Source organism: Anabas testudineus, chromosome 14, assembly GCF_900324465.2.
Source record: "Anabas testudineus chromosome 14, fAnaTes1.2, whole genome shotgun sequence".
Lineage (NCBI taxonomy): Eukaryota > Metazoa > Chordata > Actinopteri > Anabantiformes > Anabantidae > Anabas > Anabas testudineus.
This window is the reverse complement of record NC_046623.1, coordinates 9125406-9411891: the sequence shown is the minus strand read 5'-3', so window position 1 is coordinate 9411891 and position 286486 is coordinate 9125406. Positions and strand designations below refer to the sequence as shown.

At 40.0% G+C, this 286486-nt stretch overlaps 16 protein-coding genes across 35 annotated transcripts in view; 10 read left to right on the top strand and 6 right to left on the bottom strand.

Moving 5' to 3' along the window:
* Positions 1–40229, bottom strand: part of LOC113169157 (pro-neuregulin-2, membrane-bound isoform-like) — a 41080-nt gene extending 851 nt beyond the window's left edge. Inside the window, exons 1-10 of one of the 2 annotated variants that reach the window (XM_026370339.1) lie at positions 40043–40229; positions 31776–31941; positions 30544–30662; positions 12377–12497; positions 9089–9159; positions 3426–3528; positions 3090–3213; positions 2839–2966; positions 2411–2632; positions 1–423 (exon numbers count right to left, since the gene is read on the bottom strand). The exon at positions 1–423 is cut by the window's left edge and continues 851 nt beyond it. In XM_026370339.1, the coding sequence (XP_026226124.1) occupies positions 1–423; positions 2411–2632; positions 2839–2966; positions 3090–3213; positions 3426–3528; positions 9089–9159; positions 12377–12497; positions 30544–30662; positions 31776–31941; positions 40043–40130 (1565 nt within the window). In that variant the 5' untranslated portion in view covers positions 40131–40229. Of the gene's footprint in view, positions 424–2410; positions 2633–2838; positions 2967–3089; positions 3214–3425; positions 3529–8615; positions 8675–9088; positions 9160–12376; positions 12498–30543; positions 30663–31775; positions 31942–40042 lie in introns of both variants that reach the window. The other variant, XM_026370340.1, reaches the window with a different exon arrangement.
* Positions 40230–62615: 22386 nt separating this feature from the next.
* puraa (purine-rich element binding protein Aa) lies at positions 62616–71228 on the top strand. Its single transcript, XM_026370463.1, has 2 exons — positions 62616–62761; positions 67145–71228. The coding sequence occupies exon 2, from the start codon at positions 67211–67213 to the stop codon at positions 68066–68068; it is 858 nt and encodes a 285-aa protein (XP_026226248.1). The 5' UTR covers positions 62616–62761; positions 67145–67210; the 3' UTR covers positions 68069–71228.
* Positions 71229–74378: 3150 nt separating this feature from the next.
* On the top strand, positions 74379–87667 carry zgc:100829 (uncharacterized protein LOC445149 homolog). 2 transcript variants are annotated; one of them, XM_026370461.1, is made up of 8 exons: positions 74379–74516; positions 75266–75782; positions 78366–78510; positions 78619–78721; positions 79538–79576; positions 79673–79714; positions 81090–81357; positions 86396–87667. In XM_026370461.1, exons 2-8 carry the CDS (start codon positions 75596–75598, stop codon positions 86602–86604), a joined length of 993 nt encoding a protein of 330 aa, XP_026226246.1. In that variant the 5' UTR covers positions 74379–74516; positions 75266–75595; the 3' UTR covers positions 86605–87667. The 2 variants fall into 2 exon arrangements, with proteins under 2 accessions (XP_026226246.1, XP_026226247.1); XM_026370462.1 differs by lacking the exon at positions 74379–74516 and adding an exon at positions 74992–75137.
* A 35648-nt stretch (positions 87668–123315) lies between these two features.
* Positions 123316–141115, bottom strand: cxxc5a (CXXC finger protein 5a). Of its 5 annotated transcripts, none has more exons than XM_026371124.1 (4): positions 140745–141115; positions 133405–133507; positions 132489–133301; positions 123316–124427 (listed from the first exon to the last, which is right to left on the bottom strand). In XM_026371124.1, exons 3-4 carry the CDS (start codon positions 133281–133283, stop codon positions 124383–124385), a joined length of 840 nt encoding a protein of 279 aa, XP_026226909.1. In that variant the 5' UTR covers positions 133284–133301; positions 133405–133507; positions 140745–141115; the 3' UTR covers positions 123316–124382. The 5 variants fall into 5 exon arrangements, with proteins under 5 accessions (XP_026226909.1, XP_026226911.1, XP_026226912.1 ...); XM_026371126.1 differs by having other exon boundaries at positions 132489–133507; positions 140745–140806; positions 140952–141115; XM_026371127.1 differs by having other exon boundaries at positions 132489–133507; positions 140741–141115.
* Positions 141116–147465: 6350 nt separating this feature from the next.
* Positions 147466–166455, top strand: ppp3ca (protein phosphatase 3, catalytic subunit, alpha isozyme). The gene is made up of 14 exons (XM_026371121.1): positions 147466–147655; positions 151386–151586; positions 154159–154283; positions 154410–154521; positions 154904–155049; positions 155128–155267; positions 159243–159320; positions 159426–159520; positions 160487–160612; positions 160712–160789; positions 160950–161034; positions 161227–161324; positions 162053–162103; positions 163269–166455. The coding sequence occupies exons 1-14, from the start codon at positions 147601–147603 to the stop codon at positions 163445–163447; spliced, it is 1569 nt and encodes a 522-aa protein (XP_026226906.1). The 5' UTR covers positions 147466–147600; the 3' UTR covers positions 163448–166455.
* Positions 166456–166460: 5 nt separating this feature from the next.
* Positions 166461–172519, top strand: dnajc18 (DnaJ (Hsp40) homolog, subfamily C, member 18). Its single transcript, XM_026371122.1, has 8 exons — positions 166461–167106; positions 167746–167914; positions 168473–168618; positions 168741–168947; positions 169344–169456; positions 169755–169864; positions 169980–170152; positions 170694–172519. Exons 1-8 carry the CDS (start codon positions 166980–166982, stop codon positions 170816–170818), a joined length of 1170 nt encoding a protein of 389 aa, XP_026226907.1. The 5' UTR covers positions 166461–166979; the 3' UTR covers positions 170819–172519.
* A 78-nt stretch (positions 172520–172597) lies between these two features.
* LOC113169582 (bromodomain containing 8) lies at positions 172598–182833 on the bottom strand. 10 transcript variants are annotated; one of them, XM_026371118.1, is made up of 21 exons: positions 182416–182833; positions 182141–182322; positions 181897–181993; positions 181333–181402; positions 181173–181222; positions 180935–181057; positions 180756–180836; positions 180578–180642; positions 179987–180129; positions 179613–179804; positions 178803–178893; positions 178398–178553; positions 178088–178215; positions 177384–177861; positions 177223–177266; positions 176849–177117; positions 176529–176621; positions 176340–176408; positions 175899–176181; positions 173723–173767; positions 172598–173497 (listed from the first exon to the last, which is right to left on the bottom strand). In XM_026371118.1, exons 3-21 carry the CDS (start codon positions 181974–181976, stop codon positions 173438–173440), a joined length of 2520 nt encoding a protein of 839 aa, XP_026226903.1. In that variant the 5' UTR covers positions 181977–181993; positions 182141–182322; positions 182416–182833; the 3' UTR covers positions 172598–173437. The 10 variants fall into 10 exon arrangements, 7 of the variants coding, with proteins under 7 accessions (XP_026226903.1, XP_026226904.1, XP_026226898.1 ...); XM_026371119.1 differs by having other exon boundaries at positions 182141–182319; XM_026371113.1 differs by lacking the exon at positions 182141–182322.
* Positions 182834–186759: 3926 nt separating this feature from the next.
* On the top strand, positions 186760–187339 carry gng8 (guanine nucleotide binding protein (G protein), gamma 8). The gene is made up of 2 exons (XM_026371129.1): positions 186760–186843; positions 187198–187339. Exons 1-2 carry the CDS (start codon positions 186760–186762, stop codon positions 187324–187326), a joined length of 213 nt encoding a protein of 70 aa, XP_026226914.1. The 3' UTR covers positions 187327–187339.
* A 912-nt stretch (positions 187340–188251) lies between these two features.
* On the top strand, positions 188252–192864 carry tmem45b (transmembrane protein 45B). The gene is made up of 6 exons (XM_026372218.1): positions 188252–188351; positions 189798–189995; positions 190077–190289; positions 190395–190579; positions 190794–190936; positions 191856–192864. Exons 2-6 carry the CDS (start codon positions 189806–189808, stop codon positions 191965–191967), a joined length of 843 nt encoding a protein of 280 aa, XP_026228003.1. The 5' UTR covers positions 188252–188351; positions 189798–189805; the 3' UTR covers positions 191968–192864.
* A 173-nt stretch (positions 192865–193037) lies between these two features.
* On the bottom strand, positions 193038–201195 carry nfrkb (nuclear factor related to kappaB binding protein). 3 transcript variants are annotated; one of them, XM_026372215.1, is made up of 26 exons: positions 201129–201195; positions 200609–200761; positions 200292–200493; positions 200054–200181; positions 199808–199979; positions 199544–199648; positions 199382–199455; positions 199220–199301; positions 198910–199105; positions 198689–198800; positions 198469–198595; positions 198292–198369; positions 198135–198211; positions 197965–198011; positions 197651–197711; positions 197376–197550; positions 197185–197291; positions 196918–197041; positions 196504–196583; positions 196226–196419; positions 195814–196111; positions 195547–195726; positions 194590–195315; positions 193980–194086; positions 193634–193760; positions 193038–193442 (listed from the first exon to the last, which is right to left on the bottom strand). In XM_026372215.1, exons 2-26 carry the CDS (start codon positions 200732–200734, stop codon positions 193302–193304), a joined length of 3846 nt encoding a protein of 1281 aa, XP_026228000.1. In that variant the 5' UTR covers positions 200735–200761; positions 201129–201195; the 3' UTR covers positions 193038–193301. The 3 variants fall into 3 exon arrangements, with proteins under 3 accessions (XP_026228000.1, XP_026228002.1, XP_026228001.1); XM_026372217.1 differs by having other exon boundaries at positions 195841–196111; XM_026372216.1 differs by having other exon boundaries at positions 196226–196416.
* Positions 201196–201964: 769 nt separating this feature from the next.
* LOC113170067 (ryanodine receptor 1-like) lies at positions 201965–244073 on the top strand. 3 transcript variants are annotated; one of them, XM_026371957.1, is made up of 107 exons: positions 201965–202130; positions 204561–204680; positions 204766–204864; positions 204998–205018; positions 205414–205488; positions 205580–205658; positions 205728–205840; positions 205932–206031; positions 206118–206214; positions 206615–206689; positions 206786–206942; positions 207033–207197; positions 207314–207435; positions 207531–207717; positions 207863–207998; positions 208114–208209; positions 208397–208515; positions 208663–208796; positions 208892–209133; positions 209233–209425; positions 209528–209744; positions 209813–209917; positions 210006–210109; positions 210228–210311; positions 210389–210548; positions 210705–210852; positions 210969–211174; positions 211260–211434; positions 211548–212115; positions 212235–212364; positions 212482–212642; positions 212751–212913; positions 212995–213081; positions 213197–213423; positions 213511–213949; positions 214018–214584; positions 214684–214884; positions 215074–215185; positions 215278–215421; positions 215620–215893; positions 215999–216113; positions 216202–216334; positions 216427–216521; positions 216599–216734; positions 216803–216989; positions 217064–217175; positions 217294–217414; positions 217615–217784; positions 217890–218110; positions 218193–218283; positions 218442–218582; positions 218668–218831; positions 218912–218990; positions 219074–219163; positions 219250–219390; positions 219493–219570; positions 219650–219725; positions 219836–219959; positions 220297–220412; positions 220510–220577; positions 220676–220797; positions 220949–220998; positions 221133–221193; positions 221277–221403; positions 221535–221646; positions 221739–221820; positions 221901–222031; positions 222124–222444; positions 222533–222773; positions 222904–222991; positions 223083–223175; positions 223670–223684; positions 226100–226270; positions 226423–226482; positions 226629–226763; positions 227286–227398; positions 227510–227606; positions 227690–227799; positions 227897–227948; positions 228053–228145; positions 230421–230520; positions 230598–230677; positions 230765–230841; positions 230923–230996; positions 231831–231848; positions 233067–233147; positions 233267–233355; positions 233556–233684; positions 233766–233870; positions 234906–234911; positions 237849–237930; positions 238039–239360; positions 239540–239622; positions 239983–240142; positions 240255–240341; positions 240511–240774; positions 240893–241023; positions 241117–241159; positions 241238–241371; positions 241626–241686; positions 241783–241929; positions 242010–242144; positions 242234–242390; positions 242541–242605; positions 242684–242784; positions 242884–242935; positions 243019–244073. In XM_026371957.1, exons 1-107 carry the CDS (start codon positions 202083–202085, stop codon positions 243112–243114), a joined length of 15261 nt encoding a protein of 5086 aa, XP_026227742.1. In that variant the 5' UTR covers positions 201965–202082; the 3' UTR covers positions 243115–244073. The 3 variants fall into 3 exon arrangements, with proteins under 3 accessions (XP_026227742.1, XP_026227744.1, XP_026227743.1); XM_026371959.1 differs by lacking the exon at positions 231831–231848 and having other exon boundaries at positions 228053–228127; XM_026371958.1 differs by lacking the exon at positions 234906–234911.
* Positions 244074–244323: 250 nt separating this feature from the next.
* Positions 244324–246488, top strand: LOC113170978. Its single transcript, XM_026373319.1, has 5 exons — positions 244324–244366; positions 245143–245401; positions 245728–245761; positions 245849–246020; positions 246148–246488. The coding sequence occupies exons 1-5, from the start codon at positions 244324–244326 to the stop codon at positions 246486–246488; spliced, it is 849 nt and encodes a 282-aa protein (XP_026229104.1).
* A 3740-nt stretch (positions 246489–250228) lies between these two features.
* Positions 250229–257526, top strand: sms (spermine synthase). Its single transcript, XM_026371597.1, has 11 exons — positions 250229–250386; positions 251754–251874; positions 252786–252873; positions 253446–253510; positions 253598–253773; positions 253917–254071; positions 254237–254326; positions 255001–255115; positions 255325–255404; positions 255812–255927; positions 256601–257526. The coding sequence occupies exons 1-11, from the start codon at positions 250341–250343 to the stop codon at positions 256629–256631; spliced, it is 1083 nt and encodes a 360-aa protein (XP_026227382.1). The 5' UTR covers positions 250229–250340; the 3' UTR covers positions 256632–257526.
* A 754-nt stretch (positions 257527–258280) lies between these two features.
* LOC113169854 (serine-rich adhesin for platelets) lies at positions 258281–270394 on the bottom strand. Its single transcript, XM_026371596.1, has 30 exons — positions 270187–270394; positions 269356–269423; positions 268610–268675; positions 267822–267889; positions 266863–267722; positions 266747–266783; positions 266631–266668; positions 266414–266541; positions 265385–265463; positions 265126–265184; positions 264861–264911; positions 264717–264775; positions 264565–264596; positions 264426–264465; positions 264179–264213; positions 263958–264085; positions 263760–263871; positions 263439–263647; positions 263148–263349; positions 262896–263052; positions 262023–262187; positions 261700–261822; positions 261559–261604; positions 261369–261472; positions 261133–261257; positions 260619–260990; positions 260213–260496; positions 259559–259660; positions 259244–259387; positions 258281–258762 (listed from the first exon to the last, which is right to left on the bottom strand). Exons 1-30 carry the CDS (start codon positions 270276–270278, stop codon positions 258659–258661), a joined length of 4089 nt encoding a protein of 1362 aa, XP_026227381.1. The 5' UTR covers positions 270279–270394; the 3' UTR covers positions 258281–258658.
* A 1850-nt stretch (positions 270395–272244) lies between these two features.
* Positions 272245–278619, bottom strand: gabrr3a (gamma-aminobutyric acid type A receptor subunit rho3a). Its single transcript, XM_026372383.1, has 9 exons — positions 278477–278619; positions 277720–277832; positions 276189–276256; positions 275880–276103; positions 275076–275158; positions 274203–274340; positions 273102–273254; positions 272674–272867; positions 272245–272547 (listed from the first exon to the last, which is right to left on the bottom strand). The coding sequence occupies exons 1-9, from the start codon at positions 278617–278619 to the stop codon at positions 272245–272247; spliced, it is 1419 nt and encodes a 472-aa protein (XP_026228168.1).
* Positions 278620–281352: 2733 nt separating this feature from the next.
* On the top strand, positions 281353–284758 carry hhla2a.1 (HERV-H LTR-associating 2a, tandem duplicate 1). The gene is made up of 6 exons (XM_033326343.1): positions 281353–281394; positions 281769–282051; positions 282956–283231; positions 283323–283649; positions 283740–283847; positions 284460–284758. Exons 1-6 carry the CDS (start codon positions 281353–281355, stop codon positions 284756–284758), a joined length of 1335 nt encoding a protein of 444 aa, XP_033182234.1.
* The last annotated feature ends 1728 nt before the right edge of the window (positions 284759–286486 follow it).

Sequence of the window (286486 nt, the reverse complement as noted above, 5' to 3'; positions counted from 1 at the left end):
TATCCACGTGGGGCCACATGGCCATTCAGTCTGGATCGCCGCCAGCGCCGGCTCCCAGTTCCACCGGATCCACTTCTCTTTGGTTGCTCCCGAGAGGAGAGATACTCCTGGGTGGTTTCATAGTCTTCTTCCTCAGCCATCCGGTAGGGGCTGGAGGGCAGGCTGCCTCTGCTGTCGTTTAGATAGGTACGACGCTGTTGCCGGTATGGCTCCTGGCACTGGGCATCGTGTAGGGGCACCTGGTAGCGGCGCAGCAGAGGCTGGTCATCCTCCAGAGGGTAGGGGTTGTGGACAGCAGGAGGGAGCGACATGGCATGGCTGGCATTGGGAGATGTGATCTGGAAGGTAGGCACCTGTGGGGGCAAGGAGTAATGGAAATCCACTGGGGAGAGGCGGGCTGGTGTTGTCAGGGCAGACACGTATCTGTGGTAAACACAGAGGGGAGGGGAGAGTTAAGTTGAAAGCCGCAGAGAACCCAACAGAGAAAGTGGAGTGTAGAAAAAAAACAGGATGAATTTTTAACAGTGATTCTGTTAAATGAGATTTTAATTTCATTGATGATGTTTTGGTCCTTTGACAATAATCTAGTGATATCTGAGCTTCACGAGAGGTTTAAGCCAAGGTCCAGCTTGAGGAGCAGCGGTTTTGGCTTCACTACAGTCTATGCTGAAGATTGACAGACACTGAACAGTCCTCCTCAGCACCCACAGGCTCTGGACAAACCTGCCCAACAGGATCCCCGAGCCAACCCCGTGTCCTACTTTACAAGATGTTTAAAAGCTGTTTTTTGACTCTGGCTTACTCAGGTTGCAGCAGCACATTATCCCGTGTATCGTTTTTTCTGTGTATGGGCCGATTAACATTCATACCATACATTTCCTAATCTTTTTCCATACCTGAACCAGAATAATGTGATGCTTGAAAATCTTCATGTTGCTTTTTTTATTTTAATAAACTGACATCTATACTCCCAGTTATTGTGACACATGTACTGTAAGGCTTTGAACTCATACTTAAGCTCATGGGAATCCTCACAGCTGTTAAAGACACATGATGTTGATGCATTTGAAAGACAACTTAATTTACACATCACTCGTGGTAAATCATCACGGAGCCTTTGGAATGTCTGTTATTGCCTTTAGGAAATGACAACACGCTGTGTGAGGCACAAACCTGCGATTGTCACACAGCACTGCTGATTCAGCTCTTGCTGAAGCTGTTGGTAAAATGGAAGATCCGTTTGTTACCTGGGATGACTCTGACAGGATGTTGGTTATGCAATCTGCCTCTGCATAACAACTCACTGGCTGAGGCCCTATTCACGCACAGATGCTTTTTGTATGCCGTTATTGTTTATATCTTTAGAACTCAAGCACATGAGGCAAGACATATCTTGTCTAGTTAGTTTGAGGATTTATTAGACACTGGTCATTTGCTATAGATGTCATTTAATCACATACCTCCAACACTGCATCGATTAATAATTTACTTCTGTTTTAGCTGCACAAGTGCATGCTGCCTAAACGTTATGCACTTAAAAACTGGAACTAAGTTCAGGCAAAAGGCAGCCAGACTCCAGCTGGATGATCCATTTGTTACGGGTGATCTGACATTACTGTGCACAGTCATTCAGCGAATGCTCCTGAACTCTGCTATAGTAGTTGCTTCTTACCTGTGACCAGTGCACAATGCACATCAAGGTATAGTTTAAGTTAAAGGAACAGAATTAAATATATGTTTGCATCGGACTGGGCAAGATTACGAACCAGCAAAAATGTCACAGTGTTCTTTAAAGCGAACACTTCCACACTATCCATAGTTACATACTGGCCTGCATAGGGCTGAGCTTATGGGGCTTAAGCACCAAATGTTTTCTGGAAGGCACCAAATCTTTATTGCTCACCACACATGGCATTTTGTTGTAATAAGTGCTGACAGAATAGAAAGCAGAGCCTCTATCTCCCCTGATGTAGATGGAGGGACTCTTACTTCAGACTATCCATTTAATAGCGCTAATTTCATGTTCAGCTTGGTGCTTGAATGTTTTGCTCATTATGCAACAGAAGTAATTCACTTGAGTGAAATAAAATTATATGAAAAATAGCACAGCTACAATACAAGCAGATTTCAGGGCTAAGCCCCAGATCTCCCCTGACCCTACACTTGCACTTGGAATAATGTACATTAGCTGTATGCACAGACTTCCCATTGAAATAAGCACTGTTTCTCACTCTTGCCTACCTTAGCGTATTTCATCATCATGTCTGCTGTGTGTCAGTTTCCACTGAGTCTCTCAGAGTGCCCTGACTGGCCTCTCGAGGCTGAGAGAGAACCAGCAGAGAGAGGAAACTTCTCAAAATGTTCACATCAAACCCATTGCCAAATCAGCCTCACAGGCCCTGTTTCCCACCTGTCGCTGTGCGGTGAGTCTCCCAGTGAGTCAAAGGACTCCCCGTACTGTAGGCCCGGCCGATGGGGGTCAGAGTAACCACAGTGAGCAGCGCGTCGCGCCCGTGCCTCCATGCACGCAGGACTGCTGCATTTACTGGTCCCCACAGATGATGACATCATTCCCGGAGAGTCAGAGAGGACACTGTCAGAGTGTTCCAGACTCCATGTTCGTTCCTCATGTCTTACAAAGGAAAAAAAGGTGTTAACATGCACACTCCTCTTTATTCTGGCTTCTTTTAAAAACAAAGCTTGAGAATTGATGCACCTGTTTCCAAAGAGAGGGTATTTAACCAATAAACGAAATGAATCAAATCCATTGTGTAGCTCCAAATGAGGGTGCTAATTATCATCGCAGGTGCATATGAAGATCATGTGGTGCCTGATTACCTGTGAGTTGATGAATGGGCTCGCGTGGAAGAGTTGTGAGATCTGGAAGAAGCGTGGCTGGCAGGGAACGATCCCTCTGTTGCAGGCCGCGTAACTCGCTCAGTTGCAGGGACATTCTTTGATATGTACTGTGGCAGATGAAGAAATGGGAAAAACAAAAGCTCCGATTATGTAACCAAGCACAAAACCATTCGGTGCACATCTGCGTGCGTAAACTTTGATAATGTTAGAAAGTCCTTTCAGAAACTCACGTCTACCATAGGGATTTCCTCTGGGCCTGGTCCTGGGTGATTGGGTCCATTAGCTAGGTTACGATTGGGATGTTCTGGACACATGTTTTGTCGCAGATGATTGTGCATCTTCTTTCTTTGTTTCCTGTTGTGTAAATATTTTGTCATTGTTTCTCCTTTGTGCTCCAGATACCAGAATATTTCACATCATGTCAAAAAACTCTTTCCACCTATGCTGCATATTACAAACACTACACGTAGTACTTTTTGAGCTTGAGTAAACATTTTAGCAAAATGCAGGTTGTGTGGAAATCTTAAAGGAAAGGCTCGAAAAGGTTCAGAAATCATTTCACTTACTTGGTTTTACAATAGGCAACCACACACACGATGCCCACCACCAACAGAGCCACACAAATACCCGTGATTGTCAGGACTCTTTTCTGGTAGAGTTCCTCTGCCTCTGTCAACATCACACCCACAAACGCACAGATGCACCCACACACATACGCATACACATACACACAACGTGCGTACAGTGAGAGAAACAACAGGAAAGAGAAAATCAGTCTCTTCAAGTGGTGCAGGTTTCTCTGTTCATTTACATTCATTTCTTTTTTGTTTTTTGTTTTACTAAATCCTGAGCAGTATGAAGCTTCATCTTCACTTACTGACAACTCACTTCACAGTCAATCCCCCTCGTCTCATATAATCACAAATACAACAGATGCAGTTCCTCCCCGTGCTGCAGTAAGGCAGCGTAGGTGGGAGCAGGGGGTCAGCAGTGGGTAGATATAAGCAACTGTATTCTCTAAAAATCCAAGCAATTTCAAACTGTACATAATACTATAATGAATCAGGCCTGTGATCGATGACTGGCAGAAACTGCAAACTGCACAAGTGCACTACTGCACATGTGAATTAGAAGTGGGCCACGTTTGACTTTAAAGTTACTACACCATGTTGTGTGTCATGGCGCAGAAGTCTTCATCTACTCAGGCATTTAGAAAACACAGTAATTTACAGTAGTTATAACAATATAAAGTTTAAAAAATCAGATGTTATTTAATATGAAACTGGAGCAATATTGACTGTTGCTTTTAGCTTTTCCAGAGAAGAGCTTGGGTGATGTTGAGGTACACTAGTAGACGTAGTGTGGTCCCTGTCAAATAATGTCATAAAATAAATTGAATTTGTACAACTCTTTCCTCCTTGCATTCACCAGCAGCCATTTTACTTTGGCACGCCAATTTGTGTCACCACAAATAAATCACCAGAGTGAGTTTATTTATAGAAGCAAACCGGGTAATACTACACTCATATTGCTTGTTATGCGCTGATGATGAATTTTCAACAGAGGAAATGGTACCGGTGTAAGTAAAACAACACAATGTTCTCATCGTCTTGTTCATAAAGGCACTCGTGTAATTACACAAGCTCTGAAAAGACACGTCTTAACATTTGTCTAACGCTCTCAACCACCAAAGCACTTTTCTGGAAAAGATAGCAGCAAATAAAAAGCTAACAACCAAGGAAGATGGAAATAGCGGAAGATAGGAGAAAAAAAACATGACTAGAGTTTCCAAATATAGCTTTGCATGCTCACATCACAGCATCTACTCCTTTAAAAGATACTTCAAAACAGGAACACAGATGGATTATATTATAAAAGGCACATTTCAGCTATACTATTGATGAGGTGATGCAAGAAACATGGACAAGAGCACACATAAATAATAATAAAAAACAGAGATGGCATAGCAAAGAAACAGACACTAGAGTCATGAAACTAAAGGATTGGCTAGACAGAGCTGAAGATTGAGGAAAGACATCTGGCAGCTACAAACATGATACATCATGCTTGTTACAGATGAAATGAGAAATCAAAAAATCAGTTTGAAAGGGAAAATATGCTCAGTTAAACTCAGTTAATAGTTCTATTGTTCCATTACACATGTGTGAGGGGTACAGGTGATTACATCCATGTTAATGATGTTCGATGGAAGATAAATTACACTGACCGAGGGTTTGTTATTCTAATGAGTTATGGTATGACTGATTGAGCGACTGATTGGTTAATTGAGGGACAATGCAATTTATAGTTCACACCACAGAGGGAATAGGAGCATGTCAAAACGGAGGACGTCTATTTAGTAGCTATGCTAGGACTAAGAATCAAAATGGTTTGTTCCATACCCATAAATTCAATCCCAAGATGCTCTGCCATTGCAGAGGGTTGACAGTTGGAAGAAAATAAATAAAAAAAAAACAAGAAACAGAAGACCAGATTAAGAGAGTGGCACCTTCTGACATATAGAGCACAGAGACAAAAACACTTGTCAATAATGGTCAGAACGGCGTGATCAGACTTAGAGCATGCAAAACACACTATTCAAACCACACTACTAGTTTACATGCCTACACAATTGATTTTTAGGACTGATTTATTTTAGCCAAACTATATAATTTGGTTCTGGGTGTTTCTCTTATGTCAAATGTCTCTCTATTGTATGTGTCCACCCAGTCCATTACTGTTGTGATTCTACATTTTATAAGCAATTGTTGTAGTGTTTAAGCTTGCAGATAGCACTCGTTCATTACATAACCAAATAAAATCTCCTAATGGGAATGAATAAGACGTATTAGGTGCTCTCACTACGGCCGCATGGGAACATGTGCGTCATGTGATGAGGTTACCTGCGCACTCATTTTCCTTCTTTCTAAAAAACATGCTACACTGTCGGTTCTCAAACACACCTATCAAATGAACAGGCAGGTTAAAAAGATTGTATGAGTCGTATCTGGCTAATCCAACTGAATAAGAAGAATTATAGTTGGACTTTATACTATATGGCAGAGTGAGGCCACAGGGAGGTTGCACCAACCAGCTGAGTCCATGTCTCTGGCAGCTCACTTGCTTTACTTGGGTTGAAGTAACTCCCAGCTGTTCTTATGACAACATGCTCTTGTTAAGCCAAGCCCTTATGGCTGAGCAGAAGTCACCCTCCTTCTCTTTGGTATCTCTTGGGGATGGGAGGCGCCCCACCAGGAGACTAGTCTATGAAATGAATGTGTGTGTGTGTGCGTGTGTGTGCCTGCTCTTTCAGAAAAGAAAATGTGATTTATTCTCCTTAATTGAGAGAAGAACATGTAAAACATGTGAAGGACCATTTATAGTTGTTATATACTGTAGTGTTCCAAAAAGGCAAATGGTGTAGCTCACTTTAAAGGCTACACCCAGTGCATATATCATCCTTAAATGTGTTTTTTATTAAACTGATTTTAAATGTGGATCTGCTTTTTTTGAAACAACAACAGGTTAATAGTCATATGTAAAAAAAGAATTACATCTTACGTTTAGAGTGAGTTTGAGTTTAACCATTTCTATTTGAAAATGCAGCTTTAATTTACGTCTACATGCGAGTTCGTCCCATGATAAGACACAGAACATTTTGTTTTATCTTTGCGTGGTGTGTGTGTGCATGTTATTAAGTACAAACGCATACTGTATTGTCCCAACACTGGCTTCATTAAATCTTACTGTTTTCATCATGCTCTTTAAAATCTGGCATCCGTTAAGCCAATAAATAGTCAGGTCATTGATTTGAACATGTAAACCAAGTAATCAAAGCTTGGTCTGTGCTCATGTGGTTGGATGAGGACTGGAAATAAATGCTGTCTGTGATGCAGTTGCACAGCTGCACTGAAGTTAAACAGAATACAGAGAAAGTGAGTGAGTGTAGGAAAAAGAGCTCCCACACACCACTGTCTGCTCTGCCAAAAAAACAAGTAATTTTAGCAGAGTGCATTACGACTTAATGTGAGATGAAATTACTTGTAGTCAAGAAGGGGGTTTTCGTATTGTACTCTGAGCCAACATATAACAAACAGTATGTGTGAGCTGTATAAGACTACAGAACAGGACTCTGGCAACATCAGCCGCAAGCAGATGCAGTTAGTTATTTTCTAACTTAAACAGGAATTGTAACCACATGGGCTTTGAAAGACATGATGCAAACATGTGCATTAAGATAGCAGGATATTCTTTGTTATTATCTGACATGAATTATAGACTTTGTATCTAATTCTATATCATTATACAGTACATCTTTCCCTCAGAGAAATATGTCCAGGTTACATGAGAGCTAAGTTGTTTATGTTGGATGATATGCTTTGCAGGCATTCAGCCAACAGGTGATATTAAGGTGTAAACAGTGAAGACTGCAGTAACACGTTGATAATCTAAAGAAGCATGATTTCAGTCCATGTAGATGGATCTCGAAGCAACCTTAAGGGTAAGATCTATCAAGCCGTAGCTCTCCACAAACCTTCATCTAATCTTGGTGTAATTCTGCAGTTGATGGATGCGTTTGCTGATGTTGTTGTGTGGAGTGGTGCAGGGTTGACTACTCTTACCCCAGGCTAGCAAAGCTGTTTGACATGGCAATCTAGTACAGCATGTGAACTCTACGCTGAGGACATCTGCTCCATTTTGTTGCTACTTCTAAAGCAATGTGTGTTTGCAACAAATGCAATTTGCTGAATGTTCTGGTTCACATTTAAGGGAAGAGTCATTAGGCTTCATCTGGCAAGCTACTGGAAAACTCTGACACATTCACAACAATGTTTAATAGTATACATTGTCCCTTATTAAGGTATAAGCTATTGGGCAAGGTATTGGGATTTGAAAGTGAAGAATTTCTTATTTAACAGGTTGCTATGTTCTGATGTGTAGCTTGGACTGTATGGGCATGCATATACTAACATTTAAAATATTTGCTGTGAATGATTGGTCATTTGGAAAATCTTACACTTACCATGGTTTTAGTACCACAGTAAGTGTAAAATCATGTTGACTCATCTATAATACTGGGGATTCACTAAATACATGTAATTACTACAAAATTGCTCCATAATATATTTATGAACAGTTCTACAAGTAGTATTTTTGGGGTTCTAGGTTCTAGAAATGCATATTCTGGAAATTATATATTAACCGAAGAGCATTGTTACATCAACAATACAATCTACCAGAGTGAATTATTTGTTCTATCTGTTAGTACATGCTAACTGTTCAGCTTGGCTTTCCATCCATGGATCTGCTCAAATAAGATCACGCATGCTTGTGTTTGCAGCTGATTGCATAAACAAGCATTGTTAGTAAGTCAGAAGTTAGGCTTTCCGCATCTAGCATTAGTTTTAGTGTTTAGTATTTGTTTGTCCACTACAGTACTTGCAGCTTGCTGTGCATATATCAACTTTCACAAAGCATCTAAATTCATCTGCCTGCTTAATATTAGCAAACTTACTCATAGCTTGTATCTGGGAGTAAACATGTGATACAAAGTTAAAGTGCACACTATATCACATGCAGACCAAGCACAATGACAGACTCCACCAAGTCATGCCAGCTTGTAAATGAGTCGTCAGACGAGGCAGAGACAAAACTATTAGGTAATAACAGGAGATGTATGCAATCTTTCTACACCCAGCATGCATGCATATCACAAGGACAGTCTGACAGAGTGACAGAAGAGGAAATTGACATACGGTAGAAACTGGCCATAACGTAGGTTTGACAGCGATCACCAGTAAAGTCATTCGGACACCTGATGGAAAGAAACAAAGCCACAGAAATAGAGGGAGGAGGAGAAGGGTGGTGGATGAGTGAGAAAAGAGAAAGAAAACAAAGAGAAAGAGAGGGCAAGGGTGGAGTGAAAAGGAGAGTGTTTGTAAGAAGAAGTGAGGGGGGAGAGGGGGGGGAGAGAGAGAGAGGCAGAGAAACAGAATTAGAACAACAGCACAACTACGAACAGCAGAAGCAGAGTGTTCCCATGGATGGCACCACTGTGTGCATGGTGGAGTATACAGCTCATTGCGTGTTGACCTGAGAAGGAGAAAGAGGAGAAAAAAGGAAGAAAACTCGGAGAGTGGGGGTGGGGGGGGGGGCAGCTGGAGTCCACAGAAGTAATCCAGTGACAACTGTGTCTCTGTTCTCAGCTGCTCATATCAAGTGAACATACTTGGATTGGGCATGGACAACCGCTGTGGCTCAGTCTGTATGCATCGTGGGCCAAAGTATCCAGGGAGACATCTGGGAAGGAGTGGACAAGTGTTATGAAAAGGAAAACACAGGAAGTGAGATTCACTGTAAATGTTATGGATTTACATCCCCTCACATATACAGTACTGTTAAAAGGTCACAGTGAAGCCATATGGATGAGTGTCAGTGAGTTCATTTAAACACTGTGTACACCTGTTCATTTTTCCATTCAAATAAATAGAAGATAAAGGACTTCTACTATAAATAGTAATAATAATAATGGTTAAATAATACTGCCATTTTCATATTGTATTTATTGTAGATATCTAATTTATATATCCTCATTTATTTAGGGAATATGACACTTAACATTCAATGAAGTGTTTTAAGAATCAGGGAATTCAAAAATGAAAAGGAAAACAACAGCTGGAAGTCTATAAAATCAACCAGTCAACACAAGAAAGGTAAAACAGAACGAAACAGGTGTGAGGCCATAATGTAAGAGGTAGGTATATAACAGCTTCAGGGGTTCCTGCAGCAAATACTCATCCTCTATAGGACCTCAGTCTGTACTCTGGGGGATGAGAGAAGAGTGACATTCATGAGGAAACGTGGAATGTAGTTCTTCTCTTCCTGGCTGTGGGGAGTAGTTATAACCTGCAAATGTGACCTTTTTACGAGCTACCGTGGGACGGTGAGGTAAAGTAGTCAAATCATGAGGAAATAGAAATATAAAGTTTTATTTCCCAGTTAATATAAATCCAATTTAAATATGTAAAATGTGGAAAACGTGGCTAGACCACTCTGTTGGCTGCAAGTCAAGGCAGGTTTTCCTCACATGTATTTATATTGTTGTAGCTGAAGACAGACTACTGTATCCTCATTTCCTCATTATAATCCCATTAGGATGAGCAGTCGGTCTTTTAGGGGCACCAGCATTCCACTCACAGTCACAACTCGACCACCAATCCAACAAAGGTCATCGCTCGTGATTTACTGGTTTCTCACAGCACCTCCCAGGGGCGCCATAACATTCAGCATTAAATTACTCATCCTGACTGATGGTGTTTGACAGGGGGATATCACCATTTAGACCATGAAGTGTCACCACATCATTTAAAAATCAGATGAGTGTGCAAATATTCTCTGTGGTTCAGAGAATCACTCGTTTGTCTTTAATTTACGTAAGGGGAACTGCGTTGTCCCCAGTCATTATTCTTTGACTACATGTAAACATGTAACATCTAGGAAGAGGAAAACACCTTTAAAAGAAATGAAGCAGGACTTGTTTAAACTGACAATATTCCACACACTGTAAACAGAAGACTTACACACACACCAAACCTTGGTGTGTTAATCCCATACGGAGATGATTTTGTTTAAAGTTAACATGGCACCATGTTAATTCTGCTTTTGTTTAGTCATTTGTAAAAAATAAAAAATAGATTTTCCTTTTTCAGTACAACCCTTCTGTTGTACTGGAGCTGTGGTGTTTAACTGATTAAACAATAGTCAACTGATACTGCATGTTCAAATATTTTAGTTTATTTACGTGTAGGAAATCACTGGAAAAAATATGTTTACTTTAGTGAGTTACTTACTTTGGGTGATTTATTAACCTTACATTTCTCCAAAGTTTATACCTCAAACTGAAAGAGCTGGGTATAAAAGCTGGGCTAGCTGTCTGCAGGACTTGTTTAGCAAGTGAGTAATACCCACTGAAGCCTCGCCGATATTGAATGAAATGGCTGTGGGGCAACAAATCCCTGCAGGCCCTCACTGCATTATCCAACTTTTCTGGACCCATGCCCCAGCCGTGAGTGAATTAGCTGCAGCAATTGAGTTATTGCTGCCTCCAATTTGTACACAGCGTATTGAACGGCTGTTGCAGCCATGTTCTCATTGCTTGTCGAGCATTCTTCCTTGGGCCAACTGGGCACAGAAGCCTGGCCCATGCCCTAGCTCTACATCAGCCAGTCAGGACTTATCCATTGTTGACATAGGGTCCAACAGAACATGCAACACAATATCTGACAACCATGATAAAGGTTTGTGTGCATATTTTGTCTTTAAGCATACCAGTATTGCTACAGTATCTAACTTTTTGGAATATTTTTTTTTAGTAGAGATATGCTCCATAACTTATCATAATGCGGAAAGGTGCTGTCAAAGAGTCCTGTGACACAGAACAGCACTAGCAGCAGCACAGAGACATTCCCTAGAGGTTTCAGTCTGCTTTTAACCAATCAGAGGTCAAACTCTGTGCATCACATACTCATGTAAAAAATAATACTTCTTGACAACACACACAACTCAAATGTTTAGCTTCATAAAATTATAGAATTTTTTTTTTAAACTCATGTTAAATGTAAAAATTGACATATAAAACATGTGTTCTCAGACATAAACTAATAAACCAAAAGATAGTCAGTTTGGTATGATAGAAGACAACCAGCAAATATCCACATTTGAGAAGCTGGAAGCTGTAAATGGCTGTTTTGCCTAAAAATGATTAATAGATCACAGCATAAAATATTTCCCAGGTTATTTTTCTTACAATCGAGTAATCTTTGCAGCTCTAAATATAAACATTTGTCCTGAAAAAGAAAAAAACACTGTTTATTTTAAATGTTAACTTCTCCTGAACATTTTCCTAAATAATGTATGTTGACCTCGAGCCTAACACAAACTAAAATGTAAATGTCAAAGATAAAAAAGGGGGTTGTTTCAGTGATAATGTCAGGCGGGTTTCTTCCTGAAAAGCAGAGATACATGGTTTCTTCAGCACTTTACACATGGGTCTTGATCCCCTCTTCCAAGGACCTCAAATGTAAGCAATGATTCAGTTTACCTCATTGGGGGCCTCTAACAGGCATAAATATTTGCTCACTTCTAAACCAGTGCCTCATGACATTTTGAAAGGGCTTTTAATGTGCAGCCCTCCTGTACACTAAACATGGCTTAAAAGGATGAGCACACTGCCGCCTCACTCCGTTATTAGTGTTAAAATACACAACAGGTGGGTAGTTAAGCAGACGTGCAGCGTTTTCCAGTGATGTGTCGCTGCTGTTGCTGAAAGAAAAAAACACTGGCGATCAAGCGCTATCAGGAAAATAAATAGCGACATATAATTTTGGGGTTAGGATGTTGACGAATACTGTAGAGACTTTGTGAAAAAGAGTTTTTCATTTAAACAGCGTGACACAGAATTTTTCAAAAGAAGAGAGAAAATACAGGTGTTGAAGGTAAATCTGAGGAGATAACTCACTTGCAGGAAAGTTGATCCACACCCTCTATGAAGAAACACTCGCCGCCATTCACACAGTACGACTTATCTGTGTCGTTGCATCTTTTGGTGTGGCCTGAGCCTGGAGATGGCGTTGTGGTTACTGAGAAAAAGACAAAGATAAAAAAGACAGAGGAAATAAAATACATTACCACTAATCAATCTTTGTCTCAGTATAACCTTCTTAATATCCTTTTATGTTAAATAGATAATTATTTAAAAATAAAACATGGAGTCAAAACCAGGACACAACATTATACATGAAATCGCACACATTTCTGATTTAATATGAACGTGCTATTATATGTCAGACAGTCTTACATATCTACAAGTATTTTCAGCTTTACCCACATTATACACTTGTATTTCCACGAGGACTCTTAGTTTTCCATCCACAAATGTAATTGTGCCTCTAAGAAGTGTTGACACTATCTCAAGAAGTTCTATGAGCAAAGATAAATATTTCCTTGACATAGCGTAGGAGTTGTTTATGCATTGACTCAGGTTCTTGGAATGGCTCAAAATGTATCTGCACTTAATCTCCCCGACTGAATAGATATATTCTTGGGATGAAGTTTTCCTATCAGCACAAAAGTAGGTACATTGCAGGGGAGGGGAGTGGTGAGAGAGGTGCACTGTGGCAGGATCGAGCTTGAGGAGCGAGCAGTGTGCTTCGCGTGTCAGATGTTGACATGTGACTGTAAGTGTGTACCTGCTGTCAGACACTATTAGCACCTTAGGAGAATGTGACAGTTTGTTGGTAGGAATACAGAAGTTTCCATTTGGAAACCTTTCACAACTACACCAGCTTCAGCAGCTTGACACTCATGTCATGCACAGTGTTGTGCATTGCACTAGGATTTTATTCAGCTGGGCTACTGACTCTGACATGTAGTAGGCTGTTTGCCACCAGCGCAACATTTCACAACTCTCATTTGTTACACAGTTGAAGATTGACACTCTCCTCTCATTGGAGAAGTGCGCTCTGCTTCATTCATAGGCACACGTTGGGTTTAGCTAGAACAACAGAGGTTAATTCCCCATGCTAGTGAGCCTAACAAAGCCAACGGATGACATCAATCTGCACTCCACTTAGTCTGCGAACAACATGATTTGTGTGTGAAATTTCAAGCACAATACTTCAAACAAAAATGAAAATGTGGGATATTTATTTAGTTATTTTTAAATCCCACAACACATCGCCATCAAACATTTCCAGGTTTAACAATTACCAGAAGTACCTTATCGTCACACCTGACCTCTGGCGTGTAAAACACCCTATAAAAAGATCAGATAAAGCTGTCAGGAAAAGGAACTTCAAAACTTTGTAAAACGCTTAAAATAGAAACCTTGTGCAGTCTTCAACTGTCACACACACACACACACACACACAAATAACAAAAGGCGGCAAAACAAGCTGCATAAATCTTTATCTGGGGCAACAGCCTATCCCAGAATGCACTGGTGAGCGTCCCGGACAGATCATCAGTCCTCTTCAGGGTGGGCCAACACATAAAGAATCATACTCACACATAATCTGCAGTCCACCTGGCTCACATGTGGGCGGACTGTGGGTGGAAAACAGACGACCCGGAGAAAACCCACACAAGGAGGTGCAGGACATGTAAACTTCACACAGAAAAGATCAAGGCTGATATTTGAACCCTGAACATGTTGTGCTGTCAAAGTTTATTTGGTTACTGCTGGTCATACCAAATCTGTTTCACTGCACTCACTTTTTTCTCCTCTCATTCTTTCAGTCACAATAACTTCAAGACTCCTTTTGAAGATACAGCTCAAATTCGATTAGTTGTGAAAACCATGGAAGTAGTACATGCTATTTCTTTGTAGTACATACATTAAATAAATATAAAAGGATATCATGTTAATCATTTTACATATACCCTGTAGAAATAACATTTTCTATAACTACCTTGTTTAGAGGAACTCTAAACCTATCAAATCTAAGACCTTTGTAGATTTCCCTACTGACAACATAGCAATATTCAAGTAACTGCTGCAACGAGCTTTCAGTGGCTTCAACGATGGCAAGTATCCTAACTCTATAGCAAAAACGATCCATTTGGGAACATTTATTGGCCTGCAGTCATCGACTGACATCCAATCTATGACACTGAACAGTAAGTGTCCCAATTTTCCTCTCCTCCCCTCCTTCTTTGCTGTCCTCCCTCCTTTCTTTTGTGTTCTACAATTACTCATCCATAGCAGTAACACAGATGAATGAAGAAAAGTTTCAGAACATATTGTATAAACTAAACCTCAGTACCATGCTTCTAAATATTTAACGATAAAGTATAGATATGAGCAACTACAAAACCATCTGATACAACTGCAACTAAACTAATGCACAGAGCATTTACAAATGACACATGTGCACCCACTTACAAGAAGGTGCGTAAAACTCTGCTCAGAAGCAGTGACACATCCAGGCAGGACGTGCACGTGCCACGGCTTTCTGAAAGAGAGTCTTCTCATCTTCATCTACAGGCAGGAGTACTGTCAGGGTGAATGCTCACATCATCATTATGAATACTGTAACTAGGCACTGAGAACAAACTATAGGTCAAGGTGGAATGTGGTGCATGTGAATGCAGGAAACCATTCGTGTGCAGTATAGATGTAGCACTTTCTACACTAGAAAAACATTTGCTCTAGAATATGTGTAATTCTTGGTAGCAGGCATATTGACCTCAAAACATAATAACTTTGAGGAGACAAATTATTTGTATAATAATATTGTGTCTACCAGACAGGGCTGCTTTAGGACTATGGGGATTTCAAATCCATTTGCTTTTAAAGTGTAGTCAGGAAATCACTTATAAGTAAATTTTGAATTGTGAGTGGTCTGTTTTTGATTGGATTATGCACTATTCAAGAGCCTCCTAGAGGTAGGTGTACTGTACATGATGCAAATGTTCCTACAACAAGTCATGTTCTGCTCTATAGTGTAATATATTTGAAGGCCATGACAACAAAGTGAGTATTTTTACCGACCTAAATACCCAATTTAAGCATTGTACTTTTGAATACTTGTTTTTGTATTCACTAAAGGAACCTTATTCTTCCATGTTCCACATTCCCTCTTAAGCCTAGATATTTTCACCTATAAAGGCTTCAATCTCACCATACTCACATACTCACAGTCTGCTGAACAGCGAACAGAAACAGCTCTTCTGTAGTCGTCCACAGAGCCCCTTTGGGCTTCTCAAGTAAGCCTATTCACTCTCTAACATATCAAACCGGGGAATTAAAATTACAAAATCACCACAAACCAACACAGACATCGCTGACAGTAGTTTTCTCTTGCTAGAAAACCCTTACAAGGAGCAGCACATACGGACCCTATGTCCCAGTGGCGAAACAGTTTTTTTGTTTTTTTTTTCTGGGGTGATCTGGTTCAGCCATTACAGTGTTTACTCATGCTGCACCACATGTTTACTCGAGATTAAAACTAATGACAAGGCCTACAAATTTATTGACATGGTTAGAGATACACATACAAACAACAGCGGGGCTTTTTATTTAGGAGTGTATGATGTGGAAACAAAATTGTAATTATGTTATTGTACTAGTGTGGCTATAATATGGCTTACAAGATGACTTTCAACAAGACTTAGTGTTATAGATTTGCGGCCTGATATGAGCTGAGATCAGCTCCAGGCCCGCCACAACCGAATGGATAATGAATAAGAGGGGTTAGCTAACAGTAGGGGGAAATGTCTGGAAATTGAATCATGGTAACTGAACTTCTTTCTTGTGAAATGTTTCGTTACTCAAGAAAGAAGTCCAGCTGCCACGACTCAACTCAGCAGAAGACGTCACCTGGATGACTGAGCATCTTCAGCAACATTAACATGGGTGAAGGCAAGCAAACATTTTTTGTATAAACAGCAAGAACCGGACACTTGAGATGTTGTTAAGGCAGGTGAAATATCATGAATGTACTGCTGACAGTGACTTGACTCAATGAATCCAGGTGACGTCTTGAATTAGAATAGAGTAATAGGCTATATGTGTTTTTTTTACATAAGTCTCCCATACTTTATATGCTATAATAAGAATATTATGAGTTATTTTTTTATGTCATGTATGTTTTAAAGCCCAAAGGTTTAATTTCTTTAGATTAAATTAAAGTTTCTGTAAGCTAAAATTCCCACCCACTACTGTACAAACACAGTTGAGTTGAGTTCATTTATATAGAGCTAAATCACAACTAAAGTGATTTTTAAGGGCCTTTACATTTTAAGGTTGAACACTTTACAGAATTATGTGGAAAACATATGCTCCTGTAAGGAATGATATAGAAAAATCAAATCCCACTTGATCATCACTAGATATATGTAATAATCAACACATTGTGAAATTACTTACTCATTTTTGATTTGTCACTGATTAAACGTATTTGCCATTTATGTTAATTGTAAACACAATGTTATTATGTTAATAGAAAACAGTTGCAACGTTCTTAAAATAAGTGCATTTGAAGTATAGTTAGATAATAGGTGTGGTATTTTGTATTTTTTTAGTGTATTACAAAAACTGTGTTTCATCCAAATGACTAGTCTGTGGAGGACTCTTCTATAATCACGTATTGAGTTTGATGTACAGCTGCAATTTTCTGCAGACAGTTGGTAGATGTGTAGTGAAAGCAATACATGTTCGTTATTACCACATCAAGCAGCCATTCAGCTGTTTTGCAAAGTTTCCATGTGAGTCTAATAAAGAAAAAAATGGAGAAAGTGTGTTGCACTGTCACTTACAAGTGATAAAAAGCCACAGTGCAAAACCAACAGTGTATTTTACCAAACACTGTGGGCAGATATTCTGTCATTTAAGATCTGTCCTGTTCCACCTGATCCAGTTAGTCCTGTCACCTGAGCGAACGTTTCCTCCATAAAGTATTTGAAGTGATAATTAAGGGGAGGACAACAATGGCCGATACTACTGACAAAAATAGCTTTGTCTTATTTAGAAATTAACATTTTTAACTCTGCCTTTTATGTTTTTGAATTGTCTGTCATCCTCTTTCCAGACACAGCACTTTCATCTGCATCTAACCCTGAGAGACCATCTATTCTAAAAATGGTTGATAAAAGAGAGACCGTAGCATTAAATCTTAATGTTTGCTACTTGTCTTGCATTACAGTAAGAATGTATTAAGTCACGCAGAAGGGATTCGAGTCATGGCCAGAGTGACATCAAACTCCATTAATTAAAAACTTTACATGCAACAGAGAATCCACAAATACCTATGTCTAGATGACTCAACTTCCATTGATTTGTTCTGGAGCATTTCTTCACCATGCCATATGGTGCTGTCTGTCTATAGGCATGCAGCACAATCCCTGACCTCACTAAGGGGACGAGAGTTCAGGTGTATTCATCAAGGTTGACTCTACTTTCCTGTCTGCATGGTGCAGACAAATTCCTTTAACCCAAGGTGATCAGCTGCTCTACTAACAAGAGTTACAGGCAGAGTTGATCTGCACTTATGTGGCCAATGTTTAGTTGAGTTTGCTTGGTTTTTTAACCTCTGGTTTCAACTTTCCTCGGTTCTGTAGCCCAGGGGCTGAATCTGAGTTGGAGTTGAAGAGAGGCTTCCTCTGGGTTACTAACAGCCACAGTGTTTAGCCATCAGCTCTTGCCACTGACTTTGATTAATCCTTCATGGCCCAAGAACTGAAAAGAAAAAATGGGGGTGCAAGCTGGACCATCTGGAAACCTTCATAAACATGCCTGTCTTTCCACGCTCTCCAAAGGATTCTAGGAAAATCGTAAAAATGAAAAGAGAGGTCCCAATTGCACAGTTTTTTCCTCTTGAGGCACCCGGTGCATATGCAGCAAACAGAAAAGTGCTCATGCTGAATCCTAGCCCTGCGTCGCAACTCACAATTCAGCCTAAAACGCCAAATTGTGTAATCAAATACATTTTCAATTGGCCGGTCGACGGTGCAGAGTTATACACATGTCCTCCTAATTTATGACAAATGTTGATAATTTACTGCAGCTTGGCTTCATTTCTTTCACTTCTTCACTACAATCGAACACAAAGTCAACACACAGGACAGAGTCTGATTCTGTGCCGGGAAAGAGCCAAGACAGTTATTCAACAAGTGGTGGATCACCTCCATATGGACCCTGTTACGGCTTTTGTGTTTTCACTCTTAAAAGCAATGTTATCAGTATAAAAAGTATAAATTACAGGTTAGGTTATTTTAGCATTAGGTCAGTGAGCAACAGTGTGTGGCTCACATCCCTCTGCGGCAATACATCTGTGCAGTAAAACATGACAGATGACATGAACATGAAGGTCCAGAGAGAGACATGTAAATGTATAATTATGTTATGAATGTAAACTAACTTTTTATGGCCTCAGAGACATTAAAAACTCTAATCTGTAGAGTAAATAAAACCAGCACTTAGTCAACAGTGTGTCAACAGGTGGCACCATCCTGCAATAACACACATGGGGTTTGTGTTTGTCTCATCAGATCATGTTCATCATCACCTCATTTCCAACAAGGTGAACGTTTTTACTTTGGCCATAGACACTGAACGGTAAAATGATAAATGTCTTAAGAACAGACCCTTCAGCAGACACATAAAAAAGGTGGTATCTGTAATTGCTCTACCACCCAGACAAGCTTTTCCACGAGTCAGTTTTATGTACCGGAAAAATGCTCTGATTGCCCTCCTCCCATCACCTCCCGACTTTTCGCACAGAATGTCTGACATGTCTCCTGTTGTACCCAGGACAGAGATCTTTTATCTCAGTGCTCGGGGTCGATTCATATTACATGCATTTTTGCTACACTTGTGATGACTGAATTATGTTCCTCTCTCTGAAAAGACTGTCTAATCTGGACGGAATGAATAAATAAGATAAACAGATAAGGAGAGAGTACAAAAGCCTCAATTGGGAAGTGTGGTTTTAGTTGAATGTGAAGTTGCTGACAGGCAGGTCTGATGTGGTGAAAGAGGATGTGCAGGGAGGGTTAAGATGATACATGACAGAACAGAATGATTCTACACATTATTATGTATAATAAGCTAATAAGCTATTGTATAACTTTTTAAATTGTACGAGTACTAGTATTGAATAGTGGTATTATAATTCTATAGAAAATAGAGCCGGAGACAAGTTACACCAATAACAAAGCAAGGTAAACGTCTGGATCTTGCTGGCGTGGCTGCAACATTGGAAATGCTTTTCTATTCATGGGCGATTGATACTTAGTTATTTGAATTTTGGTACTTAAATAATAAATGGCACACAATATGCTTTTTTTATTTTCAGAATTGGAGGAAGAACATATTTTGACAGGAGCTCAAGTCCAGACAAATGTTGCAGCAGTGAAAGGAAAGAAAGAAAAACAAAACAGAAACAAATGAGAAGAAAGAAAAAAGAGAGAGGGAGAAAGAGAGAGAGAGAGAGAGAGAGATGGATACAGGAGTAATACAAGGAAGAGGAGGGCTGGAAAATAAGGTTTGTTGACAGGATCTTAACTTGGAAAATATTTCAACTTGCCAAAGCCAACAGAAAACAAGCACACACCTTCTTCCACACATACACTATAGGCACACCCAATAGGTGGAAATATCCTACATCTGTGTCTGCAAGCGTTTCGTACAAAATGAGCGAGACAGATTTCATGTCAAATACCCATAAAGGAATTAAATTACTATTTACTGTGGGTAGGACACCCAAAAGAACCCATTATGAATGAGCGAGCGCTCAAAGCTTTTTTCAATAGGAAATTATCCACAATTCAAACACCTTCAGTATGAAACAGGAATGTTTAGAAATGAACAAAATGGAGCCTGCCACGAACATTAATCTACCACCCACTCTTCAGCGAGACTGCCACTGCCACAACCAGTGTGTCTTCTTTTATATTCTTGTGTTCTATTACCATTTTTCATCACATAGCTGATATGCCTGGTCTTGCCTGCCTCAATCATCTCAGCACTGAAGTAAATCAAAGAGCAGCCCAGCGTGCGATTGCACAACAGCTGCTCATGCAAAGAAGCAAAGTACACTTAGGAAGGGCAGGGTATGGTGTGGGCCGCACGAACGGGTGCCGCTATGGCTGCTGGCGGGCAACTGGAAGTGTGCAGTTGGCAACAAAGTGACACATGGTGTCCACGGCACAGTTCCAGACAAGGTTGCTTCCTGTCTTTTTCACAAGCAGTTCATGATCAGTATGGTGGCCCAGATACTGTTGCTTTCTTGTTTTGAGTTTGCAGATGCCTGTTGTTTTCATTTTCACACTCTGACCTGTGAAACTGTTGTTTACTGCATCCTTGAGCTTGCATCTTCCCCAACTGGTAGGTTTGGCCACTTTAGTCACAGATAAGCAGAAAAAGGCGACGAAGAACATGAGGGCATCTTTGTGAAAACTGTTCAGTTCTAATTGAAAAATTAAAACAAATCTCATATAATTGAATAACTCTGACTAAAGATTTTAGTTTTAAAATGAAAACATTAACAAAATAACTTGATTTATTTCTTTTAATAAGATGATAAACATTTTGAATAACTTTATTTAAACAGTCGCATAATCCAAATGTCGTTCTTTTTATTGGATTCATTTTACTTATAGACTTATTTGTCGTGATTTGTCCACGTGTGCATGGACTACCAGGTTGTGGTTATTTGAAATTGGACCATGCAGGGCTTAGTCTATCCACAACATTCACATATATTTACAAAATCTGCACTGTACAAATCTAGATAATTTCATCTCTTTAAATATACAAAGAGTGGGTAACCCGTTGTCTTCAGTGCCCTTCATCTTCAACAGCTGGCCCTCATTTTTAAGGAAGGGAAGACTTTGCAACCTTGTGCCAGATAAAGAAGACATGTATCAAAGCTCCTTATTTGGGTCTAAGGCTCAGAGTTACAGCAGCAGCCAGCTGCTAGGACTAAAGGTTTTCCCACTGCCATTCCCTGAAAGCCAAAACGAACGCCCTTGTATCCCTCCTTCACTTATACAGTATATACACACACCACCCACACTCACTGTATGTTGTGAATATGAGCAATGGAGCACTGACGTTTTGTTAGGTTGTCAGTGTACTAACGGATGAGTTCACAGTGTATATGTGATTAAAGTGAGGCCTAGTCCGTCAACTGTTCACACCTACACACTCTAAAGGAAATGGCCTCTACTTATCTGACGGTAATTCTGTACCGACTATTCCCAAGAAAGAAATTATTCATCTTAGTAGACATAATGTGACGAACAGTTCGTCACCAACAATCACCCACAAAAGGAAGCAGCGTGACGGAGTAATGGGAGGTTTAGGATGAGAGACAGCTGTGGCAACCAAACTACAGTACTGTAGCGCCTAAGCTTTAAGCAGTGGAATGGTAAGTATATGTTCGTCTTGTGTTCAAAGAAAAGAGTGCAGACACACAGGATTGCTCACGTTGTGTTCTGAAAAATGCAAAGTAATAAGAAGGGCAGGGGTTTTGTTTGATGTGGGGGAACAATAGTTTACTCACAGACCTATTTTCAGTGCACTGGCTCTGCTCACTGGCCTTACCGTGCAAATTATTACTCACTCAAGCAGGCCTTTATGACACAATGAATATTTTTAGGCAATAATTTTCACTCTGTGGATGTATTAACAAACACAGCAATGCTTTTTTGGCAAGTTAAAACACAATCCTGCACTGTCACCCACAGCTGGGGTCACCATCCAGGAAAAAGACCACCAGTACAGCTGAAGGAGCCTGAAAGGGAATCTTTTATTATGCTATTAAATTCAGTCTCTGATAAGTTTTGTCCCAGGCGCTGGAAGAGTTAACAAAGCCCTGCACACAGGAAAACCTCATGTCACCTCCTGCTCACATCACTCAGCTTTTCATGTGTAACAGCTGCTTCCTTCCACACATAGCAATATCCTCACTCATTCACACTGAGGGCTTAACTGTCCCACATATAACACGGTGAGATTACTGGATATCCTAAGACGGGAGATGTGGTTTGATTTTCAATAACTTAGTTGTTTTTGAACAGATTTTGATTGAGGGATCCCACTTATCACGTAGGTTTGAAGAAATTAAAGTGAACTAAGAGAGCAAGCAGCTTTGATAAAGTTCTCTAGGTACATTTATTGAATATCATTTAACATGTTTTAATATTATTTCTTCTGATTCTGATAATGATGGGATTCAGCAGCTGCCTCTTCTCTAACACATTAGCACATACATATCAAAGTCAGTGACTCATACCGTGCATAACCCTTGTCAAAAAGTAATGAGTTACTGACACATTAGGGAGTTGATTTATGTTTTATGTGTCCACCACCTAACATTATGTGCGTACAAGTGTCACAAAACATAATTCCACACTTAATCAAAACACACATAGCCAGACTAAAATGCTAATGAAAATACACTATCTGTCTAAATAAAGTCACCACCTGGATTTAACTAAGACTGGTTAAACTACTAAAACTGGGTTGAGAACTGTCCAAATTAAAAAACTAGGATAGTTGGGAACCATCATCAAGAAATGATGATTGTAGAAAAACAACAGTAGAACTCACAGCTATGTTTAATAGTGAAAGTAGGTAAAGTGGAAAGTAAGTTTCCACACACACAATGTAAAGGCAACTCAGGGGATTGGGACTAAATAGCTTTGTAGTGTTTGTTGTCAAATAGGCTAATCTGAAAGAAAGGCTTCAATTTGCTAGGGAGAATAAAGATTGGACTCTGAAGCGATGGAAGAAGGTCATGTGGTCTGATGAGACCAGATTTCTCCTGTTCCAGAGTGATGGGCGCATCAGGGTAAGAAGAGAGGAGGGTGAAGTGATGCACCCATCATGACTAGTGTCTACAGTACAAGCCTGTGGGGGCAGTGCTATGATCTGGGGTTGCTGCAGTTGGTCAGGTTTAGGTTCAACAACGTTATGTGTCCAATGAAGGAGGTCAGCTGACTACCTGAATAGCCTGAATGACCAGGTTATTCCATCAATGGATTTTTTTTGGGGGGATGGGCAGTGTATACAGTAGATACCAAAACATGACGACGTTTCTTACAAGCATGTATCAACCTACTTTCTGTCTCATGATAGAATGTCTGTTTTGGATGATGTTCAACGTGTGGGGTTCAAGTCTTGCAGTCCAGTACTGTATGTATACACTGAACTCATTTGCAACATCACATGCGACGTCCTCAGTGATGTGCGCATGACGTGTACTTTCGATGCCTTGGTTCCTCATGTGCCAATGACATAAACTCCTCCATTTGCTCTGGATCTAGCAGATGTGCCTACTAATACAGAAAGTCCCTACCAGTAAACAAAAACAAAATCCAGAGTGGGTGAAGTGGCGAGTTTGTGACTGCATCGAGAACTAAACATTATTGTGGGTGAACTTCAAAACAAGCTATAAACGCTGACACGCTCCAGCTGTTTGTGAGGTAAGATGTGATGTCAGGCGGAGTGATAAACAGTCTCACTTCACAAGATTTTAACACGGGTAAACAATCAACAGAATTTTAAACCGTAATTTCTCTGTGATCAGGGTTTGGCATTTGCCAGATGCTGTTTATTTACAGTTTTTACTTTAAAACTGAGATTATTTTCAACTTCTTCACTTCAATCTTTGCTCTGTGGGAACCTGGTGTACATATAAACTGTTTTTTTTTTTCTTTTCTAGCGGTGCTGACTTTTATGTCTACAAACATTTTTTTGTAAATTCACCTCCAGGCTATTATGAATAGAAAGACTTTGAAGGTGATTGCAACTTTTTAATTTGTTGTTTTGCCTCCAAAGACTCAGGACTCATTAACCACGGTTGATGCGTCAAAGCGCACATTCTGCAGAATATCAAAATCACAGTGTCCATGCTAATGATACTTTTCACATTGTGTCTCTATTAGATTACAACATCTTATTTCCTCATAAAGCCTGATCTGGATCATGAGTTTGTGGCCAAATCTACGAGCGACAGGTCTCGAGATTCTGGTGCAATCAAATAGACCTTAGAGGAACATTTGTACAGAGGATCATTTTGAAAAAATGACTAATAGCACAGCGGCGGCATCCACACAACCTGACAAGCTGTTATCCAGTGGCCTGTAAATACTGAACGCTTGGCAGATGCGAAGGCCTGTTCCTCTCAGACATGGCTGCTGCTGTTTCTGCTTACCCACACCAATCAATAGAATTGACCGCCTCGCAGATAGTCCACATTCAGCCGCGGCCACAACTAACATCCTCTGGCGTCATCAGAGCTGAGTTTATCTTGTCGCTTGTGTGTCAGGGATGAGTAAGTTTTGTTTTTACTATGCAGACCAAAGAGAGACAAAGAAGGAGTGAAGGAAGTTGTTGTTTATCTAGTTCAAAGTAGCACTTACTGTAATGTTTTTACTTACGTAGGTTAGATATGACCATTTCCTGGATTTCGCTCTGGTGTATGTGTAAATCATCTCTGTAACATTTAACCTTAATTCCAAAACCTAGAATATACAGTATCTCTAGTCCAAGACTGAAAGGTTACTGAAACATACCAAATTGCATAAGAGCATCCTTAGATGACTTTTTACTTGTCGAACTATTTTCAGTAAGTACAAGGGATGACCCTGATGATTAACTGTGATTGTACCTGTCTCAAGCTAAACCGACAATTATGCCTCCTAATAACCTTGATTTGCACAAAAATAACAGTTTAACTTATCATAACAATAAATTTAAATTCTACAGCACTTAGGCTCAAGATGCCCGGGGTGTAATACATCAGTTGCGCTTATATTCGATAGTAAAATACAGTTAAAGACAGTTTAATTTGAAGGCAAATACAGACGGAGCAGCACAATTCTTCACTAATGTTTGTAAAAGTCAATTGGTGATTATGATAGTTAATACATTAAATTACATACTGCACAATTCAGCACGTGCTATGAACCAACAGTCTACATCACAGCAAACTGGAACCAACACAGTGTTGCTGAGTGATGTTAGTGAAGTTATGAGGTGACTTTTAGTTAGTTAAGCAATCATGTTGTGATGGCAGTGCTGTCTTTGGTTTTAGGATGGGGAAAGAAAATGTGTAAAGGTATGTGCATGTGTGTGTGTGTGTGTGTGTGTGTGTGTGAGTGGGTGGGCCTGCATGCACGCGTGTGTGAAATTGTGGCTGGTGGGCCCCAGTATGACTGCTCAGGTTGGAGCAATCATACGTTCAGCTGTGATTTCCATCAACACATTCCTGGACGCTCACACACTCTCTCAGTGGAGCTGCGCACAGCACCCCCCAAGGATGTGACCTGCAGCCTGCAGACACATGGCTGCCTCACAAGCGCTTATCACAACACAGCAGCCTGTAGGATAATGGGAGGCCTTAATCTGAAGCCACGTGGAGCCAAGCAAACTTTGACTAGTGCTCCTTCTCATTGGTCTTATAGAAAACAGTTGATGATATACTACACCGTCATGCAGAAGGCCAGCAGGTCTTACTATGCCAGACTGATTACAGGGTAGAGGTCAGGCCACATGGACAACAAATGGTCCCTGGTCCTCCACCCTGGGGGTTCGGCATAAGGCTGAAAACACCACTGTGGAAATGGCAGCAGTTGTTACAGAAACCGCAAAAATGACATAGAAAATTCCAAAAAGTTCACCGGGAGACACATACTCGAGAAATGCTTCATACTCATATGCACTTATACACTCAGTGTTGAAGTGGGAAAAATATAAACTATTAAATATGGAGGAAAGTCGTGTGAATTCAGAAAAGAATATGAACATTTGACAACTGATCGATCTCGTGTTTCAAAACTGCAGCTAAAATGTAGCCAAACAGAAGGACGGTATTAAATGGGTCTTAAGGCTGAAATGCTGATAACAAGAAACTCAAACATTCAACTCAGCGGAACATCCAACCATCTGTGCTGAATAATTATACAGTAACTGGCACTTAATCAGCTGACAGTGTGCGTTTGTCTTTTGCTGGTCAGATTCCTCACACAGGTCCAATCAGTCAATTTTATTGGCAAACTGCATGGCTGGCAGGAAGCCATAATGTACTGTGTGCTTTAAAATGCATGAGATGTTCACTTTGAGTTTAGGTCCGACCCTGAACACACTGGTTATTTTTTCCCGCCCAAGGCAATTTGCACACCATGCTCCACATCTTGGCTCAGAGTCACAAGGGTGTCACATTTGTCTTGCAACACAAATATTGATATGGGTTGGCTGTGCTGAGTACCGACCTTCTGTTATGTGTAGTATCAATAAGAAGGGATTATATGTTTTTGCTTTTTAGGGCAAGTGGCAGTGATTTTTCTTCAGTGCACATTCTGTGCTAAACTGAGCCATCACTTTTTATTTAAGGAACGTTTTGCAACTCCTGTTTAATCACACCTCAGGGATACGTGTCAGGTTTGTCTGGCACTCCTTGTGTAACTGATGCTAGGCACATCAGCTCCGTACCTATGTTCAAACTCGCTGATTCGGTGTGTTTGGTACTGTACAGTGGTTATTTCATAGAAATTCAGTTCACTGCTTGAAAACTGTGCAGCGACCAGCAACTGTGCCACTGCAAAAGATAAAGAGTTTTTTTTACAGTCACTAGTGCTACAATTAGAAGTAGCAATGTGCAAAGAGCTACTTTTCCGCAAATTGAGAATAAATAAATGATGAGAGAAAATAAAACAGCACTAACCCTCATCTTCCACCAAGTCACCATGCATACACTAGTCAAATCTGTGACTGTGTGAGTGGCTGAGCTGGGCTGTGGTGGCCTGTATTCGCCATGTGGTGGAGCTGAGTGATGGTTTCGCAAAGTCTGCCTTTCATCAGAACAGACAGCAGGCAGGCATGGCCATGTGCAACGTTGTATCTCACTTAGAACAATACTCTGTGTCAGGCTGCAGTTTGACTCTACCATCTATGTTCATTGGCTTTCGCTTTCTGTCTGGTGTAAATCAGAATGAAAGCTGGTATTTCTAACCCCACTTCTCACTGCATTTCCCTCAGGTTAATCACATTAATAAATCAGGTTCGCACCGTCAGTAGAACAACACAGGTGGAAAAAGCTATGGTCTGGCTCCTGACTGTAGACATCGGACACAATAAGGTGCCTTGGACGAAGCCAATAAACAAAAACTGCATTCTACAATGGGTGTGAAAGTCTCCACTGCAACACAGCAGGCTCTTGTCTTCCTCCTCTTCATACTTTTCTTCTCCCCTACAATCTGCCTCTCTTTCCTCTAGCTCTACCCCCTTCTCTTCATCTGCTTTCTGTCATGCATTCCCTCATTTTGTATATTTCCCCCTTTATCCACGCTCTCTTATTTTGCTCTCTCAGTCCATCTACATCTGCACCCCTCCTCTCACTCTCCCTCCCTAGAAGGCACACATACACAGATAATACTGCGGCTACATGCTGCTTCGGCAACATACTGCAGCAGGCAAGCATACTCCACTGCAGCCCTTTAACACAATAGCCATTTCTCTTATGACCTCAGGATGAAAAGAAGCTCTTAGCCGGGATGAATCATACCCTCTGTATCACAATCAAGCAAATAGCACATTTAGTTCAAACAGATGTTCTTAGATCCAACCTGTTTCATAGACAGAGAAAGCCCATTATTGTCACAAACATTTTCTGCAAGCGCAATGTGTCTTGTTTTCTCAACATCTGCTGATTTCAGCCTTTCATCAGCATATCATAATCACAGCAACATGCACCGTTTGCTGCCATTTCCTTTTACTGACGTATGTAGTTTCGGTGATGTCCTCCCCCTGCCTATGGACATACCTTGCCTGATTCGCCCCGTCTTGCCTTCTCCCCTGAAGCATGACGGAACTAGGCGTGCTGTTGTAACACAATGGGACTTTTTTTTTATTGAACACTGAACAAACACATATGCAGATACACAAACAAAAACACTGGGAGACAGATATCATGGCATGCCACCGTGATCATGGCACGTGATAGGATATACAGTGATGCCATTGTTTGAATAGTCTGGATTGATTTAAGCACATGTCAGTGCTGCCACACAAAGAACATGCAGAGATGCAGATAAAGTCCACATATACACGAACTTGTGTGAAAGACAAAAATAAACACAATTGGCCAGAGCATCAGGTTTAACTATCAACTATTAGCACTGAAAGGTACCACATATTATGTATCAGAAGTAGTGATATCATGTTTTACGTCTTTTAAACACTGTATGCTGTAAGTGAAAACACAGACTAGTGCGGTGTGTCATTGCTCACTCATGTTCTGTCCACCATGGCTACTGTACATCTCAGCCCACTTGTTCATTGCTTTGTAATTTAATATTGTTCCTTTGATATTATTGTATTACAAGCACTTTTGCCTGGTAAGATCATCATATAAAGTTTCACGGGCCACAAGTCACATGTTCATAAGCCTTCATTAAACACTCCAGCCAACAGGTGCTACCACCAGGGATTACCCCAACCCTTGCACGCTGCAGAGCACGATTTAACCCATTTAATTTAATTGCCATTAAACATGACAGTTACTCAGGGATTGTCATTTATCAAATTAAATTTTCATAAATGTTAGCCCTGCATGTCTAGGGCTTGGGATCTTGCATCACTGACCCTTTTAAAAGCTGCATGCTCATGAGTAAAAGTAAATATATCATTGCACTGGAAAAAAGTCAAGTGTCATAAAAAGTGAACGGTGTAAGTCACACAATCTGGCTATAAAATTCAACCGAAGCTTTTTAGATGTCAGAAAAAAGAAGCAATGTGCAGCCCATTTAAATAGAAGATGAAGTACTTCTTTTCAGCACAATTGTTTGCTGGAAATCAAACTTGCACACTGTGTGTGTTCAAACACAATAGATCCTTTATTTTAAAAGAGCTTCTACTGTAATAATGTAGTTTAGCTTCAGTCTGCTAAACATAAACAATAGGACTAAAAGGTGGCCTTGACAAATGAAAAGAGAGAAGAGGAGTCATTTTTTTGTGCCTGAATGTGAATACAAGTACACTGACTGATGGCTAAACTCCATCTCCACTGTTTTTCTCACCAGCTACACGTGTCATGCCAGATTGTGATGTCTACAAAAATCATTCTGCTTTCAAGGTCAGCGATGAAAATGAGAGTATCTCCTCTCTGTTGCAGTATGAGAAACCCCACAAAAGCACTGAGAGTATAGTGAATACATGAATGCAGTCAACACTGATTCAAATGTCATTATGCCAGTTAAGTTTGATTAAAGAAAAGCAACGCTGTCTGCACTGACTCAACATCACAGCCCTTTGTCTGCACAGTATCAAAGTCTTGAGGCATTATTCAGCAGTGTTCAGATATAAAACCACATGAATTCAAAGTGCCTGCAGGAAGTTAAAGTTCCTCAAACCCATCAAGCAATTTTCTGTCTCATGTGTGCCAGAAAACTTGCCATACAGTTCACTGACAGGCTAGATAGCATCAAGACATTCCTTGAAAAGAGACAGCATAGCTACATAACTTGTATCAACATATCAAGGTCCTTATAATTTTTATACTGGCTCCATCTATTCAGACAACAAGCTACCCACAGCAGCCACACATTCACTACCCGCACTGCCTGGAACAAACACAAACTCACCACCCGACCAAATGAAAGCAGCTGTTATCAAAACTCTTTCATCTGTTTTGGTACTTCACAAAACTCAGCAATACACACATACCACTATTGAAGAAGCCTGTTAGATTCTATCACATACGCTGAAGATTTAGACTTTTTTTTTTTTTTTTTTACAACTTTCATATTCTGTTGAGCTGTGCTTTAGATTTTATACTCCACACTCTGCTGCTTTTGTTCTGTGCTACTGACAGTTAAAGGCACTGTGCAGCATTGTTTTGATTCACTAGCAGGAGTCTGCAGTGAATGAAAAACGTAGAGCTCCCACTATACATCACATTTAAATTCCATTCACCTCCAAGTACGTTGTACTGTTCCACTGATTAATGGGTCAGGACCATGTGTGTGGACAGTTGTTCTTCATGCATGTTACCGTTGTTACATGCCTGTTTGCGGTGGATCCTTTGGATCTCTCAATTGGCAGGAGAACAGTCATAACAACGTCAACAATGCCAGGACATGTATGCCACTTCACTTGTATCTAAGCTCGTCAGTACTCACAGCTTTGGACGTTGACAGTGCCAGTGGAGTTGTACTTTCCCAGCGGGTTCTCCACCACACATGTGTAATTCCCAGAATCCTCCAGTTTTGCTTTGTTGATCTGGACTCTGGAGTGTTTCCTGTGGGAGACAACACTTGCACAGCTGAGTCAGGGGAATCAGGACAGGGAGGAAACAGCATGGAAACGCAACAAGTGGAAACACGGGGGACAGAGAGACAGACAACTGGGCAACAGCGACAAGGCAATGTCTCGTTGATTTGGTAGGGATCACTCACATTCAAGGGTGAAAAACTGGTTATATTAATAAAGTATAGGGCCAGCTGCAACAGATATGTAATGCACTGTAAAAAAAGCGTTTGGTTTTACAGAACCCACCCTCACTGCTCAACAGTGCTCAATGTGGTCACAACAAGTAATTACAGAATAAAAACATGTTGACATGTTTCCTTTTTGTTTTCTTTCTTTTTATTTTTGACTTTTTTTTTCTTCAATTGATGAGAAAGTTGTTTTAATTATGCTACTAGTCAACCTAAGTGACAGAGTAGAACAGGTCTATGGATGCACTGAGAGAAGGATATGAAATCATTAAGCCTTGTTGCTATTTTGCACCCAGTGGTCATATGTGGTACTGCAACTGAGGAAGGCTCCTGCAGTACAAAAGAAACATATCGATGAAGACGGCTATCATAAAACTGAATGTCTGTAAAAAATTTGACAGCACACCTCAAACTGCAAATTAGCTCAATTACAACTCTTAGTGCTGAATTTGTGAGTTGTAAAAAATCTAATTTATGACTATTTTATAGGGTGAGAATAACTGAGCAGTCAGGGCCAGGGGCAAGCTAACCAGGGAGAGTGAAAACACTTTGGCTGTGCAACTTTTGGGCAGGGCCAAATAAATGGGGACATCATGGTGTCTTGTATCCATCTTTTGGTGTTTAATACGTCCATAAAACAGGAAACAGTTATCCAAAGGCGCAGTTCAACTCAACTTTGTAACTACAAACAAGTCCAGTTGTCACTGCACTGCATTTTATCTAGTTTTATGCTTGTGATTTAATCACTGAAATGCATTAAAACAAGTTGAGCACTTGCTGTGAGACATAGGGAGCAAAATGCAGCAAATATTACAATCCCCCAAAAAATAAACATTTGTGTTCAATTATTGCAGTAGTATTTTTTATATAGCACATTATGTGTTTACATGTTTACATGGATGACTTATACTCACTTGTTTTTCTTTATTTTGACTTCTTTGCTTCTCTTCAGCTCAATGCCATCTTTTAACCATCTGTAGGTAGGGGGAGGGTTCCCTGTGGCCTCACACTTCACTACGAGCTTTTCTCTCTCGGTCACTGTTATTGGATTCTTTATCGGTTTTAACTTTGGAGCCGCAGCTAAAAAGAGAAAAAGAGAAAAACTCAGTGTTATTAACCACAGTAGAGAGACAGTTTGTAGTTTGGTTTGCAAAGTTAATTTATACACGTTTGTTGGGGTTTCAGGAGAAAACAGTGTGAAGGAGAAAAACAGAGAGAGCAACAGGGCCAATCATCTTCTCTGTGGACACAGGCAACAACTCTCTCATGTGACCACCAGATGTTGTCACTAGAGACGTTATCAGCTTTGCCTCAGATTAATAAACAGGCTGAGTCTCACTCTACTGTAGGAGTGGTGTGATAAAAACACCTGAAGAAATATTTAGCAAACATCCGTCAGCTTATGAGGAAAATGTCCAATCACGAACCCATGCTCTACACTGTTTACAATATCATAAAGACAACAGCCATATTCTGTAGCGCTGTCTACACGTAATACAGCAGAGTTTATTATACGCTAAGCTTATGAAAAAAAGTGCCTCCTTGTAAAATTCTTTAGGTGTTTGCAATTTTCTTTTCACGAAAAAAAAAACAAACTAATTGAAATATAAAAAACGGATCGGTCTACAAATGCACGCACACACTCACACAAACACTTGCCAGCTGACAGCTGCACACATGTTTAGGAGAAGACTCATCTAGGGAGGAGCAAGAAAGAAGGGGTGAACAAGGGTCAACCAGGGGCTGGCCAAAATACCCCCATCTTTCACTGTTTTACACATAAACACACACTCCTGTCTGCGTAAAATTTACAATTTCATGCATATGCTAAAGTAAGTAGGATAACAGTGGAATGAAGACAATCAAAGCATGACAAGCAAAATGAAGTATACATAGGTAATGACTTCAATTAAACATTGAAATAGAGGTGCACTAAAATTATCGCCTGTTGTCCTATTTTTTGAGAGACTGTCCTACTTCACTGACCTGATAAAGGTGACATGTCTGCACAGAAAGAAACGCTTAATGATGCTGCAGTTTTTATTCCTATGTGGATTTGAATTGTGATGGATTTAGTTCACAGGTTTGTGTCTAAAACAGCTTTGCACACGTACTGTTACATTTGTCATTAATGTCAAAGGTGACATTACAGTGTTACAGATATTTTTAAAAAATTATCTTGATAAAATTGTGAATAATATAATTTTATGTGGCTTTAGTGACTCATCCGATGTTGATTATGCAGAGGGCACCAGGTTTATTGGTGGTTTATTGCTGATCCCACATACACAAGTCACATACACAAGTATTCACATGCAAACTGAAGCTTTTTTTAAGCTTTGTAATCCTGGCAGATGTGGATTTTAAAGAACACTGTCTGCAGTAAGTATCTTTTGAGTATGTCCTCTGTCTGATAGAGTAACCTCCCTCTGACATTGAAGCTCTACTCTGCCACCTCTGGTCACTTGGCACTAATACTAATGACAGCAGCTTGAAGTCACAGCTCTCTGTTGGATGTCATGGATGTCTTTGGTACCAGGCACCAAATAACTTATCAGTTGGTGTTGATGACAGGTACAAAGCCAGTGATACCCTGAATATAAAGTGTCTGACACAGTAGTACTAGAAAGATCATCAGATCTAAACACCTTTGATGTTTACTGACACTTTTTGCCCACTTAAATAATAAAATTCTTACTGAAATCTTTCACTTCATCAGTGTGGATTTGCCCAGTTTAAGGGGATCCAGTTACTGGTTTTGAAATACAAAGGCTGTTAACATCAGGCATGATTTTTCCAGGCGACTGTATATTAGGAGAGAGTCGTCTGCCTGACATCCACTTTGTGCTGCTTTCCACTGGAATCACAGATAGCAAAATGTCAGATTTAGAAATAGCCTACAAACAACATAGATCAATAGAAAGGCATCTATCTTTAGTTCAGCAGAAGCTATTTGTTACTAAAATTAGTCTGAAGTTGGAAAGACAGTGGACCTTTATCTGTGAACAGCTTCCTGTTGGAAAATGTGACTGATCATATTCATGGCTTTTGGAAAATAAAGATTGCAGCTCAAAGCAGATGAGCCTTTGTACCATTGTACTTACTGTAACCTTAATTATCTTTTTCTCAAAACAGATCATTATGCTGCTATTTCTTGAGAAGTTAGTTTAAGATTATTCTGTCCTTGTTATTCTGCCAATAAAACCCTAATTATTGAATCCAGACATAAACATGGTTTTACCACGTCATCAGAATTAAAACACGTCCCACAACTCTTACAGCGTTCCACACTTTTTCAGTCAACGTTTTCAACTGTCTAGCCTTCATCAGGGTTGATTTTAATGGACTTGTGTTGAGGCCCGCACTGGTCTGCACCTTGCTGTGTTCATACTCAAAACAAAGGAGAGTTTTTGCTGAAAGTCATAACATTATGTCACATTTTGAAACCAACTATAAAAGTGGTGTGGGTTTAACAATGGCCTCCAGCAAGACCACATACTGAATGTGAGACCTCTGATGTTCCAGATGTTCTTTAACTTTCAACATTTCTGTTTAGTATTGTGCTATATAGGACTTGGTGTTAAATAAAGATAAGACTGCACAATTCTCTATGATCTCGCTAACTTTCACATTAAACAGGCAAATGGAAAATGACCAATACTGTAATGTACTGTGTAGTTTTACAAAGGTACAGTACTATGAATACTATATTAATACTAATATATGCACACGTGCCATTTCGATACACCGCTTCATCAAACACTTTCATTAATTGTTTTTAAATTACAAATGTAATTTGGAAACTTTTTTATTCAATCAAACTGGAAAACTGTCTTCTGCTGTATCTAATGACTTGCAAATCTTGCAGAACAGAACTTTCAAAGCCCTTCATGAATCTGTATAATGGAACTGCTGTTCATGATTTCCATACACACTCGGCTCAGTCCAGCACACAGCCTGAGGAAAACGTTGTCAGTCATAGTCAAGAGAACAGCAGGAATGCACCATAAAGAAAAATGTTTAGTACTCCGTCTGGACACAAGCCTGTCCTTGCCAAGCACTTTGAACAAGGTCTGTCCTTGCCCGGGAAAAGTTATAGAAACAAAGAACTGTACTTAATGGACACAGCTCAACTACAGTTCAATCAAGTCAAATGCAGTCTATATAAAGTATGTTAATTTTCCTAACTGTAATTAATGTTTTACAACAAATAAATAAAGAGTTGTTAGTGTTGGAACTAAAATAATTTCTTGGAGACAAATGGTTATCTCATTTTCCATTACATAAATGGACAAAGTGTCAGGCAGCAGTGATAAACCTCTGCCTCAACAACAGTCTGATTCTCCCTTTTGAAGCAGAGGGGCAGCTGCAGACATGGACTATAAAATCCAAAATTGAGAAAAAAAGCCTATCTGGCATGTCAACAGATCATGCCTAGGATAACAGTTGGAATCTTCAGCCAAAAACAGATATAAAAAAACAAGTCACTTGATGAATTAATAATGCATTTCTCATATTATTAATTTTGTTTATGTTTTACGTCCAGGAGCTTAGAAAAGGAATCTAAGGCATGCCTTTGTGTTTCCCTTCTAGACAAAGTATGCCTGATTACTGTGGTGTTATGTCATTTCACTGCACGTTGTCAAAAGACATGGTGAGACAGCAAGAGATATGGGTTTTACATGTGGGGATGGTCTTTGGACACCACACAATAGCCACTATACCACAACATCTGCTCAAAGACATCATTTCAACAGCTTCCCACCACAACCAAAACACTTTTGCCAAATAATTATCTTGTATTTGTTTATGTATGACTTGAAATGTTCATGTTTTAGGCAAAAAAAAAATTTTAACAATCCAACACTGGCATACATTATTAATCTAGTAAGGTTTCAGCACATTAAAGTAACCATATCATGCAAAATCCATTTTTAGGTGATTTCAGATCAGATTTTGAACAAACTGGGGACTAATTTGTTTGTGCCAGAGTGGTGCTCTCTGAAGCAGTAAAACCAGTATATGGTTTTAGCGAGCAGTTACTGGCCTTAAAAAAAGCTAGTCGTAAATTCAGCCGCAAGAGCCCCAAAGACATTGTTGTGTATTGGGTCATATAATTAAGACTAAAAGAGGCCAAATCCTTGTTTACTTAAAAGCAACTAGTCTTGTTTAGAATTTAATGCCCTAGACATAATGGAAACAATCTTTCACCAATTTGCCATAATAACAAATTTTCTTTATGTAGTTCTAGAGAGGAGGTTGTGTTGCATGTTGGTTTTATTGATTAAGTAATCTTGCAGTTTTAACAGCAAACTGTTTTTGCAATTAATCTTGAAGAATCTAAATATTGAAATAGTTTTTGATTATTGTACTTCTTTCACACAAACCTGCACAGTTCATGCATATGGACTGCATTTAGAGATATCTGCAATACTGCATAACAGCATGACAGTAGTTGACACAGCAGTGTAATTTGTGTATAACCGTCACTCATTACTGTGCATGTGGAACAGCTGGACAGTGCAACAACTGGATTACACATTCATTAATAAAGTGTGAACATCTTTGCTTACATTCAGCTCTATGACCACTGTGTTTTGCCATACTAAAACCACAAACATGGAAAGGTTTTCTGGGATACATTGATTAATGGATGTGATAATCATTGTCGCTTGCATGCCTGTGTAGTAACTGAATAATACAGTAAATTAGTTTTAATTCCACAACACATCAAGTTAAAGCCATGACCTCTCCTGTCCTGTCTTATTTTTGATAAAGACCTTAATATTCAGGAAACGCTAATAGTATTTTTGAAAACCGTAGTTACTGTTGCCACAGCTCTGAGCAAAATGCAAATACCATATATGTATATCAGTGTAATTTCTTTGACATTTGTTTTTCAGTGGCAGCCAAATGATAACCAAAGTCATTTCAATCCAATAGTTTGATTAACAAATGGATGTGTGTTTCCATTAAGCAACGTGATGTCTAAGGGTGGAAATAATGCTGATTACACCAAGAATGGGCACCCAGTTACATAGCTCTATAAGAAGCCTTCGGCTATTCTTAGTTCTTTCTTTTAGTTCACTCTTTGTCATTTTTGGATCCTTCTGGGTCCTTAGGGTCAATGGTATATGAAAGGTGTGGCATGGATTTGAACAATGATGAAGAATAAGAGGGAAGTTTCTTAGGAGTTGGTAGATGAAATCAACGAAAACCAGATCAAACAATGCGTTACTTTTGTGGAGAGAGGGCGCCAATGTGTTAATATGTTTGTGATGAAGACAATGATTGAATGAAACCTCCATCTCACATCTTCCTAACCTGGTCTAATGATACTCATACATAGGTTTATATTTCAGATGGAAATTCTGTTTATTACTGATGTTGTTACTGTACTAGCTGACAAAAAAAACCTACATAAAGTATGCGGAAGAGAAAAACCGATGGACAGACAGTGATCTTTCCCTAACCTCTACCAGGAGTCAGGATTTCTTTTATAGGAACCATACACCAAATGAAGTTGAATGAAGAGTGAAGTAGCATTAGCTGGTTTTCTGATTAGTTTAATTTGCAATCATTGTTTGTACCAGCACACCAAAAAGCAATTTTCTAAGGGTAATTATCTGTAGCAAGATCACACATGAAGTTGTCTGAGAATTCAGCGCTACCTCCACTAACTGTTGGTCTCTATAAAGATTTTGGTTTTGAATAATATAAGTAGCTACGTTTCATGTCTAAAGGTGTGGTGGGTTAGGTCATGGTAAAAAACACAAGGAGCCAACTCCTTCACTTTAACTTCCGTAACTCATTATTACCACCCTCACTACACACGCAAAGCCAATCCCACAGAGAGAAACTTGTTGTGGTGTTTTTAGGTACAAGGTAAAAAAACTGTAATGTCAAAAAAAGCTAAAAATTAATTTGTGGTCAGACTGACTATACAGAGGTTTATAACAGAGACACACAGTTATGTTATACTTATTAATTAACTGATTTTATTTAATTCTTTAAGTCTTTTCTTTACTTTTTGTGTATCTTCTTTCCAACCCTAACCCAACATGTTAGCACAGATATCTTTGTTAGGGTCTAGAAGAAATTTTCCCTTTTCTACTGCTCTGTTCCTGTTTAATCAGAAAAGTCATGCAACATTCTTTAAAGAGTGTCAACTTTCAGCCACAATACACACAGCTTTCAGAGAGAGAGAGAGAGAGAGAAAAAAAAAAGGAGACGTAAACGGAAGTCATCACGTAACATTGCAGCAGCAGTAATACCATAAATCAACAGTTTGAAATATTTTCTTGTCCAAGATGTCATAGCCAGTGAAGGGGCAATTACAGCTGAGCAATACCTTCTGTGAGGAAACCTGCTTAAATATCTGTACTATCGGTTGGACTAAGCGCAGACACGACAAAAAGCAAACACACTGTGCTGATTATACATGTCTACACTTTCACTTATTTTCTTTAATTATTACATAGCTCACACATACAGTAGCTGACTTTTAGCTGTGCAGACTTGTTTTCAGACTTGCCAGTAACTGCCTCTTTTGAAGATGATTTAGTCACAAATTGCATCCTCAACAAAGTGATATCACTCACTGATAATTTCAAGTTGGAAACATTTATTAAGCAGCCAGATCAGACTTGATGTGGTGAGTGGAACATTCGTGTCTCAAAGAGTTGTTTGGTCCTTCTGTGACTTGGATGACCCATTTTGAAGCTTTAGCCTCAAAACACACCTGATGTGGTGAGTGAAGTACCATTAGTGCAGACGCAACAAGCATTATCCATGACCATGTCTTCAATTTAGCCTACTTTGAAAGTTCCATTTTACAGTATCTAAGCAAGCAGGTTATCTATTTACCTACTTTCATGATAAAAAAGGGTCTCGTTTTTATACAGCAAATGATGAATTTATCATTTAAATTAAATTAAAACTGGCGTGATAAAGAATAATAATAATAATAATCATAATAAACCCAAATATGTTGTATGTGAGAGCTGGATGTGCTTAAAAAAAGATGCCAAAAATATTCTGCAAACATTTTGTCCAGCACAGTTTGGGGAGTTGTTTATGTTACATGTTTATAGATCACAATCAAATTTAGATTAAGCACCAGTAATTATTTACATATTCTACTTTTCGTGGGTGATAAAACAAGAGAACTGACCACATATGTCAAAAACATTAGCAGTAGGACATTTCCACTGAAGAATATACAATTTAAAACTACTCTTAACAAGAAAGGTCTGCTAACCTCTTGGGGGTATCTTGGTATCAGATCACAGTTACATCAACAACTACAAAATGGCTACCAAAATTAAGTTATTCTGCCTATGACACCTGAATATGCTGAGAATAACACAAGGTAGCGACAGTGATAATCATGGTATTATCCCCAAACTGTCACTCAATGGGGGATGGGCTTCCCCATGACCTGAGGTCAAACTACAGTGACATGTTGCAGCTTGTAGGATCCACCACTGAGAAAGCACATTGCTGCATTAGTAACTCTGAAAGACAAGTGGCTCCCATGCTATTCCAATGTCAAAGTAGCTTCCAGCAAAACATACAAACAGACTTTCATGTCGGATGACTCACCAGACTCTGAATTAAAATAAGCACTGAAGCAACTGTTGAAATATTAACCCTGTTAACGAGTGCCTTATGAAATATTGTATTTTGCTATCCAAACATCACTTCAATAATAAAACGTTTTTTTCAAACTTGTGTGCTTTGTGAGGACTTGATTATGTGATAAATTATTGCAAACTTTCAAAGCACAGTTACAGCCAGTGGTTAGTTGAGTGAGAGTGCATAATATAACTGTATCTTCCCTCTGTGAGGTCCAGAGCTTGTTTTCAAAGTTTTACTCGATTTTGTACACCAGTCATATCATTTGACTTCCCTACAATTCCAAAGTGCTGCCAAAACCAGATGTGCCTCTACATGCTATCCACATTAGGAGACCAATCCATGTGACAACCTGGCGGCAAGCTTTGACAAGCCAAGGGGGATACTTACTTTGTCCCACACTTCCGTAATACAGTAACACAAACTTAATCTCACTTTTTATTTTATTTCCAAACCTCTCTTTCTCTCGGTAACTCACTCACACAAAAATATATAAGAGTAGAATTAAACTGTTACAGAGAAACTACCTTTAATGTACTTTTACCTTCAGTGGGTTCCGGCTCTTTATCCTGTTGTCCTCTCTTACCCCCTTTCTTTCTCCCTTTCTTATCTTTCACCTTGTTCTCCGTCATGCTGTCAGAACAAAGTAAATCCTCTCAGGAAAAAAAAAAAAAAAACGGGTAGTCCTATTGGGAACGTGTGGCAAGTGGGCACCACTAGACTGTTAGAGTGTTAGAGCGTCTCTCCTCCTATATAGACTCACACCAATCAAGTACAAGAACCACCTACTCACAGCAGGGAGAGACAGAGGAAGGGAGGGAAGGAGAGGGAAGAAGAGGGGGTGGACTGGGGAAGGAAAATACAGAGAAGAGGGTAGCTTTGCATTAAAAACTATGACTGGAAAAATTAGAGAATACAGAGGGAGGGAAGAAAGAACGGGGAGGGCATTTCCCATTGCTTTAAGGCAATCAACTGTTCCCTTATTGGATCGATCAGATTAGCAGTGGCTCTTCCAGGCCCTGCAGCCACAACTGTCAGAGGGAGACTGATCCCAAGTAGCTCCCACAAAAATCGGCCTCCTAGGGCGTGTGGGTAGTCGTCTCTGCTTCTCTTACCCCAGGACCATCTTCTACTTTGTAATGATCCATGCAAAAGTGGAGCAAGACCAGTTAACTTGTCCCCTCTGGATGTGTTGACCCCACCCAGATAACTCAGACGGAGGCCTGGCCTTGCCAGGTTGATATTGGGGTCCCAAAACAATTCACATCTGGTTCAGATTTGCTGAGCACAGATTCTTTGGATGCATGTATAAGAGCAGAGTGCGAGGTGCTGAATGTTAGATCACAATCTGTGGCAGACAGCTTCTTGCAAAATTACACAAAATCATCTTCGGCTTTCTGGGCTGCTCCTCTTTCTGACCCTTCTTGTCTGTCAGCCCTTCGCTCAGTACTACAGGCAAGTCCTAGCATGTCTGTGGTTGTATTTCTCTTTTTCACTGTCCCTGTTCACTGTGACATCAGTGTCCATGCAGCAGCGAGGTTTGAGAATCACTGATACAAGCTTTTATATTAGCCTTGTGGGGGTGAAATTCAGTTTTTATTTGTGAAAGGTGATTTGAAATTTCACCCTCCCTTCAGTGCTTGCTCTGTATTCAGACAGTTTCAAAGAACATGGGAAAATAGGGCAAGGGCAGACAGATGGGATAAGGTAGGACAGAACTGACTTGAAGGCCAGCAGAAGCACACACGTACCTCTAGAAGTGACTAAATAAAATGTATGCATGTAATTTTCTTTAGGTGACAGTCAGCTATCTACCTGACATTGAGAAGATGATAATTGACTGTGGTTTGTGTGAAACAATATCAAACACAATCATACCTTCAACCACAACAAGGCTGCGGTAAATCTGTTTGACATACCTCAAACTGTGACTACACAATGAATGCATTATTGTTTTAAGCCGTTATTTCAGCGGAAGTTTTTCTAATTTCATGCTGACTGAACAATACTGTCCTGCTAAGTTGCGAAAAAAAAAAAAAAATGGAGTGTGCCTCTGAGTGAAACTCGTGACTTTAAACAAATCTGTAGATGAGTCATCTGTGAGGCCTTCCTAGGGTTTGTCTCAGTCCAGGTCTCAGAAGACTCCTGACGTCTCATGGGAGCAGGCGTCGGCAATAGGGATTGTAAAAGGGGCATCAGATGGGTCATGTCCTAACAGGTCAGCACACGAGGTAGTATAAACCTTATGGGCATGAGAGGTCAAACCTAGGGCGAGGTTTTACGTGGCAGTCAGGATTACCAAAGCACTTTCCCTCCTAAAAAAAAAAACGGGTCGCTCTCTCGTCTCCTCGCAGTGGTTGTTCTTGATGATCTAATCTGTCAGCAGAGGTAACTAAGGACTGGCAAGGGCTCCCCCTTGTGTTAGAAAGCAGCCCCTGCCATCCTACCACCTTATCTCCCCCCAGTCTCAACACTCACTTCCTTCTCTACTATTCAACAAGCTGAGACTTGTTGCCAAGCCTTTGTGTCTGTGGGTGGGCATGCCATTTGTGCATGTGTCACAGAGGTGAGTATTTGTGATGTCAGTACAAAAGAAGTATGACTTTCAGAAGGATGGGATATTAAAGATTGTGGCTTTTGAATCATTCTTTAAGATCCCACTATTGTTATAGAAACTGGATAACATCAAGTTCTAAATAGAAAAGTGTAATATGAGCTGGCATGAAAAATGAAGGTAATAAGGGTGTTATTGCACATGACTGTGAACGCATGGTGAGGATAGTTTCAACATAAATATGTAGTTTCTGTTTTATTCATATTGACATAAGATTTAATAATAATATCTAGTATAATGTTATCAAACAGCATGCAGAACATGAGTACTGTGAGATATACCCGTATGTAAATTCATCATTTAATTAATGCTTCATCATGTGTGAGTAAATACACATAACATATAAGTTGCATATAAGTTGCATTTTGCATTTGTTATGTTGACTGCTATATTACATACAATACAGTGCGTGTGTGTTTTTATATATGTATACACACACACACACACACACAGGATGCACTATACAGAATATAATGTAGCTATGTATATTAACAATTTTTAATGTTTTAACTAACTACTTAACTACTTGCCACACCTGTGTCTCACTTAACAGCGGGTATTCAAAAATGGCATGCAGATAGACACAAAAAGGGGAAAGGAAGTCACAGATCTCATCTCATAGATCACATTAGGAAAATAAGGTTATATTTTTATCCAAATCATTGTGATGTGGGTGATATGTGATGTGTGCTGAACACGGCTGAGCTTTTGTAGAGGATGAAATAAACTCTTTCTAAATAAACTTCTCACACCCAGACATGGTTACAGCCAAGTAGAAACTCTTTTTTTCTAGACTCCTCGAAAGCATCTGCTGTCTTCCATGAACTCAGAGTTGTTCTTGGAACAGGGTCTGGTGGTGCAGTATCACAATGGGCCTGGCTCATGAAGAACACCACATCACTAGTGCCCCACCATCACCAGAAAACAAAAAAGACAAACTTTAAAAGTTCTGACACGGATCCTTTCGATGCCCTGCTCATAAATGCCTTACAGGCCCTAATTCTGCCTGCCTCCTAATCCGTCCTTGTTGCTCTGAGAACTAGGGAGACAGCTTTCCTGTATGATGGAGCTGAGCAGCTCCCTCCTAGCAATGGCATACCTGCACATCATCACACCGCTCAACAGCACTCTAGCCCTTTCACAGACACAAAAGTTTATCTTTTTAGACATAATGGCTTTAAACAGCCATTAGGTTATGTTGTTTACATCTGTCTGCCTTTTGCCAAAAAAGGGGGGTGGTTAAAGCAGGATATAGTGCCTGCTTTACCCCTATAGATGTTTTAACACATGTTTAGAGTCTTGATTTTCTAAGTGTAGGGGGAGGAGAGAAAAACAGGAACACGAGAGATTAAATGTCAATGATGTCAAAAAGAGGATGGAAAGATGGAGGGAAGGGAATTATAAAAAGTAAAAAATGTAAAAGAGGGACACGGGGATGAAAATAACGTCCTCTTTGTCAGATGACAGAAAACAGCCCCACCTGCTGATATTCTCATTTTAACAAGGCATCTGCTTCCTCATCTGACTACACACTGAGGTGTGTTCTTGGAACAAGACAAGCTCTGATTTCTAAAATAAAAAAACTGTTTCACTGTGGCAAACACAAGTTTCTGATTAATATATATACAGTGTGGTTGTCTGTATGAATGACGATGGTAAAAATGAGAGGAATGTGATGAGACACTGAAGGCTTAAGTCACCGACAGCCTGGTGAAGCCCCCTTAAGGGGACACATGACACAAATGAATGTCAGTGGCATCTGGAGGCCTGAGGAAGGGCTATTTTCTCAAGGTCAGCTTTGCCAAGGTCAAGTGAGATTCCAAATCTGAGTGTTATTAATGACTCTGCTCGGCTAAACAGCTGAGATCAGGATCACCGAAGAGACCAGAAATCACCCTCACGGCCTCATTTACAACATAGCAAATGGATGGATGAATTCAAATCAAGCATGACCACTTACAGAGAGCTGCAAGTATTCAAAGAGAAACAGCAAAACAAGAATTTAAGTGTTAAACGAGGAAGTGATCCTGGGTGGATTCAGCTCTTTGACGTTTCCGCAGCACATAGTTGTCACCATGGCAACCTCAGTCTTAAGGGTAGCAACTAGAGTATGTGAAAGAGATGTGGCAGAGTGAAGATGAGAGACGGGGGGAGAGAGAGAAACAAGAAAGGATGCAAGCAAGAAAGTAGGAGATGATGTGTAAGCAATGCGATGGGAGCGTGAGTGGGAGAGGCAGAAACAAAAAAAAAAAAAGAAAAGAAAGACAGGAGAGGGATCAAGTGAGACGGAGCAAAAGTGGGAAAAAGAGAGTGAAACAAAGAGTGAGGGCCAGCTGCAGCCTGGCCACTGTATCGCTCCATAAGAGAGATGTCCATGTGTAAGCCTGTGCCAAGCCTGCTGGGAAGCACTGCAGCAGCATCTCAGAGAGGGAGAGACGACATCAGCACTGAGCATGCTCCACTCTCAAGGCCACTGAGAAAATGAGATTTCAGCCTCTCAGTTTGTTCACTTCTCCAGCCTTATTCCAGCCTCCATCTGTCACTATCCAGCTTTCAGGAGCATATTACATCACTAGTGCTGCTCTGTGCTATAGAGGTGGCTCCACGCTGGATCAAATCTGATTGATGTAAATGATAACTGATTGATCTAATGGTAAGAGGCATCTCTCCCACTTATGGCTACATTGACTCATATTGTGACAGGTTTGATGGGGACTGAGAGGAATAGGAGATGAGCATAGCAACTCATCAGCCAATGGGGCATGATACTGCAGTAACAGGCCAGCGCCATGGCAGTCTGGCGCACACACACACAAATACTGGCACATGTTCCTTTTGCCAGATGCAATGCCTCCAAACCCTTACTGATCGTGCTCCTTATTTGGATGGCAGCCAGAGCTGCACTGTGGATGACAGCCATAAATTTGTGTCAGACTTACAATTAAGCGGAGCTTGATTTATTTTGGTTTAGGTTAGCTCTTTATTCCTGTTCTACAGGCAGACAGACATAACCATGCCTTCCCTCTGAGTGCTTTTCCTTGTTTTATGACTGAAAATTGATGCCTCGCTTGTGATGAAGTGGGCGAGGATGTTCATGTGTGCATTAAATGTTTTGTGTGTGTGTGTGTGTGATGACACGGTGTAGCTGAAAAAGAAGCTGCAATATGTGGTAAGGTGTTAAACTTACCACAACTCTACTTTCTTTATATCTTTCTTCACTGATAACAAATAGTCTGTTATCTGAACCGTAATAACTCTTTGCTATAAGACTGAAATAGCGCAAATATTCTGATGACAGATGCTTTCTAAGCTTGACTTTGATGATCCTCTTAAAACAAAAATCTGCTCTATCTTCTTAAAGCAATATGCAACTTAAGCTGGCGCTAACATTACACTCAGAATCAATCCACACTGCTCCACTACGCTCTGCTGCACTCACAGGTAGGCGTTGTTATAAAATTAGAAGAAAAAAATGGGAATGCTCCAAAGCTGGCGAGGACAAATAATGAAAATTGTCTGATTGGCTAGAAGGGTGAGCCTCACTCAGAAACTTTTAGAAACAAACATCTCTACACAAGTTTTATATATATATATATATTGTTTTTTTTAAGTTTTTATATTTCAAGGAAAAAAACTTAAAGACTGATCCTAAAGGCTGATTCAATTTCAATTTGTATTATTCCCCTTTTCAAACATACTTATTTTTCTCAGTGCCTGTCTCTCTGCCTGTCTCCGTCCCTTCTGTCTCAGGAAGAAACAAAGAGGTTTGTGTGACTGGGAGCAGATTGACTTGAAGATAGAGGCTGGAAGCAGATCTCATCCACCTCCTCATTCTGTTTTTTTTTCTCTCCTGCTCTCACCCAGATGAAGAGACAAACAGTCTCCCACATGCTCTCACAGTTTATCAAACACACACCCACATAGAACCAGGTCTTCACGCAAACACATATGTGTGCTCTCACCAGATAGAACAACACACACTCAGTCTAAGTGTCCTCGGGCCGACAAAGTATACACTGTCACACTCAAATACAAACATACCCCCTCAAACACGTACATACGCATACGCATACAAACACACAGGTGCATCCACATGTAAATAGAAGCAGCACATGGGTCGTCAATGCATTCAAAATGGAGTTTCCACTCGTGGTGTACCTAATACAAACCACTTCCCTGTATAAAAGCATACCTCATTTACAAAACCGACTTTTAAGATGCCACGTTTGAATCACAACATAACACCAAGGCTTGTTGTGTGTTTCCTTTTCCATTACGCACACATTTTGCATGATAAAACCAAATGACTAAACTGTTTTATACATCTTTCATGACGTCATCGTATATTATTGTGACGCGTGGAAAAAATGTGTCAGTAAAAAATAATAAAAATAAAGACACTCAATGAAAGAGATTCAAAAGGGAGGAACTTTTTTCATAGTTAGAAATGGTATGACTTGAGCAGCACTGTACATGCTAAGTGCTAAATTGTTCATAATTGTCGTTTCAGTGTTCTGAGCACACCATATAAACAGTGTGGGTGTGGATTTAAATAATGTCAATGATGAGTTTTACTTCAGTGTTAATTCATCTGTCAATTAACATTTCATACATTGTTAAAATTGTCTTTAAACTGCAAAAATAACACTTTACACAAGGGAAAACAAAGGAAGGTTGTGCTCTTATCAGCAACTACCCCCCTTCGAAAACATACGTGCATCCGCTCTGTGCTTTGCATTCTTCGCATCAAATCAAATTCCTTCTGTGCTCTGCACTTGTCCTTTATCTCCAGAATGTGCTTTTAGAGCAGCACAAACATGTCACAATGAGGACACTGAAGAGTTTCACACAGACTGAAACCAGCTTCCCCGTCAAATCATTTGCATTTCTACTTTTGCCTCTCAGGGCTGTGCTTGGGCTTATCAAGAGTCTTTCTTATCTCCTTGTTTGTTTTTCACCAATGTAGGCTTTTCCTGGAAAACAGGCCCTTACGCATGTGTAAGCTTAGATCATGGTTTGGCGGCATAAGCCCAGATGAAGGCGGTCTCAAATTGAGGGAGTTGAAAAGTGGGCATGAGTGGCCCCAATCGACAGTGCCAGGATGGCCTCACACTGTCCTTTGGTAAGTCAGACAGGAAGCCAGAGCTGAGGTTGGGTCATCTCAGAGTAACAAGACAACTGCACAGTCCCATAAAACCCTCTCCGGCCCTCTAGAACCAGTTAAATCTGTCACCAAGCTCACCAGTGACTGACAAGCCCTGTGCTAAGAAGGAGGTCAAAACTAGCTCAAGCTGTAATAGTTCTAAATAGGCAAGCCACCGTCGGTATGAGCTGCTTAGTACCAAAGCTTCAGCCTAAAATCTAATAGCCGAGTTTTAGCCAACAGAGAATTAATTGTTGCTCAAAAAAACACACATAATATAATACGAAACCATGTTTGTGTAGACAACGATAGAGTGCAAGAAAGGGCAGGCACGGGTTAGTGTCAACTTGTTGACCGCAGTACAAAACCGCAGTCAAACAGTTGACCAGCAGTTTTATCACTGCAGCGTTAAAGAGTTTTGACACAGTAAAAGCCATCTTTAGTATTATTTTTCATCATACAGTTTGTGTTGTTTTGTAATCCTGGCTTGTCTGCAGTGGTTTCCTGGCCCATGGCCATTTGCAGTATGATAACTGCCGGCTTGCAAGCCTAATGTCATGGAGACAACAAGCAAATGAAGAGAAACATGCCTAGACAATGTGTAGCAAAAGTACACATCCCAACAGATGTGATGGAGGAAAAGCAGAAAGGGGGCTACAAGGGCTCACACTACAGGGACTTTCTGTAACGCTGATCTTACTGACTTTTACAAGTACAACAGACCTCTGTGAGGAATGTTGCTTTCTCATTTAGGGTAAAACATCCCCCTGGAGTTAAGGGGTATCAATATCACACGAGAGATATATTCCTCTTTTGTCTGCATTTGCTGCACCGAGGTGATGGTTAGTGTGCTGGTTTGTGGGCCAGCTGGGACACATCTCAGTTCACCCGTGCACACATACACACACACACACACACACACACACACACACACTTGCACACACACTCTATGCTGCTCGCTATCTTTCAACAACAAGCTGAGCAGGGACCAGACGGAAAGAGGTCCTATTTGTGCAGGAAGATAAATACACTTACTTCTGCACCCAGTTCTGTCCCCTCCAGATTAGAGCAACATAATAGTGAGCAGGAGCACTGGTGGAAGGTCAGAAGAAAACAAGAGTAAAGGATAGAGTAACAGTCTACTACCAAAACACCAGCCCCCCACCCCCATCCTACTCCCCAACGCACACACGCAGGACAGACACACATTCTATTATCTCACATTATCACAACGTCATATTTAGCCATTGTGCTGGATTTTACATGCGGCTTTAATGACTGACACGTTTCAGTGGTGAAGCTGCAGTACGGTATGTCCCTTATGAATATGAATGAACTCCCTGTGGGGATTCACTATTGTTTGCTATCTTTCCCAAAATCATTCACTCTGGAAAAGCTCCAGGAATGTTGATAATGTCACAGGTTTTTCTAAACACACACAGCACGCAAGCGTCTCTGTGGGCGTGGCTGTCAAGTGCATGGTCATCTTAAAGTAGTCGACTGAAATGTGTTTAAATATCCCCACACATACTGTAAATATTGGGGAATGCATGTATTGAGTTGTTTATCAAGATCTATGAGTCAGCAGTGTGATAATCTTTTATCGGCTCCTCCTCTCTGTTATGTTCAGGATGGCGAGACTCAATCACGAACCACTGAATTAGGCAATTCGTCTCCACTCTCCTATGTTTTTTTTCTCTAATTCTCCTGAAACAAACCTCCTCCTCGGAGTCGGAGACCCCTTCAGAGTTAAGGGAACGACGATTTTTTCTCCTGGTCCACTTCCAAACACTACTAACAAGCCATTCCATTCAGTTTAAAGTCTTTTCATGTTAAGACACACATCAATCCACACCTACAACACAACATACCTGAGGAAACAAACCTTCTCTGGGATATGTGCTGTGTGTGTGGGGTGAACATGGCCGGACACGTCCCTTAAATACACCGGGAGGCGCCCAGCGGGAGTGCCGCAGCCCCTCTTTTCAACACTTCGGCACGTTGCACACACATTTGCCCTTCCCATGGTCCTTTTGTTCCCTGTCGTTTTGTTGAAGTTCCTGTCATGGACACTGTCAGTTTTCTCTGGACTTTTCTAACGGACATTTATATTACTCTGATAGACAAACATTAACTTCAGTGTATGATATCATTTGAGGACTACACTCCACTAATCATGGTGGAGCCTACTGCACAAATGCAAGCGAGCTTCTGAAACTAGCCGTCCTACAACTGACGTGGGAAAACAAGCATATGCATGCCAACACAGAATTATAGCAAATGCACTTTATAGAAATTGAGACAATTACCCAAAGTCTATCACACACAAGCACAAGCAAGCAACTACACATGAGTCAGGAACAAATTTACTCAAACTGCTCACATTCACTATGAGTCTGAATCATGAATCATTTTAGTTTATTAATGAGTGTTTTTAAAAAGGTTCTAGATGTCCTACTTTGAATATGTGGGTAAACATAGTACCAAACAACATGCCAGTCTCAGTCATTGCTCAGTTTACTGTGTTGCAACAATAAACCTTGTTACCATGGCATGACCCAAAAACTTCACATAGACTGATACTTCCCCCATCAAATCGTGATGTAACATGACATGCACAAACCTCCAGATGGAATCACGCTCTAAAAAATTATGTTTGGGCTCAACAAACAAAATCAACACAAAAGTAAAGTTGGCTGCTCATAAATATTAAGTTGCTACAATTAGTTTTTTCCAGTATTTAGAAGAAACTTAACAACAGACTATAATTGATACAGTAAATACTAGGGAGTAGGTGGGCAGTGAAAGGTTATCTCCTGCACTGTCCTTTAGTGTTATCTGCTTCCTGTGTCTCTACCTGACACCTTGGCGAGGAGACGCTGCAGTGCAGAACCCCTCAGTCTTTCCAATACTTACTGACGCGCAGGTTTCATGCAAATTGCTGCAAAACTACTCCCAGCTGTATATTAGAAACAACACGGAGTTATTGTTGCACCACGTTTCAACCGACTCACCAGAGCACCGCTGACCAAACCGAAAAAGATGCGTACATACCATCACAAATCTAGACATGTAGCATGTTATTTGGAAACCCAGTCATAATGACGTTATAATTAGTTGTGCTAATTCTGCCAACGACTTTGGCACCCATTATTGGCATTTTATGCTTATAATTAATGAAACATTTTTTCCCCCTTCCAGCTAAGCTGTGATGTTTCCTGGAACACTGTATACATTTGCATAACAGCAATACAGTATTGTTTCTTCTTTGTTTTCCTAGATTCATAAGCAGGATGTTGGATTTCACCTGCAATAACAAAATCAGCGACCCACGCTCCAGTTTTAATTATTGTCCTTTATCAGGTTGTTACTTGACACTGGCAACAAGACAATGCATTTCTTTTTTACAAATATGGCGTGATGTTATACTATAAATAAGAGATGATGTTGACATTGAAGACTTTTAGCTGTTTACATAAAAAGGGGATATCCAGCAAATTACTGTGGATCCTTGTAACTTATAAAACAGTTTATGAAATATTATGGAATGTGTTTTCTGCGTTGCAACGCCCTCAGGTAGAAGGATCTACAAGAGAAACAACATCGAAATTTGTGCCTGCCAGCTTCATCCTCCCTCCGTGGGTTCAGGGAGGGTGAAAGGAATGGCACGTTACTTCTACAACAACATGCCAAAACAATGTTGATCTCAACAGTAATTTGTGTGATCTTCACACTGCTGACAACAAGCCTGGTGTTAAAGGCAATTATACTGTTTCTAAAACGCATCTATCAAATGTGAAACTCTCCCTGTGTCAGTGCGAGTTTGCAGAGACAACAAGCACCAGAAATGGCTTGAAAAATAAAAAAAGAAGTACATGCTACAATAACCAGTTTAATATTGGAGGGGGCCAAGCAGCTTAATCATGTTTCAGATCATTAGAAATAAGCTTACCTGTGTTTTTCAGAATTATTCCATTTACATGCATTGATCTAGAGCCGATTACCAAACTAAACAGGGTTAATAATTTAGCTGTCGATAGACATAAGCAAAGCCAAATACATAGAAAATGAGGTTAATAGCCCTGAAACAAAATACTGCCAGCTTTTTTCTCCTAAGTATTAATCAGTCTGTTGGCCACACAGAGAGAATACTTTATATAGAACAAATTTAGGACATAGAACTATTGTTTTGTTTCGTTTTCTACTTTATTATAAATATACATTGCAAGACTGGGACATTTATTTTCTGTACGATATAAAGTATTCTTAGATTTCATATTTGCCAGTTACTAATGTGCACATTTTCAGTTCCAGCCTTTAATTTCTGGTTTTGTGCTGATGATATTGACTTTAAAGGGTTAATTCTGTCGACAACCTTTCTTGCTGTGCACAGAAAAAAAAAGTTGTTTAAATATTTAATTACATGCACTGGCTGCAGCCTGTGAAGGAAGAGTATTGCAGCCCAAGATAGCTGCAAATTACTGAATGATTCAAAAGCCAGGGTAAACTTAAACTGCCTTCGTTGTAGAGGGCAGGCCAACATAAACACATTAAGCAGGTTTATCAGATGGGAAAAATTAATAGGCTAAATTATAAAACAGGTTCGTGTCCTGGTTTTTTTGTCTTTGTCATTTCACTGAGGGTAGTGTTTTTTCGTGATTTGTCTGTAGTCACATTTTACTGATAATGGATACCTTATATTTCCCAGTGTTACTTGTGCAGCTGTGAATGCTTTTATCTTCACAACTGCTCGAAGTCACTACTGGGCATCTTCTTGACCACGGTCCAACACTCTACATGACTGCTACTCCCCGAGGGACACCATTAAGGTTTCCTTAGCCAAAAGAACACATCCGCTCACAGCTGGCTGCAGTATTAACACGATAGGTCTAACACTGGAACGATGGCTTCCTTTTGAGGACGAAATAAAATCCAAATGGCAGTGACTTTCACAGTTGTTATCCTGTACATATGTCCCAGACTGTGCAGTGACTGTAGCCTTTTGAGTGTTTTTTGACACAGCTCCAGCAGCAGGGGCAGGGAGTCTAACAACTGCTGTGACATTCCCAGTGGACTCAACCATTCAGGTTTTCGGTGTTTCTCCTGCTTCCTGATCCTGATCATATACTGCCTCATTGTGGTGAAAGCAACATTCTTCAGTGGGTTGAGAAACCAAAAAGACCTAATTGTAGGAAAAGCAGAGAAGCAGGATGTGATCACAGAGGTTAAATCCAAAATAATGTTTTTTTAACACTGCTGTCCTGTAAATCCTCAATTTTCATCTCAAATTGAATTTGTGTAGTGCAGTTTATAAAAGTTACTGAACAAAAAACAGTTTGCAGCTGAGTGGTAACCTGTAGTGACAGAAGCAATATACTGTACACATTTTTAACGTTGCGTTTTTAACACTGGTTAATTATTTCAATTTTGCATCTTTACAGTGCTACCTCATTGTAATAAAAACTGTATTGTATTTAAAGTGAAACCCTCAGTTTGTGTGTGCTGTTCAACTCACTGATGTTTACAACCAACAATTGAATGCTTTATGGAAATTAAGTTTGTTGCTCTAAATATTATGGAAATATGTTGAGCTAGTGATTTAGTTTAGGTGTTTGAGCAACAACTGTCTTAATCAACGCGCTGCTTTGATTTGCTCTTCAATCGTAGGCCTACAGTTCATTCACTCATGTACAGTGACTATAGTATTGAAATGACATTCAAACACCAAATGTGGACCTCATCACTTAATGCTGATAGCATAAAACAGATGAAAATGCAGTTCAATCGTCAAAACCTATTAGTGTGTGTGTCCTGTTTGAAAAGAGTAAAAAATCTGTACTAAATAGTTTTGCTGATCCAAAAGCAGCTTTCATCCCATTTTATGAATTCAAGCCAGAGATTAACTGAGATTATTGGTTGTGACATACTGGTTGTGAAGGACTAACTGTAAAACTAATCTGCATTCACCCCACCAGCAGCTGACCCAATCCTGCTCCTCTGTCTGGTGGCTCATTTCAGCCAGCTGTTTGCATGCTGCACATTTCTAGCAGTGTTTTAAATGATGTATCAGAGACTTTAGGAACTAGGTAAGTATAAAAAAAATGTTTCTACAGTTATACACAGAAGAAAATCTTTGTGAAGGTTCTTGTAATATGATATGTGTGCTTAGGATAGTAAGAACTCATGCAGTGAAATGTGCAGTGAAATATCCAGCACATATGCAAATATACATGTATCTTCACTTCTGTTTCTCAATTCTTATTAGTGTACCTACAAATATTTCCTAACTTTAAAATATATATATATATATATATATATATATTACTAACCAGTGACTAGCCCCTTTGTCTACATCTAAGAAATATTTGAAATTCTTCAGAAATTTCACTGAAGCAGTTATGTGAATAATTTTATTAATTTGGTGAAGCTTGAAACTGCACAACATTGCAGACTTGTTCTCGTAGTTCTTATCCCGCTCAACTTAGAATAAGCCCATTATTCTCCATGAGCTCAGACATAATTCTGTATTAAGCGGGGAAATTTCTAATCGCCCAAAAGTATTGCTTTGGTCTGTGCAAAATTAGAGGGCATGGTAAACAGACATTAAAACTGTCGAAACTATCTGTCACAGTATAGCGGTTAAACTACTGATGTAGGGCTAAACTGGCAGTACTTTACTTCTGTGGTGCAGCACATTAGGGCAGGATTAGGGAAGTGATAACAACTTCATTCTATGTCATATCAGATATTTAATCATGACAAGAGGACCCCTTTATGATTAGTGTATTTAGTATAATCCAATGTTGTGTTTTTGTTTGCTTGTTTGTTGTAATTCCTTTAGCTCAATATGAACTTTGCAGCAGTAAAACAAATGTTAAAATTAAATAAAAAAAAGTTTTTTCCACACACACAGACTGAATTTTCTATTATTAATTTAATTATTCTATTATTATAGCAACCTGTCACTCTCCTGTGTTCATGATCTCATCTGAGACTTTATGAGATTTCAATAGATTCGTCAGAGGCTTGGTGGAGTGAGACAACCACCTTAGATCTCAGGCAGACATTTTGTGTAACTAATGTGTACCCCTAATAATGGCTGCACTTCATTAAGGTGAGGGTGTCTCCTCATATTCTTGATGCTTGTTTATAGCTTACTGAAACACTGGAGCATCCATTGCTGCTACACCTCAGCCTGTCTTGGTCTGACAAATCAAACTGGACACATTGTTTTATAGTAAATTGAGAGTCAACAAGTTCTCTGCTGCATAATTTTATTAAGGTCGAGTTAAGCTACAGTCTGCTTTCTTTAAAGCCTTTTCTAAACACGTATTATGACATCAATCCTCTAAACCACTGTAAAGATACAGTATGTAACTTTTCTCTAATACATTCTCACCGAAGTGAAGTACAGCCGTTATTAAGGGTACACCTCTTCCCTTAACCATTTTCTAGTATAGAATATTATAAGACAGATCTGGCTATATGATTCTTTTATTTTATTTGTCAATGTCCGGCCTAATTAGTTTGCTGCTAATGGTTACCAGTCATTAGACTGCAAGGACGTGCACCAGGCAACTGCTCTTCCACAAAAAGTTCCAATAATCCAAAACCAAATATTCACCATAAGCACCAAACAACACACACACACACACACAACTCTATAGATAGTGAAGACCCAAAGGTAAAAACCCAAATAATGTACTTTAGTAGAGTTTGTTGAGAACAAAACAAACTGACAAAAACTGTTAAAACTACAATATCTAACTTTTGGAAATCAAGCTTTAGCATGACACTGAACATTAAACCACCCAGGATGCCAAATGCTGATGCTGTGCCAAACCCCGACATGAGTTGTCAAAACCTGTGGTAACTCATGCATACGAGCAAGGTGCCCTTTCTACATCAACATGTGATTCATACAGTTTGTAAGGACTATTATTTCAACATCATCATCACTTAACGGCAAATGATAATGCCATTACCATTTCACAATTTCTAAATCACATGTAGGTAAAAGAATAATGCACTATGTATATATATAACAATATATAACAGGTTAGTGTGGGATGACAGTGAATGACAGCTTAACTAACTGCACAGTATATTAATCCTCTTGACAATGCACACCATGTCATCACCCTGATTATCCCAAGGCTGCATTAGATTTAGCAGTAGATCCTGCACACTCACCTCAGCATAATGATACCATATAGGATCCGCAAACTGTCTATGTATTTGGTTAAACAGGACGGTGGAAAGATTAAATCACACTCCAGCAACTACTCTTTACCACAATATCAACATATGTTTTAGGAAGAAGTACATAGCAAGACAAATAATTCTGCTGCATGGGCTCTAAGTCTAGATAACAAAATAATGTTTATGAAGTCTGGACTGGTGCAATCTTTAGATTGCTGAATCTACTGTACAGCACTCGCTGGGAAGACCAAAGTGGAGCAGAACATAAATTAAAATATCTCAGCCTTGCATATAATCTCAGAAAATTTAAGTTCTCAGTGCTTGACAAAACAAATAAACCAACAGACACTGTAACTGTAACTGTAAAAATGACAATACTACTACCAAACTTTACATTTTGAAAGCAAGTTCAACACACTCGTCTAAAGGCCGCTCTCATTTTCTTCACTGGGCAACAATAAGCACCTGATTTGTTATTTTAAGATGTATTTAACCTCAGCCCTGTGACAGAAAGGCACAACACCTATTCTCATCACACATCTGCTTTGTAGCAGCTGTGCTCTGCAAACAGGTATAAACTCTGACCCAAATCAGCAAACCTTAACTCTACCTTGAATACTGGTCTCTCGCTGCAGAACTGCGACTTCTGCAGGCACAAAAGACAGAGAGAATATGCTCGGTCTGTCATGATAATAGCTTGTAAAGTAATGTTTTCAGAAATGTGGCGTCTGAGTCTGAGTGATTGTGGGAAAGTGCCTATAGAACAGGAAAATGAGCGGCCAATTACTGAAAATGGTCATGACCTTTGGTCACACATCTTATAAATATACATCACGCTATCTTGTCAGAGTGGCGAAGACGAGTGGAGGTTCAGCAGAGCAGAGAGTCGACATAACTGACCCAGTGAACACACAGAACAATCCCCACAGACACACGGTGCAACTTCAGTAAAAACAGTCCCTGTTTCCAGCCAGTCAGCCTCATTAGCCTGTACCCTTTGGCTACAGATGCCACAGCACTGACAGCTGAAAACACTTCAATCATTCCTATCTAAACAAACACGCATCCTGGACACGCCAATAATCTTGAAGTAATAATCTCGGTGAAACACAGCAAATAAGCACCTTTGTCACAATCAACAACTGTATGCTATATAGCCCTTGAGGGTGCTATTAGGGCGTAATGACCAACCTGTAGACGCATGTTGATTCATGTGCCTGCCAGACAAACTTGTGAGGGGAAAAGCTGAACCCTGTAGCCATCAGCAGCTGTCATTCAAGTTGTGTGTCTGCCTCTTCTAAAGAACTCTCAATTCACAGAAAGATGCATAGCTGTGGGCAACATTCTGCCTGTCTACCATCTTAACGCAGCAGCTGCGACCTGCATACAGTAGGACTTCGCAGCGACAGATTAGTGATAAGAGTGTGAATTCGCAACAGCGCCGTTGCATTCATTAACTTCAGAGGGAAAGTGGCTCTAATGAGCGATAAATAAACACGCAAACAAGTTTGCTTGTTTGTTAATTACAAGTACGACTGTGATTTCAGGGCGATGGGTTTCTCCTTGAATCATTTTTTTTTTTATGCATGCAAGTTGCACCGATTTGTGCTGTCTTTTAGCGATAGCAACGCTCCCACCAGTCTGCATACACCCACACACCTGCACACACAAAATGCAATTATGTAGGTCTGCTCCGTGGAGTCTACGGATAGACGAAAAGCTGGGAGCCTCCCCTACAACATTTGTTTCATTATACTGAGTTTTGATTTAGGCTGAGCCATGAGGGACACAAACACTGTTGTAATGCTAAATAATAAGAGCTAAAAGGCAGATGGTGGTATGCTTGAGATTACAGTTCAAAGAATAGCAATGTCACACTAATAAATACAAACACATCCACTGTCAAATTCAATTTTCTCCTCAGTCATCTAATACTCTCTGCTGATATAAAAACATAGTACAAAGTGCATGACACAGCACATGATCTAGTTGAGTAAGAGAAGAGAATCAGAATATGCTAACTGTCATCGTCCTCTCTGCTTCTGTCACAGAAAAAGACATGTTTAAAGAGATGTCATCATTCTAGGTCAGTACTTCCATACTAAGACTACTGACACACTCTACAAGACACAAAGAAGACTGTGCACAGAGGCATACAGTGGTTCATAGGATTTCTAAGGTCAGCTCAGGTGGCTGCTGTTTTACTGTACAGTGAAACAAATGTGTCATGTGCCGCGATAACAAACCTCCTCCTAAACATACAGTTATCTCTCAGGAGTTCCAGGAAAACCTTTCTGTTCCATACAGTATTTACGCTCCAATACAATACTTGACTCATATGTGTATATGGTGCACTACACTGTCTTTTCTTTACTGTACAATCATGAACAGTATTTCTTTTGTTTTGTTTATGTTTTTTTCCAGACAACCCTTAGGATCCAGAAGACAACTGCATGACTTTGAGAGCTGTACAACATGTTCAGTTCCCCGGTTGCTAAGCTTGTTAAGCTTGTGTTCCTCTGTACAAGAGGGATTCAAGTTTGGGGTGTGTGCTAATTGAGGAATCAATGTCTCGACCCAGACAAAGCTGCATATGCAGCAGGTCACTGGATCGATGCATTATATATACAGGTCCATATGCACTGATAGGGTGTTAGGGAACTTATACAGAGGTGGAAGCAGTCAACAGAATATTGTTTGGTCCCTGCTGGATGAAGGAGGGAGCTCAAAGGGACTGCGGGATGTCAGGGGAATGACTGTTTGTCTATATGAGGCTTGGTTGAAAATAGCTTGATTGGAAAAGAGGTGGGTCAGAAGAGAAACAGTGATGAGATCACTTACACGGAGTAAGAGCCCACTCGGATGAGACAGCCTGCCAGAGTAACATTAGTATGTTTCTGGGTACTTTGAAGTAAATAAAAGAGAGTTACAGTGGCAGGTGTGACAACTCTCCCAGGTAACACAACGAAGTGGCCACGCCAGTTCGATGACATCAGCGAAAAGCTTTGCTAAGTGGACAAGAATTGACAGGGGATGTTTGGGCTGTTCAGGAAACTCCAGGAGGTAATGAGGTCCATTTGTGGCGCCTCTCTAGTGGGATGAGGAGTTTAAAAGCCAGAGTGCATGTGGCAAAATCAAGAAGAAAGACGAGCATTTGTGTCTGGTGAGCACAAGGTAAGAGGATTTAAGAATGTGTCAATCCAGGGGCACACATGATGATCTAGGCCACAGCACTTGAAAGGATGTACTGAACGGTGTGTAACATATAACACTGGCAAAATATGTTTTATTGTGACATAAGCCCCAATACATTCAAAGTATTGAAGAGGAGCTGCCTAACAATGTGGAGGGACAAGTAGAGGAATGTCACAATGACAAACACTGAGAGGCGTTTAAGATCCAGTTACAGACAGGCTGATCCTACTTTATAATTAAAGACCAGACTCTGTGTTTCACTGTGGTCAAGACAGCTCTCTGAGCTGTGGAGGAGTGGCTATCACACGTTTATGTGTGGACTACTCCACCAACATCAGTGCAACAGGATGCTAAACTCCACTTAGACGAGCCATGTGGGACAAAGTAGTGTTCAGTGGAAAAAATACGAACAGGCATGATGATAAAAATAAAGACTAATCCAGAGGAAATGTACCAGATGCGATTTGAAAGTGACTCCCTAAGGGCGACATCTACTGACCAGAGTCACTTCCTGTGCTACTTGTGCGAGAGTCTTAAAAAACAGGAGTGAAAACTAGAGTGTGTGGTGCAAAAGTTAAAATGTTGATACTTTACACAACCTGATACTTTCCTGGTTAGGACTACACATCCTTTCAGGGCAGTGAAGGGGACCTGGACTGTCGGCTATGCCAAAGTGTGGGGTATTAAAGCATTAAAGCCAGGCGTCAGCCTAAATCTAAATATAGCTTAGGAGCCAATTTGCTTAGGACAGCGTGATTTTCCACACGTGATGCGGTCGATACAGGCCGCTGTCCCTGGTCCTGAAGCTGTACCGGCTCCATGAAACACATTAGTGCGATGTTCCTGTGGGCCTAAGTCACATCAGGCGTGTTACACCGCAGCCTGTGGGCTCACATATAGGCTAGAATGAGGTAAAAGTAAGAGATGCATCGCAAAGTGGCTCCAACACATCAAGTGTAATGCGGCTTTGAAGGATGCAGATAGTTCGATACACACAAACTGCAATTCCTCACAAGCAACAGCGCGAGGCGCATGTCTGATGCAGTTCAGGGGAGAGAGAAAGAGAGTTTGATTGATCATGTGGGCTATAGGAGCCTGCGAGAGTTGTCGAAAATTGCTGCATAGACGCCCCTGAGGCATCTATCTGATATCCACTGACTCCAAACCATGCGGTGTCCATAATAACCGCAATTCACCTGAGTGCCCCGTTACCAAAAGCTCGAAACAAGCCAGAGGCTGTTAACAGATCGCTCATTCTTCCGGGTTGAACTTCACCGGTAATCCACAATACATTAACTTACCGCAGTCCACGCACAAGATCTTCCCAACATCCTTTTTTAGGTTCTTTCCACTTGTGTCCAGAGGCGCAAACGATGCCTTAAAAACCAAGGGCTCGTCAGTGGGGTCCATGAAAAAAATGTACTTGTGGTTCTTCTGCACTTTGGTGCACGGAGCCTCGGATCCAAACTCCCCCACGGTGACGAGCTGTTCTCGCTCCAGACCCCCGCTGTTTAGAGGCCAAACATCCAGCACTTTGACATTCACACGGTACGGCTCCGCGGAGACGTTCACAGGCGTAGACTGCACCTTGCCCTCGATCACCACGGCGGATTTGTAAGCCTGGTCCTGCAGGGAATTCAAACTCGGGGAGTAGCAGGCGAATGAGACCCCGATGACCAGCATGGATAAATGCACTGAATCAAGCCTCATGCCGCCTGCTTTGGCTCGGTGGTCGCTGGTCGCGTTGCGGCAGGGCTCTCTCGGCTGCGGGGCGATGGCGATGGAGCTGGGTTGAATGAAGAGACAGCAAGGAGGCTCCTGTAGCACGGCAGCGCGGCAGACCTTGCATAAGTGTCCATGCCATCGGGATCCGCTGCTTTTTCGGGGGATTTTCAGTGGGTAAACAGCAGCTTTGAAACGGGGAAACCGCGGGATGGGTGCTGGGTTTCTAATCCAGCCGCTGCGCTCTGCTAATAATAAGGCATTGTAGACGAGCTAAGCGAAGAATTGGCCGATGCTCTCCCCCAGAAGAAGATGCCCCCTCTATGCTGCCATAGTAGCCTTAACTGCAAGACGACGGCACTCTTATCTTTGCCCAAAAAAAAAAAAAAAAAAAAATTGCAGTGGTGGGGTGCAGGCTATGATGGTGTTTCTGTATCATCTGCAGCGGAGGCAAAGCCGCAAAATGCTGCAGTGAACCCCAAGTTTGGTAGTCGGCTCCCAAAGAGAAAGCAACGTCTCATTCCAGAGGATAAACCAATATTTGTGCTCGGCAGCTACAGCCTGACGCTAATACGCCGCCTTCCACCGCGGCTCTCTCTCCGCCTCCCCCACCAGCCACAGACGGAAAGGAAATAATGCCGATTGCCAAGGGGCTCCGTCAACAACAACGCAGGATTGGAGCACTGAGAGACAGGGAGACGTTAGACCAGAGGCTCGATCCCCTCACTCCCAAAGCCCACTTACTGTAGCCTGTGTCAATCACTCCATGATGCTTTATCAGCCGCAATCTCACGTTATAACGAAACAAACGAAACCTTAAATCCATGATTGTCCCCACTTCAAAATCGCATCGTACTGTAGCCAAGGCATTACCCCCCCCCCCCCCCCCCCCAAAAAAAAAAAAAAAAAAAAAAAAAAACGACATGAGTTCACATTGAAGGATGCAGCCGCATACAGTCCGCTGGGCCTGGAGAGATCATATGGCTGCGATGACTAAGGCTGCGAAAGCGTTTTCAGGTTCTTCAAGACACTGTTTTGAATGAGTTTTGCGTCTCATCCCATTAAGCCGTGCCCTGCATCATTCAGGTCACATTCCCTGCTCTGCCTCTAAAAAAAAAAACTGATGTTGAAGCGCAGCATCATGTCCATAGAGCTAAAAAAAAGAGCCGCAACAGTGAGAATGAAGGCAGGAGAAAAACTGTGTGACACACTTTAGAAGAAGAACATGGAGGCACAGTGGGCTTTTCTTTTTCTTTTTTACAGTTATTATGTAGGAGACAGCACTTTTACAAAGGACCAAAGGACTAGAAAAGAACAAATAAGACTTATTACATTAACATTAACACGTGTATTTCTCATCAATGCACTGTTTGGGTTAAGTTGTACCTGTAACTGGGTTGAAGCTTGGCTTAAATAGAAATGACAGCATTCACAAAGAGCGACATCTGCTGACCGCTGTGTGTCTGTGGACAGTTTGACACAGGCTGTTTTCTGTAAATGCTGCTGTACATCAAACACATAATGCACTAACTGGGGAAAAGCAGGGCACCGAATTTGAATTCTGTTTTAAATAATTGATATAACACAGTCCGAGGCAGCATTTGTTTGTATTCGGTGTCATTAAAACAGAGAGGCTCGGAACAAATGTTTATTTTAAAAAGCACCCAAACCTACACATTGACTTTAGTGTTAATTGACGTGTTTGCGCTGCACATCTGGCACAGACCTGAGCTGCTCTCCGCGGTGCTGAAATGTTCACACCATCTATAAACTAGGCCTGTGGAGTGCTGATGTCTAACACAGGCATAAATTAATGTGTTACTTTGTGAAGCCCTCACTGCTGAAAACCTTTAACAGGCTGTGTTTTTTTTATATAAACAACCCTACTGACCCCAGGACCTACAGAAGAGACACATGATGTGAGCATATGCGTCATTTCCTGAAAGAATCAATAACGTGGACACTTGAGAGTAAACTCATATAATAAAACACTTTTACCAAGGTGCTGATGGAGTAATCTCCACTTGCTTCTTTACACACTGGCCTCCATTCCAGTTGCCCAAAGTGTTGCCCCTACCTGTTAACGCCACACGGCAGAGCTGCAATTCGTCAGCAACGCCGGAAGGTGGCGCGTCTCTCCAGTGAGGTTCCCAACAGTGCGTATTGACATCAGAGGTGAAACGTGTGGCGTTGAACTTGTGCGTGTGTCGCTCTCCGTGCCACGACTCGCCGTTTCTGGTCCATCTTGTGCAGAAAGCAGAAGCAGTCCGCTGTGCCGTCATAAAAGGCGTCCGAGCATATTCACATGTGTCTTTTGCCTCGTCTCGTCTTTCGCGGCGCGCTGTCGAGGCTCTAAGGCGTTCCGCCTGCAGACCGAGCAGGGTAAGGTAGGTTGTGGGATCTCGGTTGGTGGAATGGCGCTTTATTTACATGTCATTCGGATTGTTACTGTCCTGCAGCATTTAAGTGTCCTGACATGCGGCCAAGCTTATGTCATTGCTCGCGCGGAGTTTACAGAGGCACAACATAAAGCGTACGACCGTGCGTCCGATCCGAAATAATACTGGTGCTGCAACTGGAGCGTCGCCACTGCATTCTTGTGTCGGGATGTAGGGCAAAACTTTGTGAGGTGATCCCACCAGCGGCCTTTTACAAACTGCGACGACACCTTGTTCAGGCTCTAATTTGCGTTGGAGGTGGCCTGGACATCCGGATAGAAGTCTATTTTTTTTTTTTTTTTTTTTTTCTCTCCCGATTACTAATGATTAAAAATTGGCACGAAAATACGTCGAGTAGTGATTCGAGATAGATTCTTTAAATCGCAGGTTGTTTGTGGTCAGTCGGAGCAGCTGAAACAGAGACAGGCTCTGACCTGTCTGGGTAGGGTCGTGGTAAATATCCCAAGGTGAGAATTTGATTAAGAAAGTGGCATGATGCTCTTCACTGAGCTTTACATGGGCCGAGTTTTACTAGTCTATAATCTTTCTTAGTAATGTTTATTAGGCTACTTATCTCGCATTCGTCCAGACCGTGTTTATCACATCACCTGGTTGAGGAGAACAAAAAAAAAAAAAAAAAAAAGCATTTTGCAAAGGAGTAATACAACAAGGTCAACTTCAGCTAGGTGCAATAGGAAGAAACTATAATTTAACTGCTTGGTCATAGCTGGCACAAAAATCCTTATGTCGGAGGTCAGAATAAAATCTGAATAAAAAAATATTAACGTTTTAAATGTATTCAATTTTAATCTATTTCTTATGTTGCTTTTTCTTTCAAGATCACAAACAGTTTACTCTTTGTTTTTTTGTTTTTTTTTTTTTACTTACCCCAAACAGTACTGGATTGATAATTGCTGTGAAGCTGGTTCAGGAGGCCTTGCGACCTTTGAGACAATAAGAGCAGAGAATATTTTTAGTTGAAATACGACAAAATCAACTAAACTGTTGGCGCCCTCAGGCCGCCATGCACCAACAGAACCGTAGACAAGCAGAATAAAGCTAAACTGTGCTGGACAGAGTGCATGTGATGTTTCTGATGTCGAACTACTGTTTGTTTGTTTTTTATCTCACTTATTAGAAACATTTTTATTATTTTTATCATAGTCATTTAAGGCTACTGTATTAACAATAATTAATTCATACTTTTCTACTTTATTTATTTAACTTTGGCCTCATATTATGAGCATAAAATACTACTAATAAGTTCACATGTACCTTTCTTCAGCAGTCTTAACATCCTTAACTGTTCCCGTCTATTGGATTTTTTTTTCTAATTGAGTTGCATTAGGTAAAGTGCAGCATTGTTTCAGTATTGATTCTGTTGTACTGAGTGAAGTGAGGAATTATCAGTTATTAAGATTATGATAGATTCTTTTTATATATATATAAATATATATAGGCCTACAATCACAAAAGAGCCTTTGACATCTGGAACATTTTAAATATGCCTGTCCAAATATTCATAGATATTCAACAAATATCTATGAACATATATACATATATCAATAGCTATAGATATATAGCTATTGATATAGATATATAAACAAAATAGAAGTATAAAGTTTCTGTTGTATTAACTGAACTCCATTAAGACATTTAGCCTTTAGACTGTCTGACAATGAAGAAATTACTGCATTGAAAAATAATTTCTTATTTAATCAAATTCTCTGAAGGTGATACAATAATTCACACGGTGAAAATGTATTCAATAATTTCACAAACCCGAAAAACCCCGATTTTCTTATTGGCACATTTATTAGTTCAACAATCGACTTGTTTTTCGCAAAATGAATTAATGAGGATCACAGTTCACCCTTGGAAGATGAGTATTTGTGAAGTACATAACGAATATTGACTGAAAAAGTTGCAAATGATAGTTGAATTGAAGCAAAGTGTAGCTGCTGGGCTGGACATCTTTTTTACTCTCTGACTTTGAGGAGGTTAACACACCGCGACATTGAACGCCTCCCTACATTTACGCGCACAAATAGTCCTCACAACATTTGGACCTATAGGGAGGAGGCGTGCGTAAAGTGAAAGTCCAGGTGAGGCCCGAATCTGTGTTGGGCTCTAAGCATACATAAACACCTTATATCTTATTCTTATCCATTCATATGGACATTTTATCGCAGTATATATGAATAGGCCTATTTTAATTCCAGTTCAATGACTAAAATTATTCCGCCCTCAGCGTGCAAGGCCTGGCAGATTTAAACAAAAAAATAGTCCCAACTTTTTTTTGATCAATTAAAAAAAATAATAGATTATTCTTATTTATAATTTTCTTACAGTATAAGATTTGTTGGAAATGCTAAAATTGTTAGGAATATTAAAAAGGTCACAAATTGGTCTTAGCCTACATAAAAAAGCAAATCACGAACGAAATTTAGAGTAAATAAAAAATAAACCTGTATAGCCTGTGCTTCATGTCAAACGTCTGCGTTATCAAGTATGTTTCCAGGTGGACGACAGTGAAGATTTATTTCTGTGGAGAAAGTATCGCCAGCATGGGAACAGTATTTGCAGAAGCATTAACAGGTAAATGTCTTGTCTGTTAGACTGTGCTGATCAGAAATAAAGGCTAACCGAGAGCAACAGGCTGCTTTGAATTTCTCCCAGTGTCAAAAAAGACGTGTTTAAGCTTGGTAAAGAAGCTGGAGGTGAACAGCAGGCTGTTAGACCTCGTCATCTTTAATAGGATCTTGAGAATGCGTATAGGCCTAAATTTCCACGTCATAAAGTGACAGTGTAGCTGTAGCTGTAAGGTCAAACGATGCAACATGCATGCAGACATATCCAAGGCGTATCCATAGCTGTCCTACTACTGACTATGCTGATCGTGGCATCACTCAGTTAAAGCGTGTAGTCGGCCAGACGCGCAGCTGGATGAAGGAAGCCTACGAGCAGCATAGTCAGTCTGAGACACACCTTTCACATCAAACCTCTGGTTATCTGGTTATTAACGCACATTTCAAAGAGCCCGCTGACCGCTGCGGACTGAAGATATGCATTAGATCACTTTATGGGTAATTATAAGAGAAGACAAGTCAAAAATAACTTGGTCTGACAGGGTAACCAGGGTCAGAGTTTAAAGATAACGCTATTAATCCATCTGCGGCCCTCCGCACAGCAAGCCACAGCTTGAGGCCCAGGTGTTGTTCTGTGATGTGACGGGACGGTGTGAGGACCAGAGGCCTGAGGGCGCACGACTGATGGAGTCGTTGGAAGGTCTGTAAAAAAAAAAAAATAGCATCTCAAAAGACTTCATGTCAACTAAACGAAGAGACTTCATTTCAACTAGCCTCCCCGACCTGTTTGAAACCTTCCGGGGTGAGTAACAGACCTGCGGATAAAAAAAGAAAAAGACGCAGTAAGCAAACTGTTATCATACAGTTACAGTGAGGGGAGGAGGGCTCATGTGTGCATCCTGAAATACTGTTCCTAAAACCATGGGCTACAATACACAGATTAAATGGTCACTGTCTGTCCGGTGCTGTAACAATAAACTATAGTCTGTTTCTAAAGAGATAAGGTGATAATTCACACAAAAGTAGGCTACACTGAAATATACTATTAAATTATATTGCTGCGTAATTTCTCGGTATTGTCTACCTTATGGATTAAACCCTGCGTGGGTAAAGACATTATTCACTCACATGTTTTCTGATCTTATTTAAAAACTTACTACCATTTCATTAATATTGTTAATTCAGTGGCGTTAAACCTTGAAAAAATAATAGCCTGCATTTAATTGGGTGAGGAGGCCTGGGTACTTAAATAAAACGCAAAACCATCGTTAAAGCATGAGTTAGACTGGAGCGGACTTTATCATGACTTGCACATCCGTCGCTTTGGCCCTTTTTGTTCTATCCGCAGCATTTGAAGCCCTACATTTAAAAAGAGCTGCAAATGTTTATGTCAAACAAACCGCAACTGATTAATTGTTCCTAAAATCTTCTCTATCTCTATTACACGGTGAGACACATGCGGTGTGTTTGTAATGAAGAGGTGACATTTCTGTTTTTACTTGAAAACACAGGGGACGCTAGGGTCTTTCCAGGTAGCCCAGCAAAAAACCACCTTCATTTTCAGAGGCTGTGTCGATAAATAGAAACCTAACCACCGTATGGGAGGCGGCAACAATGTCCCCCAACAATCGTCGGTTTGGTTTTAAAGCTCCTGACATTTCGCTGATCGGAGACGAACACGCACCATGCTCCCTCCGCATTAACGCCCCCCCCCCCCTCTTCGCCTTTTTATACCTCTGTGTAGATCTCGCGAGAACTGGCTGGCCGTGGCTTTGCAGCAGACAGAGGGAGAAGGCAGGCAGGCAGCATCATGGCGGACAGAGACAGTGGAAGTGAGCAGGGAGGAGCAGCCACGGGCCCAGGCTTCGGTTCCATGCACCTAGCGACAGGAGGGGCGGGCTCGGCTTCCGGGCTCCAGCATGAGACACAAGAGCTGGCGTCGAAGCGTGTTGACATCCAAAACAAACGCTTCTATTTGGACGTTAAGCAGAACGCGAAAGGCCGCTTCTTAAAGATAGCAGAAGTCGGGGCCGGTGGAAACAAGAGCCGCCTCACTCTCTCCATGTCCGTGGCGGTCGAGTTCCGTGACTACTTGGGGGACTTCATCGAACATTACGCCCAGCTGGGTCCCAGCAACCCGGGGATGGTACAAGACGAGCCGCGGCGAGCACTTAAAAGCGAGTTCTTGGTCCGAGAGAATCGGAAATACTACATGGATCTGAAAGAGAACCAGAGGGGACGGTTCCTGAGGATTCGACAGACCGTTAACCGGGGGCCCGGTTTGGGATCCACGCAAGGCCAGACGATTGCTCTGCCTGCACAGGGACTTATTGAGTTTCGTGACGCTTTGGCTAAACTTATTGACGATTACGGGGTAGAGGACGAACCTGCAGAGTTGCCCGAAGGGTCATCATTGACTGTGGACAACAAACGGTTTTTCTTCGATGTCGGATCCAATAAGTACGGTGTGTTCATGAGGGTAAGCGAGGTGAAGCCAACGTACCGCAACTCAATTACGGTGCCCTACAAAGTGTGGTCCAAATTTGGGAATACTTTCTGTAAATATGCCGAGGAGATGAAGAAAATCCAGGAGAAACAGCGGGAGAAAAGGGCATGCGAGCTGCAGCAACAAGAGGAGATGCAGGCGGACGATGGAGACGAGGATTGATATAGAGAGCAAAAAAAATATATATATAATAATAATAATAATAAAGAAATAAATAAAAAATAAAGAGAGAAAAAAACATGCAAGAGTAATGAAAATAACAAGAGAAATATAATTAAAAACTCTACTGTATAAAGAAAGAAATCTAAAGATTTAACTGTAATGGTTTAACTCCAAGGGAGCATCACCCACGATATAAGAAACCTCCACAACCTGACAGTTATGACATGTTGTCACTCATCGCTGGATGTTACCCCACTTATCCACCATTAATACAGTTAACAGGCTGCTAAACAAAGTAATAACATTATATTTGAACATTGTTTCCTACTTGACAAACAATATTGAACTGAGTGTTTATTTCCCTTATTAACAGAAAACTTTTGTACCAGTTAAAGCTATTGTAAAAAAAAAAACAACAAAAAAAAAAAGTGTTTGCAATGTTCAAATGGAATAATTGCCGAGTTCCGAGAAAAAGGCATTTCCTTTTCATGTGAGCTAATGACTTCAGCACAAATCAGATATTTTAATTTTTAAACCAAAATTCAAAAAAACTTTGTAAAAGGTTGTCACATGTACTTGCCATCCTATTTACCTTTACCTGTGAGTAGAGATGTGTTTACACATAAATCATAAGAGGGCTAGGCCTGCTTCGGAAACTGGTTAGATGTCATGCAGTATAAAAAGGAACATGTAGGCATTTTTCATGAAATGAAATAAGTGCTCTATTTGTTGTGCAATATGCATTGCATAAAAATCAAATATATTGAACTGGTCAATGGTTGTTGACATGATGACATTTGCCAGAGGCATTCAAAGAGATATTAATATTGTAATTTTTGTTTCAGTTGAAATTGTTGCCATGCAGATGGATATATTATAGACTACCTTTGTGTCTCGTTGTTAATGCAATGTGTTCATTTTAAAGGTACTAAATGTGTATTTGATATAGGAAATGCAGTGACAACATGTAGCAAAAGGCCCAAAATTGCAGAGTACTTAACAACAGAAACGCCCCACATGTACTGTGTTGATTGGCTTAGTGGTCTGGGAAAAAAAAAACAGAGGCAAAATCCAGCAGAGCATTATTGTGCATCAGAAACGGAAACATTTTGTGATCTTGTCCAGTCATAAAAGTCTAAATGGTGCCAAGGAGTGCTGTTGCTGCATGTTAATCTGCACTATGATAGATTTTGTTGGTCTCCCAAAATATTGGCTCAAGGACCCTTCCAAATGTATCTTTATCTGCCTATACTGTACGAATGTCAAGTTTGAGTGCTGAGTGATTCCATCCAAAGGCTTGGTGTAGTTGTAGTGGAAATTGTTTAACGGCATGATTGTAAAGGAGCAATCTTGCGAGCTGTAATTACAATATCACCATCACACTATGAGGAGGGCCACTGAGGAGCACACCTGGATAAGCCATGATGAAGAGGGTTCAGTTTACCTGTTGGTGAACCTCCAGTTTTGTGTCAGTGGATATGCCCATCCCTACAAGTTTAAGATCGGAAGATGTGAAGTACAAGGGGGCTACTTTGGATATATGCTTGTAGCTCTTATTTAGATTTGTAAGCCCAAATATCTACCTGGGGGGGTTAACGAGATTCTGTTTTGGCCTAATTGTAAATATTTGGGCTGCCACATGGAAAGCAACTGGTTCTAACCCAGTTCAGTCGCATCTCATAGATGTGTGATAGCAGTTTTATAAACTCTGTCAGTAAACTCCAGAGAAACTGGCAACAATCAGATAATGTCACATTTACCTCAGCAATGAATTAAATAATTGCTCTCATGTTTAGATTGACTGGAAACCAGCAAACTAGACTGTCCTTGACCACCTATTTTTGGAGCCTCTGGTATAGCCTAAATGATACCTGATTGGGAGCATCCTCTTCAGCATATAAACAACCTGGTGCCTTACACACTCCGCATGCTTACACGCTGGCCTGGTGCTTTGGATCGCAGTTTGGCTTCTTTTCTGTTATCGTTTTCTCTTTCTTTCTTCCATTTTTTGTGTCTCAGCCCCCTTGTGTGCTAGCGCACGACTCGTGGTGCTAAAAGAGTTTGTTCCAAACTCTTAAGAAAAATAGGAGCAGAATTCTTAACTTTTTTCTGCTACCTTCCTTCTTCCCTGACTTCATTGCCATCCCCTTTCCCCAGCCATCCAGGTATCGGCCTACATGTAAACATGGAAGGGGGTGGTCACCTAGATGCAAGATGATGCAGAAGAGTTGGCTCTTCACAAGCCAAGCGCATTAGCAGGGAGAGCAGGGGCTGATTGGGAACATCGGTAGTGGCCTGAAATGTTTTACGCTGGTGTTGGCAAGCCCCCTCTTGAAATGCTCGTTCTGTGGCTTGGATAGTTATGTGTAATTTGTAAGTCGCTCTATTAGTGGGGAGTAGCAAGCATGTCTTTTTTTGTTTAGTTTTTTTGTTTTACGTAGTTCTACGTTTTCAGCGTTATTCCACATTATTTGTAATTTTGGAATGTTTTCGCCCACAAAAAATATATCTATTTTTTCTGTGCAACATTTCATCACTGTGTGCAATATCGTATGTGCCAATGGTGGCAATATATGTATATCAATTAAATATATGATTACTATTTGAAAGCGCGTGGCTGAATTCCATGTTTATTTCTCATGAAGGAGTTGTATGCCTTTATTTGCACTCAAAGCTCCATCCTGGAGGAAAATATATTAAACCAAGGTGTTTAGCCGCCTGTTGGGTCAAGCAGTTTCACTAGTAAGTATTTTAACTTGAAATAGAACAACGTCACTGAAAAGTATGCCTCTCTCATTGAAATGGGTAAACTTGGTTCATGGGTTGTTGAAGATACACACACAATGGAGTTTTTGTGAAAAGATCTTCATTTTAGCTTTAAGCTAAGAAAAGGTGCTTCAGTCCAATCCTCATTAAGGTGTATGGTGAACTGTCTTCAGTGGTTGTTGTGTGTAGCACTTTGCTTTTCCAGGTTAATAAAATGCCTGACCAATACTTGTTTAAATGATCTCAACAAAGAATGTCGTTCTCTCTTATGTTGCCTCTTCTTCTAAAGAGGGTATTTGATTTGCGCATTTGGTTTTGATGCATTAAGTCTAATTTATGTACATTTGACAAATTTTAAAAATAAATTTAATTTACCCACAAGGGAAAACCTACATTCAAAATGTATGTGTTGTTCATGTTTCATTTCTTGTTGGGGGTGGGGGGCAAAACAAAAAAAAAGAAAACCTCCCCAAATGTCTACAGTTCACTGATGAGAACTGTTTTAAGTTTGATGTAGTGTTGTCTGTAATGTCTGACTCTACATTTGCAATGACAATAATTACTAAAGCTTAATTTTACAGCCTTTAAAATGCAAACTTTGCAATGACAAGTACCTGACGACTCATGTCTTCTTAGAGATTACATTAGTACTGTATGTATAATAACCAGGCTGTAAAATAAAGCATTGCTTTGTTCTCTATTCACTCTGACTATGCAATTTCTGACAGTATGTATGCACTGATTCCTCTTTGAGATTTACTGCTTATAAAACTTAAAAGAAATGACTAGCATGTATTTTAAGTTTTGTAAATATTTGCAGATATGATTTTGGGGGGGTGCCATATTCCCACATGTGACCAACATAAGTAAAAGCCAAAGATAAACGGCTTCCAAGTGAAAGCAGGTCACAACGTTTTTAAGGTTGTTTATTATTAAATTATAGGTCTAACCACATGTTAGAGATCTGGTTTAATGCATCTGATGATGTCTTATGATGTAATTGCTTCAGTAACTATAGAACCTAGGCATTATCAATTACTACATCAGAAGAATGTGCTTTAAAACCATGGCAGAGGTGCTCTGACATAGACCGCTATTGGCAGGGCCATCATTGTTGAGAGGATTTTGTACTACTTTAAACTGTCCTGTATGTTCTTTTCAACCCCATAGAGAGAAACCAAGTTAGAAAATGTCAATGTAAGGAAGACTTACCTCTGTATCTCCCACGACCACAACTGCTCATCCTCCTGGGACGTCAGAGTGCCCGGTCTGGCCATGCTGCAATACCATTTCTGCAAGACATTGGCCAGGAGGCAGGCCGAATAAAACTGAAGGGGGTGTGCTAAATGTAGATGGACTCCAGCCCAGATGCCAACTCAGACTCTGACCTTGCTCTTCATTCAAGAACCCTGATACAGGATTGGGCAAGGTCTTTGGAAACGCAAGGGCAAAACGTCAGATCTGGTGATGAACTGCATTTAGTCGAAACATGAATTTATTTGCTTAGAAGATATCATTTCACAGATTTAATCTGATCCAGCTACCATCCTGCTCCACTGCTATACATTTTTATTGCTGTTGCAACATTGTCATAATCACCTGTGCACTCGCTAACAGCAGTGAATTTTATGCACAGCTTGCTAAAAACAACAACACAACAACGCCTTCCACTTTTTCTGCATCCACGTGCATCCCTGCTTGTGGTGAGGTGTTGATGAGCCTTAAAATGCCGCAGTGACAGCAAATGTTCGGAAGTGCTGCCTTTGCTCTAACGTCGCTTTTAATTTCATTCGTATTTGTAGTTTAGTGCTATAGTCTGAAGCAGTTAAAAAAAATATGGGTTTGGAGGTGACGTAATTCAAAGAATGTTTCTCTGGTGTTGGCCACCAGAGGATGCTCTTCACTCACTAATGCTGGACTGAAACAGAGGAGAAAGCAGAAGCGTCTCCGAGGAGAAATGCACCATTGGCCTCTACTTGGTAGAATAAACAACAGTCAAGGTAAAGTAAACAGCTGCTTAGCTAAATACTGTGAGGAGTAGTGTAGTAGAGCTTCTCCTGACACAGGATATGTACACGCAGTTCATAATCACTTCATACAGTTTAGGCCACAGTGTGTGCTGTATTGTTTTCATTTTGCTCGATCAGTTGAAAAGTCCTCGATTTAATGCTTTAATGTCACAGTAATGTAAGATCAGGATATCGTTCAGCTTTCTTAATTAAAAAGTCAACGTTTAAAAGAAAATACACTCTTATTTTACAGTACAGTAGCTTTAATACCTTCCCATGTCTCAGCTGACTGACTTTCAGCTCTTATATCACTATTTCATCCTTATTTAAGCAGTATTTAACTCACACACAGTATTCTGCAAATGTTTTAGGCACTTTAGATGTTAAGATTCTTATGAATGACACAATACCAGCATGGAGGAGGGAGTCCTGCATGTGGCGTGACCCCCACTGAACCGTGATAACAACATCATGGAGCCCTGAAGTCACAGGAGACACTGACACAACCTAAATCTATACAATAATTGTTGGTTTTCCAAGCTGCTTCTAAAACTATTTGATTTTTGCATTGTTGTATTTTTGTTTATTTAGCTTGGGACTGTTTCTGAACATGGTGCTCAATCAAAATGTTTGTATTTATTTCACAGAAAAAATGTAACTGTTTTTTGGGAAATCAATTTAGATAAAACAGGTCACAGGGCATGATCAGCAGGATTCATTTTAAGCTTACATCAGCGGTGTGGGAAAAGCCCATCAGCAATACCTTCAATGATAGTTCAGTTTCCTGATTGATTCAGTTTTTTGGCAACAAAGACTGTCAATCTGGTCTCATGTCTACGTATCTACATTTTCTATACCGACACACTGAACGATTGTTTTCCTTAAAAGGACAAGCAACAGAAGCAATATCTGTGGCTGACTTACAGCATATCACAGTATATCCCATTCTTTGTATGACAAGTTATGTATGATTAAATGTAGAAATTAAGTTTGTAAAGTACCCTGTTTTCATCATAGTGTCACAGACCATACTTGTTCTACAAGGAGAGCAACCTTTGGTAAATGTCTCCTTTCAAAACATCAGTTCTGACAAGCATATTAGATAGATTCTGAGTTTCTTTTAAAGGTAAATGAAGGTAGATTTTAAAAAGTGTGCTTTAAAGACAGAATCAGTGCTTAGGTGTTAGAAATGGTAACCTGGTTTTTTTATATTGGAAGGGGGCGATTGCAGGATTAGGTTTTGTGTTTGCGTGGGGTCTTTCTGGGATTTTCAGAAAGGCAGATCTGAGGACGCTCCTCTTTGCAGGATTTAATTTCACACACCTGCTGCTGATAGGTTGCTTGATGGTTATGTTTGGTGTAGAGGTAAAGGCACCACTGCAGTTTTGTGATTGGAGTTCTTTACAATAAAATAAAAAATAAAAATTACCACTTCTTTAATGTGTGAGTTGTTCTCTATTTTATAAAGGGAGTGTGAGTGTGAGTGTGTGTGTGTGTGTGTCTCAGAGAGAGAGAGAGAGAGAGAGAGAGAGGGAGGGAGAGCCATTATGGAATGCTGTGATGTCATCAGCACAGTCATACATACACACAAAGGCAAGGAGGACCCACAGGCGCTCACAGTCTTTCAGCTTACTTAGCATACTCTGCTGTGGAGCGGCTGTCTACATCCCACTGTGAGTACTCCAAATTCTACCCTTCTCTTACAACTCTCTTTTGTTTTGTATCACTTACTTTCTCTCTTCACTTCCCCCCTTCCACCCATTTCCCTTCTCTGCACCCTACAACGTGTTTAGCAGACACCCATATGTCCTCCACCAGTGTTACAGTTCTCAGTGAGACAACCTTTCTTTCCCTCCAAGTGCTGCCTATGTGGTAGCCATTGTTTCACTAAACGCTGTGATTGGAGGAGTTCTTTTTCAGTGTCCTTGCTCGTGCTCGGCTCATGCTTTCCTGGGCTATGACCTTGTTTTTCTTTTTTTCCTCTTGCAACCAGAAACTGATCATGTTAAAATGGAGCCGCTATCTCATGGGAGTTTGGGAGAGAAAGGAACATGGGTTTGAAAAGGGATGTGTGGTGGGGAGGGAGGGAGGGCAAGGAGGGAAGTGGGCCACTGATGACAGAAGCAGTCCCGTTTCTTTAAAATCTCCTCCCATTTTGTGCTGGAGACTCTCTGTCAGTTCAGAAACATGGTTTGGGTTCTTCCGTATTCATGAAGGGAGGAACAAAATAGCCGGCTGAAACTGAGTTTGCAAAGGAATGTCTGGAAGAAAGCCGTTTCCAATTCGAGAGAAAGGTGGGATTAAGAAACATATACTGTAGTACTTTGAAACTCTGTCTGATTGTTAGGGTGGAATGTACATGATCTTCCTGATATCTGTTCAAAATGTGCTCTCTCTGTTTTGTTCTTTCTCTTTCCTGTAGCTTGTACCACTGATGACATCCAAAGTGAAAGAAAACAGCTCTTAGCTGTGAGGGGACGGAAACCAAATTGCGCATGTGTGTGAGAGTGTGTGTGTCACTGTGTGCACTGTATGTGAGTGTTAGTAGGTGGAAGATGATACTGAATTTGTCAGTGCGTGTGCGAGAATGAGCACTAGTAAAAGAAAGTTGGTTTTAGGATAAAGAAGTCTTACTTTTCTACAACATGAGACTATAAACCAACACTGTCCACCTCGAGAAGCTGCCGGCCAAAGGACAGCACCTCCTCCCTTCTACTGCTTGGCCACTTTAACCCTTCATTCAGCCGCCAACATGCTGCAGCAGATTTTAACGGACATGTACATCGACCCCGACGTCCTCGACGCTCTTAATGAGGACCAGAAGAAGACCCTGTTTCTGAAAATGAGGCAGGAGCAAGTGCGGCGCTGGAAAGAGCGAGAGGAGAAACTTGAGAGAGAAGGAGGGGGTGCCGAATGCAACCGAACAAAGCCAAAAAAAGGTAACCATGCCAACCCATCACCGCCGCCTCATCTTTGTTGCTGTTTCTTTTTCTTCTTCCTGTTACTCAAGTTTTTCAAGCGTACCCACTGTCACACTTCTCAGCAAAGCGTTTGACAGAAAACCATATGTTACCCTCTCAGTGGCTGCACTGTGAATCTATTTCCTAGTCAAGATGTTCGCATAGTGTGTCGTGAATTACCTGAAAGAGAGGTACAAAGCTTGGGAAGTGCACTGCAGAAGCCGCTGTGCATTGGTGGTGACAGACATCCTCTGCTCCTGGATGTGTACTGTCGCTGCTACAGCTCATGGCCCCCGTCTTCTCAACAGCTGTTTGCCAACACATGCACAGCGTTTACCTCAAGTCCATTTAAGAGAGTACAAAGTTTCCTAAAATACAAACTCGGCCTAACAAGCACCAGGTGCTCCACTTTAATGCGTCTGTGATGTTGTAAAAAAATTGTGACAATGCTGACATGTTGTATGATTTACAGACGTGAAGCAAAGACTATTTAGACTTCCCCCTAACTCTAGGATTTCAAATCTAAATAAAACCCAAACAAACAGAGCAGATTGATGATGTTGGTGAGTTGAAGTTAACATCACACTTACAGATGATGTTAACATTTACACAAGCAGAGTAAAGAGGAGGCCGCGGTAAAATGATATTCACCCTGAGTGCATTAAAAGAGAAGCATATTAATAGTAAGGACGGCTATTGTGAAGTGTGACCTCATATGCACATTTTACTTTCAGGCACTTATTTGGGCACTATGTACCCACCTACACCACACACTATGAGCAACAGAGAAGCATATTCACATGTTTGACACGTGCATTTGATAGAAAATAGACTGCAGATGAAAATATCAGTATGACTGACAGTAATGACAAATTGAAAAACTTCTTCACAAGGGGGAAATGCACAGGCGCTGGGAATGTTGCATGCATTTCTCAGAAACTGGGTCCTGTTCCAAAGCAGCAAAACAAAACCTGAAACTCTGGAGGCTGTGAGTCTGTCCTGAAACTGGTTTGACGCAAACTGTAGAATCTGGCCTTTCTGCATTTTTTACTTTAGTGGTAGCGAGACTGAAGAATGATTAGTATGTGGTGTAGTCATTAGGACGTAACACATTATTTTCATATTCCCAGAGTCCAATGCAGTTTGGAAAGACACAGCACTGGACAAAAACCACTTGAATATGAGTTAGAGGTAGTTAACATCCTACTGCAGTTGTTGCATTCAATCTGTTCGACTTAGTCATCTGATCTGACTTGTCTCGACTAATAACAAAGCTCTTACTATCAGCTGTGGTGCAGAGTGAAGGAACACTGTTCTCCCTATCTCTTATTGACAACTACTGCCTATTGGAGACTAGATGAACCCTGCAGGCTGAGATCACGGGGTCTAAACTCTTTTTTTTTTTTTTTTTTTTTTTTTTTCACACTCAACTTTACTGCAGAGGAAATGGTGAATAGTTCAAAAACAAAAAAAAAAGAAAAAAGAAAGAAAAGGAAATGAGTCAACGCTCGGTCTTTCAAACAATTAGCATGGAGCGAAACAGGAAGCGTGCAGGAAATGTATGTGTTTGGGAAAACAAAGACGGAGTTTGATTTTTATCTGGGTGGCCTTGTGAAGGCAGCTCACATACGTTTGTTTTGTATGAAGCCGGCATTGTTGTTGTTGTTGTTGTTAACACATTTAGCCTTTTCTGATCGTGCTACTTTTGCTCTGGTTGTGGTAACCATTAAATACGGTGTTTTCTATACTCCACTGCTATCTTACTCCATCACCTGAACACTGGTGTTATAGTTGGAGCTGTCAGTTTGTGCTGTTGGCTTGTTTATCAGCTGTGTTTTCACAGTCATCCTAGTATGTCCTGCTGGAATGCGATCCACAGGGCAGGCTTGCAAAACCAGTTCACTATGAAAGTAAGATATCCTGTTTCCAACCAAACAGATTCTCAGCTCAGAGCGCTTGTCACCTTGGGTTTTTCTATAAAGTAACTTCCTCTGTGAATCCCAGACATACAGTAATGTCACAAGACGGTGACAGACGCCTGTTTGTATAAGTGTGCATGACTTTGTGCTTGTAAACTTGTGAGAACAAACTGTGCTCACAAACAGAAACCGACCAAGTGTTACATAAGCCTTCGTTTACTGATGTTTGTATGATGTAATTTATTGATATTTATAAATGTTTAAGTTAGGAAGGTGCTGTGTCATACAGTTGATGCTGATTGGTGCAACACCAGTTGTTGTTCCTTTGTGTCTATGAACCAAAACAGCAACTCCAAATCTACAAATACACTACTGATAAGTTTTATTTGAATCAGAGCAAGACCTGATTATCTCCGAGATCTGAAATAATCAATAATACAGTATTTAAAAACCTGTTTACACATTCTGAATGGGTAAAAGAAGGCTAAGTAGTATTTCTTCAAAAGCAAAAGATAAAATCTCCAGATTAGCATATGGCCTTGCTGTAAAATAGTCCTATGGTTTCGCCTCTGATTACTTAAACTGTGCATTGAGAACGACTACAACATAATGTTTCAATTTTCTTGTCTGTGTGTATTTACAGCCAACAGTAAGAGCGTGAGCTGGCTGCTCGGCCGGGATGGAGATGTGGCAGTCATTGTGATTGGGGAGGTGGATGAGCTGGCCTCTAAATTCATCTGCTCGGGATTTGGAGAGAAGAAGACGCCGAGTCTTCAGAACAATGCATAGTAACCCACCTTTGTAATATACCGATATACATTACATTACATATTTAGATGTACTGTTCTGTGTGTGTATATATAAAGAGATGTGACACTGCTTGTTTTTTTTTCCAGCGTTCAAACTATCTTGAAGAGCAGAACGGCCACAGAACCAGTCAGAAGTGAGAGAGAGAACCTTCCTCCTAAAACGCGTTCAGGACTATTACTTAATTTAAAGGTGTGCTGCTGTTCGTTTGCTGTCCTAACAATTCAGGTCATGTCTTCTGTCATAGTGATTGATCATGAGAATCAGCAAAGAGGATTTGGTTCGATAAAGGGTTTCATACATTTATTTCTATTTTTATGTGGAATCTTTTATTTGATCTCACACTGCAGCCCAAAGCTTGATTTAATAGGGTACATGTGAAAAGATCACTGGTCTGTCAGATCTACTTATTTCTCTACTTATTTATCATTTTCAGTTCTTATATGTGCAATGCAGTTTGTGAAAAGCATCAATTAGGCTTTTGAGCGTGGCTCATGAAAATCAATATTCCTCATAAAAAAATTAAAAAAAATCTGACCTCTAATTAATTTGAGGGTCTATTAAGTGTAGACAAATAAGGCCTCGATTCCAGGGGAGGTGATATTTTGGGGTGCGTTTGTGTGCGACTCCTTTTCTCACACTATCTTAAAACCTTCGTCGTCATGGCAACCCTGCACACACGGAGCCAGAGTGAGTCGGGGTGGACGGTCTCATCTGGCCTGACCACGATGATTCTCTGAGCTAAATCTGCACGCTGTTCACTCAGTGGAAACATGAGCATCACAGCCAGTCACTGCTCATCACTGCTGCACTCAAAAAACCGTCCCCCACTGAGCAGATATGCCCTGAAAACTGCTGTATTTGTTTTGTTTGATAAACTATTCAACTGTTGTCTCGCTCTGAAACTTTTTGCTGTGTTCAGCTCTGATCATTCAAGTGCTGAACTTGCTCAGAAGTTAAGGACGTGTCACTTCTGGTATCATAACATGACACTGTCTCTTCCTACAGGGGAAACGTGAAGACACGAGCACTTTACTCCCTCTGCCGGTGAGTTGAAGCAACTGCTTTGTTCAGCTGAGCTCTGTGCTCTCAAGTTGCATCATGGCCTGTAACACTCATGTAATGTCTTTTTTAAACCCACAGGTGTCAGTGAGCGAGCATTCATCACCTCCAGCAGCTGAAAAGGTATTCATGAATTAAAGTTGAAAATTCCTCTGTATTGTTCCTGCAATGCAGTTTTAGTGTTTAAAACATGAACACGTTTAGGCCTACGTGTGTTTTTGTAACTGTTTGCGCTGAACAACACATTTCAGGACAAAGCACGTGTCCCAGCTAGGTGATCAAACAACATAGTTATCCACTTTCTAAAATGGGACTTTAAGAGTGCCAGCGTGTCTTGTCAAGGCAGCCCCACCCTCTGTGAGTAACAGGAAATGGTGGTTAGGCCAGCTGTCCCCTCACCCCCAGCCTCTCTGCAGATCATCTTTCTCCCAGCATTCCCCCTCTCTGCGCTCCGGCTCGTCTGAGCTGCCGCACCCTCGTAGCTCTCTCCGGGGAGCAGCCGAACTGAACTGTCCTCCCACTGGCTCAGTGCTCTCTCCAGCCATGGGTTGTCTAACTCCCCTCGCTCTCTCTCTCTCTATCTGTTTTTCTGTGTTTACATGCGCACACATGTATGTTTCTGTGCATGTATGTGTGTGTGTGTGTGTGTGTGTGTGTGTGCAGGTGACACGTGCTGCAATAACAGCTGAATCACAGAGGCAAGGCAGGATTTCTGGACTGCCCTAGAACAGATGGTTGATGAACTTGATCAGGGAATTAAAACGCCAGAGATAGAGAATGCGTCAGTCGCAGATGGATGGGATTGTGGGATAGTCTCCTGAGGTTTGGGCGCGTGAGCTCTCCTCTGTTCTGTTTTTCCCTTTTTCCCTCTTTGCCACAGAAGGAAGCGTCTCTCCCTCACTTCTTGTATCTATAGTAGATTCTTTATATTGCAGGCCTAAACACATCTGTCCAGCCCATGCTGATGTGGCAATGAGCATCCACACCTTAGGAGGTTTGGCCAATCTGACAGCCAAGAATTCTCAGCCTGAGCCTCCCTTTACAATATTCATTATTTTGTTGAATGTCTTGTTTGCAGGCTGAATTTGTTCTTGGAAACAATAAGGGGCTGATTTGATGTTGCATACCTAGTAGTAGTTGTTGCTAGCACTGCTGCAGGTTTCCTCCAGTTGATTTAGTGAGGGAAGGAGTCAGTCTGAGAGAGGAGGAGAGAGTGAGATTGTTGATTAAGGAGGCGTAAGATCAGGAAGGAAGATTAGCGAGGGAGCTTGATTTCCAAGTCACCTTATAATTTTCTCTCCACACGTTCTTAAACTCTTAATCAGTGGTCATAGTCCTGTGTGTTTCATTATGGTGCAGTGTAGTCAATGGACAACTGTAATTTGAATCAGTTATCCAGTGATTTTAATCAAACATGACAGTAATCCCACTGTATGTGAATTAGCTGTCACCGCTGATCACACTCCTCTGTCTCGTTTTGTCACTCTTCCCACTGCAGCCCGAGTTGAAGTCACCTGGTGCGATTGGAGAGAAGTCAGTTCCCCAGTCCTCCATCTGCTCCAGGACTCCCATGAGAGCTACCCCTTTCAGTGTGAGACCAGCTTCTGCAAATGCAGCACCAGGCTCTGTCAACAAGCGATCTGAAATTCTGAGACTGGCCAGCGCCACGCCTTCCACTTCCCTCAGCAACGCTGCCACAATAGACTGTGAGACACGGCTGCACTCAGAGGAACCTAAGAAGCCCCAGGAATCGCAAGGTGCCAAAGGTGAGTGTGCAAATAAAGAAAATAACAAAGAAACAAAAACATCCGCCTGTGGTTTTAATGTGGAGAAGTGTAATGACCGACAGGTGTCTGCTAGCTGTTAATGGGGTTGGATAGCCTCACACCAGTCAGAGTGCCCATGCTGACCCCTATTAATCACAATATTTAAAACTGCCAGGTAGATTTGATGTTGTGGATAATTGATGTGTACGTGCGCGTGCATGTGTATCATTTTGGAAAGATTCATAGAATTTTCTTTTGTTCATTTAATGAGCTTCTAATTTTCCCAGTTCTTGCAGTTGCTGCATCCCTTAAATTGGGGTACATAGGATTGAAGACAGACTAGAGATAAATGTGGGTAGAAATTTGAGTCCAAAATACTGCTAATAGCAAATAATATTGCAAATAATTTAAAATTTCTACAAACCACTGAGCCAACACGAGAACCTCTTTTCACTCTGCTTTCTCCAAGGGTAATAATGGCTATGGAAAGCTAAGCACAACCAGTCTGAACACAGTCCATACTAGATAGGCTTCTCAGTGCTGCAGCGAGGAAGAAAGATTTATTTCCCCAAACCTAATGTACTGGCCAAATAGTGCCTCAGCCCACTGGAATCTTTATGGACTGGCAGAGTAAAAAGAGGCCAGTCTAGAGGGGAAAAAGCTTATGTGACTGAGATTTGTGTCGTGGTACAAAATCGCCCCCGCACACCTGCTTACTTGGTGGCTTCCCTTTTGTAATGGGTATATGCTAGCAGTGAAATTATCAATTAAAGCAGATCATTAAAATGATCATTCACTGCACTAGCTTATGTTAGAGAAGGCATAACATGGAACGCTGTTAATTCAGAGCTTTTTTTTTTTATTTATTATTTTTATTATTATTATTATTATTATTAATGTGGCTAAAAGAGAAATAAATCAGATTATTAGCAGTATGGGAAAAGAATATGAGACATTTTGGTGTACATGTAAATGGATATGTGAGAAGTAGCACAGTTTTCTTCAGAATTTGTGTCGATGTTATCTGACGGCAAAGGATGCCAGGTAAGTAAAAAAACAACTTTATAAAACTTTATAGTGGCAAAAGTATTTAGTTAATCGCACCCTTAACAAGTATCCCATTTAAAATGGGTTTTCACAGTTTATTTGTTTTTTCACAAGTCAGTGGGATGCTGATTTCTAGATTTGCTGTCTGAACGCGGCACCCAATTTCATGAATTGACCAAGCACTCATTCACCGTACAGTGACCCAGTTATGCAGAAAAATAGGTAAACGTAAAGGTGAAATTAGCACCATCCAGTGGAAAACAATGACACTGTAGGGAAAAGAAGCCCAGCTGGATGGAGAATCTCATCTCCACAAGGTCCCTCTGCTGGAAACATGCTCATCTTGCAATAAAGTTAGAAGATGGGTTTTCTGGGTCAATTCCAGTTCCAATGCTGAACTTGTGTAGTTTTCAGCCTATTAAATGCAGGATTGAATTGAACTATCAACCTAAATTTATCAGTCTGATTTTTATTAATTCACCTTTTCTTTAGTGTCTGAACAATCCTGGTAGCTTACTTAATCAACTTACCGCAGATTTTGAAGACAGGTCAAATATCTCAAAAGCTGTACACAAGAGAACTAACAAGCTCCTAATAGTGTTATAAAGAGACAAAGCTTCTAAAGTGATATATCAGTTGGCTCGGGAACAGTTCCACAGAACAGCAAATGACTAAAATACAAACAGAAAGAAGAAACAAAAAGATACAGTTGGAATAAATCATGGTAGCACAGGCGTGTTTGTGTATGTGTGTGTGTCTGTGCCCACATTAGTGGCTGGATATGAGATCAGTGGGCAATGCCAGAGCAGTGAATAACAGACAAATGGAGGCAAGAGGAAAGAAAGTGAAAGGAACAGCTGGTGTTGTGGGAGTTGAGGTGGGCTGAACACCGTGCTGAATAAATGTGCCTTGACTCCAGACAAAAAAAAATACTGACAGAGTGTCTGTCTTTGACAATGGCAGGAAGCTTGTTCCAAGGGGAGGAGGAGGCAGACTAGGATAAGGCTCAAGCCTCAGCTGTTTTCTTTTGAATGTGGGTAATGACAAGGATTTCTGAGTCCTGCGAGCAGGGACTGTGGCCCACGCAACATTTGTAGAAGATGAACTTAATAATCTCCTGCAGTGCGTTTTGGCCCTGGAGATAGACTAAACCTGTTCTGACCTCCAGAGTAAAACACTTGAGAATTCATGAAGTTGTATGTGAGATTGGACGGTAGTGACAAATACAAATCTTTATTTTGCCGTACCAGAAAGGGCAGAGTTTCTGTTTGGATAATAAAAAAAAATCAGATGAAAATCAGACAAATCAATAATATAGTAGCTACTTCTTTAACAGTGCAAATTATTTAGTAATTAATACTCCTTTTCCTGCTACTTTCAGCAGCAAATAAACATTTTTCAGAACAAACGGGTATAAGTATTATTTTATTATTTTCAGTAGAACAGCGAGCCTTTACGTCAACTTGTGCATCATGCAAATTTCAAATAGTAGGACGTGTAAGCATATAGAACCGAACATGTGTTGTGTGATGATTTAAGCATATGTGCATGAGCCTGAACGTGTATCAGTCTCCAGCAGCTGGCTGTGAGTGTGTGTGTGTGTTCGTTTATATGTGTCTTTGTCAGTCGGCTTTCCGCTTCTCTCTCTTCACCTTCAGAGGGAAGGACACACATTCCAGAGCTGCTTCCCGACTCTAGCCCTGGGCGACGCTCACCCAGAGCTGATAAGTGACAGGGGCCCCAGCCCCCACACATAAGGGCTCCTAAACACACACACACACACACACACACACACACACACACACACACACACACACACACACACACCTTCAATCCTCCCTGCCCTTCAGTCAACAGACGTCCTGCTTGGGAATTCTGCCCTCTGCCCCACTTCTGCCCCCCTACCCTCACTTCCAGACCCCAGCCGCTGCCTCCTCTCTTTCGCTTTCTGCCACAGATTCGGAGGTCTTTAAAGAGATAGATTGGTGTTTTAATTTTTGTGCTGGCCTGGTCAGTGACACTGCTCCCTGCCCCCTCCCGCTTGGGCTTTATGCACCGTACCAGGCGGACTGAGACGTGAGGCGTGGCATCCAAAAACTCATACAGCAGATAAATCAATCTTGACAAGTGATTTAACGCAGAGATTCACTTTCAAATAGGTGTTTTCACAGGTAATACTTTAATAACTAACATATCTGCTGACAGAGCTAAGAGTGCAGCTGCTGAGGAGAGTTTCAGGCAGAAAGGCGTGGGGTCTGGACATTTTTTGGGTGTGTTAGGACAGGTTAGTCAGGTTACCTGTGGGTAAGTAATACGTAATATCTGTCAAAACATACATATAGCTATATATATATATATGGTTGTATTATTTCTTTTAAAAAGCCTAGCCCATAACAGCAATCCTGTCTTTCCCTCCCTTTCCTTCTGTCTCTGTGTCTCTCTCTCTCTCTCTCTATTAAGCATTCCACTCAGACCTGCACCAAGGCTCTGAGCTCAAAAAACTCTCTGACCGTGAGTGTGTATGTGCCTGAGTCTGTGTTTGTGGGTATCTGTGTGTGTCTGTGTGTGTGCGCGCTCAGTGCGTGCCTGAATGTGTGTCAGCCTCAATTGCTGGAGCCTATCCAAGGTTTCCGTGGTGACCACACAACACAACGAGACAATCAGAGGCAAGCCCACGCAGCGCGGCGAGAGGACATTAACACAGGAACTGCGGGTCAGGGGGCAGAGGAAGGCAGGGCAAGACAGGGGGAGAGAAAGATGAAGAGGAAGGTGGAGGGAGGTGTTGGACCCACAGGGAGAGGGGCGGGAAAGAGTGAGGGCGAGGAGAGAAAGGAGAGTAAACAACAATAAACAATAACACAACCTTAAAGGCTACTTTAGGTCTCTCCCTTTCATGCCTGGAAGACAGCAAGAGCTTTAAAGGTTTCCTGGCCCCAGGAGTGCCTCTGTGGTTTTGGCTGTTCCCCACCTCTGTGTGTGTGTGTGTGTGTGTGTGTGTGTGTGTGACTCTGTGCTGTGTCGTGGTGTTAGTCAGAGATGGCTGCATGCGTGACTGAATCCATGAACAGGAGGGTTGTGCAAGGGTGTGTGTGTGTGTGTCTGTGTGTGTGTGTGTGAGAGAGAGAGGGAAAGAGAGGGAGAGCACGCACAGATCGTAACGTGAGAATGTGCTTGCGTCTTTTGAAATTCAACTGTTAGAAATTGTGTGTACGCTTGTGCATGTTTTCACTTTATAGTGTGTGTGTGTGTGTGTGTGTGTGTGTGTGTGTGTGTGTGTGCGCAGACGTGCATGTGAGCGCTCTCACATATCTCTGTCCCCCGGGGATGACGCTAAAAATATGTGGCTCCTCAAGCCTTCTGGTGTCTGAGCAGCGTCTGTCTGCTCTCCATTGCCGTCCCTGTGGCCCTCCCTCCCCTTCGTTGCTCCTGTTCCCTCCATTCCTCCCTCAATTACACCCTCTTCCAAACACAGTACCTCAGCAAGCAAACACACACACACACACACACACACACACACACACACACACCATCTACGCCCAGCTGTGTCCCAACTATACTTCCACTGAGGATGACCTCTGTTAAGCCAGACTGGGATAAAGGGAGGCGAATGAAAAAGAGAAAAATGATAGAAGAGCGTAAAGAAAGATTTGGGCAGTATTTGGAGAGGGGAAATGAAAAGGTAGTTTAGGAAGACCAGGTACTGGATACCTTTTATAGCAACAGCATTCAACACGTGATGAATGTGTAACACTGCATGTGCTAAATAATAAACCTCAATAACAGTAAAGTTTGAGTTCACAATAGGCATTAAATACTGTTTTAAGTGAGCATTTGTGTTTTCACTCTCACACAGCTTATGTTGACAATAAACTTAAAGCCCCAAAATCTAAGTTAATGGCCCTTCTGTAGGTGAATTGTCTGACATATGTTAGCGTGCTTAAGGAAATCTCATCTTCTCTCCTCTCTTTTCTTTTTCCCCTGCATTTTCCAGACGCATCTCGAGAGGCTGCCTCAGAGGGGACCAAGTCATCCGTGGCCCCATCAACCTGGAAAGGGCGTGGCCGCGTGGCTCAGCTGATGAAAACGTTTAACACCGAAAGCTCTGCGGCCCCTCCACAGACCCCATCTCATGGCATCAAACCTGCTCTTCCCACCAAGCCTAGCCACTTGCGTGTAACGACCACACCTACTGTCAGGTAACTCATACAAACTGATGCACAAACGCTCGCCCAGCTTCATGCATCCGCATTATTCAAGGAAAGCCGCAGCAGACAATGCGGGACACCTAACGGACAATCATATGGACTTCATACATGAAAATATTCAGTGTTGCTCCCAAAGCACAGCAATAGAAATGCTTGAATGAAATGGTCTTCTTTTATTTTTGGAAGCCACAGTACTGTAAACACTTTGTGGGGGGAAAAAGAATTCCAAAGCAATTGATTGCAATTAAATATTCTTTTTGTATAGCAAACAATTCTTCTACTTTTTATGTATTTGCCAGGGAATTGATGACTATCACATGTACTCGCTTGTTGCTGATGCTTTCCACTTTGTGTAACGTGGGAAAATACACCCTCATTTTAACACACACAATTTTTAGTCCAATTCAGTCTGTGAACACACTGTTTACTTAGAAATTCCATCATTTCCTTCAGTTATCAGACAGTTTGCATTAGCTCATGTGCAGAGAATCACGTGTTACTGTTTTTTTTTTTTTTTTTTTTTTTTTGTTTTATATATTTCTGTCCTTTTGGAAAAAAATGGAAAAAAAATCAGACATGGAATGGCGTAATTGGGTGAAATAAGGTATAGGGTCCTCCTTCCTGTCTTCTGTCTCCTCCCAGGGACTAGTGTAGGTTTGTTTATTTGTCATAATGCAATGAATGTCTCCCTCTGCCACCTGGCAGGAGCCTCACTGCGACCTGTTGTGGACCAGTGACAGTGCCAAATGCCTCGTCTGTCACTCCCAGTGGATCAAATCCTGGCAAGTTAGACAGTCGCTGCCAAATAATCCAGCTCCGTGTTACACTCCTCCAGTTTTTCAGAACTATTTTAGAGACTTGCAACTGTTTGTTTGGTCTTTTTTTTTTTTTCTTCTTCTTCTTCTTCTTCTTTTCATTTTCTACAGGGAGAAATATGTTTGCAATGCTACTACCATGCTCCCTCGTGAAATGAGGCATCTTGATCTATGATGTTGAGTTTGTATGGTGAAATCAAAGAAACAATAAAAATGTGCAACGTGTATACTTTGAAAATTAAATGTCTACTTTTTTATGCAATTCCTGTTTCCCTCTTCTTCTGTTTGTATTGATATCCTCTAATATTCAAAACTTAAAATAAGGGGTCAATTCTTTTATCATATGTTGTACAGAGAACAAACATTTGTGAATCAAACGTCCTAACAATGTCAGACGGTTCACTGAGAATCCACATCCGCCGTCAAGCTTGTTATCGCGCCCAGAGTCCGGTCTGATTCCCAGTGAAAATTCTGCCGAAGCTGCTAATTGCTAATGAAGTGCATATGTTCACTGATGCAAAAATTGTGTGGTCTAGTCTCACTTTTGCATCTCTGTTTGCAGTTACCTTTGCTAATGTTTGGCAGCTGGCTCAAATAAAATCTTCACTGTAACAAATCTGCTCACTGGGGTAAATATAAGCAACATTACTGTATAGGTTGATGCATCGCTCAGTGACTAATGATAAGCTGCGTCATTCCTCTTCTTTAAGAAGATTTAGATATGGCTTCAGAGGGTTCAGACTTGGTTTTAAGGTTATGGTGAGGGGTTGAAGAACGTGTTATCTCAGCGAGTGTCCTCACAAAGATGGAAGTACACCAGCGTTTCTATGTTTGCGAGCATGTGTTATCAGATAGCTGTTGCAACGGCCAACTGTGTGGTCGTTTCTGAGAAGTTCAGAGGACAGCGTTTCATCAAAACTCTTTCTTTTCTCATTAGACCACATTCACAAACACACACTGTATTGTCATCACCACTGTTTCTCTCTTTTAAGCAAACTTTTGCAAGTAACATTGGCACTTGTTTTTTTTTTTTATCAGGCTGAATGGGTAAGTGTTCTGCATCTGGAACCAGATGTGCCTCCACTTGACCCTCGAAACAGATCCGAAAAGATATTCCTTTTTTGGCTTTTTTTTTTGTGTTGGTTCTCAGGAAGACATTAAAACATTTCGCAGAGACAAGATGTTGCTATAATGAATGTAACTATTGTTTTAACTGGCATGTGTTTTGTAGACTTCTAAGTAATAAGAAGTATGAACACTAGTTTGGCTCTGCCTTAAGTTCAGTTTTGCCTATTTATCCATGCAGAAAAGTGCCACAGAAAAGAAAGAAGTGAGGACAGTCCCACACAACAAAAAAATTAAATAAAAAAAAATGCAGCGGCTACGACGGCACTTGCATTTGCTGTCCAACTAAAATGTTCATAACGTACATAAAATGATTCCGTTTTATACTTGACCTAATCTTATTATTATTATTGTTATTTCATAGCCAAAATGACAAGGTTCTGGAGGCAAAGCATGCGTCGCAGGCAATGCACTGGTGTCCAAACGCACACGGATCCTCTTCTATGTGGAGCCAGGTGTCACTATAAGACTCATCATATAAACACACATACTGTTTACAATCAAATTTACAGAATATTACTCATCTTGAAAACTTATAACGCATCACGAAACCTAAACAATAAGGCTCTACCGTACCCACACTGCTCGTGCAACACACTGAAAAACGCTGATGCACGCAACTGTGCGTTGCCGCCTAGATCTCTGTCTCCCAGTGAGCCCAACAATGGCTGTGGCTGTTCTCTGATGCGCAGAGACATCGTCGAGCAGTTTCCAGGAGATATCTGTGGCGAGTCCCTTGGTATGCCCACCCCCTCCGCCCCACACACTTCTCCTCTTCATCCACTGAGCCTGGCCACTGCTGTCGTCAGGGCCCTCCAACGGGAGATAAAAAAGAGGCTGTTGTTGTCTCCTTGCAGGAGAGATGGACGTCTGTTTCTCTCTTTTATTTTTTTTATGCTGCTTCACTCACTTCACACTCACAGAAAGGGAAGTGAAAGGGGAGAAGAGAAAAAAATAACAGCGTGGGGGGAAAAGAAAGAAACCTATACAGCTATATACTGTGTGCCGTGGCGTTCCACCACATCACCGATGGCCCACCCCCTCCTCCACCACCAGCTCCATCCACAGCACCCCCAGTAGAGAGAGAAAGAGTGAGAGAAGAGAGAAGAGAGGGGGGCCAGGGCCATGTGATACAGAGAGCATGCGGGCACAGCTTCACCCCCAGGCAGAATGAACGAGGGCCTGCTGTGTCTCTCCTGCATGATTAATCTGGCTGAGGGGCAGGAGGACTGCCACAGCCCTGACTGCATTAACTCCCTACTCTCCAGGTCCACATAAACACACACACAAACGAACACACCAGCAGTGGAACCATGGTCAGACAGAGGTTGGTACACACACACACACACACACAGACAGTCCTCTGTGTTTGTGTGTGTAGTTAGTAAGGAATGGTCGCTGGCGGTAAACTGGATTCCTATTGAGGTATCAGATTCGGGCCCCATTAAGTTTAACTGTAAACTTGTCTTTTGCCAAGGGCAGTGTCTCACTGTCGTTTATGCACTGACACGACACTAATCCTTCTGAATGCCACCAAACTGTAAAGAGCACCATGATATGAGGCCGTTCAACAGTGGTGGTTTCTAGGTAATTCTGGGTTTCTGTGACTCATCCTCTCATGCGACCTCTGTCTCCCAGGCAACATTATGGATGTTTGCTGGTGCTGGTCTTGTCTATTGTGTAATTCATATCGGGCAGATGGTCCAGGAAGTGTGGCTTACTCTTCAAAATTCTCCCAGACAAAGAGTATCTGGCATGTTGATGGTCAAATTTTCAAATCACCATGACAGTTTCAGAGGATTGCACAGCAGGCCTGTCATATTGTCTCACAGTATTACACTCAGCTAATGTAGACATGATACTGGAAAATAATGTATACTGTAACCATTCCTCCCACAGCTGGCAGGACTGATTTCTTCCATTCTTCCATCCTGGAACGGTTCAGCCCTGAACCATGGTAAAATCAGGAAGTGTTGCAAGGACCCTGTATTGTGCAACAGTGACGACCAACCATCAAAAGGAAGGCAGAGGGTTAACATCCTGCAGTCCGCTCCACATTAACTGGAAAGGAATGAAGTGTCAAGCATGTTTTCACCACAGCGAGACGGTCAGAACTCTACCCCCACGTCCTCCTCCTTCTCCCGACTACTAGTCACCCCTCAAACCTTCTCCCCCACTCCCAACAACCTCCCACAACCATGACCAAATTATTTTCCAGCCTCCAGAGATTTGCCTTGCCAGACAAAAATCTGCAGCGCAGACCTGATTCGGTGCGCAAACACACTCCCTCTCTCATCTCCCGTTGCCTTTCTGCCACCACCAAGGAAAAAGGTCTTCTTTTTTTTTAACCAACTTGGTCTCTGTTGAGGTACGTCTTAGTGTGTCACTTTACAGATGTGAATTGCTGCTAAACAACTAAACAAGTTGCCGTTCTGTTTACTTACTTATTTAAACAATGATGTCGTTTGAGAGTTTGCAAGAATAAATGCAGGTACAGTGGATACAAATACAGGGAAGGTACTAGTACAGGTGGCCTGTTGAGGGGTTGAATGAAAGTATTGAATGAGCAACAGAGACAAGGAGAGGGAGGAAGCACGAGACAGAAAGAGGACGGACACTCAATGATTGAGAGAATAAGTGAAAGGGGGAGTAGAATGAGAGTGAGGAGAGACAGAACGAGGGAGGGAGAGAGAAAATAAGCCCCACCAGTGAGCAGGCCACACAGCCCTGCCAAACTGCTTGAAAAAAAGCCCCCTCTGTTTTATTTATAGTGTGCTGTATCCATGGCAACCAGAGAGGTCAGGCAAGCTGGGCCTGCGCTTCACCCTGCTCTGGGGATTAGGATTTCACAGAGGTTCTCAGATGTGAGGAAGGTGGGCTAAAGCAGCTCACTGCTCGCCAACGCAGCCCTCCTGTCTTTTGGTGAAGTCTGGGCCCTTCGGGGGGGTGGGTGGGGGGGGGAGAGCAACAGAGAGTCATGGGAATACTGTGGGAACAGTGGTTTGTGGTGATGGGGCTGGGAGAAACGGGACTAGCATGAACGGGAAACGTAGTTGCATGCAGAGGCTGTTTTCATGAGGTACCTCATGTCAGATTTGTTTTGTTTATTTCTTACAGTAGAAGAGGGTCATGCAAGGTCACGAGAGGATGATACATTGAACTGCTGTATACATTAGTTTTTATGATAATATAAACTATAAATTAATGTAAGTGGGAGAATGATGACAGCTGAAATTCACAAAAGAATGTGAAAAAAAAACTTTGGATCTCCACCTTAGCTATACTCTTTGCCCTGTTCTCAATACTTCAACTTTGCCAAGCAGTTTGTAAGAACTGAGGCTAATTTACTTCCCCCGCCTCTTTCTTAAATTTTGTGGTCTTGTTATTTTCATCCCAAGAAAGACTCCTTCCAAAACAGCTAAGCCAGCTGGAATGAAGTATTGGGACCAGAGAAGCAGAGAGGTAGAGAGAGAGCGAGAGAGTTAGAGAAGAGATGAAAAAAGCTGATTGCCCTCCAGGAAATGCATGGTGTGACTACAGCAGAGACCTCCAGATTCCTCCTGGGGCAGAGGACGTGCGTTGCTAGGAGATGGTTGTTGGGCTGGCGTTGCCATGCGTGGATGCTGTTGCCTGCCATGCTCTGATGTGCAGGAGGACAAGGATTCAATACTCTTTCAGGGAGCATCTGTGAAAAGGACCTTAAAAGCCAAGGAAAAAAAGCTGTGTCCATCACCATCAGGGAGTAGTAATGACTTCCCCTGTCTCTAGGGGGCACTCTCAGCACCTGAGACACAGAACCAATGAGCAGCTTTTCCCCCCCTTGGAACTGTGACCAATCCAACATTTGTGGTTGCCAGGAATAGATGTCACATGCACATGATCATTGTAGCTACCTCTGTGGTGGTCTGTTTGTCCCCTTTGGAGCTGAGTATGGTTCATGAGGGGGATGGATGACAAGATGTCGAGGTGCAAAGAAAGCAAGGAGCTCAAGTGGCCTGGAAGTTGGCTATAATGAGTGTGAGCTAGGTTGATAAAAAGTGGAAAGCATAGACAGGGGACAAGCTAATTAGATTAGTTATCACACTAATCTACAACAACATAAAAGTTTTGATTGACGCTTATACAGATGGAAATTCAACTTGGGATCATGCATATAGTTACAGTGACAGAGAGACAAAGCAGGAATATCAACACTGGGCTGAGAAATCTGAGAACAATGACTGCACTTATTCCGATTGCAGAAAAATGTTCCCACACATACCTGTGCATACGTGTACACACCGAGGGAGAGATAACACAGGATGACAGATAAGGTAAAACTGTTCATTCAATAAAATAATCATTCAGGTGAGCAGAGACCTTGGCATCTGAATCCAAACCCTTTAAAATAATTTACCTGCTGCCTGGAGATAAACTAATATTATTTTAATATCGTGTGAATCCAACTTCTTTTTTGTTTATTTATCAAGTGTTGATTTGTAAAAAACAAAAATGCAGATCAAGGCTAATTCACTCCTGCACAGCAATTAAGAGACATTATCATGGCTACTGAAATGTAAATAAGTGGCAGTTTCTTTTCCCTTAACCATCTTAGAGTGTATGACTCTACTACAGTATCAACAACCTAAATATGAAGTTAAGCGGAAACTGCTTCTGCCTTTATGAAATGAGAAGCAGAGTGGAGTGGAAGATTAATATTTAAATAGGTTTGGGACTAAAAGAAATCACTACTATCTCTTATTTGTGCCGTGGGTCTTATTAGTGATGTCATTATAATATTTAGTGGCAGCATAATTACTACAGTGTCCAGTATATTGAATGCTACAAGGCTCCTGTAAGGTTATGCTTATCTTGTTTCTAGAGCTTGAGACAGCCTGTATGTATGTCTCAGATACTGCACCACGCTGTAGCAATGCAGATACAGCATAATGTCTGAACAGCAAGAACATCATATCCTGGAGGTTGTAATGATATTTACGCTCGCACTTTGCACTTCACTGCAAATTGGTTTTCAGGGGAGTCGTAGTGTTATAGAGTAAGTAGTGAGGCAAGTCCTTCAACCTGAGCAACCAGGTTCAAGCCCCTTGATTGACTCGCAACCTGGTCCGGTCCTGCAGACCTGCCTCCATGAAGAAGAGAATTATGCATCCTTCACACTTGCCACTTTATTAGGTACACCTGTACAGTTTAATGCAACCCTATGCAGCAGATCAGCCATGAATTCTACTATCTACTACTGACTACACCCTATTTACATAAATGAAATACCTCTTAACATAATGCGCTCCAGTACGACTCCACCGCACTCTTTGACCTGAGTAATAAACCTTTCTGACAGTTCCAAGAAAAACTGAGAAATTATAACTTTGTAAAAGTCAAATTCATGGCAGAGCTGCTGCATTGGACTCTTTTATATAACACAGGTGTATCTAGTAAAGTGGTCAGTTAGTGATTATGAATTTATTCATTTAGAAGGAATAAATTCAGACATAAAAAGTATGAATGACATTGCCAGTATGTTTATATTCATGTTTGCAGCTTTCAGAGATGCACATTAGATTACCAACCGCCCAGTGAAGCTTTGGGCTTTGACTGTTCTGAACAGCTGGTACTACTGCACGAGAACTGATCCGACCCAGGTTAATCAATACTAAAAGACTTTAGCAGTTAGCATAAGCATTCGTTGCCAAACTGTTTAATCAAATCATAAGACTGGAAAGGCAGACAATTACATCAAAAAAAAAAAAAAAAAAAAAAAGCAACATCCGCATCAGAGAAATGCAGCAATGGCATCTCTCACTTTAACAAAGTGTTCACACATATTCCCACAACAGTCAGTGTAAACAACAGTGACCTTAGGACATCTTTCAATGTGGGTTAGTTATACGGTAGTGTCCAGTTTATCCAAACTTATTTAGAGTGTTTCCACTTAGCTGATACATCAAGACCCACCGGATTTGACCCACAGGGGACGACAGCACTTTCATGTGCGAATGCATAGAAGCATAGAGGGATGACACAGTGGTTTAGAGTCTGTGGGGCAACACAGGGATGTCGATCCAATTACTGGAAAACACAGGGTTCTTGTGTGCACTGAGCCTTACTGGTAAGTGGAGCCCCTCATATCTACTCTTACCGAACACACATATCTCCATGGAAGCAACCTGATACAGATAGCGCCAACAGCGGCGGACTGATTCTCCAACATTCCACAGTCGTGTCATTAGCGTCAGCACCCAACCCAAGACTTTTTATTATTGAATAATAAAGGAGCTATAGTGAAATAGTTTGCTCTTTTGTTCACTTTGGCAAAATCTTCCAGTCGAAATGAGACATCTTGTGGCTACACTAGAGAGAAATGTCCCCTCTTCTGTTGTCGTTTTGAACACGGTCCTCTGTGTTTTTCCTTCTGTCCATCTCCCTCATTGCTATTGTCCAAACATTCTGTTGATGTCTCTCTCTGTTTTGCTCATTTTTCTTTTTCCTTTCCCAGCACTGGGTGATTAGGGACTTGTGCTAGTCTATGGAGGCAGACTGTAGCCAGCACTGTGAGGGGCTCAACTTGGTTCTGCTCTGGTTCTGGTGCTGGCTAACCAGCAGGCCCCTGCGGCTCAGGCCCAACTCCAGGACAGGCAGTAGTGGAACGGACAAAGGACTTCATTCTCTGTGGGGTGGGAGGGGTTGGGTTGGGGTAGGATGAAGGGTTAGGGGATGAGGAAACCGTGAGAGGGAGGGGGACTGGTGAGCCCAGCACAAGGGGTCTTATCCTCCCGGCTCAAACACATGCCACCAGCTGCTGCCCCCTTCCTGTGCTTTCATTAAAAAGCCTCCCTGTGCTCTGCTGGGTAATCCACATGCTTTACTCAAAAAGTGTGAGGTAAATACAGTATGTCTATCCATTTCTCTGCCTCCACCACCTCTTTCCTTCCATTGCTCCCACTTTCTCTCTCTCTGTGATGTGTTCTGCTGGGCAGTAGAGAGAAGTCCATTCTCTGCATGGCTGTGTGTGTGTGTGTGTGTGTACCTGTATGTGCGCCCATAGAGTCTGTCAGACTCTCAGCGTTTCCAGCACTCAGCCCAGAGCCAAGGCAAGCATTGCCAGAGGGAGTGCCTGCAATGTAGGGCGCCCAGCAAGCTGGACGCAGGCAGAATATCAACGCCACACGGCAGACACTCCTCCCAGCAGCCCACCTGCTGACTTACGTGATCCAAATGTGAGGAGGAGGGGTGTTTAGGTGGAGAGAAGGTGGTGGGGGAGGATAGGCTGCAGGAAATTGCCAGGTAGTTTCCAGACCCACTTCCCTGCGTTGCGCCCAATTAATCAGGGCTACATCTGTGTTGGATGGACCTCTACCCCAAGGGGAGGGGGTGGAGCAGAGACGTTTGTGTTTTTGTCTGTATGCACACACATTTTGTGTTTCCGTGCATGTGTATGCTACCTGTGAGAGTGCACAGTGTGTGTGTGTGTGTGTGTCTGTGTGTGTGTTAGTTGGTAGGGGGGAGGGAGTGAAGTGGGTTTTGTGTGTTCTGTGAGCTTTTGCCGGCAAAGACAGGAGGAGGTTGTTGATGCTGGGCTTTTTCCAGACTAGCAGCCAAAACTACAGCCATGGACAAAGTTCTCTGGTGCACTGTACTCATCTTGTGCATATTAATCTTTTGGTTTCAGTATCAGCTACCCCCAGCCCCCAATCCCCCAACACATACGCACACATCCCTCTCTTCTTTGCCGGGCCTCACAAGAAAAGGGATCATTTTTCAGCACCTGTGTAGCTCAGTGGCTCTATGTTTACTTCCTGAAGCTTCTGGCACACCTGGACCTGAGCTACCCCTCCTTCTTTCATCTCTGCTCTCCAGTTTTTTTTGTTTTTTTTTTACTCCCCTGTTTGGCTGTTATGTCTCCAGTCTCTTTACAGGTCTATTCATATGAATAACAAATGAAATTGAATAATATGAGGCCAGACAGTGTTGAGTCTCCACAGCGAAAACAGACTCTTCTGCTGGTTTCACTTATATTTAACCACAGTCTGATTTAACACACATATTTTCATACTAAAACTTTATTTTAATTACATGTGAAGACTTGAAAAAAGCATCAGTTTGTTAGCATTTTGTCGTTATTGTATACATCTAATATGCCTTTGATTTGACAAGTGTGTTTCATCTGACTACAGCCTCTTAACGGTGTCTGCTGTTTGGCTAATTCATTGCTCTAAATCCATTGATTGAATTTGGCTTTTCAATTTGAGGAAATCTTCTGACTTTACATGCTAAAATGATGAAGACATGTCTTATCGTGCCTTGGTGCCTATTAATGCAAGTGTGTGTGTGTAAGCTCACAGCCCTGTGTGGAGGCCTGGCATAGTGTGGTGCAGTGCAGAGTGGAGAGGAGAGACAGCTGCCCTGACAGATGCTGGGAGGCAGGACCCCACTGGGAAGCAGAGGGAGGGAGCTGGCACTGTCTCACCCCAGCGGAAACACCATAGGCTGCAGAGGAAGTGGGCAGGGGGACAAACCAGGGGCTCATTGTATGTGTGTGGTGTGTGTGCATCTGATCTACTTTAAGAGGACCTTGGATGTCAGTCACGTATGTATGTATGTACATATAACGCGTGCACACACACACACACACACACACAGAGCAATATATAAAATGTAATGTATAAATCACACCAACCGAGCAGGTCACACCCTCAATGCTGTGTCCAACATACTCTCACAAGACAATACAGTGAGGATGCATACCAAACCGTTAGAGGAACATTAGAGAAAGGCAGAGGTTTTGTTTAAAGATTAATAAAGACTTTGTGTGTGCAGCGACTGTTGCATTTTTCTTTATTAAGCCAGAGCGCATTACTCCCCTAACCCCTAACTTCCTAACCCAGTGATGCACATGCTTATGACCATAAACATTAGTAACACTGCAAAAAACTGGATGTTGTGATGCAAGGTCAGATATTTTAACAGAAAAGAAATGAGTTGTTGTGGTATATTTTATTGATTTCTAATTTATAGTTTTAACTGTAATTAGTATAATCACTGTCATTAAATATCAAGTCATTTGTATTAATTGTCAACATATCATGTTTTAGTAAATAGAAAACTGATACAAAAACATAGATCTTTTCAACAGCATAGAAGTTCGAAGTTTTTTTGTTGTATGTTTGTTTGTTTGTTTTTCTAGTATTGCATTATTGCACCCACAAAATGTCTTGAAAGAAAACCAAAAATCTGAAGAGTTGAGTTGCAACACATAGAAACTAAGGTAACTTTACCTTCAGAGGTTACTTTTAACACTAGTGTAACGTACTGTACCACACACTATAGTATATACTTTACATCATGGAGGTTTTCACGGGGACAAACCAAGGGCTCATTGTGTGTGTGTGTGTGTGGGGTGTGATTTTTAGAACGTATCATTGTATGTAATATTATATATATCCACCCACTCTATGAATTTGCAGTGCAAATACTAATAATAATGTGACTCAATCAACATTTAAAATGTATCCTAGTATATACAGTATAGCAAAACCTTATTGAGCTATTACATAACAGTGGTGACGGTAAGGCTCTGCACATAATGTATTCAATGTGACAGTAGCTGATAGAGAGAAAAGTGAACTATTTAATTAGTCAAAATGTGTGTGTGTGTGTGTGTGTGTATGTGTGTGTGTGTGACTTGCCTTTAGAAATGCACCCTACAGTTATGTTTACTGCCCCCTCTGTCTGACTACCTACTGACTGCTATGTCTTGTCTGATTGTAAGGTGTTGTCTTTATCTTTGTGTGTTATTAACACACACTCCGTACCCTTTTCAGGGCGATGAATCCATCTTTGAATTTGTGGTTTATGGGTGATAAGTAGAAGCATCATGTTCTGATCAATAACTGCAGTAGTGAAACTAAATCTGAAACTTAATCCAACGAGCCAAATACTGCGCACAGGTCCATCTGTGTATTAATAAACAGTTTGAAACATACTGAGGATACAGATGGACAGAGAACTGTGGATGCTGCAGAAGTGCTTCAAGAAGTTTCTGTGGAGACTTTGAAACATTTTACGTAATGTGAATGATGACTGATATATTAGGACTCAGGACTTAGTCGCCAAAGGATAAAAAAAAAAACAATAAAGTTTCAGAATAAACAACCATGCCATGTAGAAAACACGGCAGCAGGCTGACTAATGTAAAGTATAGTTAAAGGAGAATGAATTGCATTTTGGAGGGGAAATTAAATGTAGTGCACATTTTGCAGCTACTTTATGTGAGTTTGACTAAATGCAAAAAGCATTGTAGACATATCCACAAATAAATAGCTGATCTGGTAAATTACATTTGGCAAGCATGTAAGCATGGCCAAGTACATAAGAAGTCCTTCAAGATGTTAAAAAAGGTACAAAGAGGTAGACAGATTTGAATGGTTTTCTAGCCAGATAGCAGCAGGTGGCCCCTCTGGTCTGAACTGTGGAGGTTGTTGCACAGCTTGTAGGCAGCTGCTTGTTTAGTGTCACCCACCAAAGACCCCAACAATGTGCAAAGCCTTGATTCAGCTCTTTATCTTTCATCTTTGATAAGAGAGATAAAATCAATTTAACCATAAGGTTTAAAAACTGAAAACCTTTACAAGTATCACTGTTATTTGTTTCTGATTGGTGTGTTTACTCTGTAAACTAATACTAACTAAGCAGGAGGAAGCATGGATGGTTTTCTGTAACTCAAAGTTACACGATGCAGCTTTTATGGTGTGATTTCAAGGGTGTACATGCCAATGAAGGTGAATGTGTTTTTGGGTGCATACGGTTTGTACTCTTGAGTGTGTGTGTGTGTGTGTTGGGGATGCTGGTCTGCATGCAGCAATACAGCTGCGGGGCCTGCACAGTGGGAAGTGTTGCCATGGTGAGATGGAGAGCCGGGCTGCCGGGGCCAGAGAGACCATCCTCTCAGTCCACATGGTCAATGCAGATGTCTTTGCTATCTGCACTCCATTGACCCACATATTTCAGTGTTAGTGAAGCTGACCATTCACTCATCATGCTTGTGCATCATTGTACACAAGTATAAAATAATAACGATGCAAAATTTTAAATAAAAACAAGAGAGATTGAAGTAGAGTCGCAGCTGTAGCTGTAACTCATTGGCTACCTCAAACTGTGCTTCCTCCTTCCCCCTGTCCTCAGACACAGCAGCTGACAGAGTAAGACGTCCTCCGAGATCATGTCCACAGGGACTCGTGCCACAGAGGCAGAGCCCACAGAGAACCACAGTGACACTGTCCAAGTACAATGTGTCTGTTAAAGTCATCCATGTGTGACGAGCTAAGGAAGGGGGATCTTATGAGGTGCTTGTTTCGCAGAGGGGCGTCAGAGAAAGAAGATACCGGGCATAGGTACAAGGAGATTTTGAGAAATATACATTTCTTATATTTCCAATGCTACAATGAGCAGTAAATATCTGATGTCTTGTCATTGATTGTCATTTCAGTATACTGTTATAGGCACATGTCTGTTGTCAGTGATGGGTATCTCTGCACTGACAAAGCAACAACCCTTGGTACAATGGCAAATCATCTTTTAAAAATAACCCTCTGTTACAATTTCTTATTTGAATCAGCACCCTTTCTTTGAACAACACCCTCATAAGGTGTTGGATTGGTGTTGAAATTTCATACTTCGTTTACTGTCTTATTGTTTCCTCCCACACTTAAACTGAAGTAAGACTTCCATTTCTACCTACATAGAAGCTATCATCATTGTATCATCCACAATGTCATACAGCATGTGATGCACGATCACTTTACAAAAGCCTTTTGTTGAAACTTTTTCACATTTGTTGTTATGTGAAAGGGAAAAAAATCGCATTGCTAATAAGTCTAGGAAAATCATGTATGTGTAGTATAGTAATATAACTGCAGACAATACCTATGCTTATGCTCATAGTGGTCACTAGAAAACCCTGGATGATGAATGCAGCAACTCTTAACCACAGTTACAAGGTGTAAAATCACATTTTCAACTTAAAACAATGTATTTTATATGCAGAAGATGAAATACAGTATATGAAAGGAAACAAATTTAGTTCTCAGCAGCCGACTAGTAGATCAGGACCTGTGGACATTTGGTGATGAAGAATTTGTGAATCTATATACTTCTGGGCTCCTCAGTGAGTTAAAGATTTATTATGAGCACTAAAATGAGAAAAAAATAAAACTAGCTGCATGTGCTGCAGCTCTGACTGAGGAGGAATTTCTTAACTTACTAGCAATACTCAACCACAAATCACAGCATTTATCAGCAGACTCGGTTTTTGTTACATCATATTTCTAAAGTGCACTGTGGATGGTTCCTCCTCAGCGGTGTCAGATGACTTTTTGTCATGAGTTTTATTACGATTGATATTGAGCACAGAAGTCATCGGAGATGCTGGTCTGAGTTTCAAAGAAAGATCGGCGTTATGTCAACATGCGACAGCACAGTCACTGCATCCTCACCTGGTCTTCCTCTGACATTCAGCCTTTGTTTAGACCGACACTATGAGACCCTGTTAAATCAGAGTCTGTGTATGGTGAACAGCTTTGGCTTTAGGTGTGCCAGATACAGACACAATATGAGAAGGATGCTGAACCCTAAACAAGAGAAATTATCACAATTACAGGTGAGATTTGGCCATCTGGGCAAGATTTCAAAACATGACTCATGTTGATTTATTCTTGGCTGTTCACTCACTCGTGGTCTGCAGAGGTTTTAACTCTACTCACACACAAAAACATGTCATTGATGTTTTTATTATATAGCAGCTTTGTCACAAATCTCTTCCCAAAGTCAGTGCATAAAAAGAAAGAAAGGGGCTGCAGTTTGTTATTGGAATCAAAATCCCGCCCAAAGACTAAAGCCAATCTGATCACGTTAAAGTCAGTGAATCCAGAACCTGATTCAGTTTTATTTGTCAGATTCCCATTCACGTGCAAAAACGCTTAAAAACACAGCACTTAGCCACATCACGTTACTGGTTGACATGTTTGTTCCTCCCAAAGATGTGGTATTAAGAAGAGAAAATCCAACAGAGACATGCTAATAGGTGGAGACAGAGAACAGAGGCGGACGCTCACGTGGCCACTTTAACCGATCACAAACCACCGAGCGCCACGAACAGAAGAAAGATGGTGTGGCAACGCTCACCAAAGCCAAATGAGGCAGACAGTTAATGCTGCAATGAATGGGACACTCTGGAGCTGATGCTGCAGAAGATACAAGAGACACAAGTGTAAAGTTTCATATATCAGGCACTTCTTTAATAATTACTGGTCCTGTGTTTTCATTTTTGGGAGATTCTATGTGTGACTGTTTAGTATTTGTTAATTGTTTTGTTGATTATATCTTATGTACAATGTATTTATGTAACAATGTGATATCAGTCTAATTCTGTTTAATTAAATTTGTCTTTCTCCCAAATTAGGCACAAAAGATTTTAATCCCTGTTAGAAGATTTTCTTCCTTTAGAGTTAATGTTTCATACATTTCTTACTTACAGTGAGTGTACAAACCTAATCAAGCTCCACCAATCAAATCATTAAGTTACACATAAATGATTGTGGCATTTGATTTAAGGTCACGGACTGTCGTCCTTCTCAACCGGGTAATTTGTACACAGCAGGTCTGTGTATCTATACAAAACGCCATAACATTAATAACTTCAGTTAAATCAAAGTAAATTAACCCTAGTACTCTTAATGTGGAATATTTATTTTTTTATGTTTGTGTGAATATGGAGTACATTTCGATGCTGCATTTGAAGAAATCTAAGAGTAAAGTTCCATTTAAATCAACATAAATTACATTTGGATTTAATGGGCAAGATGCAGAAAGCATGAGTGCACCAGTGAGAGAGAGGGGGTTTATCAGAGACAAGAAAAAAAGACAGCAGGACCTTTTTTGTTTATTTGTTTTTGGCCTGGCCACAGCTTATAGGTGCCACAAAAGTAATGGTTACCCTTTATATAGTGACATTATCTTGGAAGAGGCTGTTGATCATATTAAATTCACTTTAAGCCGCTCACTGTACGTGACCACTGCCAACTCCATGGAGGCTCCAGTTCCCCATATCCATTTAGCTGAGACACATGAAAGGATGTGAAGCTCTGAGGTGATGTGAAGCACCTGAGCAACTGGCCGGCACCCAAGTCTGAAGTTTTCTCATGCGTATAAGTTGACATGGCACTTACTGCTAACATTGGCAAAATTGCACGGTGGAGTACAATAAGACTGGGAACAGGAAATAGCTGAAGAATCTTCTTCACTGAGGAGAAATCTACGTTTTTAACACAATAGAAAAGATTAAATGAAAAAAAATAAGCATTTTGCTTATTTAATTTTAATTTATGAGTGAACCACAAAGCAGACTCTACAAACATCATCACATATTGAGATTCAATATATGCACCTCACACCATGAGGCCCAGTAGTAATTCAAAACCACAGAAAAGTTCTATGCTAATGTGAAACTGAAACAAAGAAGACATTGACACAGAAATGCCATACATCCTGCTGTGAGCATCAAGGTAGCTATTGTAACTTAAAGGTGCCCATTGTGATGTAAAGGTGAAGACTATGGTGCATGAACATTTAGCATATTGAATATTTTATAACAACAAGTAAAATTGTTTCCTTCAGATAGAATTAGTTATGGTCCTTATTATGCTCTGCTTGTTGAGGACACAACAAAAAAAAGGGAGGTCCCCACATCGCATAACAAAATGTTTCCTTTTAATTCACTAGCCATTGGAAATGTAGCATAATTTCTGTCTTCTGAAAAACAAAGCAGGTGCATACTGTAGCTTCACTGCATTTTTACGGTCAATGCTCACAACTGTGAAGATTTCTCACATGAACCTTTCTAGAGTGGTTGATGAGTTTGTTCAAACATGGAAAGTAGATTTGAGTAGCCTGGACATCAATTTCACATTAAAGTCAGATTCTTTGAGAGTACTAACAGTATATGTACAAGAACAATGTGTAAAACTTGTCATGCACCCAGTTAGAGAGTAGTGATGTTAGCAGACCTCTGTAGCCTCCTCAATACTTAAGGCTTGAGGATACATTAATAACTACCAGAATAACACACCTGTATATAAGGCCACAGACAGAGTTGCATCATGGGTCACGTAGATGTAGAGGTTTTGACAGGAAAAAAAGAATAAACAGAATAAAATAAAATGTACGTTGGTAGCTCTTCAAAACCAGTGGAGTATCCTGTTTAATTAAAGATGTACACGCCATGTCACATTACACAATGAAGAAATCTGGTATCACCGTCGCTCACACGTTCATTTTAAGCAGACGAAAGCAGTCACGCCCTCCGGCAGGTGACGAAGTGATGAATCTTTGGGACAATCTCAGCTGATACGTGTGCTCGACTCCAGTGTGAGAGGACAGATTGCAGCAAAAGTATTGTAGGGACATTTACACACAACTCCTCTCCGCACTCCTGGGGGAGGATCCATTCCCTGCCAAACACACACCATTGCCTGAGGGGCAGAGTGACCGCTCAAGCAGCTCCTGCCTCAACACACACACACAAACACACACACACACACACACACATACACAAACACACTGAGGCACGTTCATGTTATACCGTTGCAACATTCTAGCCCATTGATTAGAGAATAGTGAATGCCAAATAGACTGACCACCTATTAACGATTAGCAGTTAAGCCAGCAGCATGAAGGAGATCTCCTATTGCACTGCTGTTTATATTGTTATTGTGCTCTCAGTGTGTAGCTTTAGACTCTCCCTCCTCTGGCGTCCTCTTCTTTTTATATTATAGTTAGCTGGATACCTCCCTCTTTCTCTGCCTCATGTCACCCTCACCGGCTTCTTCACTCCTGTCTCCCACTCTTTGTGGGCCCTGTGCTTGACACCTTCCTCGGCCCTTTGACATGCTCCACTTCATGTTACAAGCATCACATGCCACCTTGCTGGGTTATATGTGTGTGTGCGTGTGTGTGTGCACATATGGAGTGCATGTGACCATTTTTCCGCAGAAGATGAGTGAGTGAGAACGAAGAAGAGAAGAGAATGAACAAGGAGAGAGAGAGAGAGAGAGTTTACGCATTTAGCCAGAGTTTGTTAATAATTAATGTGTCACAGGTTTGCAAAATTGCCTTGCACTCCCTCTGCTCAATCCTCCCTTCTTCCTCTATCCCTCTGGCTTTCCTTTCTCTCGTTCACTCTGTCTTCTCTCTCCACCTCCCTCGTGGCGTGGGCTACCTCACCCTCTCCATCTCAATCTTTCCCCAAACACAAAGCTCAGCCTGGTGTTGCTGTGTGCTTTAAGGGAAGACGAAATGCTAATACACTCATAGTGAAACAGGCAACAAGCATCCAGCCAAGATGCCCACTATGACTCCATGTACCTGACCAACAGTGTGGGTAGTCCTGGTGACCGTGTGCTGCCACAACAACAGGGACATGTCAGGCGCACAGTGCAATTTATTACAGCTGTCAGTGAAAATTTAGATTCACATATGTGTATTGCAGACCCTGCTGATTAGCTGCTTGTAGCCTTCCAGTTAAATTTGCACATGAAATAAACCAGCACATTTTTTAAAAGCCTACCAACGCAACTAAATGAAAGACATCACGGTCATGTCTCTCCCTCTCTCTCCATTCACTGCAGTGCCCGTCACTATGCCAGCCGTCTAATGCTTCAGGGTGCTGGACTGCGCAGGCGGCAGGTGACACGGATTTCAATAAAAGGGATTATAGATGTGGGGACTGCAGAGAGGAAAAACAACACGTTCATGTATCCATTTGGGGCAAAAGCATACCTGGAAATATATAGTACAGTAAAATTAGCAGTGAAGCTTTGGATTAAGTACATTTTATTTGTGCATTTACATTGTATTTATCAAGAAGAACAAGTTTTAACCTAAAAAAAGGTGCAAGTAAACAGCAAAAGGAGGTGATAAATTGTCTTTTTTATTATTTTATTTTGTATTGTTATATTTTTAAGTTCTCAAAATGGGTATTTTCCACCTGCAGATGCCAAATTATTCAATTATATGTGAATGTTGTTCTGTAATATATATATATATATATATATATAAATACAGATGACATCTTTAAATGGCTGAATATATTAGACTATTATTTAGGCTATGCTGCAATTATGCTTAGACACACAGCCAAGTGACAGCAATTTAAATGAAGAGCCTCTCATACAGAATAGTTCTTCTTATATGTGAAACCCTTTACAGTGTGTCCATTGTCAGGTGCTGGACTTACAAGTCTCAGTAGGTGGATTGAGGACCAGAGTGTGACCTGCTCAGGACAGCTGCTGACATAATGAGGCCAGTAAACAAGCATCTGTCCCCACCACTGAAAAGTGAACCCACTCATCCAGGCCATTTCTCTTCCCTTCTCCCTCATTGTCAGTGTGAGCTGCAATGCTGCAAATGGTCATACCGGCGAGTGTAAAAATAAAAAAATCCTATAAGATTAGGGACAAAGTGCCCTTACTACCATTTCATCCCTTCTCATTATGGTTGGGTTCATGTGGATGTGAGCTGTTTTAATACTTATTTCAATGGGAAGTCTAACATAACATGTAACAACATGTTTATCACTGAGTAGTTACGACTGAAGCATCTGTAAAACCAGTATTTTCAAAATATTTAAAATTAAAAATCCAATAATTCTTTAGGTCAGACAGAGAGAGCTTACAATAACATGTTCTTATACTCACCTGTCATCAACACCACATAACATGACTAACAAAGTTGAGTTTTAATGATCACAATCAACAAAACAACGCATCTACAAAGTGACCAAACAGTTGTGCATTGGTTTGTTTAGTGTTTGTTGGTGCACTTGTGAGCCAACTGAATGATTTTTTTATATTTATAAGATTTGATTTTCATTTTAATCACATGATCTGAACTCAAACTCATCTAGATTTGTACAATTTGTAATTATACTGAAGAGAAAATGATAAATTAACCAGAAAAGTGTGGACGACAACATAGATATATCTTTTTTATTAAAAGTGTTGCTTTGTGCCACAGCCTCACTGTCAATCTTCACTTCTCAAGTGAATCAGTGGGTTGAAACAAGATGTGACACTTCTTACATTTTAACATATGACACAGCATAGTAAGAAACTTAAATCTGCAAATCATACACATACAATGCATATAAACATCGCCTTCAATGGTATCTTCTGCGGTAGAGTAGAAGAGCTTTGCTTTCAGTCGGGGTGGTGAAGCTAAAAGGTGAAGATTTATTGCTCCATAAGATAATAAGGGGGGGTTGAGGCTGTTGGTGAGTGAGGGGAAGGAGAAGTGTTGAGTCTTTTTCTGTAGTATGAGTCATTGTTGGCAACCTGACTCTCCAGTCTGATTGCCTTGTTGAGCTGGCTTTTGGCTTGGTGGCATTCCTTCTATATCCTCGCCTAAGCGCCTGCTCCATGATATTCATGAGGTTTCTGAGCTCTCATCTTATCCATGATGCAGCAGTGGTGAAAGTGACACTTGTGATACTTCTTGGAATACATCAATTATTATCAAATACTATACATTTAGGCTCTTAGCTCACTAGATGGACAGTCCAGGGCAGCTGCATTATTCAACTAAGCTGCTTTATTTCAGGGGTGAATATTGTTTCAACAAAATCAAGTTACCTAAGGAGCAATTTAATAAAAGGTAATCATCTTAATTAAGACATGATAACTGCTAATCCCGCTTGAGTTTTATACATACATTATAGCTTTTGAATTAATTTTAACAGCAAGTGTAACAACATATTAATTTGACCATACTGTATATTGATCTTCAGATAGTGAGAACAAATAGTGGTTTTAGTGATACAAACATCCAAAGATAGGTAGTGACTCTGCTGTTCAGGCTGCAGAGCGAAGGTCATTCCAGCATTTGAGGCAGGGGAGAAGAAAAGAGTTGAGGCTGGATGGAGTGCTGACCACAGAAGGAAGGGCAAAGCAAGAGAGTGAAGCAGAGCGTGGAGTGCGAGCGGCGTGCAGGGCTGGAGCTTCGCCTGGAGGTATCGGGGTGCGGCTCCCTCAGCAGTGCTGTATGGCTGAACCAGGACTTACAACCTATTACAAACCACCGCAGCCGACAGCCAGAGGAGGATGAAGCTCTTAACAACACAACAAGCAGATCAGGTCTGCTGGACTGTGTTTTACCCAAAATGTGTTGCACTATGGTTAGATGGTGCTTGTAGGTGAGAAATGTGATGTCAACATGCTAAATTATGTTTGCTTTATTTTCTTGTTTTTATAAAAAGTGACCTTTTAGAACAAATCGCATAGTAATCACTGAGTTTTTGTCTTCTGTTGGGTGCATATAACAAATAATCTTAACTTAACTGCATGAGGCCCACAGTCCACTAAATGAATGAAGTACTCCTCACAAAATCACACACTTCTTGCTGAGGGATTTTTTTTAATTTACAGCAATACTCCACTTCATGATAAATATGACAGCAAGGAGTATGTGATTGTGTTCATTCATTCGCTGGAGTGGAAGACTCGTGCCGTCCCACGCAGTTTTCACTGCAACATTTAATCAATTTGAACATTTCTGAAGTTCCGCAACAGCTTCGGCAATTCAGACACAGATGGATGAATAGTTTTGCAAAATACAACGTGCATTCAGGGTCCAATAGCTTTATTAGTGCAATATTTAGCTTTTTTTCCTGCTCAAAAACCCTTTAAACATTATACGCATAATATAGCTGAAGGTTGCATTTAGTGAAATTGTTTCACTTCTGAAAGGATAAGTAAATTAACTGAAGGTGTCTTTGCTGCTGCTGTAGAAACGATGACTTTGTCAAGGATGCTCCTCTTGTCCGTGAATTCTCTCACACAGGTTAACACATTTTTTTCCCATCTACTCTTTCCTGTGTGTGTGGACTAAATGCTACTTTACCCTATGTTAATTAATACAATTGTCAGAAATGGCAGCTCCTCTGTGTAAGATACGGTATGGTGGAGGGATCAGTACAAGACAGACCCTAAACAGTTGCTTCTCAATCACGACCCTCTGAGAGCATGCTTTTGGGTTCTAAATTGTTCATTGGGTTTGCTCAAATTATTGATCAACTCGTACAAAACAATAGTGTGATTGCTGACATTGCAGTGTCAATAATGTTTTTAATGAAATCATTTTTTGTTGTTGTTTTTTTTCTGTTTTTTTTTGCATTCTGACTTAGCCTGACAGTTTTCTAGTGACACAGCGTTTCATTGTTTGCTTTTAACACAAACATTTATGGTGTAGATTATTTTTAGTTGTGCTATCATAAAATCTCACTCAAGCACCAGAGCTGTGACTGGAAATAAACCCCAGCACTATTTATTCCTCCTTAAATGTTGGCTGTTCCTGTCCCCCCCAACTGTTGTCTTATTATTTCTTCTATGGGAAAAAAAGAAAAAAACACTTCACACTACTGGTCCTCTAAACACACACAGTATGGCTATTGCTTTGGTGCTGTTTATTATTTTAAACACTGATCATCACGAGATGAGTTACGGTAGATCCAAAAATAAAAAAAAAATCACCTTTAAATTTTTAAATAACAAATATTGTATAAAATCTTATGAAGAAGTATCACCAAACTACATGTATATCTATCTATCTATCTATCTATCTATCTATCTATATATATATATATATATATATATATATATATATATATATATATATATACTCAAAAACTCAAAAATAGTTTGTTTTTTTTATCATTATTAAAAGTATTAAAAGAAATAATGTGTGTGCGTGTGTGTGTGTGTGTGTGTGTGTGTGTGTGTGTGTGTGTGTGTGTGTGTGTGTGTGTGTGTGGGTAAGCAGATGCAAGGCAATGGCACCCCAGGAAGTATACAAGCATGGCTGCACAAATCATTAGATCAGATGTGAGTTTTGTGAATAATGGAAGCCGATGCTCAAAAGTGATAAAAGCTGATACATTTGTATGCGATGGAGAACGGCTGCTTAAGACTGTCATTCAAGAACTGAGGGGACTGGTTTAAAAATGACATTAAAGGGTAAACTGACAGCTTGTACTAACTTGGTCTAGGGCAGAGTGAGAAAGATCATTTTTAGTGTCTAGAGTGGTTGTTGATGGAGGTTAACAAAGCGATTGCCTATTTTGTATTAGTCTGGTTTGAATAAATATGGACATTAGTAGATGATTGTACACTAATGTGGTCTGTCAGCGCGTGATTGATATGTAGAGTTTAAACAAGAATTTCAGTCCAAAATATACATGAAAAACTAAAAGTACAGACACGCTACTTGGCACCTCTGTTAGATTACAATTCAGATTACCCTCTACAGTATGTGGAAATAATGTTAGTGTCAGTTATTGGTAGATAACTATATCTAGATACTAACAACCCTACATTCACACAAAAATAATAAGGCTCACTGATTGTTTACTAAAACTGAAGACGATTCATCCACCCTCCTTCTCTCAAACCCACCACCTGTTCTCTTGATCCTATGCTCTCCACTCTCCTTTAAACAACTGCATCCACACTAATCCCAGCCATACCATAAATCATTAACACATCTCTCACAACAGGCCCCTTTCCCACTTCATTTATACAGACCCAGATCACCCCAGTCCTTTAGAAACAACAACTCTTGACCCCTCCCTTCTGGAGAATTGCAGACCTGTCTCTCTTCTTTCATTCCTGGCCAAGAACGAGCACTGTTCAATCTGACTGACTTCCTTTTTGGACTGACCTCCTAGATGTCAGCCAGTAGCGTAGTCAGCTTCAAGCGTAGTCCACAGAAACTGCGCTCCTGAAGGTCGTGAAATCCCTGCCTGACCTTTGCCTACAAGGTGCTCAATTCAACAGCACGAGCTTACCTGAACTCCCTCACCTGGCCTACAATCCCTGCAGCCCACTGCACTCTGCAAGCGAAAGGCTTCTTGTCGTCCCAGGCAAGTCTTGTTCTTGTAGTGAAACAAGAGCAAGGATCTGATTTACACTGCTTGAAGAGGGTAAACAAAGAAAGTAATTTGCCCAACTGCGCGTTAACACTAAACACCAAAAAACGCTCCTGTTGTGAGTTGAAATGTCATTAATTCGGCAGGTCTTTAGTCACAAACTCACCAAATTAGAATGATTCATTCTCCGGGGATCAGGAATGTCTGCAAAAGTCCACGGCAATCCATGAATTAGTTGTTGAGACATTTCAGTCTGGAGCAAAGTGGTGGATTGACACTACCATCCCAAGAGCCATGCTCTCCTGATCCCTCCTGATCTTGTTCTTGTTATCAAATTGACACAACCTGGTTTTTAGCAAACAAGGCACTAAAAGCCACAATGGCCATGGGATGCTAGTTTTACACCTCAGCTACAATTACAGTTGCCATCGCCAGACAAAAAACCTGTATAGGTCTTTCTTCATTCTTCAAAAGAGCAGAGGGAGAGGTGCACACACAACAGGGGAAGGCCATAGATGCAACACCGTGTTTTCCCATTTGACCAAGACCTGGAAAACTAAGTCAGACGGAGGTAGAGAGAAAGAAGTAGAAGCAAGATAAAACAGAGTAGAGAATGATAAAACCCAGGGGAAACACAAAGGGGCGGTGGGGGGCATCTCATTGGAGCACAATTGTCAATCTTTGTCGAAGTGAGGCCTTGACTGAATGGGCAGGTCTGGTGACTAAACCACTGAAGTGCAAACAGTGAAAAACTGCCTCTATAGACGAGTGGCTCCTGCTTGCTCCCAAATCACACTGCATACTGCGGACAGAGCACACTGCTACACACAATACAGAGGCATTGTCAGTTCTGCAGCATATTAAGAGTTAATCCCATTTATTGACAGGAAATCTACCAAATAAAAAGTGAAGATGCATGCTTTTAAGCTGAAAATCTGTGCATGTTCTAGACATGTAGCTGTAGGCTTCGCCATACCCTGTTCAAGAATTTACTTACAGGAACAGGCTACAGCAGCTATGGAGACGCCTGAAGGGAAATTTTGGCCGCTTGCGTTTTCTCCTTCCGATGCTGGATGGAGATTGTCGTCAGTGAAAATAACATTAAGGTAGCTGGAAAGAGAATCAGTAATTATCTCCTTCTCAGCATCACACATACAATAAAGCCATCTCATCTGCAAAGCTCACTGCTCACTGCAATCACCAGTCTCTATTAGTGAATGAAATTATGTAAATATGACAACAGAATGGATTAGTCTGATATTCACTAACAAAACAAAGCAGACCTCCCACAGACATGAATAAGATGCAGAAAATAGAACAAAAATGACACAATAAACCCGTTTATTGTGGGTTGGTGATAAAACATGGTGCTGGAGGACTGTACAGAACACTGGTCTAAATGGAGGTGCTAGAGATAGTAGAGCAATATTACCAATACTCAACATATAGTTATAACAGCTGGAGCGATATGACACTTTTTCTTAAAGCTACAATATGCAACCTTTGGGAATGAAGCTAGCAGCAGCATGAGGCTGAAAAATAATATATTAAAGAGGAAGATCTGAGCAGTGCTGCAGGGGTGTACAATGACTCCTCTGCTTGGACAGCACCTCTCCATGTTAGGTCTACTAAAACAATATTTAAAAAAAAAAAAAAAAAGCTCTGCAGCTTCAATTTGCTTTGGGTGGTGTCAGCTCTAGTGAAGTTTATTAATTCAATCTGGTTACTTATTTTGAAAAAATACAATTGTGAAAAAGATGCAATGAACCAGCATGTCTGATGCGCTCCAGCCTAAAATAAATATGATGGTAGATGTTGGAGAAGAAATATTTATGTAAACACAAATCAACACAGATGTCTTGTCACATTAAGTCCAGGTCCACTCGCATCTGAAAACTGTCTCTGCTCTGCGTTAGATACCTCTTCTACTGTAAGTCAAGCCAGATTTCCACAGAGTGAGACTAGCTGTCTATAGATTACATCATCTTACCATTTTAAACAGAGAAAGTCGTTCTCCAAAGTGTTATGCTTTACAGTCAGTTTGGTACCAGCTCAGTGTTCACAACCATTCATACATCATTCACAACTGCACACTAAGACTTATCTGAAAGGAAGTTTTGAAACCACCCACGGGTTATAGAGTCTAACTCAATGAATAAAAAGCTGCAGAGTTGAAGGAAATGATAGGCTGCACCTGAACTGACCCGCTGAAGTTACAAAATCTGGGCTTTGTAAATTATTTTCTAACACACTCGGTATCCAACACATGCGCTGAAGCTTAAATTGTACATTTATTCAACATTATATGACATAATGCAATATCTCAGCAGCTTCAAATTTGCACTTGATGTAATAAATCATGTGCATAGAGGTTATTAATTTTATATTTTAATATATCTTATCAACAATAATATACCATATGCATCAAAATGCCTCTACTGATGCCTGTATTTTCATGTCTTTGCCACTTATGCACAGTATATGTGTGTGTTTAAACCAGTTACATCAGTCAGTGCTGGAGTGAAAAAGGCGCTAGTGCTCTGGTAATAAGAGTGCTAAAAGGTGGAACAGGCTGCTGGGGATGTGTGGTCATGGGGGGTGGCAGGGCGTGAGGCTGCGTCAGAGCTATGATTAGCGCCGACCAAGCTACGCTCTCATTGATTGGCACAGCGGAGACACTGGGCTGCCTTCCACCACACTCTAATGAGAAGCCCTGACCTCCACTAGTCAGCAAGGTCACCAAAGCCTACTGTAATTGCACTTTCTCTAATGGCGTCAGTCACGCACGCACTCCAACCCCAGTAATGACAATTACCATAATGTCACCGGGCTCCACAGGGACTTTCCAATCATCCGTCACTTTGGGGGAGAGGAGATGTTAGTCAACTACTGCTGGAAATTCAAAGGGTGCTGCATCATTTTTGATGATGATACTTTGTTACATTCATCAGTCCCTGGCTTCTTCAAACCACATCAACTTATTGTCTATCATTAACTGCAGTTCGTTCACACTCATGCTTGGTTTGCTACTTGGTTGTTTGTTTCATTACGACTGAAATTCAGAACAAATGCACTCATCTCAATCCCAATTTCTCAGAATATAGAATAGAAATAAATGGTCATCTGTGGTGCTCCGACTCTCTGGAAGTGTTTGCTCATGTGTGCAATTTAATGCTCTTTTGGCAAATGACTATAAGCATCACCTGCATTTTACCACCATGCTAAGTACCTGCTGTGTCTGTGGCAAAGGTGAGGTCACGAGTGAATCGGGAGGTGGAGATAAGTAGAAGGACTGAAGTGATAATGTGAAGTGATTGCCTTCAGTGAGTCAGTGTCTGTTGGCTGTTGAAAGCAAAGACAGAGAAAGACCCGACAGACTGTGAGTGTAAGCCTCATTTGTCTGGAGTGTTGTATTCATTTCACTTCAAGAATCAACATAATATATAATTTGGCCAAGTTCCCAATCTTACATTCAACCAACTAATCTCAGCTTAAGTAGTCTAGCGTCAGCAGATAAAACCTACCAGTGGCTGTCGTTATCACAGTCGGCTGAACCTACTATTTCCAGATAGAATGAGAAGTCTACTTGTAATTGTATTCATTTAGCTCTTCTCCAAAAGAGACATTCAAATTAGATATAACTCAAGCTGGAGTGTAACGTATCAAGGATTCTTCAAGAGCAAGTGCCTCAATATTCATATTCACATTCCTGACACAACACTATCCCTTTAATCTATCTCTGTACGAAAATAAACAAATCACTGTATCAAAAATAATCAAAGATTTTGAGCTGTTCACTTGTCGCTGTTCTCTGCATCAATATTGGAGAATATGTGGAATCCTGTTTGAGTATAGTCCTGGATGAAGGTACTTTTATTTACCACTGCCTTTATCATTCCTCCTCAACATACTGAAAGATTTTGTTTCTCTATGTTCTCATATTTTGACACATTTCTCGGTTACGTTGCTGAGTTTAAAAGCAGAATTAGTTGTATCCTTTGTGTTGCTGGAAGGCTTGTGGAGCTAATAGTATGGATCCGAGCGGATGTTTGTCATGTCACCGTTTTTACACCAGCAGTTTGCACCTGTGACTCAGTGTGTGTCAGACTGGGAGACTAAATAGATCTGGGGTTATTGAGTGTGATTGTATGGCATTTTTACGATCAACTGATCAACTTCACACTTTATTTAGGACAGCATGGCACCTCAATCATGTAGAGTTAGTTCCTCTCTCATGCTGCTGTTTTGTTTGTTGTTGTGCTAATTAAATCAGATCAAATAATTCTGTAAATTCCAGTTCATACTATAAATAAAGGCCAGCATTAGGTCAAAATTCAAGCGGACTGTATGAAAATGACTAGTGGGAAGGACGGGCTCACAGAATGAGGGATCTTTTTAGTTTTTTGCTTAATAAAGAGTTACTTAATAAAGAGTTGTCCACATATGGTCAAACATAAAAATGTTATGTTCCACCAGCCACTTGGACCCAGCTCACTCACCCATTATTGGCCTGACCGTTCAGTAGCTCTTTGTTGAAATACAAACAGTGGCTGAATTTGTATTATTAAGTTATATCCGTAATAAATATAATATTTGTGTGAAGACTCTTGCTTTGAAGTCTTTCATAAAATTATATTTACTATTCTGAACCCATCTACATCTAAGTCATTTCTTTTACCATCCCTAAAGAAATGGAAAGGAGCTTCTAGCTGTCATGCACAAATTACATAGACTAAGTACGTGTGAATGTAGCTGGTGGCATAATATCATCATATTGTTCCGATAGTGATTGACGATAGACAGAAGTGATTCTTCCTGTACATTAAAACTAAATTCAGGATAGAAAGAGGGAGGAGTGGTCCAGGAAAGCTTTACAAATACCAATTATCAATAGAAGCAGCAGCAGTGGTGTGAGTGTGCTGCGGGAATGAATGAACATGAATCACTTCAGTTTAAACAGACCAACTTATTGTCAATGGGGTTGTAACTCGCATGCTCATCGGTCAGCTGATGGCGTGCATGACTGAGTGTCCTGTATGAACTGCTGCAAGCCCTGTTGTATCAGTGTTTGGGCTTTTTCTACTCAATCTAGCCCCATCTGCAGGTGAATCAGGCTGAGTTCTTCATGTAGTCAGCCTAAACCTGGCAGAGCCAGTGAGGTAGCCTGCATAGTTGCAGGGTTTAGTTAACGTGCAGTTCATAACAGTGTGACTCATGGTATCTCTCAGAGATGAATGCACTTTTTTGTTTTTCTTCAAGCTAATGAGAAAGGTCAAAAGATGTAATAGAGCACTATAGTCCGGTGCACACTTGATGAGCAAGGTGTATGCCGTTTGGCAGAGAAGGTGAGCTCTGGCCCTCAGATTTACTGTTGTGTCTCTAATTTCAGCAGGCTCACTTATTTGAGTGAGAGCTAGGGTCATAAAAAACCAGGGTGGGAGAAAGAAAAAGTAAAAACAAAGATGGCCAGGGTAGGTGGTAGCTAAATCAGTGAGAGCACAAAGAGGCAGGCGTCTGAGAGATATTGACCCTCCATTGATCGTCAGAAGCTGCGTGGTGGTATTGACCAGATAGAGGAGAGACCCAGGGAGGCAGCGCACAGCTCCACCACTGAGAGAGAGAAAAAACAGAGAAAAACAACCATATACACTGCCTACTTTGACCTTGTGGGCCGTCGCTGTCCTACAGCCCACACCAATCTACCCCCACCTCACACAGAGAGATATATGTTTGTATGTGTGTGTTTGTGTGTGTGTGTGTGTGTGTGTGTGTGTGTGTGTGTGCGAGAGAGAGAGAGACAGAAACCCCTACAGAGAATCATGCAGAAAAGCCCGGCTTTATTTTACTGAAGCCATTTCCTATTGTGCCTCTTCCGAATCTTCACTGTAGCGTCAGTAAACACTGCAGCAGGTAACTGTCCACAGGGCCTTCTGCAGCCTCTGCTACACACACACACACACACACACACACACACACACACACAAAAGTCCCAAACAACTATGAGCTGAACCTCTAAAATAATCAATATATTCGCTCTGATTTTACAACTTTATGAATTATTACCCAGCAGACACGTGTTTTCACACTGAACATTTTAAGATTTTCCAAAATGAAGTTTCACTTTTTTTACAGCATCGACTAATTCAAAGATTCCCCCGGTTGACAACAGATGTAGTGGCCATTTTCCCACAGAAAAGGTGGCGCTCACACAATAATTGGCAAGCAAACATAGCCGACAGAGTTGGATCGTTGATGGCATGGTTTGTCGTAGAGGTAGAGGGGGCTGCTGTTTGGTGACAAAGAAGAATCAAGCAAAAGGCACCGAGCGGAAGACAGAGGCACATGCATTTATTTGTTTATTTATTTTGGTCGCTAATGGCCTAGATGGAGGTTAATAAACAGGCATTATTTATTTGTATACATCACAAATAAGTTGTGCATCAGCACAAGAAACTGAGCTTGCAGCTTCAAATCCAGGAAAGTCATGGGATAAAATGTAAGGAGAGAGGAGGGGGGTCATTAAAGTGAAAACCAGGAGCCACATGGGAGGCAGAATTTTAAATGACTCCCCTTGTAGCAAGACCAGCCCAACAGAAGGACTAAACCTTTCTCCCTCTCTCTCTATCCATCTCGCTCTCTCCCTCGCAGAGATGCAATTAATTCGGATAGAGCGTGCCAAGTGTGCAGAGATAGAGCAAGCGGGATGCGCTCTCACACATGCCGGAGGGAGGACAGTTTCGCATTCCCCAGAACAAATACAGATTTGGGGCTTTCAGTCCAGCACATCGTGACCAAACTTCATCTCATCATTTCCACCTTGTCTCGGAGAGTTTTTCAGCCGGGCTTCAATCCTTCAGCAGCACTGACAGAAAACAAAGTCTCCTTTTCTTTCCTGCACTGCTGCAGCAACAGCATCAAACTTTTTTTCTCACCCATTTGTTAAAAAACACTGCATTAACCTAGATTTTAAACTGACGCCAGAACGTGGAAGTGGAAACATTTGTGTTTTTCAAACGCATGTTTATAGCCCTCCTCCAGAACACAGTTGCCCAGCTGTTGATTTTTCTCAAGGCTAGGATTGAGGTACTGCGGGTGGGAGAGCCAGAGACCAGGGAAGGTGTGGTGGAGTGTGAGTCATGTCATGGTACACAAAGCACGTACCATGCAAAGTGCAGGAGGGAGTGTAGCTCAGAGCCAGGGAGGCCATCGATACCAGGGAAATTGATCGTAATCAACCAAGTTACAGAGACTGAGCAGGGATTGGCTGACGACCGTCTTTCCCCTCTTCCCCTCCTCCTCCTGTCTTCTCCTCTTCCTTTCCCGTTGTCTTGTTCCTCGATCTTATACTGTGTTTCCTGATGCAGTTTTCACCCAGACCGGAGAAAAAATGTTAGCAAGCAATTAGAAACACTAAATACTTTAAAACATGTAGTGACTACGTTGCTCATCTAATAACAAAAACAGCTCTTTCAAACTTGATATCTTTTAGCTTTGATACTAATATTTCAACCAGCCTCAGAGAAAATATCATCACATGTCACATCATCTCTTTATAGGTCTGTTTGATCAAACAAGTCAAAAAGGTAACACACAGAAAGAAAAAGGTTCTGGAAAATTGGTTGCATCTTCGCTGCTGTGGCTCCACTGTAATTTCTCATTTGAAGACAGTGGCATACCTGGCAGTGCAGCTGCACCGTTAAAAATGCTGGCCCAATTATAGCATAACACCTAGCCTTATGGTTTCCATGGCTGCACGATGCATTTTCCCGTGGGACGCACCGTGGAGAAACGAGCGTCTTATCAACCATCACCCTGGTAATAACACTCCCTCGAGCCTTTGCCGCATGTGTCAGACCTTAACGAGAACCCTGGGTGAAATCTCTCTCCCAGTCCAGCCAGAGCCATTGATTTGGACTTAATCTGTTCCTGCATGTCCTGTGTGTGTGTGTGTGCGTGCGTGCGTGCATGCGTGAGTGTCTGTGTGTGTGTGTGTGTGTGTGTGTGTGTGTGTGTGTCAGATGAGCTTAATAAAGTGAAAAGTGAAAGGAAGGAATGATTCTTTGAAATAATTCTTTATTATTGGTAAGAGATCAGTGGACTAAATTTCAGTGTAATGTTTAACACTGTACGACACCTGCTTGCAAATCATGAGTACTATATAATATATAATTATAAATAACTTATATTATATTACAGTATATTATACACATACTTCATTAAATACACATTACACGTAAGATGCCATCATGAATATTGGTTGTAGATTCAGCTAAAATAAATTGAAATAAACACTTAATAAACAGTATTTTAATCTGAGGATTAAAACATCCATTTAATTTTTTCTTTTTTTAAGCTTTAAGTGTAGTTGTGAGATTAAAAATGATTTATCAAACACACATTCTAAAACATTCATATCTTGGCAGTGTGCACTGCAGGGGAACATCTCAGCGTGCCCAAACAAGCAAATGCATGTAAATTCTTTTTATTTGAGCCTCATTCAGTGATGACCTTGTGCTACCGATTGCCCTGAGCTGGTGCTCTAGAGTTACGTCAGGTGATGGAACCTGTTTGTACGGAGCCCAGGAGATGCCGCGAGAGAGGGAAAAATGTAAGTCGAGTGCACAAATTACCAACACGTTCAGATTTTTTAAGAGTTAAGATATTGTAATTGTAATCTGTGTAAACTGAAGTAGTTGCCAATTTCCACTAAGATTATTTTTCACAATGCTATGTATCAAATGTAGTCTGCTATTGTCCATCCGCACATGTGTGTTTTTGTATTGACTTTCTTAAAGTTAAATGGTAATTTCTTAATTAGGTCATTATAAAGTCCTTTTGAATGCATCAGATGTGTAGATCGCGTTTTACAAGATGGGTGACACAGGTAGAAAAAAAGCACAGAATGGCTTAAAGGTCCCCCTGAGCAAGGTCACTTGTAAATTGTGCTGATCCTCTGTAAATTTCTCTCTGATGGCCGTGCCCTAAGACATCCCTAAAGCGCTGTTAGTTATCAATAATATATTCAAATCTCAGAAAGTGGTAGTGAGACACATCTGCAAGATGTAACTTTTGTATCACCTACTTATTTTTACCATGTCAGATGATCTAACAATTAGTTAACAAAGGTGTTAGGGATCACTGTGATGTCATTACTGCACAAACCTGATAATAAAAACACATTTTTAAGAGGATCCTTAAGACACACATCAATTCATTTACTGCTGGTAGTGAGCTTTCATTTCCAGTTCGAGTTATTTCTAGTTTCTGAATAGGCATTGCATTATTGCAGCCATAACACAGTGTGAAAGTGGCTATTTGTCTATCTAAAGACAGATCCGATGAATGAATGATAATTATATGTACTAGCTCCATATGTATATTGCACAAGCATTAAAACTTTGAACAGGAAGTCTTACGGCTCCTCATAGCAACAGCTTTTGTCTTTCAGTCTCAGTTTTACAGTTAATAGTCATCACTTACTGCAGAACTAGAAGTTAAAAATACTGAAACTGAACAGCTCTCCACTAAATACAGATTGTCACAGGTTTATAGTTTTAATACAGGTTTACCAAAAAAAAAAAAAAAAAAAAACACCCACCAAAAGCTCTTCCCTGATTCCACCTGCTCAGTGTTTCAGGTTAAAAAGGTGCAACAGATCTTCAAATGAGCGCTCAGCATGACTCTAACTGCTGAGACACTCGTAACTCAAATGTGGTTTTAGATAGATTGTGTATTCATTAAGGAAGTACTTAGACATGATATTTTACATCAATAATATTCCATTGCAGCAGGAGCGACAGTAAGACTATCCTCTACACGGTGGACTTGTTGGTTTGTGTGTGTGTGTGTGTGTGTGTGTGTGTGTGTGTGTGTGTGTGTGTGTGGGCATTCTGGTATTGGTTAGTAGAGTAAACGCTTAATTCATTTATGCCTAAAGTGAGATTTGCCTTCATCTGATATGAAGCACAATTACCTCAACATGAACAGAACTCTCACAGGGGGATTCGTATGTATTTGTGAAATCAAATCAGTGGTTAGTGAAGTGAGTGAAACCATGCTTATAAAGGTATCCAGAATCATGAGACGTGCACCGTACAAACCACAAACAACAATAACACCTAGTGTACCATGTGTAGTTTTAGCAAGTTCCCATTTCTTGGTATGCTGATAAAGGTAACCAAAAAAATCTGACATGTATTATTATTATTAATGATATACATCAGATGTAATTAAATTTGCGACTAATCTATAAAATAATAGTTTCGTAGCCTGTTCTACAAATTTACTGATGTTAAATCCTTCATAATAAAGAAGATCAAACAAGACACATTAAAAACTGGCTGACACAACAGTTGGCACAGCAACCAGTACCACTTTCGTTTCTCAATAGGAATCAACAGTGAAGTGCATCTTTGAGGAAAAAAGTACCTTTTGGAAAAATCTAATTAACACTGCAAACAGTCTTGTCACTAAACAAATTCAGTTCAAGTGAAAAAAAGTACCTAAAGTGTAATGAGCTAAACTTTTTCATCCACTTTCCCACAATACACACAAAGAAATATAATATGCCCTGGTACATACAATTCATTTATGTATGTCTCAACATATTGATGTTAATAAATCATCCTCTTCTCTAATCTTTGTCCATGGACATGACACATAGACGTGTGTCGGTTTTCATTCAGTAAACGTATGTCTCTGAGAAAATCTCCTTTATTTTCACATATAGTTCTCTTGATCTTTTTGACTTGTCCTACACTACGAGCTAAAAGTTTGGAAAAATTGAAATTAGTTTTTATAAGAAAAGAAGATTTTATATTCTAGCAATTATTCAGAAATACAGATGTTGACGATGTTAATATTATACATGACTATTATAGTTGGAAACAGAATATAAGCTGTAGACATTAGTCTTTTCATAAAAAGCATAGTAATTCCAGTGTGTGACCAGACTTTTGACTGGTAGTGTACATTTACTGGTCAGCGGCTGTAGTAAAACAAGTGTCCCTGCTGACTCTTCAGCCCCGTCTTGTGTACTCTCTTGCAAAGCTGGTGTTTTTCTTCCTGTTAGTCACATTTTACAAGCACCATTCCCCACTTCTCAGCAGTTGGACTGCATCAGTTCCTGCTATCTCCCCGCTCGAAGAAGGTGGCGAGCGAGCTGAGAAGGGGCCGGCCTGTGCAGGGGCATTTGGATGGGGGAAGGGAACGTCTGCTGGCAGCAAAGGGTGAGTAGATCAGTGCGGCTCAGTGTCTGTGAGGCGGTGATAAGATTCCAGGATTTTCCCAGTGTGACAGGCCTGCTCACCAAGCCATACACCCCTCTGCTTGTAGACAACCAGCAATACCACCTGAACCTTTCCACCCTTGGGCTGCTACACCTCAGCGGGCAGGAGCAACCATCACCTGCAACCACACCCCAACCCCCCCACCACCCAACAGCCCTTCACTTAAAATCCTAATCAGATGCACTTTGTCTTGTTTTTCAGTTTCAGGTCTAAATGTAAAACTAACGTACATGTATGAGTTCCTGCTGTACAGTGGTGTGTTTCTACTAGTTGTGCTGTCGCTTTCTTTCTCCCTGGCTCACTTCTCTTTCTTTATCTCTGCCTCCTCTGCCCCCCCTCTCCATCCACCCCTCCCCACACCACCCTTTCCCACTCCCTCTCCCTTGGATGGCAGGTCAGGCAGTGAGCTGTGCGGGCTCAGAGGAGGTAAGGACGCCGCGGTGCACATTAATAATGAAAGGCCTCAACCGCCCCCCCCAGACACACACACACACACACACACACACACTCACGCACACACTCCCCCTATCGCCATGGCGATGGCACTAGCCCAGCACTGTCACCGGGGGGGAAGCTGGGAATATAGCTACACTCTCCAAGCTGATCACGAGCTCGTACACACGCTCACCATACTGGGCCTTCCATCGTGGATATTCAGTAATTAAAAACTCTCAGTACTGCGGCTGCGGCACAAATCTGCATCTACTTCCCCACCTGGATATGAAAGTGTGACTATGGAGCTGTGAACAAAAAAATCACTTTGAAGGAAATGGAAATGCACTCCAGTGTCACAGACCCGAGGCATCAGATTCAGTAATTAATTATGCTAAGACCTAAGTTTTTGTTTTGTTTTTTCCATCAGCACTGCTTTAACTTATTTATGTCTGTATCCAAACTGCACTCCCTTCCACTCAATCTATGGATCACACACTTACCTCTAAACACCTTTATTCAGACTTCTTTCTGATAGGTCTGAAGACGTAACTTTGTGAATTACATCAGTAATCCATGACCGGTAATGGTTTTCTTTGTCTTTTCTGTCTGTTAATGTCATAAATTACATTAAACGACACAAAGACGTTGGAGAAAGAGCAAAAAAATCACTAAGAAATAAACATGTGGGAGGATTTTCAGGAGATTTCATGCATTTTGAATAAACACTGCAATTAAAATTGCTCTTATTTAAACATCTTTTAAATAATTTTTGGTTACATTTTAGCATAGCAAGGCTTCATCAATCATTCCACCATAGTAAGATATTACATAGGCAGTGAGAGAAATATCTCAGTCAAACCAAGGACATCATGGTGATCCATACAACCGCCTGATTTACTTTTAATGAGTTCCTCTCCTGTCAGAATCGTTCAGGTTTTTTTTTTTCATATCATCCAATTATAAAAGAAAATGGGACAGTTTTTTCAAATTAATGTAAAAATTTGACTTTTTTTTTTGTCAAACCAGTTGTTTAAAAAGCAACATGCAAATAGACAAGTAGACAAACATCAGGATTGTAAATTTTGACACGAATACATGCATTCTTTTTTTATTCACAAAACCAGTCCAATTTTCTAAACGAATACAAAGATTGGTTATTTTTAAAAGCTGTAGCTATCCAGCAACATAACAAAAATCATGACAATATAACAAACAAACAAACAAATAAAAAAAAAAAAAAGTCAACTTGTCTCAGTGCGTTCAGTAGGGTAGACTCAGAGCAAGTGCTGTCTCTTAGTGCTAATGCCCTGAGCAGTATTGGCACATGCTCAGTAGGGCCACAGTAACATAAGGCTGCCAGTTTCACAAAAAGGAAAAGTTTGGAAAATGCAGAGGAGGGCTGATTGAGGAGATTACAGTAGCGATGGCTCCGGCGAAACAGCATCTTCGACCCAGTGACGAGCCTCTGGACATTCTACCAATAACACGACCTGCTCCGTTTCACTCGAGTCACATTTTGAAACATTTTCTGTGTCGTTCAGAAACAATCACTGATCCGTCCGCGAACGGCGCTCTTTCTTTAACGAAATGAATCACAAAATAGACAAGGGTTTAAGTAACATAATGGTGAAGAATTACAATAATGTTTGCCATTAGCCACTAATTTAAAATATAGCTGTAAATTTACATTCTCTACACAAGTACTGTATCTTTCCACACATGAACAACATTAACACCAAACACAGAAATTACTTGATTGTCCACACTCAGTCCGTCATTTCTGTTTCTGGCAATGAACAGTTCCATGTTTAAGTGACAGGAAAACAAAACAAACAAAAAAAAACCTGCTGGAAAGAGGACAAAAGGTACCAAAATGGAAACATAGAAAAGGGAATGAAAGTTGCCATAGATGCTTTTCTTTACGCTTCATTTTTGGTTCAAGGAATAAGTAGGTGCATCCATTACCCGATTGACTTTTTTTTTTTTTTTTGTTCTGTTTTAGTTTTTTTGTTGTTGGTTTTTCTTTTTCTATTTATTTCTTCGTTGCTTGTTTGTTTATTAGCCAGTGTCTGTTCCGGAGACAATCCAGGAGTTGGCATTGCACTTGATGGCAGAGCTTTGGGTAGGGAGTGGAGGAGGAGTCCTACTGGAACCACCGGAACGCTGCTCCTGTAGGAAGCATCACCTTCTTGGAGAAACAGAAGACAAGGAGGGAGGGGTGGGGGTGAAAAGAGGAGGGAGAGGGGCAATGAAAAACCAGCAAATATGATCTCGAACTTATCGTTTCACTCAGATAAAGTTTTGTCACATAACAGAAACAGATAAACATCTCCTTGTTGCTGCCATTGTTTTTATTGATTGTGAGCCCGTTTAATTTCTTGAAATCAGTTAATATTTTTAGCTGATGCATTTTTTAAATTATTAAGGTCAAGAAACCCAATTGATTAAACAGCTAATTAATTCTGCACTACTTCTATTACACTCTTTATCTCTGGATGAGTTGTTTGTGTGAAATCTCTACATCCTACATTGTCTGGCCCATCAGCTGCCCGCCTCTCCCCTGAGCACCACGGTAGGAACGGGCTCCAGTCCTGCCTTCACACAAAACTAGATCCACCACATGTATTATTTAGCCACCGCACACGTTGCTCTCCCACACCATCATCAATGATGGTGCTGCTTTCCGTCCCCCACGTCCTTCTCGCTGTGATTATCGGTGTGTCTGATTGCGCCGAGCAGGAGTGGCACACATGCATGCAGCTGCAGGGCTCGGCAGCAGCCTGCCAGTCAGTCAGATAGAGACCTGGAGCTGCAAACACGGTTGGCGTCCTGTAAAGTGCAATTCCATTCTGCAGCACGGATTCTTCCGTTAGCCAGCTCTGCCTGGAGGTAGGCAGGAGGAGCTCGGCAAACATTTATGCACCCACGCACACTCTCACGCCAAACCAATATGTATTCAAGTACAGTCACACACCTCCACACACAGTGGCATGTTAACCGACACTCACAATACACCCCCGAAATCACACCAAGGAGTGAGACTGTTAAACCAAAATTCTCATACATGATGGATTCACATTCACTTTTCCATCAGCACTCGACGGCAGAAGGTTTAATAATGGATCATACACACATACTGTGAGTGCAAGCACAAATATACACACCCATGAATACAATCACGCCTATGCAATAGCGGAGTGACCATGAGGAGAACCAGGACTTTTCTCAGTTGGCCACTAAACAAATTAGTCTGGTGGCTCAATATGAAAAAAAAAAAAAGAAACATCAGACAGAGACAAAGTGGCCGTCTGTCTACCTCCTCGGCTAACTACAGCTACTCCAGTGTTGCTTATGTGTTGATATTCTTACCATCATTTAAACACTGAGGCATCCAGCAGTGGACTAATGTTTACTCATTTTCATTGAATTAAAATGCAGTAACTCTCCAGAAAGGACCAGCGGAGTAGACTCACAGGAGCACAGGTCAAGCGAGTCCAGTACAAACATTAGTAAAGATTTACAGTTTTAAGCAGAAGACATTAGCAATCTGGTTTATTTAGCTGGATAATGTTGTAAAGCCTGATCTTCCTCTGTGGTTTTATCAGAAATTAGGAGAATAGTGACTAGCTCACGCCAGCAGGATTAAAAAAAGACACTAAAATAAAAATAGATGGTACTGTATTTACTGTTCAGTAAAAAAATGTAATTCTACTTATTAAATTCTAGTAAAACTTTACCATATATGATGCACAGCTGCAATGAAACTGTGGGTTTTTTAGCAAAGGTTACTCAGAGGCAAACAGCTCATTAGTTCAGAGAAGTTTGTCTGAAACCAAAACAATACCAGCACTAATTAATTTCCTTGCCCACTTAAACCAGTCCTCTGCCCTTAAATCAGCAGTACAGTGTTCTTTTAAATGCTTTTATTCATATGTGAACATGAAAGTGAGAGACAGCGGGGTTCGTGGTCCACAGGTTTCATTTACTTTCATTTTGAAAGTGAACTCCTGCTGACAAAAATTAAACATTTTTGCTTGGGTAAAAAGCCTTCAAACAAGGTAATTACTCTAGTGATCTCAGCCAAATATAGCCCATATTGTGCTTTATTTGTTCAACTGACTCAATCAGGAATAATCAGATGGCACAGAAGCTGAACAGCTCACATATTCATTGGCCAGTTCACATCAAGTGTCTCAAAGATGCAGACCCGCATCCCTGCTGGATGGATGCAGGTTTAGTTTATGGTGCTATGTTGTAACTCACCTAAACTTACACAGTGGAATACACATTTAGGTAACTAAATACTGTTCAAAGTGTTTGTTGCCTGCATATTAGGCATCATTAGCTCCATCTCAGTGACGACCTTTCTGCAGCACTCAGCTGTTAAGAAGAGAGAGTGAGAGAGGACAGCAACATCTGGTACCGCCGCAGATGTCAAAAACCCTGGGAAGGGTTGCACTGACCATGACGTAATGTGTGGTATTATAAACAACACGGCCCTTGATTGGACTGTATATGCTATTTTCCTCATTATCAAACATGTGCAATCAATGTAAAATGGCAGCAGTTCAGGAATAGAAATGCCCATCCTTCACCAACGCTGATTGCACAGGTTCAAACAGACGGGATCTGTGGGTGTGAAGTGGCCAATCACTAAAATCGATGGATGTGTTTTTTCAAGCAGGGCGAGCACATTTGTCTTAGCATAGCACAAACAATTTGCGGTACTGCACCACGAAGAAAATAAAAAGGAAACATACTTTTTTTAAAAAAGGCTAAGTTCTTCTCAAACAAGCTAAAGCCACCATAACCTATCATGGTTTTCTTTGTCCAGTGAATGTTGTTGCTGTTGGTATCAGTGATGCAAATTCCTGTCAGCCAGTTTAAGCCATTATGAATTCAGCTTTTGCCCCAGGGCATCACTTCTGGGTATTGTTTTCATGACTTTATCATCAGCTATTGTGAGGATTCCCTTATGGACACCCACAAGAAAAAAAACAAAACAAAACAAAACAAAACAAAAAAAACACAAACTGACACAATGGACGCGAAGCATCTCCACACACACACTACTGTATGTGGGCTGTAACACTGCCTGCTATTCGCAAGGAGCAGAGAAGAAAACCTTTAAAACAACAGAATCAAAACACAAATGACCTCTAGTTGGCATGAACACTCATGTTTGTCTAGCTGAGGGGATGAAGCATTTTCCTAAGCCAGCTCTCCCTTCCAAGAGTCAATGATGACTGATTCGTAAATATACAGAATTCTTACTTACTGGGCATCTCCAGCCAGAGCGGGAACTGTTTATCTGCAGTTCTCCATTAATCGATTAATCGTGAAATGTTAAAAATAGTGACAAATGAGGAGAGTGATGTCTAACTAAGACCTTCACACCTTCAGAAGTCATTTACTACAATGGTAAAGAAACTTCACATCATATCATTATTACATCTGGAGGCTTGAGAAACATGATGATGCTGGTGATGTTTACGTGGTCGTGATTCCTAAAGCTACTGATCCTGAACCTTTCACACTAACCCTCAATGCCCCGTGTCCACAAAACAAAACAAAGTGTGATATTAAGGTTACATAAACTGTCATTTAAACGACTGCATTTATAACATATTTACAAGTTTTATAGTCAGCTAGATATCTGTTGATTGGAAAACGACTGATTCAGCGTTTTACAGATGGACTTTCTTTGACTAAAGAGCTGTTTGCTTAATCCAGATATCTGTCTTCAGTAAAATCCTCTGGCAGCCTCACTGACTTCTTTCTCATTTTGTCTTTTAGCATTTTCTGTCCACTCCAACTTGTCCCTCTGTCTGCCTAGCAACTTGCCCACACATCTATGTGTCTCAGTGTCAGTCTGCATGCCTGTCGGTTTGCATGAGTCTCTTCTGTCGTGACTGTCTGGTGTACAGTGTCTGGAAGGCAGGAAAGACCATGAGGGAATACGCTTCTCCCATATCCATGCCTGATACTGGCAAAGTGGGCCCCAATGGACAACACTAAGTGTGTTCAGAGCAAATATGCTCTGTATTTGACAAAAGCAATGATCCTTTGGACAAAATATGTTACTCTATAAGTAGACTGTGACAACAGCTGAGCTCCTGTCTTCACGCGTAATGTTTTCCACCTTCATGTACAGTACATCCACTGTGAATGTAATACAGTGCCATACAAGCGGAAAAAAGGCACACTACAACTTCCTAACCCTGAATTGCCTTCTTTCGCTCTGTGTTGAACAGCATTGCAGAGACTGACACCACTGGAGGGTATTCAGACACAGAGCAGAAAGGAACTGCCTTCCCACTTATTTCTCTCAAATGTAGCATTCCCAGAATAAATCCAGACATCTTCAGCCAGTGAGCTATGAGGTGGCAAAGGCCTCAGCATGCTAACTCCCCCTCACTTGCCAATTTTATGCTCCTCTTTGAGCTGCCATGAGCTTTCAATGGAAACCGTCAACACCCTTAAAATAAGCATACTGCTGCTGGACTGCACTTGTGTATGAACGCATACGCGCTCGCAGCCGTGCAAACACACACAAGTATAACCTTTCAAAGCGAACGTGGCAAAATAAAGCCAAGAAATTCGGTCCAGTCTCTCAGCTCGCATCTGCGTGCACACATCGACATGCTGAAACGCAGTCAAAACCATCTGACGAACTGACCCCAAGCACACGTTAAATAAGACGTCATCCTTCCTTTGGAGAATGCACGCTGAGCGTAACAGCCACAGCAGACGGGGGATGTGTGGCTCTGTCTTAGATTGGAGGGGAATGTGACACCGAGGGGCTGTTTGAGCTACAGCTGAGGCTCACTGCAGTTCACTGTGGAAAGCCAAGAGAATCTTCTCTTCTGGCACAGGTGCTGCCCAAGTCTCCTTGAATATATATGAAAAGGCGCTGATTTTTCTTACTTGTTTAAAGACAATAAGCATATATCTCATCTACTCATTATTGACATTTGGGATTACTGCTGACTCCCTGTTCTCCACTTTCTATCCTGACGTAGCACATCCTCCATGAATCTCACCCTGACAACTCGCTCATGTGGATGACATCACGCTTACTAACGGTGCGGCCCAGGATATATTCTCTGATCTAATCAACTAATCAAAAAGAGCTGTTGACTTAATAACAAAGCCACCTGAGACGACCTCTAATGGGAAGTGTACGAGTGCACAAGGACAAATAAAAACTGGCAAAACTGAAAATATACTACTTTAAGAGGTCTGCACAAAAGGGGAGAGAGTTTAGCTGCGGTGCTAATGACATCTGGTCAAAAAAGAAACCAGTTGCCAGCTGCTTTGAAGGATTCCTACATGAATGGTCTTATTTAGAGTTAAAGCTCATTTACTACCCAGGTGTATTATGCAATTTGTCACATTTTGAAATTTAAGTCAATGTTAAAGTTTAAATTTACTAAATAAACTATCATATATCAAAATGTCCAGAATATGCTGCATGAACGATGAATAAGACATAAAGCAATATCACGGGAATATTACAGAGCAGAACAATGAATTAATGTGAACATGTAATTGATTCAAAACTTAATACAAAGATTAACTTTAGTGCAACTTAATCCAAACGTGATAAAACATCATGTTTAGTTTGTCGTCTGATGGACTGATGCAGGCAATGATTTTCACACCGCATGATGTGGACGATGTGTGCAGACATCATCAGCGATTACGGCGTGTAGAGTACCAACACAGCTTTTCTAAGCTCTAACAATACTCATTAGTCTTGTATGTAGATAACAGAGCAGTAATTAGTCACAAGCAGAATTTGACCTTTTCATTTCTGATAAATTAGTAAATAAATGCATAGTACAAATTCTCAATTGAGTACAAAACTTGTGCAAGGTACTTACAAAACATACAGTTACTTAATTCAATAATCAGATTACTATTAATATTAGTACTTGGAGCGTTGTCAGCTTCATGGTACCCTGGGGTTTCTTTCATATGAGGTAGCCAGTGGCTAGATGACCAGCCTATGACGATACAAGCAACATGATGACCTATATCGACATCAACATTCATGAATATTCAAAGCCCCTTGGGTTTGGCATCACTGGTGTGAGCGACTGGTATTAGGCTAACTTGCCATGACAACATCATTTTCAAATCATAAATTAAAATTAAATTCCTTTCTGTAGCAGACATCGAGTTGAACCACCTACGTAGCAAGCTGACACATTTCATCATTTTTGGTGAATCATCAGCAGAGACAAACAAAGCCTCTCATCAATTTGCAACTGAACAATAAAACAGTGAAACAGCAAGAGTCTGATATTCAGACACATCAGTCTAATTTGCAACAGGTGAAAAAAGTCATTTCAGTCATGTTGGCCAACGACCAGCTCATGAATCTTTCAATGTTATACAGATTTCGACTATTTACAAATCTCACAGGCCTATATGCTTAAACGTTCCAACCTATTGCAAGTTAATTAATCATTAGTCATAATTAATTGTGATTATGATTATTAAAATAGTGGCAAAATATTTTGGCCGACTGATCCACTAATCTCTGCAACCTGAAAATAGAGACTCTCCACAATACATATTTTTAAAATATATTTTCCCATGCTTAAATTGGCTTAATTACACATGTGGTTGTAGATGTTATCATATTTACTATCATATTTTGACTTTTAATTCAGACAGAAAAATGTATAATACTGAAGATCCAAAAATGTATAATTTAAATAATATAAATAGACGTTTTTAAGAGTTTCATGAACGATAATCAAGCTAACTTTACATTCAACTACAAGCTGGACACATAGATACGAGAAAAGTTTTGTGTTCAAGAGTGAGTGTTCAAAATTCTCCAATAACCAAACTATCCCTTTAGGGAGCATTTCTCTGCGGACCGCCAAGTCGGCTGATGGGGCTGCAAGCCTACAAACATGAGCATAGGCTGTCACAGCCAATCAACATCAGAAAGCAAAAGAAGTAAAGCCATTAACAGTTTGAAGCACAGATCCAGTTTAGGTCAATTAGACCAGAGGCCTCTCCAGTATTTCATGCTCATGCTGTGTTACATATCTGTCAATTTATTATGTAATGCCAAAGTGACACTATTATTCATCGACCACAAAAGCTTATTTCCTTTGAGATGGAACATCTGCTGAAATTGATTTCATGATTGGCCGTTCTGTCACCACAGCCGGGGTTAGTTAGGCCACTAAGTGCGATGGAGGTAGCAGGCAGGAAGTTTGGACGCCCATTTAGATGAGCAGGAGTGTCACCGGAGAGAAGGACAGCGGCAGCTAGAGGGGGGGGGCACATGTGCCACACTGACACCTGGTGCTCCAGATGACAGCTCTGTGGCCAGATGGACCTTGTAACATGTACACACATTCACAAACATACCTACACATGTACACACATACACAAACATACCTACACATGTACACACGTACACAAACATACCTACACATGTACACACATACACAAACATACCTACACATGTACACACGTTCACAAACATACCTACACATGTACACACATACACAAACATACCTACACATGTACACACATACACAAACATACCTACACATGTACACACATACACAAACATACCTACACATGTACACACATACACAAACATATCTACACATGTACACACGTACACAAACATAGCTACACATGTACACTTACTTACACACAAACACTGCACACAAGTACTGCCACTCTGCATCGACACACCTTTGTTTTTTTATATTTCTTTATGATCAACATATTTGCCCTTAACGAGGATGCACAGTTGACCTAACAAAAAAAAAAAGCCCCCCTGAAGGGAGCTGCGCTGTGCATCTGAGAAACAAACAATCTAGTGCTGTAGCTGGAAAATTAGCCTTCCAATTGAATGATGTTGGCAGGGTGATGGTGTGGGTATGGTGGACAGATCAAAGAGACCCTATGGTGCATGCTTACCCTGCACATACCCACTGCACTCCTCACCACGCCACCTGTCATTACCCCCACACACGCCCTGCTCCAACCTCCGTGCTATTTTCCTTAAGGGGGAATGATATTCAGCCACAAACCAAAAGACCTTCTCTGTGCTTTCTAGGTGTGCAGCTTAAATTTGCTTGTGAGGTTTGAGTGAGGTCCTCGTAATGAAGCTTTGTAGTAATTCTTTGAATCTTTAACTTTATTTTTTGCGGGAACTCCAAAGACTGGCTCACAAAGCAATGCCACACTACATTCAACACCCTCTTACCTCCAGAGCAGCAGAGGGCTTCTTCTTCAGTTCCTCACATTTGCGAAACTTGCAGATCTGATGGCCGGTTTTGCGATTCCTGCAGCTGCTGCATTGCTCGCAGTTAATCCGCCGTCTGCAAGGTGGGCACATGCCGCAACGTTTTCGCTTCTTTTTACCGGAGTTGATAGCAGAGGCCAGCTCACTTTGCACTGGGTACTCAGCCAGGCCAGCCATGTGTAGTGCGCTGTCCGCCAGAAACACTCCAGCCGGCGTCATGATGAAAAGCCCCGGGTTGAAGGGGAAGCCACCCCCTACTCCATATGGGAAGTCAACAGGACCACCTACGGCGTCCGTGACAGACGTACCCTCCAAGTCGCTAGCCCCCGAGCCTGCGTCTCCACTGCCAACTCCCACTCCCATGCCCCCAGGCAGGAGCATGTGCTCCATACCGGCCCGCTTTAACAGTGCTGCTGCCTGGGCAAAGTGCAGCAGGCCATTCTGTCCCTCCAGAACCTGTTCTAGGGTCCGGTCCAACTTGGCTGCTGTCAGTGCGGAGACAGTGGGCTGGGGCTGTGGGGGTGGCTGAGGCTTGGCCGAGTGGGTCTTAGTCTCACTACTGTCCGTGTGTCCATTGGTGGTGGCAGAGGAGACTGCTGTATACTGGGAGAGGGTACGGGAGTTCTTAAGGCTCTTACTGAGGGGCTCACTGATGATGCCACTGCGATTCCTCCGCTCTATCACAGGAGAGTCCTGTTTGCAGCTTCTCCGCTCCAGGTCCTCTGTCCGGCCCCCCTCCGGCAGCCCGCTAGACATGGTCCAGAGTGTATGTGCCTGGGTTGGGGGTGAGGGTGGAAAGGGGGCAGGGGTGAGCAAGGAGGGGGGGTAAAGACCTTATCGTGTTCCGTTCTGTGCCCCGGTGAGAGTGGCACCTCACCTCGATGGACCAATCAGCCGGTCGACAACAGACAGGCCCCACAGCCTTCTGCCCGAACTACAGCTCAACCCTCATCCACGTTTTTGCATGGGCCATCTGGAAACTTTACACATGGAGAGAAGAAAAGTGTGTAAATTACTGATCAATAATCACCTGAACAAAGCACTGAAACACTTTTATTAATGTCTAACCGTGGATCAACAAGTTTCTGCAAAAAGAACATTAACTGATGATTAACTGATGTTGTTGTTGTCAGCAGGAGCTGAAGAAACACAACACTGGCATGTCGTCAGCTTTTGAGCTGAGATGGTGAACTTGATCTGGCGGTTAGTTACATAGCAACATCATCATGCATTTGAAGTTGAGCTTCTGTTAACTTGAGGAAGTTCAGCATTCACCCGGTTCTATACTGTATGGTAGTCTCTAGCAACTCTGGGGGGGAAATGTGTCATTCTTTAGCTGCTAAAACGCTCACTGTCTTCACCAGCTCGCAGATAACTGTGTTGTCTGATCCTGCGCAGGTATTGTGCAGTGGGTTTTTAAAGCTTTCTTTTTTTTTTTTTACTCAAAACAGATGCCTTGTGCAGACAAAAATGCCTCTGTGAGAACAGTGGGAGAGAAGCAGAACAGTGACATTGTGAGCCAGGCAGCTAAACAACAAGCTGAAACTCATTAGAAAGCTTGGTAAAGTTTAGGGGAAGCTGCAGATTCAGATGATCGTTCTCCTCATGTTATCATCACTACGCATGATTTGTGTTACATAGTTAAAAGATCCATTAAGTATATTGATGCCCTAAGACCATTAAATCAGCAGACATCCTGATCCAAGCTGAGGAACGTGCACATAACTTGATAAATAACATAAATGAAAATGAACAGTGTTGGTCAGTAATTTTACCTGGTCCTTAATACCTCTAGTTAACATGGTGCTATGATACACAGGAGTCAGAGCTTTCACACAAATGAGTTTTAGATAACTAATTCTTCAACAGGAGCCACCTGGTGTTTTCATTTATAGCCCAGAAAGCACTGATGAATATATGCTGATATTAAATTAAAATTTAACCTCCGAAAATGAAATGCTTTAATTCCTTTCATTCTCTCTCTGCTTCCCATTTTAATAAATCCATTTACAAATCAAAATTTACAGACTCCTGATTGGCGAAGAAACACCAGCTCCCCGGGTGTTCCTCTGATTGGTTAGCAAGGAAAAGGAATTACACCGTATGGAGCCTCATCTTGATACTTAAATCTAATAAAATCTAATTAATTAGGTTGTAGTGAGGACTTTGATAAACTACATAAATGACTAACTAAACAGCACTTGTTTATTTGTTTTATCTTAGTTTTAATTTCTTAAATAAAAGACTTCTGTTCAACTCCAGATAAAATATATTGAAGCTGCAATATTCCTACATAGAAACACATTCTTATGTCAACAAGCACAGTTTTTTGCAGTTAATTCCAAATTTTCTAAATTTTATTTTACCGTATTCATACCATATATATTAGATGTATGTTCTAATTTCCATTTTAACCCACTGAGATGAACGTAATTTGGTGGAATAGTTAATAAATTAATTGTAATGTCAGCTCTGTGTTCACTTGATAAATAGATTAACTAATAACTTCCTGCTCATTGAATTGAGTGTGTGATTTTCTAATACAGTATGTGAGAAAACAAATATCTATCCTTAAACACTCTTTCTAAATGTCCAGAAACAGAACCAAGCAAGTTGACTGTCTTGGATTAACTTTTAGTTTCTTTCATTTGACTGTGTCAAATAATTATTTTCTACCCACTTACTTTTAAATACCCAACCTGTAGTGTAAATAATTTGGTTTAATGTTATCTCAAATGCAGCAGTGAGCCTCTTGAAGAGGGTGCACTCGGCTAGTAGTGGGAGGCTGTCCACTGGACAGAGATGCAAGCATCCACAAGCTTTAAGCGTCAGATTCCTGTGACTGCTCATCTATGAAAAGGAAAACTATGCTGCTATTCTCCTGACCTGTCCGTGTTCACAAACAAGCATACCACCTCCCACAGAAAAGCTGAGGAAATGGCCGGGCCAGTCCTTATAAGGGAAACAAAGGGAAAGGGAGGGGGAGAGGATGGAGGGGGGTGTCTGTGCAGTGTGTGGAAATTGGAAGGCCAGAATTAGTGGGAGGTAAAGCTTCAAAGGCAAGAGCACAGCCCCCACATTCTCACCAGCTCAGGGGGATGTGGCGCCAGTGAACCAGAGCCAGCTCTGCAGCCCCTCAGCCCCATAGTTTCAGTTTCTCCTGCTACAGCACGGACCAGGGTCCCGTTTCCTAAAAGCATCTCCACACTCGCTGCGTTTCAGCGCAGTTGTGGTCGAACATGTTGCAGCACCGCAAATCGGCAGATATATGACGATGGTGCACAGGGATTTTTGTGGTCTCGTGGAACACGGAACTTCCAAAAAATGCATTTAGCGATTACTTAGGAATACTTTATTGCAGTAAACAGTGATTATTCTGTTAGACATTAATGTGTCATTGTCTCAGTTGAGCTTCAAGGCAGATGTGCATTTAAAATCTGAGGAGCTACTTGTGCAACAGCATTATTTCTTGATTAATCATGGCCTGGGAGAATATCCAGCTCCCGGCCAACTGCTTCATCAATGATCTAAATACAGTAAATGTGCTAACAGACTTGAGCATTCCACATAATTAATGAATTGGCACGCTATCAATAGCTAGATTAAATGAGTTCTCAAGTCATCTACAAAGACACTAAGTTGGCAATCACAGCTCATGAAAACAGTTTCAAAAATTCCACCGATCGCCTGAAAACAAAACAATTCGTCCATTTTTACTACCGGCGAGTCACAGATGACCTGCTGATGACAACACTGGTTTTAGAGCATGTCTGCATGGCACTTATTTTAGCTGCTGTACTTTCAGATTGCTGATGATATTGACTCAGTGCTTTATTTGCATCAATCACCGCAACACCTACGGTATAATGAACACCTACAGTTTTTTTGTTTCTTCTGTAAAATGTTAATAATTTGACAAACTACTGGGATTTTCTAAGTTGGCACATGTTTTATCTATATATTTGCTGAAAACAACGGTGTGACAAGCATGTGTTTGAGCTGTAATACTTGATTCATTAAGGCACTTGTTGCGTGGTATTAGTGGGAACATAATCAAATGAATGTGAAGGCTCTCATTTGCACTCAGAGCAAATGCACTGTAATAGTCAAAGATATGCAATACAGAAATGCATTAACTCATTTGAATCATTTAGTATGAGGTGGCATGTAGGGAATGTTGGTATAAGGATGATTTAGTGGTTTTACACATCAACAATCGTTTGTTGACCAACAAAAAAAGGACAATGAAGGAAAGCGGCCTAACATAACAACTTTATATATTCAGATTTGTGTTTCAGGTTGTGTTCAGAGTGCATCCGAAACCGGTGCACCGTAGCACAGTTGTTGCTTTAGTCTACCACATTATGTAACAAATGAAAGCAGAGGCACCCCTTTCCACCTCACACTCAGTCTCCTCTGTTCTGTGCGTGTGCACAACTGCCTCCCATCCTACTACCCCGATGACCTATCAGTCGCACTCTTTCCATCATCATCAACCCTGAACATGGCATATAGTGTTTGGCTAATCACTCTCCTCCGCTTCCAGCGTCATGAGTCTTCACATTCCTTAACCACATCATTTACAGACTAAGTTTATGGCCTTATGTGAACTGTCTGCTAAACCACAACTGCCTCTGCTGCTGACAGTATCAATGCCATACCGCTGAAACCGGAGAATTCGTGTTGTTTTGTCCATTAAGCGTGTTCATTCAATTTCCTGTGATGTTATGGAATTAATGCTGTGGTTCACATTAAAGCCTTAAACCTTTTTCGCTGAACTGGCCCCGACAAGCGCAGTGTAATTAGCAGTCATATATTACAACCCATTAGAGTCAAATTTCATGCACCTTAAGCTGTGTCAGCATAAAACTGTGTGTAACTATTGGAGACGTCCTTATTGTTGTCATGTCTGCACACGGCTCGCCTGTGCTTCACAGGATTAGCACACTGGGATAAAGATCTGGATAGAAATGTTGGAAATGGTCAACTACAGGCGTGAAGCTTTTTCAGCTCAGCTGGAGATTGTAGAGCATCCACAAAAATAATTGGCGGGCCCTAACTAAATAAACTCACACCTACAGCGGGATATGACTTTTGAACCATTTCTTTTATGTTTGATCATCAATATAACTGCATTTGTTTTGATTTTACACTTTACCGAGAATAAATGGAGAACGGAGAATCACTTCAGTTTTACTGGTCAATAAATCATTTACTGCAGTGGACAAATACTGACTGGCCCAGGGAGGTATAACAACACTCTTAATGTGATTATAAGTGTTGCTGTTCATTCAGTAAAGACACTTAGCGAAAATCTTGACATTAATTGGAGCCTGTTTTGTTGAATCACCCGAGGGATGTCGGCGCAGTCATTTTGCAGAAAACAGCTGATGTACAGAGAAACCGCTGTGTTTGAATGTGGTTAACAAGGTGTCACATAGGTTCATTTACACAATACATGACGAGTGTGACGTTTGATTTTGATTAATCAGCTAACAATTGGTTCGGAGTTTGCATGTTGTGATGCTGGTATCCAGATATTCCTACTCTACAGAACACTTTATTGATTCTTTAGCAGTAATGCAGCTTTTGCTACTTGACTGTGCTGCCTGAAGAATATCTTCCTCCTGGCCTGTGTTTAGGTTTGTTTATATCAAATAATGAGCAGCTCGTTGTCTGTGACATGAGAGAGAGAGAGAGAGAGACGCTCAAATTAAAGGAAAAGTTCAGCACTTTGGGCGATGCGTCTATTCACTTTCTTTCTTTCTTTCTTGAGAGTTTGTCGAGAGCATCCATAGCACTCTTTGACTCTTCATGTCAGATGTGATGTTACAATCTGGAGAACGACGGGGGAAACAGCAACACATGTGAAGCTCACTGATTAGCATGTTATATCCCATTAGTTTAATTTGTACACATAAACAACAAGTCACTGTTTAACACGGGGTTATGTGCTGAACTGCTTGGTCAAGACCAGTTGCCAGGCAACCGGTGGAGACTCCAAGAAGTTACTGGTCCTGGCCAAGCAATAGTAACGGCAAATTATCTTTTTAGCCAGCTGTGAGCAGACACGAGTGGTACCTTCTCATCTAACTTCCTGCAAGAAAGTGAACAAGTATGTATCCAAAAAAATGACAAACTTTTCTTCTAGTATTTGGCACGAAAAGGTGGTTATTATGCAGCTATTCTGTTTACCTGACGCTAAGTTGTTTTCTTGTTCATAATAACCTGCCTGAAGAGTGTGCTAAAGCACCGTTGAACCATTTAGAAGATCAAAACAAGTACATAAGTCAGAAGATAAGTATAAATAGGTTTTTTAGGGAACAATAACAAAATGTTTGTGGTTAAATCACTGGTGAATGAAATAGTATTTTAATAGACTATACATCCACAGTGCTCCTAGGTGAATGTTGACAGCTCCGTGACATGTGACACAGCTGACTGAGGGACATGGTGATGGAATAGTTTGAGCGATGCGTGCTAAAGGAGGGCATTTAGGGTCATTGTCTCTGTATTTCCTCTTGCTTTGGGATTGCACGCCTGTGATCTGTTTGAGAAAAGAGCCAAAAACCAACCAGGAAGCTTTCTGTCATCACTTCTCGAATATTCAAACTGGCATTAAGAGGCCACAGGGTCATTTGTGAGTTCAGTTTTTTAAAACTGAACACGTTTAGTTTGGGAATGTGATGTCCTCAAGGTGGTTCAGCTTCCCCTGTTTCAATCATATATCCTGAAATGTTTCTAAATGAAATCACAGAGGAGGACCAGCCTGTGTTAAACTGTCAGGTGCATGTGTCTAAATGTGACTCACAGGCGCAACTCCTCAATAAGTGTCCTCCACTGACGTCACTGCATGCGCAGGTGCCAGGTAATCGTAGTCAGCTTTTCAATGGGAGGTGGGAAAAACACTGTCAAATTTCCTGCAGGGTTGTGAGGCTTTTGGTCGGCCACAAACTCTGGAGCAGCTGACGACACCTCCAGAGACGCGAGAATACTTAATGCATTCAGGCAATGCGCGATGCAAATGCGCCCCCTCCCCTCCTCACCCTCCTCATCCTCCTCCTCCTCTTTCCCCTTTTACAGACGCGCTGTCGGCGGACTCTGTACTTGTCTACGGTGAGATACACATTCTCCATTCCTCCCACCTCCTGTCGGCTGACGCGCGCACACACACACGCACACACACAGGCAGAGGAAGTTAAAAAGCCTGGTGACAATAATTAGACTCAAAGCTTCATCCATTGTCCATAACCTGCTGCGTCTTGTTCCTCCTAATTAGGCTGTGCACACAAAAAGTTAGAGGAGAAAAACAAGCACGTCGCGCCCACTGTGACTTCAAATTATTCGCACACATATGGAGCCATCGAGGAAGCGATGCTCACGGAGGATTGTAAAAGGGGGGTGACTGTAAATCTCCGGGCATGCACGGTGAAAGCTACCTGGGAACTTTCCTATGACGCCCGGTGCAAAATAAGGAAAATATTATTATAGGAGTGGAAAAGTGTGACACCTGTGCAGTCTATTAGTTTGTTTTTAGAATGACAGCTGGTTAAATAAAAGTTCCACAGGTTGACAACGGATCAGAAAGACTATCTGCTGCCACATGTAAGTATGATCCGACTCCGAGGCGCGTCGATAATTCCCTTCATTAACTGGCAGCGTCAAGTTTAGTGCGTATCATTAACAGCTGATTCACAATAAACCACGGGGCTTTTTTTTTTTTTTTTTTTTTTTTTTTTGGTGCTGATCCGTTATCAGCGCCGGCGGCAACTTGTTAAAATGAAGAGAAATTAAGAAAAAAAAACTAAGAGCAGCGCGTAAAATGCCCAGAACAGCACCGCGCTGGAGCATCACTGCCTATCCAGACACTGGTGATCTAAGCAGCTTCATTATTTCTTTTGTTGTTATTTTAGGGGTGAACTCGTCCACATAAGTGGCTTTTGTGTGGACTCTGATCTATCAGCACCGTGGTCTATCTGCGGTACCAGCATATGGTCTGCAGTCTCACGTTTGAGGATATAGGCTGGAGAAGAGCCCCGGTTCACGCTGCTATAAGTTGATCTTATAAGAGGATGACATCCCAACTTTGAGCAGACTTTAACAAAGTATGATCCCCCCCCCCTCACAAACACACACACACACACACACCTCTCCCCCCCTCCCCTCTTCCATGTATCTGCATATTTGCAAACACGAGCCCGTTTTATTCGCACCTACCAAAGCGGATCCGAGCAGAGGGGAGGGCTCCCACAGTCCGAGCGGTCTGTCTGTCTCTCAGCCTGCCGTGCAGAATGGTGACAAAAAAGAAAAAAGAAAAAAGAAAAGGGCAGGATAAAAAAAAAAAAAAGCTTATTCTCCGAGAACACAATCCTACAGAGTGGCAGTCTGCTAATGACAAATGGGAAAAAGAAAAACAATATTCACCGTCAGTTAATTTGGGAAAAGCGTACTTTCTCAGAGGCTGAACGCGTGGGTTCCCCCAGCTTTCTCGGTCCTTGCAATCCCACCTCTACATCCCCGCTTGCAGAGAGGAACATGCAAACACATTTCATAGATTTTTGGAGCTTCGCGGAAAAACCGAAGTGGACTTTTGCGCACGGTTCAGCGTGAGATCAGGACAGCTGGAGAGAGAGAGAGAGAGAGAGAGGGAGAGGGAGAGAAAGAGAGGGAGAGAGGTGGTGTGTCAGGATAAAAAGTGGGGGCTGGAAGATGATGACTCCGCTCTGCCGAATGGTTTTATCTGTCTCCGTGCCGCAGCCCACGTTGTATAATTTATTCCAAAAAGCTTGTTTAAGAGGAACATCATTTCCCGGAATAGAGGTGATGTTCCCGTTTCAGAATATACCTAATAAATATAAACACTCATTGTGAAATTAAGACAGTTTTGTGTTATTCTGACCTCTTTGTCAAGAGGGATGCGGGATAGTAAACTATTCTATGTATTTCCAGGACAGAAATGACTGACAGAAATCGGTCCCGGTTGCTCCTCCTCTCGCTCAGCCCCAGAGTCCACTCCACCTCTTTCGGCTGCCCTGTCTGCTGGCAGGCGGCCAACCCAAGTGTGTGGAAATGACACCGCCAGGGCGGCAGAGATTTTCCTTCATTTCTCTCCTTCCCGATCGCAGACTGGCTGACATTGGCTAGAAAGTGGAGCAGCTCGTCAGGGACAATCAATGCGAATCGATCGAGCTGTGCGGTTGAGGCTCCAGAGCTGGAAAATATCGCGGCAGCTGAAGAGAGAGAGAGAGAGAGAGGGAGAGAGGGAGGGAGAGAGAGGAGGGGGTGTTCTACTAACTCTGCCAGTAGCCAACCAACCTCCCTGCAAACAAATATGCTCTGGCTCCTATAAACATAACACTCACTTAGTAAATACTTAAGTCGAAAAGCCACCAAATGCGTAATTACGCAATTTGTGTTCCAAACGCATAAACAGTAAATATACCCACCCAAACAAGTTGGTGCATTTTATTGAGATAAAGTCCTGAAATAAAATATTACATATGACAAATCTGCCAGTGAAATACAGACGCTTCCCCTTATTGCAGGAACACCTGTCACAAGACAAAATGACAGGAAGCTAGAAACTTGTCAAAACTCCCATTAATTAGAAAAACAAGCTGGAGAAGCCTGGTTGTGATATTTTATATGATGCATTAAAAGACTCACAATGTAGTAGAACACATGCAAGCTACACAAATAGTTTTGCTAGAGTAAGTATTCAATCTCATTTGTTTTATTTATAAAAATAAATTCTAAAATGTAAGAAAATGTGTTGAGGTGACATCTGTTTTCAATAGCAAACAACAATGTTATATTAATGTGCAACTCCTTAGTCACGCAATTATTGTCTATGATTCCTATTAAAACCATTATACAGTATGCTGAGTGAAATCTATGGCTGTGCAATTTACACATAGTATAGTGCAGATGCTGTTAAACTGGTTAAGTGGTTAAATGTTTTTTGTTAAGTTGTCATGATTTCATCTTGTGACATAAGTCTTCACAGTTTTCTTATACCTGTTGCACTGGAGGTTGTTAAACATTATTGTGCCCAGGAAACACCACAGAGCTGTGCTAATGTCATCAGAACCAAGAAGTGATTGGCACAACTTAATTGAAATAACAAGTATTTTACTCACTTCAAAAGTTTAAAAGGTAAAGAGAAGTGGCAGAAGAGGACTCGTGTCATTAGGGGTTGATTAACAAGCTGTTCACTTCAAATCCAGTGAGTAGCCAATTCCCCATATGGAAGCTGCATGAAATCAGTGCACTGTGACTACACGCAGATAAGAAATGTCACGAGCATTAAGAGTGGACTCTGGAGCAATGGAAGAAGGTCATGTGGTCTGAGGAGTCCAGATTCACCCTGTTCCAGAGCGATGGGCACATCAGCGTAAGAAGTGAGGCAGGTGAAGTGATGCACTCATCATGTCTAGTGTCTACTGTACAAGCCTGTGGGGGCAGTGCTATGATCTGGGGTTGCTGCAGTTGGTCAGATCTGGATTCAGCAACGTTATGTGCTCATAGAATTAGGTCCGCTGACCACGTCCGCTGATTGTTTCTTCCCTGATGACACGGGGATATTCCAAGACGACAATATCAGGGTTCATTGGACTCCAGAGTCCAGACATTAACCCCACTGAGAATCTCTGGGATGTCCTGGAGAAGACCTTGTGCAGCGGCCCGACTTTCCCTAGATGAACTTTAGATAATTATGTTCATCTAGTTTTGTGTAAATTAATATGTCACCTGGATGATGGTGAGTAAACTGTAAATTCACACAAAAAAAATAAAAACACAAAAACATGTCATCTAACACTTCAGGTGAGCTGGAACAACATCATGAGTGTAAACAAGAACGGAAAAGCCAAGAATTTCCATTATTAAAATAAAGAGGGGGGGTATGTAAATGTGGTGGTTGTGGTTAAATAATGGCGAGGGACATGCTGTACTGATGTGACTTTGGTGTTAAAGAACATCTAGATGCAGATCGGCCTCCACACCTTTACTTTTAGCTGCTTATAATCTTCAAACTGCTTCTTAAAGGCACGTGTTGTTGTGTATTAGTCGTGCCTCTGAATGTGTTATCAGACAGCATCCATGTGATGTTAGGATCTCTCTAGGTTCTCTCGATGGCTCTCAAAGCCTTTGGTCGCACTAAGCTCACTCAGTCCTGCATGAATCCTGGTAAAAATGCAGATTGACAGAACTTGAACAACCTATTCTTGTTGTCATCCAACACTGATACTGCACACCTAAACCAGGTTTTACTACCTACACCTTTCTGTTAACATCCAGTCCAGTAATGATGCAGGTACTTAATGTTTTTTTATTTTTATTTTGGGGAACACAGAATTTTGAATTGTTATTTCAAATATTGTTGTTTTACAACATGTCGCTGTATTTCATGTGGGATGAAATAAAATGAGCAAAAATAATGTTGTCCCTATAAAACCCATTCTTACCACATTCCTATCCTTTTTTTTTTGTAGCGGTCTGTGTCCTCCCTTTTGACCTTCTAAAGTCCTCTATCTCTGGTTACAAAGGGAGGAATATTATATTGTAGTCTGCAATCAGATGTGTCTTTCTTAGGTTGAAATAAGGGTCACAGAGAGAAGGAATGAGAGAGAAGGACAGTCATGCATGGATAGATGGGTAGGAGGGAGCAGCAAGCTGTGACTCTTGGACATGTTCTGGTGGGTGCACTGAACCCCGGCGGCTGCAGCCACACTCAGCTCTTTGTTGTTTTCGTTCTGCACAGGGAGGCAGGGTACTTTCCTGAGCTGGGGAGGAGGATTAGCGTTGCATGGCCTCCATCCCCAGCTGCACACATGACCAGCACCGTAGGAAAGCCCCAGAAGATGGCCCAAGAAGAGGTACGTAAGCGATGAAGGGAGCGTGGTGCTTTCTTCAATACTTAGAAGTGTTGCAATTCCTGTCAACTCTCCAAATGATCACTGCAACACACTTTCAACATCCCCTTCATTTCTGAGAGCCTGGTCTCATGTGTCTCCCCCCAGCTAACATTTAAAAAATGCTCTCATTGTTCAGAAGCACAGACAGAGAGCTCCATTCCTTATCTTGATCCTTTTCTGCATCAGCATATGAATCTCATCAAGTAATAATACAATTACAACTTAGAAAATCCACTCATGTTGTCTCAAACTCGAACGTGTGTGAAGCATGACGTCCACTGGCAAACAAACAGGGCGCTGGACTCGTCCTCCCTTGCTGTCTGGTGCCAGGTGATGTCACTTCCTGTTGAACGCCAAAGAGCATTTGTCACCACAGTGAAGCAACTGTAGGAGTAAGAGTTCTAGATACTGTTTCTTGTTTCTCTCCAGCAAATAAAGTCATTTTAACTGTTTTCCACAGCAGGGATTTGAATCCCGGTTTTCGCATGGAGGGCGGCGATCCACCGCTACACTGTCCAGCAACAGTTGACGTTCTGCCATTACACAATAAATTCAATTCAAGTCAGAATAAAACGCAATAAATCTCAGTTTAATCCAGAGTAGCTCATGTGAAAGTGAGTGTTTTCCCCCCCAGTGTGTGATATATGGAGGACCACAGATGTCATATGAATGCTTATAAATCATTTTATTCATCAATGTGACATTTGATTAAGTAACAGCTTGTTGGTCACTGACTTGTCCCGTACAATATCACTTGTGAACTAATTAATTACTGATGGAACTGCAAGTAAATAACTGTGAGTTAATAATGTGGACACACGCAGCTGGATAAACCTCAGTATGCCGGACTGGGCCATTTTTAGTGCCAGTTTCCCCTACCATTGTGTTAGGACATCACACCAGCAAAAAAAGCTATTTGAAGGAGGGGTCAGTGAATGTGGCTGTGGTCACGACAGAAATGTTCACGCTAAAGTAAATCTCCTTCACAAATCACTCAGTAGACTTTCCCTCCGTACACATGACACATCTTTCAGGAACATGTCATTTCAATGTCAAGACTTTTAAGCTGTAAATCAGACTTATTTACATTGAATGGTATTGTTCGTTCAGTCCCAATGCTAAACAGAGAACAGGAGAACCAGCGGTGTCGCTTCCCAAGTCTGGTTTATCTGCCCTAGCAATATTGGCAACTTCAAGGACATACCACACGAACCCCGGACAGGTATTGGACACTCTGCTGTCAGCTGAGGCTCTAAAGTGTTATAGATTTTGTGGTGTCTTTCCATCCCCGCTGAACAAGTCAGTCAGGCCTTGTGTGAGCTTCACAGCTCCACACTGCAGAGGCCTGATGAGCAACACTGGCTCCATTTCTGGAGATTTATTACTCATCCTGCCACTAATCACATGCTCAGCCTCATATGTCAGGAAGCAGGCTGTTCCATTGTCTTGACTGACAGTATGAGGACAAAAAAGCATGACAAAATTACATCAACAACTGTTTAGCTTGTTGCACTAAATAAGTAGTGTCACTGCCTTCTCAAATTATCATGTCTCCGAATGTAAAGCAGCAAACACTGCCCCTCCTGTGCAGCAGCACCAGCAGAACAGCTGTTGCTGGTGAAGCAGTGAAAACCAGGGTTAGGGCCCCATCTAGTGGCGAGTTCTTACAAAAGCTGTCTTTAAGGAAATGGCCTAAAGAATAAATGTGAATAATAAAAGAAGGATCAAATGTGTTTGATGCATTTTTCAATCAATAAGTAAATCAGGGAAGTGATGCAATATAGGGGGAAATGATGACAAAGACTAGTAAGGCGTTAAGAATCAGTTCTACATAGTGCAACATACCATACCCATTATGCTCCATGTTGCAGAGAGAATTTCTTTTTTCAGCTTTCGCCCTTAAAAAATCAAAGCACCTAAAAAAAAATCCAAACAGCTTTCCCGCTGCTCCATTGCTGATCACCTAGGGTACGTTCAATAAAAACATTTTTCCCCGGTTTGCTTTTTTTTCATCATGTTTTACAGTCTGCTTCCTCCCAGCTGTGTGCCACCGCTGAGATCTTTTTTTTTTTTTCGTTGGCTGTTATATAACACAGGTTAATGTTCTGCATGTTAGTTTGTCCCACACTGTTTTCTTGCATGAGATGTCCAGAACGCCGCTTAAGGTCAACAGCATGTGATCCCTGTTTAAGACAATGGACAACATGAGCAAGTCTTCTTATACTGCATGAAAACACATCACAAATACCGAAAAGCCAGTGAGCATCACAAGCAGGGAAATGAGTCATTCCCACATCATAGTTGTGATTTTTATATTTCAAATTCAAAAATGATATTTAAACACTCAGAATTAATGTAAAGACCAATGTTGAACCAGGACAGATGTTAGTGTGCAGGCAGATATGATTGGCATGGACAGTATTTCATGATAAATTCCTGACATGTTACCACAATTTCATCCATAAGTTTAATTTTGAAAAGTCATATAACTTCAAACATTTAAAAAAAAAGGATTTATTGACCTTTCCTGGGGCACAGATCCAAATTGTCGCATCTCTAAATTGTGGTGTTTTGTCGCCACCAAGTGAAAAGTCTCTGCCATCATCAGCTCCAGCTGCCCCTATGTAATGTTGGCGTGCGCGTGTGCGCGCGCGTGTAGTCCAAACTAACCTGCCTTGTTGTGATGCGAGCCAGGCCCCTGCGCGCTCCCTTTAATGCGTACCAGATCTTCGAGAATACCGAAACATGGCGCACCGTGCGTGCGTGGGGGCTACCCCGTCTCTGCCTCCATCTGATGGCAGCATCAGGCAGTCCCGTGAAACATTTGCGTGGGAGTTCCCTTCACCGCCATGTCGGTATAGTGCACCTCTCTCTCCCTCTCTCTCTCTCTCTCTCTCTCTCTCTCTCTCTCTCTCCGTGCATCCTCCCCCACATAACAGCTCAGCACAGCAGCAGCAGCAGCAGCAGCAGCTCCTACAGCATCCAGCATCCATCCCTGCCTGGGGAGCAGCAGTCCTGCCCGGCGCAGCACCGACGCACGGAGGGGGCGCATCATCCAAGTGATGCCACAGCATCAGTCGCATTTCGACAACAAATACTGAGAGGATATCCAAGAGGAAGACGAGAAAACGCTTCAGTGTCGAAGACAGCAATTGCCCATGAAGATGTCTAACGCTGACATCGTCTTAAACGCCACCGATCGGATGGTGAAATGTAAGTGAACCTCCATTTTCCGTTTGGTACGTGGCTGTAGATGTTACATAACATCTCAAGTGTTTGGCTCCTCGCAGTACGTGGCCTTTATTTGAATGTCGTGCATTGATGGTGTAGTATGTGCTCATCAAGTTGGGATGATGGTGCTGACAGGGGGCTGCTGGAGCTTTGATGTTGATCAACAATCCTTATTAAACCAAGCTGCACAGCTCTGTGTACGTACAGTAATTATACTCGTTTATTTATGCTTTAATGTTTGATGGCACGGTTTGGCTGCTTCCTGGTTTTGGTAAGGGGTAGGCACCAGAGGAGTGGGTTGGTGGGGGGGGGGGCTGAATTGCCGAGCTTGTGGTAGAAGCCCGGGCAGTGATGCAGCAGGATTTCACAGGCTTTGACAGGGCCAGAGGAAGAGGGCATGAAATGGACATGTAATGGAGAATGTTTAACCAGGAGCGAGTCGTGTTTTAATGGGATCAGAAAAAGGTCGGTAAGGTATCTCAAAAGCAGCATGAGTAGATGTGGAGAAGGCTGCTCTGTCCCAGAAATGCTGAGGAGACAACTTGGATCAACGGAGGGTGATGGAGTGCTCACAGTTGTGCCATAACTCATTTTGACCATGGGTCAGCTCACAGTGCCCACTGTGCACGGACGTATTCGCATTTAGTGTGTTGTTAGAATGACTGAGCAGCTCAGTCAGCATTAACGAGTTCGTCCTTTAGGCTTAAGGACTTAAAAAGTGTGAGATGAATGTTAAGAACGGCTGCGGGCACAACAGTTCCACTGCTCTATGAGCTGTTACAATTAAATCATTTTTACTTAATAGTCTGGACTGTTATGAACTACTACTACTACTACTGATGTACTACACTGTCAATAAACAGCCAGGTCTTTCTTAAGGGACCTTTACAGCCATTTTTGATGTGCATAATAAAAAAGCTACACTTACAGAGCGCTTTCGGACCACTGATCCCTCCTGAGCCACAGCCGCCCACCAGAAAGACACTGGTGTAATTATTTATTAACTGTTATCTGAACAGATATTTGCAGCAAACACAAAACCGTTGTGGTCATTTGTCTTTAGCAGAGCTTCACTTACAGAAGCTCTGCTTTAGGCATTGGTAAATATGTCAGACAAACGGCTTATATCAGCAAACACAGCACAGACAAGAATTCTCACTCAGTTCTTTTGCTTTTGTAACATAATCATGTAACATTTTACATTTACACACGTGGGTTGTAACACTCAAAGTCTTTTTTTAAATTATTATTTTATTATATATTATTATTATCTATTTAGAAACAGCTTTATTCATGACTTCCAATTCCTATTAATGTGTCTGTTTGACCATTCAACATCTCTTCTTGGTTTGGTGCCAGTATCATCGTCTCACTCATCTCAAATCTGTCATGTTCCAGTTTTCCACCTTGAAGCAGCAGTAAAAGACACATTTCTTCCCCGTCCCGTGCATCCCCCAGGTGATCAAAGGACGCTATTGACACAGTGACAGTTTTATCGAGCTGAAACTGACATTTCTTACAGTTGTTGTGTGTGTGATGCATGCAGCTACTGATACTACAAGCTATTCCAAGTTATTTTTATCCCTGTATAGATAGAAGTTCTCTTTAACCTGACAGAACATATCTAAAGAGATACAACAACTGCTGGTCTGTGCAGTTTGTTTTCCACTGTGCTGTGGGCATCAAGAGGCATATTTAGGTCAGTTATTTCTGGGATGAGGCCTTAAGTACACATATCTTACTTCAGTGTAGCACCTTATAAAGTCTTTTTCTTCATATTATTGACTGTAATTGTATTTGCATAGATTAATGCTACATTTCTGCAACATCATTTGTAGAAATGTTGAATGTTGTTATACTGTATGTTGCATACAATGCTAATTGTGTTTTTTCAGAATAAACTGAAGCTATGGTGGATATTGGTGAAAAGGCTATTATGACATTAGTATGTGTGTGTTAAAAGTTTGATACCTGGGTCTCTGCGTTTTGATTTAAGCTTTTGTGAATATAAAGTGAATATAGAGGCGCCTCAGTGTGAACTGAAAATCAGATATATCTGCGCTATGAGCAGTTCTAACAGCATCCATGTGAACCTCCAATGCAAATTGCAGTTTTCTGTGGCAGCACTGGCTGTACTTCAACAGTCAGCTGCTGCTGCTGCTGCTGCTGCTGTTGCCCGGCAACATACAGTATTTCATAGTTAAACTCTGCTTGGGTGCTGAGCAGAAGTCAGCTTTTTCATCTTTCCACAGTACATGAACTGTATATGAGTGTGTGTGTGTGTGTGTATCTGCACTTACATTAGATATGTTGCTGACCATTTGTTTACAACCTCAATTGCTTTTTTTAATTTCTTTGCCATTAATGGCTGTAGAAGCTTTGTTGTTGCCTAAAAACATAAGTAATGTGATGCTTTTCAAAGCATCTGCACGTGTCTACACTGCATTTTACTATTATAAAAGTGCTAGCAGTTCATTTAACACAGGTTATGTTGTCATTCGTTTCCACGTGTTCTACATCACCTTTTGGCAAAATCCTTTCAGTCATGACTGAGACAAGCCTATGGACTCACATTACACATATATATATACACATTTTTGCAATTAAAAAAACAGTTTGTGAAGGTAATTTAGCACTGAAACATAATTTGACATAGATATTTAAGTTGCCAGCCTGTTACTGAACTCTTCACTGTATATCAATACCATGAATCAAAGTAAAAGCACTGCAGACTTCTCAGTGCACGATGACATTCACTAAACTCCAACTTGAGAAGATTTGAGTGGTGACTGTTCTGAGTTTGTACTAGCTGGTAAAGTGTCAAAGCACACATCACCATCACAGATACACACTGCACACTGTGAAAAATTGTAGTCCCATGAAATACACTCGCTGGGGCTCGCCTCATTATCCCAGGAGCAGTGACTTTCTCTCTAGATTTCTCTAGTCAAGCATTCATTATTAAAGAGCATGATGATCATGTTGAGTTGAAGCTTGAGCTGGGACTCTTCTTCTGGCTTTTCTTTTGTTACTTGACACTGCTGAGTGTCTCTTTTTGCTATTCACTGCACAAATCTGGCTAGTCTAACTCTATCCCCGAATACAGTACTGCTGGCAGCTTGTGTTATGTTTACACACACACACACATACATATATATGTATATATATATATATATATATATATATATATATATATATATATATATATATATATGTATATGGTCTTTACATGTCCATGCACGTGATCTGAAAGCTTGCTGTCACAGCACATAGAGACCAGCACTAGGTCTGATGTATAACCTTTGCGTGCACTAAACGTCTGATCCTTGGTTGGATTTTACAGTTTCACAGGCAGTCTGTTGGGTGGGTGACGGGTGCATTTTAATGGCCACAGCTTTAGCAATCCTCAGAGAGTGCTGGATGAATAACATGCTTAGATGATATCTGACTTTTGTCCATCACAGCAAGTAACTACAGGAAGTTTACCATGTTTACAAAATAAATTTTGTTCCAAAGATGCACATAGGCTGTCAACAAAGATGGATGCAGCAGCAGCAAAACATGGGATGGGATTTCATCATGAATTCATTGATGATAAGTTGTTGAATGCTGTTTGCAACTATTCTCTTATCATGGTTGCTAAGATTACAAAGAAACATATACACCTGTGATTCTGCCTAAGTGCCACTGTGTTCTTGTGCTCTGTCCTCAGCTGTCCCTTTCCCCCTGAGTCATCGCCTTACAATGAAGGAAGTGTTTGACTGTGAAGGGAAACCACGAGTGGATCTCCTGAAGGCCCACCTCACCAAGGAGGGCCGGGTAGAGGAAGCTGTAGCCCTTCGAATCATCAATGAGGGAGCTGCTATCCTTCGTCAGGAGAAAACTATACTGGACATTGAGGCGCCAGTCACAGGTATCAAACCTGTTAGAGGTATTTCCCTGGTATGTGACCTGCTGTGCTTGTTAAAAATGGATGCAGTCAGTTGCACTTTGCTGCAGCTGGAAATCACAATGTGTCAGCATTGTGGTTCAAAGTATTTCACCTGGTCAGTTATAAAATGACATGTGGTTTTAAGAATAGAGGGTCAGTGTCACTGAAATTGTGATGACTATGTGAATAACACATAGGAGGTCCTAGATAGGATCCTGTTAACACAAAATACCAAAAAATGCTACCAGGGTCATGAATGCTCGTTCACTTATATACTTATATATTTTTCTGGTTTAGTGAATATAGAGTAAATTGTAATAATGCCTTCATCATTGTTTTGTCATTTTGACTTACATTGCAGAGAGCCAGACTTAGTTTGGTAAAGGGAATGTGACATGCAATAAATGTCCCAGCCTGAATCAAACTACGAACGTCAGTCTTCATAGTTCTGTTAGTTTTCCTCTCCAGGGTTTGACAGGATCACTGGTGGCATTAATTGTTATATTGGTTTTGAAATGTTACAAATAAACATTAAGTTTGCAAATAGCGTGATCATTACAAAGGATTCATTTCCAGAGCATAAATCTAGGAGGGTCCTTAACTAGTTATGAATCGTAGGGATTCTACAAACTCTACATGCTAATTCCAATTTAATTAATTAAAGTAACAAATAGTGCACTAGCAATGAGGCAATCAAACTTTGATCATCCTATTTTCAGATGAGGATTCAGGAAATCAGCAGTGGTCAGGAATAGCTGTAAACCTTTGATTTTGGAGCTCTGAACTTCTCACTATTGTGTTTGGTTTACTATAGCGTGTCATTCAGCTCCACCCCAAACTATCTGATATCAAATTCACATGTAATAATGTATGTAATTATCTTACCATCAGCTTCATTGTCTTACTTTACAGCGAGTACAATGCTTAACCAAAACAAAGATGACAAAAGGATGCACATTGCACAAAGCACACTGAATTGTGGAGAAGTCTCAGGCTCCACGTCTTGACTGGTGTCAGGAAAATGGAGGCTTTATGTATTAAGCATGAAATATGGATGATGAACTAAGTATTGTGTATGGGCATTTGTGAGCGTGGAGGTCTGTTCTGGATCTGCGTGAGCTTGAGTTACAGCTGTGTACAGCAAGTGTGTAAGTGTGTGTGTGTGTGTGTGTGCGAGTGTGTGTGTGCACGCTCATATATTATGAGGCGTTTATTCACTTGTGTATCTTTACTTGCCTGGATGTGTTCTTCGGTGTTTGTGTATATGCGCGTACGTATGGGGTGCATGCGTGTGTTTGATTGCTTTAGTCACACAAGCAGTCTCCCACTCACATTGCTCTAAGCTTTGAGTGGGCGAAGGCCACTGTGGAGCTGATAGAGGAGACAGAAAAGAGAGAGGAGATGGAGGATGAGTAGGAGAGAAGGCGACAGAGAAAGATGATAATGAAAAATTGAAGGCTGTGAGGAAATGAGATGTAGGTTTGCGCTCCAGTACCATACTACGAAGAAGTATGTCTCTCCCTAGGGGTTCGAGCTTTTTCCTTTGTACCTCGTTGAGACAGGAGCTCCTAATTTTTCTGTGAAGGACAGAGACCTTTCAGCTAAAGACCATACATATATTCAAATATAATAATATATGATTGCATGTATTTATATTATTTCTTTGTCAAATGTAAGTCCTTAAAGTACATGAAGTAATATTCAGATGAGAGATAAGTTATTGTTCAATAACATACATAAAAGTGTATCTGAATTTATAAAGAGGTAAATATAGGCATCTGACTATTGCTTTAAGAAAACCGAAACATTGTGAAACTCCTCCATTAGTACGCTTTATTGTATATTAAATAAATATTCTTGTAGCAATGTATACAGATATTTTCATAGCTCATAGCCTCTTCTGTTACTCTACTGACTGTTTAATGTGAAGTTTATTTTGCTTTTATGAATTGAGGGAGCGAGAGCTTAGCCTGTTCTTTACAGTCATGAGAGAAAATGAAGAAACGTACAAATGACACAGTTGAAAAACTGCCTCGCAACAACTACTGTGTTCATGGTTGCATAACATCCATATTTATTTGTACAGCACTAAGGTTGCACATTGTAGGTTTGCTGCTTTATCGTAATGATAGCAACAGTCATTACATTTAAGAAATTATTGAGATTGAACGCAGACTGGAGCAGCTCCATGCAGTTCACTGCCTGCCCACCTGTTGATTTACAAAGTTAACCTCACATTATGTCCATATCTCCAGAATCAGTGCACATCCTTCATTTGTAGCGTAATGACAAACACACACTTCGACCTGTCACCATATTAGTTTGTTCGTGGGTTTCAGAGCCAACCCGTAGTGTGGCTGCATTAATTGTTTCACTGAATGAAACGGACTGTGCCAGAGTGATGAAATGATAACACAGACCTGTGCTGAGCATGAACAGTGTGCAATATAAGATTGATGTGCACACAGACAAGCAAAACACAAAGATGTAAACAAAGATATTTAATGAGAATATTTGACTCTGAACTGTTTGCTGTACTTTGATTGTTTTCCAGTGTGCGGAGACATCCATGGGCAGTTCTTTGATCTTATGAAGCTTTTTGAAGTGGGAGGATCACCAGCCACGACACGGTATCTGTTCCTCGGAGACTACGTTGACCGTGGCTACTTCAGTATTGAGGTAAAACCATTGCGACATCATTAAGCAGGTCACAATAGAAACAAACAGTAGATACTAACAACAACAACAAACTGCCTTCTGCAGGCTTGTGTATGGCCTAATATTTGTATGTGTTTGTTTTGACAGTGTGTTTTATATCTTTGGTCGCTGAAAATCCTCTATCCAAAGACACTATTTTTACTTCGTGGAAATCATGAATGTAGACATTTGACAGAATATTTCACCTTCAAACAAGAATGTGAGTACGACACAGCCGGAGCAAAACACATGCATGTACAGTGTACACACATGCATACAGTGCATAGACATGCCCATAGGTAAAGTTACAAAACAGAAAACATGGAAAGAACCAATTATGTTGTTGGTATTGTTAATAAACTTTGTTATAATTTTAACCTCACCTGGAAGACCTAGGTACAGAACAACAATCAACAATGGTTTCTGTTTTAATGTTAGACATGTTTTGTTAGATTTGTAAATCCATTGAAATAATGAATCATTAGTTTGTAACAAACAACATATTTGTCTTATCTAAAAAGGGACTTTTCCAAAGAAACTGTTTCCTACTTGTTACCACTGAGAATGCTGATGCAGCTGATTGCATTTCTGTCTTCTGTCAGGTAAGATCAAGTACTCAGAGCAGGTGTACGACTCATGTATGGATGCATTTGACTGCCTTCCCCTGGCCGCTCTCATGAACCAACAGTTTCTGTGTGTTCACGGTGGACTCTCACCTGAAATACACACCTTAGATGACATTAAAAAGGTAAGGACGAGCTTCCACAGTAAATGTTTAGGTGAGGCTGCGCTTAGGTTTTTTAACCTACATTTTGGCTTTGTGAAGTTGGATCGGTTTAAGGAGCCGCCAGCTTTTGGGCCCATGTGTGACCTGCTGTGGTCTGATCCTCTGGAGGACTTTGGCAATGAGAAAACCCAGGAATATTTCAGCCACAACACAGTGCGAGGCTGCTCCTACTTTTACAGGTGAGCTGTTTCTTCTCGTTCCCTTTAGCCTCTTCTGTCCTCTGGATTATATTATAACTTGAACGCTGTTGTTTTTCATACTCTAGTCTAGTCTGAAACTTTGATTTCACCTCTATTACTTACACCATATACTGATTACATTAGGAGGGCAAATGTGGCTCATTGCAGGTCTCAAATTATGTTGCAAGGTTTATTACCTGAGCAAAACCAAAAACACTATACATACACTTACCTTACTTATTAAGATAAAGCCTATAGATAGTGTGAATAAATGGGTCACCGTTCATATTGTTCATGCTGTTCATAAGAAATTGCCTTTCTGACTTACAGAGCACATTGGTACAGAGAAGGTATTGGCTGGGTGAACCTGGAGTCAGTTAAAAGTAGAGGCAGAGAAAGTAATGAAATATAAAACATCATAGTGAGGAAAATTGGGAATGAATGTGTTATGCAACTATTGAACCTCCGTGACAGAGCATATAATAGAATAGAATAGAAGAGTGAGCGCTGTCCCAATATTGTTGCGAGAAGGAAGGGAGCTGTGGGAGTAGGTGGTGGCGAGGAGAAGAGATTAAGTGGCAGTTGTGGTGTGAGTTTTCTTAATGAAGGGTCAGACCAGTACAGACCTTTGCGTGGGAGCTGCATTTCTGCTGAAATCACAAAAGGTAGAGTCGGGAAGATTTACAGTGTTCCTCTGCCGAAGAAGAAATGACTTCCTGGATAATGTGAGCAGTGCAGATTCACTTTATAACCCGACCGCACTTGTCATGGACAATGACAATATGGATCTCTTGACATCATAACTTCCTATCTTTACCTGAAGCATGGCAGCTTTTTCAATTTCTTAATCCATTTTTATTTTAAAATATTTTTCTGCTTCAAGACTATAGGTCTTCATTCCCAAAATGTGACTCGAAGACACTGGTTTGCTAAAAATGGTTCTTGAAGCATGTAACAGATGATTCTTTGGAAAATGATCGAAGCAGAAGTTCTTTAAAATCACTCCTGACACATGATTGACATTGATGAATAATAACAATGTATTGACAGAGCATATCAGCAGGATTCTGACACAGAAATAAGAAGCAAGAGTCTTAAACTCTGTTTTCACTGTTGCTAAATGGTCACTGACGAGAATCCGACTGCTGAGTGAGAGAGGAGCTTAGTGAGGGTTATTTTGTAGATATGTGGAGGATGCTGCTATAATAGTCATCTATCTCCCCATGGCTTTGTTCTGCCTTCACTCTCGAACATACTTCTCCATCATTATGACTCTTTCCAAGTAGATAGTATGTATGAAGCTCAGAGAACCTCGTTCTTCTAGGATGTTTGTTTCCATCTAAAAGAGGAATATATGTGGCAAGTTGAGGGAAATAAATGTAATTAATATGTGACCTGCATTAAAAAAATGTTACTGTGCGTTTACTGTATTCAGCAGCATTAATTGATTTCATAAACCTGTTCAACTAAATCAAAACTTTTCCTGCAAACCCACATTCTCCAGTACTGTAAATACATTTTGCATGTACACTACAGTAGCTTTTACTATCGTACAGTATCTCTTATTTATGTTGAGGCACAGCACGACTACAGGCTTATCCAGGTTAAAAATGTGATGTAATAATGTTGTAATGCTGTAACACAAAATGGTTTATTTGAAGTCTGTCGTCACATTATACTTATCACACATCAAATTCTGTTTCCTTTTTGTTCTGAACATTGTCCATGTTGTGTTATTACAATGTCGAAGCTTCATCTGACCAAATGTAATTTCTTAAAATTACTAAACTGTGATTAGGAATATAGTTACAAACATGGATTTCTTTATTGGGGGAAATGAATGTGCTGACTTCCAGCCTGGCAGATGGATTTTCTCAGGGGAAAGAAAGAAAAACTCTCAGTTTCACACTCACAGCACAGCACTTCCATCTCTCTGTGTCTCTTTCACCCATACTCATTTGTCAGATTTCTCTCTCTCTCTCTCTCTCTCTCACTGACAGGCTCACCAACACATAATTGTGTGTTTTCACAAAGGAGAGAGCAGGAATGGTAGCTACAGGAAATCTGTGTGTGTGTGTGTGTGTGTGTGCTGTGTTCCCTCGCAGTAATCAATAGATGCAGTTGGTGTGGACAAAAAATAAATTAGTACCTAGTGTTGTTACACTTGTCCCGTGCGCCGGTTGTGCAACAAAAAATACAGCTTTACAACTCAATGTTTAATAAGCGTGATGCAAAAATTGGCTTTATTCTAAGTTAGAAATGCATTGCAGCATGTGTTTTTAATAGAAATACTTACGTAACATTTTTTGAGAACAGCATTTTGCAGTTTTATTAGGGTGCACTGTAGAAAGTGTTACAGCATGTTTCATGTTGGTGTGTAACAGTTATTTCTGTTCATTTATATATTTACCGCTTAGGGAACGTTAGCTATGTGACCTAGATATGTGCCCTGGGCAGTCACCTTGTTTTTCTTTTAGCGCAAACCTTTGAGCACATTAATATTTTAAATATTGAAAATTTGATGGGTCCACGGCATCACAACTGTAAGAGAGTGCTGCTGCTGCTGCTGCAGCATATACTATAATACTTAGTTAAATTCACCGCATTTCTCTTTATGATCACTGTAACTTGATTTCTGTTCAGGTTTTATACTGTTGATGATGGACATTTTCATTATTGTCATTTTTATCCACTGACAGTGTGATAGATGAATGTAAATATTTGGCATATTAATTGATAACACCTTTAATAATAGTTGGAGTCCTAGATGTGACTTTCTGATTTTACCATAGTCATAACATATACTGGTGATTTATGGATAATCTAGGTTTACATTATCTGCGTTTCAGGCAATCTGTGCTAATAGGTTACTCGTTGTATTTCAGTTTTTCACCATTGTCAGTCCATGAAATTGGATTACACAGTGTGATTTGCAAATACAATGAATTATTGGAAACAGTAATTAGAAGATTGAGATTGTAAGGAAGTGTGAGCGTTTTCCATGCCAGCACAGAATCTTCTAAAAGTGCAAATGAACTCAGTAATAAACTAATCAACAGCTTGCACCGACAAAATCTGATATGTTAGAGACATGTTTAATTTACATTTACTTTTGGCTAATGCTTGCACCCAGAGCATTTTACAACCCACAAGACATGGTTTAAAATGATAATACACTTTCTGAATGATATAACACAACCTTCAGGGCATCATACTGTTTAACTACTGTGGTGAGAGCTACTAAATGCTAGGCTACAGTCACACTGCAGCTGGAAGTGTCCCAGTTCTGATTATTTGTCCCTCATCTGTGACACAAGTCTGATGTTGTCTGTGTTCTTTTTTTTTTTCTTTGGAAACATATTCTGGTCCTATATCAGCTCCGGCTCTGAACCATGTGTATGTGACTGTAGTCTGATAAAATGGTAATATTAGTAGTATTTAGGTGAGGTGTAGGTGAATCAGCGATTAAACTCCAAACTTGGCTAATCGATGAAGTTTTCATCATGTGTTTTTCATCACTGGATATGCCTGTTGTCTGCTTGAGCTCGCTTGCTGGCTTCACTACCTTTCAGACGCATTCCTTGTCAATTTCTACAGTAGCTGGCGGCAGGAAGCTCTGACTGCTGCTTACTGGGTTAGTTTGTTTCTCACTGCAACAGGTAGCTGTTAGATTAGTTTTTCACAAGCTTGCGTCATCCTCAGCATAGCTTTCATTAATGAATTTATGAGTGATACATTTTTATTGTTTCCCTTTTTATACAGTTTAATATTAGAGTGAAACTATATGAAATGATTGACCTACAGCTTAAATGTAGTTCTGCTGTGAAATGGACAAAACCATCTTTACAATTCAATTCTGTTAAGGTAAAAGAAGATCATGTGCTTCGTTGAATTGATTTGTTCCTTTTCATACTCTCAGCTCCTTTATTTTTTCTTTATTTGCCCCTAAAACCAGTTTTGTTTTCTCTTTTCCAGTTATCCAGCTGTATGTGAGTTCCTACAGAGCAATAACCTATTATCAATTATTCGAGCACACGAAGCACAAGATGCTGGGTATGTCACCGCCCCACAAATCACAAAAATACATACATATTTACATATATAAGAACATGCTTTGCCTTTTTTTTCTGTCTTTACCTCCACTTGACCACCTTGAAGCTACCGGATGTACCGTAAAAGTCAGACCACTGGATTCCCGTCCCTCATTACCATCTTCTCGGCACCAAACTACCTGGATGTTTACAACAACAAAGGTCAGAAACTGTCTTTGTTCATTTTTTACCAATCTTAGCTCCATTCATTTGCAGTTCTGCCATTTGTTTCTGCTCACTCTTGTATCATTATGTTACAAAAGTAAACAACAAAGCCTGGTGTTGTCGAGCAGTCTGCTTCCTTTTGAGTGAATCCAGGTTAGATTTTATGAAAAACAAAAAATGTCCAGTTGAAAGAAGTAGAGCTTGGGTGTGAAAAACAGATTGGAGAAGAGCGGGCGTAAAAGGGATATTTGGTATGGTGGCTTTTTACATTTGACACAATGACTACCATGGGCTTATCTATTAAAATTGTTTTTACAGTAATGTATCGGTAAACAGGACTGTATTTAGCTTGTGAGCAGGCATAAGAATGCATCAGGGAGCCCCAGTTTGTTTGTGTTCTCAGATCTGTGTCTTGGTTGCCATGGGCTATGGGAGATAGGGAGCGTGGGAGGGAGTGTCGGCATTGCTGACTATCTCCGTGTGGCTTTATCCATCTTGATGTAACAGTGTCAGCAATCCCTGGCCTCAGCTAGGCCACCTAGTGGTTGAAACTCTCTTCATTATCTGCTTTGTTTTTGTTCAGTTACTGCAGCTACAAAGGAGGCTGTTGAAAAAAGTTAGACACGTTACATTAATGTATTTGAGAAAAATGGCTCTCTGACAGTATGCAGTGAAAGCATCCTGCACAATATAAAACGAAATGGCTGTTGTGTACTGCGTAGTCCAACTTGCCATCAAACAGATTTTTCTAGATTATGTTAGTATAGATATACTGTACATACACTATTTTATATGCAGGTAACATATGTAAATGTTTGTTCTAATTTAATCATGCTGATTAAGGACTGAAGCTTTGCAATGCTACGTTCCACATTGAGGTAGTATACTGTGCAAGATATACTGTAGGTAGTGTGAATAGTACAAGATTTAACATTTTAACATTATCTTTTGCTTCACTAACAGCTGCTGTACTGAAATATGAAAATAACGTAATGAACATCCGACAGTTCAACTGCTCACCCCATCCGTACTGGCTGCCCAACTTCATGGACGTCTTCACCTGGTCTCTGCCATTTGTTGGAGAGAAAGGTATTAAATATTTCTAGAAAGTGTTTGGTTTTTTATTGTAACACCACATCCTGTCTCTTTGGCTTATTGCTCAATGACTTTACTCTGTTTCTTTCCCAGTCACAGAAATGCTGGTGAATGTGCTGAGCATCTGTTCTGATGATGAGCTCATGAATGATGAAGATGAGATCTTTGATGGTAATCAAATAGGCACAGTATGGTCACAGCATTCTACACAAAAGAAACATAGTGCAGTTTTTTATGCACTATACTATGTACATTTGTAATGATGGCATGCAGTATATTGTATCAGAGGGGCCTGGAATGACAGTGTTACTGGTCATATATTTCTTTGCAGCCAATGCAGCTGCAGCACGTAAGGAGGTGATCAGAAACAAGATCCGTGCTATTGGGAAAATGGCCAAAATGTTCTCAGTTCTTCGGTAGGTTTTTTGAAAAGCACATTACATTAGGTATTTGTGTCGGGCAAGTGTCGTATGTTTTGTACTCTTATTATATGGTGTTATACGGTATGTACTCTAAATATGCTGTGAGAGTGGGGGCATAAAGAGTTTTGTTTCATTTTGATCAGCGAGGTTTTCAGACCTGATTGCCTCTCCCTGTCTTTCCTGCAGAGAAGAGAGTGAAAATGTGTTGACGCTTAAGGGCCTTACGCCCACTGGCATGCTGCCGAGTGGGGTTCTCTCTGGAGGAAGACAGACACTGCAGAGTGGTGAGTCCAAGGCGTATCATGATGCTTTTCCTCATCATCTCACATCACATTTTTTAGATTACATTTCTTTATTACCATTTGTTCAATCTATCTCTTTCGCCATTTCTGACTTTAGACCTTTGTTTTTAGTCTCACAGAAAGACGAATAACTATTTTAAATTAGCAATATTCTTGTTGACTTACTCTAAGTTTTTAGAGATAGCACATTTGCAAACATTTTCCTACTTACACACACAGAACAGCATGGTTTAGTTATTCCAATAATTACGGACAAAATCAAGGTGGGATACACACCAACATAGATACCATCATCAGTAATGCAATTCAATATACAGGGAAACTGTTTAACACTGATTTCATTTCTTTCCTTTAAAATATCTTGTTCTAATCCTGAACAAGTACTATACTTCCTCTCCTTTGACCTAAGATGTCAAAAGAGTCTATGACAGTCTCAGCCATTATTCTTATCACCATAATATCTTAATATCATTTTCTGCCTCTCTCTATTAATCTATCTCTATCTAATCTGTCTTTGTAATTTTGCCCTTCTAACCCCAGATTAACTCTAATTCTATCAGTATCAATGCATGGCACTCCACTCAGTTTGGCTGCATTGCCAGTGAATGTATATCTCATCTGGCTAACATGAACTGCCTTCTTTGCTGGGGCTGCATTTTACATTTGCATGGCTTTATCAGGAGTAACTTGCTCCCCTCCTCCCCCTTCAGCCACCATTGAAGCCATTGAAGCCATCGAGACCAATGCTGAGGACGGAGAAGGTAAACCTCTGGTCTCCCTCCCACCCCTCTCAACATATTATCACAGTTTTTTGTTACTCAGATCATCTATAACTTACAAGTTCGTGCACACAGCAGCTTCAACAACAATGCCATCATGCAACATTTCACAGGATGGGTTATGATGGTGGTATGGCCGGCACTTTATTTTGCGGTACCACTGATTTAAGCAGAAATCCCACTGATTTAGGCAGCGAGAAGCCATTTAGAACTGAATATATTATTATTATTTACTAATAAGATATATTATGTTATGTTGGCCACCTTATGCACAGTGAGGATTTTAATGAATTGTTTTCTAATGTTTGTATCTACAGTTTTCTGGGTAAAAGATAAAATAAATTGTTGCACATTTAAGGCTCCCCTGTCCCAGGTTCCTCTGTGTGTACGTGTCTTGACATACCTGTACGTCACTGGGTGTTAATGTAAAAAAGAAATATCTCGTGTGTTTGTGATGAATTAAAACACTGCAAAGTCAAGTGCTGCTAAGAGGTGCATGACAAAAATACTTTATTGTTTTGGGTTCGGCATATAAATAGCCTCTATCTGGTTCTATGAAGTGTTGCATGCACAAGAACAAGAAACCGACAAGAGCATCAACATAAAATATGCATCCTGATGCCTCAGCTCCTCGTGATATGTCTTAAGTACTTCTTGCTCACAAACCAAGAACATTGGCTATGGTACAGCACCAGCACAAATAGTGTCAAATATAAATAAGTGAACCCTTTGCAATTATCTGCATTTATGCATAAACATATATTAAAGCAAGGTCAAATCTTCATCTAGAATCAAATTACAAAAAACAAAATACATATTAATAGCATACAAATGAGTGTATTTTTTATCCTGATAAATAAACTAAATCTCAGTGTAGTTTGGAAGCGTATGAACCGAGACACTGAGACAGAAACTAATTTAGAGTTTACAAATCTGGAGTCCTGTCAATGAAGCAAGTTGAGAAGTTTCAATTATTTACTTGTTTAGCAAGGTTGTATGTCTTTGTTGGTTATAATTGCTTATGAAATCTTCATAACATTTGATATTTTGCGGAACAAGGCACAGTATCAGATGATATTGGGAATGTTATGAGATTTTGCCTTTATACAACAAGCCTGATATCTTTACATGTGTTTTCTCTTTTCAGCTATCCGCGGGTTCTCCCCACAGCACAAGATCACCAGCTTTGAAGAGGCTAAGGGTCTAGACCGTATCAACGAGCGTATGCCACCCCGCAAGGATGGGGTGAACCATGTGGGTCACTCCATGGGAAAGATGAATATGTCAGAGGCAAACGGCACGGATGACAACAGCAACATCCAGTGATGTGCTGTCCGAGCCTCAGAACCGTGCCACTGTTGCGCTGTGCAGCAAGACATTGCCAAATCAGGATTTGGGCCTCGAAGACAGAAATTAAACAGGCCCACAGACAGAACACGGACTCTGCAGCAAATCTAAAACAGGCAAAAAGGTCATTTTTTTCATGACTGTCACTGCACAGTTGTGGGAGGGGGGAGCTAGGGGTTTACAGCATATGGCAGGGATAAGGAGAGAGCAGCAGGCTGCAGCTTGATTGGAAAAGTGTGCTTGAAAGTTGTTTCTGCCTGTTGTTCCTTTTCTCAATTCAATTACAGATGGAGTTGTTGGGGGTTGCGTTGTTCTGAGCACTGACAGATGTCTGCTCCTTCATCACAGGGCCTGACAGAAGACATAATTGCAGTATCCATGTGACACAAATCATTTAGTGTTTTATAAAGTGTTTATTATGAATCACTCACAAATTCACATTATTATCTTGTTTATGTTCATGTTTTGCTAGTATTACCAAGTCACTTTGTGGGAAAGAAAGCAAATGGAAAGAAAAATCGTTTAGTGCAGTCTTACCAGTCAAATTAAATTGATTGATTTTCCATGTAGTAAGACGCCATAATCTACCAGGAAAAGAGGACTGGATACTTGTATGCTTACAGCTCTGTAGTCTGAGCTTAAGCTTCATCTTAGCAATGTTTCAGCACTCTTTTAGCAATGCTCCTTTCCTCACCTCCTTCATTATCAGTCATCTCCTAGCAAGAAGTAACTTGGAGGAGATTAGGAAAGAAAGGGAGGGGACAAGAGGAGCATGTGGAACATTTCTCTTGTTTACTGTAAGTACCTCAGCATCGCAGATTAAACACCAGAATTTAACTTCAGAAAAAGTCCCCACCAGGAGCACGCTATGCCACATGAAGATGCAATTTCATCAGTGTCTGTTTGTCAGTCCCAGAGGTTTGTATTTTGGTCTGGATCCTTCCTCAGTTATTTTTCTTCCTCTCCACTAACTGTTTAAGCATTTTATATCAGAGCAGTGCGGCTCTGAAGCTGAATCTCACACGTGTCCAAGAATAATGCCATTCACTTTCTGCATCCACCACTAAGGGAAGCTTTGGACCATATACTTTTGTGAAGCTCCAATGAAACAGCATTAACACTAGCTCCTGGACTACAGAGGAAAAGGGAAGAAGTGAGTCTTAACTTTTGCAAATCCTCTGCTGTCACTATCTGATTAGTTCTCACCTGCTTGAATATGGGTGGCAATTGAAGTGTACATTAGTGCCCTTTGAGTTTTTTGCACTTTTTGCTGTGCTGCAAATTCCATGAGATTTCAAGAGCTACAGTAATTACTATATCATAGTGAGAAGGAAATTCTACAAGTTTGTAAATGCATAAAATCTAAAATATTTTTGTTTAAAGTAAATTTAGTAACCATCATCGTGTCATCTGGAATAAGCAGGACATTCTGAAAACAGGGCTCATCCAGAAGTTCATTTAAGGAATTTGAAGAATGTATCCTAAAGAAAATTAAGTTTATTAGTGATTTGGTTTTCGCTAAATTTAACATGTTTGGTTTATGAAACAACCCATATTCCATCAAGGTGTGTTAATCTTATATAATTTCTTATTTTTCAAATCAGTTTTTAGGTGAATCTATTTTATTGTGGAGCACAGTGGAAAAAAAGGCCAAGTAAACCGTATCTAACAAGAAAAGTCCATTTGTGTCCCACAATGAATGTGTATTTTTAACTGATAAAAGAGGAGAAAAGAAATCAAATTAAAACAAGAAATATTACAATCCTTCAAAATTAATCATTTGGGAAAATCCATACCATTGAAGCCCCAACATCAAAACACACAGCATAACATAAATTTGTGGAATTTTCTTTTCACACGTTAATATTTTTTCTACTTTATATTCCATCTTTCTATTTAATAATAAACATATATGATTAATAAGGATGGACAAACAGTGATTTTTAACACAGCATCTATGGTATGGAACGCATCAATGCATGCAATTAAGTTCCTAATTGTTACGTGAGATTATAATTGTGATAGTTGTGTTTCAAATAGTAAACTTGAATTATTTTATTTTTGAATTATATTTGTAGTTTGATTTGTCTTGTTTTATACGTTTTATAAATAGGCTTCCTTTAATTGTCCATTTTTTCATTCTGTTATTTAAATTACCTCTCTTTGAATTTTGTATTAATTCTTCATAATTATGATTATTTTTGTATTTATTTATTAATTTTTCTTTTCTTTTTCTTTTTCTTTTTTTTTTTTTTTTGGTTGTACTGATGTACATAAAATGTTCAATAGTGTGAATGAATATAATCTCAGTGAAAAGCAACTTTCAGGCTGCCAAAGCATGATAGCATGGTTTTCAGATGTAAATGAATTGGACACAAAGAAAATCGTGTGTCGCACCTATGTTTAGCAGGAAACATTGTACTCTGGTTCTATTTACTGCTGATATTATTATTGTTAAAATTTAGCTTATGGTTATTTTACTTACTCTGTTTCTGGTTCTTGTATGGCCTACATGCATAATTCAACAAACCAATATATTGGATTCTATCTTGCAACATTTTTTATTATCTATGGAAATATGTTTTGGCATTTGACTTCCTAAATGATACACACATTGTAAGCATGCCCTATGGGACAAATCACATTTTTTTACTCTTGAATAAAATATGCATGAACAAAAATCTGCTGTGCTGTTTGAACTCACTGACTGAGTGCTCAGTTATACTTTCACACTGATCTAAGCTGCATCCAGATCAATAAAAACATTCTTACTTGTGGATAATGTCTCCAACTAGGACAATTGGTCATGCTGAAAATGGCAGCATGAGAATTATCTGACAGTATTTTAATCTAATGACATAATAAAAAGTGTGGTGCTAAAATGATGCAAACAAACAACTTGTCACATTCATCCCAGGACAAGATACATCACATCACACCATGCGCATGACCCCTTCTTCCCATGTTAAAGCACTGTCCTCTGCTGATGTTGGACCACTACATGTAGCAGGAGCTCTTTATATATGTTTTGCCACTGTCCCTCAGTCTGGTTTTGGGTCAACATCACGGTAGTTTTCCTTCTTGGATGTGTTGGGTTTTCTGCTCCATCCACAGGATGTGACGTCGCTCCTGTCTTGCATCCAGCTCTTGTGCATCGCAGCTCCGTGGATTTAATTAAACAGGGTGCTCCTTTTTTAACGCCGTGAAGCAGGCTGCACAACAGTCCGATTTCAGGCAGCCCTTTGAAAACAAAAAATGGCCCAGGTGCAGGCCTGTCTGCAGCCCGGTTCAAACCACCGTCGTCTGCTAATCGGATAGCGCGGAGGAGCTCTGAGCGTCTGCGGGCTCGCACCGAGCTAACATTACGCAGCTGTCAGTGTGCGAAGCTAAGCGGCTATCCAACCTTTAGCGGTGGCGGATCGCCTTGCTACATGATACTGACGCACATTACACAGGGACAGACCTCTGCACACAGCGACCGGACCGTGCGACGCGTCCCCGGAACGCCGAAATGGACAAAGACGAAGCCGACCGGCTGATCGAGAAGGCGAAGCTGTGTCTGCGCTCCGGACGGAAGGATCGGGCGCTGCAGCTGCTGTTTGAAGCGCAGAAAATGTTCCCCAGCACCCGGGCCAGAGGTAAAATTAGCTGACGCACACTCTCCTAATGGCAGTCTCGCCAACTACTGCTGCTCAACTTGTCCCAGCTTTTAATTGTAGACAATAATGTCTGGTTTAAGGATGAATGGATTTCTATTTTCCACACAGGGATAAACCTCGTCCAGCTTTATGACTACTGTGTATTTCAGGGCCACTTGTGCAGGGTGCATGCCGAAATGGAGAGCTCCCTCCCCCCTTAAAGCAGGGCCGCGTTTAAACCTGGACGTGTTTTCTGCTGCTTAAGTAGTTTTGCAGCAGTGTCACAGTCACCAGTATAATGGAGCCGTCCTGTGTCCCTATGAGGTCTTTGAATGCAAGACACATGAGGCACTGAATGCAACAGGGGCAGCAGTTTGTATTTTCATGAGTTAAAAACATCATGCAGAGCTGTATCAGTTACACTGAAGCTGATTTGTCAGCTTGTGGTGGCTGTATGACTTACTTAAAGTTGAGGGTTTCTTTAATTTATCCCTGTATGATTGTATTATTAGGGCATTTATAGATTTGTGCCACAGTTTCCTGCTTTCTTTCTTCTTTCTCCAGTGCACTTTGTGCTCTCTCTCTTCTGTTTCCTCTTGATCTGTCAGTTGACCTTAGACACTGTGTCCTCGTTTGCAGTGCTTATAGACGCCATAGCAAGGGATGGAGGCACTGCTCCGCCAGAAGCAAACCACGTACCCCCACCATCAGGCTGGAGAGACGAGGACATTAGGAGCAACGAAACTAGTAATGCGAGCAGGGACGAGAAAAAGAGCTACACCGAGGATCAACGGCAGGGTGTCCTCAGGTGCTTAGTGGCGCCTTTGTGCATGTATATGTTTTTGACAGACTGACAGCTGCATTTTCTCCTCATTACTTAACTGTGGCTGTGTTGCTTGCTCCGAGTAACCTACCAAATTGGCCATACACAGTCATTTACAGGTACCTTTGTTGCCCTTTCATTGAGTATTCCAGATGCCAGTTAACAACACCTGTGGTGTCCCACCCACAGATGCACCGCTCTGCCAGCAAAAGTGTATCAAAAAGTTGGCTCCCATCTCCCCCTGGGACTGTGCAATATGTTTTTCCATATATACGGGAATGAAATTATAGTAATGGTAATTGTAAGTACTGCTCGCCACAGTGTTTTTGTTTGAAACAAACATTTCATAGCATGGGCCATTCAGTTTCCATTAATGTAGGTCTTTGAATGTAGATATAACATTCATCGTTGGGTGGAGCCCTCCCTGTGAATGTACATCCAACTAATCTCTGTTACCTCATGTGAGTTTGAAAGAGAACATCTCTTGTAAGCTGTGAATTTCAGGTGAGGGGTTCTCACACGAATTACACCGTGTCTTTACAGGATAAAGAATTGCAAAGACTTCTATGAAATCCTTGGTGTTCCCAAAACAGCCAGCGATGAAGATTTAAAGAAGGCATACAGGAAGTTGGCCCTCAAGTTTCACCCGGATAAGAACTTTGCTCCAGGAGCCACAGATGCTTTCAAAGGTAAAACTTTTAGGAGAGGAAAGAAAAGAAAAGAGCTCTCAAAAACACAAACATGTCACACATATTATGTGTCTATCCGAGGATGAATGCTACAACCAAATAGTCCACTCTTCTCCCAACAGCAATAGGCAATGCCTATGCAGTGCTGAGCAATCCAGAGAAGAGGCAGCAGTATGATCAATATGGAGACCAGTCTGCAGCTTCGAATGCACCCCAGCACCCCAGCCACAGTCGCCATGGCCACCACCGAAGCTTCCACAGAGACTTTGAGGCTGACATTTCCCCCGAGGAACTTTTCAACATTTTCTTTGGAGGAAGGTTTCCCACAGGTGAGCGGTTGTGTTAGGCTGGCGGAAGAGGTTACAGTTACAGCGGCCGTATGTAAAGAGGAGGATTACATGCAAGAATACCAAAGCCGCTGAGAGGTTGCTATTTAAATTGGCCTTTTAGCATCAAATAAAATCCCTGGGGATTGTGGATCATTTGAAAGAAATTTGAATATTTCCAAAGCACCTGGCATCTTTTCTCAGCAGGTAAACACACGAATAAAAGCCCAGATTTTAAATGTACTCTTAGATGTTTTAAATGTAAAATATGTTTTAGTAGTGTTCATAGCAGTGTTTTCTGTATTATCGTTCTCAGTACTATTTGTTATGCTGACCATACTTTAGAGATATTGTCTTACTGCGGGAATGTAGATGCTATGAAACTATGTGTCTCTACAGGAAATATCCACGTGTACACCAACCAAGGAGCCTCCTACTCTCAGTTCTATCAACCTCGCCGTCGACGCGCTTATGAGAGGCGCGAGGAGGTGGTGGAGGAAAACCAGAGTCAGGTCAGTGTGACTCAGAAAACCTAAACACAACCACAGCTTGATGTTGTGATGTTGGTGTGGAGATTTAGCATGATTCCAATCATCACTGTGCACTAGAGAACAACAGTAATGGATTAAAAATGACTTTTGGGGATGCTGTTTTGCTCTTACTCTCCTCTTAATTCAAGTGCCTTTATTGCTTTGGAGGACTGTGTTTTCAGACACAAACGGACTGTGCTGGCATGAATACAGTAAATGAGTGCTGCCTAGATACAGTATGATATGCTTTGTGATCTGTGCTGGTTTTGTCTTCCCACAGAACACCTTCACGGCACTCCTGCAGCTTCTCCCAGTGCTGGTGCTAATCCTCATATCAGTGTTTACTCAGATGATGGCCACTAACCCGCCCTACAGTCTCTTTTATAAGCCGTGAGTCTGTCGCACCGTAAACTTTACCATATTGACATTTAAACAAATCCCTGGGTTGCACTACGGTGACATATAGGTTCACTGAATACATCTAAATCATGTGTTTGGGTTTCAGGGCCATGGGGCTGGTGGTTTCCAGGGAAACGCAGCACATGGGCGTACCGTACTATGTGGATAAAAGTTTTGAGAAAGAATACCGTGGGGCGTCACTGGACGAACTGGAGAAAACAATAGAGAGTGACTATATCGAACACCTCCAAAGCCGGTGCTGGAAAGAGAAACAGCAGAGTACGTGAACGGCTCACTGTGCATGACAGACGGTCTGTTTTAGTTACGGAGCATGTCTCACTGGAATAAACTCGATTAATCCCTCAAATACAGAAGGCATGCAGTTGTTCGCTGTTAATAAAACTATCTTACGCAGTATTTGTTTTTGCCCTCTAGCAGAGAGTTAGATGAGACGACTTGTACTGCCCCCATCTGCAAGTTAAATATAAAACTCCAGCCAGCAGCTGGGAGCAGTTACACTGGTTACCTGGCAACTGATTCCTCATGTAAATCAGCACATTCATGCTATTTTTTTCCTCATCATGTTTTATACACATTAGATAAACAGTGTTGGGATCGCTAGAGATGCTGGCAGGTGGAATTTGTTACCGCTGCAGGTTGTTGTATGTGTCACATTGGCCATGCATATCTGAACAAGCCTCTTTTCATCTGCACTGACTCTGCCAGAAGGCAAATACATGCATTACTATTCCTTTAGGTGAAAAATGTTATTCTAAACATGCAATATAGCTTTCTTTTGTTATCGTGTTCTCCTTTTCAGAATCAGACCTGGCGAACCTCGGACAACTGTACCGAGATGAAAGGTTAAAGCAGAAGGCGGAGTCGATGAGGCTGGACCACTGTGAGAAACTGCATCGGCTGGTTGGGCGTCAGAGAGGCAAATGAAGACTGTTTGAGAGGAGAACGCGTTTCTTTTCAGACTTTAAAATAATGCATTTTACTGAAGTGTGTAATTTGTCCAATCCGGCCACTTTGTAAACAAATTTCTTTGGGTACAGCGCAGTCAGTAGGAGATTATGCCGCTGGAAACAATGTGCCTTCTCTCCTCTTTGATGGTAGAAAATTGAGTTGCATGTTGGCTGCCAACCCCGGCTGTGGCGGCAGCAGCATCCAGTGCAAGCTCACTGTGGAAGTGTGTGTGTGTGTGTGCGTGCGTGTGTGTGTGACGTGTCAGAGCCTTGAAACTTTCTTATAGAAATGGCTTGACATATGGGGTCTCCCTCTGGGGTTACGAAGACAGTTGTATGTTCACACATACATGTTTTATTTGTTTAGGTTTTTGTAGTTGACCTGTATTTATTTTCATATGTTTGTGTTCTTGCATAAATCGTAGTTGTATTTATTTAATAGTTAATAGAGTGACTGCACCTTGGTTCATTTTTTTTTTTTTTTCAGTTTAAAGTCATTCAGCACAATGACTTAAATAATTCTGTGGTATATGAACAAATCTGAGAGCTTCTGTACTGTGAAAGAACAGAGGTTCTTCTTATTTATGATTCACATGTAGACAAATCAGACTTCAGCTGACTACTGCAGTTGGGCCTCTGGCACTATAATTGAAATGGGAAGATCATTTTACAAAATATGGTCAGATTTTTTCCAGTTAATATGCTTATTATAAAAGGTTGTATTTGCCAAAAAGTGAGTTGTCTCCTACAGCAGGGCTCTCCGCTCCCTGCACTGCTGCTTGTATAATCGCTTGTTGCATTGGTCATTAAGCTTCTGCCATTCAGGAACTATTGTTTTTCAGGAACAACTGTTACATTGTTGATTTTTGCTTAAAGAGGCTGTGATCTGAAGGATTTTGATCCAGTTCAGCTTTAGAGTCCATATATAGTCATGCATACTTTTCCTGGTATCTGCCAGATAGTGGAAGTTCTGTGCTGAGCACTGTCTCAGTAAGGTTAAAGGGGTTCCTTTTATAAACCAGAATCTGTTTTTTTTTTTTGTTGGAAAAATGCTTCCGCCCAATTTTGTAAATGTTTTACAAATCCTGTCTCTAACATTTATACAGCATTTTTTTTAAAGAGGGCACATTTTGTTTCTAAAAATCTGAACAGAAAATACAGTTTTAAATATTATTTAAAATGTCTGTGGACATAAATAACTTTCTTTTCCAGTAAGGAACTGGTATTGTGACCTTTCCTTGTCAGGTCTTGATTAGAGATGCTAACTTTGTGGAGATGTTCACTTTAAATCTTTATAGCAGCCCCAGATCATTCAAACCATATACAGAAATGAATATTTGTTGCTGTGCACCAAGACTGCCAAACTGCCTTAGCTGTTCTCATATTTGTAGGCTATTCAGGTTCATTTGGGGCACTTTTAAGTTAATATTTAAAGATGTGTTTCATTCAGTGTTGCATGCACCCTACTGAGTGTTTTATTAGTTGCATTATTTATTTTTTGGCAAACACATTTTCGTGGCTACTGACGCACTAAATGTTATTTAGAATATTCAGGTCCAAACTTTAACTCACAAACATGAAAAACCTTTACTGTGAGACACAAATCAGGTTTTGCTAAGAGTCAGTGTTGGTAGTACACTTCAACCGAAACACCAGAAAATTAAAGAATTGACCAGAATATATTTTGAATTGATCTGATTTGTTCATTTGTGTTTTCATCATGGTCTGATTCCATAAATGTGTTTAGCATCATTAAGTCAAGCACAAGAGTGGGAAGTTATTACTCTGATAAGGCTTAAAAAAAACAACTAAACTAAAACTATTAAATTCCTAAGAAGAAATCTGTTCTCACAGCTGTTTGTGCAACAATTTTATTGTTTTAACATCTGAAATTCCACAGAATAGTTTACCAATAAAACATTTCCTCAAAAACACTGAAAACAGAAATCAGAATTTCCATGTAGTTACGGTTTCACTGGAGCAGTAACATAGATAAACTCATGAACAATACAGCAATATTTAAAAGTAGTGTGAAAGTTTACTTACTTAGAAAACAAAAAAAAACAAAAAAAAAAAAAACTGGAAACAACTTCAGCAATAAAAATGCAAATTGAAATTAGTATGTGCACCCATCCTGATCTTTCAGTTTTTGGGTTTAGACTATGAGAAAACTAGTTTGATCAGACTCTTTGGCCTCTGGTTTAACATATTAAAAGAGTTGAGATCTTAAGCACACTAGTCTGCAGTTCAACCAGGCCACATCTGGCTTAAAGTCAGCTCAAATGTAGTCTAGATGCAACTACTTCCTATGAAACCTGAAATTCAGTCTTAGCGATCTTCAGCTACATCTATGGAAGCTTTGAACTTTGAACTTTAGTCTTTCTCAATGTAATCTGTGATGATACAGGATGTGATGCATGTGTGTATGGCTGTCTCAGAAGAAATGAGCTTCTCCAGATTATAGTCTGCCCACTTAATCTAGAGTGCATGAGTGACACTGCACATTATGCAGAGTATGAGAAACTGTGCAAATGACAGAGAAGTTCAGTCTTGTAGTTTCACATCTTCCACTGCTGGACAGAATTGTCATACTGTGTCATTTCTTCATTTTGAGATCAGCTTCTATGGCACAACGGCGCCCTCTGGTGCCTCCGTCCTGCAGTCAAACACAAAATAAAAAAATTTAATAAAACACGAGTGTGTGACTAAACAGACACAAATGTTTCAATTAACACATCACATACAACTTAGCCAACTGTCATATTTGCCTGAGGGTTTGTTTGTTTTGCCTTTGTACTTAACAACCACTGTGTTGCTTGCCTCAAAAACAAAAGACAAGAAAGAAAGGGAAAGTTTTGAAGGCTGTAGAATGGGTACTTACAAAAAGAGAAAGTAGGAAGGCAGGAGAGGACATGGAGACAGTGTCCTGTAAGAGGAAAACGATGCACATCAGAGATGTGACTCAAAAGTGCACTGAAAGTTTCCAGATGAAGCAAAATGATGCCAAGAAAGATCCAGCACACAATTTACTGTATTCAGCACAAGGAGAGTTTTAAATAATCTATTGAAGGGGTAAGAGAATTACTATTAGAATGCATTTCTATATAAATTGCTATACTGCAAATGGAAAGGTTTACCTCATTGCTGCACTACATTGTAACATGCCAGCATGTTTAACTGCACACAACATATACTACACACACATATTCTTGGCAACCATTTTTCAAAGCATAGCATGACATTTTACAGTAATCTCCTATCGTATATTGTATTATTGGATTCACACATCAGACTTATTTGTCATCAAAATATTAAAGAGGGTGCTGCCAGGCAACCATGTTGTCTAGTAACATAGGAACCCATGAAAAGCAGAAAATTGTCTCTATGTCAACAAGGTGTCTAAATATTCAGTCAGCCTTTGTATGTTATTTTATATTACAGTTACAGTAATGTTATAATGTACAGTCGCTTTAGAAGGTTTTCATACCCATTCACAATTTGCACATTTTACTTAATTGCAGTTTTTCCAGTCTATATGCCATATAGTGTAAAAAATTAAAAACTGTGATTGAGTGAATTCTGTTGAATTTTTCTTGAGATGTGTTTAGTACCTAGCTGTGATCCACCTGTAAGTAACTGAAATGACAGACATAGTTTAGAAAGGCATACACCTGTTTATATAAGGTCCTGAATATCACACTGCATGTCAGGATGACAACCAGGCAATGAACTCTCCAATTCTTTATGTAGACCGACACAAAGAATTGTTGAAGCACAGGTCAAGATATAAAACCATTTCTGAAGCTGTGGGTGTTCCTAGGATCATAATGGCCTCAATAATTAAACTAAACTGTTTAAGTCTGAAACCACCAGGACTTTTCCTACAGTTGGCCATTTGGTCAAACTGAATAAGGAGACCAAGAACCCAACGGCCATTCTAACAGAGCTCCAGCATTTCCACAGAGATGGGAGAACCCGTTGACAGATGACCATCTCAGTAACAACCTTAACATCCTTTGGAACTAGTCTTAGGCTGTCCTTGAATGGTCCAGCCAAAGCCCAGTCTAGGTTATTTTTGAGACCTTAATCTGTCAGTTGACAGACCAATGTACTGTAATCTGAAGGAGGCTGAGAAGATCTGTCAGGACGTTTACTGATTCCCGGTGTCTAAAGTTTGTGAGGAAGGCTCAAGTTGTAACTGTTGCTAAAACCGTTTCTACAGAGCTGAGGATTTTTTTATTTTTTGGTTTGTTATTATAGGTTATTCTGTGTAGATTGATGGGGAAAAATAATTTTTCTCTATTTCAAAATAAATGCACAACTTTACAACAAGTATGCACAAAGCAAGGGTAAGAATACTTTCCAAGCGACTGTATCTACCTTGTACAATCTTTACTCACATTATTGTGCAACATCAATGGTGTAAAATGTCTTTGATAAAAAAAATTAAATAAAAGTTAATTATAATTCAATTAATTAAAGGCCAATTAATGTGAAATAAATGGAAGGAAATAGAGTGAATGTAGCTATCAACACTAACTGTATGCTTTGGTAAATAGTTGTCAGTAATATTCTTCACATTATTGTATTATTACATGACATTACATTTTCCAAAGCATAACATGTTTTAAAATATATGTCTCTGGATTTTCAGTCAAACCTCAGCTGAAACTCTTCAATTCCAAAACAATAAGAGAACATTGCAAATTTTCTTTTGCTTTTTCCTGCTGTAATTGTGTAGTAATACTTTCAAAGATAAGAAATTACAGCATTCATTAGCTGATGAAGTCAAAACCAGATGAACAACAATGGACATGTGGACATTTTAAAAAAGATTCTGTTCATTTGGTGGATTCTGGCATTACAAAAGTGTTTGTTAGAAAGTTGAACTAATGGCTACCTGAAAGGATATTAATCAAAAGACCAATGTCATGCTTTGGAAAATGGCCAGGAGCTCTAATTTAGCATCACTGTCTTCTACCTTTAAGTCAGCCTGTTGTCTCACCCTTGTCTCTTCTTCTGTACTCTCTGCTTTTGTCAAAATTCTAGTGAAGCACCTTGTCAGTAGAGTCCTGTTTGCGCGTGTTCTCACGGCCCCTCAGACTCTTGGCGCTGATACCAGACTCTGATGTCTCCATGATGAGCTGGGTAGCTAGAAACTGCTGGATCTGCTCCAGGACATCACGCTGCATCTCCAGAGCCATGTGGTACACATCATGATCCAGGCTGTTGTACATGACGGCATTCTGAAACATCAGCATGATGTCCCTCTGGAACTCAGCAGTGGTTCGTATTAAACCAGTCTCAATGTTCTTTTTTATGGTGGCCAGGTCCATGGGCCTGTAAAAGAAAGGAGCACAGATGTATGTCTGACTGGTGAACGTCATCCAGTATCATGTGGACTGTCTAAAATGATGATATTTGGAGTGAAAACATTCACTCTGCACCACAAGGATGACTTGTAAACTCTTGAAATAAAAATATCAATACAAACTTACCTGTGCACAATACTGTGGTATCCAGGTGCAATTTCATCTGTTACTGGCTGCAGGAAGACATTTGCATACCTACACCAGGTTTGCATGAATGACATTTGTTTCAGCAATGATCTTAAGACTTAAAAACAGGAAATATATGACAGGATGAAAATCTGTGACTTATGTTACTTTTGGGACTTCTACTCTGACCTGTGATTGGCTGCTGCACGCCATACCAGCATAATGGCTTTCTTCCAGATCTTGTGAGCCTGTAGTGCTTCAAGATCCTCACTGCACACAGAACTGCACAAAAATATATAAGAGGGAAGACAGTACAAACGCAAAGGTCAAAGAAAAGATATTATCTAGCAGAACCTGATCTACAGCATGACAGGGAGAAATTCATGTTGCTAGTTGACAAAAATAAAAAAACATTATGCTCATAGAACATCATTAGCGCCGTCGAGAGCACAACCGCAAATGACAATTGTTTGTTTTTTGTTGCCTGTGCCTGAATGTGTTTCACTCACAACTGTGATGAGGCAGGGCTGCTGGGGATGGAGTCTGCAGTTGTGTGGAGCTGAAGGGATGAGGAAGCCGTGTGGAGGCTGTATCCATCCTCACTTTCGCTGGCCGCAGGTTCTAGCTCAATCTCCCCATCCGGTTCTGACAAGAATCCCTCCACCCCATCACCGTCTTCTTCTCCACACACTTGTGGCCCATTGATCTCATTGTCCATTTTAGTCCCTGAGGCATTCTCTCCTCCCCCAACATTTAGTCTATCGTCCGTCTTCATCTGCTGCAATGATGAAGAAAGATGCAAAGAGATTCAAACCGAGTTTACAGTGCAGGAATACTGTGGAGCCACACAACAATAACACACTATCCTTGTTAAGTGCTATACCTTAGGATGCCTTTCAGTCTGTGGGCTATCTTCTAATACTGAGTCTGCCAAGATAGTAAAGATGAATAATAAGAAGATTGTTATGCAAAATGCATAGCTGCTTGCAAACTACATGTAATGAAACAAAGCAATGCTAATATTCTTTGCACAGATGAGTATACCTCGACGGGGTTTATCAGGTCTTTGCTGTGCCCACTTCTCATTCTCACATTTTATGGTGACATCCAATGAAATCTGGCTTTTCGGGTGCACCACCTCTCCAATCTCCCTCATTGACTCAGGCTGCAGAGGTACCCTGGTGGGGCAGTGCTCCAAGCCCTTCAAACTGCATGATGATGAGGATGTGGCAGGAGGGATCCTTAATCCCATGGGGAATGCTGCAAGACAGTTATCTTGACTGCTGCATAGAGAGGAGAGTGAAGCTGAAGCCCCATCCTGAACTTCCAATACTTCTGTCTTCACCTCCAGGCTACAGTGAAGAGAGGGTTGTGGGACCCCTAGGGGCACTGTAGGGTGAGACTCATGTGGCTGGAAAGGCCCAGCCTCCCAGGCACCTGCCAGAGCATGACCATTCTCCTCACACAGCGACAGAGCTGCCTCAACTGCAGCTGCATCTAACACCTCTGCAGCCTCATCTGTCTGTAGAATGAGAGATAGTAGTATTTTCTTCTTCTTTTTCGACTTTTCTAGTTATGATTTTACTAGACCTCATTGGACATGTTGTTGAGTAAACTTGTTATAACTCATTTAATAAAAAGCTAAATTCCCAGATTGTAAAATCTTATAATTTATAATTTAAATATCAAACAGGTGTCAACTTATGTTAGTACTACTAAAATATGTTGTACTTTTTGCTTTTTCGCACCTTGTCTTCAATGATGGCAATAATGTCCCCCACCGTCTTCAGGTCAAGCTCATCTCCCATATAGGCCACAGTCACATCCTCCTCGCTGAGATCTGACACCTTGTCTTCTACAGAGAACAGATCAACCTCTACAGACAGTACCACAACTGATTTTCAATTTTTTGTTTTCATCACACATGTTAAACTAGAAGACGCAGCACTTCACAGAATAAAAAATATTACTTACTTTATTTAAAGCATGCTGAGATGGAGCTTTCTATTATATAACATTATATTTCTATAAAAAAAACATCTTGGAAAGTGGACAAACCTGTCTTGGTTGAGACAGAACAATCAACAGGAATAGGATTGGCAGTAGAGGGAGATGGGAGAAGACTGGAGGCTGAGTCTCCTGTGATCATAAAACCCAATGGTGCAGAAAATTGGGTAGGACCCGCCTCCAGAAGACGTGACAACATCGGGGCACCTGCCAGGCAAGCATTTGTGCACACGCATTATCACACAAAGGAGCAGAGTGAGATAGATAGCCAATACAGAAAACAGATTATAGATTATAGCAGCACTTTTATATAGAAAACAAATCCAAGGACTAAAACAGATAAATATAAAACCTGTTAATCTAAAGGATGAATGGCTATAAATAGTTTTTACAGATGTATTGGTGACAAATGAAACTCTAACCTTGACTGAAACTGTGTAATGCAAGTATCTGTACCTGTTGCTTGAGAGAGAGGTTGACTAGTTAGAGCCAGCTGCAAGTCATGAGCTCCTGTCATACTACCAGCAGTCATCTCACCCTCCCCAATCTGGGATATAAACATATACAAGCATGTCAAACATTTTACATGTGAGTGTTTCTTGCACATGGGCACATGAAGTAGTCTTAACTTGTTTCAGCCTGTATCAGAAATGTCTTACCAATTCACTCACCGCAATCCACCATGTCAAATGAATTGTCAATATGTACGCCACATAATTTTTGATGTTTAGAATATATATAGAGAATATTTTTGTACAATTTCACTGGAATCTCTGTATACGAGGGCCAAAGAGACAGCCCTGCATTTAAGAGCAGAACAGCTTCCAGTAGAAGAGCAGATTTGATCTGATGGAGGTCACACAATCAGTATCCACTCAAGAAGAACCTTGGTCATGGACTCAGTGAAAGACAGCTTCTTGGTTGCAATGGGGAATCATGTCATAACAGAAGCACTGATGAGATATGACAATAGAAAGGAAAACAATATAATACATGGCAACAACCAGGAAGCAACTGTGAGCCACCCACAATTAGCTAGGAAACTGAGAAATTAAGAAATGAAATGTAGTGATCTACAAAGGTATAGAAGATAAAGATAAAGATTAACTTTATTGTCATTGCAACATTGTACAACAAGATTAAGGTAGGAGCATGTAACTTAACATAAACCAAGATTTACAGTACAGGTTTAAATGAATAAAAAGGTAAAACATGTCAAGAAAGCTGGGCAATGTTGGAATAACACAGTAAGTAATCTTAACATACCAGTCTTGAATTTGAGGCCAAGATACTGCCTTTCTTCAATAACTCGGACAGGAGTGGAGATGGTGGTGGTGTGGCTTTCTGGCCCAGGAGCTTCTTTTGAGTGGGGTCATCCAGAAGTGACCCATGGCTGATGTCATCATTTCCATTGCCAGAAGACTCAGCAAATGTCATTAACCTGGCTGATCCTGAAGGCTACATACAGAAAGAGGCAAATCTAAAGCTATACCACCATACCAGAGCAAGAATGCTTTTATCGATTAACCTGTAACTCTCTCTGTCTCAAGGACATGATCACCTTGTAACAATGTTGGCAAGTTGCATTTTTGGTGGAGTTGCACCTTAGATACAGTGCATTTCATTCTTCAGTGACTTACATTTTTTGTGGATGCAAGATCCAGCGTCAAACACTCGAGGGGGTCACCTGGTGAGAACTCCTGGCTTGGGGAGCTACAGCCTGAGGGTGAATGCATGGTGACACCAGACATTCGCTTAGGTGTGTTCTTTGCCACCTGTCTGGCTGGAAGAGGGAGGGACAGGAAGAGGAATATCTCATCAGCCAGACAAGAGGACATTTTGTGATTTGAAGCTTTTTACTTTTGATGTATTTCTCAGGTGACAGCTGGAATTTCAGTTTTGTTCATTTTTGGTGGTAAAACATTTTTGCATGTCATTAATTTACGTTCATGTTAAAAATGGAGCAACGAACATTGAAATTGAGAGAAAAGCAAATATCACACAGTAAGGCCTACATTGACAGTGCTAACCTCTGAAATACCATGCTGTCAGCTCTTAATTTGTAAAGTATTGTAAGCCCCAACAGTTGAAGCTGACAAACTGCTGAATGTATACATCAGTATGAACTGAGCATGTTGCATATTGCATTGTTTTTCAGAGGTTTTTTGAGGCATCTCAAAGCCTATATTGATGTTTTCCCCCCAAATACCACTTTAAAGTAAAGGAGATACCCTGATAAGCAGCATCTGTATTTTTTCTTCTCTGTTCTGCTTCCTCTTCCTCTATTTTCTTCTTCCTGACAGACAGACAAGAGCACTTCATTTAGCTTATTATTAGAGTGTTTTTTTAAAATAGGAAAATAGATGTAACCCTATCATTGTGTAAATAGGTCAGATGGTTTCTTCTTACTGGTGAATTTCTTCCCATAATTCTTCTAGTTTGGAATCTAAATGTCCTGCTTGAATCAGTTCAGCTTCTCTCTTCAGTTTCCTATGAAGCAACAGCAACATGTCAGCCAAGCTCAGTAACGTACTACAGTATATGGTGCTATAATGGTTCTGTGTTTGTACTGGTAAAAGGGTGTGTACCTGTGCTTCTCCTGTGTTTCTTTAATCAGCTTTTTTAGTTCATCAATCCTCTCCGCGGTCAGCCTGCGTACTATCACATCCTCCACTGTCTCCACCACTTCGCCCTTTTCACCACGCTTCCTCCTGAACATAATAAATACATGATTGATTTAGGATATTGTTTCTTGCTGTCACTTTAAGTGGCAAGCATTATACAGCTGAGTGATTTATTTCAAGGTAAAATTACTATTGTGCCTACTTTGGGGCTTCTGTTGTTTCCAGTAGCTCAGAGTACTTGGAGGCACAGTGCTGCGAGGAGCCAAAGGAGAATCAAGAACAGGCCTGTAGCAAACCTACTGCAGAGATCATGCACTTCATGTTTGTGTCCTGCAGCAGAGTGAGTTTGGATTTTGCCATACCTTTTGAGAGAACCAGTCAGGTGGTCGACCAGGTTCTGCAAATGGTTTGATGGCACGACTGACAGATACCCTGTTGAGGAGTTGAACACACACATGTTGTAAGATTGTCCAAAATTGAAATAAACATTGAAGACCTACAATTTCTATCCAGATTAATCCTTGTCTTAAAACCATTTTATCTAAATCTGTTTTTGAACTCTGTAAATTTCTGCAAATGCAAGCAGTATACAACACAAGCATGCACTATGCAAAATCATTAACATATTATGTTATGCTTATTTTTCTGTCTATCTATTCAGATTAATAACTACATGCCTACTTATATTTACTTCATTTTATTTGCATGTCTTTGGGTTGTAAGAGAAAACCACAGCAACCACAATTTCAACTGCACAGAGGTGCGACAATGATAACAGACTAATCTCTATTTATAATATCTCATCTTTCACTGCACAGGACAATTTCACAAACCTGCTGAGCAGCATATACAATTTGTGCACACAATAGAACAATCACTGTCATCTGCTTTGGACTGTGCAAAGTGACAAAAACTGAGGACGATACCAGTTCTGGTCTCCGCTCTTCATGACAGATGTGGCCAAACACAGCTTCTCCCTCACTGACCATGGCTCTGTTGGTCCCATGACAAGGAGCTTGTGTTCTGCAGATGTGGAGGAAATTGGACAAAACATATTGTACAGTTTGATAAAGGCTGCATGATCAACTGATTGCACAGGTTTAACATCGAGGACTGATCCTCTCTGGAGCCTTGCTTCGTGTTTTTTTTTTGTGCCACCTACATGCTCACCATGCAGCAGCTCAACACGGACACTGGACAACTGTGTGCAACTAGCACACAGAAAGCATGTCGTCTGTACTGTCGGTCAGTGGTGAACTGTCACAAGCAGCACTTCTGTAAACAGAGGTGTCCACTCGCACTGACAGCCATTAATCCCCGCTGCCAGGCTTCGCTGCAGGGACAGCAGGCTGCTATGCAGGAAGTTAGTAGCGATAACATCAACGACACACTCGCCGCTAACGGATAGCATGCCATGACATTTGCTAAGTACCGACGTTACTCACTTCCAAACCCGTTTGCCATCTTCCTGTCATCCCGACATCCCATACATCTTAGTAAACCCAGCAATTAGTGAGGCTGTAGAAATCCGACAGCTACACATGAAATGATGCACGTCTACATCAGTGAATGTTTCTTTGCAGGATGATTTGGGGCTTTCAAGGTTTTTCTTTCTAGCTAGCACGAATCACCGTTAAAGTCGCAGTCTAGTGTGTCTTAGCTATCGGCAACTTAAGGATTAACTAGCTAGCTCAAATGCTACAGAGGATTTACCCTGTTGAGAGTCGCAAAACTGTTTAATTTCGTGTTCACCTCAACGGAGCCAATGTTAGAAAATAACAGCGCGACGAGAAAACCTGTCTTCCAGTTAACCTGAGTCCCATTATTGTGATATTATACCATTATTTCTGATTTTAGCTAACAGCCGTCGTACACGCCCACCACAGTTATGATGGTACAACCCTGCTTCAACTTAGCTAACGTCGACATTAACTCGTCTGACTTTTATTAAAACATATAGAGGCTGTAGAATAACAAAAGCAAAAATAATAACAATAATAATGGACGTGAAAGTATTTGACCTACAGACTTTTTTTTTTTTTTTTTTTTGGTACTAGACACTAAAATGTAGGATAAGATATTTAATGTTATTCTAAAACAAAATATGTGAAAGCTATTTACTAGCTGTTGCCAGCTAATTAATTCTAACTCATTATAACTAATTCTAACTCATTATAACTAGTTCTAACTCATTATAACTAGTTCTAACTCATTATAACTTATTCTAACTCATTATAACTAATTCTAACTCATTATAACTTATTCTAACTCATTATAACTAATTCTAACTCATTATAACTAATTCTAACTCATTATAACTTATTCTAACTCATTATAACTTATTCTAACTCATTATAACTCATTCTAACTCATTCTAACTCATTCTAACTTATTCTAACTCATTATAACTTATTCTAACTCATTATAACTAGTTCTAACTCATTATAACTTATTCTAACTCATTATAACTTATTCTAACTCATTATAACTTATTCTAACTCATTATAACTAGTTCTAACTCATTATAACTTATTCTAACTCATTATAACTAGTTCTAACTCATTATAACTTATTCTAACTCATTATAACTTATTCTAACTCATTATAACTAATTCTAACTCATTATAACTAATTCTAACTCATTATAACTAATTCTAACTCATTATAACTCATTCTAACTCATTCTAACTTATTCTAACTTATTCTAACTCATTATAACTTATTCTAACTCATTATAACTAATTCTAACTCATTATAACTTATTCTAACTCATTATAACTTATTCTAACTCATTATAACTAATTCTAACTCATTATAACTAATTCTAACTCATTATAACTAATTCTAACTCATTATAACTCATTCTAACTCATTCTAACTTATTCTAACTTATTCTAACTCATTATAACTTATTCTAACTCATTATAACTTATTCTAACTCATTATAACTTATTCTAACTCATTATAACTTATTCTAACTCATTATAACTAGTTCTAACTCATTATAACTTATTCTAACTCATTATAACTAGTTCTAACTCATTTAAACTTATTCTAACTCATTATAACTTATTCTAACTCATTATAATAATTCTAATTCATTATAACTAATTTCTAAACTCATTATAACTAATTCTCTAATCATTACTAACTCATTCTAACTCATTCTAACTTATTTCTAACTTATTCTAAACTCATTATACTTATTCTAACTCATTATCAAACTTATTCTAACTCATTCTAACTTATTCTAACTCATTCTAACTTATTCTAACTCATTCTAACTCATTCTAACTCATTCTAACTTATTCTAACTCATTATAACTAATTCTAACTCATTATAACTTATTCTAACTCATTATAACTTATTCTAACTCATTATAACTTAATGCTAACTCATTATACCTAATTCTAACTCATTATAACTAATTGCTAACTCATTAGTAATCATTATAACTTATTCTAACTCATTATAACTTATTCTAACTCATTATAACTAATTCTAACTCATTATAACTTATTCTAACTCATTATAACTTATTCTAACTCATTATAACTCATATGCTGTACAAGTATTATAAATAGCCAATTACACATTGTGCATATGTGTGTGTTATATACTGTACATATTGTATGTATGAGTTACATTAAAGCCTCTTTTTGTTGGGCCATTGTTGGGCTGTCTGTCTTTATTTGACTTTATTTTACAATGCAGACGAGTCAGTCGCACGCTGAGCGACAGGATCAATGGACCAGAAAAACTGGTTTATCTGAGTATGATGCTGCCAAAAAGCCCTGGACATCCAGGAGAACCGAGCGCTGCTGGAAAATATTTCACAAAGCCTAAATACTCTGGCTTTATTTACAGTAAATGAAATGCAGGTCTGTTGGCACATGCATTTTGATGATGTGCATTGTAAAAGGGTTTTTTTAATGTGCTATAACACATTGCATTTGTGCACACTGTTGTATGAAAAACGCTGCTGGACCTTCATGTTTAAGAAGTAGGTTTGCATTCCTCTCTGCTTTCATTTATGAACAACATGCTGGATGCACGGTTAGTATTTATACTATAGACAGGCAACAATATTGTTTTAATTTATTATGCAGTGCATTTTATTTTTGGGAGCTCGCTGATAGGGGTTGGTTTGGTGAAGCAGCAACACTTTGTTCTCCTGTGGTCTTGTGTCTTCTACAGAGAGAGACCAATTATACAGGGACACAAATGTTAATGAGGCACTTGACATTTAACTCCATACGCTGCCACTTTGCCCCCCGCCGCTGTGTGGAATAACTGTCTGCTCTACAGGACAGACTGGCAGCCACAAAGCTTATGGCCTCATTAATAGCCTCAGGATAAGTAATTCTCGAAAATCACACTTTGACAAAGACTCTTGCAAACCTACCACGGCTTGTATTGCATTTGATGCAGTGTTCCTGTGCATACATCATGGAAGAGAATCATGCTGTTAAAAGTTTTTATTTGGTGCTCGAAATTAAACTAAAACAATCCTAGAGAAGATGAAACATATCTTTCCTGCAACATATTTATTGTCCGTGACACTTGTGTCTGCCTGTTTGAAGAGGCTGAATCTATAAGAACCTCTACTGTTTATTATTACAGTAGCGTGTTACCATAACTGTCCAATATTTGTCCTATTTGTGCAAGAATTAGGGACATTTGTGCTCCAAGCAAAATGTGAGCCTACAATGAATGCATTAAATACAATGTTAATGAACTTATTAGCATTTATTTTGTTTTTTAATAATGTATTAATCCCCTGCAGAACAGCTGTTGCTATATTATCTCAGGTAAGTAAGTGATAGATACTCAAGAGATGAAGGTCACACCACATGTTGCCTTTAACTGCTGCACTGAGCCCTTCCTGGGGGCAGAACCATGGCTAATTATTTGAAGGAGGGAACCTATTGAAGCCTTCCTCCTCATCTTTGCCATTAATCTCACTTCATTTGTTACTGTAAGTTGGTGTAGGGGACCCTGTTGAAGACAAGCGGACTTTCATCATAGGAGCCCAACGGTTGCTGCCAGCCCTTCTGGTGAGTGATATTCGCAATTATTATGAGTTGAGGAAAAAAAAAAACCTTCACAATTTGTACGTTTTATTTTATCATTGTTTGCACAGATGCAACGGAACCAGCTTATGTGAGAGCATGTACAGTACCTCTACAGATCCCTGCATGTGCTTATTTTAGCAGCACTTTTTCCCAAGTATGCGCTATATTGCCGTGAAGACATTATTTGATGGATAGAATTGGCAAATGAATCCCATACTCACAGATAAATAAGCAATGACGGTTTTTATTGTTGACCAATGATGCTTTCATTTACTGCCCTCTAAGAGGTTCAGCAACATCAATCTCTTGCACCACTGTGTGCCAGCAACTGAGCAATATAATAGCAGCTCTGTAGAAACCATAACCATATGTGCAGCGGTATTGATCAGGAGCATTAAGAGTTAATGTTAATGTTAGGTGTATTTACATTCTCAGCTAGCGGATGCCCTCCTGGGGATGGCTGCTTTGCCTCCAATGCCCTTCCCTGCTCCTTTGAGACCCTCCCTGTGCCACTTGCAGCTGAGACCCAGGGAGCTGAATTAACAAGCAAATTGAAACAGACTCTAACTGTGGCACAGATACCTTCAATCATTTGTTAGAATTTGTTATTATGTTTGCATTTTCTCTTCTTCAGCGATGTGTGATGTCATTTACTGTCTAATAACTGAACGTTTGACGGTTTGCTGCAGATTGGCGGACTTTAGTGGGACAGAATGTCAAACAACATGGCCAAGATCGCAGACGCTCGAAAGACAGTAGAACAGCTGAAACTGGAGGTCAACATAGAGAGGATGATGGTAAGTAAGCACAATATAGGAGCACATACAGTAATGCTTTGTTTTATTATGGAGTACTACAGTCTAAAAAAAAGTTAAATGCAAATTTTCACTTTTTGGCACCTCAAACATTCTCATTCATAATATGGACTTTTTTTAAATGAGTACTTACTGAATCAACAGAAGGTTTATCACATAGCTTTTCAGAACTAGCTTCCTTTCCATTACTGATTTTTTATGTTTCTAGGGGAAATGCATTAAGGAAGGCATGTGCGTTCAACTCAGATGGAAAAATAAATGAAAGGAAATTTAAATTTAAGTCAAATGCTTTATCTTCACAACTTCCTCTTTTTGACACGCAACCTTTTCACACAGGTATCCAAAGCAGCAGCTGAACTGATGGCCTATTGTGAAGCTCATGCCAAAGAGGACCCCCTGGTGGCCCCAGTACCTTCCTCTGAGAATCCGTTTCGAGAGAAGAAATTATTCTGTGTAGTGCTTTAATTCCCACATGTGCAAGACAAACACATTAACACTAATAGCAGTAATACTTTATTTTATGATTTATTTTTTCCTGAAGGAAAACCATGTAGTTTGGTGCCAATTACAACAAGTTATCTTATGCATTCTAACGTTACGCATGCTGAGCTCACCTGCTATCCTCTGAATAAAAATCTGAAGGCTGTGTGGATCAATTGAAAAGGAAAAGGAAACCAAATGACCACTGCCTGTTTTGGCTAAAATTAGTATCAAATTACAGGGTTCTTTTCAGAAAACCTCTTCCTAGATTAATTGGAAATAAATTAGAATGAACAGACCCATTAAACAAATCATTCGTTTTTTACATCAGAATTTAATGTCAACCTAACTTAGGATAATCTCTTTTTTTTAAGCAACATTCACCATTTTATAATCAAAGTAACTCACTGCTGACTGACTATGAGGAATCATCATCATTTGAACACGATAATGACAGCAATAAAGATTTGTTGGATGTTGGTGCAAAGTTCACAGGCCCGTGTTGCTGCCTCTCCTTGTGTACACAGCTTATATATTAACTCTTTTAAATACTTACCGGACATTTTCACTAAATGTCCTTTGTGCTCCAAACCTTTAAAACAACATTTAAAAGCTTGGTTACATTTTGGAATTAATGCACTAGTTTTGAGATTAAATGTAAAGACTGACTAGATTTGTTGTTCATACCATTTGTTGTGTTTATATAAATAAATACATAAATAAATAAATTTACTCAAAATATTCTAGTTGTACATATTAATATATTAATATATGAATAAACAACATGATCTTTAGTCAGGTATTGTTTTTCTGCCTGCATATTTCCCAGGAGGATTTCCCTTGGTCACAGAAACCAATGCAAATAATGGGTGGGGCTTTGTGGTGATACAGGTTAGAGGTGCAGGCAACAGGTGTGTGCAGTTTACACAGAGCACAGAGCTCTCTCTCTGACACCTGCTAATATTTCTAGATCTCTCCTGAGCTCTTGGGAATTAGTTGCAAGAACTAAGGTATGTACATTTTTGTTAACCATGATCAGTGACTGTAATTAAGGGCTATTTTCAAATTTAGTATCTGTAGAGAGAATTGTTGTGCAACAACTTACCTTTGGATGTTGAAATTACATTTGTATGTTTTTTAAAGTATATATTGGCTACAAACTATATCTGCTTCTAAAGGAAACTCCACCCTGTTTGAAATGCTCCAATGTTAATATTATTATTATTAAAGGTTCGAATATATAATGGCAAAATGAAGGCAAGTAGTAAAAGATGATAGGATCAAGAGCAGGGCCTTCAATAATGAATTATGAAGGAGAACATATCGCATCTTCTAGCCTTTAAAGATCTTTAATCAAGAACTGTAGCTGAAGAGAAGCAAAGAGGCAGAGTTTGGTGCTGGAAAACAGGAGACATGACTGGCCTAAAGCAACCTGCAGACTCACAGTGACAGTCCAGTTGAAGGAGATCGACTTGACACGTAGGGTGAGGCACAACGTGCTGCCCGCGACAGGAACAGATTATTGACACCTAATGTTCCACTGAGGATGGAGAGGACTGGAAAATGTGTGAGATTACTTGAGTGTGAAAGGCGAAGAACAAATGTGTAGGACAATAAAGTCAAGTCAACACAGGTCTAATCAAGAAAAACAAGTCTGACTGAACAAACGCATCCTAAACACACCTGTGCGTCCTAACCACACAGCAACAATGAGAGAAAGCTGCCTGTGACCAGTCTTGAAAGCAATCACGCGGTCATGCCCACAAAGAATCCCTAACTGGACATCTTAAGAGCGCCAATGCTACACAAGATATTTAATTCACCATTACAGCACCTTTCCAAATTGGTGAAACTGAGATCTTCTTTACTTTAGTGCTTTTTGTTTTTTTTTTTTTAAACCGTAGGTTGTCAACATGTTACTTTCCTAAACAGCCCATTTAAATGTAATCTTTGCAAAACAAATGAGGAGCTGTACCCAGGCATATGGTATAAACCTGCTCCAGTTAATCCAGGTTGTAATTTAGAATAGTCAGTGTTTCTTCATTTCGATTTTATGGTCGACCTTTGCTGCTATTGCGTCTCTGGATTTTAGTGATTATAACATGACATGAAACTTACCTGTAGTAGACACGACTGATGTTCTTGCACAAAATTACTCCAGTGAGTCAATATTGGCAACTTTATATCCGCTATTTATAGAAATGTATAAATGCATGAACTCTGTGTGCTACCTGCTTGTTCACAATAACAACTGTATGCAGTCGATCTACATTGTCGGCTGCTGTTGTTAGTCATTGCTTGAAATTATTAAATGGCTGAAACATCATAAAACAAAACTGTGGGAGGTGAAATGCGAGACTTCTAAGAATAAGACTGTTAGGCTAAAAAGGAAATACACATCGTTTTCTCTCAAATTATTGTTTTTGATTACTGAGGCATGTTTCATATGTTTCCAGGCTCAACAATGGCCAACTTTGGAGGACATGCAATACCTGGCTCTTTCTTTCTGCTCTTTGGCTTCTGGCTAACGTTGAAATGTACTCTCCAACACGTTTGGAGGACAAGCCAGCCCAAAGGAAGACATAATCTGCCACCTTTCTTTAAGAAGATGGAGTACGTTGAGGGAGGACTGCAAATCTTTGCTTCATTCGTGGGTCAGTTTTCCTTTCGATCCATCTGCACGCTTCAACTTTTCAAACACGTTCTCGGTTTCACCTGTTTGTCTCGTGTCACAGGTATTATGGTGGAACAGTTTGTGGTGGATGGGCCGCACGCTCGCCTCTACGACAAGGAGAACAATTCGTGGGTGAAGCTGATGAACTGGCAGCACGGCACTATGTACCTGTTCTTTGGGATCTCTGGAATAGCACGAATTGCTAGTGCGGCATTCAAAGTGTTGCCGGCTGGCGTGGACCGCCTCACTATCTCTGTGGCTCTTTTTGTTGAAGGTAACCTTCAAACAAAAATAAATAAAAAGTTGTACATATCCCTGACACATCACAAATGTGGCCCCTCTGCTTTGTTTTGTGTTTAACTCTTCCCACGTCACCCAGGGTTTCTGTTCTACTACCATGTGCACGGCCGCGCCCCTCTGGATGCTCACATTCACTCCCTGCTACTAGTGGCTGTGTTTGGTGGATCGGCCAGCAGTATGTTGGAGGTGTTCATCAGAGACAACATTATATTGGAGCTGCTCACAGCGTGCTTCTTCATCCTGCAGGGTTCATGGTTCTACCAGGTGATTATGAATGTTGAAATGTGTTAAATGCAGTTGGCAAATGTGGCCATCTGCATTTTAAAGCTCTTTTAAAACTTCAGTGTACTTTTGTATAACTGTTATCTTTCTCCTTCTCAGACACTGTCTGATGTGTGAAAACCTAATAATGTAATAGATTACTGTGGTTAATATCATAGGCAGTTGGTTCCTTCATCATCGCTATTTGTCTTTTCAGATTGGATTTGTACTTTACCCATTAAGCGGACCCAAGTGGGACTTAAATCAGCACGACAACATGATGTTTGTCACAATGTGCTTCTGCTGGCATATAGCTGTAGCCATGCTCTTGGTGACCTGCACCGTCTCTGTGGTTTGGTTGTAAGTATCTTAACCTTTACCTCCACAGGTTTGGCAATCAATAGTAGATGTATGTGCCACATAGGTAAACATAGGTAAACATTTACAATATACAATTAAATGCAAGTAAATTAAATATTTAAATGTACTTCCTCACTTCCGTGATGCCCCGTATTTCATTTCAGTTAGAAATCAATCACAATAACACAATGAATCGGACTCCCAGGTTTCACGGGTAACTAAACAACAGCCGGTTAAACCACCTGTGGAATGCAGATATAATAGGTGCTTATCTGACTCATGGCAATGCAGATACAAAGAGCCAAAACAAATTCATTGCTCATGTGATGAATCTCTAGAAGTTCTTCAGGGTGCTACCTGCTCAGAAGTGCAACAGATTCACACACAGCTCAAGTTTTTGTTTAAAGTAGTGCTAATAATTTACTCATTTACTTGCATTTAATTCTATTCAGTCTGATCAATAATGATTTTGCAGCCTTCTTCAAATTTTTTGTTATAACAAAATACACCTGTGGTGTGTTTTTAAATTTCCACTATAGGCCTAAAGACTGAAATTTGAAACCTATGAATCTGGATTATTAGCACCATATAGTTTCCTTCCTCTTTCCTTTGTCTAATTGGTATTTTTCAGCTCTTGGCAGAATCCAGAAATGCAAACATATCACTTTTTTTTGATCATACATGCTTGAGCACCTTTTTGCACACGTTAGCATGACATGAGCTGGATCGTAATACTAAAAATTGCTCTGCACTATCATGACATTTCAAAAGTCAGGAATTGGTTTGGATCTTTTGAATACATTTTGGATATTTGGAATGAACACGATGAATAATTGATTTTTGAGTAGATAAAGGAAGCAGTCTGCGCTGAATGTGTAATCTTTGCTGTTTTTTTTCTTCCTCTCTCTCGTTCCAACAGCACAGTGAAGCGTTTCTCAGCAAGTAGAGGGGACATAGAGATTGGAATGCAAACTACACCGTCCAAATCAAGTTCCCACAGAGCCTTGCTAGAAGAATCAGATGACGAATAATTGTTTTTTTTTTTATGGGTCTTGGTTTCACTTTCTATGTTGATGGTCTGTGTGTAAGAATGAGTCTGATGTTTTGCACAATGTAAACTAAAACACAAACATAAATCTGGTAAAATATGATGTTATGTTTGCTGTGACCTTTGACATCATCAGCCTGAATGCTGAACCTAAGAAATCAGCTGGCACACCCACCTGGGCTACATCCCAATTCTTTTACAAGCACTGTACATCTCCCTTGCATCTTTCCTCCTCAAAGGAGACATGAAATGCCCTTTTCTCTATGCTGTCATCCAACGTGAGCGATTTTATTTTATTTTTTTTAAATGCAGGCTGGATCAGCCATCAGCTGAACTTTAAAAAGCTGTGACAAACTTGATTCACCTGTATTCTACTGTGCTCTAATCAGTGTGTACATGCTGTTCAGATGCTGGATGCACACAAATACCAGCATCACCTTTGTGTAATGCCTGTTAGTTGTTGGCTATAGGTATGCTATTAGTAAGTTCATTATTCACTAATGTTTTCAGGTTATGACTGTAATGTTCTACAGTCCAAGGTTTTGTAGAAATTATTTATAAACTGTAAAGGCTGGAATTGTATTGTATTAAACTGCATTTCCAGGCTCTTGTGACGGAATGACCTGAAGATGATGGACATTTAAGGTTCAGATTTTCCTGTCCATGATCATAGTACAGCAGGACATAACAGATTTTTAAATGTCTTCCTACTTAATGTAGAAGGTTTACAGGGCCGTGACTTTTAAGATGGTGAATCTTAACCTTGGGCCTTGCATTTTTGTATAGAACTGTGCCAGTGTTGTAATGCATTTTTATATTAGTCTGATCAACTGCACTGTCCAGTCACCTACAGATTTCCAATAAAGGATGTTGTTATATATCTTTGCTAATCTCTCCTCAAACATTGCTTCATGCCTCCTTGCCCCTCGTTGTTTATGTGAGAGACTCTGGAGGTCCTTCAACATCGAGGAGAGATGAAACTGAAAGCTTGAAAAGTGCCACAGTGTCTCTGTCCTTGTTTAGAGTAACAAAGTTACACACATTCTACAAGACTAAGAACAAATAATGTATTAGCACAAAAACAAGGAACAACATTCAAATGAATCTGTCTTAATTCCCCTATTTTGCATTTTGTCATAAAGTATTCAATTTGAAGGAAGTGACAACATCTAGTTAGACAGACATATTAATTTTTAGTTTAGTATAAACAACGAATCAACAGTTAATGAGTTAAATACAACTTAAAGTAAACTACAACTGTTGCAAGACTGCAACCTGCACTGCATCTCTAATTCATAGCTCGTTGAGTGGTTGGGATCACTGTTGAGGTGCAGGTGGGGGATTAGGCACACATTTGGGTGAAGGCGCTGTTGTGACTACAACTGTGGAGACGGATTTTGGTGAGCCTGTTGCAATGTGTTGCTGGAGCGGCTGCGCTGGAACAGTCTGGATGCGAACCTAAAGATGGAATAGACAAGACAGTTAACCCTGATGATGTTCTGAGTGAGAATTATGCAGCCACAACACACTAGAAAAATGATTCACAAATTAAAACTGAAGGCTTTAAATAGCATGATTGTTTATAGCTGCGTCTAACTTGTGTTACACTATGCCTTATTCATTTGCATTTAAAAAAAAAGTTATATAACCTGTGTGGCCTGTCCTTGCTGCTGAAGCTGCTGGAGCTGTTGTGCTGTGACAAAGCTGACTGGTTTGTTCCCTGCAATCAGCTTTGTCCCAGCAGGCATGGTGGTCAGGATAATGTTTCTGCCCAAGCTGCTCAGAAAATAGATGGTACAGACAAAAGTACAGTCAGGCTTGTAAGCAATGGAAGAAAGTGAATGTAAATTTGACTAAAACAACTATCACTTCAATATATATAGTTGAAAATAATAAAATCTTGGGTTTAACCAATCAAATTCATTCTCCGCGGAGAATGATTTAACAAGACAAATACTTTCAGTATAACAAATAAGTGCCCACGATGAAACTTACTTTGTGTTAAGACTTCCTTTCACAATTGGTGTGGTCACTACACTTTTGCTTTTCAGTGGCTGGTTGAGAACAGAGAGGGGCACAGTGATCCGTGCAGGTAACTTCCCCTGCAGTGACAAAGAAGAGGAGAGTTCGTGAATTATGCAACTTTCAGACTAGAAGTAAATTATAAGTTATAATGACTCCAAAAGCTCTGCAAAAAAGTCCTTAGTAAGTGGAGTAAAGTGTCCAAAGCTGGACACAACAAAGCAAGCTACTTCTACAAAAACACATGACTGCAAACCTGAATTTAGCAAAAGAGCTTCACTGGGAAAAATGTTTCGTGACACTTTGAACACTACTCTTATCAGCATCGCTTGAATGGTGGTATAAAATGGTCTATCATTGTAATAAATTAATGATTGTTCAGACAAGGCTACTGCAACTGTAATGTTAAGAGGTTGGCGTGTAGTGTTACAGAAGATTTCGCCTCCATATTAGTAGAGTATTAGGTATAGATTTAGGGTAGAGTAGGAGCAACCATATTAAACAACATATCTTATTTAATGTAATGAATCAAAAATGTTGTATTTTTCTTATAATATATTCAGAAAGTGAATAATACTCTTACTGTTTGTGTAGGAACCACTGGTTGAGGCACCTGTCGCACAGTGGCTGTAGCTGTTCCCAGTGTCAAAGGTGAGCCTGAGGCTCCAGGAGCCACTGTGATCCCCTTGGTGCCAGCTACAACACCGGCAGCCATGGTCACTACACTAGCACAAGTAGATGCTGTGAGTTGTTTATTTCCAGTGGTGGTTGTCATTTTGATGGTCTGACCGTGTTTCTGTGGAATAACGCTAAGGCCTGGCATTATCCGAATGGTAGTACCACTCTTATCAGGAGAGGTCACAGTGGAGAAGGTTCTAGATTTCTGGTCAGTGACAGCCAACGTGGGCATGAGATGTATAGCTGTGTCTGCAGCTTTTAATAAGGTGGAGGCAACAGGGCCTGCCTCCACCTTAGTAGTCTGTACTTCCCCTGTAGTTGCAGTGCTAGAGGCTGAGGAATGTGAAGGGTGGGGTGGTGTCACATGAAGAGTGGCTGATATGCTTTTGCTGCCTGTTGTGGCAGTGCCCAGAAAGTCAGGGGTGAGCTTGACAGTTGCAACTGGAGATTTAGCGAGAGTTGCCATCATGTCTGGGGTGATCCGCAGCACCGTCTGGCCTTTGGCGTCCGTGGTGATGGAGGATGGTGGAAGACGTAGGACATCTTTACCTTGAATGCGTAGGTTTGTAGCTGTAATTGGAATTCCCGCTCCTCCTGGAGTCTTCATTCCAAGCTGTCCCGTGATGGACACCTTAAAGAAGACATTTAACATACCAGAACAACAATAAATCCTTCTCTGCCGAGAACCAGAAGAAGCCAAATTTCACATGAGAAACAACAACAAACTAAACCTAAAGGAAGGACACATTTCTGCACTTGTTTATATAGCCAGCTAGGGGGAGTAGACTTTTTAATAGAATTAGTGTTTAGTTTTTGACTATTTATAACCAACCAGATAACCTAATTAAAACAAATGCTTCACCTGTTTGATGCTCGGGCTTGTGACTCCTTGTAGCACAGTAGGGGAAGCAGGATTTGTAGCTGGGCTCCCAGGTGATCCAGTCTGAGGTTTGGTCACAGTTACAGCAGACACAGATAGGGTAGTCGGCACCTGGACTGGACTGCTAGCAGACTGAGTCCTCAAAGGCACAGAAACCACTGCCTATTGATGTACACAATATATACAGTAAGATTTAACTATACATTTGCACTACACATAAAAAAACAAACAAACAAAACTGATATTTACATTTTGTTGAATTAATGTTCTGGTGACCTGTGAAATGCCTTTGGCTGCCACTGAGACTGGCATCCTGATCTGGTGAGGGGTCTGATGTACCAGTGTGGCTTGCTGACTTCCTGCAGAGGAAACCAGACCACTCTGAGCAGAAACAACCCTCACCTGAGGGAGGGAGCCTGCTGCAAGGTGACTCACAATCCGAGCTGTGTGTTGAGATGTGACTGGCTGTGAAGCTGGTGGAGCAGCCTGACTTGTGGGTAAGATGGTTCCCAGCTGGGGTAATGAGGGAGGGGAGACAAGAAGAACACTGGAAGAGCGAGAAGGTGTGGAAGCAATAGACAAGAGAACAGTCAATGTCAAATTGCACATTTGAACATGTATGTACTGTATATTATGAACAGGACAACAGTGTCACACTGACCCTGGGCTGGCCTTGACTGCATCTGATATTCCAGACTTTGTAGGTGTGGTGGCTGTGCAGGGTAAAGGTGACAAAGGAATTCCGGGTGTGTTTGGGGTCGGTGTTGTAGGGGTTGGTGACATGGGATAAGAGCCTAAATCCTGTCCTGCATCCAGACATCCAGGGGTTTTACCTCCGTCTTTACTTCCAGACTTCTAAAACACAAATATATTCATTACCAACGTCATAATCACAATATTATAATCCTAATCAACAGAACAGCAAATTGTAGGACTCACAGGTTTAGAAGCAGGCTTTGGTTTCTGCTGTAGGGCTTTTCTTGCTTTTGCAGCAGCAGCTTGAGCCTGGTGAATCCTTTCTGGATGGGAGAAAGAAAACTAAATTGTGATCTTTAACACAAAGAGCATACCTCTACTCCTTTATACATAAATGAAATCATCATAAAAAAGAGATGAAAATCTTATAAGGAAAAAGGAAAAGTAAGCATTTCTACTTTAAATTATTAATATATGCCAAGCCGTGTGTTCTGCCTGAAAACTGCTTTCAGACAACAGTAGCTAATCACAGTAGACAAATGGCCCCTTGCTAGCAGCCTCAACTCAAAAACTAATGAATTAAAGATGTTTACTCTTCTGAAAAAATACAAAAGAAAAAAACCGCTAAACCCTAAAATCAAACACATTGCTGCTTACCAAACTCCTCTTGACTGCGATTGCGGTGCAGGTAAATCCAAAGTTTTCGGCCAATATCATACTTGACACAGGGATCTTTCTCATAGTGAAGTCTATCCAGAGCGCCACTAACAACTGTATTCACCTGAGTGGCAAAGTAAGATTGAAGGAAAAATAAGGACTCTCACTCTGAAAAGTGGTTCTTACACAAATCAAAACCAGACAGAACTACAATTCAAACGAGATTACGGTGAATGACTAAAAGAAAAAATGCAAACTCTGTCACACCTGTGCACTAGTGACATCTGGAGCAAGAAACTGCGAGTCTTTCAACAATTCACATATCTCTGCCCGTGTTCCTTCTCCATTGGGTAACCTGGCTGCTGCATCCCGCACTACAGAAGAGGGTAAAGATCTGAATTATGTGATTACACTGACAGCACTCATTCACAAATTTAGAGGTAAACAGAAGATCTAACCCAGAGAAAGAATGGTGACATATGGTGGTCGGTCTGAACGGAGCAGTGTGTGTTCCCTGGCTTTGTTGAGAGACATCTCCTTATCAAACACCCCTTTAACTGGTCCCACCACAGATTCAAAGCCATGCATCCTAAAAGTGAAGGCCTTATGTGGCTGGTTGTATCGCTGCTGTTCCTAATATAGAAACAAAAAGTATTAGCTTAGCAAGCTCATGTCCCTCTAGAAAGACAGATTCTTACAGAATTTTGTTTTCAGCAGTAAAAAAATGACAAACCTGGACTTGGAACAGTTGTCTCTCATCTCCAGTACTGGGACGGACCACATAATCTGTTGAGCTGTTTAGTTAGAGATATTACAACATAATTACAATTACTTACAACTCAAACTTCTTTTTATGTGTATTTTAGGCTACAAAGAACGATATTTTTTAGAATCAATCTAATGATATTCTTTGCTATATAAATTAAAAGCAATGCTTAGCCCGATAGCAACCCCAAAAATATTTCTGGTCTATAAACTAATTGGATAAATGATTTCAATTGAGCTTTCTATGATATTAGCAATATTTGGTGAATAACTGAATCTTACACTCTTGGTATGGGAGAAGTCATTTCTAACATGTCTTCGTTTTCTGTCTGTGGAACACGAAAAAGCATTTTTTTAAAAATTTCCCACAAATAAATTAGTGGTAAACACAAACACAGCTCAGCATAAACAGTGGTGACACAGTATTTGTAACACAATAATAATTTAACTACCTTGACAACTAAATCTTTGGAATCCAGCCACAGCTGAAAGAGTGCACTGAGATCCTTCTCTGTATCAAGAGTGGGACCTAAAATAGGTCTCAGATGTTAATCTCAGTGAACAGAATCATTGTGAACATGAAGCACCGCATCAGTTTATCTCTCTTACCAATCCACCTCCACTGCTGAGATTCATCAATAAATTCCGCAAATGGTGAAAATCCACTGGGGAGTGCCATCATGCCATCTGACAAGCAAACATAGGAGTGTGGGGAAAATAAATGAATAGAGGATAGAAAAAAAAAAAGTATTATCCATTTCGTGTTGAGCAACTACTGCAAAGTACCTTTAGTCTCTCCTGCAAGAAACTGCAGAGCTTGAAGAACCAAGTCAGACCAACTTGAGGCAGATGAAAACCACACATTAAGGGAACTAGCTGGAGAGCACTGCCACATCTGAACTTTCTCCTCTATCTGAGAGATAAAAATTTAGGTATTACAGTGTGTATTAATAACTGTAATTACTTCTGTAACATATAACTAAGACAATGTGTAAAAGTTGCATACCACTGAAGTACTGGCAAGGTTTTCTGCCCTTAAGATGTTCTCCAACAAGCTGAAAAAACTGGCAGCTATTTCTTCAACTGTAGCTGGGCTGCTCTGAGACTCCTCCACAATTCTGCAATAATGACAATTATATATATTAGTCTACAACACGGGACTCAATGAACATATAGTTACACACAATACTGTAAACATTGTTGACACCAGCACGGCACTAGACTTACTCCTCCTTGATGTTAGTCAGTGGAGTAGATGGTGTGTCTGGCAGGGGGTTGATAATGTTTACTGGGGGAGCTGATGCAGTGTCAGCAGGTGCAAGAGCATCACAGGGATCCTCAGATTCCACTTTTATTGTCCTCATTTTCTTTTTCCGTCTCTCTTCCATCTTCTTCTTCTTAGGAGGAGACAGATCAAAGAGTGCTGAAGGATAGAAAGGGAAACAGATACATAATATAAATTGTGTATCGTGTAAATAATGAAAAGGAGACATTGGCTTTAAAGTTGTGATTATTTCTCTAAATGGCTTTTACTTACGCATAGTCCCCTTTCGACCAATATTTGCTCGTGAAAGTACCTCCCCAAAGTGGATATCAGAGGTCATCAACTCTGGAAGGTCCTAAGTAAATCAACCGTTATGAATATAGTGTACAGGTTTAGACTTGTACTTGTACTATATCTATGTTTTTCATGACTTACTGGCTGTCGTTTCCTCTTGTCCCGATGATTCTGCAACATGGCTTTCAAGTCGTGCTCACCTAATTCTATTTTTTCTGTTAAGAAAGAAATGTCTTAAAGCATTACATTCACTGTACTGATACATAAGAGCAATATTACCCCCTATTTGCAGAAATCACTGACCAGTAGTCTTCATGTCTTGGGTGGAGAGGCTGGGAAGAACTCTGAGTGAGACGGTGGCCGTCGGAGAAGAAGGTGACTGTGGTGCCGGAGTCCATAATGATAAGTCTACAATTTACAGAAGTGCAATAAAGCTGTTTGTTAAATACATCAACACTTGACATTTGAACATCTAGTTATGTTTTAAATGTTTCTAACATACATCAGATAACTGATTTATAAATACAAGATATTATTATCAGCACTGATATAAATAGAAAAACTGACCGTCATCATCAGATGACACATTGCTGTCTCCACACTCAGTTTTGACCTCCTTTAAAATGCGGCTCAATCGTCTTCTCACCCTTGGTTCCCGCATTTCAGCATGAGTCTTGGTAGGAAACTTTCTTTTTGGTGGAAAGTCCATCCCATTTTGAACTGCAAACTCCAGCAGCTCCTACAATAAGAAGACAAATTATACTAACTGCAAGAGGCCATGAGCTTTGTATTTCAAATGATTTCTAAAAATACCTTTCTGGAGACAAGTATCTGCTTCAAAAGCCTGTGGTAATACTGCTGAAGGGAGTACAGCTGTCGTTTCTTTTGGGACTTGGCACACAGTTGTCTGTATTTGACCACCTCAGGATTGAAGTAACCATCTGAGTTGAGATAACAAGAGTCATGATCAGAAGAAAGTGTTTCAAAAGATTCCCCTTAGCACGAAATATGTAGTTACGTGTAGGTAAATAAGTGTTTAACTATAAAGCACCTCTGAATAATTTTTGTGCAAGATGAAGTGGATTTCCAAAGTTAAAGTTTCTGTTGTTGAAGAGGTCACTTATGGTGATGTCTTGCTCTGCAACATTGTTCTCAGAAAACTGTGGTAAAAACTGACGAAGGTGCTGCCTCTGGGAATCTGACAGTACTTCACTCCAGGTGCTTTCACTGACCACGGAGAAGAAAATTTCAGGCTGTTGGAAACAAAAATAAACAACAAATATGAATGCATCATCTGCATTAACATTATGATATTTAATAACCTCATTTAACACATAACAAAGCAGTAAAAAAACAGAATTAACTTACGTCTTCAAGCAGATCCTCTGGAAGGTTCACTCTGCAGTTTCCCAGCATGCATTCTTCTGTAATCTGTCCAACGTTTTCTTCTTTTGGATCAAGAGGGTTAGTAAGCATGCGACTGAGGGCATCCATTCTTCTCCTCGGTATCAATCCGTCCTTCTACAAAGGAAAATACATACGACTGCGTTACAAAGTCACATAAAATGAAACTTATGCTCACCTTATGCAATTTCTCCGACTCATTTATCTTGTCCTATGTATTTATTACGTTTGATAATTCAGTGCTACAAACCACTAACACGAACAAGCATTAAACGATGTCAAAACATAAGCCACTTAGTACGATGCCTCAGCACTGGCTAGCTAGCAAGGCTACTAGCTAAAAAAGCCAAAGAAAAAAATAGATACATCGTTTGGATTTCAGTTTGAACCCTAAACGTAAACACACTACTTCTCTATACCATACAGACAAACGTCCGCGTTAATACTAATTTGACAGTGCTGGTTTACTGTTTAAAGTTCTTACCTGACACTGTTTTATGTTTAGAGACGCCGAGGGAACTGTTTTGCCGACGTACCGCTTTCTTCTTCTACTGAAACAGGAAGACGATCAGAGGACGTCGCTCGTCTCCCGCGTTCTGCTGCCCCCGTAGGACAATCATGAGTGTGCATAAGGTAGATTTACTTTATACTTCTATTCTGTTCAACTCATTTTTAGATAATATTATGATTTTTTAATAAAAGTTATTTTTACATACATTCAGGTGCTTAACAGAGAGCGAGCTAAGAGGTATAACTTAACTAACGCTAATTCCCTGGGTTGTTAGAAGCGCTAGCTAGCTGCTAGCTTAAGTCAGTTGGCTAACAATTATACTTTATTTGTAAAAGTGGAGAATATCGTAACATTAATTAATTTATCACTCTTTAATAAGTATGTAAAGCTTTGGACTGGGTTTTGATTTCACATTAGCATATTGTATTTACTTGCCATTTATATATTTGTCTTAACAGACACTTGTATTATATGTAAATGTATTATTTACCTAATTGTATCACTCACTAGTCAATACCTATTTCAAACATAATATATAAATAATAATTCTGAATAAAGAGTTAATACATATACACAGTTAATCATATTTAATGATTTATATTTTTAGGTGTTTTGTTTACACAACTGATGGTTTAGTTTAGTGCAGTTATTTATAATGCATGAAGGCAGTGGTCCAGATACCACCCAGGGACCTGGCTTTGGCTTTGTCAGCATGCTCCACCTCTTTATGATGCTGTAATGAACAGGAATGAACAGTCAACCCTTCTCATAACAGCCAGAGAGAAAGACACACCGGATCCACACTGCCCTTCACAAACCTTCCCCAACAGTGTTTGTGGTGGGTGAAGAGGCACCAGGAGTGGCACGAGTGCAAGGCAGACATTTTCCCATTTGCCTGAAGGTTTTGTTTTTTAATGCTCTGGGAGAATGGCAGAAGGTGCGGATGGAGAGGAAGAGATTCAGTTCCTGCGCACGGTAAGCGATGCTGTCTGCCTGCCCTAAAGTAGTTTACAACTGTTACACAGATATTCAGACAACAATGTACAGTGTCTTTTGTTTGTCAAATTGCTCCTTCATAATATGCAAACATTTACTAAGTCTCCTCATTTAGACTGAACACAGATTGACAAGAACAGGTGGCTGGTTTTGTTGGCTTTGTTTTCTATTTATGTCCCAATGGGTATTTAATATGTCACTGTTTTGTCATAGAAAAATGTCTGGTGTCAGGTGACAGTTAACATATAACAGACGATGGAAGTACATGAATGTATTATTGTATTTTGGCATTGAAACAACCATATTGGGTTGATGGAAAGTATTTACTTTGATGGTAAACAGAAACATTTAAATGTTTAATTTTATAAAGTGAACCTGTTCTTAATTTTCTGAGGTTTATCTTTGGGTCTCTGTCATACTTCAAGTGGAATATGGCAGAGATTAGGATTACAATGGCTGAATCTAAATCTACAGCACTAATTAGCACTATGCCTTCTGGCTTTTCATTGGTAATTAAATATGAGATTACTCCACAGGTTGTAAATACATTTTCTGCTACATCTACTACAGAGATCTACTACAACTTTCAGTGTTAAATATACTGTATTCTACTGTGCTTCAATTTTATTTGAAATCTTTTCTTAATCGATTTCTTAATGCTCTAAGTATTTAAAATAGTTAAATAGTAAAATGAGTTTATTTTTTCTGCATTACTCACCACTGAGCTATCAGATTTCCTTTTTAGATCTCCAAGTCAAACACGCAGAAGGACATTGTGGCCTTGTCAGCAGTCTACTGTATATAACACTCTCTATTTTAGATGGTCAGCATAGATTCACATTCAGAGAGTAACATATTGGATAGATTGAGATTATTGTAGACATATAATTATAACATATAAGTTTCTTTGTACTTATATGTACTACACTCGTTATAAAGTTCTCATTCATGTACAGAAATTCAAACTCATAATCTTTCTTTAAAATATTTACCAGCTACAGAAATCTAAAAACAAAAAAAACAAAAAATAAAACTAAACAGGTGTACGGATGCCATTGTTCGGTGTCTTTAAACACTGGACTCAAGTAAAACATGTCAACAATGTGTCATAAAGTTGCAGTGAGCCTGTCGCTGGAACCCAGCTGGGTTCTATATTTACTGTGTGAGGATTAGCAGGTTTAAAGCTTGGCCCATTTCAGCTCCTGCTTATTACACTCCATATGAGACCATTACTACTAGAGCACTACTAAAGTACTATGAGCAGTGTCTATTATGAAATGCTACATTGTTTGAAAACCTTTTGTCAGTTTTTTTATGGAAGCTCTTACATGGCTGAACGTTTAGAAAAAACTGGTGGCATTTCATCTCATCTTGAACAACAACTTTTTGACAATGGTATTGTTGCTTTTTACTAAAATGATGTTAGTTACCTGCTGCATGTGCCTTGGTTGAGGGTATGAATGACCCAGAAACATTTTAAGATACAGATGAATTACAAACAACTAAAAGTAAAGTTTAGAACCAAGATGACTTAAACTAAAAATCTGCATATTCCTGTCCTCAGCAAACTGACTAATTACATTATTGAAGCAGCAACGCGGGCCATTTTTCTTTCCCAGCTGTCAAATCCTGAATATCTATTGCTTTCCAAAAAGGACTTGTGAATGGCAGGTGTTGCAGCCTGAAATAGAGAATTGTGGGGGGGGGTGGTAGGTGTCTTGGAGCCAGAGAGGCGGGGATGTTGGAGCAGGGCCAGCGACATGCACGGGGATGTGCAGTACTGTAACAGGAAAATTACATGTGATGGTTGGGGAGTGATGCATCCAGTTGTTTTGCTGGTTATGTTATTTGTGCGTTGTCCTAAGTTTCAGTTTGTTTTGTTGGCCACAGCATTGTTTCTTCAAATAAAAAACAGTCTGACAGCCTTAGAGAAGTGAAACATTTTGGATGACATCTTTTAGATTAAATGTGGGTCAGACCAGATAACATTCAAATTTGGTTTGATATATTTTAACAGTAGGTTTAAGCTGATTTTAGATGGTCAGCATAGATTCACATTCAGAGAGTAACATATTGGATAGATTGAGATTATTGTAGACATATAATTATAACATATAAGTTTCTTTGTACTTATATGTACTACACTCGTTATAAAGTTCTCATTCATGTACAGAAATTCAAACTCATAATATTTCTTTAAAATATTTACCAGCTACAGAAATCTAAAAACAAAAAATAAAACTAAACAGGTGTACGGATGCCATTGTTCGGTGATTCCTTCCACCTCCAAAGTGCATATAGACCATTACATGAATTAAGAATTATATGAATCGCTCTTGCACTTATAATACTTACAATGTCCCTGAAAGAGCCCTCTTTGGACACCTTGTACTTCTTTTCTCTTTGTAGGATGATCATGTGGTGCTGCAGTGCACTGCATCAATTCTTAAGGAACAGATCAAGCTGTGTCTGTCATGTGAAGGATTTGGGAATCGTTTGTGTTTCCTTGAGACCACCTCAAATGCTCAGGTAGCAGACTGTGCTTAATGGCTCATATATATTTTATCTGATAATTTGAATTTCCGGCAGATTTACTGATTGTCCTGTGTTTCAGAATGTCCCTCCAGACCTTGCTATCTGCTGCTTCATTTTGGAGCAGTCCCTCTCCGTGCGGGCATTACAGGAGATGCTGTCCAACTCTTCTGTGGATGAGGTAACACAAGATTGGGTGTACCTGTATATACAACAAACACATACAGTTTATTGTTTGCTCAGCAACTTAAAAACGTTTTTTCTGACTTTCCTGATATCTCATGCTGCTTCACTCTGCCACCTGTCAACCACAGGCTGTTGATTTGGACAAATGGGTATGTTTGGTCCATACAATTCCTGTCCACAGCTTCAATCTGAGAGTTTGCATTATATCTGCACTGTAACTATCTTTTGTTGCATCATAAATAACTCACCATGCAAAAGCTCTACTTATATATGTCAGGAGTGACACTGTAAACGAGCGATTCAGTCTGTTATGTCTTTCTGAAATTGGATTTTTCTTATTTTGTTTGTTTTCTATCACATACGCCTGGCTTGTCTTTACATTTGTTATGCATGCCTGTGGTTTTTATTCTTCCTGTTGCTCTAACCAAATGCTTGGAGTCTTGTCAGAGGTGTAACAATGGATTCTGTGGGACAACTTTGGATATAATAAGTTCCTTTGTTTTCTTTACATTGAATTCACTCTACCTCTCTCTTCTGCTTCCAGTCATCTCAAGGTGGGGGTCACCGAACCCTGTTATATGGCCATGCCATCCTTCTGAAACATACTCACTCCAGTATGGTGAGCACATTTACAGTCAACAAAGTCAATATGTTTGTCTGTGAATTGTTTGGAGTACATGTCATCTCACTCATTATCCTTTCTGCTGCAGTACTTGAGCTGTTTGACTACTTCACGCTCCCTGACAGACAAATTGGCTTTTGATGTGGGCCTGCAGGAAGACTCCACAGGTATGTGTTCTTATGTCCCAGACAAGCTGATATAGATTTGTGTATTCTAAATCTATTTGTCTCTCACAGGAGAAGCCTGTTGGTGGACCATCCATCCAGCCTCCAAACAAAGATCCGAAGGCGAGAAGGTCAGGGTGGGAGATGACCTCATTCTTGTCAGTGTTTCTTCAGAGCGATACCTGGTAGTTATGATTTTATTTACCGTACTTGAATTTTAACTGACAGTTTGTTGTGGATAAATCTTACCAAGATTACCACCTGCACTATTTTCAGCATCTGTCATACGCCAGTGGTGATTTGATGGTGGATGCTTCCTTCATGCAAACACTGTGGACCATGACCCCTGTGATGTCTGGATGTGAGCTAGCTGAAGGTACGTGTTTTTGTTGTTGCTATAAAAGAGTCTTTTGGACAGAAACCTGTCTACTCTCTCTTAGCAATATTTCCCTTGTCCTCTAGGTTTTCTGACTGGAGGGTATGTGCTCAGGCTGTTCCATGGGCACATGGATGAATGTTTGGCAATCCCAGGAGCTGATCAAGGGGATGACCAGCGCAGGTGACCTTTTTCACATGATTCTCACAATGCCATGTGTTTTTCAGTATGATCCCTCCATTAAAAAAGTTTTGTAATTTCAGATTCTGAAAACTCTACCTTACCTGAGAGTTTAGCTGACAAACCACCAACTTTTATTGAACAATACATTTGAAAAATGTTAAATAACATCCATCTTACAATATAATATTTGCTGACGGCATTACTTGTACAGTTTGCATTGATCTAAATTAATATTAATAAATTCCCAACAGTTTTTTTACTTAAAAGGACATTTATTAAATTAAATTGGCAAGTTGATTGATGCATTGACATAAACTGAAATCAAAGTATTTTGGAATTTTTTCAACATTAAATTTCTTATACATGTTCCACCTCCCTGACTGGAAAGTTGCTCTTTCAGAGTTGCTCATTATGAAGGAGGAGCTGTATGCAGTCATGCTCGATCCTTATGGAGACTTGAGCCACTACGTATTGCGTGAGTGTCTTCCCTCACATTCAACTTCATGTTTATTACTTTTAGTGACCTTATAGTACAGTATGTCGATTCTCATTTGTTTGTGCTTGTTTGTAGTTGGAGTGGAGGCCACTTTAAATGGGGCCAGTCTTTCCGCATACGACACATAACAACAGGCAGATACCTTTGTCTGGACGAAGAGAGGGGACTGCTGTTGGTGGACCCGGAGAAGGCAAATTCAAAGATGTCGGCTTTCTGTTTTAGAATTTCAAAGGTCCTTGCCATGTAAATTAAACTGTATAGTGTCTTATGTGTAGTGTTGGGATTCTTACCAATGATAAATACATTTCAATTTGAACTACAGGAAAAAATTGAAGTGACCCAGAAGCGAGATGTGGAAGGCATGGGCACGCCTGAGATTAAGTATGGAGAGTCCATGTGCTTTGTACAACATGTTTCATCTGGACTTTGGCTGACGTATGCTGCTGTTGATGCCAAATCTGCTCGTTTGGGCCCTCTAAAAAGAAAGGTATAACAGAATTGGACAGCACAATGTAAATCAACAATTTCTGAAACACATTATTTAAGTCAACATGTACTGTATAGATGTATGAGTGAGTATCAAGTTGTGTGTTTAATTCTTAGGCCATACTCCATAAAGAAGGTCACATGGACGATGCACTTACAGTGGCTCGATCTCAGACTGAGGAGTCTCAGGCTGCCAGAATGATTTACAGCACAACAGGCCTCTTCAACCAGTTCATCAAGTAGCACTGCTTCAGTTACATTCCATTCAATATGCGTGTTTTCTTACTGTCATATATTTACACATATTCTCATTGTGCCCATTTCATGTCCCCAGAGGTCTAGATGCCCTGAGTGGGAAAAACAAATCTGCAAATCTCCCATCTTTACCTATGGATGCAGTGGTACTCTCCCTGCAGGACCTAATTTTCTACTTCCGACCCCCCGAGGAGGAGCTTGAGCACGAGGACAAACAGTTCAAGCTTCGCTCCCTCAAGAACAGACAGAACCTCTTCCAGGAAGAGGTTGGTCCATATACTGAGGAGTTCTGTTCATAATGTATATGAAACAGACACATATTTGCATGTGAATTTAGTTTTGTTTACCAATTTCCATCCAGTATTTCCATGTCAGTTCTTTAAGTTATTACGTTTTTTTGTTTTTAAACAGGGAATGATTACTCTTGTTCTGGACTGTGTTGATCGGCTTAATGTCTATAACACAGCAGCCCACTTCTCAGAGTATGCTGGGGAGGAAGCCGCAGAATCATGGAAGGAGATAGTAAATCTACTGTATGAGTTGCTAGGTACTTCCATCCTAGTATGACCATCTCGTGATCTGTTCTGTGCATTCATGGTGATGTTGCTTGTTTGTGAGTAAAATGTATTAACAGTATTTTCTGCTTCTCTTCTTTTGTGAAGCTTCTTTGATCAGAGGTAATCGTGCAAACTGTGCCTTGTTCTGCGATAACCTTGACTGGCTGGTCAGTAAATTGGATCGTTTAGAGGCCTCTTCAGGTATCCAAGACAAAAAAAACATTCAAATATACAGAGCACATTTAGTTTATTGTTTGTTCTACTACAAAACCAACATATACTGTATTAGGCTGTCAACATAACTGAATGATGAAGCTTTTGAGTTCCTGGAGAGTATTGTGCCTATGTTTATGTATTTATATAATTGTCACATGCATTTTTATGGCAGGAATCCTGGAAGTGTTGTATTGTGTTCTGATTGAAAGTCCAGAGGTGCTGAATATTATCCAGGAGAATCACATTAAATCAATAATCTCTCTGCTGGATAAGCATGGCCGGAATCATAAGGTCAGGAACATGCAGCATTGTTTGAAGTTGTGTTATAGTAATATGTATAATAATATATAAGTAATATATGTAGTAATTATTAAAACTCGAGCTACAGCGAAGCTTTAAAAAAATCCTTATGGATTTCGGACTTTCTTGTTTTCCTAGGTCTTGGACGTGCTCTGTTCTTTGTGTGTGTGTAACGGAGTGGCTGTAAGGTCAAATCAGAATCTCATCACAGAGAATCTACTTCCAGGTCGCGACCTTCTACTACAAACCAACATTATCAATTATGCAACGAGGTGGGTCGGTCTGTATGAACACACTTAAGTACAGAATGCCCAGTTACTTGAACAGCTGTGCTGAGTTATGTGTTTGTTTTGTAATCCTCCCTCAGCATGAGACCCAACATTTTTCTCGGAACTTGTGAAGGATCGACTCAGTACAAGAAGTGGTATTTTGAGGTGATGGTGGACAATGTAGAGCCATTCCTGACAGCTCAGCCATATCACCTGCGTGTGGGTTGGGCTCTGACAGAGGGCTACAGTCCTTACCCTGGTGGAGGGGAAGGCTGGGGAGGCAATGGGGTTGGGGATGACCTCTACTCCTACGGTTTTGATGGGCTTCATCTCTGGTCAGGTCTGGACCAGGATTGCCCTTCTCTGAGTTACACAGATAAAGTCTTCATGGTTTTATGTACATAAATATAACAAGTTGGCTTGCTCTATTTGTCCACAGGACGTGTTCCACGCCATGTTGCCACACCCAGTCAGCACATCCTGGCAGCAGAGGATGTGGTCAGCTGCTGTTTGGATCTGAGCGTGCCCAGTATTTCTTTCCGTATCAATGGGCATCCCGTTCAGGGCATGTTTGAGAACTTCAATCTAGATGGCCTGTTCTTCCCTGTTGTCAGTTTTTCTGCAGGCATTAAGTACGACATGAATAATAAAGTGAAATGATTAAATTATTCTGTAATAGGTAGAGTACAGGTATAATGTATAAGACTAATGTAAAGTTTCCACTGTAAATCAAGGTTGCGATTTCTTCTTGGAGGGCGTCATGGAGATTTCAAGTTCCTCCCACCTCCAGGCTATGCTCCATGCTATGAAGCAGTTCTGCCCAGGGACCGTTTGCGGATTGAGCCCATAAAGGAGTATAAGCATGATTTTGATGGTGTCCGCAACCTGCTAGGTCCAACGCAGTCTCTCTTACATACAGCCTTCACTCCTTGCCCTGTGGACACTATACAGGTAAAATATCTCCTTATAATGTTTTCATTTTCATTTTTTTCACTGCACTGATTTTGTTATCCTTACAGATTGTACTTCCACCTCATTTGGAGCGCATTCGAGAGAAGCTTGCGGAAAATAGCCATGAGTTATGGGCTGTTACTCGCATTGAACAAGGATGGACCTACGGACCAGTGAGTGTTTTCAGTGTCAGCCATCTTTCACGCAGAAAATGTTTTCTAAAAAAATAATTGCACTTTTCTTTTTAAAAACAATGTCAAGTTTCGTGATGACAACAAGAAGCTGCACCCTTGTTTAGTGGATTTCCAGAGTCTGCCTGAACCAGAGAAGAACTACAATTTAGCAATGTCAGGAGAGACACTCAAGTAAGTCATTGTCTTCATTTTCAATTCAATTGGAAGCAGTGTGACGTTTTCTCCTTGTGTTTCTAATGCTTTGTGTGTGTGTTTGTGTTTGTGTTTGTGTTTGTTATTTATTTCAAAGGACTCTTCTGGCACTAGGCTGTCATGTAGGAATGGGAGATGAGAAAGCAGAGGAGAATCTGAAGAGGACAAAGCTCCCAAAAACGTGAGCTGCAAAGCTTTTATTTATTGTAAAATTATCTTGTGAAGGACTGATTGTATTTACAAAGCATTATTTACTAGTTATATGCAGAGCAACGGATATAAACCAGCCCCTCTGGACCTCAACCATGTCAAGCTGACTCCTAATCAGAACACTCTAGTGGAGAGACTGGCAGAAAACGGACACAATGTCTGGGCAAGAGACCGGGTTCGCCAGGGCTGGACATACAGCATTGTGCAGGTACCACCTTTATTTGTATGGAGAAGTCCCCATGATCATAATAATAGTTATGAACTGTATATACTTTAGGGATATATGGTACATAAGTTTACTAGTGGCCTCCACTCCAACTACTATAAGTTTATATTTTCATTTGGATATTTTTTTCTTGTACAGGATATAATGAACAAGCGCAATCCCCGTCTGGTTCCTTACAACCTACTGGATGAAAAGACTAAAAAGACCAACAGAGACACAGTTTGTGCAGCTGTTCGCACTCTCATCGGATATGGTTACAACATAGAACCACCTGATCAGGAAAGCAGTAAGTTTACTTGTTGCTTTTATCACGTCGTAGATTTATTGTTTGAATCTAGATGTATTTCATTGAGCTACAAGTTTTCAATGATTTAGTATATTATTGTGTTTGTGGTAATGTAGGTGGACACGGACCAGGCAGCGCCCGTGGAGATAAGATCAGAGTGTTCAGAGCAGAGAAATCTTACGCTGTCACACAGGGGAAGTGGTACTTTGAGTTTGAGGCTGTAACAGTTGGGGAGATGAGAGTGGGCTGGGCCAGGCCCAGTGTTCGCGCAGACACTGAACTTGGTGCAGATGAGTTGGCGTATGTCTTCAATGGCTTCAAGGTGGGATCAAATTGTAGTACTTGTGAAAGATACCACACCCTCTGTAATTTAACTAAAGTTAAAAATGGCCTGTTTTATTTTTCAGGCCCAACGCTGGCATGTGGGAAATGAGTCCTTTGGTCGTCAGTGGCAATCTGGTGATGTGGTCGGTTGTATGATTGATCTCACAGAGATGAACATCATGTTTACACTTAACGGAGAAATGTTGATCAGTGACTCAGGCTCGGAGATGGCCTTTAAGGATATCGAGATAGGAGAGGGTAAGTGTATACAGAGAGAGAGAGGTGCTGCTGAAGACTTCATTTGAGATGTTGGTTATTAGCTTGTGTAGGTGTGTGTTTCTGATGCACATTCATGTATCAAACATTCCTAGGATTCATACCTGTGTGCAGCCTGGGTTTGTCTCAGGTTGGCAGGATCAATTTGGGTCAGAATGTCAGCAGTCTTCGTTACTTTACCATCTGTGGCCTTCAGGAGGGATTTGAACCTTTTGCCATCAACATGAAAAGAGACATTACCATGTGGTTTAGCAAGAGCCTCCCTCAGTTCATCGCTGTTCCGACTGATCACCCTCACATTGAGGTGTCCCGTGTTGATGGGACAGTGGAAACTGCACCTTGTCTTAAAGCAACCCACAAGACATACGGATCTCAGAATGCCAACACAGATCTGCTTTTCTTCAGACTCAGCATGCCTGTTGAGTTTCATGAGACTTTCAAAATCCCAGCAGGGACAACACTTCTTACTCGTGCCCTGACCATCCCTGAGGATGAGGTGTTAGAGGTGGATCCAGACTCTGACTTTGAAATCCTTAAGAAGTCTGCTACTCGTAAAGAGCAAGAGGAAGAGAAAAAAGAAACCTCTGTACCTAAAGAGACCCCGGCTACCAAAAATGGCGAGAATGAGAAGGATGCTTCAACTGAAAAAAGCAAGAAGAAAGGGTTTGTACTAATTCTTGTAAAGTGACTTGAAAAATATTTACTGGGGTCTTGTGTTTGAATTTACAGTATATATACATATATATATATACACAGAGATTAATTGCTGCTGTCTTTTACAGATTCCTTTTCAAGGCTAAGAAGGCTGCTCTAATAACACCACCTCCTGTTGTTCCCACCATGCCCCGGTTAATGGAAGATGTGGTGCCGGATGACAGGGACGATCTTGACATCATACTCAGCACCACTACAGTATGACTAAAACTTAGATTTATATGTTTTTTTTTTTTTTATTTAAAATTTGTCTTAAATCGTCTTTACCTGAACGTTATTAATGTTTATTTCCTACACATCTTTTTCTCCTACCAGTACTATTATTCCGTGCGAGTGTTTGCGGGACAAGAGCTTGGTGGCGTGTGGGTGGGCTGGATCACGCCTGATTATCACCAGTATGACCTTCATTTTGATATCAGCAAAGTGAGAAATGTAACAGTCACTGTAGGTGATGATAAAGGCAACATTCATGACAGGTACTGTATGTTACTACTGCAGACAGAAAAAGAAAAATTTAATATTTTCATCTAGATTGACAAATGTGCATCTAACCTTGGACTCTGATTCTTTTCTGTCTTCCTCAGTATCAAACGCAGTAACTGCTACATGGTATGGGGAGGGGAGTTCAGCAGCTCCCAGCAGACTCGAGTGAGTCAGGAGGATTTTGTGATTGGCTGTCTCATTGATTTGGACACAGGTCTCATGACTTTCACTGCTAATGGAAAAGAGATGAACACATTTTATCAGGTCAGACAAGCTTCAATCTGATTCTCATCTAGCTCCCTATAAAATCTTAATAATTTAACATATTATGTTCCATTCTTACAGGTGGAGCCCCACACAAAACTCTTCCCAGCTGCCTTTGTTCTGCCTTCCAGTCAGAATATGATTCAGTTTGAGCTGGGCAAGCTCAAGGTCAGTCAAAAAAAACCACTCAGTCTTCATGAAAGCCTAAAACTGATTCTACATAACAATTACACATTGTTAACTATGAAACTGTGTCTTGTAATACATTTGTCTTACTTTACAGAATATTATGCCGCTCTCTGCTGCCATGTTCCGGAGTGAACGCAAGAACCCTGTCCCCCAGTGCCCTCCTAGACTGGATGTGCAGATGTTAACCCCAGTCATCTGGAGCCGCATGCCCAACCACTTCCTGGCTCCTGAGACAGGGCGTGTTAGTGAGAGACTTGGCTGGGTGGTGCAGTGTCAAGAACCACTTACCATGATGGCTCTTCACATCCCAGAGGAGAACAGGTCAGAGCTGTATCACCTTCCTCATATTTACTAGGAGTTACAAAAATGTGTTCCTTTTACTAACTTTATTTCCTATGCATTCTCAAGGTGTATTGACATCCTGGAACTTTCTGAACGCATGGACTTGCTGAAATTCCACTATCATACCCTGAAGCTATATGGCTCGGTGTGTGCTTTAGGAAACAATCGTGTGGCTCATGCTCTGTGCAGCCATGTGGATGAGTCTCAGCTCTTCTATGCCATAGAGAACACTTATCTACCTGGACCAATGAGAAGCGGCTTTTATGACCTCCTCATCAGCATGCACCTGGAGTCTGCTAAGAGGAACCGTCTGGGAACCAACAAGGAATTCATAGTTCCAATGACCGATGAAACACGCAGCATCACTCTGTACTCTGACAAATCTCATGCTTTACCTGGGGTCGGCCTCACTACTTGTCTGCGTCCCAAACTACATTTCTCCTCCGTTGGGTTTGTGGGAACAGATCCTGACATCTACACACTGAGTCCTGTGATCCCATTACAGGTGAGGTAACAGGTTTGGCATTTTAAGAGCTGTTGAACCACAACCTTTAAAAATAATTGTATTTCCAGGTGCTGAAGACAAAGGCCCTGAACATGTTGACTGAGGCAGTGCAAGACGGAGGTCAAGCCATGCGAGATCCTGTGGGAGGCAGTGTGGAGTTTCATTTTGTTCCAATCCTAAAGCTCATCAGTACACTTCTCATTATGGGTGTGTTTGATGATGAAGATGTCACACACATCCTGAAGATGATTGAGCCCACAGTCTTCAGTGGCAATAAAGTAGAGGAGCCTGCTGAAGAAAATGCCAACTTAAAGGAAGAGAAGGAACCGAAACCACCCTCAAAAGGAGGAGCAGTGAAGGAAGAAGAGCAGGATATCGCAGAGGAAGAAGAAGAGGAATATGAAGATGATGGTTTGGGTGAAGAGGAGGAGGAGGAAGAGGAGGAACTAGAAGAGACAGAATCCATTTTGCCACATGAAGACATGGTGACCAAGACAGAGCCAGTTAATGGTGAGAAGGGAGCTGAGGAAACAGAGAAAGAGTTGAAAACTGCAGAGACAAGTGGAGAGGCTAAAGAAGAACATCTAGAGCAAGGACTTTTCCAGATGAAGCTTCCAGAGTCTGTCAAATTGCAGGTATTTCTAGTCTTTTTATTATAAATGCAAATATTGCTTTTTACCATTTTTAGTGTGGACTGGATAGTATTAGTGATTGATTTTGCTTTTCCCCTTTAGATGTGTACTCTGCTACAATATTTCTGTGACTGTGAGTTACGTCACAGAGTGGAGGCCATTACTGCCTTTTCAGACCAGTTTGTCACCCAGATACAGTCCAACCAGAGGCAGCGATACAATGAACTTATGTTGGCCTTCACTATGAGTGCTGCTGAGACTGCCCGCAAGACCCGTGAATTTCGCTCCCCGCCACAGGAGCAGGTACATTCAGGCAAATGCGTACAAAGAGTAGTGTACAGTTTTGATTTTTAAATTGTATCAAGAATTGTTAAGATAAATCAAATCTCCATTATATAATACTCAATATCTTTTTTAAAAATAGAACTTACAAAATATATAAAATATAACTAGTAAGAAAAAGGTTTTTCATATTTTCTTGCTGTTTTGTAGGTTAACATGCTCATGAATTTCAAGAACTGCGCTGAAGATGAAGAGTGCCCTGTTCCTGATGAGGTCCGTGAAGCTCTTCTGAGCTTTCACAATGCTCTCCTGGCACACTGTGGTGAGTTTACATCTACAGGGTCAAGTCATCAGAATTTAATATGTTTAGATAAGCTGTAAGTAACATTATTTTATTCAAAACTTTACACTCAGGTGTTCATATTGAAGAGGAGGAAGAGGAAGAAGAAGTGGATAATTCTCTCCGTGGACGACTGCTCCGTTTACTGGAAAAAGTGAAAAAAGTCCGTGATAAGAAGGTAGAAGTGGACTCTGAGCCACAGGAAGATAAAAAACCAAGTGAGCCTCTCATACTTTGCATGTCATGCAACCAACAGCAATGACCATTTATGTTTTTTTGAGAGCAAAGTCCTATTCTTCCTTGAGCGACTTTCTTTCCAGTGATTGCGTATTAGATACTGTAATTTAGTTTTTGACATCAAAAATGTCTTTAACAGTCACTTTGTATTATTGTATAATCCTTTGTACCCTCACTAGGCACACTGCAGGAGCTGATTTCCCATACCACAATCCATTGGGCCCAGGAGTCATTTATACAGAACCCAGAGTTAGTGCGTATGATGTTCAGCCTCCTTCACAGGCAATATGATGGACTGGGTGAGCTCATACGTGCACTTCCAAAAGCCTACACCATCAACGCAGTGTCAATTCAGGACACCATGGACCTGCTGGAGTGCTTGGGCCAGATTCGCTCTCTGCTTATTGTCCAGATGGGCCCAGAAGAGGAGCGGCTCATGATTCAAAGCATAGGGTTGATATATGATTCAGTTTACTCTCACTACTTGTTTAAAAATGAACTCTTTGATAAATGCATGTTATTGAAACTATACATTAACTTAATTTCGGTCTCCCTCAGGAACATCATGAGTAACAAAGTTTTCTATCAGCACCCTAACTTGATGCGAGCTCTGGGCATGCATGAAACTGTCATGGAGGTGATGGTTAATGTACTGGGAGGTGGTGACTCAAAGGTATATTTTTTTTCCTGCATTTTAAGAATGTTCAATTTACTGATGACAAGCCAAACTTTATATGGTTCTTAAATTTGTCTTAAAACAGGAGATCAGATTCCCTCGGGTGGTGACGAACTGTTGTCGTTTCCTCTGCTATTTCTGTCGCATCAGTCGGCAAAATCAACGCTCTATGTTTGACCACCTCAGCTACCTTCTCCAGAATAGTAGCATCGGCCTTGGTGATTGCCTTTGCGGAGTTCCAACATAATTGTTGATGTTTTATTATTGATGTGTGGACTGTCATAAAGCTCTACATTGTGCCATTCATTAGGAATGCGGGGCTCTACACCCTTGGACGTGGCTGCAGCCTCTTGTATCGACAACAACGAACTGGCGTTGGCTCTCCAAGAGCAGGACCTAGAAATGGTAAATTGCAATTAATATCAACAAAACAAGCACTGTGAAAAAATTTTCATAACTTGAGTACAATGATGTCTTTTCAGGTTGTGAAATATTTAGCTGGATGTGGACTCCAGAGCGGCCCAATGCTACTGTCTAAAGGCTACCCTGACATTGGCTGGAATCCCTGTGGTGGAGAGAAATACCTTGACTTTCTTCGTTTTGCTGTATTTGTCAATGGTGAGATTTTTAATTTGCTTTACAGTTAAATATTTATTTCTATTGCTCATATTCTTTTTTTCTTGTAGGAGAGAGTGTGGAAGAAAACGCCAATGTAGTTGTGCGTCTCCTCATTCGTAGACCTGAATGCTTTGGTCCAGCCTTGAGAGGAGAGGGTGGTAATGGTCTTCTGGCTGCAATAGAAGAGGCCATCAAAATATCAGAAGATCCTGCAAGGGATGGCCCTAGTGTTAAGAAAGACAGACGTTTTCCCATGTATGTACAGGCACCATTAAGTAAATGATGTTCTTCAGCAGAAATATTTAGAAACACTTTTCTTTTTCTGTTAGGTTTGGAGGAGAGGAACAGCATGAAGAGAATAGGGTGCATCTGGGCAATGCCATCATGTCCTTTTACTCTGCCCTCATTGACTTGCTAGGGCGCTGTGCTCCAGAGATGCACGTAAGCTGTTTAGCTGATAAACATACTAGCCATTGAACAGGTTGATTTAACATTAGATAAAGAGAAATAGGAATTCCTGTTGAAACTATGTTTAAAAACTGAGGCTTTTCCTCTACAGTTGATCCAGGCTGGTAAAGGGGAGGCTCTGAGGATCAGGGCCATTCTGAGGTCTCTGGTCCCTATTGAGGATCTGGTGGGTGTCATCAGCCTTCCTGTTCAGATTCCTTGTTTTGGAAAAGGTAAATTTCTTTGAGTCCAATTTATTACCAAAGGCAGCTTTAATTAGTGTAGTTAATCAATACACAGAGTGAAATGTTAATATCCTATCAGGCTAACATATGTATACAGCTGAAATCTTCTTATGCTATGCAATTCGAGTCTATCCAACTAACCATATGCTTCATTTATTTTCCAAAATGTTTTTTAATACTATGCTTAGACAACAGCATCATAGAACCAAAGATGTCAGCTAGTTTTGTGCCAGACCACAAAGCTCCTATGGTGCTATTCCTGGACAGAGTATATGGTATTGACAACCAGGAATTCCTTCTCCATGTGCTGGAGGTGGGCTTTCTGCCTGACATGAGGGCTGCTGCTTCTCTGGACACGGTTAGTCTCAAATAATTTGCAAACATATTGTCTTGCTGTTTTGAGATGGTATGTAGGAAGAGTGCAGAGCACAATGACTTAATTCACTGCATATCTGTTAAACAGGTTGCTTTCAGCACCACAGAGATGGGCCTTGCTTTGAACCGGTACTTGTGTTCTGCTGTGTTGCCACTCATCACTAAGTGTGCCCCGCTCTTTGCTGGCAGTGACCACAGAGCTATAATGATTGACTCCATGTTGCACACAATCTATCGACTGTCTCGTGGACGAGCCTTCACTAAGGCCCAAAGAGACATCATTGAGGAGTGCCTCATGGCTTTGTGCAAGTATGTTCATCCTCATGGCAAACGGTTCAGGTCATTTAATGTTGCCAGATTCATAGACAAAGTTTGCTTATGTTTCTTTCAGACATCTACGTCCATCAATGCTTCAGCATCTGTTGAGACGGCTGGTGTTTGATGTGCCAATTCTTAATGAGTACGCCAAAATGCCCCTAAAGGTATTGGGAACTTTAAATATTTTATACTACCATTATAAAAACAAAACCTCCCTTTGAGTCCAGATGCGCATCTGGACTGTATTTTTAACCTTTATCTCTTTTCACTTTTATGTATGTGTGTATACATTTATTTATTTGTCTGTATTTGCGTCCTGCAGCTTTTGACTAATCACTATGAGCGTTGTTGGAAATATTATTGCCTCCCCAACGGTTGGGCCAACTTTGGAGTCGCATCAGAAGAGGAACTGCATCTGACCCGCAAACTGTTTTGGGGGATCTTTGAATCACTAGCACACAAGGTGGAGCTCCTGCAATAAGAATTGTTTTTTTTTTTTTTCATATTACTGTAAGGGCATACTTAATATCATTATATTGTTCTTCCAGAAATTTGATGCTGAGATTTTCAAAATTTCAATGCCGTGCATTTGCTCCATTGCTGGAGCAATTCCTCCCGACTATGTAGATGCCAGCTACTCCTCCAAGACAGAGAAAAAGGCATCAGTAGATGCTGAGGGAAACTTTGATCCCAAACCAGTAGAGACCACAAAGTGAGAGGATTTTCGTCATTATACCTTTCATGGGTTAGAGTCTCTCAAATAATTAAAGTGTTTTGTTTCTTCCCCCACAGTACGATCATCCCTGAGAGACTTGATCCCTTTATCAACAGATATGCCGAATATACACATGATAAATGGGCCTTTGAAAAGGTATAACATTCACTCAATTTAATCAATGCACACTACAGTAGTATTTAATTCTTTCTTTCTTTACTTTTGCATCAATGTTTTAGATCCAGAATAACTGGTCATATGGTGAGGTGCTGGATGAAAATGCAAAAACTCATCCTATGCTCAGACCGTACAAAACCTTCTCAGAAAAGGTAGGGTCACAGTCACACTGTGCATTGAATCTTCTTGTACTTTATCTGTCTCAGTTTCTGATCACTCTTACATTTCTTTTGACAAGGACAAAGAGATCTACCGTTGGCCAATTAAAGAGTCAATCAAAGCCATGCTTGCATGGGAGTGGAACATAGAAAAAGCTAGAGAGGAAGAAGAGACAGAGAAGAAGAAGGCGACATCACGTAAAATCTCACAGACTGCTCAGGTAAAGAGCACTTCAGTGATTTGTAGTGTGGACTTAGTGATGTAATCACAGCTATGTTTTTTACAGTACTTTATTTATAATTGACAACTCTTTCTGTTCTAGGCGACATATGATCCAAGCCATGGTTACAGTCCACAGCCCATTGATATCACCCACATGGCTCTTTCAAGGGATCTGCAAGTATGGTAGAAAATGTTTGAACCTTATGTGCTGTAACGTTAATATCTGGTCAGCAATTAAAGTTCACTTCTTTTCACAGTCTATGGCAGAGCAACTGGCAGAAAATTACCATAACACTTGGGGACGGAAGAAAAAAATGGAGCTGCAGGCCAAAGGTAAAGAGCACAATTTTGTAGAGAGAGATAATGTAGATATATGGAAAATAGGAGGTTTGAGTTTTGTACGCTTCTTCAGTAATTTTGATTGTGATTCTGTGTTTTTGAAGGAGGTGGAACACATCCTCTGCTGGTTCCCTACGACACTCTGACAGCAAAAGAAAAGGCACGCGATAGAGAGAAGGCTTATGAGCTGCTCAAGTTCTTGCAGCTTAATGGATATGCTGTCACAAGGTAAGTAACAATTTGGATAGAACATTTATCGAGAAATTGTATTTGTTTCATATTACTAAAATGGATTTTCATTTACATTTCATTTCATTTAATGCTATTAAAAGAACAAAAGCATGATTAGAGCACAGCTCTATTACTTTATAGTAATAAAATTGAAAGCCATTAACAAAGTGAAGCAACAGAGACTGGCTGAATATTATGCAACTGTTTAAATGTTTCCTGTTGAAATGTAGTTTTATGATGTGCTACAGATACTTATGGAGGAAATCTTGCATCAAATTGCAGTAGAAGAACATAAAAACTAAGCTGAACTAAGTTCAACTCTGCTTCACTTTAGGGGCCTGAAAGATATGGAGTCTGACATTTCATCTATAGAGAAGAGATTTGCTTATGGTTTCCTTCAGAAGCTGTTGAAGTGGATGGAAATCGCCCAGGAGTTCATAGCTCACCTTGGTACTGTTAGGCACTGGAGAAGAACAATTACTGTAGTGTGATGGGAGTTCTATTTGTTTAACTTAGAGTTGCCAATGTTGTGCACTGTGCTTTACAGAGGCTGTGGTAAGCAGTGGCCGAGTGGAAAAGTCTCCTCATGAGCAGGAAATCAAATTCTTTGCCAAGGTGAGCCTACTGTGTACAGCCCACAAAATACTCAATCTGTCCTATCACCGTACTAAATGTAAAAAATCTCTGTCTCATTTCTAACATTTCTACCTCAGATCTTGATGCCTCTAATCAACCAGTATTTCAAAAACCACTGCCTCTACTTCTTGTCGACACCTGCAAAAGTTCTGGGTAGTGGTGGCCATTCTTCCAATAAGGAGAAGGAGATGATTGCAAGGTGATCTCTCACTAACTGTTCAGAGAAATATCTATAGCTGTTACGTTACATCTGTTATGAGTTCTTTTCATAAATTGATTTCCCCCTTTTATCAGTGTTTCCTTTATCTTGCGTTTTCCTTTCCTTCCTTTTCATTTACTTCACTTCATAGTATATTCTGTAAAATGTCTGCCCTGGTGAGACACAGAGTTTCCCTCTTTGGTAAGATCAGTTTCTCAAAATCAATCTTTCTGATTCTCATATATAGCGGTACTGAATTTTCAGTAGTCCAGGTTGTAGCCCTCGTTTTATGTGCACACAGTATGTGGTGATCAGGGATCTATTTGTATGTGCAGGAACGGATGCTCCAGCAATTGTGAACTGTCTGCATATCCTGGCACGGTCACTGGATGCTAGGTTAGTATTTTCTAAGAAGACAGACAAATATGTTTTTGTTTGCTTTTGTTTTTCATCATAATCTATCTTATTTGCTTTATAAGGACTGTAATGAAGTCAGGGCCTGAGATTGTGAAAGCAGGGCTGCGGTCATTCTTTGAGAGTGCTGCTGATGATATAGAGAAGATGGTAGAGAACCTTAAACTGGGCAAAGTCTCCAAAGGCAATCAGGTAACAGATGTGGGGAATATTCAAACATGTAGCACATGTAGCTATCCCTGACTACACCAAATTATCTGTTAAATAGTGGTTGTTGAATATCCTGGGGCTCCATGATCATGTACCACTTCTCTCCTTTAAAGCAAGTTAAAGGCGTGTCCCAGAACATTAACTACACTACCATTGCCCTGCTCCCAGTGCTTACCTCCCTGTTTGATCACATTGCTCAGCATCAGTTTGGAGATGATGTCATCTGTGAGTGCTTTCAGTTCTATTTCTGATTTTACATGGTTTTATTTATTAATTTATCTGATATAGCTGTACCTGTTTCTGTTCCTTATATACAGTGGATGATCTACAGATGTCTTGCTATCGCATTATGTGTAGCATCTACTCCCTAGGGACTGTCAAGAATCCACATGTTGAAAGGTAAGGTAAAATGTTTTATGTTTTCTAATGAACTTTAGATGTCAACACTAGGAGTGTTTGCTACACCTTTGCATTTACAGGCAGAGGCCAGCTCTTGGAGAGTGTTTAGCTCACCTTGCAGCAGCTATGCCTGTGGCCTACTTAGAGCCCCATCTCAATGAATTCAACGCCTTCTCTGTGTACACCACAAAGACACCCAGGGAGAGAGCCAGTGAGTGTGTTACCATTTCCTTGGATGTGTTTTGTGTCAGAGTCTTGTTTCTTAATTTTCTTTCTTTAAATTCTTTTTTGCCCATGCCACAGTCTTGGGCCTTCCCAATGAGGTCCAGGAATTATGTCCAGACATCCCAGAGCTGGATGTTCTTCTAAAGGAGATTGGGGATTTGGCAGAGTCAGGGGCTCGTTATACAGAGATGCCTCATGTTATTGAAATAACTTTGCCCATGCTGTGTAACTACTTGCTTCGCTGGTGGGAGAGAGGACCTGAGAACTTTCCTGAGTTGGAGGGCAGGATCTGCACTGATGTCACGTCAGAACATCTTAATCAGCTGCTGGGCAGCATCATGAAAATTGTAGTCAACAACTTGGGTATTGATGAGGCCTCCTGGATGAAGAGGTTGGCAGGTGAGCACTTTTTAAAAATTCACAATGTGTAAGAGAGTACGCCTGGAAAGTTTTTTGTAGTGAGATGACCATTTGTTTTCTCTCTTAGTGTTTTCACAGCCCATCGTCAGCAGGGCAAAGCCAGAAATGCTAAAGTCCCACTTCATCCCAACAATGGAGAAGCTGAAGAAACGCACTTCCAAGGTGGTGGCTGAAGAGGACCATTTGCGGATGGAGGGAAAATCAGAGGGGGATGAAGAAGACGGCACCATACGTGATGAGTTTGCGGTACTCTGTAGAGACTTGTATGCCCTCTACCCTCTACTTATACGCTATGTGGACAACAATAGGTAAAATAAAGTTACAAACACAGAATCAAATGTGAATCCTACCTATTACTGACAGAATTGCAACATAATACACTAAACTTTTAATATATTGGTCATTACGTGTGGCTTTAAGTAATTTGTAACACAACAGGGCAAGGTGGCTGACGTGCCCCGACCCAGATGCAGAAGAACTTTTCCGAATGGTTGGAGAGGTTTTTATTTTCTGGTCCAAATCTCATGTGAGTATGTTCCTTTGGCCTCCGAATGAAGTCATTTGTAACAGCTCATAGTGTTTACTGTATGTTTTCTGTTTTTCTCTCCCTATTGTAGAACTTCAAGAGAGAGGAACAGAACTTTGTAGTGATGAATGAGATTAATAACATGTCATTCCTCACCGCCGACAGCAAGAGCAAAATGAGCAAGGTAAGTTAGTGGAAGGCAGAGCTAATGCAGTGCAGTGCTGCAGTGAGGCTGGTAAAGTGTGAGCTGAAAAAAAAAGAAAAACTACAAGTATTCTGCAGGCATTTGTAAAACATCTATATGAGCTTGTTACTATGTACCTCAGTTTACAGAATTGAAATTACTAAGAATATGTAACCTCATCCAACTATTCTTAGCCAGTTATAAATGGCCACTTATTAAATTGCATTATTTAGTCCGGGGTTTGCCAATGCAATCTATGCACTTATTGGGTCTTTACCAGGTACAGTCGTTTTTAGGTTTTGTATTTTACATATGTTATGTTTTTTATATATATATATTATTGATTAGGTTTAGTTAAACATGACAAAGTCTGCTGTAACTTTATTTTAATTTGTAATTTTGAGAACAATAGCAATTAGCACAATTTCTGTTAACATTATTCTCTTTTTGGCTGTCCTTTGTCCTCTTCTTTTGGGTTGCGGCTGGGTTTCCAGGGCGGGGACTCAGAGGTTAGACATTGTTCCTGCACGACCGCTGTGCTGACCGCATGGCACCTCACTTTGGGGGAGCTTTTCATCAACCTCTCCAGCACACTGGCACATTTGATCCACATACACTCATAAACACAGGCATGCACAAGAACACTTAGTCACTCACGCGCTGAGATACACAAAGATGTTCACATTCCATTCAGGGCAGCATGACCCAAAAGAACTGATTCATTGCCAGTGAAAAATACTTTTTCCATACAAGCTTAGTCACGAATATCTTTTAGTCTGTAATGAGAGAAATAAAACTCAGTGGAGAATTTCACATTGCTATAATAGTTATTTCTATTAATAGAATATGTACAGTAAATCCTAGCCAGCTTCTTCAAAGGAGCAACAAATGGAGTTTGGATCTGGTTACACAGTCATTAGTATTGCTATACTCCAGTTTGTGAGCCACTGCATTTCTGATTCATGTCTACACAAACAAACTAGAGCAAAATGATACATAAGGAAAACCTCTAGTGAATATGTACTATGAGAAACACAATATTCTCATAAAGGATCACTGGACAAAAGGGATGAGCCCTTCTGTGGGCCATGCCCAGTCCTGCCAGTGTGCAAGGGGGGGAGTCTGGAGGCGCTTGATGAAAGTACTCAGCTGTGGAGTTGGGCTCATGGCACTGGGCTTTACACCAAGCCTAAGGTGGCAGTGAAAGCACAGTGCCATCATCCTGTCACTGAGTTTGCTCTTTTTTGATCATAGTTGAGTTGGAGACTTCTAGTATGACTGTTGTTTCTTTTTGTTATAGGATGGTTGACCTGTAGCTAGTGTAATGTAGCTTTTGGGCACTAGGGGATGGTGGTGTTCTTCTCTGTGCTCTTTCTTCTCTCCTCCCTGGAAATGCTATAGCACATCATGGTTTAGTTACCTTTACACTCCATAGCAGCCACACTAACACATAACTTGATGCTTAACATCACTGTTGCAGATCTTTTGAAATATTTGTAGGGTTCCCTCTTTAGAATGGGCTCAAAATGACCATGACCCTAACCATTACATTAATTCACACTTACAGTATTATCTAAAATATCTTTCAAAATGCTTTGCACCCTGAAACCCTACATAACAAACATCTGGCACTGAAGCAGTGGTTGGTGTACCGAGTTAGTACATCTTGCTCTGATTTGGATATTGTAAAGGCCAACAGGCAAATGTTGGAATGTGTGGTATAAAGTAGTATCAATATCTGTACATCAGTACATTTGTAGGTAAGTTCCTACTGTAGACTGACTTTCTTGTGAGGTGACCAATACTTTATGATCCTGTTATCTACATTTCAGTATCTAATCAAAATACCCTGTTAGCTATGTATTCATAAAGTATTAATTTTATTAACCTCCACATTACAAAATGCTTTTAAATCTTGTATGGTTTCCCCATACATTCGTACATATTGGAGGACTCCAGAAAGAGCAGATAACAGAAGGACTGAACGCTTACACAAACCCAACATATGACAAGGAGCAGAGCACAAGGATGTGTCCCATTTGTTTTAAATTATATGCATGATTCTAACCGACTGCTACTAATGGGTCTAACCCCAATTTCACAAGTTTTGTTCCTTAACATCATTTAACATTTTAATCTTTTACCACAAGCAAAAGTTACAGAGGAAAATATGAATTAGACCTAGCTATCTGAATAGGTTGTTACTTGTATGAGCTGGTTTCTTTTGCATGTTTTGTAATGCAAAATCATTGCAAAATGACAAAAAATGTTTATATTAATTTCTTAAAAAACCCATGCCTTTCAGCTTCCCTTTCCTAAAGCCAACTATATCCTCATTTTGCCCTCACATGTTCTTCATACCCTCTACTTACCAGTCTGAGCTCAGAGAAACAGTGATCCTTTTTTTATTTAGAGAATTACAGGATGTAGACATTTAGAATTAGGATTTTTTTATGTATACATTGTTGAAGGTAACAGTGAATGTAGCTAGGTATGTCTACATGGGAGAGAGTCACTTCATAATTGCAAAGTAAGTCATTATATAAAGGTAATAATTACTAAAAGGTAGTAATATAATGTTTTATAGTTAGTATTAAAACAATCACTTAGGTTTGTCTTGAATTTTAGTGAATGCTGACTGTGCTGACAAACTCATTTTAGGTTTCTATTTGCTTTGTGTGATGTATGGTAGAATATACATAGTGTAGCATCAGTTGCATTTTGCTCTAGTGTTGCAGTCAGTTCTAGCATTAAAGGAGAAAAGTAGTTAATTACTAATGTGGGCTTGTATCCATGATAATGGCTTCCAGGCATTCAATCGGGGCTGTGATGTGATTTGATACCAAGCAGTGTTAATGGTGGTGTTCCGCTATCATTTTATAAGATACTGTGAATGCTTTTTGGTTTATTGTTCCTTTTCTCAGGGTGGAGGCTCAGATACTGAACGTACCAAGAAGAAAAGACGGGGAGATCGTTACTCTGTACAGACTTCACTTATTGTGGCTGCCTTGAAAAAGATGCTTCCCATAGGCCTCAACATGTGCTCACCTGCTGATCAGGAACTCATCAACGTGGCCAAGATCCGATACTCTTTGGTAGGCCCTTTTCAGACTTTGAATCAGATTTTGGTGAACATCTATAGTATCGGGTAAAATGCTGTAATATAGTAACCATTACATAACTGTTACAAATATAAACCATCAGGATCTTTGCAGAACAATTGTTGATAAAACTTTTTAATTTACAGAGAGACACTGATGAAGAAGTAAGAGAGTTCCTGCAGAACAACCTTCATCTTCAGGGCAAGGTATAATTTTAACACTATGTGACAGGTAATGTGTATTTACAAATGACAGCTGGGATTGGCTCATCACACCCACGGATTTGTGATAAGTCGCAATGCGAAAAAAAAAGAAAATCTTCAGAAACATTGTACCCCTCTGTTGTGGGAAGGTGGACAATCCATCCATGCGCTGGCAGATGGCTCTGTACAAGGAGATGTCAGGGAAGGCTGAAGATGCCGACGCACCAGTGAAAGTTGTCAAGAGAGTGCAGGAGGTTTCCGCTGTCCTCTATCACCTTGAAGTGGTGAGTGACTATTGTCAACCATGCCAACTGTAGATGCATACCATGTCTCCAGCAGGAATGTGATCATTAACGGAGATGTAAATTGCTTTGAAAATAATAGTGACCTAAATTAAGTGTGTATATTTATTACTTGAGTTAGATATTAGCATTCTACTGCTGTGTGTATGTGAAATTATTAAGTAGGAATGCTCAAAATGTTTAGGTTATCAGAAAAAGTACATGCAGTAGAAATTTCAAGAAAAAACAAGTGACAGCATACTGTAATAAATCACTAGTAGATTTCTTTGATAAAAAAATTAATGCAGAATAAACCTGACCACTTTTTTCTAAACAGCAAATGAAATCAAAGCTTAACTTCAGGCTTAAGAAGTGTGGTTTAGTACTCCTTTGCTCAGAATATTAGACTAACATGGTGCCGGTGCAGAACATTAACAACCCTTACTTAAAGCTTTTCCTGCTGCACATACAAAGTTGTCACAGGTTTTTTGCCCACTTTGCTCGTGTCTGTTTTCTCTGGAGTAGACAGAGCACCCATTTAAATCTAAGAAGATGGTGTGGCACAAACTTCTGTCCAAGCAGAGACGCAGGGCTGTGGTTGCTTGCTTCAGGATGACACCACTATACAATATACCAAGGTGAGAGACTACATCTGTATCACATGTGACAGGATGGGATGTTCAAATACAGTGACTATTTACTATAGCAGATGCATTTTTGTTTTGTTTTGTTGTTTTTTTGTACTGCAGACACAGAGCTTCAAACATGTTCCTTGAGGGTTACAAGCGCAACTGGCTTCACACTGAGGGTTACTCATTTGAAGACAGGATGATAGATGACTTATCCGTGAGTGTCATGTCACATCTGTTTCATCTGGAAATATTTTTTCTGTTGCCATTACTCACCCTTCTGCTCTGTGTGCATCACAGAAAGCAATGGAGCAGGAGGAAGGAGATGAAGAAGAGGAGAAAGAAACAAAGCCAGATCCTCTCCACCAGCTTATTCTGCATTTCAGTCGCACTGCTCTAACAGAAAAAAGGTTATATAGCTCAATACAGTGACATCAAAATGAAGTACAAACCACAGTGACGTGTTATTCCAGCTTCACCAATTCTAATCTCTTGTGTCTATTTTAGCAAACTTGATACAGATCATCTTTACATGGCATATGCAGATATTATGGCAAAGGTGAGTTTTGCAGACAATAAGCAAAGAATTCTGGTCATGATTTGAACTTTTATGTACATGATGTATTTTTAAAATGCATTTGTTAAATATTTCAATTTATTTAGAGTTGCCATATTGGTGAGGAAGAAGAAGGGGGAGAGGAAATGATGGAAAATGCTGAAGATGAGATGTCCTTTGAGGTGCGACAGTCAGAACTGGTAATGGGCAGCCAGGGGCTGGGGACCAGGAACACAATGGAGCGGTAGCTCTCAACGCATTGAGTGACCTCATCATCGGAACATTATTTCACAACCACATCACTCTCTCTTTCTATGTGTTGTCTCGTTACCTTTGTTTTTCATGTCTGTGTTGTCTGTTCTCTTTCTATGTTGTTCATTCATTGTGAGTTGCTCGATTTAGAAACTCTAAACTCCAATCCAGATGTTCTTTTACTGTATCAAAAACCATTTGGACTTGTTAACTCTCACTACAACGTGAGACAAAAATATGCTGTACTCCAATTTTAAGCATCGCAGTTATTTCAGTGCACTATTTACTGTTTTAAAGTTTTGTGCATTGAATCTGGATTGAGTCTAATTAGATTAATTGAAATTAACATCAACAATGTAAATAATCATAATCAAAATCATATTTATGATACTAATAATTCACTCTTTCAAATCACTTCAATCAATGTAGCTTTAGGATCTATGCAAAATGACTTGGATGAAGTTAAAATCAATCAATTTTCAAAAAAAAAGAAGCTTATAGATTTTTCTGTTCTGCCATATCTCCTTTCTCCACTGTCCACTTCTCTAGTTTTACTGTTACAGCTGTTGGAACTGGAGTGGACTGGCAGGGCTTTTAATACTATATGGTTTAATTTGAAAAGCAGCACCAGCTACTGCTGTGAAGGCATTTAACTACATTCTATTGATCAAGTTTATTTTTGATTTCAGATACTTTATTCATTGATACATCCAGTGATGACCTCACTGCTAAATGCAACTGGAGCAGAACAATTGAGATTTTCTTTGGTTTGATTATAAATTATTTTGTTTCTTACTACTTTACACTACGAAAATATCTATACATTCAAAGATGCCTTCAAAACATGTGGGGGCCTACATCAAACTGGGATGATTAGACATGCTAAAAAATTTAAAATTAATCTACTGAAAATGATTGAATGTGATTTAACACAAACTCACTTACTAGTGATGTCGTTCTTGCCTATTTTTATGGCTTTGCCATTTGTCTTTCTCTCTGTCTCTTTTGTCATTGTTCCATGTAATGATTCTCATGTTTATAACATCAGTCTTGTTTAACTGATTGCTACTGATCAGTGTTTCCTTCTCCCACTCACATAGCATACTGACAGACTACAGTGAAAGCCAGTGTAGTATATGATATCACACACATAGTCATAGTTTTGAAAATCAGTTCACATACATCATTTAGTGCAAAGCCCATAATCAGGTTTCATTAGTCAGTGAGGGACTGCAGTGTAATTATGAGGTCCAACTGCACAACACATAGTGGGTAGAGCATGGCCAGGCATACGTGGGTGGTGGGGAGGTGGGTTGGGCATCAGATGGGAGGGAGGGAGGGAGAGAGGGAGGGAGGGGATGTGTAATATTACAAGTTCATTTGTGAATAATGTCAGCTTTGTTCCCTGATTTTTCCTTTTTTATTCTTTTTGATCATTTCATTTACAGTCAGTATTATAAATGAGGAATTAAAGATTAAAGCGATTCAGACCAGAGCAATATTTTTAAAAATATATTTTACCACTTTTTACCACTGCTATGAAATGCTAGAGAAATACTTTTTTCATACAGAGGGATAATGCTTTTGTTTTGACACTTGTTTGACACTGTTTGGAGCTAAAGGACAACAATACTAAGCCAGTGGGACAGTTTCCTGTAGTCTAACGCTTGCTACAGCCAGCAAACGTGAAGAAGTAGTGTAACAACTCCATGACTAATAAAATCAGGTGACAAAATGTGTGTGAGTCAGACAGATACTTTAAATGAAGAGCAGTAACCCATAATGCAAATGCTTGCAAGAAGACAGCATTAGTGTACGTAAAAGAAAAAAGAAAATAAGCAGAGGATGCCAGAATATTCTGTCATCAACAAAGGGAAAAACCATGACGTGATTTTGGGTAAGTCACAGAACTTACCAATTAATAAATACTTTCTCTTTAAAGATCATATCATAGTACACATAGATGTGTAAAGCTACAGTTAAAGCCATTTGACAAAGAAATAGTAAGTTGATCAGACGGCAATAAGGTGGCAATTTAAGGACTAGAGTTAAAAGAGAATGAATCTGAATTACTCACAGTATGACGTGATAGAATGGACATCTGGTCATGTTTAATGCCACTGAATATTTCATGAAATATCTGACCTGAAATAGTCCATTCTATCCATTTTAATTCACTGTACTACTGTATCAAATGGTCATGATGTTTTATGTCCACCACAGGAAAAAGAAATGGAGAAACAAAGGCTCCTCTACCAGCAGTCTAGACTTCATAATCGTGGCGCTGCAGAGATGGTCCTACAAATGATCAGTGCCTGCAAAGGTAATCTTTTTCCTTATCTTCAGTGTGTCTGAAAACCTACTCGCACTGTGATGTTTAATCTGTTTTTCCTACTGTAGGCGAGACCGGCCCAATGGTGTCAACAACCCTCAAGCTTGGTATCTCTATCCTTAACGGTGGAAACAGTGAGGTTCAGCGGGTAGGCGCATTGAAACTAAATATGTTAAATTATCATTTTAAATGTAGTTAAGCACTTTTTTTTTATAGATTACCCTTTCTTTGACAGAAAATGCTGGAATACCTGAAGGATAAGAAGGACGTAGGCTTCTTTTTAAGTGTCCAGGCACTGATGCAGACATGCTGGTCAGTTTTTAATTAACAAGCTTAATTTTGTTTGTCCTCAATTCCTTTGAATGGTAACGTACAGATTCGTATTCTCTGCAGCGTCCTGGATCTAAATGCTTTTGAGAGGCAGAACAAGGCTGAAGGTCTGGGGATGGTTTCAGAAGAGGGTACCAGTAAGTTTCGATACTCTTTTATCCAGAATCACTTTTTCACTAATGGAGGCTAAGATGAAGCACACTGCAGTCCATTGTTCAATTTTGTCATGTATTGTTTGAAGGAACAGATTACATTTTTTTAATTCACTCATCTCAATCCACAGTTATGCACACCAGCAGGATCTCATACATTAATTAAATTTGAATTAAATAGAGGTAGTATACTGTAGAACGCTTTGCTTGTCCTTGCATCACACACCGACAAGCCATACACATTCAAAACAAATCTACAAGGTATATATAGGGAACAATTATGGAGTGTGGTGTTAGATTTTATGGAAAGCCAGAATATTAAAAGTAATGCTTGGTTGTTAAAGGTATTTCCCTCATCACAGTGACCACAGAAAATTAGTCAATCATCAGGAGACATGTATAAATATATTTAAGACATTCTGATCATCTATTAATTCATCTTTCTCTAAATGTTTTCCACCTGTGACATTTACTATTTTAATTTAGTTTGAAATTCTAGATTCCTAACATGAAGTATTATTAACTCTTGGATAGCTGTTGAAGAATTGGATTTAAGGATTTTGTATTCAACTTAAATTAGTTAATTTTCTTTTCCCATTAGTATTTTTAGTAGTTTGGGCTTCATCTACTGTTTTACCAACTTTTGCCATCTAATGCTAGAGGTTCATTAGAAGTCTACCTGAATGAATTTGCCATGGAATGTTGTTAATCTCCCCCTCCTCATCTCTTAGTCCTCTTCTGTTGTCAACACACTGATCCTCTCTCCCTTCCCCACGATCACTGCCACCTCTCCCTTGTCCCTCCTTTCATGGTCCTCAGACTTGAACCTAGATCGGGGTAAATCATGTTTCTCTCCATCTGCGTCTCTGTTCTCTTTCTCTTTCCTCTTTCCCTGTCCATCTTGCTCCATCACTTATTTTTTTAACATTGACATTTTAATCAAGAGAGGTTTGGATCCCTCCGTCCGTCTTTCATTTTCATAGTTTGTGCCCCTCTGTCATTTCTTGTTCATTTCAAAAGGCAGTGAATGGAATCTGGTCTCATGAAAAACAATTAAAACGGAGGGTTTAACATCAATTAAAAAACTTTATATGTACACTAGTACACAGTGACAGAACTCAGATTTCACAACTTTAATAACTTCCTGCACATTTTTAAACACATGATTTATAGAGAGACTGTTATGAAAGACTATAGAGGATATTCTGACAGATTGAAATATATTAGACATCATCACTTCAACTAAAATTAAGCAGCACATCTAAGTGACAGTCTTGAAACTAGTAGTGTTTAGCCCCTCAAACTGTATTATTGGTTTTAAATCCACACTGGATTCCCTTCCCATTTTGAAGGACAATGTGCCAACCTCTCTGATCCTTAACACAAAGTCAAAACTTGTGTGAGTGTGAGTGTGTGTGTGTGCGTATGCTGCATGGTTCTGTATCTATGCGTATTCATTGCAGCCAGTGGTGAACTGACACTTTAAAAAGGCAAAAAAAAAAATCATAATGATACATATGCAGTATACAGCTAATTTTTGAAGAATTAATTTTAGTTTTACTGTGATTTTTACTTTTACAAAGTGACACGTTCACCCCTAAGTAATGCAATGTTTAAACTTTAACATTGTCTATCTATATAGCATTGTATTATTATTTTGTGGTAGTTTATACATGTTGTTAATGTGACTGTTGTCTAATGTCTGTGTTAATTTTTGACTGCAGCTTGCTTTTAAATTGATTGTATGCACGTGATGATGTCTCCTGTATGTTGTTTGAATTTGATTGTATGTTAGTCCATTGTCAGACCACGGTCATTTGTATGTCTTCTATTAATACTACACAGTTCACTGTCGGTCAGAGGTGGGTATTGCTGTGCCTGATGCTTGACATTTATTGAGAAATGAAAAGTTGAGAAAATCTTTGCATTTCTTATCCTTATTTCAGTAATTGCAGTACCATTAAGAGTTTTTTACTATTGTGCAGTATTCAATCTCAACACAACCTGGTTTTAGGATGTAATTTAACACTTTACCTCATTCATTTTTTGTTTTAGATGAGAAGGTGATGTCAGACGACGAGTTCACCTGTGACCTCTTCCGTTTCTTGCAGCTGCTTTGTGAAGGGCACAATAATGGTGAGAATGAGTCATGACAGTATAAATGACAGTAAAATTTAAACTTAGACTGAAGCAAACATTGTCACTGTTTACTACTACTGTTACTACTTTTAAAAATGATGTACATTGTACTTCAGATTTTCAGAACTACTTGCGCACACAGATAGGCAGCACAACAACCATCAACATCATTATCTGTACTGTGGATTACCTCCTCCGACTCCAGGTGCTGCTTGACAAAAATTTGCCTATAGACTGAAATTATTATTAGAATATATATAAGAACTTTTTTGTCAGTCATGGGTTTTCATGTTATTGTTCTCAAAGGCTTTTTATTTGGTAATGCAGATTATGAAGAAAGTCAGATGATAAATTCAATTTTATGGTGCGACAATACTCTACTTACTTCTCATTTTTTTAATCAAGGAATCTATTAGTGATTTCTACTGGTATTACTCTGGGAAGGATGTTATCGATGATCCAGGCAAAAAGAATTTCTCCAAAGCTATGACAGTGGCAAAACAGATTTTCAACAGCCTAACTGAGTATATTCAGGTAAAATGTGGACAAATCAGGCATTTACACATTTACACATTGTTTATTATACAGTATGTGTTACTCAGTTCGTCTGTGCAGGGTCCATGCACTGGTAACCAGCAGTCCCTGGCCCACAGCAGATTGTGGGACGCTATTGTCGGGTTCCTTCACGTCTTTGCCCACATGATGATGAAGTTAGCACAGGTATGGATATATTTCAACTGATTCTAATTTACAAATAAACAATATTTTCTTCCATGAATTATGCATAATATCGGTAACACAGACTGTTGCTGTAACTGTATGGACTGAGCTCCTGAACGTAGATCTACACTTAAATAAGCAAATTTGAATAATTTATTTTTGGTGACCAGGTAAGAAATAAGTGTCTCTTTGCATGTTTTTACAATTATGCATTGTTGCACTTCTTTTTAAAATTTTGTCTTTTAGTGTAAAATGTTATATTAGTTAAAGATTACAAAATGAACCTACCATTGCCTTGCCTTTAGGAACTTATTTCTATGGATATTAAATGGAGTTGACCTCTACTTCTTAGATATACAGTACATACATATAACACTATAAATAATACAGCAGCTCTTGCAAATGTGCATGAAACAGAACTGTTGTCATAAGTAAAACATGCTTGTTTAAAAGGTGGTCAGTTTATATATCATACAGTTCACCAGAATATTGCATTTAGAGAGTCAAGTCATGTTTGATTTATTGACTGACTGAAGGATTTAAATTTTTTATTTGTCCCTTCATAAGGGCTGGTTTTAAAGTGGTCCTTCATTTTACCATGATAAATAACTGACTAGATAAAGCGTTATAGAAAAACATGTGATTGTGATATTTCTATTTAGAGAAATATGTAATTATACAAAAAAATGATAATCAACTTAAAGGAAAACCAAAATTGATTTCACAAACCAACCTGACTGAAACAGTGAAATTAGTTTGTGTCACAAAATAAAATACTGATAAAGAAATTAAAATGATTATTCCACTCTTCACAGATCAGTCATCCTCTGTCAATCACTGAGGCTAATAGCACATATTATTTGCATGCATAACCTTTTAATCATACATTTAAGTGCAGAGCTGATTTTCTTAACTATTTTTATCTTATTTCTTTCCTTTTGTTTTTGCAATATTTCAGTGTAAAATGTTTTTTAATTGTTTAACAATTGAATAATTTATTTATTATTTAAACTGTCTTCCACATGGTCAATGCAGGGTAAAGTATGTATCCATTTTATTCATCTATTGATGTGATATTGTGTTTAATAGTCTGTAATTTATTCTGTGTTGGTTTCCCTTATCAGGTTGTTTTATACCCACCTGCTTTTAAACATCTAGTAGTAATATCAGACTTTAAATGTCTTAATTAGTTTTTTCTTTAACAAGATTAAAAATGCCTAAAATAATCAAACAAACAAAACCCAAATTAAATACTGCACTTTAGTATTTGTATTTTCTGTTTATGTATGCTTTACATACATAAGCAAATGAAAACTAAATCACTTTTAGAGTCCACTAATTATGAAGCATTTACCTGCTAAATATACAGAACATTATAGTAATGTACCACATGTGATAAGTAGGTACATTGTAGAGACCACATCTGTAACATAGCAAGAAAAAAATGTCCACTTTTACTTATAAACTCAACTAAGTATCTTGTAGGTGTGACAACTTCCTGATTTATCGCTTAGTAATTAGGGGGATGTAAACCACTAAATGTGTTTTCTTTAATAGAATATGACGTTTCCATGCCACATTAAAGTCCAACTACAACACACAAAAAACAAGACAAAGAGGGCAGGAGTTGCAAGGGACCCTTTCCCAAAAAAATTACAACTTTCAAATAGTTGAATTTTCACTGACTGAATCTGCAGCTTTAAGCACTGACTATTGCTGATGACTAAAAATACCATTATGATTGCCTTACCTCCTCATTAAAAGCACTTTGCTAGAGAAACACTGTAAATAAATAGGCTGCTTAGCTATTAAGAGTTTTAAACTGAGCTGATGTGTGATCTATAATGGTTTGTAAAAGATTGAATGAAGACATTCAGAATCAACACTGTAGAAGACTGTAACAGTAGCATTATGGTGGGGCTACAAAACAAAAATTCAACTTAACTGATACAGGACATATATTACAAATTTTCTTACAGTAATTCTTTAACATTTTGCAGGTTTACATGACAACAATGGTTACAGTGATGCTAACTATTATTAGTAATATTATGTATAGCAAAATTCAGCCATCCTGTAGTCGCTCATTCAGCCCTCTGGGCCTAGCTATCAACCCTATTGACATTAGCTAATTTTCCCCCATTAAACCACTTAGTATTTATTATTAGCTAACAAAAGCCATCGAACACAAATAAGCACACACATTTTATAGTCTCTGTCATCACAAACAATCCATTAAAATGGTTAACAATTGAAAAATGTCAGCAGTAGTCCCTCCATCTGGATAGTCCAAAGGGCAATTTTTGAAAAGTAACTAAAATGTTTGAATTTGAAACTTATGTCCATGTTTTAATTTTATTAATCAATACAACAATTGGAAATCATATTCCTTAAATTTATTTACTTTTTTTGTCAGTATAACCACCAGTTACTCATTTTGCCTTTGATGCATAACTTATTGTTATGCTGAATTTTATTTTTGATGGCTATTTAAGTATACATTGAAAGTAACCATCCACATCTCATAAATCAGACTGAAATAAGAATGTATTCATAACTTTAGATAAATGCTAAGACATCTTAAATTTTTGTATAGTTCTACTGCAACTGTAAAAAAATGCAAAAAATGTAAAAATAAAAAAACAAACAAACATAAAAACAGTTCCTGAAAAAGTTAGTGATCACAAGACAGCAAAGTAGTTTTTGTTGAATTGATTAATTTATAACAGAAGCAGGTGACTACAAAATGCCCTGAGAGAGGGACTGACTTAACTTCCACTGTTTAATTATACAACTTAATATGAGATTATTTGGTGTTGGAATATACATTTTAATGTGCCATCCACTTTGTGTGCACAGATTTAACAGGGGTTATAATTCTGTTGCCATTTTCATTCACTAATAATTAACCTGAGGCGTTATGCTGTTTATTTGTGGCATGTTGGTTTGTGGCTTCTTTCTTGCTTTGGATATAACACTATTTAAGCAAGACTATGTCTGTGTAATGTTTTTGATGAAGAAATGACCAAACAAGGCACAGAGAACCCAGACGCAGTTACAAAAATCAATAGTGAAGGAAAGTCATAAAGCAGATACCATGAGGAAAAAACACCAGGCATAAAGCGGATTAGGCAAAAACAGTACTGCAGTAATTCAAGACAAACACAGTCTAAACTGAGGAAACACAGGAAGCATATGGTTGAAACCTTGTCATTCGAGCATAATAAACAAGCTGACTATATACTCTAGGGACTAATTACAACAAGAATCAGGTGTCTCTAAAGTGCACGCGCTTGGCTAAGAGTAGAGACAGAGCATTCAAGGTGAGTAGTACCGGGTGTGTGCATATTTATCAGGCAGGTATGTAAGAGCAAACACAATTAAGCGTCCAGGGAGAAAAATACAAACATATGAAATGAAAGTCAACCATAGACAAACGAGCCCACTGAGTTTCTGTTTCTGTGAATGAGGGAATAATAGACTGAATAAACAGGTGCTGTAGTGTTTGTTTACAATGAAAACCTGTAGATGTTTTCATTGCACAGACAGAGGAAACATGTACGTAGCCAATATTGATGGGTTGCTACATGGCTAGATGTCTGTTCTTTGTCACTAAATGTATTGAACCTAATGCTTGCGAGATGAAAGTTATAAAGCCAATATTCAGATTGGAATAACTGACGTGTTGAAATCAAAACTTATTCAGAGCTGTGGAGGAATTAATTCCTTTTTGCAGCCCTTTTTGTTGTGAATGTCAATGTAATGCTTTACACAGTATTCTGAATGCACATACTATATTATAACAAGTACTTTGGTGACTTTATTTTAAAATAATCTTGTGTGATTATTTTTTGACACTTTTCCCTTGTGTTTCCTACTTAAACCTATTGTATGAGAAGCCCTATATTTAAAAAATACAGATATTATAAAAAAAATTGTTATTACTGTAAGATCTTGTACATCTTTTTATAATTACAGGATTCCAGCCAGATTGGTCTGCTGAAGGAGCTTCTTGACTTACAGAAAGACATGGTTGTTATGTTGCTCTCACTATTAGAGGGTAAAAGAATTTCTTTTGTCCAGGGTTTGGTTTTCATTGCTTTTCTTGGATCTCTTCTTGCCTTGTCCTTTTTAAACCACTGTTTGAATTTTACTGTGTATTATTCAGGAAACATCGTGAATGGCACAATTGCTCGACAAATGGTAGACATGTTGGTAGAGTCCTCCAGCAACGTAGAGATGATCCTCAAGTTCTTTGATATGTTCCTCAAACTAAAAGACATTGTGGCCTCAGATGCTTTCCGTGATTATGTCTCTGACCCTCGAGGGCTGATCTCCAAGAAGGACTTCCAGAAGGCCATGGATAGTCAGAAACAGTACTCCCCTTCTGAGATTCAGTTTCTTTTGTCCTGCTCAGAAGCAGATGAGAATGACATGATCAACTATGAGGAGTTTGCTAGTCGCTTCCAGGAACCTGCCAAGGACATTGGCTTCAATATCGCAGTGCTGCTCACTAACCTGTCCGAGCACGTTCCCCATGACACCAGGCTACAAAACTTCCTGGAACAAGCAGAGAGTGTGCTGAACTATTTCCGCCCCTTTCTGGGCCGTATTGAAATAATGGGCGCCAGCAGAAAGATTGAGCGCATTTACTTTGAAATCAGTGAAGTAAACCGCAGACAATGGGAGATGCCCCAGGTCAGGGAGTCCAAACGACAGTTCATCTTTGATGTTGTCAATGAGGGCGGTGAATCAGAGAAGATGGAAATGTTTGTCAATTTCTGTGAAGACACTATCTTTGAGATGAATATAGCCTCACAAATTTCCGAGCAGGAAGAAGAGGAGAAGGGGGAAGAAGATGATGAAGGAGATGAGGGCGGAGGGGAAGGAGGAACAGGAGGCGGAGAAAATGGCGGCATTGATGAGGATGGCAATGGAGAGGAAGGGCAGCCTGAATCAAGCTCTGCCTTTGCAGACTTTATAAAGAGCATGTTGAGCTTCCTCAGCATTTTCACCTTCCGTAACCTTCGCAGGCAGTATCGCAGAGTGAGAAAGATGACCTTCAAGGAGATTATAGTGGCTTTGTCCACTTTTTTCTGGACCATTCTAATGAGTATACTACATTTCATTTACAGTTTGTGCAAAGGCTTCTTTATGATCATCTGGCAAACACTGTTTGGGGGGGGCTTAGTGGAGGGAGCTAAAAATATCACAGTGACTGAGATTTTAGCCAGCATGCCAGATCCTACACAGGATGATGTGCATGGGGATGGACCAGGGGAACAAGGGACAGGGGAGGAACAAGACACTGGAGGGGCAATGGACACTGGAGAGACTGGTAGTGGAGAGGAAGAAGAGGAAGACACCCAGGAAAAGGAGGGTGGGAGGATACCAAGTATTGATGCTCCAGGTGGTCTTGGAGACATGGGTGTAGAGGCACCTGTTGAACCTCCAACTCCTGAAGGAACTCCCATAACAAAGAGAAAAATGGTGGGTTTTGTGCTTCTTCGGTGAATAAAACTATAAGGGAATATAATCTAATTTACAGGGTAGTTATCTTTTCAGTTTCCCAGTGGTTAGCAACCCAGCTTTAAATTTATACTGTTTAGCACAATAAAGTTTGATTATTGTTGTGTGGTTTTGATTTGAGTTTATTTGATTTGTTCCAGCAACCAGAAGAGACTGATGTTAGCCAGAAACCACCTGAACCTGTTCATGTTGAGGAACCTCCTCCAGAGCCTGAAAAGGCTGAGTAAGAACAATTAATATGCTCTCAACATACAGTATCACTTCTCTGACATGGTAGTAGATAACAGACTAGTCTTTGCAGCCAAGTCTATTTATGTTTAACATTTAGGGATGGTTTGATGTTCATGTTAAGGATTCACAGCTTTAGGGCATGTCTTGCCAAAATACTGCACTATCAACATTACATAATATTTATAATACTGTATTTGGCCTGGGGGATGTAGAGAGAGGATATATAGGCAGACAGATGGAAATTTAAAAGAGCTGTGAGAGCTCTTTCAGCTTGAGAGCATTAGTGTGTCACCATTTTGATGTTGGAGGAATAGAGAAATAAAACAATAACCCTACTGTGTTTGATTTTCAGTGTTGAAATTGGAGAGAAGACAGGGTTAGGATCCCAGAGCAAGGAGAAAGAACAGCCAGAGGAACCAAAGAAATCTGCAACAAAAAAAGAAAAGAAACTGAGAAGAGAAGGAGGGTTTCAAATCTGGACTGAACTGGAAACCCAAAGAAATAAATTTATGGTGACATAGTGTCTAGCATATATTTGAGAATTGACTTACTAGCATAATTTCAGTGTCACTCTGTGCGTCTTAACTCACTAATGAACTGAAAAATATTTGTCTTTTTTTGTAGAACTACCTCTCCAGAAACTTTTACAACCTGCGGTTTTTGGCTCTCTTCCTTGCATTTGCCCTGAACTTTATTCTGCTGTTCTACAAGGTAAAATATAATTTCTTATTTGAGGATGTTGTACCTGTTTACTTAATACAGTATTGTGCTTTCTTATGAAAGGAAATACCTATATAGACTAAGTGTGAACTGTCAAAAGTTTCACCTAACCAGACTATACTGTCGCTACACATTTAATTTTCTGTACTGTTCTGTTTAGGTGTCTGAAATCCCCCCTGAGGGTGAGGTGATGGAAGGATCTGGGCTGTCTGAGGGAAGTGGGCTGTTCGAGGGCCCTGGATTGTTTGAAGGTTCAGGGGAAGAAATGGAAGAATTGAATGAAGGAGATGAGGATGAGGAAGATGTGCCTGTTTTTTACTATTTAGAGGAGAGCACTGGTTACATGCAGCCCACATTGGCCTTCCTTGCCATCCTGCACACAGTCATCTCATTCATCTGCATCATTGGCTACAACTGCCTCAAGGTATGTTAGGCACACAGAAAACTTTTCTGTGTGCCCAACATGCCCAACTGATGAGATTTTGAACAGCTATCTATTCTAGTCACAGCTCAGTTAAACAGTATTTGATTTGTTTCATCAGATTCCACTGGTGATCTTTAAAAGGGAAAAAGAACTTGCAAGAAAGCTCGAGTTTGACGGGCTCTACATCACTGAGCAGCCTGAAGATGATGACATCAAGGGCCAGTGGGACCGCCTGGTCCTGAATACACCGTATGTGAATAAAGAAAGCATTTGTTTCTACTTTGAATACCAACAAATTTTCTTTCTTAATTAAATTCACAAGTTATGCCGTTTTATTCACAGCTCTTTCCCAAACAACTATTGGGATAAATTTGTCAAACGAAAGGTGGGTTGTTTTTCATTTATTTAGCCTTATAATGGGCTCTGTTGAACATGTTATTTATAATGTAATGTCTGTTTCCAGGTTCTGGATAAGTATGGAGACATTTATGGTAGAGAAAGAATAGCTGAACTCCTGGGTGTCGATTTAGCTTCCCTGGATGTGAGTCAACAACATGAGAAGAAACAAGGACCACCAGACAACTCTGTGTTTGCATGGTATGGTACAATGAAGATGTGCAATGGGGCACTTTAGCTATTGTGCTTCAGGATTCAATCTAATAACTTTAAAAGAATAAGACTAAACATAAAATTCCACTGTTGCCCATAAACTATTAATAATACCAGTGAGTGACACTGTTTCACTGTGTGACGTGTAGCTTTTGTTGGGATTTGTTGACAGTAACAGGATATAGAAAATCAACAGCTTCATCATTTTAAGATAGATCTCAACCAGTATTGTATCATTTCAGGATGACCTCAATTGACATGAAATACCAGATCTGGAAATTTGGTGTTGTGTTCACGGATGGTGTAAGCAAACCCATATTGAATTTAATGGATTTTACTTTTACAATGTGAACAAAACCCCACAGATGTGAAGTGCATACATGTTCTTTCTTTCTGTAGACCTTCCTTTATCTCTGTTGGTACCTGGTGATGTCTTTGCTTGGCCATTATAACAACTTCTTCTTCGCCTGTCACTTGCTCGATATTGCCATGGGTGTTAAGACTCTGCGCACTATTTTGTCCTCAGTCACACACAATGGCAAACAGGTGAGTGCAAAGTAAAGCTGAATAGTATTAATTTAGCTTATGTTTGAATGTACTCACTATTTCCTTCTTCTTTCTGTCAGCTCATGATGACAGTGGGTTTGTTGGCTGTGGTGGTTTACCTCTACACTGTAGTTGCCTTCAATTTCTTCCGCAAGTTTTACAATAAAAGTGAGGATGAAGATGAACCGGATATGAAATGTGATGACATGATGACTGTAAGTCTCTGTAAAGAATGTGCACTTTGATACTTTCTTGTTCGCACCACTTCCCAAATGATACACATAGTGTTTCCTTTACTTTACAGTGTTACCTGTTCCACATGTATGTGGGTGTACGTGCCGGTGGAGGCATTGGAGATGAAATTGAGGATCCTGCTGGAGATGAATATGAGCTCTATAGAGTGGTTTTTGATATAACTTTCTTCTTCTTCGTCATTGTCATTCTACTGGCTATTATTCAGGGTAAAGACAATGTTAGCCTAGTCACTGGATACTCATATTGACGCAAACTTATGAATAAGAAAAAAGGACAGATATAGGAATGACGTTTTAAAGGATGTTTGGCACAATAAACAAACACCTCTAAGTGAATGTTATTTTAAATTACTATAGGTCTGATCATCGATGCTTTTGGAGAACTCAGAGACCAACAAGAGCAGGTCAAAGAAGACATGGAGGTATAACAGTATTAAAGGACACTTTTACTGTAACGTATTCATAACATGGCTTTAATCCTCTTTATCATTTCTATGCAGACAAAATGCTTCATATGTGGCATTGGAAGTGACTATTTTGATACAACACCTCATGGCTTTGAGACGCACACTTTTGATGAACACAACCTGGCTAATTACATGTAAGTGCCTCCTGTTTGTTACAGTGTTGACATGTTTGGGAGTTGATGTACCTGTGTATGCATATACCTTTAAATATTAACACGTGGACCCTTTTCTAGGTTTTTCTTAATGTACCTTATCAACAAAGATGAGACAGAGCACACTGGGCAGGTCAGTATGAATGATTTGTTGTATGTTTTATTATTAAGAGCAAGTCAGCTCTTGTTTCATGCTGTGTCATCCTCTGTTTGTAGGAATCGTACGTGTGGAAGATGTACCAGGAGCGTTGCTGGGATTTCTTCCCTGCTGGAGACTGTTTCAGAAAGCAATACGAGGATCAGCTTTCCTAGTCAACATATGTTTTACACATACATGTACAATTCATGCTCATAATTCCTGACCACACTCACAACAAATTGAGTTTGTCATGAAAAATACAAAGTGAGATTTTATGAACAATCAAAAACATGAGCATTAATACAAACTTTGGTGACTTCCAAGCTATTTTCACTTCACTGTCTGTGTGACTAAAAGAAGCTGCCATAAAAAAAGATACTTGTATGCAGTTTTAATAGTTATTTTTTAAAACTTCTATTAAATTGCATTAAAATATTTCCTCTTTCACCACTTTAGGAACTTTATGCATTTCCATTAATTAGCTGTTCATTATGGAGGAGCCATTAAAACCACTGTAATGTGAGAATGTAATGTGAGAATGTAATTTTAGTGCCTTAGCAGTAACACAAGTAACATCAATTAGCACACTCAGTACACAACAGAATGTATTTGCCAGGAATTTAGTTTTACACTCTGTATCTTTATATAATTCATTATATATTTTGAATATTATTTCACTTTGACTTTGACATATTTTGGGTCTCGAGTGGTTTTAACTCCATTTAGTTTTTTTCACATACTTTAGCTATGATAACTAAATTGTTCTCTATATCATCCTTGGTTTTAAATCTTTATATTTATTGTTTAAATAATCTGATCATTCATTCTGCATATGAATGTACTTAATTGTAATGTGACATTGATTTGATTATGTCCTGTCTGTGAATCCTAAAATATGAATCTGTTTACAGTATAGATTCAATTCTTGTTCAGTTGATAAATTCTACAAAATGATATAACAAGCGGTGATAAAAACGATCATGCATTTAGATCATGAGTTGGCATCTTTGGAAAGCCAACTGGCAACTTTAGAGCCCTGATATGTTCAACACAAATCTGCAAGTGAAACAGTTTTGTTCAGTATATGATCAATATTTCTGTTGATATTACTTCATGTTCTGTTTGTGTAAAACTGGGGTGATATTAAAGAGAAATCTTCAAAAACACTCTGGCCATGCTGATCATTTCACACGGGAACTGCACACACCACAACAGTTTGCACGCAATGTCATGTTTTCATACCAAGTTGTTGAACCGAACCCAGCTGAAAGGGGATTAAAGCTGAGCATTAAAACTCACATAGAGCCTCGTGTGCTTTTCTGTCATCTGTCCTCAAACATTTCTCTCTGAGCCTTTTAGACTGGGAGACATCAACTGATAACATGAGCACCTCGGGGATCCACCAAGGGATGCTCAGGATGTATGGTGAGCTAATCCTTTACTTCACACAGCAATAATCATAACAGCTGCTGTGACATTTTTATGAGCAAAAATTGTTGTCTTATAGCAAGTTATAGGACTCTGTTTTCTGAATTTGATGTTTCTTCACTATTCAGTCTATCTCTAATGGTCATATTTATGTTTGTCGTATTATTACTTATTACAACAAATGATTGCACTCTCTAACATGAAGGACAATGTTGAATAATGTGATTTCAGTAGTATTATTTTTTGTCTCAGTGTTTGTCCAAACTCAGTGCAGCCTTATTCCAAAATGACACATCGCTGTGATATTGTTCTTGGTCTTAACACATAGTATGGCTTTGCAAAACTGTAACTGTAATGATCTTCTTGTTTAAACCATCTGTTATCACTCACAGTTGTTACAGATATTTTTCAAAAAGAACTATATATTTACTGCATGTATAGATCAATATGTTTGCATGTTATGCTAGATCCTATGCACAGAGATCAACGTCTGATTGGCTGAGCCCCACATCCACTGCCCCTTGATCCTCCAACCATCTGACTGCCTCTAATCTGTAGGGATGACAGAGCGTTCATGCTTTAATCCAGCTGTACACTGCTCCCACTGCTATCATGATTACTGCATCCATGCTTAATACTGTCTGTAAGCTTTGGGTGTTGTGTGGTTAGAATTGTTTACTCCAGCATCATTACTCATCATAGGCAAAAGTACACATTGTTCATTTACTAGTGCTGTTTCCTGTTATTCCCATCCATCACTTTCTCTTATCCAGGTGGATTTATTTTCAAACAGTGGAAGAAGAGGTTTCTGTTCCTAACAGCTGAGGGCAGCCTCTATGTTTGCCATGATGCATCATCACTTCCTGTCCAGACAGTGTTGTTGCAGAGCGGTTGCGAAGCAATAGTGGAAGGCAAGGAGATCCTAGACCTGCCTAGGTTACCCTCCGGTGGATGCAGGGATTGCTGCTTTGCACTGATCCTTTCCCAGAATAAATACCTGCTGTTGATGGCTGAGACCCCTGCAGACTGCAGGTCTGATGCTCACGCTGTTCTTTACTCTCTTTCTTCACACTTTTGCCCTTTTTATTATTTCTCAGATGCCAGACTGTTGCTCATATTGAACTATCTTATCACCATCCTCTATTTCTTCATCTTCAGCTTATCTCTCATTAAGTAGAACATCTCTAGCGGTTTACACTGAGCACTGTAAAGCACAACATCCTTTGACAACTGAGAGATCCAAACACGTCACATTGCTGCATTCCTTATTTTACCGGACCACTGTTGAACTCATGTGTTGATGGATGTGTGATTTGTCCAAAGGTGACGTTAACATCATTATTTTGATTACCTTTCAGTCAGTGGCTGACTGTGCTGAAAAAAGTGAAAAAGGTGAGTCAATAATTCTAATAACTGAATAACACGTATATTCAGTTCATTTTTTTTTGCTTAATAATATTCCTATTTGATTTCCTACAGAGTCTCCCATTTCCTCTAAGTCCTTGTAAGCGTCACAGGGTGCCCCCATGCATAACTCTACAAGACCTGGTGCCGGAGCAGATCCTAGACAAAGATCCACCAACTCCACCTGTCAACAACACAGAGGCACCCTCACCAGGACCTGTGACTTGTGCTTCCCCAAGGGCAAATGGTGAGTCCAGGATGCTGCTTGTCTGTAACAGTTTCACAGAATAAACAATTTAATTAGCTTCATCACTGGTAATTACACAATAAAAACCTAAAAATATTAGTAATGTTTTTTTCTCCCAACCTAACAGGCAGGATTTCACCCCATACAAAATATTACAAAGGGGGCGCGCATTCAGTAGCATGTCTGCGCCATGGTGCTATCAATGACACCCAAGCGGTGAGGGCGGTTTATCTGCTGATGGGAGGGGCTGCTGCTTCATCTGCTATGGGATACCTAGGCGCGTGTTCGTCCACTAGTCTGGAAGTCAAAGCCCCCGACCTGCCACTCAACACAGATGTCTGTGGGATGGGACAAGCAGTCTATCAAACCAGCAGCCCGGCACTCGACTCCCCTCACTTTAACAGCTTCGACTTTGAGCTTGCAGACTCTGATTTTGACGCTTTCGATTGTGGCGGGTTTACTTTCTAATGATGCTTAGTTCAGTTTGACTTAATTCAGCAGACTCTGTTCTTTTAAACTATTCTCAGTCCTGTGTGAAGAGAAATAAAAAGCTAGACCTCTTTATCATTAGTCCATCAACACAGTCAGGGTTCCAACCCAACACATCCTAAAGTTGAACCAGGCTCAACTTTTGCTACAGCACAATAGACACATCATCCAACAACAGCAGCTGTGGCCTGTTACAGCAGAGTATATCTACCTCACAATCCTCAGAGAAAGCAGTTGCCACTGTGGTGTCTTTGATGTAAAATGTCAGGACTACAAATCATCGTGGAGTGTTTTGGTTTCTGATAAACCTTTAAACATATTAATGTGTTGCCCTACGTAGACCTCCTGGACCACGTCACGTTGCTTCCCGCCGACAGCTAACACATCTCCCCTGGTTGTTTAAATGCAGTGATTGACTTGAAGCTCATAGTGAGATACAGTTAAAGTTAGTACTATACTTTAATACTAAACAGCCCACTCGATCTCCTAGCTGCCCAAATATTGTACGTTTTACTCAACATGCATTTGAGAGCTTCAGTTACTAGTTATTTAACAGATGAAATTACTAATAAATTATCATTGATGACACTGAAGTGGTTATTCATGCAAAATGCATAATATATAGCTGATTTCCCTTTTTTATTCGATTACTTATTTTTTAGTTTTGTTTGTTTGTTTCACTATTTCTGGATGTTTTATGAACAATTAAAGTAGTAATCAAGAAAGTAATCTGCAAATAAATTGTTATTTTTTATAATAAAATATAAATAAAATAGGCTATAATGATGAATAATTACTTTCAGTCCTAAACATTATTGTTTAAAAAAGTTGCCCCACCTCTACTTCAACTGAAAAATGATTGCATGCATGATTAATAATAAGCCAAACGATGTGTAACGGTGTCACAGCGGCTACATTAATTACATTTTCCTGATTATACCTAAATACCTTTAGTTAAGTAAGATTTTGTAATGGAGTATTTTCACAGTTTGGTATTGGTAATTGTACTTAAGTAGATCTGAATAATTCCTCCTCTATTAAATGTGATGTTACAGTGTTCTTGCCATGTGGTTCATGTGATTTTGAATCATTTAGTGTTAATTGTAACATCTATGTTGTGAAGTGGATATTGTGATAATTGTAGTAAATTGTATTTTGTCTAGTAGTATTTTTATTTTTATGTGCAGTGATTGGTGCAGTAATTACTTTATCAACACCATTTGTGATTGTCGATGTGCATGAATCATTTTGGATTCGTATTCCCTAGATTTATTTTGTGCGTTTCGTATTTGGCACCGTTTCAACCTTTGTTAAAAGCCTTTAGATTGAACTACCTCTCACAGTCATATGGTACAGCTCACATTAATGAGGGTCCAAAATCAAACCTGGTGCTTTGGAAAATCTTTCAGTTCTTGTACTTGGGAAGTGATGACCTGTCCTGCAGAATCAAAAGCTTTGCTAAAATACATTTCTAAATTATATTTTTATAAATTCTTAAATATCAATGTTGTTTTAGAAAACTGGACAGTCCTCAAAGGATTTTAGAAATCATTCACACATTTAAATACTGTAATTTTTACTACCGGGTTATTTGTATCAATTGATTGTTTTTTGATTGTATATTTATAATATGGATATGGTTATAGAAATAAATAATATAAAAATAAACATATCTTGCTGTTTGTTTTTATTATTGTGTATCAACTTGTTATGGTTCACACCACATATAAATTAAAGAAAAACCTCAAGTCAGCACAAATGTTCTTCATTCTTACCCTGTACTGTACAGAAGAAAATGACTGATACATTAAACTAGTAATTTTGAGAAAAACCTATTGGATTGTATTATGCATAAAATATTTAGGTAAATTCCATACGGCTGTGTGAGTGTCCTACACCCTGCTCTTTTATAATTTAGTTTTTGTTTCTTTTTTGTTTGCAGTAGACCGATGACTAAGGAGCTCAGTAGTACCACTAAGTAAACAGAAAGTGGCCGAAACTAGAAGAAGATGATGTTGATGACGCTGTATTGTCTAGTTTGACAGTGAAATTCTGGTAAAAGACAAACTTGAGAGTGACATTTACCAAAACACTGAGAAAACACATGCAAAGCCCAGAAAGAATTATGATCTGCAGCGTGCCTCATGACATTTAGTTTATGGCATTGTCGGTTCCACTCTGGCAGCCTCATCCCCCCTGGCTAAGGTGTAGCCTCTTTACATTCGTTCACTGCCAAAAGACTGTTTTTTTTTTTATTTTTTTTGAGAAGCTTGTCCAAACACATAATTTGTTTTATTCTCAAACAACAGCCAACAGTTGCTTGTCTTTTCAGCAAATGCCCCAAGACAACACATTTGAATGACAAACCCCTAGCGGCCATAGAAATAATGACAGGAGCACATGAGGATGTTAGGTATCATGGCAAAGTCCTCAGAGCGACACAACAAAAAGCTGTTTACTTCCCACAACAAGCAGTTACATTAACTCAAAAAGGATGGAAACAAACAATGACTGGAGTACCTAATATAAATCAGCTGCCCCGACTGCTCCATTGTCATTTTGCATGTTGTAAAAACTATGTCATTTCACACAATGACACATCTGAAGGAGGAAACAGCTGCAACTATAGTTGGTGAACTGTGTGACTGAACACAGTGCCATGTGAGTACTGTGATTCTACTTTTATTATTGTACACACACAAAAAATATGCAAGTGCATGTGGCCTTAACCTCACTACGTTAAGGGCCTTGAGTTAATGTTTGATTTGGCGCTGTAGTGTGAATAACATGAATTGAACTGAATCTAATTATATCTTAAGCGCTCGCTCCTTCCTGTCCCTAAGGCTAAGATGTGTTTAGGTACATTCTTCCCATGTCAGAAACCTGTTCGGAAACCTGTCTGTCAGCGTGACAATACATCAGCAGTTTGAACCCCTGCATTGCCATTTTAATGATGGTGTGGATTTGCCGAGCGTTTAAACACAGGCCCCCTTTCCCTCATCACTGTTGTGTGCACAGATTAGCTTAAACACACTAAAATAATTGTTACTTATTAGTTTTGATAAATATTTGCTTAGCTTCGACATGTCCATCTTGTTTACCCTGGATAGCAGCACTTACTCTCAACAAATTAAATAAATGTGTTTTTGGACATTTACACTTTCAACTGCAAAATTATTATAGAGCATGTTTGTACCTTAAGATGATTTGATGAATTATCTTTCCATTTCAATATGACAGTATTAGTCAGTTTGTAGTCAGATAGGATGATAATGGTAAAATAAAGCTGACTCATAACTTCTCTATACTCAGTGAAGCAGTTTGAATGACAAAGCACAAATGCTCAGCCAACAGAAAACTTAACTTATACAACTAATTGTTGTGATCAGGCGCAAAGGCTGTGAGTGAATTATCCTCAAGAAAGACATGTATGAACTAAAGATGAGGAAAGATGAAAAATGACTGAAAGTACTTCTACAACTCTGCACCATGAAGTAGTAAGTGGCTATATAATGGATTATATAATTTGAATACTTCAAATTCCAATCAGCAGAACTGTATGCAATGCAGTAATTTTCCAGCAGGTCTGCACAGTTTGTGGCTGCTACAGTCGGATTTCTCTCTCTGGTCTCATTCACACTCTCTGCTGGGGGGTGGTGGTGGTGGGGGGGGGGGGGGGGGGGCTGCGCTGGCTGCACAGTAGCCCCGCCTGCTTTGGCAAGTGTTAGTAGGCAGTGGCAGCAGCAGTGGTAGCAGGGCCCTCCCTCTGTCTCTGCAGATAAATATTCGCAGCCTGCCTATCCCAGGCATGGACGACGGTTGCACTCAGACATGGCACTGCGACATTACACCCTCGACTTTAACCTCTCTACAGCAGGTAAGACGAGGGGCTCAGCCCCAGTGGCTGCACCGGGGCTGCATGCTAGCTAGCTGTGTAGCCTGCTAACATCAACCTGCTAGTCTGTCACTGCCCTTCAAAACACTAACGATGTATTGATTTGAATGCGACATGGCTGACAATGGCACGTAGATATGTCCATTTGACACGCCGGGGGGCTAAAGCGTAAAGTTGTTGTGGGTAAAGTGTTGAATGTTACATCATTGAACTGGTTGTGGGATGTTAAACATTAACTTAGCGTCTGTCGTTCTCGGCTCTGCACAGCGACTCCGTACCGTTCTTGCTAACAATGCAAAAGCACATTGAATTCACCGCTGTCGCATAGGAAGTGGCGCACTTTCAGCCATTTTTGTAGTTTTTTTTTAAATGGATGAAAGTGTATGGACAGTAAATGTCTGATGCTCAGACTGTTACTGAGCTTTTACAGCTTAATTAGACCAGTGTAAACAGAGCTATCTCACAAAAGCCCTCACAGAAAGTGTAAACACTGAACAGCTGAAATACAGGAGTTTACTTTACTTTTCATTCATCGAAGATCAGCTTTGATAAACACTGTATTAGTAATTATATTTAAATAACATAAAGTGGATGTGAACTGTTGCAACTCTTCACCTTGCATTTCATGACCTGCAGCATCTCACATGGGAATTGCCTTGGACCATTGTGATCTCCGCTTTATTTTTAACGAATTCAAATGTATATATGTTTGCAGATGACACAACAATTACGGCAATAGCTATAAATGAGTGGATGGTCGTTTACCAACAACCACACAATTACAATTCAATGCAGTAACAAATGTACAACTTGAAATGTAATTGATATCAGCGTTTTACTATATTTGTGAACATGTTTTGCTGTATTGTTGGACAGTGATTGTGCTGCATTTAGCTGTGCTGTGTTAATGGAGTATGTAAATAAGCATTTACTACTAAGTAAGGTGTGTGCGTTTATTAAGAGGGAGTCAGACGTGAGTCCAGTTAACTGCTGGATAATTTTATCTACAATAATGTGTCATGAGTGACGGATGTGGCCGGAGGCATCTTAATGATCTTTGACCTCTATAATATAGATTTTGAGTGAAGGTCTTGCCATTGTCGCAGTTCTTGTCAACACTGTATATCAAACACCCGGAGGGGGTTGACAAATGGAGTCAACAATAACCTAAATTACATTTGGTGTGGTCAAAGGTTTAGGGTCAAGGTCACTATGAATATGTGAATTCTTGTGTATCTTGAGATTTGCATGTGTTATGCTGTTCCTAATATTCGCCACTGATACACAGGATATATAACAGGCAGATTAGTGTTATTTTATTCATTATTCTATTCACTGTCTTTTTACAGTTGACTCTGCTTCGACAGTTCCCGACCTACTGTCCATATTCCATGAGCAGGAAATGACAGAGACTGTCCATGAAACAAACGGGCATGGATACCTTGCTACTTTTGTAGGCAAAAATGGCCGGTAAGAGCAACATTTTTTGGCTGCCCCGTGAGTTTTTTCACATTTAAAGGCTTTTGTGTTTTCTTTTGCCTGTGTGTCAGATGTGGGAATCTCCAGAAATATTACAGTTACATTTCAATCCTTCCACATGCAGTGCCCCTGAACATTTATAAGTCACAGTTCAATTTGAACCAAATTGTTAGATGTTAATTTGCTATGTTTTGCCTCTTGTTTTCCATGTAGTGTCTCTGCCTTGTCTTTATAGTTGTTTTTGTGTCTTCACTCAAGCAGCCCCATATCGCTAGAACTTCATATTTCACAGTTTTCACTGTGGTAGTGTTGGCCAGCTCTACAGCAAACCTTATTAAAAACAAGTTTTTTTGTGGTTTAATCTGACATATGACTCACTAATATTCTTCCCTTGTCTTTTCAAGTTAAATCTTGCAGGTGATCAGTGACTTTTATCAGTTAGGATGTCATTAGAAAAGCTGCAGTTTTTTTAATTTTTTAAACAATTAGCAGAATTAAATCACGTTTGTTGCATTGAGGTCGTACATTTGGGTCTGTATTTTCAGTTCAGTGTAAAATGTTTGTATTCAGTTATATACAAAATCAAATAAACTACATGGCAGCTAAAAACAGTAATAATAGGATGATCCAAATCTGAAGTACTGAACATTTCAATTGTATTCTACAGGGGTGTAGATAGAGTATTTAGTCGTATTAGGGTGAAAATAAGGCCACACTGCTTGTCAGCAGAAAGATGTATTATGCTGCAGTAGTGGTGCAGTGGATGCTGCTGCTGATTCTTTGCTCTGTTAAAATTGTTATCACTCTTTGCACCAATCTACTATCTGTTGAGAAATGTATAATTTTTCAGTCAGTGTATTACTTTGTGTCTATCTCTTTATCTGCACCACTTAATTTTGCAGATTTGTGATTCTGCGTGTGCACTCTCATGGGTTGGTCACCATTGATCTGCAGTGTTATGAAGAGGACAACATTTCACAACTAGACAATGTAGGTGATTTAAGAAATAAATAAAAAAAAAAAAAAACACAATACATGATCTAACATGACATGACATCAACACCAAAACACTCTTGAAGTTTCACAGTGCAGCATGTCACATGTTGTTGCTAAGTGGAATCCTTCCAAATAATGCAACTTACTCATAAAAACTTGTTTTACAACTTGTTGGCTTTACATTAAAGTAGCACACAAGCATATGCAGAATTCCTGGAGACAGAAAAATCTGTTTCAAACCATGTTACGAGGACAGTTTACTGTAGCTTCTTAAAGTGCTTCAGGGTATGTGACCAGTACATATCACCACTGTTGCCTAGAAATGTTCTCAACTTACACTTCCAAACAAACACTTTCCCATTGACAGTGAATTGGACAGTTGTCCTTAACTACAACTGTTAAATACACACAGATAACAGTGAAACAATATGTCTGGTGCACTGTGCACTGCAGTGTAGTTTGGCTTTAGAGTACTGTCTGTGTAGCATTATAAAGATCTATCTTAACAATTATTGTTGTACTTTGAAGCTTTTGTGGTATTTTCAGATTCTGTTGTTTCTCTACAGCTTTTAAATGCACTGGAAACAAAGCTAAAAGCTCTCTTGAATGGCAATATTACAAGAATTAAAAGGTAAGTATCTGCTCATGTTGTAGGTGATTTTCAGCTTGTGTGTTGCAGTTGTATTGGATAATTAATTGTCTACCTTTCTCTCTCAAGACTCCCAGCGCTTATAAGAGGAGCAAAAGTTGACCGATACTGGCCGACAGCTGACGGCAGACTGATTGAGTATGACATTGACGGGGTGGTGTATGAAGAAGACTCTGCATACCAAAATATAAAAATATTGCACTCACAGCAGTTTGGAAATATTCTAGTACTCAATGGAGATGTTAGTAAGTGTGTACAGCACTACAGTACATCACATGTTTGATATTTTCAGATACAAGATGAATCAAGTGATAATAAGTAGAAGAAAATAAATGAATTTTGTTTTTGTCAATTGCTTTAGTGTGTACGTTATTAATTTACCTTTCAGACTTGGCAGAGAGTGACTTGGCCTACACCCAAGCTATCATGGGCAGTGGAAAAGAGGATTATGCTGGAAAAGAGGTGCTGATATTAGGAGGTGGTGATGGAGGCATCCTTGCTGAGGTGGTCAAACAAAAGCCAAAGATGATCACCATGGTGGAAATATCCTTTATAGTTTCTAATATATCAAGCATTTTTCGTTCTTATATTGAGACTGTGTTGTTTGTTTTGCTAAGACAATACAGTTTTTCTGACACACCTTTTTTTTGCTAATATGGTTAATTGTACATTAACACGTGACTGATGATTCCATAACCACGTTTGTACATTGACCAGAAGGTGATAGATGGATGCAAAATGCACATGAGAAAAACTTGTGGCGACATCCTTGACAACCTGAAGGGAGACTGTTACCAAGTGAGTACTGAATAAATATTCACTGAGCATAACATTGGTGGTGAATAACTGATTTAATGAAAGAGAATATAAACTGGCTCTTTGAACTTATGAGCACTGTTAAAATGAAAGCAAAGGTATACAAAATAATAATAATAATAATAACAAAGGCTCTCGAGAAACAGTAGAAATAATTTACTAATGAAATGTAGGGTTTATCAATAATACTGTATATAGTGCACATAAAAGCTGAAATTAAACCAGAGAGGACAAGAAAGGTAGTAACAGATTTATCTGACTAAAATCTTGCAGTTGCAATGTTAAAATACAATTAACAATATTTTTTAAAACACAACAGAGGATATTGGATTGTATGCCTTTTTGGCAGAAGCACTTACTTAAAGTTGAGAATATACATGACTTTTACTTGTCAAGCCAGTACTCAGCATGGTGACTCCATTTTTCTACTCATGTCATCGCTGAGTAATTAAACTGTTGACAGATATTGATTAGTTCTCCTGCCACTCCAGAGCAAGCAAATGTAGCCCGATAGCAGATTTACAGCCGTTTCCATTCTGAGACTGTGCGTCTTGACTGTTCATGTACAGATGAATGTGCACATTTATGTTCTGCCCATATTTTTTAAACAAAAGAATTTTAAGACGAAAGTTAAGTGGATTGTCCTTGTCTCACAGATACTAGTTGAGGACTGTGTCCCTGTGCTGAAGAAGTATGTCAAGGAAGGAAGGATGTTTGATTACATAATTAATGACCTCACTGCAGTCCCAATATCCACGGAGCCGGAAGAAGGTTTCTCTATTTTATACGTGTGTGTGTGTGTGTGTTTGTGTGTGTGTTTGTGTTTGTGTGTGTGTTGTGTGTGTGTGTGTGGGTGTGTGTGTGTGTGTGTGTGTGTGTGTGTGTGTGTGTGTGTGTGTGTGTGTGTGTGCGTGCGCGGTGATGCATAAATATGATGCATGCAGAGATGTTGTTCAACTGATACCTATACCTGTTTCTAGACTCAACGTGGGAGTTCCTGCGTCTCATCTTAGATCTGTCAATAAAAGTCCTGCACCCCAGTGGGAAATATTTCACGCAGGTGAGTCGTATTGGTCACTGCCAACTCTTAATACAGGAATTTTTATATTAGTAAACTTAATGTATTTCCTCAATAGGCTTAAACTGAGTGACAACAACAAAACAGACAAAGACATAGCTTTTCTGGATCTCTATTATATTTACATTTAGTCATTTAGTAGACGCTAGATTTATGTTGAAGCTGGATATTTGCAAGGAGGGAAGAAACCACTTGACAACAAATGATGGAAGGAACGAAATGGATCAAATTGTCCGGAATAGTTTTTTAATAGAAATTGGCTTTCTATTTTTTTATGGCTCAACACTTTCGTGTAAACCTTTTTTATGTGTGAATCTGTAATGGTAGAAAAAAAATCATTAGGTGCAGTAAGTGTGTTGTGACATTTTCTTTTTCATACTGATCATCAGGGTAACAGCGTGAATCTGTCTGAGGCACTGACTCTGTATGAAGAACAACTGGGAAAGCTCTCGTGTCCTGTGGACTTTTCCAAAGAGGTGGTGTGTGTGCCCTCTTACTTGGAGCTGTATCCTTTCATCAGTTAAAAGGTTTTTCAGACATTAACGTTGCAATGCAGGCGGGAAAACAATAACAGTGACTTAATTAATTTACAAAAATGTGTTTTCACTAGGGGTGGGGCGACGCATTGACCTAATCGACGTAATGCATCACATCTAGGAAGTAAGATGGCTGTGTGCAGTGAGAGCATGGAGACCAGGGAAGAGCAAGTGGGGGAAAAAAAGAAATTAGCCATGATCATTTGAAGTATGGGAGTATTTTAAGCAGAGACAGACTTATCACAGCAGTACCACCGACATAATAAACACCAGCGCGAGAGCTGTTGCCCAGCTGTTGTCTTGACAAATTCCCCCCGGATGCTTTTGCTTCAAATGCTTGATCATGGCGGTGGTACTGCCATGATAAGCCGGTCTCTGCTTAAAATGAATACTCCCATACTTCAGATGATTGCGGTCGATATTTTACTGCTCGCTCTTCACTGGACTCCATGATCTCACTACACACAGCCATCTTACTTCCTACACAAAATCCTTACAAAAATAAGATCCAAGTGACTCTGGAAATAAGCTTTGAGATAATTTTTGCATTCCATACATTATTGAATGTGGTCAAAGCCCCAGAGAACATTATTGCATGCTGTCATATTTTGTTGTCTGCACTCCTTAATTAAACTGGATCAGATGGGTTTTCTACACCATTTGGAAGAAGTAAAGACCTCCAGCTCTCTTTGCTTGAATCCTCAGCAGCTGGAATGTGAACTCTCCACCTGTTTCTGCTGTAGCCTTAAAGATGTGTTTGGACTGAGGGTGACATGAAAATCAGAGGCAACACAAACCTCCTGTAGTGTAGTGTAAGTAAAGTCAGTCCTACAGTGTGATTATAAGTCTGACTCGTTGATACTTAAGACAGTCCTACTCGAGTCTATTCCTGTTATTAGCGAGCAGCAGATGACTGACTTCAGCTAACATTTGTACTGTAATTACTGGACTGCTTAACACTCCAGCAGTTGAGTTCATGTGAACAAATGAAGACGGAAATTCACTTTGCTTTCAGTGTGAATACATCTTAACGGGCACAGTGACAGTTTAATGCCCTCTCTGTTAACCTCATTATTCTATTATCTCCCTTCTATTTGTTCTGCTTTTAGTTGTGTTTTTCTATTGTTTGCCACAACTTTATAGTTGTTTTTTGTGTGCGTTGATTGACTGATTGGGAATGTCCATTTTGATTTAAAGGAACTGTTCGATGTTTAAACACTGATTTGATACACCAGTGATGGTGTATCTCATCTTACAGCAAGACTGTATTTCCTTGTTTTCCTTAGATTTTTTTTTGTTACTTTATTCTTGAGTTATGAACTCAAATTGCAGGCTAAGCCAATGTGTAGGCTCAGCCCAACAGAAGAAAAATGGTTTTGTTACTGACAAATGTGATTTGATTCTTTCAGGTTGTATCAGGACAGTGTAATCATGCCCAGTGACACTGACTGCAGTCCAAATGTTTTAAAAGGGAAACTATTCCACCAATTTAATAGCACCTCTAGTCTTGTGCTGTTTTTTATGTCATGTTTTTTAGCACCTTGGTTTCTCTATATATATTTTTATCTTTTTTTTTTTTTTTTTTTTTTTTTTTTTTTTAAAGACCGTTTTCGGGCATGTAAAGGACAGTGAATGTAGCTTGCATATACAGTGCGCAGCACGTTTGCGTGTGATCAACCGTGTGGGACTCAGTTACATTTATTTATTCAATATAAGTTCACCAAATGCTGTTCTGTCCCACTAGGCATCATTTTTGTGACCATCTACATTAAAAGTGTTCTGGAGAGAAAATGCCTTTACTGTTTGTTTGTTTTTTTTTTTTATCCTCTAGTAAAATAAATGAATAATTATCAAAGCATGTAAATATAAATGTTAAGCAAGATAAATAATATTGATAGACAGATATAGTATGAGATATTTCCAAGTGTTTGCACAGTTGTTTAGTCACATTTTGTTTAGTTATTTTCCAAGAAAACTAACAATTTAATAGTTCCAGATTCTAAATGTGAGAGTTTTAGAGATTTGTCTTATATCCATCTATTAGCAGCTGGTTAGTGTAGTGGTAGGATCGCTACACAAATTGCTTCCCCTCCATGTGGGAGACTGGGGTTCGAAAGCCCAGCTGTGGCCTACCTCCACTACAGGTCCTTAGGCAAAACCTCCTTACCCTTACTCTGCCTTGGCCTCTTACATAGAGCCTCTCTTTTAATTGTCTTTGGATAAAAGTAAATGTAAATATCCTATTGTAGTTAAATTAATTTTATAAACTCAGTTATGGCAACTAGAAATATAGTTGTAAGAATAATGTGCAGCACATGAGAATTTAAAGATGTTAGAATTAGTTTTAATTAACCATGTCACGGCAGCTCTCCTGTGTGAAGGCTACAATAACTAAACACTGTCTGTTGGCCTGTGAAAGCAACAAACAGTAATACATACCAGTGGAAATCACTGGTTTAATTTTGTGAAGAGTGTTTTTTGTGACCATATGGTCGTCATGTGAGCTTTTATATCTAAAGATTAAATAGTAACTACAGCTGTTAAATAAACACAGTAGAGTAAAAAGGATCTTTTGCAGCTGAAATGTAGTGGAACAGAAGTATTAGTAGCAGAACTTCCAAATTCTTTGTACAAACAAATAAATAAGTCTTACTGCTCTATAAAAGAGCTTTCTATACATGTTTTTCAGCCATTTTTGGATCAGGAAGCTCGTTGGTTTCTGTACTGGCTGTTGATTTCATTGAGGATCACATCCGCAGTGGTATCTTCATCTGCTGTGATGACTCTGTCTTCAAATGGACTACCTGTAACACAGTGGCACTGTTGTTATTTCTAGAGGATCAAATTGGTGATAATCTGTAAAAGCTACTGTAAAATAATATATCAATACGATAGTATTGCAGTTCACTGAGTGCCTTGTTCACAGTTTTAAGCCAGTGAATGCTCATAACACATCAAGCCCAACAACTGTCAAAGCATGGTAAGAATAGATCGAAAACTTTGTTAAAACTAAAATGAAGTTTATATATCAGGGGTTGTATTTACAAATAGCTTCTTACTGCTTCACTGAACTTAAACTACTTTACTATGCTAATCTAATGCAATGACATTAAATTAACTTTGTCACAGTGTAAGAGCAGAGTAATAGTTACTGGTAGTAACTGATCACTGACACAAGGTTGTGACACTAGTACTAGCATCAACTGTTTGGACTAAGGAAACTCGATTCTAAATATTTATTTTTTTAACTTTGACTCTCATGTCACAAAAAATATCCTCACTTACTAATGCCACTGATCTGCTCTGATGAGTCACTGACGAGGAAAGAAGTGGAGCTGGATGAGCTATTAAACTGGGAGGACTTAGGAGCTTTTAGTTTGTCCGTTAATGACTTCTTCGTAGTCTTCTGCGTTGCAGTGCGACTCCAATCTGTTTAAAGACAGAGGTGAGGTTAGATGTGACAGCATTAATTGATGTAATTATTACTCCTAGTTGTGTCTATACTTGAATCTGGGAAAAGTAATATAACAAGTAAATGATTCTAGTCAGACTGGGAGACCAGAGCTGAATGATTTAAAGTATTTAAAGTGAACATCTCACCTGAGTTGTCTGCGACCCTCATTTTGCCGCAGCACAGGTACGCCCTCCACTGCCTCTTCACATTTTCCTTCACCGCACAGTAGAACACAAATATAAAGAAGCCTACAAAACAGAAAAGAGTATTTTTTTATCATGGGGAATCACTCATCAGTTTGGATATGGATACAGCACATACAGGTACAAGGGTGGGTTATAACAGTAAAGTGACTTTTCTGTCCCTGTGTAGTTGTAGTTGTTGTGAGTCTTTTTTGTGTCCTTGTGTGAATGTTGTTTTCGCTCTGTTGTAGTATTTATTCATTTATTGCTGCTCACTTTGTGTCTGGTTTTGATTGGCTCCGTCTCTTTGTGGTAGGTTTCAGTCAGTTTGCATCTGTCATGGCATTTTGCTTTGTGTGTTTTTGTAGTTATTTTATGTCAATGTAAGCTCATTTTGCATTTTTGTTTTGGACTTGTTTGAGTCATTTTTGCCTCGCTCTGTGGCTGTTTGATTGACTTTACAAAAAGAAATGTTAACCATCACTTTAAACAGAGACACTCATGACCGCTTGGGCACACCCAAGTGTTAAATCACTCAAATATTCCTCTTACTGCTTAGTTCTGTTGTAGTCTGATGCACTATTACATGAACTCCCTGCACCAATTGAATCAACTCACCTTGCAAGGAGTTAAAGATGGCGAAGAGGTACATGAATGGCAGGTTGACGGGCCCCCACGCAAAAAAGGCAAAGCCCCAAGTGAGGCCTAGGAGAACTGTTATCCCCACCACACTGCGCACATTATGCAGTGTGCTGCGATACTGCGCATTGTGAGGGTTCTGCCTCTTTATTCGACACAGCTGGACCAACACCACAATGAACATGACGAAGTTGAAGAGAAAAATGATGCAGAAATAAGCCACCACTGCCACATAGAAGGCAATGTCGTTTTTCAGCCAGCAGCTATGGAAACGAACAAGGATGGAAGAAAATGATCAGTTTTGTGCTGGTTTCATTTCGAGACTTATTTGTTTGCACAATAATATACATGTAACTGGAGATAAAGTGTCTGATAGAGGACTCACAAATCATCACTTTGACCATCAGTAAATTTTCCATAGGAGACAAGACCATAGTTATTCTTGTCAATGGCAATGACAATGATGACTATGATCATCGGGATGCCCCAGCCAGCCAGTGAGAACTTCAGCATGTAGTGTGACATGTGATTATTGAAGACTTTCACTATGGCATTGTACATGTGAACAGCCTCGAGTCCCATCCAGGTGAAAGAAACAAGCAGGAAGTAGTGAAGGAACCAGGCAGTGGAGATGCAGAGGCCAATGGTGTCTGTGTAGAGGGCCAACCAAGCATCTACCAGGAAGACCAAGTTCAGTAGCAGCAGGGCAGTGCACAGCTGGATCAGGATTTTTGATGGGATGTCCTTACGCAGCTTCCTGCAGAGTTCAAATGGATTAAACACTATGAACATTTTGTTTGTTCTTAATAATGCATTGTACCTGATCAATAGTACAGTAGCAAATAGAAATGTGTGTTACGTCCATGGTAATTATTGATCTCATGGCTCTAAATACTCACTCAAAGGCCAGGTAGGTGAGGAGGGTGACAGACAGGAAGATGGCAGAAAGGCCACAGCCAATGTATGTGATAAAGGTAAGAATGGTGGACTGGAGTGGACTAATTACAGACTGTCTGGAGAGATCCTGCAAGAAAAAAAAAACTTACAGCTGAGTGGACATGTACTTAAAACGAGAATATGAATTATTATCTCTCCAAACATAATAAATTGAAGAAAATGATGTAACATTTTTTACCAGCAGGATGGCAAAACTGGTCAAATGATTGCAGCCACAAATTGTCTCATTGTCTGTGCTATTTTGGACAACACAACCATTTGGATTCCAACCGCCTGATTGGTCTGCCAGTAGAAAACACAGATGAATCCTATATTCATATTTCTTCATAATAATGTAATCATTGAAGACATTGTGACATAAAACTTACTATTTAATGTAAAGTCCCAGAAAACACATGTAGCCACAAAATTAGCCTGTAGTTCAGCAAAACACAAGAGGGCTTAAAAATCAGCGATCAACGATTTATAATTGTACACCAAACGTTTTGTTGTCTTTGAAAAGGGCTTACTGGAATGGGCTCTGTATTCCTCAGTTGAATTACAACATTGTCCTTAAGTCCTGTGATTGACAGGTTGGCCACACTTGCTCCCAGGATGCCGCTATTAAGTTTGCGTGTCCCCAAAGATTTATCCTGCATAAATCATTTAAATACAACCCAGGAAAAACACATGATGCAAAGATAGAAACATAACTTAAAATGTAGTGTAATCTGTTTCCACTATTCAGGGTTTAAAATGTTATACACAGATAATAAGAGTAACATAAGAGATGCCGTTAGCTCATGATACTGCACATCATGCTTTGAATGCGACGTTAGTTTAATGTATAGACCTGGAAAACCGTGCTCTTCTGGTAGAAATTAAACTGCACTCTGGAGGCCAGCCGCTGTTGCTCGGAGGTTAGGTTCTGTGTGAGAGAGGAGGGCAGAGTGATGGAGCCCTGAGGGATGGAGGAGTCTGTTGTCACACTCCTTCTCAGCCTGGGATTCCCGCTCACCTGCAACACGCATGTCATTGTCAGGGAGACACAGGTGAAACAAGTTGTGTACATTTCATAATTATCAATAATTAATTTCACTTTTTATTTAAGGTAGCTGACATCAATGTGTCAGAATCTGTGCTGTAATAGTTCAATTCATTTTTTATTCAAATAACATCCAAAATAAAAAATGTTTGACCTGTGGGATGGCAGCCAATCACAGCGGCTCACATCTCTTTGTTGTTTTTGTGAATGCTGTGTTTGTTGTCTTTTGACTAACATTGTGTGGCTTTTATAAGGAGACTGGAAGCCATGGATCTTGACTGACCGTCAGCATCGACTTTGTGGACTGTGTTGTTACCATGCATTGTTTACACATGGCAACAGCCTTTAGCATCAGCTATTAGACCTGCAAAACACAGGCCAGCTCCCAGGAGAGAAACCATAAATCCACCAGGAGCCGAGCAGGTGGAGGTGCAGAGCTGGACTGAATTGCAGAGAAGCAAAGCTAATAATCACATGTCCCACTACATGCTGAACAAAGCAAAGCTGAGCAGCAACCGGAATTAAGTGCGCCACACGTGAATAGTCTGTTTAATTTTAGGACTTGTGAGAATCTGAAAATCTCAGTAAGCTATGTCAAAATATTGATAATGCAAAAAGTGTTTCTGTTGAAAAAAGTGAGGAACATCTGTGAATGTGAATTATTGTGTGGCTGTGTCATACCTGGACATTACTGGGGTTTGAGATTGAAAATAGTGTTTCCTGGAAGTTACTGCCATCTACTGGTTTGACAGCCAAAGCCACAGACGGGGACAAGAGGGTCTGTGCTGCATTTCCAAGGACCAGCTTCTGTCCCACTGTATCAACAATCCCAATGATTCTAATGAAACAGAAATCAATCGGTTTAACAAACAAACAAATCGAATTATTTAGTACATAGTGTGTAAGAGAATATCAAATCAATGAATCTGTAACCTGTTAGATGAGTGGGCTAGTGTCTCAGGAGAAGCACTCAGAAGGTTGCTGACAATGTGGATGGAGGTGTTTCCCAGTGCCGTGCTGACGTTAGGGGCTGACAAAAGACTTTCCAGTTGAGAAACCAGTTGATCCACCTGACTGGAGTTGAGTTTGGACATGTCGCTGGTCAGGTCAAGCAGTGCATTGGCTTGACTCTCAGCTGCAGTCAACAAAATTTAAAGAAGATACTGTAATGGTGTCTGTAATTATGCAAATGCACAAAACACAAAGCTGGAAGTGATAACAGACCTGTTGTTGTGTTCTGACCAGATCCAGTTGTGCTAGTAGTGGTGGTGGTCTTCAGGGTGCTAGCTGTTGTATTTGCTGCAGACGATGTTCCATTCATAGATGAGGTGGTGGTGTTTGGTTGTATGGTTGTAACATTTAGACTGGGTGTAGTAGTCAGCATGAAATCACAGTGCTCTTCCAGCTGCACAACCAATGTTTGTCCATTCTGACTGTGAGAAAAAAAAGGTACCAACAAGGTGTTAAATTCAAACCATCACGATCACTGAGTTTGTAAAGGTTTAGTAGAGCTAGTGCAGAAGATGGTAAGAAGATTATACAAACCAGGTGAGGTTGTTAGACGTTTGTATTTCCATACAAAAATTAGCAGGCTTTAGTTTAACCCAGGTGAATTGGGCGGCCGGTAAATTGCTCACATTTGAGTTTCCACAAATTGCTGTGTAGGATTTAAGATGAAACACAAATGAGACTGAGGTATTTTGTTATTTGTATGAACTGCTGAGCTGTGTTTATGACACACACCTGCTCTAGTGACTAATCCATCATAACTGATACGAGCTTCAGACTGAAATGCGGCCCTCACACCTGACGCCACTAGACAGGTAGGAACCTCTTTGGCAAAGTGCAAAATCCCACTGCAGTTTTGCTGACTAGATTTCAACAAAAAAACAAAAGTACACAGATTTCAGTCACTTCTCAGCACATAAAAAGGTTGTCTTGTGTGAAAATACAAACTGACTCACTTTTGGACTTTGTTTCCACATGTTATACTGGCTTCCTGCACAAATATCAAACTTTCAGTCAGACAAAACTGAAACTCAAATGTTGCCGTTACACATTAAAACATGCTTTACTGTATGTACAAAATGAAAAAAAAAAAAACAACAACACGTGTAATGCATTCATCCCATAAAAGCACTATTTTATTCTCTACTTTGATTCAAATCAAATAGGAGCATTGGTTGATTTTAAATAAAATAAAATTTTGACCTTGTATTCAGATGAAATGACAGACCATGGACATGAAGCACTGCAAAAGAGCATAATAAATATTGTTATTTACTTTTAATTTGATAAAATTACTTTGTATAAACTTTAATTTCTATATGGTTTATGAATAAAAACTCACTTTGACCCTTTGCAGTTTTGTGATTGTGTTACCTTCATTAAAATAAAGAATCAATTAGAGAAAGTATAGTTTAATGCAACAAGAATCCATTAATGCAAAATGGAAAATACGAAACAAATATTCCCACAGGCACATTTACATTTTTAACTTACCAGGGATATCAACTGGGGATCAGGATTTTGTATTGAAATTTGAAAAGTGTAGTATGCATCTAAAAAAATAAAGAAGAAGAAATTAACACAACAAACCGATGTATCTGTTTAGACGAAGCTTTTGCTAGTTCATACCACACCAACCAGTGTTACTGCAGTAAGCAGAGCAGTTGCAGGCGTTGTTTGTGTTGTTCCCTACAACAGACACCAAATCACAGCAAGTTAGTCAAATGTCAGTGATATTATAGGTTAATGTACTGTGTAGTGATAAAAGTCTAAATTGTGTCCATTTGCCCTTGTGGAAGTTGTGCTGAAACACATCAACATGTGGTAAAATCTGCTGGGTTGACTACTTCCTTTACTCTCTGTGGTTCTTAGGATGTGTTAAAGAGACATGTTCAGAGCTCACCTGGACCACAGGTACTTGTGTTGGTTTGACCTGCCACATACGCAGCATCAGACTTTTCACTGTTGAAACACAACCTCACTTGATATGTGATATAACGTGTATCCTATCTATATCTATAATCAAAGTAGTGCTATAAACCTTACAGTATTTATCCTTAAGATCAACCAGTGACATATATCATGCTGTTGTGTTTGTTTGCTATAGGAAAGTTAAATAGGGATAAAAAACACTGACATACTGTAAACACCAAGTGACTTACCATGAGTTATTGGCTGAACCTATGTAAGTGCAACTGTTTTCCTCTTGTGAAATGCTGGTGCATGTATTTTGTGGTGGATCTGTTTAATGATACATTAAAGTATTGGGTTATTTTTTTAAATATATACATTTCATTTATTCACATTCACATATTTATTTCACGAGAGATCAAGGAAGAAGCATATATAGCTGTTAAGATCATAGATGACACACAGTCAGCACCAAAACAAGCATCCACAAACAACACTAAATAAATAATACATCACATAATAAAAAAGCTAAAAAGAGAAATTAACAAATATCTATCATTGAATATAGATTTGTATTGTATCACTTCTTGTAAATCTAACATTTCAAAGAGAGAGGACATACTGTATGACGAGGTTTGGGAGCTTTACATTTAAAGAGGTTAGTCGTTCTTGTCAACAAAGAAGTTCACATAACAGTAGTTTAAATGACTGAAGACTATCAATCTTGATTCTAATGTGTGAAATGTTGAATGTTAATCTAAAATAATGGTCTACTGTCAAGTAACCAAATACATTTTATTATAGCAGTTGGCAAAACCAACAGAAGGTAGAAAGGCAACTGATTAAAGGTCTGGGCTAAGTGGGAACAAATAATGGGTCTTATGATGAAGACACAGATCTAGTATTGTGCCACCATGAGCACCCTCATGTGGACAGCTGGGAAAATGACCTACGGATATGCTTCAACACAGAAAACATCCAGAGAGGGGATGATAGTTAAACACTTTGACAATGAAAGATGTGATTCTGTCTTCTTTTTCAGTAGTGTCATGATATATTTAGAGGAATTATCATGACACAGCAGTGATGTGGTTATTTAATTTAGCCTTTTCAATTTTGGTGGTGCAGATGTTTCTTAGTTGCACTGGGATACTACTGGATCCAGGTCCTGGATCAAAGACACCACCTGGACCAGATTTGGACTTTCATGTGGACTTCACTATGATTGCACTGTAGGAACACTGATAGATTACTATAATTTTCAACATTTCAGCACTCACCTCTATTTACTTTGTTTCCCACCACGTGAATATCAGAGGAGGGATCATTGGCTGCACAGAGAGTACTCAGGATACAACATGCAGGTACTGTCTGAGTCAGCTCCAGTGTCACTGAACAACCAGTATTTCTGTACATTACAAGTACATTATCAGTGTTAACAACAAATAGGCTCTTCGCAAATATCTCAGTCACTTGGAAATAGTTCATTTCACTTACTTTATTGAAGGGTTTGTGGTGCATGAAATATCAATATTCTGTTAAAAGGAAAAAACAGCTGCATTGACATGTTTTGTGTATTTAGGTAACACATGTACATTTAAATGTCAACTTACTTTAAATAGGCCAGTTGTTGTATCATTATTGATCCCACTGAGAAATAATTTGAATGTTTAAAAATGTTTCTCTTATAGATGTAAATAAAATGTAATTAACAAGCAATAAAACTCACTTCTTCTCATTAGAAACGTCACGTCTTTTTCTCTTCCCTGAACTTGCTGCATTTGTGTTCCTTCTTGTGTTTGTCATGCCAGGTGCTTGTCTAGTTGTGCTGCTGCTTTGTAATGTCGTTGGGGTTTTAACTGTAAATGCACTGTTGGTTTTTGGTGTTGTTGTGGTTGTAGCTGTAAATGCATCGCTGGTTTTTGGTGTTGTTGTGGTTGTAGCTGTAAATGCATCACTGGTTTTTGGTGTTGTTGTGGTTATAGGTGTAGTTGCATTGCTGATTTTTGATGTTGTTGGGGTTGTAACTCTAGTTGTTATGTTACTTTCTAATGTTGTTGTAGCTGTAGTTGTGTTGTTGCTTTCTAATGTTGTTGTAGCTGTAGTTGTGTTGTTGCTTTCTAACGTTGTTGTAGCTGTAGTTGTGTTGTTGCTTTCTAACGTTGTTGTAGCTGTAGTTGTGTTGTTGCTTTCTAATGTTGTGGTAGCTGTAGTTGTGTTGTTGCTTTCTAATGTTGTTGTAGCTGTAGTTGTGTTGTTGCTTTCTAACGTTGTTGTAGCTGTAGTTGTGTTGTTGCTTTCTAATGTTGTAGCTGTAGTTGTGTTATTGCTTTCTAATGTTGTTGTAGCTGTAGTTGTGTTGTTGCTTTCTAATGTTGTTGTAGCTGTAGTTGTGTTGTTGCTTTCTAACGTTGTTGTAGCTGTAGTTATGTTGTTGCTTTCTAACGTTGTTGTAGCTGTAGTTGTGTTGTTGCTTAACATTATTGATGTTGTAGCTGTAGTTGTTTGTGTAATGTTTGGTGTGGCAGTTGTTGTTTTATAGTTTGGAGACACGCAGCCGTCCAGCATAGTTTGAAAAACATTGACAAGCTGAAAACACAAAGAACAGAATAATCAGTACAGTGAATTTTAATTCAAGGGGGGCAAAGGTTTAATTGTCACTTTTTGATGACCAGTTTCCCTACGTACCCAGGCTTTAATTTCGGATTCATTCTTTTCTCCAGTGACATCCACCGTGACACTAAGAATGTATCGTACTACAGAGAGAAAGACAGAACATAGTTGTAGAGACAGACTTTTAAAAAAGTGAAACATAGATTTGCTCTTCATAAGGTGGTAATCTACACAACATTACCCACATCCACATACTAGAACCATGTCTTGGTAGAAGCACTAAGAAATAGTTAATCAATCTGGAACTGCCGGTCCTAAAAATAGTCTCACACTCTAATATTTTGTTGGACCGCCTTTAGCTTTGATTGCAGCACATATTCACTGTGGCATTATTTCAATAAGCTTCTGCAATGTCACAACTTTTATTCCCTTCCAGAGTTGCATTCAGTTTTTGCAAAGATCTCGTATAATTTTCACATCTCAAAGATTCTCGATGGGTTAAGGTCTGGACTCTGTGGTGGCCAATCCAGTTTGGGTTAAATAACTTGTTGGCAGCTGAAACATGATCATCCATGCAGTAATTATCTGATGGGAGGCTCTTACCTATTCGCTTAGTCAAATCCAGGTGGTGATTTTTTTAGATGGGTAGTGTATTTGCTTTGTGTTTTGAATTTACATAAGAAGATTCATTACACCCTCATTTCTGTATGAGATAAATATTATTCCACTGCAACCATTATGGCTTAGCCTTAAAATGAACTTAAAGTGTGATGTGAAAGAGGATGATATGGACAATTGGCCTTTTCTGATATTTACTGATATGTCAGGACGTGAGATGATTGTGTCAGGTTCTGCATTTTTACCTGAGGCCTGTGCAGTTGTTAGAGAGGAGATAGAAACAGCTGAGGTCTGATCACAGGACGCTTTACCTGAGAGAAACCATCATCATTATTCTGCACAGATAAAACAGCACTGAGGCTTTAACTTTACAACTTCAGAGGTGCTTTCTGTGACCCACATGGTCAACACTGGCCATCATAACAATGACTTTAAGTTTTGTTAGATTCAGTGTAAAGATTTGTTAATCGTGTTTTTTGATCCCACGTGTGGTTAACTAATGTGTTTTTGGGACATTTTAAAACTACAAGATGCAACTTTTAGGTCCCATTTTAATAGTGAGCAGCTTTAAGAGAGACACTCTTAAGAAGTGAACAGCACAGAACAACCTATACATATTTAAAAAAGCAATTCTGAAATATAGGACCTATTTGGACCTATTTGGACCTATTTGGACCTCCATACTTTCACAATTATACTTTGACAAAAAAATAAATAAAAATTTGAGGAACTTGTGCTGCCTGTGCTTTTACACCATATTTTCCACTTTCATTTTGTTTAACTCAGACACAAAGAGCAATCTGACAAGAATAACAGGCTACAGTATATATTTAGAAGGACGTTTTGTCTGTGTGTGTGTTTCATCACTGAATGCCTGGGATGTCAGACAAGTCAGATGACGCAGTCGACAGTTCAGATAAGGTGATAAGTTGACAAACAACACTGCTCTATGGTGTGAAAACTTTTTTTAAAACTTGATGTGGAACCTTACCTGCCAGTAGGACAACCAGCAGTATCAGCGAAAACAGCTGTCTGACATGTAATCCTGGATTTTTCACCCTGTGTTATGACAAATAAAATGAATTAAACCATCTTTTAAAACGTGTCATTTCTGGTGGGGCGACTGGAACATTCAACGCTTTTTGTTGTTCAACCACGGAACAAAAGAGTGAGTCATACAAATTAAGAACACTACTTCCTATCACACCCAAGCTAATGAAAGCTCTTACTGTAATTATTAGGTCTTTAAGTGTTTGACTTTGGTTTTGATCTTTCTGTCAGTTAATCATATCTTGTTATGTCCTGAACAAATGAATAATGTCAGCTCAAACACTTCAGACACACCTCTGAGTCCAATCAGAGTACAACATCACATAACAAACACATTAGTACATTACTGCAGCCATGTACTACTCTGTACTACTCACTACATAGACTAGTACTTATTGTACTGTATAGACATGTGCATTCCAATGAACAAATGTTCAGTGATTGTTTGGGCAGCTCTTATGAAACCATGTTACAGATTTGAATTTAAAACTCCCAAATGTTGCTACTAACTTTTTTTATAAATCTATATAATAAATCTATAATATATATATAGTAACAAACAAACAGCAGATGAATGAGTGATCTGATTCGACATGTGGAAATGTGAACTAAATCAGTTATACTTGAAAACCAAAAGATAATTAGCTTTGACAAAAAGGAAAACAAGTTAAGAATTAAAAGAAAAGATATTTTAAAGGTATCAACGCAGATCTAGCTGTAAATTCCTAGATGTGCTGTGATGCACCACCGCAACACCACCACCCAACTTTACCTTACAGAGGGGGCAAACATGTGCCAACACGAAGATCCAGCAGAGCAAATGAAGAGAGCTTTCATGACTTTATCCTCATTTTCACGAAACATAACTTCAAACAGGCAAAATCCAAACTAACATTAAGTGTGCACTTCCATCTCAACACAAACCGGACTGTTTCTGTTGGCAGGCTTCTGAAAAACTTGTGACTTTTTCAATGCAAGATCAATAGCTAACATGTGCGGCACGCCTCTGAAACATCAGCCCGAACATGTGACGTCACGTACATCAACTTCACCTCACCTGTCTCACTTGACAAATGTGAACCCGCTGAACAGGAAATAATCAGATTTTAAAGCAGATCAGAAAAGCCCTACTGTGCTTCACTAACATCTTAAAAAAGCACCGTAGATACCATCAGTGTCATATTGTTGAGGACATGGAAGGATCTTTTTTATGGTTTTTATTTCATTTGGCTGTATAGGTGTACCTCAGGGCGTGTCCAAACCCTGTCAATAATAGACAGGACAGTAAACAAGAGTTTCCAGGGCAACAATACATAAGAGACCTGGCAATGTTTACCATTGTGTCAGAAGATGTCAAGCACGAATAGTGATTCATTGTGACATTTTGCACACCTGCGTTTCATGAGTTTGGACGGGAGGAGTTTGTCTGTCTCACACTGTCTCCAGAGCACTCATTAGCACATGCATCTATATCTTCCATTGTTGTGGCTCTTGAACATGTATTTAACCAGGCAAGCCCTAAAACAAATAAAAACAGCTGAAGCCTTGAAGAGTGCGCGGCTGTGTCTGTTGCTGTTTTAGTTGTTGAAGGGACACAAGAAGTGTAACATAGTGTGACACAAGTATACAAAATAATTAAAGAAAAGATACCTGTTTAACAGGTTCTACAATAACTATACATCATACTTGTACCAAAGCATGTGAAACACCCTTTTCAGAAAATCTTTTGCATTTTTCATACAGGAACTGTCAGCCCTGCCCGGTATACCCCGACTCCTAGTGGCTCACCTTCTGTTAATAAATGTTGTGCTTCATTCATTCAAAAAATATGTTTTATCACAATGTGATTATTACGTTTAGTAAAAAATGTAATTGCGGTTGCAATTTAACATTGGAAGGAAATTTTTTTTAGACAGAATCGAATATAGAGGTCTAGAGTAAGGAATAGATAGAGGGCATGGTATTGACTAAGCCATATTTCTAATTATAATATTTATTACTTTAAGCTCTAAACATGACCTTGCCTCCACGTCTGCTTTTAAGCATACATTAGTGCAGTGTTTATCAACTGCATAGACAGAGCTATTCCTCAGAAATTGCTGGAGCACACAAGAGAGAGAATATTGGATTTGCATGTGCCAGATGGCAACTTTAAATGAACCATAAAGTTGCTCCAGGCTACTATCTGCTAAGAAGATAGTCTTAGTCTGATAACTTTTAGTCTGATTCTTGTCTGGCACATTTCATTTTCTCTTCAGATGCAAATGAATCACATAGATTTTTTTTTTTTTTGCGTGTTAAGAAAGCCTTAATATCCTCTTTGCAAAGCTTTACACCTTTGAACTTATTAGCTACACGTTTAGATTGATGTTAGTTAAACTGTGAAGTAAACTTTTTATCACACCATAACTGTATAGTCACCCTCAAGCTACAAATATAAGAACATACGTTTATTTTTTCAAGATTTTGAACAATAATTACACAATTGGAAGGTTTGTGTCTAGTCAAACAATAAAACAAAACCCTACAAATGTAAATATACTGTATTGTTTGATTACATTATTTTGATCTTATAAAACAGGCATGCCAAAAATACACATAAATGTCAGCAAGAATAACCATAACAGCCATTCAATGCAACAGCTGATCTTTTCTCCAAGCCACAACTGAACACATCTTCAGTAGAAGACATCATGCAAAATAACACTGTGCAAACCTGAGCTCATAGCTCACAGCAGAATAGAGAATTGTATGTTTATTGTAGCCTGCCAATGATTGTATAATGGTGCAAATAGTCAAAAGGAATCTGTCACATACAGTATTTAATATGTTAGGCATACATACTCCAATAAATTATGTTGAAGAGCAGGTAAGCCAGGGGGAATATGACTCTAGAGTAGGAGTCAATCATGTAGCTGTTGCTCATTATAAAACTGAGATTTTGTTTCAAAGGGTGCTTGCGGCGTAGCCTCGTGCCTTCTGTGGGTGCAGACACAGTGGAGTTTCGGGACTGGGTGTTCCTCTCTGTGTTTGGGGTGCTGGAGACTTCTGTGAAAGAAGTCAGGTCAATGTCATTGTCATGGAAGCAGCCGTCAAAGACCATGGCCTGGTTGGCATCAAAGGAAGTAGGAATCTGCAGGAACAGAGGACAGTTAGGCTTTGAGGTCAGCGAGCTCCAGATGGTAGGAAATTATTTTTTTGTGGGTCACACGAGATTTGAGCAGTCATCATAGGCCACCAAAAACTAAATATGAATGACCTTTGCCCCCTTGAGCTTCTTCATCTCCTCCACTGTGGTGAAATAGTTGACAGCGGCATACTCAATCACAGACAGGAAGACAAACAGGAAGCTTGCCCACAAGTAGATGTCTACAGCCTTCACGTACGACACCTGTGGCATAGAGGCCGACACGCCAGTGATGATGGTCGACATCGTCAGAACCGTAGTGATTCCTGAAAACAGCAGCACAACAGATCATGAGTATTAACGTCGCTTTACAAATGACGTCTGCTGTGTGGATGGATTATACAATATATTGATCTGGTGACAGCAGAAATAAAAGAATCACCACTAATAGTGTACTGATAAAAACAATTAACACACAAACAATACAGTGTGACATTTATCTTCTCTTAACTCTCATCACAAAATAAACAAATGATTGTCATGATGACACGTCTCAGTACCCAGAGAGACACGAGCAGGTACAGCTCTCCTGTCTATCCAGAAAGACACCCAGGACAACATCACCATCAACATGGTGGGGAAGTATGTCTGAAGCATGAAGAAGAAGATATGCCTCCTGAGAATGAAATTGATGTAGAGCCGATTGTACCAACCTAAAACAGAGAGACAGAAAGTGGAGGTAGAAACAAGACAGTACCTCTAGGAAGTGTTTAAAAAAAGACTTGCTCAGTATAGAAGAGCTCAGAGGAGAAGGTGATTATGTAGAGCATTAAGAGCTGAAGTAAAACAGACTCTAAGAGCCAATACGTCCCCATAAGATTATTTCACCCTGATCTCCGGGAATATTTCTTATACGAGTACACTAAAATATGAGAAAGTAAATGTGGTTATTTAAAAAATAGTTGAACTCTTTCTTTAATGTGGGGATTTAGCAGGTTTAAATCTGAGTGTATTGCACACATGAATCCAATAAGTACCATAAATTCCTGTTCATAGCAGTGTTGTACTGTAGCTACTAGTTGATGTGAATGTAAAGAAAATATAATATCATTTACACTGCCTGTCCAAAAAAAAAAAAAAAGTCACACACTCTGTCACACACTGATATTTTGCTGGACCATCTTTTGCTTTGATTTCAACACACATTCACCGTGGCATTGTTTCGATGAGCTTCTGCAATGTCACAACATGTATTGACGTTCAGATTTGCATTCATTTATCTCCAAGATCTTGTATTGATGAAGGGAGAGTCGGACCACTGCACAAAGTCTCCTCCAGCACATGTCAAAGACCGCAGGATGTGTCTTCTGACATGGTTGTTTAAGAAATGAGAAGCTCACTGCATCAGTTAGGGTTAAATAACTAATCATCCGTGCAGTAATTATCCAGTGGGAGGCTCTTACCTATTTGCTTAGTGAAATCCAGGTGGTTATTTATTTATTTTTTTTTTTCTGGACAGGCAGTGTATAATATATAACATGATAAAAATGTTGTGTTTCATTTTGGAGGTTTCATCAGCATTCTGATAAAAGGTGGAGCTCTCTGGCTGTTCCCAAACTGGGCACAGCTCAGAGGGCCCCATGACTCCAAAGGTCACATACCAGTACTGCTGTAGAAGGCAAGCCCAAAGGAAGGCTGGAAGTCTTCAATAAAAAACTGAGAGAGCACGATCTCGTCAGTCCTTAATGAATCGTTCCCGTTCTTCCAGTAGAGCATTAGGTCGTTCTCATTGTAAGCATCTTCAAGAGAGGAGAGAAGGGGCGGGAAAGGGGTTGGGATGACACCTTCACATGTTGCCTCTCTTAGAAGAGTCATGGATGTTTATCTCGGGGGAGAGGAGAGAGCGCACAGAAATGGGGATCCCACCTCTCCTCTGAGATCGAGATCCATGCTTTGTCGGTTAAATAATGTCAGAGGAAGAGATGAGAAACAGGAAAAAAAAAAAAAAAAAAAGGCAAAAGAATCCCCAAATTCTACAATGAAAGTAATCCTCACTCTATCATCAGTTATGACCAACTTCAAGTTTGGAGCAGAGCAGAATGAAAAATTAATCCCTGGTTAATCCTGCAGCAGAAAGACAGACATGTATAATGGACAGAGATTGACCTGATTGAGGATTATGACTTATTTACTTCATGCAAAAAGAACATGGTCATAGTTATTGTGTGTTTATGAGGTAGGCTACGGTAATGCACTGTAAGCTCTAATGCACTGTGTGTGTTTCTGTGTCATCAGTATAATGCTCAAATACATCCCTATGTGTTTTTGACCAGCAACATGGAGACTTGTGATGATTCGCTAAGCTAAAAGCTATCTTTAGCCTCGGTAACGCCTTCAAATTGCAAAACAGTGCATCAAAAGTTGTTTACCAGCAAAACATATCAACCAAGCACATGATGTAAATCATATTCTTGCACTCTTTTGATGCAGGAATTGACTTGAGTGTCGTGTCACAGCTGCAGTTTGATACTCACAGCTCTCCAGCTCCAGAGAGCAATTCTGTGTGTCCAGAGGGAAACTACTGAAGTCCATTGAGCAAAGTGCAGTCACAGTGATCCTGAAACACAGCTCAAGGTTAAAACACAACCACTGATCGAGCATTCATTCAACTGGACTGATTTTTAATGGTTGACATTCTGATCGTATGTTTGAGCCCGACAGGTTCTGTGGCAGCATCAAGCTCTTAGGAATGACGCCTTGTATGACGCATGTGTGGATATGATGGGATTACAAGCTACCTTCTCATATTCCCTTCAGGCTTGTCTCTCCGCTGTAATAGTGTGCCGGACTGCTTTATAACATGGACGATGTCATTTTCCAAATCATTTTCCAAATGAGAGTTATGCAAATGTGTAAAATCAAAGAAAGACTATGTAACTGCATAGAAATCCACACATCTCTCTCCCATTCTCGCAATATGGTGAGATTTACATAAAATGCCATCACGCTTCGGAGAGTTTGCTGATACAGCTGGGCTTAGTCTTGTGTGTGTACAACATTAGAAAACCTTAGCTGGATGATGAAATGAATTAATAATTCTCAGATTACGTCTCATTTAACACATTGTGTATACAGTACATGCTGACGTCTTTAAAGCAACTGCCCAAAGAAAATAACGGACAAATTCAATTATTCAAATCCAATGCAAATTATTAAAAGACATTACTATTCAGTAGTACATTGTTAACACTGCACTGTGCCACATTTGATTTTACTGACACTAACATTATTTTGAGATATTTTTTAAAAATGTTGTATTTTGTTGCTGTTGTTTTTACCTGACACTGTAAAGTATGTTGCCATCAGGATAAACCCTCAGCATGATGTTCTCCATGGTTGTGTCATGGATAAAAGAACGTTTAGAGTGAACGAAGAACACATCAGGAACCCAGATTTTCTTCACAAGACGTGAATCAAAGGTCCGACTCTTGTTATTGCTGGAGGGGAAGGCCAGGCGATCATCCTGCCAGTAATGCCTCAGGTACAGAGTCATGGTGAAGTCCTGGGAAAAAAATCCTGATGGTCAAGTCCAACACAGGAGAGGAGACACATTTTGTAATAGAAACAGAAATTCTAGGGGAACATACCATGTTTACTTCGGATATGCTATCAATGCTTTCCACTTGGACGTCGATGCCAACAGGAATAGCTGAACCTGCAAAAGGTCAATTACATTAGATCAGCTTCAAACAACAGCTGGACCGTGTCCTCCATGAATATCCGAGCTACAGTGTACAGACATTGACCACATCTTACAGATGACAGAGACGAAAGGTTGGAAGAGAACTAATTGTACTGCTGCCAAAAGCTGCACCTTATAAGGCCATTTTATTTATGTAATTTGTGTGTCTACCACTCTTAGCAAAACAGATGAACAAAGCCAAAGCTGATTTGATCAAATTTGTTCAATGACTGACTCAATGCAAAATTATAAATATCTGCTACCTGTTTACCTACCTACTACCTATTTCAATAAGAGTCTGGAGCCAGTCTGACACAATCACTGACACTAACAATCCTATCAGTGGGTATTTTAGTATGCATGACCTGGAGTGAATCCACACAAAATCTGGGAGGAAGCTCAAACTCAATACAGAAGGGAAAACAAAGCAGGGATATGAAACAGGTTAGAGAAAAGTTCAACTTATACAACAACATAGAAGCCTGCATGAATAAACCCAAATATCTGCTCAAGAAAATGAAAACTCACAATGTGTAGTTAGCTTTACAATGACATACATGTTCAGTGTGGTGTATTGTATGCGCACTTATGTCATTGTCTAGTGACAGTAAATGTGTATAAACAGCTTTCCATGTGCAATTATCTAATGAAGCACTCAGCACCATCACCCTACAATTACAATGGAGTAGTGAGGTGGGGTGGATTATGTCACGCGGTGAGGGTCCTGAAACCAAAGACCTGTTGGTTTTTCACTGTGTTAGGTAACTGAAGCTCTTTCTGCTCTTTGTGCAACATCGACAAAAAACAGCTTAAGTAAAAAAAGAAATCAGATATTAAAAAGTCAGCACTACAACTGAAGAAAGAATTCAGCTACCAAAGACTAAGGCAGTGGAACTGTGATTTATTTGCTCAGCCAGATACAGTCAACTCAGAGTCTATTGAAGTGATGTTTGGCAGGAAATCTAGTATAGTGATGCCAACTGGTCTCAAAACAACATCCTATATCCAGTATGTGTATGGACTGTAGCTCTGTGTGTGTTTTAAGTAATGCATATTAACCTTATTTGAAGAAAAATACTATGCTTGTCATTTATAGATTGACTCAACACACTCTGAACATGAAATTTAAAAAAAAAAATTATTTTTGAGTTTGTAGACTATCATAATTTGTTACATATCCTTTAGCATCAGCCTTTTTTTTTCTTCCACCCACACAGTTCAGATTATTTTATTTGTACAACTGTCTGCAGCCATTGTCTCACATAGCAGACAATCTAGGTCACTAAGGGTTTTTGGGAAGTGTAATACCAAAGACAGCACAGTAACCTACATTAACCTTACTCAGTTGCTAGAAAAAGCACATGGTTTATGACAAATGACAAGAAAATGTAAAATCAAGCGGTAAATTTGAACATGGATGGATGGGTGAGGTATACCTCCAAAGCCCGGCCGCATTGCAAAGTCATGATCTTCAATTCGAAGCAGCTGCTCGGATTTAATTAACAGAGATTTGGTGCTGTCCAGCTTTTTCATCTTAAGATCCACCCGTCTGAAAAGCAACAACAACAAATAACAACCTGCATGAAAAAAAAGCTCGTTCTCTGCCTCTTTCTAACACACTGGAAACAATCTGCTTGAAAGATCGAGTGACAGTTAAATGGACTGCAGCACTCTGACTGAAGCGTCCAAATTCAGTGAGACGTATTTCAATGTACTGATGCTGATCTAACCTATCAGAACTGGGTCAGTGATATTATTTTGTCTCTCCTGTATCTGTCTCATGACTTGATTTTGCACCTAAATGATTGATTTTTCTTTTTTCTTGCATTTAGAGGCTCTTTTATCTTCACTTTGTTCCTAGAAATCTTCCTGATGTGAACCATTACTGAGCTGTCTTAATGATGTAAATAACCTTTTTTTGTTAGCATTTACAATTCTAAACAATATCTAATTACTTACCTCATATGATCCCCTGACCTGCTTTTAACTTGATCCACTATGACAATAATGAAAAGCATTGTGATTAATTACACAACCGTTGTTCTGATGCTTTTTTTTTAAGGCAGCTAAATCCTGAGATAAAGTCATAAAATATGAATGCTATGTGTGAAAGATCACATTAGTTAATAGCAGAAACAAGCCCACAGTTGCAGCACAGTAAGATACCATACAAGACATTCCAGTTTTCCTCACCCTCCATGCTTCTGTTTGGTGTTCTCTCCAACGTACAGCTCTTTGTGTCTCCTCTTGTTTGGGAAGTTGCTGCTGTTGAGCTGGGTCACAGGCCACAACCAGGCCAAGCACATCAGTCTTAAGGCCAGGAGGGCCACTCTCATGGTTAAGCTGGGACTGGAAAGATGAGAGGAACCTAAATGTCCCTCCCACTGCGTCAGTGTCTCGCCCAGGGAATGCCACAGCTGTCCCCGTCTTCTACTGACACGTCCATGTCCCGGCAGCACTCATTCTGCCCCGCCACGCATGCACTCTTCTACTTCTGCGTTATCCTGCTTTCTCATGTCCTGTGACATGGTGAACATCAGTTGAAATATCCAGTGCTTAGCTCGAGTGCACAGGCTTCCCCCGGGGGTGAATTTGCTTGTCAGTGTGCCATCCCTCTGCTTACGTCTCCTGACACAACATGTTGCTCCGACTACACACTGTTCCCACCCTTTGATTTAAAACCAAATATCAATTTATTCCTATAATGACAAAGGAATACCATTAATTCGTCTCTAATCTTCTTATCTGTGGTTGGTGAAATCTTTCAGTAACCTACAAACTGGAGGCAGCAGAGGGCAGGGAGGGGGATAATACAACCCGCAGTTTCATCATCATTCTGACCAGATAAAAATAAAAAGCCTGTAGCCTACTTTTATACATTGCAGGATTTTCCCCTGAGTTGCGCTCTGTGGTGGTGGGAGGATGCAAATGATCCCATCGAGAGGAGACAGATGCAAGCATATGTGTGTCTGGGCCACATCTGCAAATGTTGCGCTTATGACTCCTGGGCAGGAATCATACACGACGGAAGACATGATTCCTAAACTGAGATATTAAAAAAGCAGGACGTGTATTTACACATTACTGTAGTGAAATATTCACAAAATAGAGTAGATAGATTATGATTGAACTGTTTTTTACAGCCCCACACTGCATACGTCACTCCATTACCCTATCAAGTCAAATACAGCCGGCGGCCTCTGCTGATGCACTCTGAGCAGTTCCACTAACAGATGGGAGACAAAGATGGCACTGCAGCAGCTTCTCATCGCGAGACACTTCTGTCATTTTGAGGCTGCATCGTGATTAAAACACCAGAGTGTTAACATCTAGACCTACAGTATGAATCTTGTACATGTGTTGACAGATGTTTCTCAAAGAATAACACTCACAGACCAATGTTTTAGGAACACCTGCATAATCTAATTTGTCACAGCAGCTTTCAAATGTTTTGGATTTTTCTTTTATGTAAATAGGGTGGCCACCACAAGGAGCCCAAATAAACATATGGTAGGATTATCACATCTGACAGTTTTAAAAACGGAGGAATTATAACTCTGTTAGGTAAAAGTTGAATTCATGGCAGAGCTGCATGTTGGATTAGTTCGTACAGGTGTGTGTACAGTAATAAAGTGGCCAAAGAGGGTTTCAAAATTGCATGTAGGTATTTGTTCATGCCCCTGAAGGGAGGAAAATTTGAATGAAATTTTCATACACATTCAAACTATATTACAGTTCATACTCACAACTACTGTTGTGAGTAAATACATGCAAAACATGATTTGTTTATTGTGGTTAACAGCTGTAGCAAGATGTCACCCACAGGCAGTCAGTGGATCTGCACTACATGATGTATTTGTGACCTTTTAACAGACTTTTTTTATATTTGATAGTAGTACATGCATTTCTGTGATTCAATGCCATGTAGAGAATGATTCTATACTGATATTGAGAATGACTTAAAATTAAGGACTAGGCCATTGAACTTTCTTACTAGATCAAGGCTTTTGCAACTTGAAAATAAAGAATCAATGAGAAAACACATTATGTTTGTAGAATCAATGATACAATCAAAACAACATGACTCCACTCTAGTGGCATGGTCCCTTTAATCTGGGATTAAAGTTGAATGAGGACAGACATGAGCAATGCCATCTTAAAGAATCGTGCACGTGGATCTTGGTTCACTTGTACATGTGACCCCGCAGCTGCTGGACAGCAGGCAGCTGTTCACATGCAGAGGTGACATCTCATCTGTGCCCTCTAGAGGTCATTCTCTTTAAAAAGATGTTTGAAGTGTTTATTTAAAACAACAAACAAACTGAGTAATTTGTGCTGTGATAGATAATAGATAATAAAAATATATACATTTATCAAAAAATATACAATGTGGTGCAATTTAGGTGGATATATCTGTAGGTTTTAATAAATATTTTATTCATAATTTCACCTATTCAAACATTTTTTCTTTTTTTTTTCTGCTCACCAAGTGATTTTGTCTCATTACGAGGATATGTGGTCCGTAGAAGCTGCTCCATTCAGGATGAAACTGAGTTGTGCATTCACCGTGAGGCTGGTTAAACTTTTACCTGTCTGGTTAATTAGTCAGTGTTTCATTAGTGTAAAGGAAGCATGTAAAGTGGAATCACACAGTCTCAGTTCACTGCACAAATGTGCTTTCACACACATGCACGCCAAATACTGTTACGGGATCTGCACCTCAGCTCGGGCGTCTGAAATGGCAAAGACATACGGACTCATTATTATACTGCTGGCTCTCTTGGAGATTTTTCTATTAACAGATTCAAAAGGTATTGTGCCAACTTGTATTCTTATTTATTCTCTTTATTCTATAGACAAGCTTTTTTTTTTTTGCCACACTAGGAATTTAGTACAGTTACAGTAAGAAAATACAATACTGTTGTAAATGTGAACTGTGGTGAATTTAGTTTATTTAATTCATTTCAGTATTGGTGAGATACTTTTTTACTTCACTTATAAAGATAAAATAAACTTTATTAGAGTTAAAGCAGTTCTCGAGAGAACGCCTGAATCCCTGTGCGGGGGATATGATTGAGTGTTACACAGCTGTGACAGCTGCCCACATCTGGGTGAATGTACTGAGAACTCACTCTGGGTGACGTGGGTTAATGTTTATTCTAGTAAAAACAGTTCATATGTTTATTGGACAACACAGAGGAAAGAAATCTGCTCAGATGTTTTGTAAAGTCAAGGATTCCTCAGAAACAGATGCGTATTTGTGGTTAAACATGATAATACTGAAACCATAGCTGTAGGTGGGCACAAAAAGATAATAATGTTGTTGTTATTAACGTGTGAATTTGTTCATAACGCCACAATTCTATCGAGAGGATTGAAGTTTTAATGAATAATGTATAAACTATGGAATGCAAGTTAATCTTGACTGTAGCTTTACCTTCTCAAAGTTATATTACCAGATGCAAACGTCACCTGTATCATACAGGATGACTGCATCCTGCCCTGCAGCTTCAGACCCACCGCTACTGTGGTCATCCACTGGTACAAGCAGCAAATCCCTGTTCACAGCTACTACTACAACAAAGATCAGTTCGGACTCCAGAACAAGCACTTCAGTGGACGCACCTCCCTGTTCAATGCCCACATCCCTCATGGAAATGCCTCCCTGCTCCTCAAAAGGGTCAAAGTTCAAGACAAAGGCAGGTACAAATGTTACACGAGCACACGAAAGAGCAACCAGGAGGCCTTTGTCAATCTGGAGGTGAAAGGTCAGTACAGTGTGACACCACTGCATTTAAAACAGAAATCATGTGCATTTTAAAAACCTTTCTATGCTGTTTTTTTTTTTTTTCTCCACTGATTAAACTGTGAGTGGTAAAACGTCTCCATTCATCCATTGCCCTCAAGGACGTGACAACAAAGTGGAACATTTTGCACTCTTTTTCCACTACCGCCCTGGAAGCAGAGTGACACGTGCTTGTGTTTTGAGCAGTTGGAAAGCAAAAGCAGCTCCACCACTGATACTATAGCTATGTTAGTTATAGTGAATAGGAAACAATTGTTCATACACCCACTGCAGTGCGTTTCTAAAGATAGGAAGAATATTTAGTTGATATTTTAAATGTTCTGGCACAAGGAAGGGAACTAGAATCTCTACCAAAAAACACTGACACATTAAAAAAGAGATTTACAGGCTGTATTTTAGCAGCATTTCTACCATGATGCCAAAAACGGATCTATAATTAGTGAACGGGGCACTGAGAGGTGCACGTACTGGGATGATTTTGCGCAACAGTCCAGTTTTTCCTTCATAAAAGCTTATGTCTTCCTGATTGTGTGTATACAGTCTGCACAAGCTTAGCTCACATTAGCTGTCTGCCCTACTAACCCACAGTTGCCAGTGGACCACGGCTCTGAAGTGCAGCAGAAAAGCTCCATCTGCAGGAGATTTGTTTGGAAAAGCAGCTCTGCTAGAGGCCAGCTGCAGAGAATGAGCACATTGTAGCTTACAGTAAACGCACTGAGTGAATGAGTTACATACAGTAACGTATCACTGTGCATGTGTGTTAGTGAGAGAACAACGTGCACAAATCCTGCTTTATCTGCCATGTTCACATAGACACATCATCCCCGTTAACGTTCACACTGTTGTGTTTTCTGCTTTTGTTCCAGCCCTCATACAATCAGTTATCATGGAGATGACTGAAGAAATGGTCACCTGCTCCTCTCACAACATCTACCCCATCCCTCAGGTAACATGGGCCACGGACCCGCCCTCTGACCAGGAATTACTTGAAAATTCAACCATTAAAACTACAGACAGCAAAGGTCTGTTCACAGTGGAGAGCATGCTGCGAATTGTAGGCATCATCTCCAACTACACCTACATCTGCTCCTTCATATCGGCAGACAAGACCCAGGTGTGGACTGCGTCTCAGAAAAACCAAGGTGCATTTTGAGTGCATAACAATAATAGTTTTCACGCAGCAGATGATTTCTGACAAATCAAAATAACGTGTGTGTGTAAACTCACCTTTAGAACATATAATACAGGAAGAGGGACATCAACTGTCCATCCCATGCATCAGTCCACACAGTCTGCAGAACTTCTCCCTCACCTGGACCTTCACCTCGACTGGTGAACCCACCGTTATCATGAGATATGACAGCAGGACCAGACACACTTTTAACCTGTGGGAGGACCAAGTTGAACTGGACCAGGACCTCCTGTTGCAGGGAAATGGATCTCTTCTGCTCCACAAGCCCGACAGTGAGCAGCACTCTGGGATGTATGCCTGCACCTTTTCAGGTCTGCAGAGCAGGCACATCATTCTAACGCAAGTAAACATCACCGTTCCGTCAATAAGTGAGTATTAGATTGTTCTGATAAGAAATCGAAGCAGGGAAGAAGATAGAATTAATTCACTGAGGAAACTGTGGTGTGCTTGCGTTGCAGGTGTGGATGAACAGAGCGTGCAGCGCTCGTGGTGGAGCACTGCAGCTTCTGTAGCCTTTGTCTTGGTCACCATTGTTATAGCTCTCCCTCAGTGTGTCAGACAAAGAGGTATGTGAGCTGTTGAACTTGTAAGGAATGTAAACTTTTGAGGAGTAATAAAACAAAGATGAATTTACAAATTTGTGTTATGAGAGATAATTATCATGGTTGTCTAATTATTTTGTATGGCAACATAAGAAAAGCATTCAACACCAAGGCTGCACAATATTTATTTAGCATGTCTAATGATGCAAAGTTATAGTAGAAGTACTGTACACCAAAATCTACACCCAGGTTTTTACTTAGTTTAGTTAGAAAATCTCTTTTTGCAGTTTCTAATCTAGTGTGTTATATTCTAGAAACCTCTCATGTTTACTTCGAAATGTAAAGTAACATGTTATATGTTACATCTGAGAAGTAACATATAATTATAGTGATATATACGCATAGAGTAAAATAAAATGGGAATACGCATTGTTAAGTTACTTACAGTAAGTGCAGTACATGTATAAACCTACCTAGTTACTTTCCATGACCACAGGATGGCGCTGTGTTCAAATCTGTGTGAGGTTTTCTGCAAACAAACAGTAATAATGTGGGCTCATATCATATAAAAAATATTGTAGTGTTTATTTAACTAATTTTGCGTGGTTGTTTTTTTCTATTACTGCATTTACACAGCAGTGAAGACCAGGATCGCTTCACACAGGTACAATGGGGCTGGACTTGATGAACATGAACCTCACAAAGATCCGAACAGCACAGATTCATACATAGTTGGACGACAGGAAGTTGAATGCAGCAGACTTCAAGTGCACTTTGAAGCACAGGATGAAATGACAGGCAGCACGCCAAAATCTGCAGAAGACATCGCTGTGGCTTTACCACCAGATACTAAAACAGAGCAGGCAGAAAAACCAGCGGGGCCACCTGTGCAAGGGAACGACAGGCTGCAGTGCATTAGCACAGAGAGGGATTGATTTGGAAACAATGAGCCTGGCCTTCACATAACTCAAAGTCTGCACCAGGGTGTTTGTAGAGCTCGCCGTGATGAGAAATAAGCAGCAGAGAATATGCCAGTATATCATATGCCTAACCATTTCCTCAGCATCAGTGGAAACTGTCTGCTGTAAACTGAAAAAGCATTTTAATATGTACATTTCAGTGTGTGCTTTTTTCCTTGACTTCAAAATGAAATAAAAAACAAACTTATTTCAACATTTTCTTTACTTATATTTGGTCAAACACTGTTTTTTTACCAAATATTTTAGGATTTTAGGAAAAAGTAGTGATTAAAGAAGTAACCACACAGACTGTTTTATTTCAGGGGGCATACACATGTCTGCAGGAAGTTCCCTCTCTTTTATTTCAAAACACAAAGTGATTATTTTGTGCAAACTAAACATATATGGAAAAAAAAAATCCTGTTTAGATACTGTAGTGTGGACATGTGGAATCGAGCTTAATGTTGATAGACCACACATGGTGACATGATTGAATTGTCTGTGCAAACATGACACTGCCCAGAGGTGCCTGGACACCAGCATTCATTACGCCACAGCTGTATAATTATAGGCTCAGTGGTAAAACATTGTGGTTGGAGTGGACTTAAAAACCAATTTTCCAATTAAACTAGATAAACTAGATCAATCCTGCAGACGTTTGTGATGTGGCTTATCTTCATACTAAGGCCTGCATCGTACTAATTAACTGAGGGGTGACTCCATAAAATGGCTCCGTTTTGTCTTTAGTGGTCGAAGAAACTGCTTCCTCTCTTTAAACTGATTCATTGATTGAGTAGAAGTGTAGACGGAGCTGAGATAAATCAGGCAACAACACAATGAGATATGCACAAAATTCTTGAACAACACAACAAAATAATAAAAAGAAAGAAGAAAACCAAGGTAACAGATCATTTAACACCAAAACTTGCTTATTGCCTTTGTGACTGTGTGAGATTTTTCGCGCTGTGACTCAGACCTCCCGACGATAACCACAGTTGAGCGTACACCCACTCCTACAATCTGACACCAATTTTGCTCCCATGGTTCTCCCCTCCTCTCTGCTTTTTCCACAGCCTCACTCAGGATCCCTCTACACATGGTTTCAGTCTATAGTTTTAAAGAATGCATGCAGCAGTTTGCAGTGAGTGTTGATGTGATTGCTAGAAGAAAGCATCTTTGGACAGGAAGTGAAATAAAAAGTGTCTCCGCTTTCAAATCTTCTCATATTTATACAGCGCTTTACTTTTCTTTGATTCAAAGGAACTGAAGGATAGAGGCAGCCAGACTTGTGGATGTGTACATGAGCTCGTGTGTGTGTGTGTGTGTGTGTTTTTATGACAAAGACCCCGGCACTGTGTCTGGAAGCAATCATCTCGTCCAGGCTGCACTCCACAGCCCCCCTCCCTATGATGTAATTTGAGTTTTTGCCTGATGGTAAAAGAATTTCTCTGGGAAATCAGGGGATTTTTTTTCACGGCCACTTTTCATTCATTCTACTTCTCTGAACTTGAGTTTTCACGTTTGATTTCTGTTCACTATATACGGGTATGTCCATTTACAAATGTTGAGTCAAACAGTGATGGTATCAGTATATATAAGTGTGTATATGTTGCTCTTTTTTCCCCGTCACACTAAAGAAGTGGACTGAGGTTGGCTCCATTTCAAACACAGCGATGGATGGGGCCTCCTCCCGCCTCCACATAC

What these genes read in the sequence shown, in the direction of transcription:
- sms (XM_026371597.1), top strand. Translation starts at nt 250,341, where the DNA reads ATGGCACTGCGACATTACACCCTCGACTTTAACCTCTCTACAGCAG. An exon ending in CTTTAACCTCTCTACAGCAG is followed by an intron (nt 250,387 to 251,753) that starts GTAAGACGAGGG and finishes GTCTTTTTACAG; the next exon opens with TTGACTCTGCTTCGACAGTT. An exon ending in GTGCCCTCTTACTTGGAGCT is followed by an intron (nt 255,928 to 256,600) that starts GTATCCTTTCAT and finishes AAACTGGATCAG; the next exon opens with ATGGGTTTTCTACACCATTT.
- LOC113170067 (XM_026371957.1), top strand. Translation starts at nt 202,083, where the DNA reads ATGGCAGAAGGTGCGGATGGAGAGGAAGAGATTCAGTTCCTGCGCACG. An exon ending in TCATACTCAGCACCACTACA is followed by an intron (nt 212,365 to 212,481) that starts GTATGACTAAAA and finishes TTCTCCTACCAG; the next exon opens with TACTATTATTCCGTGCGAGT. An exon ending in CACATCCCAGAGGAGAACAG is followed by an intron (nt 213,424 to 213,510) that starts GTCAGAGCTGTA and finishes TGCATTCTCAAG; the next exon opens with GTGTATTGACATCCTGGAAC.
- nfrkb (XM_026372215.1), bottom strand. Translation starts at nt 200,734, where the DNA reads ATGGATGCCCTCAGTCGCATGCTTACTAACCCTCTTGATCCAAAAGAA. An exon ending in ACTTCTCCCATACCAAGAGT is followed by an intron (nt 197,712 to 197,964) that starts GTAAGATTCAGT and finishes CTAACTAAACAG; the next exon opens with CTCAACAGATTATGTGGTCC. An exon ending in TCGCAGTCAAGAGGAGTTTG is followed by an intron (nt 196,584 to 196,917) that starts GTAAGCAGCAAT and finishes TCTCCCATCCAG; the next exon opens with AAAGGATTCACCAGGCTCAA.
- ppp3ca (XM_026371121.1), top strand. Translation starts at nt 147,601, where the DNA reads ATGAAGATGTCTAACGCTGACATCGTCTTAAACGCCACCGATCGGATG. An exon ending in TTTCACCTTCAAACAAGAAT is followed by an intron (nt 154,522 to 154,903) that starts GTGAGTACGACA and finishes GTCTTCTGTCAG; the next exon opens with GTAAGATCAAGTACTCAGAG. An exon ending in CCTTAGATGACATTAAAAAG is followed by an intron (nt 155,050 to 155,127) that starts GTAAGGACGAGC and finishes GGCTTTGTGAAG; the next exon opens with TTGGATCGGTTTAAGGAGCC.
- cxxc5a (XM_026371127.1), bottom strand. Translation starts at nt 133,283, where the DNA reads ATGTCTAGCGGGCTGCCGGAGGGGGGCCGGACAGAGGACCTGGAGCGG. An exon ending in AGCCCTCTGCTGCTCTGGAG is followed by an intron (nt 124,428 to 132,488) that starts GTAAGAGGGTGT and finishes TGTTTCTCCAAG; the next exon opens with AAGGTGATGCTTCCTACAGG.
- dnajc18 (XM_026371122.1), top strand. Translation starts at nt 166,980, where the DNA reads ATGGACAAAGACGAAGCCGACCGGCTGATCGAGAAGGCGAAGCTGTGT. An exon ending in TGGAGGAAAACCAGAGTCAG is followed by an intron (nt 169,457 to 169,754) that starts GTCAGTGTGACT and finishes GTCTTCCCACAG; the next exon opens with AACACCTTCACGGCACTCCT. An exon ending in CTGGAAAGAGAAACAGCAGA is followed by an intron (nt 170,153 to 170,693) that starts GTACGTGAACGG and finishes TCTCCTTTTCAG; the next exon opens with AATCAGACCTGGCGAACCTC.
- gabrr3a (XM_026372383.1), bottom strand. Translation starts at nt 278,619, where the DNA reads ATGAGAGTGGCCCTCCTGGCCTTAAGACTGATGTGCTTGGCCTGGTTG. An exon ending in GCATATCCGAAGTAAACATG is followed by an intron (nt 276,104 to 276,188) that starts GTATGTTCCCCT and finishes TTTTTTTCCCAG; the next exon opens with GACTTCACCATGACTCTGTA. An exon ending in ACCTGCTCGTGTCTCTCTGG is followed by an intron (nt 272,868 to 273,101) that starts GTACTGAGACGT and finishes TGCTGTTTTCAG; the next exon opens with GAATCACTACGGTTCTGACG.
- tmem45b (XM_026372218.1), top strand. Translation starts at nt 189,806, where the DNA reads ATGGCCAACTTTGGAGGACATGCAATACCTGGCTCTTTCTTTCTGCTC. An exon ending in AATCTTTGCTTCATTCGTGG is followed by an intron (nt 189,996 to 190,076) that starts GTCAGTTTTCCT and finishes CTCGTGTCACAG; the next exon opens with GTATTATGGTGGAACAGTTT. An exon ending in TGTGGCTCTTTTTGTTGAAG is followed by an intron (nt 190,290 to 190,394) that starts GTAACCTTCAAA and finishes CACGTCACCCAG; the next exon opens with GGTTTCTGTTCTACTACCAT.
- LOC113169582 (XM_026371113.1), bottom strand. Translation starts at nt 182,458, where the DNA reads ATGGGATGTCGGGATGACAGGAAGATGGCAAACGGGTTTGGAA. An exon ending in ATCTTGCATCCACAAAAAAT is followed by an intron (nt 179,805 to 179,986) that starts GTAAGTCACTGA and finishes TTCTGTATGTAG; the next exon opens with CCTTCAGGATCAGCCAGGTT. An exon ending in TGGCCTCAAATTCAAGACTG is followed by an intron (nt 178,894 to 179,612) that starts GTATGTTAAGAT and finishes TTTATATCCCAG; the next exon opens with ATTGGGGAGGGTGAGATGAC.
- hhla2a.1 (XM_033326343.1), top strand. Translation starts at nt 281,353, where the DNA reads ATGATTGAGTGTTACACAGCTGTGACAGCTGCCCACATCTGG. An exon ending in TGCGTCTCAGAAAAACCAAG is followed by an intron (nt 283,232 to 283,322) that starts GTGCATTTTGAG and finishes ACTCACCTTTAG; the next exon opens with AACATATAATACAGGAAGAG. An exon ending in CATCACCGTTCCGTCAATAA is followed by an intron (nt 283,650 to 283,739) that starts GTGAGTATTAGA and finishes CTTGCGTTGCAG; the next exon opens with GTGTGGATGAACAGAGCGTG.
- LOC113169854 (XM_026371596.1), bottom strand. Translation starts at nt 270,278, where the DNA reads ATGTTTCGTGAAAATGAGGATAAAGTCATGAAAGCTCTCTTCATTTGC. An exon ending in AATCCGAAATTAAAGCCTGG is followed by an intron (nt 267,723 to 267,821) that starts GTACGTAGGGAA and finishes TTGTGTTTTCAG; the next exon opens with CTTGTCAATGTTTTTCAAAC. An exon ending in CAACAACTGGCCTATTTAAA is followed by an intron (nt 266,669 to 266,746) that starts GTAAGTTGACAT and finishes TCCTTTTAACAG; the next exon opens with AATATTGATATTTCATGCAC.
- gng8 (XM_026371129.1), top strand. Translation starts at nt 186,760, where the DNA reads ATGTCAAACAACATGGCCAAGATCGCAGACGCTCGAAAGACAGTAGAA. An exon ending in TCAACATAGAGAGGATGATG is followed by an intron (nt 186,844 to 187,197) that starts GTAAGTAAGCAC and finishes CTTTTCACACAG; the next exon opens with GTATCCAAAGCAGCAGCTGA.
- puraa (XM_026370463.1), top strand. Translation starts at nt 67,211, where the DNA reads ATGGCGGACAGAGACAGTGGAAGTGAGCAGGGAGGAGCAGCCACGGGC.
- LOC113170978 (XM_026373319.1), top strand. Translation starts at nt 244,324, where the DNA reads ATGAGCACCTCGGGGATCCACCAAGGGATGCTCAGGATGTATG. An exon ending in GAGACCCCTGCAGACTGCAG is followed by an intron (nt 245,402 to 245,727) that starts GTCTGATGCTCA and finishes ATTACCTTTCAG; the next exon opens with TCAGTGGCTGACTGTGCTGA. An exon ending in TGCTTCCCCAAGGGCAAATG is followed by an intron (nt 246,021 to 246,147) that starts GTGAGTCCAGGA and finishes CCAACCTAACAG; the next exon opens with GCAGGATTTCACCCCATACA.
- zgc:100829 (XM_026370461.1), top strand. Translation starts at nt 75,596, where the DNA reads ATGCTGCAGCAGATTTTAACGGACATGTACATCGACCCCGACGTCCTC. An exon ending in AGTCTTCAGAACAATGCATA is followed by an intron (nt 78,511 to 78,618) that starts GTAACCCACCTT and finishes TTTTTTTTCCAG; the next exon opens with CGTTCAAACTATCTTGAAGA. An exon ending in GCACTTTACTCCCTCTGCCG is followed by an intron (nt 79,577 to 79,672) that starts GTGAGTTGAAGC and finishes TTAAACCCACAG; the next exon opens with GTGTCAGTGAGCGAGCATTC.